We start from the raw sequence: 206,439 nt of genomic DNA, 5'->3' as shown, positions 1-206,439 counted from the left end.
CAAAAATACATAAGCTTTATTTCTGCATGTACTCAAAGCGCTTGTAACTAGTGTTTGCAGAAGGAAAACCAGATAAGTTTCCTCCTCCCAAACCAGGAGACACAAGTACATTGAAAGGCTCATAATTGAAAAAAAAATTCTCAATATCCCTTTTTTTTCTTTCCCCTAAAAGGCATGCTTTAGAATACAGAAAAAAAGGGAGGAGGGAGGCTGAAAATATTTCAAAGGCACATTCCTGTCGGGAAGGAATGAAGAAATACTGCTTTTTCCTTGTGAGCCTCCTTTCAGCGCTGAAGATGTGTTTGGCGGTTACGGCTGATAACAGTCCAGCTTGAGAGGAGAATGCAAAATAGAACAATATTTACTTGAAGCTCAATGTAATTTTCACAAACGGTCACCAAAAGAGCCCAAATATCAGCAGAAAAGGGAAGCTACTGTATCTTTGTTGCTGGAACGCTGCCTTCCCGCTTGTAGTGTGGAGGCACCTTATCTCCATCGGCTGCCTCGATTAAAAGAGGAGGCGAAGTGCTGTTCAGGTGATAAGAGAGGGCAGAGGCTTCTTCTTTAATATGTAAACTTCGGATCAAAAAGGAAAATGAGAAACTCTAGGCAGAGGCCACCTCTCAGTAGATGGGTTTTGAATCTGCATATACCAGTGAAGGGCACATCTTGTTTGTGCCGGCTTCTATACAGAGGAGGAAGGGTGTGGGATGGAGGTGTGACCCCACTGCTTAGCTTTTCCAGTTCGGGTTGAATAATGTCTACCGAAGTAAAATCTTTGTAATGTTTGGCCAAGCTCATTGTGATAGATTCTCAAATCCAGAAAGGAACATGTCAGTCAAACATATTTGCCCTCCATGGCAACCAGCACCTGCATTTGCCCCATAAAACGGACTGAATCACCAGTAACTCATTAAAAAAATAATACCCAAGGGATGAAGACTCTTCCAAACACGTTGGCAGCTTGTGCCCATGGTTTGAAATAGTCTGGTTCCCTGGATGAACATTACTGACTTCAGATGCAGCTCTGCATGCCACCCCTGTTAGAGCAGTAATACCTCTATTTCCAATGCCTTTGCCCCATGCTCAGAGTCCTTATTATCTCAAAACACTTTTTTAATCCACTCTTTGCAAACACTAAAATGCTTGTGCTCTTGTGGTTTCTAATTTACGAGGCATTTTCTATGACCTCAGATGATTCTTGCAGCTCTGCCTGTCTTAAAGGGAAAAATGTGGAAAAATTCACTGGAGCAGGAAGCAGTTGCTGAGTGTCAGCATCATGGACGGCATTTTCAAGGCCAGGTTGGATGGGGCCTTGAGCAGCCTGACCTGGTAGGAAGTGTCCCTGCCCATGGCAGGGGGGTTGGAACTGGATGATCTTTAAGGTCCCTTCCAACCCAAACCATTCTACGATCATGAGAGGGATATGCAAAGCTGTGATGAGATGCTTTAATGCCTTGGAGACACCGATGTCTTCATCCCTTCTTCCTTCAGCTAGTCCCTGCTTGAGTCTCCCCGCATCTCCTTCCAGCTTCCCACAGCATCCAGTGGGCATTTTTTTCTACATTTTTAAGCTCCATCCTCAATACAATTCTCCCTGTTTCAAGCTGAGTATTGAGACTGCTGGTCCATGCTCTTTAGGAGGGTCTCTTGCAAATTGCTGCAATCCCTTTGTTGTTTTGACTTTGCCTAAATTTTTCTGGGTTTTTTTTTGGGAAAGCTCTGTGGGTTGCATTCCTCTGCTTTATTCCTTTTTTTTTTTGGCTCTGCGTATGAATCTGACCCCCATTGTAATACAAGTGGTTTCATCCCTGGCCTCACCCTTGCTGCCTCATGTGGAACCAGTCATATCCCTGGAAACAGAGTGCAAATTCCCCCCTAGGAATAAGAAAATGGCACCAAGCTGCAAGGGAGCTGAGTTGCCTTCATATGCAAATAAATGCAAACACCTTCAATTAACCCAGAAAGAACATACAATAATTGGCAACAGGTTAGGCAGCATTTTGTCTTGCTTCTCTGTCTTCCTCCCACAGAATTATTCAGAGGTAAATATCTCTGTGGTTTCATTTGAAAAATTATTTTAAACCATCACATCTCCTCCAGAAATATTTATTTCCATGGTCCTGGACAATTTGGCAGCCACAAAAGTGGGCATTAAATGAGAGGCATTCACCCCTTCCATGGGGAACCTCCTCCCTGCTGGCTGCAGATGTGCTCTCTCCTGACTGCTTTGATAAATAGGGAGGAAAAAATGGCATTTTGGGGCACAGGCTTGCAGAAAGGTTTCTTGGGCTCTGAGGAAAGAATTCATTTGCAAAAGAAGGCTGTTTTCCACAAAGACCAGTTTGGCTTCCAGAAAGGCCTTCCCATGACGGGGAAGAGTTCAGGCAGGGGAAATTTTAGCCTTTGGGATGGAGAGAGAAGGATTGGCTCCTCTATGCTCAAGCATGGGGTGCCTCTGGCTGTCCCACAGCAGTTCCTCTTGTGGTCTGTTCCGATGCCCTTATTGCAGCATTTTTCCTATTAAATTATGGTTAAAGATGGTTATGGAGGAGGTGAGCAGTGCTCTTGACGGCTCAGCTGGGGTGTGTGGCAGGAGACAAGGCAGTTATCCAGTCCCAAAGTGCTCCAACACCCCTATTCTCCTTCTGTAGTCAGCAGGAGGTTGCAGACCTTGGAGTTGGCCTGGTGCAAGGCAAATTCCTGCGCAGGCATGGTGCCCTTCCTGCCTTTTCGAGTGGTGCTGTTCTGGTTCCCAGCAGATGTAGAAACTGTGAAGATTTCTCTGTGGGACAATGTGACAGCAAGATGGTCAGGAGGCTGTGGTGGTGGTGGACCTCATCCTCCCCCCAGACCATCTTCTGATGGTCTAGGCATGGCGCTTCCACCCATGTCATCACAGATTTGCCACGCCCTTCTCCCACCCCTACTGGTTTTGACCCAACTCCACTCAATAAGTGTAAAACCATCAGTTCCCTCCTCTCCTCAGTAAATCCTCCTTTATCTCAAGCACGTCATGATGCTTCTACAGTATCTGGCCATACCCAGAGTATACCTGTATGGGATCTGCTCCTGTCTCAGCTGCAGGCACATGAGCACTGGGCTGCTGGAAAACCTCAGCATGGTGTCAAAGTGGATTGAGGTCTCCACCTCCATCTGGCTTCTCAGGGTGGCTTGCAGGAAAGGGGCATCTAATTCTGCCTGGAAATCAATGGCGAGGCTTCCCCTGCGAGTGAGAAGCACATGGGTCTGGTCACCGAGCAGTGGCCTCAGGCTGGGCACCATGCACTGACACCAAACAACTGCATAAGCATCTTAATTTTAGGTCTGGCCATGGAAAATGAGTGTGTAACTAGTGCCCACCAGACTCCTACCACCAGACTCTTCTCCTGCTGGGTCCAGCTCTTCCTGGTGGACAGTGTGTCCACCAGGAAGAGCTGGACCCAGCAGGAGAAGAGCAGAGGATTATTGAAAGCCAACCTAAGATGGAGCATCCCTAGTGCTGGGTGCTGAGCCTCCTCAGTACTCACATCCTCAGAGCCAAGCAGTTTCCCGAACACTGACCTTGAACTGATGCTGGTTTTCAGTTCCTGCTCCCAAATGCTCACATCCACGTCAGCTGAAATGTCAAGTCCCAGCCCGCCCTGGAGTTTGATGGCCACTTGGAGGCCAGACTGCAGAGGAATGATCTGGAAGATGGAAAAGGCAGAACTTGCTGTGATCAGGCACCGCTCTTGGCTGAGCAGCCAATACCAACACCAATCCATGGCTGCTGGGACTGTGTATCCTAAACCCACAGCTTGGCTCTCACGGGAGGAACTCAAACCACGTGTATTCCATGGCAGTGCCAAGCTATCCCACTGTTTTACCAACCCCAAGTGATCCCCGGCAGTGCCACCTTGGTCTTAGATGTGTGTCTGCAGTGAATAACATACCTAAAGTCCACTGGCTCATGTTATGAGATTCGGTTGGATTTGGTATGGAGGCAGATCACCCCCACCATCCAATACCTGGTGATGGTCCATCAGCAGGAGATTCCCTTTGACCACACTTGTGGGTTCTCCGCTGTTTAACAGGACCTTGGCCATTAAGTCTGTGTATCCTTGGAAGAACACGACTGGCCGCAACTGAACATCGAAGAAGATGGCAGACATCCCAGCTGTGAGCTCTGGCTCCTCTTCCCCTTCCGAGATGTTTTCTCCCAGCATTGACTCCATCCCTTGAGCTTCAATAGTGACCTAAAACACAAAAGCAGAGATGTGCAAGCTGCACGGAGCAAATGTGGAAAGTCCATTTCACGCCCTGCAATGCTGTTTGAGTTGCTATACTTGTCCAGCACTTGGACAGGCACCCTTTGAAGCAGGAGGAAAGTGATGGAGTGGGCTGGATGAAGCATCCAAACTATCCCTGAGCACTGTGGTTTTGCATCCCCTGTTTTTTTTGGTGGAGTGGGTAGCTCCCTTCTCCAGAGCAGGTCTGTCTGGCTTCACATCAGTAACGCAGGGGGATGAATTAAGAGCTGTGAGCACTTGTTTATTTCTGATACGGGACAGGTTAGGATAGGGCAGACAGATAAATGGTCACCATTGCGTTAGTGCTGCAATCCCCCTCTGCCCACACGCCCCCCAGCCGCTCTCTTGCCAGCACACCTGAGCTGCACGAAGGCGCTGGCCACCGCCGAGCAGGGAGAAGTCAGAGACGCTCTTCCTCAGAAAGCCACCCTCCAAAAACAGCAGGTCCAGCCCGAAGGTGGAATACAGGTCCTTGGTGACTGAAAGGCAGAGAGATTCTTGTAAGCACCCCCAGGCAGCGCCTGGCACGTGTGTTTTTACAAATAAGTCAGTGAATGATGGTGAACCACAAATGCCCTGAGAGCAGCAGCAGGGGATGAAGGCTGACAAGAATATAGAGAACCCGTAGGTGGGATGTGTAAGTCTGGGATCCCAGCAAGCGCATCCCCTGCAATGCTCAGTCAATGCTCAGTGGGATAGAGTGGCTTCTTAAAAGGGCTGGTCCGGATTGATTGTGGGAATGGGGAGGTCACTGCACATATCTAAAAGCAGGATCCTGAGATCTCCTTCGTAATTTTAAAGACTCCTCGACAGATCGTATGGCTACTCCTGTAGAGCTGTCCCCTCTACGGTCAGGTTGGCTGACCTGCACTGACCTCATTTTAACCATTAGATGTCTGATAAAGACAAGTGATTCAGAGGCAAAAGCTTCTCTGCACCACCTCCTCAGTTCTTGCAATAATCAAAGGATTTAACACAGCAATGTTTTTCTTCCAGGGGTTGGCTATCCTGCCTCCAGCTCCACCCTACAAGGCCAGACTGAGCTAATTCAAAGAGGGATGGGAATGAGAGCTGAGGGGGAGATTTAAGCAGATATTTAGCAAGTGTTGATTGTTGCAGTGTCCCTGATGTTTGAGGATTTCAGTACAAGGATTCTCCTCCTTGAAGAGCTTATTAAAAATACCTGAGGAACTAAGGAATGGAGCTAAATATCTTGACTTATAAAGCATAGAAACTCTCACCTACAATCCACCATTAGTTTCATCTCCAGCTGAAGGTCCTCTTTCAAATTAGCAAAATTTGGGAAAAGTACATTCCACAGCCCAGCCCTCCTGCTGTAGGAGTGTCAAAGAAAGGTGTCTCAGGAGGTGGCAACCAGCCAGCCTCAGCTGGTGTAGGCAAATGTGTTCAGAAACTCCACATTGAAGTTTTGGGGCTTTTCTATAAAGCTGAGTCCTCTTCCGAAAGGTTTCCCTACCAGCCTCTCTTTTAGCCATTAAAGGGGACTATGGGATCAGTCTCCTCTGTGGTGTCACCTGTCAGAGGTCCTGAGAAAGAAGACGAAATGCCAGCTTTCGAGAAGAAGTGGTAATTATTTATCCGTGGGTCTCTTATGATGTCTTTCATTATCTTCCTAGAAACAAGAGGGAAAGGGAATGTCAGCACCAGGAATCAAGGCAGTGACAATGTCAGTGGTGATCACAGAAGACTGTACAAAGAAGGAAATAGAAATTTCCAAGGAAATGAGCAGATGTGGGCTACTCCGGAATTACCCTCTCCTCTGGTTTATTAGCATAAACCAGTCAGATATTTTACTGCAGCTTTTGCTTACCTCCGAAAAATGTTAGTGCTCAGTCTGGTTTGTGCAGATAGGAGGATTAATGCAGTTACAAATTGTGCCTCATCCTGTGAGCCAGAGCTTTGACCTCCGAGGTCTTTGCCAAAGCCACAAGCCTGGGTCTTGCTGCCACAGAGCAGGACAAGGAGAGACACTGGGTTTTGGCTGGCTGGGCGTTATCTTCTTTATCAGCCCCGCTGCTTAATTCCTCCCACAACTGGGAATTTCCAGGCAGCCCCAATGGCAGCCCCAAGAAGGGATGCCAGCATTCTTTAAAGGCACACTGGGTCAAAAGCCACAGTTGGAATATGGAGGAGGAGAAAAAAAGAGAGATGTTTATGTATTGGGAAAAATGCAACCTTCCTCTCCAGATTCACCTTGCTGGATGGTGGTCAGCACGTAGGCTGTGCTGGACCTTCAGCAGCAGAAACGTTGCTGTCTCCACCTCCATCTCACTGGTGGCCAGCAGGATGTTAATCACATCCATGGGTGAGGGCTCGTTATCTAGGAGGATTTCTGCAGCGGCCAGGCGACACGCTTTTTCATAGCTCTTCCTTTTCTCATGGAAGATCCTCCTCATCACTTGTTTCACCTGATGCAAGAGAGCAATTAAAATGGTGCTGTTAGGTGGTGATGTGCAGATGGTGGCTCCATTTGCACCCTGATGGCTTGGCTTCGAATAGGAAGAGAAGCATCAAGCCTTGGCAGCTTTGTTTTGTACCTTACTGGAGATGTGCCGAGCAGGGAATCGTTGCAGGGCAGAGATGGCTGCAGTGGCAATGGCAGTGGGACCCTCTTCAGCATGGTCCAGGAGAGTGGGGATTGTTTCGGGGACCACAGCGTTCCCCAGGGCGAGTAGGTAGATGACCACCTCGGACTCCTCCTCGGCACCTCTCAGCCCCGCAAGGATGGTTTCCACCCCACGCTCCACCTCCTGCTCAGGGTTTGCAGGAGGGTAAGAAGAGAAGAAGGGTGAGGAGAGGGACAGGTGACATTTTGAGCTCTTCCAGAGGAAGGAGATGTCCAAAAAAGCCAAGGTTTGCAGAGGACTTACCTGCAGCCCACACAGCTTCTGCTGGCACAGCTTGCCAACCAGAGAGCCCACAGCAACTATTCCCGTCTCCCAGACCTCGGGGGCGAGTTGCTTCCCATCCAGCTTATCCTAGGCACCAGGAGGAGAAGGGTATTAGGAAACAGGGGAAAAAATATGTGGAAAAAGACAGAAGGGGTATATTTTACCTATTATCTCAAAGTGTTTACCAAAAAAAGGAGGAAAAAAATAGATCTCACCTGCCTTGAAAGAGGCCATGCATGGTTTAATTGGATAAAATCCTGATTTTTCACAGAGGCTTTTAGTTAAACTTTTATTATCTGTAATGCACTCACATAAAGCACTTTCTGTGGAATGCTTTTCCTTTGAAGAGCATCTACTCCTATCACATGTGTCCCAATAAAAGCACATAAAATTATCCCATGAGCAGGAAGATAGATTTTGACAGAAACATATTTTCTATTTTCAGGAAAATATGGTTGCTGCTCCCTCCTGGCCAAAAGGGGATAAGGATCCATCCTGGAGTTAGGGAGGGAGAGAAATGTCTGTACTTACTAACACCAGGCGGAGAAGGTCTCCTGAAGGCCGTGGAGAGAAAGCTGCTGCATAAAGAAACTTCTCCAGCAGGGAGTTGGGCTCCTTGCCAAAATCCAGAAAGTCTGAAATAGCTGCCAAGGATGCCACCGACTGTGCGGCCACTGCTGCCTCCACAACGAAGGGGCTGGAGCAAGAAGAGAGAGGTCATCAGTGACACAATCCACCGGCAGAACTGGAGAAGAAAAACAAGGTACCTTGTTCCTCATCCCCCTTTCTCTTCTCCATGCTTCCCCCTTGCTTTAAAACTCACAGAAACTTCAGGTCATGGGTTAACAAAGCATAAAAGGTTGTTTGGAACTCACCCACATCTACATATTTCACTACAGAGAGCAGCCTGGCCCCAGCATCCACACCGACAAGAGATGGAAGCTATAGCTCTAGGTGGATGGTCTGTAGATAACAGACCTCTAACTGTATTTGCAGAAAGCCTTGCTGGACCTCCAAAGCCAGCAAAAAAAAGGAAAACAATGAAGGAAAAAGCCATGCAGCATTTGTACAGTATGGGCATCCATTAAAAATGGTACATTTGCACTAGCCAGGACAGCTGCCTGGACCAGGTATGGTGTATGGACCAGCACCAAATGACCCTACACGCCAGGGTTCTACACGCACGGAAAGTCAATATTGGCCATATAGCTCCTGGGAATCTCACAGCATCTCCTCAGGAGCTTTCCTCAGCAGCTGCAGAACATCTCTCTTCTTGGCACTGCGCAGCATCTGGATGAACCTCTGGAACTGCCATGTGGTTGCTGCCTTCGAGGTGTCCATTTTTACTCTCTGGTTGTTGAAAGCCTTCAGGTAGGCTCTCAGCTGCAAAGGCAAGGCTTAGTTAGGTGGAATTTAGCCTCTTTTCCCCCGATCCTGAATCATGGGACAATGTTTACACTCCAGAAATATTTAGGAGTGAGAGGGGCCCATGGGGGTCATCCAATTGCCTGGAGGCATCTACTGCAGCCTCCCACTCCCACCGCTGAGAACTTGTGCAGAAGCCCACATGCCTCAATTTGTGCTATGTGCTAGGAAATGTGCAGGAGAAACTGTGAGCGTCACCAGTACCTGAAAGCCATTGCAATTCCAGACTTCCTAGATGAAAAGCCTGGAGGACTTGAGGAGGCAGAACTAACCCTCCTTTGTCCTTGCTAGCCTGACCTGTGGTGGGAATGTTTCCTGACCCTCAGACTTGTGGCAAGTTTAACCCAGCTGGGTGTGCCAGGCATGCACTACATGACTTCTCCAATCATTGAAACATAGCTATTTTTGTGGGGACAGAGGGGTCCTTCCACCATGGGTAGCAACTTCAGACAGTGTTTAGGAGAGGTGACATGTCAGGCTGTTGCTCAGCTGTGTTGCTGGGGATGCATCCTGCCTTGACAGCAGTAATGAGTTCCCCTAAAGGAACCACCGTTGTTTTATCCCAAATCCTACAGCCTTCTCCTGCCCAGCCAGGTGCCCGGCTTCAGGGAGAGCCCACAGTGAGTTCTGGGGGTAGGCAGCATCACTGACCGAGGGGCAGCGGGTGCAGACTCTCCGGAAGGGCAGGCTGGCCATGCCCAGGGGCTGGTGCTGTCCCTCTGTGCCAGCCAGTGCATCCTTGAGGCTTTTTCCAGCCACCTCTGCTGGGCTGGGCACTGGAGGAGACACTAGCTGAAGCTCCTGCCTGTGGAAAGAGAAAAAGCAATCTAGAAGCACTTTGTCATTTACACCCTCCATAGCTCAGAGGCTGGTTGGGTTCATGTAGATTTGAAGAAGGGGCAGATGGGGAGGAAAGCTGTCAAAAGGTGCCTGGTGGTGTCCTCAGGCCATGCGCTGTCCTGCTACACCCTGTCCTCCTTGCTGCCCACACCAGACTGTGCTGGCCAGGTCAGCAGGACAGTAGCAAACGCTATAGCTCCAACAGCTGCATGTTCATCCCACGCTGGGCCTCCTGATTCAGGCAGCGGTATGAGAGCATCACTCACCTTGAAATGATTTTAATGCCAGTGCTGGACCTCAGGGCTGGAGACAGCACATGGTTTTCTTCCGTCAGCACTGACTGGAGGAGGTTGTCTTTCACCACATACTGGCTTCTGCTGGTGGGCTGCCACTCAACTCTAAAAATCTTGAAAATGGAAAAACAAGGATAAAAACCACAACCTTTTCTCTCTTCCCCTCTCCCCGGGTGATTTCTCTCCTCTCTACTAGCAGCAAAAGCGTTTTCCAGTCCACAGAGTCATTCACTTCTCTTGCAAAATGTAGGAAAGGAAAACGAAGATGAGCCCAGCCTCTTCCCAGATGTGGGAGAAGACAGCATCAGGTGATGGCCACAGCATGAAGATGCTTTCGCTCATGGCTGATGTGGGGCAACAGACTTGTGATGGACTTTCTCTTTCGTGACAAGCCACAGAAGGAAAGGACAGCAGAGGGAGCAGAGGACATTCCTGCCTGGTGTGGGTGATGCCTGGAGATCACAAACTGGAAATAGATGCCTTCCAAAGCATTGCCCATCCTTCAAGCCCATTTGACAATGCCAGCTCCATAACTGCCCCAAGGCAGCTGCCAGGCGTGGGAAGAAGTATGGCCCTCAATGCCCAAAGCTGCCTTATCCTGATGACCATCAGCAAGAACATCCTCTCCAAGTGAAAGAGAAAGATAAGCAACAGCAATTTCCACCAGGCTCATGCCAAAAAAATATTTGGCTTCCCTGCTGTGCTGCATGGTGACCTTGGGGAAGCTCTCTGGCTTTTTTCCTTCTGAAATAAATGACACGCTTGCTGGATTTCAACCCTACCTCATCTCCCTGCCCCAGTGAGGGAGCGTTGGTCACACTGAGAGATATTATCAGGGCAGTTGGGCTTGCATGTGGCAGGTCTTGGGGAAGGGGAAGAGCTGAACTATGTGCAAGCAGTGTTTTTTTGATAGCAAATGGCATTAGCAATAATAATATCGCTATTTTAATAGAGGATTTTTTTATCCATAGGCTTTGCCTTTTACAGAGCTGGGCGGCATTGTTATTTTGCTGTCACAGCTATGGATCCAGGCAAGGTCCAGGCAGCTGCCTATGTCCAGATGGCTGGAAAACCTTATTGCCAAAAATGTGCTGTGCAGAGTTTGTTACTTTCTTGGGTAAGTCTGCGACGATTCGTACTCCAGAAAGCTTTTCTTATAAGAACACTCAGTGTGACTGCTGAAGCCTATGGGATCTCTGTGCAGTGATGTCCATTCTTATCTTGAATTCAGTAGAATTTATATATTCAAAACCCCATCAATTTCAGTTTTGGTGGGTATAACTTCATTAAGACCCACAGAGTTTCATCGATTATGTCAGGGCTGAATGTGGGCTACTGTTTTGAAGGAAACAAGCCTTTGGTCCAGTCAACCTAATCCCCAATGTGATGAGACTGAGGTTTAGAAAACAATTCTGTATATCTCCACCTTCCCAAGCAGAACTAGCCAACAGGTCGGCAGTGATAACAAGGATGGGGATGGGAAGAACCAGGGCATCTTGTTTGCTCCTACCCACCTCATAATTGTATATTCCTCCTGAGATATGTTGGTGCATCCCAATTTGGGTATGGGTCTAAGAGCTGGAACCCCGTCCCAGGCTGGTGCAGAAGGCTGAAGCCAGCTGGGAATGGGAATCACAGCCCACCTGTAGGAAGATTTTGGGGACAACCTTGACCTACTTGATGTAAGTTTGGCCCACCACCAAGAGAGGAATGGACTTGCTTTGTTTACGGAGGTGAATCCAAACTTGGGCTTTTCACAGCTGAGAAGGTGTTTTGTCTTCAGGATGGAATGGTTGGACATGGTGTATGTGACTTGGCAGCTCCCAGAGATGTCCTCCTGAAATACAAATGTAAGTGACCATGGTTATGGGTGATCAACTTTAATCAAGCCTTAATAAAATGATCTCTGTAGAGGACAGATGGAAATTAATAAGTAGAAAAATAATGAAAAGGCTAGAAACTGGGCTATTTTTAGGGGTGCTCGATAGATTCAAATCCATCTGGGCAGGAAATCTGCTCTTGCAGATTTAGGCTAACAGCAGCAGCAGCTTTGTGCCTGTATTTTGTGTTTTGATGTTGTTTCCAGGTCACTACAGCATCAGTTCACCCTTGGAGGAAGGGATTTCCCTACTATTTGCTGGCTGCTGGCTGGGCTGGGCAAATCAAATAAAACCAAATTCCACTTGGCAGAAATTCTATTTTTCCTACTGTCCAGGAAAAGACAATGATTTTGTAAGTGTGTCTACTCCTGAAAATTGTCTTTTATCTTTCCAATAGTTATTCTTGCTTATAGCTCCTGGAGCAGCAAAGCCCATGACGTTTATCCTGAATTTTGCCTCTGCTGCAGTACCTGGCCTGGCTGTGCTTCGGGGCCAACTCTCCTGCTGCAGCATTGGCCTCTGGTTTTCGAGCAGGATCTGGCCCCAGCTTTGCACCTACCTCCACTGTGGTGCCGGCGTAGGGCTGGATTTGGAGCAGACTGACAACACCTCGCTTCAGGTTCGAGATCAGGATGCTTTCCGCCTCGTTCCCATAGAAGGCTTTGACCTGGGAGGGCAAGAGGTGGTGTCAACCTGTGGGAATGGCTCTGGGGGTCCTGTGGGCTCTTTGCTGCCTTCCCTGCTGAAAGGCATCTCCCCTGCAACCCAAGCAACACCCTGTAGATACTCAAAGGTTTTTCACAAGGCGGACTGTATCCCTTGATAGCATAAGCTTTGTGGATGCATGTCCACAAATTTTCCCTGTTTTTCATAGAATCATAGAAGAGTTAGGGTTGGAAGGGACTATAAAGATCATCCAGTTCCAACCCCCCAGCCATGGGCAGGGACATCCCACTGGCTCAGGCTGCCCAAGGCCCATCCAACCTAGAGTTGAACACCTCCAGGGATGGGGCAGCCACAAATTCTGTTGGCAACCTGTTCCACTGTCTCACCACTCTCATGGTGAAGAAGTTCTTCCTTATATCAAGCCTAAATCTGCCCCTCTCCAGTTTATACCCATTCCCCCTCATCCTATCACCACAAGCCTTTGTGAACAGCCCCTTCCCAGCTTTCTTGTAGTCCCTTTCAGCTACTGGAAGGTCACTATAAGATCTCCTCAGAGCTTTCTCTTCTCTCCAGGCTGGACAATTTTTCACCCATTAGCTTTCCCAAGCCTTAGAGGAGAAGGTCAGAGAGGAGCTCCCATCCCAGAGTTAGGACCAAGGCCCTTTTCACATGGAATGCTGCAGGTCCAGCCAAGCCTGCAGCCCCTTTGGAGGATGGGCCTGCATCTAGGGTCACACTGGACCCCTTGGGAGACCTGTATTTGCCACCCTGTCCAGTTCCTTGTGCTCTGATATGAAATCAGAGGTGGAGCAAAAGTTTGTACAGGCTTCATAGCTAGGAAAGTCTGGGATGAGGGCAGGAGTGCTCTGCAGAGAGCATGAGCAAGCGTAGGAGGTTCCCAGCTGACCTTCCCGCTGTTCCAGGAGATGAACACGGGCTGCTGGAGCTCTGCCTGTGCTTCCTGGCTCAGTGCAATCTCTGCGGGGGAAACTCCAGCACTGCCCTGGCTCCTTTCCTCTTCTGGCTTGTGCTGGGCTTTCAGGTCATGGATCTAGGACAGCAGTAGATGACAGAAAGCAATGATGAAACATGTCTTATCTTAGGCTGCTGTGCATTTCGGCTGCAGGTGATGGCTTCTTCGTCAGAGATTTCATTTTTCATGCGGTTTGGGCTAGAAAGGAAAGGGGCTAAGGAAGGACAGCATCAGTGCTCCCAGGAGGAGTATCAGGCTGCAACGGCTTTACCACCTCACGCACCTGCACCTGGAGCAGCTCTTCCCCGCCTTGGTCCTTCCATAGCTGGTGCAGGTGGACCAATGCCTCAGCCCGCAGCCAGGCTCCCTGCGGGGACAGTGTGGGTGCATGGTCCAGCTGGATGTCCAGGGTATAGTGGTACTGATACAGGGTCTTGGGCTGGAAAGAAAGCAGCTGCGAATCCCCTAAGGAAAGACACAGATGTTGAAGGTCTGTAGTTCTGGACCTCAATCCCTCTGCTCACCGCAGCCGGCGTCCTCCATCCTAGAGAGGGCCTGGATTTGCAGGGATGCTTGTGGCCTGCATTGCTTTGCGTCCTGGAAATAGTATTTTCACACCAAGCAGTAGGCATGGTTGACATGTTTGGGGGAGAACATGGAAAGGTTTTAATGGGAACGTATTCATCCCTGTGGTTTGGATATTGGGATGTTCTCAGGGCGACAACTGATTCCTGCTTACATTTCTGGTCCTGCCTTAGAAATGATGGCCAGAGTGGGGACCCTTCTTGGGAACCTCAGGACATTTTGAAAGTGCCAGGGAAACGCACTTTAATGCTGAAGTAAATTTTCCTGAGTGCACATACAGACAGGAGGGATACCTTGAAGTGTCTTCTCAGCATTGTGCATTAACTGGGGCAAGGTTAGCAATTTTACTTAGGGGAGAAGATCATATTCTTCATGTTGTGCTTTGCATCAGAACCCCTATCTACTGGTTAAATCACTGGCTTAGTGATAGGGCAAAACGAAGTTTGTAGGGCAGCTTTAAATCAAAACTCCTCTTTGCTTTAATCTTATTTATCTAGAATTATTTGATGCCCCTTCCCTTTTTCATATACAAATATAACCAGAGGAAGGGTTGCCTTTGCCAAGATATAACCAATCTAATCTATTTTCTCAAGTCACTTGAAATTCTTCTGCAAATCTGATGCAGTTGTTGGGCTTCTGAAATGTATTATAGTTCTGCTATTTTTCTTACAATGATAAGTTAATCAATAGAAATCCAGCTCACTCCCCAGGGCTTTCCTCCGTGAGTCAGACTGAAGAGTTTCTGTATTTCTGCACCGTGTGCAGTTTGAAAAACCGCAGCTCTCTGATTTTCCTCACCCCCCAGGGAGGGCTTTCACAGGGCCAAAAAATTTTCCCTGCCTCAGGAGATGCTCAGAGTGTTTGCAGCTGTTGTGGCAATCACGTTTCCGTCCCCAGCCTGCATCATGGTGGCCCTGGGATGCTTTGTGCTCTAGGATGAGTATCCTGTCTCTCACAGCATCCCGCCCTGTTGTGTCCCTGGACTTGAGCAGCCCAAAGCCTCTTACCTTTTGCTGTGCTCATGAAGGAAAAGCAAAGAAGGCAAACATATCCCGAAACTGCCTGCGGATTCATGGTGGGCTCTGGGAGCAGGGCGGGAGATGGGGAAGGAAGGGGGTGGGAGAGGGACTATACAACAAAAGTGGGCAAGATTTGCAGTGTCAGGCGATGAGGCCCAACCTTCTCCCTATCCCCGCCTCACATACCCAAGGAAAAGCAAATAATTAAACCTTTGCACCAACCCCCAGCAGCCACGGAGGGTTTGGAAATCAGCTGAGGTTTGCCAAAGACCAGTGGGAGGTGAGGAAAGCTGCAAAAAAAAAGGGCTGCCAGCAGTATTGGGGCGTGGAGAAATTGCCAATTCACCTTGATATAGGGGAGGAATGCTTAGAAAGCTGCTCCCTTCCTTGGTGAATTATCTCTTCCCTCCAAAAGGGAAAGGGAAATAAATGGCTGCTTTTAAAAAAGACCAAAAGGGTGGTGGGGGGAAAACTGTTTTCCCATCCTTTTAGTTAGAGACTAGGATTTGCAGCCCATGGGCTCGAGTTTCTTAAAGGGCCAGGCTAGAAGGGGTGGAGAAAGCCTGCTGATGGGTCTGACCGTGAACATGGTCCCCCCAAAAAACAGCACGGGAAAAGGTTTAGGAGACGAGTGCTTTGCTGATTGTGCTTTACACAGCCTGCTAACTCCTTGGCCCACCATCCATGTATGTTTTTTCTATGCATGAGCTTCTTGATTGCTGAATTTAATTGGTTCCTAAAGGCACTATAGACTGCGAAGAGCCAGAGTCCCTACTGGGTGGTGATGGGGTGGCTTAGGGTCCTGTGAAGTCTTTTTGCCAAAACAGAGTGGTCAAACAGGAAAGACTGTGGCACGTCACATCCTCTTTGTACAGGGATCTGGGAGGGAGTAATGTCATTATTAAAACCACCAGCTCGTTGTAGTGGGACCAAAACCTAATGGTTTTGGTGTTGTGGCATTTTCAAGAGCACATCTTCTGGCTCTGCATCTCCATTGGGCTTTCAGGCCACTACTGTGACTTGAAAAGGAGGGCGAATCCAGCTGTGAGCTACCTGGGGCAAGTCCAGCTGTATGTTTCCCACAGGGGGTATCTCTATTTGGTTCTCTGATGGTCTTTATTGACAAACATCCTATATTTAGACTGAAGACTTTTCTTAATTGTTGCTTTTCTTGCAGGTCTCAGACTTGTATTCTTATATTCTTCTTATATATATTCTTATATTAGATATATATAATATATATTATATGCTTACATATATTCTTATATTCTTCTCTATAAGTCTCAGACTTTATATTCTTCTTATTCTCAGACTTATATTCTACAGTTCCCTCTTAAATGACGACAATTAGGGCTATCCATGAGTTGGCTGCTCCAGATGTACCCCACAGGCTGTGACACCATTGGTTGTGAGAGTCCGTCTGTATTGGCTTCTCCTTTTGGGATCCATGAATGTAGGGGACTTCTTTGTCAGCGTGCACCGAGAGACCAAAGCACAGGCGGAATGGATAGAAGTCCTGCTGAACTCAGAAAACTTTAGCACTTTAGCCAGGGTGGGGAAAAATTGAATATTTCAAAGAACCAAGTGGCTGTTGAGGGCTTAAGTCCTGAAAATAAAGCCCTAGAGTTAGCTGGCTGCAGTTAAACACACTGGAGAGCAAAGGCAAACAGAAACAGGTTGGGAAAAAGACCCTGCTGATAAGGAGGCTTCAAACTGGATCTGTGCTTTGGCAAATTTGCTTATTTAGAGACAGCTGCTGAGTGTTTCCAGGACTTGGGTGTGGGAATCCAACAAGCCACAACTTGCTTTCCTATAGGCAGCTCTGGGCTGCCCATTTCTACCCGCTGGGATGTCTCAAAGGCAAAACCATGTGATAGTCACTCAGCAGTTTTCCCAGCTGTTCCAAGGAAAGGAGTTTATCCGCTGCCTGTACTACTGGGGATGAGCTGCAGAGCTTCCACTCAAAATCTGCATGAGAGGTCTCTTGCTGTCATTTCTTGATCACCTCTGTTAGAACCTCATCCTCATGGCAAGATGGCAACGAGCAGGAAAAGCAGTCATGTAGGAGGAAAATCGGCATGGATGGGACATATCCCTGGATTCCTAAATCTGCTCTCTAGACTAAACAAAAAATCGGATCCTTCCAAAGGCAGTGGAAAGAGAGAGGTACCTTTGGAGGACGCTATGTGCTGCTTATCTTGGGCACTGACTTACTGTGACATTAATCTCCATCTGAGCGTATTTATTTAACTCCATCAATTATGGGAGAAATTTAATACCTAGCTCAGACATTGACGTGTAAGTTGGAAATGAATCTCACACTCTGATGTGCAACTTTGACAGTCACCGTGACAATTTATCAGCCCGGAGAGAAAACTCCTCCAGGTTTGCTATTGCAGGAGGGGAGGATGGGATGCACAGTAAGTTTCAGTGATTTTTTTTCACGTGCTTTCTCTTTCTCCAGACCTGGTTCTTGCTTCTATCTCTGGGAGAATCTGTGAAAGAGTAAAGCAGAAGAAATCGTGTATTTCATATTCCTCATACCAGTCATGGAAAATGAAGGACAGATAGCTTTGTCTGTCTCTCCGAATTGCTGTGTTTGTCCATGTTGTAGAGACCATTCCAACACTGTGGCTGTGGGTCTAGGCACTGCCACCCAGCATCACTGCGTGGTGACCCGTACCTCCTGTGCTTTCACCCATGTATGGCTCAAGTGATGGTATAAATGTCAGTGCGCTTTGAATCCATCCCACAGCTAAACAAAAAGAAGGGGAAATAAAGCATTTGTGCACGACTAATTTCACCAGCATCCCTTGACGCATCTCTTCCCCTGCAGTGGTCCCTTCTTTGTGCATGGGAGAGCCCTGGAGCGCAGTTTTCCCAGCCTGCTCCTCAGCTCCCTGGACCTGCTCAAGAGGTACCTACTGGGCTGGTCGGTGGGTGCCCCTGTGCTCTCTGCTCCCACCACCTGCAGCTCAGCCTGGACGTTGGCAGCTTGGCAGCTCTAAGAGGCCCAGAATGATGCCTTTCCCAGTGAGATGTGGACAAAAAGGAAGCAGAAGGAAGACCATTTCTACTTTTGCATTAAAAGCTTTGATAGTAGTGTGACAAGCTGAGCCTCTTTTCACCATGCTTGCTGGACTTTCATGTTTAAGGCACTTAGGGACATGGTTTCATGGTGAACTTGGCAGTGTTATGTTTATGGTTGGACTCAATGATCTTAAAGGTCTTTTCCACCCTAAATTATTCATCCTCCAGGTTGCTAACCCTTCTCCCATCTGGGGCTGTTGAAATGATGCCTTATGAAACTTTGTGAACCTACGGACAGAGACTCGGTCCTAAAAATGGCTCTGCTGAAATCTGTGGTGCTTCTCTAGCCCCTCATATATCTGGTCTCCCCTTTCCACCCAGGAACAGCCTGCCAGTGCAAATACTCTTCTAATAAATTAATGTAGTGCAGTCAAGGATACCTCTTAATCGTTTCACAGACACTGTGCTCCTATCTAATTCTCTCATAAATATCTTGGTAGCAAGCCTGATGGACAGAATTGGGACGCCAAGTCCCCCACCCTGGTCCTGGAGCCTCATGCTCCAGCTGGTCCTCACTTTGCTGGCTGGCTGCAAGGGGCCACTGCCCAATTTGCATCAGGGAATCTGGCTGAAGGACAGATTGTGGCAGCTCTGAAACATGTTGGCAGGAGAGCAGGGCAGAGGGTTAGTGTCACCGGGTCACCATGCCCCAGGGTCAGAGAGGCACGCAGGGACCTCGCCACCCAGGTGTGATATCAGGGTGGACTAGCAAAACGTGGTCATCCTACCCAGAAACTGAACTCACCTAGATGAAAGCAGGATGGAAGAAAACGGGACTGTTGCATCAAAGGCTGTTGACTGCAACCTGTGCGTGTTTTCAGCGGATTTTCAGGAGCAGATTCTCATCAAAAAGGCCTGGAGGAAACAAAAAGACCTCAGCCCTCCTTACCCAGGGGAATACCAATACCAGCAGCCAGTCTCTAGGCTTGGAAGCTACCGTGTTGGGGAGTTTGTTGCAACGTTTCAGAGATTTCCCAGCACAGATCTTGGCTGGCTGGGGAGTTCCCAGCTCTGTTTCCAGCATCTGATCACCTTGGAGCAGATGGGAGGCTGGAAGGAAAGACTCCCTAAGGGCTCTATTTCTTCCCAATTTTCTGCACATGATCTTCAGTTACACACCCACTCCAGCCTCTGATTATTCAGGAGTTTTGAGGAAAGACCTGGAAGCAAGTAGGAAAAAAAAAACCACTGAGAAAACGTGCAGATAGCCCAGAGGGAGAAGCAGAAGATAAAGAAGAGTGCAAAACAGGCCCTGGGGGTAAATCTTTAGAGGATGACTCAGTGGAAAAAAGCAAAGAGCAAAGGATGCAGGCTGCACTTCCAGACTGGGGGAAGAGTCACTCTTCTGAGGGACACCATGACTGCTACTAACCAGGGAATCTGACAGCAGGTCACCTTAGCAGTGAGGATGATTTATTGTGGAGCAAATTGCTGAGGGAATTGGGATGCTCCATTCTTCAGTAACCTCAAAGACAGAAGGATGATTTTGCTGGAAGTCATTCAGCAGCACAAGGATAACCAGGCAGAATTCTTCAGCTCTGCTAAACATGGCAGATGATTTGATCTAATAACTTATAGCAGCTTTAAATTCCATCTGGCGCCACTCATCTTTCGTACAATGGATCAGAAGCCTATGAAAGCAGGTCTTGCTGTGTGCAACAGCCACCTCAGTGCCAGCTCCTTTCCAGCCACTCCAATTTCTTTTCCTTACCATGAGCTCTTGCTGCTGGAAGAGGAGTGCAGCTTGCCCTCTGCCGTGTATTTTGTCACTTTGCTCCCCATTTGCAGAGTTGCCTCCTACCAGATTCAGTTTGAGCCCTTTTGCTCCTGTCCCATATCAGCTTTTCCATGTCCCATGGTCCTCCATGCCTTTCATCTGCAGTCATTGATAAATCCTGGTTCATCTTCAACACCACCTTGTCTCTGAGATGTCAGAGCCGGGACTGTGTCGACTGAGCTGTACGTTGAGGCAGGACTGAGCTTGTGGAAGACGTGGAATCCAACTGCGTCAAACTGGTTCTTGGTTTGTCTCAAGCCTCTTCATATTTGTTGCCAGAAGCATTGGCTTAGGGTAGTAAAGACAAGTTTCCAGCACCACAGGGAAGGGGTTCACAGAGCTCCAGAGACTATGAGTTTGTACATGACAAAGGGATGCATATTGCATAGGCTCAGGATTTGGGATGGGAAAACTCAAAGCTTGGATTGGGGACCAGGATTCACCTTGAGTGAGGTGCTTTTTTAAAATTCCCTTTTTCCCAAGGAGATTCCCAACACCCCTTGAAATCCTGAAGCTACACCAAAAATCAGGAATTACAAATGTGATGGAGCAGCCTCTGACAGAGTTTAAATAATTATTTTCTCTTGTTGCATCCTCTATTTCTTTCCTTCTAAACAACCTTCACCCACAAAGCTCCCAATTATGTCCCCCACAGCACCTTCTCCCACCTTGCCACCTCCCTTTTTGTCCTTTCTGCAATAAAGAAAGCACTGACTCAGACAGCAAAGCTCCCTCAGTTCTTCCCCTAAAAGAACAGAGAAATGCTAGAGAAGCGTGAGCAGTTCCCACATAATTGTACTGGTGGAACCCAAAAGTCTCCAAAAGCCCTGAGCAGAGAGATTTCCTCTTGGTTTTCCCTCTTCCATCTTTCTATGCTGTCACACCCTCAGGATGGTGCCACACGAGAGCTGGGACCGAGGGGAGAAGCTCTGTCTGATGTTCTCATGTTCAAGTTCACATGAAACCAATCCCTTGCCTTGCTGGAGAAAGATCTGGGTAGAGAGCTAGGCTTCCAACAGAATGGTCTGATGTGGGGAGTGGAGGCAGCAGGCAGGGAGGATAGGATTTCTTGGACTGATAATCCACCACGCTCCACTTAATTGAGGTGCTTCTAATCAGGTTGCTTGCAGCAAACCATAGTAAAGGCATGATGAAATGTGATGGTGGTGTACCTAGTTTAATTTCCATAGTAACTGCACTTGATCAGGAAACATGCAGGTGATACAGCCGGTCACAACTGGGATGATGTGACTTCCACTGCTGGTAGAGGGTGATGGACCTTCACCTGTTGTCAGAAGTGCCCTTCTCAAGATGCTTTCCCTGCCACACTGCAGGAGACAAGTGATGCCTCTGAAACCTGACAACATTTTTCTGCAGTTTGGAGCCATTTCGGCTTAAATAGGCAGGAAAAGTTTCCAGATGGAAGAAGGAATCTGGTAGGCCCTGATTTTGCCTTTAGGGCTACGTGTTTCAAATGTGAAAACTGTGCTCCCTTGTGTGGTGACCATGAATGGGTTTTTTGCTTATTCAGCAGCCGAGCTGCTGTCTTGAAAACATCGCCAACACTCTTTAAAGGCAGATGTGCAAGCATCTAATGGAGAAGATGAATTGTCCACTCCCTCTCTCAGCTATTGCCTCTCTACCCTGGACCATGCATTTTCCCTCTCCTCCAGGCTGGAGGTGACTCCTCCATGGGAAATCATGGAGACAAAGGAGAAACCTTGAACTACAGCCCCTTGGAGCAGATTATGATGCTCTTCTCCAAAAAGATGTAGCACTATATTAAAGTGACCAGAGGTAAATACTGTCAAGCAACAGTTTCCAAACACACATTCAGGTGTGCCTGATGGGTATTTCCTTCATGTTTTTCCAATTCTTGTACTTATAAACCTGTGCAGAGTCTTTTCTTGCTAAAAGCTGTATTTTAACACAGAGGGAGCCTTCTCTACATTATATTTTAGATGGGGAGGAGCAGGTATGGCCCAGCTGTCCTCAGATTGATTGTCTCTCCCTCCAGCTTCTCTTTGCACACATCTCTGTGGTAGGTGGGATGTATCCTGTGACTCTTTGCTTTGCAATAATTTTTTTTGTTGAGCCAGTTAGATTGAGCACCTGAGATCTGACTCTGTTACTAGAGTTCATTACATGCCATGAGATACCAGGAGCAAGGACAGGGAAGCGTCTGACCAGTACCTGTGTGACCTGTTTAAAAAGCAAGCAATATTCAAAGTCGAAAAAAACTTCAAACACACTCATGTAGCAACAGTAAATATTGGGCTGTGAAAGCTATGGAGCTATTTTATTTGTGAATCTATGGTTTGTGTTTTTCATCATACAGCTCCGGTCTTGGACCAGCCCTTTTATAAGACCGTTCACGTAAGCTGGGTTTGGCAGCCAGGAGTGCTCTCTTCCCAGCCGGAGTTTTAGGCAATTGCTTCCCAGAAAAAAACAACTGAGATTGTGCTACATGTGTGGAGGAAAGCAGTCAATACCAATGATAGGTTTGAGAGACAAAAGAAGCTGCTCACCAGCAGCCCTGTGGAGAGACTTACACCACTTTCCCCCTCAACCCTACCCGCACAAGGCACCGTCTGTGCACTTTTGTCCTTTATTGTGTGAAGGTTGCTAGGCTGCATTTCTGAGGGCAGCAGCAAAGACTGCCTCTTTTTTGTTTTCTTTGTGTCTCCATCCCACTGCCTGAAACAGCCCGTGAGATAACCCCTGGGCTTCGCGCCTCATGACTTATTGGTTGTGCCCCATAGCTACGTCTTGGGGGAGCTCAACAGATGGGGTCGTGGCAGGTGCGGAGCCTGAGCACGGCAAAGTGGTAGCAGTTGGGTTTACATCTCAATCTGAGGCCTCCTGAGGTCTGATAAGTTGAAGGAAAAATTTTGCTGTGATAATGCATGATGATAGTTTGTGCTCTTTGGGGAAAAACAGGGCTGGGATAGACTTCAAGAGGTCACCTGGCCTCTCTTCCCTATGGCCAGCTTTACCATGATGAATGAACATAAGACCTCTTTGTAAAGAGTCTCTGCTGGTGGAGATTTCTCAGTTTCTATAGTGAATTTATCCCAGCGCTTTACAGCTATAAAGATGCCTCATCTTGCTGCAATTTTACCTTATTACTCCTAGCCTTTGCCCCAGCTGACACAGAAAGTTGTTTCTTTTCTCCTTTGAGAGGAATTTGAAGGTATCTTGGCCACAACCCTATTTCCTTTCACTTCAGAGGTCCTGTTTTCCTGACCCCTGCTCTGCCCCATGAACATTTGGTAACCAGCTCAACTAGAGAGTCCAGTCCCCCAGTCAAAATTCTGGCATTTGTTTGCTCTTCTGCCTTCTGGGCGCTATGGATGAAGGTCTGGCTTTATGAAACCCATTCTGCTCCCTTTGCTCAAGCAACTGATCTTACAGTTATTTTAATCTCCCTCTGTTTTTCTTGTTTTGTCCTTTGCATTGATGGGGGCTTCCTTAGGCTAGGTCAAAGCACTTGCTGAAATGAAAAATATCCAGTAAACTTTTCCTTTTTTAAGGTTATAATGCTTTCTACAAGTCCTTGAGACGTGACCATATTTGTTAAAAACCAACAGTGAGAATGTATGTGCTATTCCCCCCTCCTGGCCCCTGTGCTCCAGCTTCTCTCTGCATGGTTCATTAGTTTGTAATCTCAACAATTGTTAGGGGAACCTTTCTAATCTTGTCAATTGGCAACACAACCGCTTTTTAATTTAGTTTTAAAATAGGTTTTTACATCACACTATGTCCATGCTATTGATCTGAATTCTTGATTTAGTAAGTTGCTGCTTGACAAAAATCTTTGCTACGCTTCTTTATTGCCTTTCTCCGAGGGTCAAAGAATAACGTTTACAGGGAGGGAAGAAGTGTTGCCCCATAGTTGTTTATAAATGTAGTGTATTAAGCCAGGTTTCTTTAAAAGCTGTTTTGTGTAACTTGCACTCAGTGAAATTAAAGCATTGAATTACTTAGGAAAACATTCAATTTAGGATAGATCTGGGCTATAAAGTGTGGACAGAAGCTGTTCACCAGATGTGGATTGGATGGCCGATGTGCCCTTTGATTAACGTAGGACCAGGCCCCTCATGAAACATGTCTCACCTGAGCTACATCCAGAAACAGAGGAAAAGGCACAAGTTGGGCTTTGTGTGCTGTACAAGCAACATCCCACTGATGTGCCTGAAGCATGGTCTTCCACAGCAGCTTTTCTAGTAGCTAAATTAGAAAGAGCTAATAGCTGATGCTCAGGACTTTGGGATCAATTGCGTAACTGCAGAGGCGATGTGCTCTCATAGTCCAGGTTGGGTGGTGGAGTATCACCAGCCTGCACAAATTGCTTCTGCTTAAATTCAGTGCAAGTGAAAGGATGTTAGAGATGTTTCAAGTAGGAAGAATTTAGGAGAACAGAAATCACTGGTGCAGGAACTGATATTTTACTGTTTCTCTTCTTTTAAAATATACACAGCATTAACTTTTTGAGTGTTTCGGAAGGAAAGAAAAAAAATTTCACAATCCTACTGCTGCAATCTCTGATCAATTTTAGTGGCCCGTTTTCTTCATTCTCATGCTTTATTCTTGTAATTACATGTTTTCCTGAACTAAGGTCCCTTAAAGTGATCAAGCTTCAGAAAGTCGAGCCTTGTTCTATCTAAGGTAATTTGGGTTTTTTGATGACACGGGGATACGTTTTAGAAAATCTTTAGAATATTGTGTACCTTTCCAGCTCTGGTGGTCACTTCTTACTCTGATTAATACTAGAGAAACAGATTGTCGTTGAGTGAGAGCTCCCAGGAGCAACTCTGCTCAGTGGATACCTTTTTACAAACGTTGGGAGTAATTTCATAGCATTTAGTCCCCAACACCTAACAAGGCAGTGCTGACATGTGGCTTGCAGAAGTGAGAGTAACCAGGAGACATAAAGAACCTCGCATCAGTGCACACTGAGGTCCTCAGCCACTAATTTTAATGTGCATAGTACCATCAGCAATGTCTTTGTTTACATGCTGGATGTAATTACTAGATTACCTTGGGCACCTTGATGTCCAAAGCAAGATATTCTATATTTGTGCTCTAATACATGTATCAGGCCAGCTTAGATTACATATAGAACAGAAGAGTAGGCTTCATTAACAAACACCGAAGTGGCTAGATAATTCAATGCTGGGATCATCTTCCAACTGCTATTAATCCCTGCTGCCACCAGCAGCATGACTATCTTGCATAGCAAGGACAGTGAATTAAGTCATGGGTGGTCCCCACTCCTTAACTGGAATTTAAACTGATATTCCTCAGACATAAGGAAACCTTGGAAGCTTTTCTGGCTCCGACATGTGTCTTGTTACTCGTCAAACTGCTGCTGTGCTCTGGTGTTGGACATGGCTCTGAGAAAGCCAGAACTTGCTTGGAATTAAAATGATGCTTGACAGGCCTCAAGCATAGCTGAAGAATCTCATTTCACTTTGTGGAAGAGAGATGTGAGTCGCGAGGCATCAGGCCAACACCTGCTGCATTTTATTTACATTTTTATGATTAAACAAGAGGTTGATAAGATTGACAAAGAAGATATGACTTAGGAGCTTGTTAGACAGCAACCTCTAAACTGTCTGAGTGATTTAAAGAGTAGTAGGGCACAAAGACTGTTTTCCAGTGTGAGAGTAGAGAAATCAATGACATGCTCACTAACATAAAATTCACTTAAAAAATTTATCATTCATTGAAATGCAGGAGTTATAGTGTTTGACAAAGCCTCTGAGGAAAGATAGAGACTATCACTGCCTGATTTTTCTCTTGTCCCAGAAAGAGCATTCAATCTTATTTAAGGAAGTGGGTTTTTTCCCTCTCTGATCTCCTGTAATCTGGGGGAAAGCAGTACCTAGAGGCATTAATTATTTAATACACGGTGCCTTCTTCCTCTACGTGTGAGGTCTGAATATCATGCTGGAAAGTGGGACCAGTATAATTTCTCGGCTGTATATTGGGACTGGGATCTTGAGTGCTTAATGTTTCTTCAGAGGTTAACACTGGAGACTCAGCTCCATCTATGGTCAAAAGAGGGAGCGACACCTTCCTTCAGGGGGACTTCGAGTCCAAAGTATGCTCTTCTGTAGTTGTGTGTTCACTGTTTAGTGCCTCCTCCTAAAATTGGGGTGCAAATCCTACCCAAAGTGGTAAGTGTCCCAAGTGTATGAGCTGTGAACACTATGGCGTGACAAGAGGTGCAAAAGCATTTGCAAATGAATAAAGAATAATCAGGACTGGTTTGGAAACACTGTTCTGCATTAAAAGACAATAGAACTTGAAATGCCTTTGTATTGCACTGAAAATCTGGCAAGAAATGGAGATACTTACTGTGTTAGATACGCTTGCTTAGGGGCTGCTGGAGGTGAGATGAAGCTAACTGCAAGTACATAGGATTTTCAGCCAAGAGCATGTGTGAATTTGCTGCAATTATGTGGCTGTGCATTTTTTCAGACTATAGGAGTCCCTTAAAGGATTGCAGAGACACGCAGAGATGGGACTTTAGGTCTGCATCCTCAGGTGCTGAGATCATGCAGGTTTGGAGTCTACAGATGTCTGTAAGGCAGAGCTGTAAGGTATGATTCAGGCAGCAGTTCCTCCTCTGTTGCCTTAGGGGCTTAAATTATAAAGATCAGTTTAGTAGCTTGGTCACCTCTGAGATGCTCTGTTGTGAGCAGGAGAGCATGGGACACCTCTGAGGGCAACAGTCCATTCATGGTGGGGAAGATCCTAACACTGTGTCTTCTCTATAAGCTGCAGATAATACTGCTCAGGCACTCCAGTGAAGTGGGATTAATCCAGGCAGTGCTTTCTGTGCCACACAGTGATTATACACTTCTTGGGCTAATTCCCACCATGAGGTTGTTGAGAGTAGTTTGCTGTCATTAGACTTTGGAAGGGGACTGTAAGCTATTTATGCACCAAAATACAGCGATTGCAGCTGTGGCTGGGTTATAGGAGCAGGCCCCTTGTGACGCGTGGAGATAATAAACAGATATGCACGAGCACATGCTGACGATGCCGATGGAACTTACTCCAAGGTGGAGCTTACTGCTATAAAATATGGGGCTGTTAGCTGACTTCCAGGTACCCATCTTGCAATCAAGCTTTCACCACGCTCAGTTTGCTGCACAATATGAGATAGTCGATATTTTATTTCTTTGTTACTGAATATTTTTGGTGTCAGCATGTGATAGCAAAGAAACAAATAGGGTAATTCTTTGTGGTGTACATGACGTGAGAGACTGGCATGGCTTGCTTCCTTGCCTTGCAAAATGCTGGGATTTTCATGTTGAAGGGAGAGGTGGTTGCTGCTTTCTCCCCTGACTCCACAGCGAAGCTAGAAATGTTTTCACTGACAAAAAGCTCTGAAGAAATCAGTTGGAGACCAATTGCGACACTGAAATTGCAGATATTACTCCAGCCCCTCTGAAGAGAGGACCATGTGGTACTTATTGCAGTAGTCCAAATCCGGTTGGAAAGGTGCCTCTGGCAGAGAGCAATGCCTCTACCTAGTCCCTGGCAAGCAAGATTTTCTCTCAGTTCAAACAGTTGCTGCCAGAAAGGTGTTAGAAGTGGCCTCAGTTATGGTCTTTATTGTCCGGTAACTTGCTTTGCAGCCTGGGCTGAATTTATTCTACCAATGGAGTAGTAAGAAGTTTGTATCCAAGTATTTTCATATTTACTGAGCTAATTCAGTTCAATGGTAAAACTATTGCCATTACACTAGGAATTGTTACCGCCTTGATTTTACAAGTCTGATTTATTTTTGTTTATTGTGCAATTCCTAAGAACATTACCTGATATAAAATTAAAAACAAAACAAAATTTTCTGAAGTGATACTGGTATGCTTTTGGATGGCTGACCAAAACCAAACATGCTGCAGGGTTTGGTAATTCATAGAATAGCTCCAAACTGTTGTTCAGGTTGGTTGAAATGTTGTCAAAGTGCTTGTGCAAGCACCAACTGTTAAAAGAGAGCTGAAAATGTGAGGATCTCATCCAGACCTTGTCCTATGCGCCATCACACATAGCTTGTGCTATGCAATTAAACCAGAATGTGATACAGCGATTCCCTAAGCTGTTTTAAGGGCATAGCACTGGAAAGTATCTCACGGATTACTTAACCCAGTAAGTAAGTCTGAACTCTTGCAGCTGTGGAAGGAAGCCCAGGGTCAGAACCTGAGCTCTGCCAGTTCCTAAATGCTCATAACCTGCTCCACGGCAAGACCTGAGGACCACCAGTGAGCCATGAGAGGAGAAGGGAGGATTTATTAGGTGGAGTTCCCAGGTGACTTCTAGGTTCTGTGGATGTTTCATTGGTGCCTTGAAAGGGTGATGCTAATAAAGTAGATATGCAAACAAACACACACACACCCCTACCCGTGCTTTGGGTGAGGACTCTCAGCTTTCCTCACTCTGAGCATCCTCAGTAGAGGAGGCAGCAATGTGGTTCAAAGGGCATGTGAGAAAGCCAGGACCTGCCTCCTGGTAGCAATGTGACCTTTAATTTTTGGGGTGCTTCTCAGTGCATGTCTAGAGGCTTTCTTAGGGCAGCAGAGATGGGGTGCGATGATGATATTACATGCACGCAAATGCATTAGGAATACAGCGCTCACAGTGACACTGTTTGGTCTGTCTTGTCCTTTCATGCCATTGGCCTTTGGTAAATCCAATGCCTTTGTAAATAAACATGTTTCCGGAGCAGGGCAATTGTCAGACCTATTGAGATCAGAGAGATGCAAAAGCAGACATGAAACCAGGCCAGGAACAAGGGCAAAGTCCCAGAACAACAGTGGTTAATAGGAGGGACAGGCTGTGCAGGAACAGAGGTGGCACTAGGACGTGTCTCGAGTGCTGCAAGGAGGGTGCCATCTCCCAGCTGACACTTAAACATCTCATCTGCAGGTGCTTACTGGGGCAGGAGGGGGTTCAGGGTCCTTCGGACAGGACAGTCCCTTGGGAATCAAAGTCTAAAGTGTTCTTGCTGTAAACACTGTCAGAAAAGCTTGGTCTGTGAGTGCTGCTGCCAGCAATTGCAAGCTACCCTCAGGCTGGCCAGGATGGTGCAATCTGCTACTCAGCTTCCTGGATTGCTTACAGAGTTGAACACTTCCTGCTTTCAGCTTGTGGTAGGTGGTGTCTAATGCTAATAGCTCTGGGCTTCTCTGTTTTTGTCTCTTTTATTTTTTAAGGAGCTACACATAGGACTGAAGTGAGACAGGAAAAGGGGGAAAAAGAATCTTGTGCTGCAGTCATTAAGCTAAATAATTTCCTACGTTTCCGTGTGGAAAATATTGAAAATGTATTACACTGTGTTCTTCAACTTCTGTAGAGTTTATATAAAACCAGAGCTTTGTATTTCTGTCTTAATAGATACACAAAATGTATAACAAATATTTGTTTCCAAGTGCTCATATTTCAGCACTTTGTGTAGCTTCTGTCCTGAACAACTTGGAATCAAAAAGAAATAGGATTGCTTTTAATTCCACCAGTTCCAGTGTTATTTTCTATAAGATGAGAACCTATACTACCTGCCAAATAGGAATGTTGTACAGTTGTTTCAGGAGCTGAGCCCATATTTGCACAATATGAAGTTGCATCCGTGAAGATCACTGGAAAGAACTTTGCTAGGGAAGAAAATGCCTATGTTCTCAACCTCTTTAGTTATAAATCAAACAAATCAACTGGAGAATTCTAAGTTAATGAGACAATGTTGGGTTTTTGGTTTTTTTTTTTTTTTTTGTAAGTCCATGTTAAGCTTTCATTGTGAGGGCCCTTTGAGCTTTTTTATTTTTATATTGCTTTTTAAATGTCTGTTCCTCTGACTGGTATGTGTTTTCTTCTAGTCCTGGTTCCTCAAAGATATATTCATGTCTTTAATTTTATGTGTTGTAAATTTTGATTAAGTTTGTGTTATAGTTTGGACTGAGGCTTAAAGCATCTGCTCAAGATGCCTTGTAGGTCTTCAGGGTAAGCTGAAGGAAGAGTGCTCCTGCTGAAGATCTAAATAACCACCTTTTCATGGAGCAGTCTGGCTCAGCCTCTGCAATACGTTGCACCCATGTGCATGTTGGCATCACATGCAACATGGCAAACAAATCTTACAAGGGCACTGATGCGGTTTTCCCTGAGGCAGTCTGGGATTGCAAGCAGCCTAAATCTGAGCTGTGCTTATAATAGCATCTCATAGTTTAGTTACGATTGTCCTGTGTAATATGGATGTGAGCAGTCAGATGGAAGAACACTCCGCTGAAATACATCACGCTCAGCCTTGGCAAAATCAGGATTATGTTTCTTTGTTGTGCCCGATCAATGGATACGTGAACTGGGATCCAATGTGATGAGTTGCAGCCTAACAGCCACTAGGCTGATCTCTACAGCCTTGCATGTACCGCGGCCATCCGCCTGACGTGGAGCTGTGGAAGGGAAAGAGAGAGGAACATGTTCCTCTTTACCATCGATCTCTTTTATCCTTCGCTCCCTCAAGCCTTACACAGAACTATGCTAGCAAAAGAGACCAAATGACAAAAGAAGTGCAAATTGGGCTGTGTCAATATTGTGGATATTTGGATGGAAATATGAATCTTGATCCACACAAACCACTTGTGAGGAACAGTACATTTACTTAATTTTGCTGCTTCTACTTTCTATTCCTAAATAGCGGTCAAGTTCTTTTCTTAAAATTAATCAGCTAACAATATTGCCAGGTTTTTATGAGACTAACTGCTTAGCTGAAGGATGACTGCATCTGCTGTGTGTTTTTCTGGATGTTCAGTGTAGTATTGCCCCTGCTCTTTGATTAGGTAGGGGAAGACTGGATAGCATCTCATGCCTGGGGCTTTCACATCCTCCAAACAAGCAAGTGAAACTAGTCAGTGGACAATTTCTATTCCAACTCAAGCCTCAGCTAAAACAACATTAACAGGCAATACATGTGACTTTAATTTTATTGACCCTGCTTTCATACTTCAGAAGCTTGTCATCTTGAAATCAAACAAAACAGCAGCTCTGCACCCCTGCTGCGCAGCTGTGAACTTCAGATCCTCACGTGAACTTGCTTGTGACCCTTTCCAGCAGGGTTGGGTCCCAGGGCTATGTGGGCTCCTCAGCTGCGTGCTCTGGATTCCTGGCTGTGCAGCACAGAGGATTTAGTCAGTGCAGTGGGGTGGAGGAACAGTTGTAGGTCCAGATCTGCTGACTTGACAGCTACTTAGTGTTCTCAGTGTGGCTGCCAGCTGCTAGCAACTTCTCAGTGATGCACACTGTGGTCTTTAGTCAGTCAGCAGGGAACGTGTGGAAAGGAAATGAGTCTGGGGTGAGACAACGCATACAACGTGATCAATTCTGAGAAGCCAATGTGTGTTTCATTTCTATCTCCTACAAGCCATGGCTGGCTGGAGAAAAGACTTTAATTCCTGCCTGTTGCTGAAGTAGAGAGCACGTTTTCTTGTAGGAGCACAGGCTTATTGCACCTTCCTTATGTCTGAGAAGTACGTCTGGAGGTTTGCTAATGTTTTACCTATTGATTCATTTCTTAATGTGAATTAGTGATATGCTTAGGTGGGCAGCATTACACTGCTTGTAAATGGCAAATATGAATGATCGTAAGTACTAAGGGCTCAGAGAAAGTAATTTAGTCTGTAAAAGTAGCCCTCTGATCTGATGTAGATTAAGAACCTTAAATCTACACTAAATCCTCTAACTGCTCAATGCCTTTTAAAGGTTAACCTATACCTTCTCTTCAGGATCGTCAGTTCTAAGCAAGATGGGGTTGACTACATGCAGCTGTTACTACCTTAAACTACATCAAGAATGCAGTATCCCTTTGGAATTCTCACCAAAAGCATTTCCTTCTGTTTTCTGAGGCTGTTTCCCAGATGCATGTTGAACCCAGGGTGCTGCTGACACCTCAACAGTGAGGCATTGGCTTATGCTGCTCGATTGCAGCATTTTTTGTTCCCTTCAAGCCAACTGGTTGCTGCTTGCTTGCAGGAGTAAGCAGGCAGTGTTGAGACTGAGAGAAGAGAGAGGGGTTTGTTCCATTCAGAAAGTTATTATAATCCTCTCTTTTCATTACTTCATGGAAAAAGGAAAAAGCACTCCTTTTTTCATACTCATCCACTTTCAGACTTGACTTTTTGCATCAGCCCTTCAACTGTTTAGTCCTGGATTAGTCTCAATCTCTTATAAATGTAACTTGTTATACCCACACCCAACCCTGCCAGCATAGAGGGTCTAGGAACATTGCAAAACCAGGGCTTTTTTCCACCCACCTCTCTCCAGCCCTTTTTCCAAAACAGTCTTTAAAGGATGATGTGAGAGCTCTGTTTTAGCATGGGCAATGCTGGCAGGCATCTTGGTTGGCAGCATGGAGGTGGCCAGACTGTGGCTCTGCAGGAAAGGTCCTCTTGGAATTGCTGGAAGGAGAGGAATTGCTGGAAGGCAGCGAGCGCTCAGAGTGATCATCCTCCGGCAGCAAACCTACTCTCTTGGCCTTATGCTGGACCAGGCTTTAGGTCAGCTCAGGCCATGGAAGCAGCCTGGCAGTCCTGCTCCTCAGCCCCAGCCTCCCCTTCCCAGCCCTTCTTGGGACCAGCAGCAGAGATGAATGGAGAGCATGACTAAGAGCTTGGGCAATGGTCGGCTGTTCCTGGGGAAGGTGACTCCTATCTCTGTGTATAAGCAGCTGCTTTGGCACAGCTGCAACACTAACTCTGCCAACTGCAAAAAGAAGCCAAGGTACTTCCATTCTTTCCTTCATCTGAATAGTGGTAAATGCTTGAGCTACAGAGGAGCTATGGTGGGCCAGAGAAAAATGGAAGCCTTGGTTTAAATGAATATGGAAAATATAATCTCCATGGAGTAAGTCTCTCAGCTTCAAGACAAGTCCCTAAACTTGGGTGTAAAGCTGTGAAGATTCTGTGTTCCTTCATTGCAATGTGCTTTGGAGAAGGCGCTGTGACTTTTGAGGCTTGTAATTTGTTATCACTTTAAAGGATGGCTTCTGGGCCAACCTGCATCCATTTGTTCTCATGCCACCATTGTCCTTCCACTCAAAAAGCTCCTCTTCCTCCCACACCCATCTACTTAGTGAGATGTTATTCCTCTCTACCTGTGCTTTTATCCAGATTAAACAAACCAAGCTCTTGGTTTCCTGGAATTATGTGAAGGTGTGTGTGAAGATTAGCGAGGCTTCCACTGATGGATCCTAAAAAGGATTTTTTTTCAGGGATGAAGGAACAAATAAAACTTCCTTTCACCTACTTGAGAACAAAATGTTACTTAGACGTAAATGTTTAAGGATATTTACCAAATGCTGATATTTTTCTGGAAGTTTAGGGGCCTCGGTGCATATTGCAGAGTTTTGGTGTTCTTTTTTTTCTAATGAGAAAAGACAGCACTTTTGAGGCTGTCTCAAATAGATGCTTTCTTGCTTGGCAAGCACATGGGAAGATGACCTACTCTGTGAGACTGATAGTGGGTTAGGGACAGATCCGTTTGTTCTTTTGTCTGCTAAAAAGAATATTTGATATCTAGGAATACTTCTAAAACCAATTCCACGAGGGCAGATTTCTTGAGATAAAAGTACTGCATGGTGACTTATGTAAGTTGCCATCTCCTGTGAGGAGACAGCTTGGATGGCTGGTGACAGCTGATGAAAACAGTTACCACTTGTGAATAAAACACTATGTTAAATATTTGTACTAACTGCAAATGTCAAGAGCTGCTACTTGTATACCGATTTCAGAATGTTGTGAGAAGAAAAGCATGGAAAGTTAAATGCAGTCATTTAGGAACCCACACCTGAGCTTGTGTGAATGTACTGAAAATCTGTAAGTGTACAGATTTATACATTTTAAAACCAAATGTGGTCTGGTGTGACTAACTAGAAGTCTTCAGTTTTAGTTTTAATGAACCTTAATGTCTTAATAGGTTTAGAAGCTTACAACAAAAGGTGCTCCTCAAACATGTTGTGGATACAAGGGGCCTCAAATAACTGCAGGTTTTGATTTGACTCTGTCAAAGACATCGAAGATTCATTAGTAACTGTTTTGAGTGTGGGCTTCAGACTCTGCTCTCCAGGAGCTCCTGTGCAGGATGGGCACTTGTTTCTGCTGCTCTCTCCAAGGAGAGGGGCAGTAGCTCAAGGCTGGTGGCAGAGGCAGTGCCCTGTGACACTGAACTGCAGTTGCCACGTGCATTAATTTTTGGGCTGGAAACGAGCCAAATACTTGTGGCTTTTGCCCAATTCACACCACTTAACTGGCAACCAGAGCATCCACTTCTGTTTGCCCTCAGAACACAACTCTACCTGAAGCTTGGCTGTTCTGCTGTCACTGCACAAGGAACTACTTATTTGAAATGTTTCCCTTTCTTTTGGCTGTTACCCATCTCTCCCTCTTTCAGAGTTACTTTCAGTGTCCCGGGGCAGCATCCCACCCTCATGCTGCTGTCCTGCCCTTGGGACATGCTCCCTAGAGCTGTGAAATGTGGTATGACCACCTGCCTGTTTGCAAACTGAATTCTACATAACTGGAAGCATCCTCTGAGGAGTGGCTGAGAATTCTGCTTTTCTGGAGAAAAGAAGGCTGAGGGGTGACCTCACTGCTTCCTGCAGCTTCCTGAGGAGGGGGTGTGGAGTGGAAGATGCTGATCTCTTCTCCCTGGGATCTGCTGATACATGTGGGAATTGTTCAAGGCTGCATCAGGGGAGGTTCAGACTTGACATTAGGAAATATTTGTTTACCAAGAGGGTGATCAGGTTTTCCGGAGAGGTGTTTGTTGCCCCACGCCCGACAGTGTTTAAGAGACATTTGGAGAATGGCCTTAATAACATGTCTTAGCTTTTGGTCAGCCCTGAAGTAGTCAGGCAGTTGGACTAGATGATGGTGTAAGTTCCTTTCTAGATGGAACTGTTTTGTAACACAATTTCTTTTAAATGGTGCTTCTGAGAACTTAAATGCCATTTGGATGTTTGTCGGCTGGTCTTTGCCCCGTATGCCTCAGAATTGCTGTGACTGTAGGAGGCTGGGCCTGAACAATATTCGTAGAATCGTAGAATGGTTTGGGCTGGAAGGGACCTTAAAGCCCATCCAGTTCCAACCCCCCTGCAATAGGCAGGGACACTTCCCACCAGATCAGGTTGCTCATAGCCTCATCCAGCCCCGTCTTGAACACCTCCATGGCTAAAGCATCCATGACTTCTTTAGGCAATCTGTTCCAGTGCCTCCCCACCCTCACAGTAAAAAAAAAATATTCTAATCCGAATCTCCCCTCTTTCAAGTTAAAACATTTACCTATCATTGCACTGCTTGATAAAGAGCCCCTCCCCAGCTTTCCTGTGGGCCCCCTTCAGGGTAGTGGAAGGCTGCCCTAAGGTATTCTCAGAGCCTTCTCTTCTCCAGGTTAACAAGCCCAACTCTCTTAGCCTGTCCTCCTATGGGAGGTGTTCCAGCTCTCTTATCATCTTTATGTCCCTCCTCTGGACTCATTTGAACAGCTCCATGTCTTTCATGTGCTGAGGACTCCAGAACTGAATGCAGGGCTCCAGGTCAGGTCTAATGAAAGCAAAGTAGAGGGGCAGAATCACTTCCCTCAACCTGCTGTTTGAAACCCAGCACCCTGCCTTTATCTTGAGGGGTCACATCTTATCCACCCAGGGAGGTTTAATGACAGATTGACCAGTAAATGCTACATTACAATTTGCACGGAACAAAAGCTTTCTTCCAAAAAAAATGTTCAGGAACACTGTGTGTGTCTAACAAATGTATTGTAAAACCAGTCATACGGATTAAGAGCAACTGGATGCTGAATAACATTTAAATGAGGTTTTCATTGGCTTCAGCTGGCGTTGCGTTAACTGGGTGTTAGTCAAGCAAGAGGGTAGCTGAAGAGGGTAGCTGTGTGTTCACTCTTGGAACAAGGTGGGCTCCTGTGTTGATACAGAATTAGTTACTGTTACAAAAAGTGGAATTTTTTTTTTTTAATTTAACCTAAACTACAGTTTCATTTAAGTAATTGTATTTTTTTGAATGTTACATATAATGTCCCTCTGATAGCTGCTTTATTTCAAGCAGTGTTTTTTTCCAGACACTGTTCATTCTTTGAAGTTGATAATGTCTTGTGTTCAGTATGATCTGTGCTGAACAGGTGTCTCCTCTAATCACCTCTGTTTGCAGTGTTCCCCTGTCTCAAATGCAAAGTCAAGCAGAGCTGGCTCCAAAGCTCCAAGTTTTGACTGTTGTGAAGTTCATAATAACATTAAAATTAGACCTTGGAAAGTAATAGAATTTGCATAAGATTTCTGGGAAAATTTATACATATGCACGTAAGTGGGAAATATATTCTGTAACCAGCTCTTGTGTCACATGGCTGATGGAGATCACTCCCTTACATTGCCCAGGCCCGATGAAGGATGCTTGCTTTATGAAACTCCAAAATGAGTCTTAGAAACTTTATTTGCTGGTGTTTTTGATATCAATGTTGCAGCAGCTGGTTAGACTCAAGCTCCAAAACCTGCTTGTTCATTAATTCCCTCAATCATCATTCTCTGGAACTCCTCTCCCTGTGGAAAGTTTCCTGGAGGGCAAGCAGTTCATAGAATCATAGAATGGTTTGTGTTGGAAGGGAGTTTAAAGGTCATCCATAGAATTCCTTGGTTGGAAAAGACCAACCAAGGTCTTTGGGATCTAGTCCAATCATACCTGTGCACTCCTAAATCCTATCTAGACATAAGGGGGAACTTCTTCGCTGTGTGAGTGGTGAGGCACTGGTACCGGGTGCCCAGGGAAGTTGTGGATGCCCCATCCCTGGAGATGTTCAAGGCCAGGTTGGACTGTTCTGTGATTCTATGATTCTATCCCTAAGCTCTTGATCTGTCCATCTTTTCTTTGACCTGTGTGCAGGGCTGGGGACTGGGCCAGCTCCCTGGGCAGCCGGTTCCAGTGCCCGAGAGCCCTTTGGGTGAAGAGATTTTTCCCAAAGGTTGCGTGGCGGTACTTGAGGCCACTGCCTCTTGTGGTGTGTGGTGCCCCTTGGGAGAAGAGAGCACCATCTGCCTGGCTTCAGCCTCCTGTGAGGGAGCTGTGGAGAGCGCCAAGGTCTCCCCTCAGGCTGCTTTGGTGTGGGCTAAAGAAGCCTGGATCCATCAGCAGCTCCTTGGGAGAGCGGTGCTCCAGCAGCCTCGTTGCTCTTGTCTGGAGCACCGCTGAAGCCCCTGGAGACCTTTGTGGTGAGGGGCTGAAAAGTGAAGGGAGGGTTTGAGGTGCATCATAAGCAGTGTGGAGGCCAGGGTCAGAGGCAGCTGCCTGTCCCTGCTGTCCAGTTTTTTTCTGCTAGAAGCCAGGATGATGTGGGTCTTGTTGTGCGTCTGTTGTTGTTTGGTATTGAGCATGGTGTGGGTCCTGAGGGTCAGGTGGTGTGGTGTGGGGTATGTTTATTGCAGGGTGTAGTTCTGGGTGTGAGTGTTGCGTTGGGAGGTGCATGGGGTTGTTTTGTGGTGTTTGCAGGTGGTGTTGTGAGGTGTTGGGTACAGTGTACGTGGTTGTTTTTGTGTGGGGTGGGTGCGGTGAGTGTTTGTTGTGCTCCGTCTGAGGCGTTGGAGTTGTGTAAAGTTGTGGTGTGTGAGTGTTTTGTGTCAGGTGCTTGTGTTGCATGTGCGTTGTAGTAGGTGTAGGGGAGTGTTTAGTGTATGTGGGTGTTGAGGGTGTGTGTGTTGCAGTGTGAACGCAGCGTGTTGTGCGGGAGAGGCTGGGTGTGCTGTGGGGCTTTGGGTGCCTATGGCTACACCACCCTGAGAACGCCCAATCTCGGCAGCTAAGCAGGGTCGGGCCCGGTTAGTACTTGGATGGGAGACCGCCTGGGAATACTGGGTGCTGTAGGCTTTTGTTCTTGGGGCAAGCGTGGCCGTGTCCCCCTGCATCCCTTGGCTCGGCTCTTCATCTGCCCATCTTTTCTTTGACCTGTGTGCAGGGCTGGGGACAGGGCCAGCTCCCTGGGCAGCCGGTTCCAGTGCCCGAGAGCCCGTTGGGGGAAGAGATTTTTCCCAAAGGTTGCGTGGCGGTACTTGAGGCCATTGCCTCTTGTGGTGTGTGGTGCCCCTTGGGAGAAGAGAGCACCATCTCTTCAGGAGGCTTCAGCCTCCTGTGAGGGAGCTGTGGAGAGCGCTAAGGTCTCCCCTCAGGCTGCTTTGGTGTGGGCTAAAGAAGCCTGGATCCATCAGCAGCTCCTCGGGAGAGCGGTGCTCCAGCAGCCTCGTTGCTCTTGTCTGGAGGCAAATCACCAACCCCGTTCCTCCGCACCCTCGAACTGGGACGCCCGCGCCGGGCGGGGATCGGGGAGCGCGGCCGCGCGCGGCTCCTCCGGGCTCTCGGCCAAGAGGCGGCGCGTCCCCCGTTGAGCCGCACTGATTGCGGCCGCGGGCGCCCGGCAGGGGGCGCTGTGGGGCGGGGCGGGGCGCGCAGGGCCCCGCAGCGGCAGGAGGAGGAGGAGGAGGAGAAGGCGATGGTGAGCGCGGAGCGCGGGGCTGCGGGCGGAGGGGGGGACGCGGGGCTCGCCCGGCCACGGCCGAGGCGCCAGGGCCTGGCCCAGCCCAGCGCCGGGGGTCGCGGGGCCGACGGGCCCAGCCGGGCCGGGGTTGCCCCTTTTCTGCTTGCTCTGGGCTTTAGGGAAGGAGCCCGAGCTGCTGCTCAGAGTTGTCCGGAGAATCCTGGTGTGGTTGGGGTGGGAAGGGGCCTTAAAGGTCATAGAATCGTGGAATCCTTTGGTTGGAAGGGATTTTAAGGATCATAGAGTCCGGGAAGGGTTTGTGTTAGAAAGGACTTTAAGGATCATAGAGTCCTGGAAGGGTTTGTGTTGGAAGGGACTTTACAGATCATAGAATCCTGGAATCGTTTGGTTTGGAAGGGACCTTAAAGATTATAGTATCCTGGAATCATTTGGGTTGTGAGGGATCTTGAGGATCATAGAATCCTGGAATAATTTGGATCGGAAGGGACTTTAAAGATCATAGAATCACAGAATCATTTGGGTTGGAAGTGATGTTAAAGATCATTGAATCCTGAAATCATTTGGGTTGGAAGGGATCTTAAAGGTCATAGAATCACAGAATCATTTGGGTTGGAAGGGACTTTAAGAATCATGGAATCCTGGAATTGTTTGGATTGGAAGAGATCTTAATGGTCATAGAATCCTGGAATGGTTTGAGTTGGAAGGGACCTTAACGATCATCCAGTTCCACCCCCCTGCCCTGGACAGAGACACCTACCTCTGGGTGTCCCTAATAGTCTTTGTTTATTTATTTGTTGTTATTTTTTTTTGGCTAGAAGTACTTGAGAAGCAAACTGTTCAGTACTAACCAGGATTGCTTGAAATCTAGCAGGCTCTGGCTATGCGTATTCTGAGTCCTCAAACTTGGAAAGGGTCCTAACTTTCTTTCCCTCCGGGAAGATACATTGGAATTGTGGCTGCTGTTGGGTGGTAGATGAAATAGTATCATCTCTGTCTGACTGCCTTTTCCCACTCAGTCATGGGGATCCGCTGGCCATGCCCAACTGAAGTCCTGCTTCTTCTTCCCACTCTGCCTTGGAACTGTGCCCACCCACTGTGTCATCCCTTCCTCGTGAAGGACAAAAGGCAGTGCCCGTGGCATGCCTTGGTGTCTGTCAGTGTGCACGGCCCAGGATGACATTGAGAGGTTGCCTGGCTTATGTTTGGGTTGCCAACAGCTATCTCTTCTGGAACTGAGTAAATACTGCACACCTTGTGCACGCTATGGTCTAGACTGACCTGGGGTTGCTGGAAGCATGCTGTGCGGTCAGGCTGTTCTCACCTTAGTGTGTCTGTGCCAAGGCTTTATGGAGAAAATGACTGCTTACTGTGTCTGCAAGACTGCACAGGTTTGCTGTTTTCCTCATTAGATTACACAGCAGCTATTGCACAGGGTTCCTGGCTTCTGGAATGAAGTTGAGTGTATACTCGGGGGCTGAAGCTTTCTCTGGAGAAGCACTGATACATGACGTTTATCCTAAATTATGGTGTGAGTGCCATCCTTCCCATGCCCGTAGCAAAATAGATTGTGAGGCACTGGAAATGTTCTTAGGTGAAGAAAAATCTTACTTCTATGCATTGTGCCTACTAAGAATTTTCCACTCTCTGGCTACCTTTAGAAGTTATAGACAAATTGCGAACTTGAGCAGGGGAGAATCTGCTGAGATGATGCTTTGCTCATTGCCTTTGATTTCTCCAACGCATTTGGAGATGTTCTGTAGCATTTGGTGGTGTCAAAATAAACCTAATTGCAGTGTTTGTAACATGTGTGTGGTTTTTTGCTGTGGCTCTCCTGGTATTGAGTAGAGCCTGTTTCTGTGAATACATATTTTGAGGTGCTGCGTACCTCCTCTGCCAAATGCACAGTGCTGCTAATAAAAAGATGTGATTTCTATCTGATCTCTTGCACCAGCTGTCTCCCACTGCAGATCCTGGTGTGCACTGAGAGTTTCAGAAGGCTTGATCTGTTTACATGCTTTGGTTTTTGGAAGCAGAATGATGCATTTTTGACCTAGAACTATTACTCTCGTTCTCTCTGTCCCAGGTGGTCAAAGACATTCCCTTGTAAGTATTAGTAGGCCTTCCTTCTGGAAGTGGTGTAACTTCCTTCTGTAGTACTGAGATCTCTGTGTGCTGGCTAAACAGTTATGGCCTTTTCTGGTTAGCGTAGTGGTATGGGCTTTGAAGAATGTTTCAGAACTGTCCTTAGAGTGTAATGTGTAACTGAGGTTTGGATTCTGTCGATTGCTGTTGCAGTAGCAGGTGTCTTGGCTCTTTGTAGTGGGCTGTGGTGCTGTGATATGATTTTCTTTATTCTTTTCTAGGAAAGATTTGTGTTTCCTAGAAGTTTGCGGGTAAAATTTGTTAGGAAGCATGCGTTTTGGCTTCCTTTGCCCCTGTTAGCTCATCGAGATCCATCTGTGCCACGTATCAGGAAGGGCATATGACTAGATATCACAGCGGCCAAAGGGCTGCTGTTGATAAGATAGTCTTTGAGGATCCTGTGGTGTGGTCAAAGCTGCCCAAGAACAGGGCCCTTAAGGTATAATAGCGGCATTGATTTTGTGCTGATACTAAGGGTTTTGTTGAAGGGTTGCATAACCCTGCTAGGAAGCTGTGCCAGGTCTTGGTGCTGCCTTTGTTCATGGATGCCCATTCCCAGAACAATTGCCTTGCTATCATCTGCTTTGAAACGGCTCCCGACAAGACTCCATCTTTTAATGCTGCATGTACCTCTGCATGGCTCTGAGCTACTTGTAAAATGTTTCAAGTAAATACCCATTTTTCCAGAAGGCATGCAGAAAGGACTATGTGATCTGCATCTGAGAGGACACAGAGTGGAGGAATGAACTAATGTGTCCAGATGAATCCCAGCACACAGGGAGCATTGCTTTAATCCTAATGATTGCGGGTGCAGGAGAGGAAATTTCTTTGCAGAAACTGCAGCTTCTTGTGGCTGGTGACCCTCAAGGAGATCCATAACGGGTTCATGTAGGGCTCATGTAGGAGATCCATAACAGGTTCATTGAGTGAATGCTGTCTTTTACGAGTTTTGAGATCTGTGCTACCTGGAACAATCCTAGATGTTTGCAGAAACTTTGCTTTTATAAATAGTGAGCAGAATGACAATAGGTTACAACATCTTGTGTGTGTTTTGGGTGAAATGAAATTTGAAATTGCACCTAATTTTGAAAGTCTTTAAAACTACACATTTTTTGAGGCTGGAATTAACCATTTTGCATCTTGTTTTGATAGTTTTGCATTCCCTCCCTGCAGTGGAAGCCATGATTCTGCTGGTCCTACTCTGACTTGCTGCCTTGTTTGTTTTTATGCTGCAGCTGTAATTAGCCACTCCCCGAGGGCTCTGGGGCTGGTGGGATACTACACATATGTTCATTTTGCATAGACTGTATTTGGAACAAAAAAATTGCCGTCCCTCTGGGGGAAGAAAAAAAGGTTTCGGTATGGAAGTGGTAGAAATAAATGCAATGCAGAAGCAGCTGGTGGTATCTGGAAGCTGTGGTGAGACGAGCATGACCTGAATGTGTTTTTCTTTCACATAGTTCAGCGTGTACATCTAAAGATTCTTGGTTCTTTATTTCTGAGACATCCTGTGTCTGGTATTGCTCGCTGTGTCCACATCCGTTGGGTGGGGAGGGCAGCGTGCAGTCCAAACCTCTGGCTCTAATTAGGAGCTGACTAACAAATATTCTCTCCTTGGTGCTTATGTAAAGGTGTTTGTCAGGTTGAGGGTGGCGGGGAGGGATGGAGAAGCAGATTCATTCCTGGGGTGCGAATCAAAGCGCTGCGGACATACGCAGCAGCTAGCACCCTCCGAGGCTGAGGTGGCTCTGCTCAGTCCTGCTCCCTGGCTCTCTGGTAGGAAGCTGGCTGGCTGATGGCTGCGAGTCTGGTCCTTGCCCGTGGCTGGGCCAGTTACGCTGCGTAGTTATGCTGGTCAGGCACGTCTTTAGTGGCCAAAGCCTGTGCTGGAAACAAGGTGTTAGCTAATTGAAGTCTTCCTCCTTCTTAGGAGCAGAATAAATGAAGGAAGCTGCTGTGTCCTTGCTGGTTTGGTGCAGTTTGTTTTCATTCAGGAGGCCTACTCCTGGGAGTAACTTGTTGCATAGAAGCACACGCCTTAATTACAGTGGCAATACCTGTATTTGGTGTGTTACCCTAATCAGTGTTGACCTGGCTCGGGCAGTTGCCATGAGCAATATCCCTCTGCCTTGATTTACTACGTGCTGAGTTGTGTGCCGCGCCGCCTCGTTCATTGGCTCAGTTGGAGTGAGGGAAGAGAAATGGCAGATGCAGACATTAAGGTTCAAGCACGGGGAGGTGGTGAGAGGGTCCGTGGTTTGGGAAAATGTGTGGATTCAGGTGAAAGCTGAGGATGTGGTTTATCTTTGCAGTTCCTACTTGCACAGCGAGCCCAAGACTCACTCTGTTGCTTAAAATAAACTTGCCTTTAAAAGCTGCTTTTGTTCTGTGGCTCACTTTAAGCACTCTCCTGGGGAAAGGAATATTCTGCTTATAAAACTTCTTTTTCTACTCTTCCCACAAGTAAACTTTAATGGTGCTTCCACTTTACGGAGTCAGAAACAGGAGGCACTTATAACAAAACTGTGAGGTCTTCCAGTTTATTGCCTCTGTTTCTCTTGCTCGCTCTCTTTTCATTTTTTTTTGGTTTTGTTTTTAAAGGCTTATTTGAGTCCTGAAACTCGCAGCTGAGAAAATGCTGTTCTGGCAAAATTGCAAAATGTGCTCTCGTTAGCTTTGGCATTTTTCCCCCTCTTTTCTATCATCTGGGACAGAAGAGCATTACTGCAGTTAATTTGTCCTCTTTTGTAGTGGCATAAGTGCTATCCCTGGAACCAGCTCAGATAGCTAATGGCTTTTAGAAATGAAGTACTAAGGATGTATTCCTAATCTGTGGAGCTAAAAATTCAATATGTAAACTGCTTGGGTTGCTGACTGCATTAATATTGGCACAAATGAAAACTGCAAGCCCTAATGATAGCAATTAGTGTTTTATCTGATACCTGGGTCTGTCTTAATGCTCCGAGAATTAAAACCAAATCCTCTAGTGGAGATTTTCCCCCATGCTTTTTAGTATGCTTGTAAATCAGGCTTTTAAACTGCTTCCAAAATAATCCTGTGTCTTGTGAAGCTTTTGTGAGGGGAAGGTTCTCTTCAGGAAATAAAACCAACTTATCTCCTTCCCTGTAATGGGAAGGGAAACCTTTATTTTTTTGATGTCTTCACAAATAAGCACGTTATTGTCTTGCATGAAATTCTTCCCTGTAGATAAGCTTAAAATCAGGCCAGCTTGTTGTTAGGCCAACTGGTGAAGTGGTAATAGCGGAGGCAAATGGATGCTGTAATCCTGCAAAGCTGAAAGTGCATCCCTTCTTGTTGCATGTGACAAATGTTTCTTTTGACTGCAGTTCATTGGAAAAAAACCCCCGTTTTTCACACTGTTATGAGCAGCTCCTTCAGGGCTTCAGGGGAAGGGATTCAAATGGCTTGGCTTGAATGTAGGCAATGTATTTATTACCCCTGCCTCCTCCTGGTGAAATAAGAAGGCGATGTAAGGGCTGCAGCGGTGAGGCTGTAATCAGATGATGTTGTGTGTAATAAAACCAGAGTGCATTCGAATGCAACCTTCTAAATGCCTTCTGGTTTCTCTAGGATTGAGTTAGTAGATCGGAAAGTTCTCATATCTTGCTGGACTAAGGGGCAAAGAAGTGCTTTAAAACACTGAGTGCGTAGTTAGCCGGGGAGCTGAGGAATTGTGTTTCATTGCTAACTCATCTTCCATGCCAATTTTCACCGGGTTTTTAATCCCTCTTTTTAGTACCCTCCTAAATTGATTGATTTCATCCTTTTTTAAGTGTGAAATGACTGAAGAAGGAGAAAATGAGAAACGCAGAGGAAACTTTACCCCATCAAACTGTATTATTTGTTGAATGATTTCCGATTGTTTTTCACAGCAAGAAAGGGAAAGAAATTCTTCAATGGCTTAGAGTTAACATGAAAATCTTCTACTTGTTCAAAATGTGGACACACCATTGAGTCACCACTTTCAGTGCTGGTGGGCATGCTTCTAGCTTGGGGTAAACTTAGGGTAAGATTTTGTCTTGCATCTCAATAATGGAAAACTGAGTGGAGGCAGAAACTTGTATATGTGGTAGGCTAACAGCAGGAGGGTAGATGCTGCTCATTCACCTGTGCTGTCTTCGTTATGCACCTGAGCGTTTTTTACTGGTGATGTGGCTGAGAATATACTGTCCTGCAGCAGCACGCTGAGGTTGCTGTGGTGTTGTGCCTTGCAGGTGTCCTGCCTGCACTTGGCGTAGGCTCACCTGAAGTTCTGAGTTGAGCAATCTGAATTGAGAGACCTAAGCACTAATTTGATGGGCTCTCAGAAAAGGGCTTTTCTGAAGGTTTGTTTATCCCTGGATAGGGTGCAAGATTTGCCACTGGTATTCACTGATGTAGAAAAACTTATTTTTTCCTCCTGTCCCAGTGGAGAGACAATGTGCTGCCAAACACAGTGGTTTCAGTGGGGAGCGGGTGATTTGACAACAAAATGTGCCAATGTCTGGGGTCTTCTGTCTAGAGCTTTCTCCAAGAGTGAGATCAGTCCCTTGCCAGTTCATTTATCTTAATGTGACCATTGACGTTCTTGACTGCTCTGTACATGTTCAGTTTTGATTTTGGGCTTATAGCTTACAGTATACTCCATCTTCGGGAAGAAAAACACAACCCGCTTTATGTTTGATGCTGCAGCATTTTCTTGCCATCAGTTGAGAACAGAAACACCAGCACGTTAGTGGCTCTGTTTCCATCCTTTAAGTGGAGTTCCAAAACTGGATGATATCCCAGTGTTAGCTCCTAGGCAATGAACCAAAGTCATCATTGTTGGTTAAACATGCCTTTCCAGGGATTTTTCAGAGAACATTGTGCAAGCTCAATGAAACTTAAGTACTAACTTTGGTTAGTTGGAAAAGGTAGCTCTTTCCTTAAATTCTAGCATTAAATCAGCTTTGCGGTGACTGGATTGGAGGACTGGACGTTAGCTAGGACATTGCCTAATTGCAGCGGTTTATGTCGCTGACTTGTTTTCGAGGCTGAAGTAGCTGGTGTGTTTTTAAATTGCCATGTGTAAGGGTGATAATTTGACTTCTGAATGGCTCAGTGCTGCTCCTTATGAAGAGACCTGGCTCTCCTCGGTTCAGTCCATGTACCTTCAGCCCATGCTGGGACATGGGTGATGTTACTCCTCTCTGATGGGTTGATACTTGCTTTACTGGATTTTTTTGGCTTTATATTTGGGTTGCTTAAATATTTTTAAACTCTTTTGGATTGTATGCATTTTGCTGCTTTGCCAAAGTAGCAAATATTCAGTAGTCGGTTGTTGTTTTGGGTTTCGGTTTTTTTCTTAAGGAAAGTGGGTTTTTTGGCTGTCCTCCATTGATTATTTGAAATAACTTGTTTTTTTCAGGCTGTTTCTAGCCCCAGCAGTCGTATTGGAATGAAGTGTTGCCCCTAAAGGTGACCTAAAATAAATATTAAATGCTATTTCTGTTGTTGTCTTGACACAGAAGTTAGATCCGTAAAGGGTGCTGAGAAGGGAAATTCTAGCAGCTTTTAATGTAGTGGTTTAATTATATCCATCTTTGCAAGCCACTCTAAACCCAGCAGAAGTATGGCAGCATAGGTATCAAGGATATATTCTTTCCAAGGTTTATTAACAAATCTTTTGAAAGGCCCCATACGCTGTCTCAGTTGTTTGGAGATTTGCGGTGCTGGGGATCCTTCCAGAAAGCTCTCAAGCAAAACTGGGGAAAATGAGGCTTGATGGTAGGTTAAAAGGGGACAAGGGTTAGGAAGGCTTGCTCTGGAGGTGGCAGCTGAAGAAGCTTTAAAAAAAGTGAAGTAAAATGCACAGAGTTTTGTCTGTAATAAGCAACAAACTCATCAAATAGTTATTTTTGGTCTTAGATGCAAACAAAGCGCGGTTACCTGAATTCTTATCTCTAGAAATCTTTTTCCAGACAGTTGTCATGAAGACCCCTTTTTTTTTGCCGAAAATGGCCTTTTCCCCTTGTGTACATCCATATTTTCTCACTCCTTCTGGGAGTGTGCTTTGAAGCTATTGATTAGGGATTTGGGCTCTGTCCTGATAGTAATTGGTAGTTTGACATTGTAATTGTTATTGCATCACAGTTTTCTGGTTTATTTTTGGCAGCAGCAATGTTGTTTGTCTCTTCCATCCTCCCTTTGTACGGAACGTACTAATTAGATCTTGAACTTAAGGAATTGCTGAGTACCTACATCTTTAAAAATCCAGCCCTGGATGCTTGATAGACATGTTTGGGTGGTACCTGATAAATGGTAGCTCCTTTGATGAGGGTATTGTAATAGTTCAATCTTCACTCACCACCTGATAATTCCTTGGAAAAAATACTGCGGTTAACACAGCTGTTTCTCTCAGGCCGTGGTCTGATGTGGTCATGAGTCTTGAGACTGTGATGCTTGCACATCTTACTCATCTGCCCTTGCCCTGACTCTCTGTATATTTGGAATCTCTCGAGATGTAATTTTTATTGGTAGCTCTTGACTGGAGATGAATGACAACTCTCTCTTACCTGTTCTCTTTATGGGATTTAAGGAAAATAGGGGTGCTGCAAAGTGAAAAGCACCTTTTTAATAGACTCATAGACTTTTTGATGCCCTATTTGTTTGCTTTTTAACTTTTTTTCAATATCATCCTTGTTTTCCTCTGTGCAGGACGCAATTATACCCTACAAGGAGATTCTCCACATGTATTGGGAGAAAGTGACAAGCTTTGTGAACGCCCAGTGTGATGGACTGGAACCCTGGCAACTGGTTGTGCTGACAATTTCTTCTACGCTTTTAAGTGTATGGCTGCATGGCTTCCTTTTCCAGTCCGAGAGTAAGTACTTGAAATGGGGATTTCTTATGTTTAGAAAAAAGGGAGAGGGGACAGACTTGTTCCTTAATGGAGGGAAAGAGGGCAAACCATGGCCAAACACGTGTTAAAACAGAAGTTCTGCTGTCAGCTATGATTAACAAAACCCTCTTCCAAGTTAAGGTCAAGGCCTGTTTGGTCAATGTGATGCCCCCATTCCTTCAGAGGGTGTGGTAGACGAGCCTGGAATGTGCCTGTATCTCCTTCTGTTCCTCTCATCTCCTTTTTGCTTTTGGCTAAACCGTTTTCTTGTTGTAATAGTCTTCTCGCTTAAAACCCGGGGAAATTTATCAGAGAGCTGAGTCCTCGTGAGCTTAGTCACTGGTGAAAAGTGTCTGGATAATTCTTGCTCTTGATCGTTTCCTTCCTGCTGGGGAGGAGACGTGGCATTGATTTGGTGTTTGAGGCAAGTTTTATCCACAGGATGTTCAAGATAATTGCCTGCAGTACTGGTTGAGTGGATTCATTTTGTGTTTTTTTATTTTTTTTCTGGAGCATCTTCCCGTTTTCAGCAGTTTTGGATATTGACAATTCTTCAGTGAGATCTCTTTTGATGAACCTGCATTTTTTTCTGGCTATGTGGTGGTCAGCGAAAACTATCTTGTCCTCAGAGGAAAACATGGTGCTTTGCGGTTCCCGCAGGATTTAAGGTTACACACCAGTGGCAGCTTGTTGAAAACAGCTGAGTTTTTAACTTGATTTTTACTTCTGTGCCTCTCTGTTCCTCAACCAGACTTTTTTCTCTTTAAAGACAGGAGTAGCTGAGTAGTGGGAACATCTGTGTAGGGAACAAAGGGTATGAAGCTTTTGCTCAGTGCAGGGTTATGTTAGCTTCTCGGCTAGTATTTGTACATTTGCACAGTATTCTTTTTAAAGTATTGACTCACAGTTATGAGATCTGATTAGAGTGTCTGAATTTTTCAGGAGTTTGCAGTCTTCTCTCACTGTGGAAGTTAATGATGAAACAGTGTGCACACGGAAATGTGCAGCAGAATTGTTATTGTCAGAGTGTTAACGAGTATTTGCTACAGACTGTACCCATCTGCAATTACTGTAGCTGTTCAAAATATATATGAAGTGAAATATATATGAAGTGGTGGGGAAAATGTAGATGAAACTGTAGAGTCCTAAAATGGCTGATTGTAAAAGTTTTAGTTATTTCATGGTGTGTCCTGTGCTCAATTGAAATGCCTGTAGAACTCCAGAGGCATTTTTGGTGCCCATAAAGCATCTGTGTTATCCTGCTCTCAATCCTGCCTTTAGGGCTCCCCTGGGAGTTTTCCGGTGTTTGTTATCAGTGGCTTCTCTCATTTCAGTGTTTGGACTGTGGTGGAATTTCTGCTTTTCCTCTGTCTGTCCCTTTCCCCTGAGTTGCCTCTCATTGCATCACGCGTTTCCTGTGTTGGATGGCCAGACACCGGGTCAGTCCTTTGTCACGTTACGGGCTGAACTCCTGTGGTCTGGGAGCCTGTTTCACATTGCTGACTGTGGCAATGCTGACCTTGTTTTCGTGTGGCTAAGCTATTCCGGTTTGCAGATGCAGAAAATAATTTCAAGTAGTATTTTCCCTTTTTACTGGAGACTTTGCCTTTGGAATCATAAAATGGTTTGAGCTGGAAGGGACCTTAAAGTTCATACAGTTCCAACCCCCATCCATGGGCAAGAGTCACCTTCCACTGGATGAGGTTGCTCAAAGCGTCATGCAACTTGGCCTTGAACGCTTCCAGGGATTGGGCAGCCATGACTTCTCTGGGCAATGTGTGCCAAGGCCTCACTGCCCTCACATTTTTGGAAATCCTGGAGTCCCTCTCTTCACTGTAAAATCCCACATATAGATATGAATTCCCATTAAAGTAAGAAAACAAGTCAAATTATTGATTCCCATAGATGGCTGCAGTGCTGCAAGCCAGATGTTTCAGTAGCCAAGTCCATTTCTGAACTCTTTGATACTCGTAACCTGTCTCATCATGTCTCCTTTGTCACTGTGTTATTTTAGCCTGTATCAGAAATACTGACCCCTGTAATCAGAAGTGTTGTGTTCCCAGTCTATTTTTTTTTTTTTGGTTTCTTGAGTCATATTAGGTTAATTTCTGTCTTTTGTCTTTCAGGTTTAGCATCCCGAACTAAAAAACAGTTCTTTAAACTACTGAGAAAAATGCCATTTGTTGGGGCTATAGTAAGTATTTGAACAACTTTTCTTAGTATTATCCCAGGTCCTGTTTCAGCCTCCAAAGTGATCTGTGGGCCATTCCAGCTCTGTGGGTCTTTGCTGTTGTGCTGCTGTGATCATAATCATCTAGGGATATAAATCTAGAAGGTCTTCTGGTAACGCCTGGTTAATGAAAGCTGTAATTTCTGCCTGCCTAGTCTTTTTGTCATAATATCACTCTCCTAAAATGGGGTAGTGCCTTAGCCAAGAATCAGTAAGTACAGTTACCGACTTTTCCAGTAGTTACCAACTTTTCCAGTAATTACTGATTTTTCCAGTAATTACTGACTTTTCCAGTAACATTTCCTCACTGTTAGATTTTAAGAAAATAATTTTATGTATGGAAGAAGGGGACAGGATTGAACTTGAGTTGTTCTGAAGCAATGTTTTATTCTTGAGCAACTGTGAGATAGCTAGGTGTTTGTTGTGCAACACAGAGATAATTTTTTAATCAGATGACTGTGTGATTAGTTTAGTGCTCAGATACCTGTTAGCAATAGTTAGCATTATAGCAAGAAGATACTAGCACTTTGTGTAATCATTAAAATGAGACAAGCTTTAGTGTTTGGGAGGTTTTTTTTTTTTGTATAAAAATCTTTAACTACAAATGTCAACATTTTTAGCACGTTGACAGCTTAATGATGGAGCACAGCTTGTTTTTTTTTACCTGGTAGATGATGGTATCATGGTTTATGATTGCCTTTCATTCTGCTAGATGTGTTGACAGATTTACTCATTGATTCAGGAGGTCAGGTCTATTATAGGCAATTTTATCAAATGAAAGTAGCAAAGAAAAACTTTTTCCTTTTACCTGGAACATGGAAACAGTTTCTGCCCCAGCAATCTGGAAGACACTAGCATTCCCTCTTTATGTCATGTTAAGTGTCCCAACCTTCTGATTTGAGTAGCCTTTGATGAAATCAATTAATGGCTTTCTCTCTTCTGCTTATATTTGTTATCTGCCTGTTAGAAGAGGGCTCCTTCTGCTCCCCACTCTGTATACACAGTCCCTATTTTGTCCAGAGTTACCTTCTCAGGGCTAGCGCTGTGAAGCTCTCCTCTGCCAGAGGACTCTTGGTACATCCTGTGTACTCTTTCTGCTCTTTGGTAGGCTGATACCTGATAACCTATCAGTTGCTTACAGAAGGCCTTGACTTTGAGGCATTCCAATGTCCCAAAGACTTTAAACCTGATGATATCCCAACACCCATGCTGCCTGGAAGAAGAGTCTGTGGTTGGAATGTGTTGGAAGAAGAAGTCTGGGCCTCCTGATTGTGAGGTGTGGGTAGGAAGAAAGAAATCTAACTGTGTCTGTAGGGGAGATTTATTTATTGTTCCCCTCTATTGTCATGAGTTTCTAAACTCTTTGTGTGTTGGAGAGGAGACAAGGTACAAAATAGAATGCATCTGAAGGTTTCTGCATATTAAAAACTGTGACTTAAAAAGGTTTGGTGGATAAAAATGCCATATTTTTGCCTTGAGATTTGCTTTCTTAGGTATTAAGGAAGGGGCTCGAGGCTCCTACTGCTCGGTGGTACCCAGTAAGGAACATACTCTGAAGGTTTTGGTGGTGGTGTTTGTCTTGCTAAAAGAAACACAGCGGAGCAGTGGCCCAAGTGCTGCTTTGTTACTTGGCACACTTCTCAGCTGTGCCAGAAGTCATTTCCACTGGCAATTCCCAGTGTGATTTAGAGACTAGTGAATGCTAGTTCTCTGTTCCAGGCAGCTTCTTGTTGGAGGGAGTTGTTGGTAAGAAGGAGGAGTTGAACTGTGTGGCTATGAACTCTGCTATGCTTTTTGGTCATGGAGCTGAAACAGTTCCTATCCTGCTCAATAATGTGGATGTAGGTAGGGAGTCCAATCTCATGTGCACTCAACAATAATTTATGATGTGGCCAGCACGGTTGCTGATAGGGTTTTCCTTTCTTTTCAGATTCAAAAGAAGATTGATGAAGCGTTGAATGATGTCACTTCCAGTTTATCCTTCCTGAAAGATGAAAAAGATTATATCAGAGCGCTGCCAGAACAAGGCATGAGCCAGCCTGAAGTACTAGAGAAGATGAAAGACTACAGCTCAAAAGGTATGAGTGCGAGTCTGTACTGAAGCAGAGGTGGGTCTGTTTTGTAGACCTAACATTAGACTTATTCTCTTAAATGAGTTCTAATGACTCCTGCTCATGGTTTCACCTAAAATATTTCTTCCTTGATGTTCTTTGATTGCAAATTTTTTGTCTGTTTTCCCTCTGGAAGGAACTAGGATCAGTGTTCATGGCTTCTAATATTGTATTTGGGTATTTACTTTGAAATTCTGTGCCTTCCCCAAGAGTTCTAGGTTGATGAAGGGAGATCTGTGGTGAGAGGAAATATGGAGGAGATTATTTGGACGCCGAGCAATTGCTTTGATGTTCAACTTTTACCAGAAATGTGTTTGCTGTGAAGTCCCAGGGAATACTCATAATAGTAGTACTAATAAAAAACCCACTAACTTCCAAGCAGGACTTTTAGGGAATTTCCAATACTGTCTCTCTTAATCGAAGTCATAATGGTTTGCATCTTGAAAATCCTACTTAAGGAAAGCAAAACCGTGATGATGTTCTACTGGCTTGAGTCCACATAATCAGTGTCTGAAACTTGATTTGAGTGGCCTCACTAATTTAAATACCTCCACCCTGATTCATGAACCTATTACTTCTAATGAACAAATCTGGATGCTGTGCTGAGGAGATGATGTGACTGCCCTGCTCCAATCCATTGAGAAATGCCTTGAATTTTCTGCTAGAACAGTGCATCCACTCCAAATTCAGAAACCAATGGTTTTGCAGCCAAATATTCTATAACAACTTCTTTCTTCTCTGCTTTTATGTATTGCTTATGTAGTTTCTGTCTGTGTTTTCCCTCAAATTATTATTGCTTTCCTTTGTTGGGTGGTTCTTTCCTTTCTGCTTTTTCTGGGGCTCCCTCCTTCCCACACACATGCACTTACCTTTTGGAATTTGCTTGGAAATGAGGGTTGGATTGTGACTATGAAGCTGAGCCGTGAGTTTTATGAAGGAGGCTAACAGGAGAGGGAGCAAATAACCAAAGTAGGAATACACTGCTGGGGTGTTTGGAGGCAGAAAGTGAGTTGGTTAAGTAGCATCACGTTGGACAGTGGGTTGAAACACTTCTCAACAGTGTGTGCGGCTTATGCGGTTCCATCCGACTGCTCTCATTGGTTAAAGCTATTGTTTTAGGTGAAATATAATTGAGACACCCGGCACTATAGGTTTTAGCAATATAAGCTTGGCCTTTCCATCGCTTCTCAGTGTACAGTGGTGATGGGTGCCCTTTGAAAGGGGCTTTAACTTTAGCCACTTTAGAGTTCAGTTGGTTGGACAGCAGTATGGGGAGACTGAGTGGGATCAAGTGGATTATACATTAATGTAACTGCTTGCTGCAGCTAGATGTTGTTTATGTGCTGACTCTTTAGTCATCATTTACTTGCAGTTTGCTAAATTCATGGGATGTATGTGGTGCCAGAGGCTTAGCATCACACATAGCTATCTCTGTGGCACAAAAATCATGCTTCTTCCTCATCAGTGAAGTCTCAAAAGGCCTCGTCTGCAGAACTGGGAGGACAATTTCTGTGCACTTCTCCATGCTTTCTGAGAATGGCAGTGATTGCAAGCAGTGTGCTCTTCCTCCTTCTCTTTCAGGAGATGTACGTTGGCAGGATGGGAAAGTCTCTGGGACCGTGTACAGTGGTGAAGAGAAACTCACCCATCTGCTAGTGAAGGTAAAGAGCAAGCAGTTTAACTGTGCATCTTTGCAGATATCCTTAGCATCTCCAGGGTGAACAGAAACCACTCAACACTGTTGCACCTTCTTTCAAAGTAAGTAGGGAAGATCTGAAGCTGAGTCTCCCCAGCTATGAAGACAAAGCCTAGGGTAAATGTAGGTGCAAAGAGGGTTATTAGCAAAGCATTTGGGCAGTGTCAAAGGACTGTCCCCGTGAAAACACCATTAGATAGGAAATTAGATTAGATTGGAGATAGCTTGAATCCAATCAGATAAGTTGTGTTGAATAAGAAAGAAACTGGTTACAAGTAAACTGGAAAATGGTACTGACCTTTTAATTCAGGGAATGGTAGGAGGCATAAAATCGCCGTAGGTTAGCTTCAGCAAGCCCCCCCTACAGGTGTGCCTTTGCTACAGGCTGAGGTGAAAGCAACCTTGGCTGTCCTGTTACTGGGAGGCTGTGGGATGCCGCTCTGGAACAGCTTCACTGCGTAAAACTGGATTCCTGTTGGTTTAAACAGAGTTTGTAAAACGTTTTTGCCTTTACTGTGTAAAATCCAAATCTTACAACAATGGAGCATTGGCATGCTTCATTGGTGCCTTTGTTAAATCTGTTTACCTACTCGGGAACTTTACCCTTTGAGAAGGTTGGGGAAAAAAAATAAATAGCCCAGAGGTCTGCTCTTAAATATATCTAGTTCAAGAGTTTTTTTGCAAGAAAAGGAAGTCTAGCCTTCTTGCTCCTAGGAACAGCTTTTAAAACAGCTGTAATGAGCTCTGTTTGGTGATTGCTGTTGTTGTTTTCTTGTGCCTTGACATTTTCTTTGCCACTTCTGGGGAAACATAAAGCTCAGAGCAGCCTTTCTAGAGTGACCTCAGCTTGAATTGAGTGTTGTGGAAACATTCCCTCTGTTTGTGCTGATTATTCGCTGTTTTTTCTGCTGTATTTCTTTTAACATTCCTGCAGTTGCTTTTTGATCTCAGCTGCAGGAGGTCGGAACTGGCCTGTTCCAGCCTTATCCCATGAGCCTGCAGTTGCAGAACAAGCATGAAATACTGGCTTCCATGGACTTTTGTTGTGGTGTGGGTGGGCAGTTGTACTTTTCCAGCTGCTTCAGAATTCCCCTTTACTAGTAAACTTGAAACTAGTTCTGCAAAGTACAGATTTTAGCTTGCTTTGTGTAAAGCAATTATAGGGTGCATATTGTGTTCTTTTTTAAAAATAACTGAACAATGAAACCTGTCTTTACAACAAGAAATATTGCGATGTTATAGAATCACTCCAGAGGACAGAGTGCCTTAGAAAAACAACTGAGTTTCCTCTCCTCCCTCAGCCATATCTTCCCAACTTGTGGGACTTACTTGCAGCAGGAATTAAGTCCGAGGAGGTCTGCAGTATTGTTATGGCTAAATCCGGCTAATTTGCTTAAACAGTGTGTATGGTGAGTTTCCAAACCTGCACTGATAATCCAGTGCTTCATCTGCAAGGCTAACTTTCTGTCTTGATTTTTTGAAGGTGTATGAAGAGTTTGCCTGGAGTAATCCTCTTCATCCTGATATATTCCCTGGTTTGAGGAAGATGGAAGCAGAAGTAGTGAGGATTGCCTGCACGCTCTTTAACGGGGGCCCCAACTCTTGTGGTGCTGTAAGTGATCTGTCTTCATGGGATATTTCTGACTTTGATTTGAGTGCAAATGCACCTTCTGCTATCCAGCCAAAGGCAGAGGTCAAGCTCATTGCAGCGTGTGCTATGCCAGCATAACTTTGCAGAAGAAAGTTGCTAGTTACTCTTCTTGGTGAAGCTTTATGGGAGAGAATTTAACTTTGGGAAGTAGTTCTCTAGATAGGACCATTTACTTCAGCTCTTTTTTTTACACCCTTATATGATAGATGCTTAGAAAAGAGAACCAGTGTAATGTAGCCTGGCTGGTTGTCAGTGGGGGATGGTGAGCAGAGTGGCGTCCCTTTGAGCAGTTCCCTTCAGTTTTAATCTCTGATTTGGAAATCTGTGAGCCTGCCAGAATGCTCAGGTTGAGGACGAGGCCAGTGGGCTGGCTGCTCACCAACAAGCAGCTAGGAGTACTGGTGATCAAGCAGGCATGGCATGTATTGTCATCTGTCCAGCTGGAAAGCTGTCTTTCCAGGTCTATGTAGCTTTCCAGTGTGCTAGGGTGGAAACCAGATTTAAAGCCTCGATAGAGTTTCTAGCAGGAGTCCAGATCTGTGTCCTTAAATTTCAGTGCTGGTCTAAGAGCAAAAGTTATGAACGTGCTCGGTGAATTATTGTTCCAAGAAAGCTCCCCTCTCTTGCTTTAACTTCATGGTAAGGATCCTGAATTCCTTAGGCCAAATTATCTCCCTGTTTATATGATGCGTGGGACACCTAGGTTTTATCTCCCAGCATGGTGGTCAGGTGCAGCTGTGATACAAACACATATTAATGACTTCCAAAGAAACAGTTCCTTTTGTTAGAAGAATCCAGATGGGATTTTTCAGACTGATGATGAGGTGACTGCTGTCTGTAAATAGGCTCGGGAGGGAGCAGGTCAGCACTGGTTGAAGATCAGTATAGGAAGGCAGTGTTGACACAAGAGCTTGTGAGGTGAACTGGCCTTGAATGGGTGTATTCTGACAGTGGAAGGCTTGGTTGTGTTAAAGTGAGACATACTGGAGTAGTAGTAGGTGTAGCTGGGATCAAACTCCAACTGGATTGAAGATGGAACTTGGCTGTGCAGTATCTGGCAGTATAAGACGTGATTGCCTTTGCCAGCAGGTCACTCTGTGACCTGGCTGGTCTGAGGACTCTGTTCCTTGTGCCACCTTCAAGCTCAGAGAAGGAACATACCTATTTGCTTATAGAAAGCATTTCACCTCACCTCATCTCCTTGCTGGTTTGCAGCGCTGAGAACATGGTGAGATTGTCCCTGAGTGGGGAAGACGCTGAGCTAAAGCTGCTGAAACTCATCTTTGTCAGCAGCTGAGATGTTAGTTGATACCATGGTCGGGTAGCTCTGAGATACTTTTATGCTTGGAGAACTTTGCTTGTTGAAGCCTGCAACATGTGTGTTCAGTTTTTGTTACATAAAGCAGAAGTTGTAAAAGTGTCAGCCTTGACCCTGTGTGCTCTTTCACTGACATTTAAAAGTAGAATTGCCTAAGAGGAGAGGTTCAGAGCAGGTAAAAAACTGCTCCAAAACAATCAGATTGTGATCACAGCCAATGTGAGACCTCCACAGGTGCTCTCTGGGGAATCTGACTTTTCCCTTCCAAGGATTGTGCTGCGAAGCTGCAGCGGAGATTCACGCAGAAGCAAGGCAAATGGGGAAGTGTGCAACCTGCCATGGAGTTACGTTCTGGTCGGTTGAACAGTCACATTTGCAGGGTGAGAGGGAGGGTTGAAAAGTTGATTGGCTGGAAACAGAAGATTAATCACATCCCTGTAATTATCTTGTCCAAACGAGTCTCTCCAGTGGACTTTTTGTCTTCCTCCCATGTTGCTCTTCCTGACTGTGAAGTGTCCAGAGCTGCTACTCATTGATGGAGAGATGTGGGTGGATTTATGGAGGTCACATACTCTTTGAGTAGTTAGGCTCAAAGACTTCTCTTATTTTCATTTTCCCAAAACAGAATTAACGTTTTCGAATTATTTCTGGAGGCTTGGGCAGTTACAGACCCATTTAAAAGAGCATTTTTTCAAATTGATGCTCTGCTGTCTGTCTCTGGGAGGCCCTGCTGCAGCTGGTCGCTCAAACTGCCGCAGTTACACTTCAATAACCAATGAGGTTGTAAAACAGAGTGATGGCTAAACCAGGAAGGGTGCAAAGCTGTGAGTTATCTTTAAATTGATCTGTTCAGGAGGTGCTGCTGGCTTTTTCTACTGAGGTTTCTGGTTTACTCAATTCAATTTGTGCAGTGCTGGAAACAAAAACGAATGCTTTTTTTTTTCCTCAGTTTTGTGTCTGAGGAGGAATGCGTATCTTAGTGCCAGGTCTCTGTCCACTGGGTACACTAACCTGATCTAAACAGCTGGGACTGCTTGTCTGATTTTGTTGGTGCCTGTTGATGGTCCCTGAAGGCAGATGGAGCTTTTTGGTGTTTCTGGAGAGTGTATGCCATGTAGAAAACACCAGAAGTTTCGATCTGGGCTTCTCAGAGAGGCAGTTTCACTTCCTTTTGCTCCGATTTCCATGGCACATTGCAGATCAGTGCTTTATGGGGCTAATACTCTGCAGCCTAGTTTAGGAAAAGCAGCATGGTGACACAGTTGTGCTGTTCCCAGGGCTTTCAGCAGCCTGGGGATCCCTGTGTGGTCCTGCCCTATGTCACAGGGATGTCTTCCTAAGCAAAATTTATGGAAAGCAGTTCCCTGCAGCTTCTTAGAAGGTTTTTGGTGTGCTTAATAAATGCTGAAATGAAACATGTCTTTTTATATTTCAGAATGTTAAATCAGATGAGCAGCTTGCGTTATTTATAGAAGCTGCCTTTATTTGAGACATGAGGGCTGTATTTCTCCTTAGTTTAAATGTGGGCATAAACTCACTAACAATGCCCTTGTGGGGAGGGGATGTGCAGGCATGCTTTTTGCCTTAGATTACGCTGAGAGATGTTCCAGGTTTTTAAGCAGTTTTTAAAAGTAATCATTTTCAGCAGCGGATGGATGCTTCCTATTTCTCACTAATTGCTACTTTTGTTCTTCTTTTAATTGCATTGCACAAGAGCAAAGAGACAGGAATTGGTGGGTTTTGGCTCCCAGGAGATTCTAATCACATTCTTGCAATGATTTGGAAGGACTAATTAAGCTCAGGACGCAGAGGAGGAATGGGGAGAGTTCGTTCTTGTCTGATGTGTGCATGTGTTCCTGTTCACAAGGTGCTTTGTTTTGCAGTGCTGGCTCTGTGGATTTCCCCTCTAATTTGTGGAGAAATCATCACTTCTATGCAAGCTTCAATGATTTTTTTTAAGTAGTTTTTTGAAGTTTAAAAAGAAAAGGAAGCTTTGAAGTACAGGGGAAAATTGTGTGTGTGGGAGTGGTCTGTGCATGCGTATGTATTTGATGTCAATCTCTCTATGAATTCTTCTTTGCACTTACTGTGCAGTTGAGGACAGGAGAGAGGCAAAATAAGCAGATACAAACCTAAGCCTCCTGTAGAAGCTGGCTTGTCTCTTCCTCCCAAATTCTGGGGCTTCCAAACTTTGTCGCAGAGTTGGCTGCATGTTTGAAGTAGGACTTAAACAGTGGAGTGAGTGGTGTGTCTTGTGGGGGTTTAAACACTGCAGACCTGTCAGATTTTATCTGTAGTGATGAGCGGGTCACCTTGAGAGAGACAAGTAGTGGCATTTACAACCTGCAGGTGTACAGGGATTTTATGAGTCTGCCATCACATTATTACCGTGCAGTGATGTGGTGTATTTTTACACTAATGCTTTCTTAGGAATAAATTGTAGTTTGCTTTATTATTCATGGGGTAGTTTGGTTTAGGGAGATTTTTGTTTGGCTTTGTCTCCAGGGTCTGAATGGGTGTGTTTCCTGAGATAAAATGCAAGCAAAACTTTAGAGACTGTGAATCAAAGTGGTTCTTTCATGGCTGACAGTTTGACAGGCACGTGCAAGCCAAAGAATTCCTAAAGCACAGACTGTACATCCTATTGCTGTTTTAATGTTGAGGTTCCAGAGCACTGGGATTTGGAGGGAGGGAGCAACAGAAGGAACATACTGAATTTAGAAGGCAGGGGAGGTATTTTTTCCCCTCCCACTTGGAAAATAATAAATAAGTCAAGAACAAAAAAGTCTGTTTGCTTGCCCTTTTGCATGCACTTTGCATGGCTTTTGAAGATAGCGTAGAGTTGAAAAGCTGCTTAGAACTATGCCTGTTTCCAGCCCCTTTTCTCCATGACATTGCTTGAGCCTGTGGACTTTCATTTAGGGTAGAGAAAAAGATATTTGTGCAAGCCATTGGTGAGTGCTGAATCATGGCGTTTTGGCCGGCTGCCGGTGTGCCGGAGGCAGTGAGGAAGTTGTATCCTGTGACAGTGATTCAAGCCCTGGCTGTTGCAGAACGAGTTTGCTGTTGATAGCTGAGCTGACAGCCTGTTGTAAAGGAGCAGACTCCCTCTGCAGGTACTGTGTGGACCAAAAGGGTGTTTGCCGCTGTAGCTGCACCATGCTAAAGGTGTTTCTGTAGAGCAAGCTGCTCTGGCACATCTCTGTGGTGTAGACTCATGTTGGTACTGATGCGCTGACTATGGGCCAATTTAAGAAGCTGATCTGGCTGAAATTCAGCTTTTTGGGTGAATTTTCAGCTGCCTGAATAGGCTCTCTGTGTGGTCATCTGCCTGCCATCCATCTCCCCGGTTGGTGCTGGGGAGGAGAATCCATCCTGGATGCTGTTCCCTAATCTGCATCTGACCAACTGCCGAAAAGTGTTGGCTCTGACCTCCACAATACTGTGTGTGGCTCAGCATTTGCATGCAGGTGATAAGCCAGACTTCAAGGAAGGTTTGTCGTATATAAGGGCAAGATGGCAATAAGACTGTACAGAGGCTGCTCTTTGAAGAGCAGATGATCTAGAGGAGAGTAGAGGTCAGGACTCCTTGCTCGACAAGGAGCAGGCCCTGTGTTCAGTAAGGTGAATCCCAAGAAGCCCAACTCCTGCCTAGCAAAGTTTTCACAATCATTGCAGCATTGTAAGCGGTGTTGCACGTGTGCATTAATCCCACTCCTCTCCTCCCACCTGGCAGTAGGCAATCCCTGTTATACCATCTGGGTTTTATTTCCCCAAAGGTAATAGCTGACAATTTCAGAGATCTTTTCATATGAAGCGTTGGGAAGTGAATGACACAGCCCATAAAACGCTTAGGACATTGTGTTCCTGCTGTCATCTATTTGCTTCACAATGATTGCAATGATTTCTGTATCCAGTGTGAGGCTCTGTTAGGGTTTTTCTGTGACAGCTGTTGCTTTACAAACTACCAAAAAAGCAGAAATTGTCTGTGGTGTGACAGTCACTTCCACGCTGCCTGTGGTGGCAGCTGCTGCTGGCTTGGATCGTGTTAGGAACAAATGTGGCAGGCTTTTTTATGTGCTTGTGAACTTTGTTCCTTATCTCTGTACTTAATGTTTAGTCATTGTCACGCAGTCACACTTCTTCTTTGCATTTTGGGTGTTTGCAGCTATGTCAGCTGGGAAAAAACAAAGGAAACCCCAGACTAGCAGATGTTGTAAGGCATGCGAATGTGACTGAATCTTTTTTTATGTTTGTTTTTTGGGGCGAAGAGGTGAAAAGGGGAAATTGCAGTTGATTTAGCATATCTGGGGATAAAAATCAGTCCTCAATAAGTGCTGTAAGTAGCTCTTGATTCCTGTCTTTCACCTGCACTTTTGTTTACCTGTCCCGGGTACCAGCCATCCTCAAGCTATGACTTACCCACCTTAGCAGTTAGTCAGTCCTGCTTGAAAAAGCAACCTCACATTTTACTAGATTAAAATTTTACTTTGCACATCAGAACTCACAAAGGCTGGCCGACAAGAGACAGTTCTCCCACTTGAGGAATTTCTTCCTGTAAAGAGTTTAATTTATTTATATACAACAGCTCTTGAGTTGTGGTGCAGAATAATACACCTGATGGAACAGCTTGTGCGTATACCTTCCTGTCTTCTAATTCCTGATGCAAACCTCTTTGTTTTCCTGTGGTCAGGCTAAGGAGGGCTGGAACAGCATGGATTGTGTGGATACTGAGGGAGTTGCTGAGGAGTGTGTTGCAGAAATTCTTTGTAGTCTAAAATTTCTTGGGTCTTTGAGGATGTAGACGTTCTGACCTGGTGTTTATCAGACCTAGACGGGCCTCTGCCCAGAGCAGGTGGGAGAGTGCTCTGCGCTTTGTGGCACTGTGGGGTTTGAGAAGGTCTTGCAGCTCAGGAGTAGTGCCAACCTTGAGCTGCCTCTGTGCCTCAGCGTGGCCCTGGTCCAGACCTAATAAACCCTGCTGGACTTATGTTAACTTAATACAGAGTCAACTTTGTTTTCGTATACGTGGTGTAATTAATCTGTAATCCAGAGAAACAATCACCAGGGAATCAAGAGCTAAGTATGCATTATACTCATCAGGCTTTTGACTTGGGTATTTTTTTGGTTTTCCCTTTCCCTCTTCCTCTTTAAATAGAGAAGTCAACATTCTTTTAAATGTGCAATTTCAAGCTGAAAGTCAGAAAGCTGCCTTGAGCTGTTCAACAACTTCTGCTGCCCTTGAAAACCTGAGCTGGTCATGTGCATCTCTTGCCTCTGAAACATCCCTGGGCAGAGATGCTGTGACAGCATCCTTTTTTTGCTTTTCTCCTCTGCAACATCCATGTAAGTGGCTGTTTTTTATTTGCTTCTTTTTTTCATGACAGATGACGTCTGGGGGGACTGAGAGCATTCTGATGGCCTGCAAGGCGTACCGAGACCTGGCTTACGAGAGAGGCATCAAACAGCCAGAAATGTGAGCAATACCTCCACGGCTTGGTTTTCACTTTGGATCTTGTGGGAGGTGGCTGCTAGATCCCAATATTCCTTCATTTCATAGCTCATTACCACCTCCTCCTTGTCCATCTGTGTCTGAAGGAGAGAAACTTGGGTCAAAAGAAGTGGTGCAAATGCACAGGAACCTTTAAACAGCCTTGGGGGGTATGGATGTTGCTAGGGGGCTGCACTAGCTATGCTATGCGGGTGCATTTTGGCCATACCTTTGTGCTGCTCTAGTCTAATGCCTGCTTATATCTGCTTTGGGCCCCTCTTGAGCAGAGATTGTCAGGCCCTTTGAAGTGTTTACTGCATTTGATTTATTCAGATCAAAGAGGGTTTAGCCTGAAAACTCTGGGAGTAGAGTAGGAGCTGAAATGAGGAATTGTGCTAATCGTTACACTGCTAATAGAGGATTTGCTCTCTCTAATGTGCTGCGTTTTTCTGGATGGTGCATCAAAAATGTTTCTATGGTTAATTGCTTACAAGGGGAAAATGCAAAAACTGATGAAACACCGTGGTGTTCATCTTCTGCTGAATTCCTGCAGTTCTATTTTTCCCTTTCTAACATTTTGGCATGCTATTAAAGGCCCTGATAAAGATATTTCTCAGAAATCAAGCTTAATTAAGGCTGTTCAGCCGCTGCCATTCAAGATGGGAAATAACAAATGTTACATTCATTTGGTGTATTTATTCTGCTCTCTCCCTTTAGTATCATCTCATATGGCTGTCTCAGGGAGGGGAGATAGTACAGTGTTCTTTGATAGGACAAGAAATTAGCTTTCTTGGGAATTCATGGACTCACAGAATCATTAAGGCTGAAAAAGGCCTCATTGATCATCAAGTCCAACTGTCAGCCCAACAGCCCTATGCCTACTAAACCATGTCCCCAAATGCACATCTGCTTGTTTTTTGAACATCTTCAGGGATGGTGACTCCACCACTTGCCTGGGCAGCCTGTTTCAGTGCTTCACCACTCTTTACTGAAAGAAATTTTTCCTCGTATCCAATCTAAACCTCCCATGATGCAGCTTGAGGCCCTTTCCTCTTGTCCTATCACTTCTTACTTGGGAGACGAGACCAACACCAACTCACTACGACCTCCTTTCAAGTAGTTGTAGAAAGTGATAGGGTCTCCCCTTAGCCTTCTCTTCTCCAGACTAAACAATCCCAGTTCCTTCAGCCACTCCTTATAAGACTTGTTCTCCAAGCGTTCTAGTTCCTGGTTCACTGAAGACAATGCACTGAGATAAAATTCCTTTAATAGATTTTCTCTGGGTTGTTCAAGCTCGCGTTTTCATCATTTTATTTCAGCATACCGCTTCTATTCTGTCACCAAGCGTATTTTCCCCAACTTTTTTCAGTCTGCATGGTTTTTCGCTAGTTGAAACATGGAGGTGGCCTGTTTGTGACCTGTCTGTCCCACAGACATATCTACAAGTTGAAGTTTTTTGCTCCTTCCCCTCCTGTTCCTGGTAAGGCTTAGGTGCTGCCTGAGCTGACATACACTCTCTTTTACTTCTCTAGATTGGTCCCGGTGAGTGCTCATGCAGCGTTTGACAAGGCAGCACACTACTTTGGACTGAAGTTGATTCACATCCCGTTGACCAAGGCTATGGAAGTGGATGTTCAGGTATCGCTTTAGGCAGAATAGCACTCAGTGGGGAAATTAGAATTGTATAGCAAATGGCAAGAAACCTACCTACTCAGGTAGCTAGTCAGCAGGTAGAGAGGGTTGAATGCTTCCTGGAAATAAGAAAAAATGGCAGGAGTAAGTGTGTGTCATTGCAGATAAGGTTTTGTTGAAATAACTAGTTGTAAACCAACCATCCTTTTGTCTTGTGTGATTAATTAAGAATCAAATAATTAATGTTTTTTTCAGAAATAGTCCCAGATTTCAGATGAGGGTGAACAAAAGTATTACAGTTTTTCCAAGTGGATGAGTTAAATGACGCGGCTGGTGTGTTCCTGATGCTTGTAGCTCATTGCTTTGCTTTCTGTAGGCTTTTGTGGGATGGTTTTTAAGACCAGACGCTGCATGTTTTCACTCTTTATCTTTTTTGGCAGGGTGACACTTGGTAAATGGAATGTGAGCATCTTCTCTCTTTAAATCTTCAGGCAATGAGGAGAGCTATCTCGAAGAACACAGCCATGCTGGTCTGTTCCGCTCCCCAGTTCCCGCATGGAATTATGGACCCAGTTGAAGAGGTGGCAGAGGTAGGGTGGCCCCTGGGACCCATGGGCACTGTAGCAATAAAACCAGCATGTCCTTCTGTACAAGGAGGGCAGAGGAATTCCAGGATGCCAACCAGTGAATCTGCTGTGAAAAGCAGACTGGTCAGGAGGATGTTACTGTCCTCAAATCAAGTGTTAGCCAACAGTAGGGTGTGTAGGATACAATTTGGAACTGAGGAAGAACATGAGACTTATTTTTGTTTTCACTCTTAACTGCTTGAGAAAGATGATTTTAAATATTGCCATAAAGCTATTTGCATGGGGCTGGGTTTCAGACTTGAGCTGGTGCGTGCAGTGTCTTAGCAAGGCAAAGCAGTGAGTCTTTCGCGTGTGTTTTGTCTCCTGACTCTCAAGTCTCTGCCATAAACTTCTGCTGTAACTGAATGTATGTGTTGCATGCATGACTTGGAGCTCTGCTGCACCCACTGTGAGATCAGCCAGAAGGGTTCATCTTTGATATCTGAAAGGAAATAACAGCAAAATAGTCTGCCTGGTAAAAAGGCTTTGATTTGGGATCTACTAGTTGTACCAAGCTTGGTGCAGAAGTCTGAGGAATGTGTGGAGGGAGTAGGAGTCAAAGAGCTAGGATCTTATTTGTCAAACACACCTCTTGGATTTTCTCTCCGTGTTCCAGTTATTTATTTTGTATGTAACCAACCAAGGCCTCTGACCTTCTTTTCATTTGGATCACACCCTTACACTTTATTGTGGATACTCCTTTTGGACCATATTGTCACGTGGGTTTGGCAAATACAGTGAACTGCCAAAATGCAATGTTGTTTTTCCTCTTGCTGGCAATCTTCAAATATGTGGAAGGCGAAATAAGGCGTCTCACAAGTATACAGCCCTTCCAGATTTCCTCAATGGCTTGAGAGTGGCATGATGCTCCAGAAGGGTCAGGGAATTTATTGTGAAATGCACAGTACCCTTTGGTGACTGACCTTTGCGTGCCTCAACATCATTGTTTTCCTGCCTGACTGCGTGTTACTCACTAGAATCTCTTCTTCACACGCAGCTTGCGGTGAAGTACAAAATCCCCTTCCACGTCGATGCCTGCCTGGGTGGTTTTCTTATTGCTTTCATGGACAAGGCAGGGTTCCCTCTAAAGCGTCCATTTGACTTCCGCGTAAAAGGTGTGACCAGCATTTCTGCAGATACCCACAAGGTAAGAAGGAGGGGACAAAGGTGTTCCGGTGCTTTCATTTCTGAGGAGCAATTCCCAATGCCATCCATGTCTTCAGACATTCCTGCTCTGCTCTGTGGAGGATGCTGAAGAGCAGCGGTGGGGGCTGCCCTATTGAGATGCTTTGTGCAATGTGCCAAAGTACGGGCAAATGGAATCTTGGTGAATGCATGAATGTGTTCCTGTGCCTTCCTGCAGCTTTTTAATGTTTTCTCTGCCACTTGCAGTATGGCTACGCTCCCAAGGGTTCCTCAGTGGTGCTGTACAGCGACAAGAAGTACAGGAGCTACCAGTTCTTTATAGCACCCGACTGGCAAGGGGGCATATATGCCTCCCCCTCCATGGCAGGCTCCAGGCCTGGTGGAATCATAGCTGCGTGCTGGGCGACTCTGATGCACATAGGAGAAGCTGGCTACGTTGAGGCTACGAAGAAGATCATTAAAACGGCTCGTTTCCTTGAATCGGAGTATGTGCATTAGTGCTTTGAATCACATTATTTAACTCCATTCTGGACTCCTCCCAAACTGCTTTTGTTTCTCTTGCAATGTTTACCCTCCTCCCTGGAGAAGCCGTAGGATGTTACCCGCTGGTTGGGGATCCACTGGGCGGTTAGGTGAGAAGGTGCTTTGTTTATGCTGCCCTGTGCCAGACAGCTGAGAGGCACAGAAAGGAGGGATGCAGGCATCTTTTATTTAGCTGACTTTGCTCTGAAAGTTTCTTCTGCCTCAGCTCTGGCTGACTGGCATCTGGAAGGACTTACTGAAGATGATGAAACAAGAGCTATACTCTCTTTTGTTGGGGTGTTTGTGTTGCTGTGTGAGCTGATAAGCTGATCTTCTCTGCTACTCTGTCTTCTCTTGTGTCTCTGTCCTCCCTGTTTTCCGTTTTTCCTGAGTGTACTTGCCTTTAGGGCCTCTAATGACCTGAGTGCTCTTGGAAGTCCCAATGGTTTGGGCTGCTTGGGTGATTTTTTTTGTTGGGAAGTGCTGTCATCTGTTCCCTTCTGTAGCTTTTCCTTTAAGACTCCAGACAGATGGACAGAATGTCTGGCCTATGTAACCCTGCTCAGTCACTTCTTTTCTCGTTTTTCTTTTTAAGGTTGAGAAAAATTGACAGCATCTTCATTTTTGGGAAACCTGAGGTGTCTGTCCTCTCCATTGGTTCAAACACTTTCGACATTTATAGATTATCTAATTTCTTAGCTGCAAAAGGATGGAATTTAAATGTCCTACAGTTCCCATCAAGGTAAGTTTGTGGAGGCCGCTGGAGTGAGGTGCACAGCCGAGGTATGCAAGATGACTGTCTTCAGGCCATGTAGACATCTTGATGTATCGAGTGGTGTTGTCCGTATCTGATAAATTGTATGTAGACTTTTCCTTGCAGAGAGGAATTACTTTTGTAATTACTGATATATAGCAGTTACTGCAGTGAGGATAAGGGAATAGGAATTTTAATGAGCCTGGCAGAAGACATATCGGGGGCTTCTTTTCAATTTACCTCTGTCTAATACAAGCAGAAAAATATAAATAGCCAGGGCCTTATCTCATGTTAGCTAACTGGGGGTTTGTAGATTTATCTATTTATTTATTTACTTTTAATATAGTCTTCATCTGAAGATGAAGGTAATTGAAAGAACAGTGAAGGGCTGATCATTTCCAGTGATCTTTCCAGCCCGAGGTAAAATGAATGTTTGTCAGAGTTTCCTTGAGTGGGCAGTTGTTGGTTTTCTGTGGGTAAAAGGGGCAAATGCTCTCAGATGTGGCCGCACTGAAAAAATTTTAGACTTGCAGTTAGTACAAAGCAAATTCTGGAGAGTCTGAAGCAGTAGCTCAGAGGTGCAAGTAGTCCTTTTTCTTCTGGTGAATGCAAAGTTCCACACTGTGGGTAGCTGATGGCTTCTATAAGCTGCAGGGGAAGGGAAGGGAAATGATGGTAAGGATCACCGTGCTGGCAGGGAGCTGCATTTTTCTCTCCAGAAATACCTGGAATGGTGAGAAAATTATAGGCCTTATGGTGATGTCAAGAAGGAAGGAGGAGTTGCCAGTTTGCAAAAGAGGAGCTGAACTCTCCAAAGCTTGGTTTTAGCAAGTATTTTGCAGGAAGTTACCTTTAATTGGGAGGGAGTGGATTATTTTCTCCCATTATACTGCTGAAATGCTGCTTTATGGAGATAGATGGTTGTCACTGGCCAGGGAAATATTAAATTGCCAGGTTGCTCAGAAAATCTGGAACCGTGTGTACCTGGGATGGTTAATCTCTCCTCTCTCCCCTGCGTGCCCAGCATTCACCTCTGCATTACACAGTTGCACACGAAGTCTGGTGTTGCTGAACAGTTCCTGAAAGATGTCAAAGACAGCATTGAGGAGATCATGAAGGACCTCGATGCCAAGACCACAGGCATGGTAAGGAGGCCAGCATACAGTGAGGGTGTGCTTTGCGGTGAGCATGTTTGTCTGATGGCATTGATGATGCTATGATCCTATGTAATGACCTCTTCTCTGCACAGGGAGCTATCTACGGAATGGCCCAGTCCGTCCCAGACAGGAGCTTGGTAGCAGAGATTTCTCAGGCATACTTGGATGGTCTCTACAGCACGGAAGTTCTTTGCAATGAAAAGCACATGAACGGCTCTCCCAGCCACCACTGACTGTTATGCAACAATCAGTGCCTTGCCAACTAGCACTGGGGTGGTTCTGAAGGTTTCCTGGGGGAAGAGATTACAGTAAGACTTTGTTCCTACAATTGCAGGTCTGATGGCGGCTCGATCTTGAAAACGTCTTTCCCTGTCTTTCCGTGTTCTGAAATCTGCATTATTTCATCCCCAACTTTAGTTTTAGGGCTTTTCTTCCATCCTCCCTGCCTATTTTCATCATGACTACTGTTGGTGAACTGAATGTCCATTCCACAACTCCAGATTCCTCAGGTATTCTGCGTGTCAGTTCATTCCTTGCTGTTTCTTCTCCTCAGACCTGGTATTCAGCCGGTGTCCAGCCAAGTGTTAGATTTGAGTTCTCATGTTGTGTTCCGAAGCTTCAATCTTCCCAGAAGTTGAAGGTAGAAAATAAATGGAATATTTTGTTTTCTTTTGATTATTCCTCCAAGCTACTGCATTTAACAGACTGTGCTGGGAGCCTTATATCAATGTAACGCAGAGCTGATAAATCGGCAAAGGAAAGATGGTCATGTACTCTTTTTGAAATCCCCTCTGGAGATCTCAGTGAGACTGCAATCAATATCTGCTGAGGGGAAGAAAACCCAAATCCTTTTCTGGAATCTCTTGGTTTGAGTAACAGCAGAAATAGAAACCAACAGGGTGGTGTAGGGAGAGGAACTGGATGGTACTGAAAATCCTAGGTACATATTAACTGGTTTGCTTCCCTGCCTCTCCTAGCAGACATGCATTTACCACCTAGAATGCTCGCTGTACCTTGCACAATTCTGGAAGGATGTGCAAAACAGTGATTTCACTGTTTGTAACTAGAAGGTTTTGCACTATCTCATGATGCTGTACTAGAGTCAGTCAGGCCCTGGCATGTGTCACGGCTGGGGACTTTGCATGCAAACGGATGGCGCCAAAGCTGACCTTTTTTTTTACCATGATCTTATACTATGAAAAGGTGACTTTTGTAATAGTAGTGATCTCTGCTCTTTGCACTGATTCTTTTAAGGCACATTCTCAGAAGGGCATTCACCATTGTGCCTTGACGCTTCTCTGGCTTTTTTTGTGAGATGCCAGGGAGGGTTTAGGGTTCAGCTGTTGACTGCAGCGTTTGCTGCCATCATTTCTTTACGGTACTATACTGAAAAAAAAAACCTCAAAGGCAGACTGGCCTCAGAGAAAGTACCCTTGCCTCTAAGGTGGAATAGTAGTTGTACTGAGCCAAGTCCCTTCACAGTATTACAAAGATACTGGTATAGCTCTGAGAGGTGGATGATGAGATGCAGCAAGTTGAAGTATTCAAGCCTTGGGCATAAGGCTCACCCTTCCTATTTTTCTCCACTGTTTTTACAGGGAGAGACTTTTCCCAGTGCAACTTGTGAGGCAGTCGTGGCCTTAAGGACAAGCTAGAATCTCTCAAGTTACTAAACAGTGCTGGAGTCACTTCTATGGGACTTTCCCATGTATTTTCTCTTGGCTTTTTGTATGCTATGGAGAGTTTCCTGGGTAGAGTTCAACACTTGGTAGAAGACTTTTTCCCACGTCTGCAGAGTCTTGTGCGGGGTATCTGAAGGCATCTGTCTGCTGTAATGGGCTTGTTAGCCCTAAGCTGACCCTCACTGGCTTAGCACAGCTGAAGCACACACTTGCACAATAGTTATACTGAATGAGAAGGTTACTTACCAGCCACTGCACAAACCAGTGCAGCCTTGGTCCCAGTGACTGTGGGAAGAATACTTGCTCTTTTAACAGGTTTAGTCTCAGTGCTAGGAGACAAAATTATTTTGGCCATCTGCCTTTAAATTGATGGCTTTATGCATGTCTCTAAGCCCTTTTGAAAACATCACCTTTTAATTGCCTCTTGATGGTGTTACCAGCTCTGGCAGTCAGCATTGACATTGGACCTATTTATTCTGTTAACCTCTTGCCAATGTGACCATTACTGCCTGTCCGAGTTGGCTGTACTTTGGGGACAGTCGTATGTGTCTGGCTACTGTGAAGGTTCTCTTTTGAACCGAGATTTAGGAAACAAAACTAAACAATAAGGGAGGTACTCTTTTTGTTTCCACTTTAAAAGAAAGGGGGGGTCGATTGGGGTGGGGTTAAGAAGAGGAAAAACTCCCTTCTCTTCCCAGGTTGCACTCTCCTCCGAGGGAGTAAATGGATCTAACAGATCAGTGCTCCATTTCACTTTTTTTGGATGTGTTTGAAGGTGTTATTTGTAAATCAGTGTATTCCATTCTGGGCTTCACTTACTAATAATATTTGTGGGTTTAATTATTTTATGTGTATTTGTTCTATACTGTAAAGGTAATAGTCTGGTCAGGAATAGGCTATTGTAATTTACTGGTGTGTAGTCTTTATATTCATCCTTGTTCTCTTAACATGTAATCTGCATCTCCTTTTATCATGCCAAATGGTCTTAGGAAAACGGTTCGATTAACAGGCCGTGTAATTACTTAAAAGATGGAAAAGAAGAATTTTATGGACTGGATTATGATCTGAAACTGGATGGTACTTTAAACTTGGAGGGATCGTCGTGACTATTAATTCCTGCAAGATTTCGGAGTGTCGGGTTTTCCAAGCGAGGCACTGAATTTGTTGCTTGTACAAAGCACTCCCAAGGGATTTGCGTGCTCTTAGGTACTAGACTGAAGAATATCCGGTGGGATGGACCAAGAAGAGATGTGTGTCTTCATGCCATGGATTTCACCTGCACTTTTCTGATGACTCTGGGGGAGGGGGGAATGGAAGGGTTGCGTACAACACAATAATATCGTTCCCAATAAATATACACTGACTTTTTAAAGGACAAATTGGATGAGTTAATTTGATGGCAGTATTCTGTTTGCTCTAATTTGCCACTGTACAACTGTAGGCTGAAATAGCTGAAGAGATGATGAAAACGGGCCTAGTTTGTATTAAAATGGTGCATTTAGCTATCTAGCCTCATTGGACTCTTTATTTTTCTCTTTCAATGCTTGTTTGGATGGATGGGAACCTATTGCTCCTGGTCTTCAGTCATGTCCAGACCAGCTTGCGCAGGGAGAGTGGTTTAAGAATCGGACTAATGCTGCTTGAGGGCTGCTCTTTCATTGCAGAGAAAAGGGGGCATCTGTGGTTGCCTCTTACTTGTGTGTGATGTTCTAGGGTGATGAAAATTGTCACTGAAGAGCTAAGGATTTTCTCTTAATACTTTAGAACATTTTAAGGGTTAAATAAATAAAGACAACCTGAATTGGGTGTTTGTAGGGTTTCTCCCAGACTCTTGCTGAGAGCAACTACTGCTTCTTTCACAGCAAATTGTTCCTGTCAGAGAACACAGAGATCATTTTGTCAGTGGAGTGAAAATCTTACACCACCAAAACCACCTGCAACTTCTTTTGGGTGGTATCCCACAACATGCAGCCCCTGGCGCATTGCTAGGCTGCTTTGGTGCCTTCCCTATGTTTGTGCATTGGTTGTGGAACCCTTCTGATTTTATGAGAGGCAGTTTTTTATCTCATCTGCTCTGGCTTTGATAATCTTATTCTCTTTCAGACCCTGCTCACTTTGAGGTGCAGGTCTGCGAAGGTGCGTGCTATTTCTCCACGTTGCTTCATCACAAAGCTTTTCCATGGCAGAAGCACCTCCTTCTAAGCAGTCAGGCCAGTACCTGCCTTGGGAAAACCTGTTGACTGAATTTTGACAGCGAGGCCTCCTTCCAAACTGACATCAGCTTAATCAAGACCTTTATTGTAAACATTTTCAGCTGGTATTCTACAAAAGACTGGTTACAGTAGGGGTGAGATCACATGCCTGTTTATAATACTGCTAGAGGGGTTACAGCAATAACCAAATTGCACATCTCAGTTGCTGGTATGTTACAGAGGGTTCATGTACCATTTTTTTAGCTAGAAAGCATATTCTACTAGGTAAAAAGCAGTAACACAGTGATTGGCTGGGGTTAGGCTCTGGAAGGATTTACTGATGCAATTGTGTAACATGACTCCTGGTAAAAGGGCAAATCTGCGGAAAGCCTGGGAGGCTCAGCAGTTTGTAGTGCACAGCTAACGAAGGGTTGAGGAATGGAAGCGGCAAGATCAGAGATCGGTATATGCATGGTGCCCAAGAAGTGCCTCCATCCATCTGAGCTGCAGTGGGGAGTTTGGAATGACATTTGCCAGTCTGGATCCAGGAACTAGCTTGGAAGCTGGGAGAAGGCTCTAGGTGCAGCCGTCCAGGCAAGATGTGGGTTGTGGCAGTGGCAGAGTTGATTTTTGGCTTCACATGTCTGTCTTTAGTCAGGAGAGAGAAGCTGCAACCTGCTCGATGAAGCTCGCCAAGTTGATGTCTCGCTCTGATAAGCCTCCACACTCGTGGGTGCTCAAGGTGATGTGAACCTAAACCAGACAAACAGACTGACCAAGTGTTGCTGGCAGAAAAAGCAGGAACAGTTTCCCCCAGTGCTAAAGACAGTTTACATCTGATGTGGCTGTACTTTCTCCAAGGTCGTTAGCAAAATTTTCTGGGGTGGGAGAGGTTGTCTGGTGTTTTGCCTGGTTTTCTCCTTCCTACTGCTCATCCTGGCCATAAGCTGTCGCCACCAACCCTGCCTTGGTCACAGCAGCCAGCTGTGCCTATGTTTTAACTTGCCTTTCTCCGGAAGCTTTTCCCCTTGCTGCTACCTCTGATATTGATTTTAAAAGCAGCCCTGGTGCCAGCCGACAGGCAGCTACGGCTCAGCTCTAAAAAGGGGGAGGAAAAGGATCTCTAGGTGATAGCTTGTAGACTGGTTGTGATATGCCAAGGGAATCGCATCTGAAAAAAGCAGCACTGATCCAACAGTACTCGTGGCTGCTATTTTACGCCTCACAAAAGGGATGTGTTCCCTGGAGAGCTCTGGTTGTCCCCACTGTCCCTCTTTCTTACCTTATTGTACACATTGAACCATTCAGGGTGATGATCCAGTTTTTCTGCCTGTAGAGCCACTCTGGTCATGAAGCCAAAGGCCTGCCCAGTGGAGTGAGAAGAAAAGTTAGCTCTGAATCACTTACCCTAGGATATATTGGTTTTCACGCCACTGCTATTAATTTCACACACTGCTATTAATTTCTAGGTAATCCAACCTATGCAGAGCCTGGGATATTCTGTTATCTTTTGGGGGGGCTTCTATGCATTTTCCTTGTTTTGGGGACCTTTCCCATGCAAATCATGTACTGGATCAAGCACTTCAGTGTCTTGGGGAAGTTACCTTGCCCAGCCATTGCATTTCAGGAGAAACATGGAGAGGTTTCTTTGGCTGAGCCTTGCAGAAGGGACTCCCTGCTCTGCAAACCAGGTCTCCCACATTGTAAAATTGTACCGCCGATGCTCATACCCGATTGAAGTCCTTGAAGTGGAACTCTTTGAAGATGGCATCTCTGCCTTCCACCTCATTCCACCCCACGGCTCTGAGGTTTGGCAGCAGCTGCTCCCTCTCCTCTGCGCTGAGCCTGTGGGCTTTTCCTGCCTGACACCACAAAAAGGAAGAGGAAGAGGAGCAGATCAGTGTGGCAGAGGTAGGATCATAGAATGGTTTGAGTTGGAAGGGACCTTAAAGATCATCTAATTCCAACCCCCCTGCCATGTGTAGGGACACCTCCCACTGGCTCAGGCTGCCCAAGGCTCATCCAACCTGGCCTTGAACACCTCCAGGGATGGGGCAGCCACAGCTTCCCTGGGCAACCTGTGTCAGTGCCTCACCACTCTCATGGTGAAGAAATTCTTCCTAATATCTAGGCTAAATCTGCCCCTCTCCAACTTACAGCCATTCCCCACAGTCCTACCACTACGTGACAGGATGAAGCAGATGTTCCAAGCAGCAAGGCATAGCATGCGTTGTGGAGTTACAGGTCCATGGAGGCAGCTGCAGACTCAGTGGGAGGATTGGAATGTGAGTGCAAACCTGAACTGGGAGGTGCTGATGATAGGGGATATAAATGCTGTCTCCTGCTCCCTTCCCTGGGTAAGTCCTGCATGTGCCAGTGAAGTCCAACTTGTCACTTCCATCCTCTGACACGCAACACCCACTGCTTTACCAGTGTACATATGTATTCATTACAATCTGGGGCACTAAGAGATGATGGCTGTGTGAGGTTAAACTTCCAAATACAGTACATATCATTTTCTGGAAAAAAAAACACTGAAATTCTGTGATGGCTTCTATAATTAAGAATTCCTTGTTTTTGAGGTTCACGAAGTACCTTCCCAAAGCGAAAGGGCTTTATTTGCAGGTCATCCACAGTGGAAACCTGCTTTAGAGGAGAAAGAAGCGGTGTGAATCAGAGAGATGACTCACGCTAAACTGCAGTTCAGCTCTTTTTCCTTTTCAATCTCCTTTATGGATTTTAAGAGGTATTTCTGCCTGTGAGTAACAAAAGGCGGGGGGTGGTGGTGGTTGTCATTTAGCATTGTCTTCTGCTCTTGGGCAGAGCTGTTATTTGGTTTTTTTTGGGATGAGAAGGGGCAGTTCTTCTTGGCTTTGGGGAAGGAAAATGGACAAAGATGAAACTAGAATGGAGTTCTTGGGGATGGGGGCTACCAAACCAGTGTATCCTCTGGTTCAGTGGGGAAGGCAGGACTGAGTGCAGAGGGGTATTGCTCTATCTGAAAGATGATGTTCTGGCAATTAAAATTCTTTCCTAGTGGGAGATTTGATGTTCAGAGTTGGTGAGGATTGTTTCGCAATGACAAACAGCTTCTTGCGATTGGTTTTCCTTTACGTGCAGCAGGGCAAAGTGTGGCACGTTAGATGTGAGTCCTAACAAATACAGCCCGCTGTTTCTCGTAGGTGTTTGCTCAGCTGTTTAAGACGCTACTTCTAAACATCCATGCCCAAGTGAAGTGTCTTGAGGGGCTGCTGACCAAAGAAGGCAAATCATCCTTTCTTGAACCTCTCCTGCTCACAGGCTGTACAAAACCAAAGAGGCAGCTGTGGAGCTGATGTTTTTGTGGGTCATTCTTTGGTTTTGCATGCCTTGAGGAAGACTGGAAAAACTACGTCCCATTCCCACATTACTGAGTCTCCTGAGCCATCAGGCTGTGTGGGTCCCTGTCTGCGGAGCCATGACCCTTGTGCTCCGAGAGAGATGTCAGACGCAGAGCACTTGATGAAATGCAGAGTGTGAAGGGGCACAGTGAACCTTAGCTCAGGGGTGGCTGGGGTGGGATGGTTCCCATCTCCCTGCCACTGCGGCTGCATGATCTCCCTCTTGTACAGTGTTTGGGGAAAGCCTTCCTCACCTGTGCGTGCTGCGGCTTCTCTGCTAGCATGCAAACCACCCATGCCACCCTTCAGTTTGTGTGGGGTTTTGGATTGCGCCCCCATCAGCCCCAGCTCCACCACCTCCCTGTTAATTCAACCCCATCCCTTCCCAAGCTCTGTGTTTGGAGGGAGGGTACTGAGTAAACACGGCTCAGTGCAATAAACCCTCAGCTGTTGCCCTTCTGCGCCGATGGTGTGATAAGCCGGGTGCGGGTAGCTTAGCAACTGGATAACGTGGGGACAGAGGCTGGCTCTGCGTGGGGCCACTGGCAGGGGGTCTCTGATGGAAGTGGGATAAGGGCTGAGCCAGGTTTCAGGACCAGGGGCTCAAAGCTCCTGCTTGTGTATTGGTCCTAAAGAGAGGAAAGGCTGCATAAAGCCAGAACTGTTGCTTGCCTGGAGCAGAGGGACATGGACGCAGGGAGCTGGATGCTGAGCCGTCCTCTCCCAGGCGAAGTGAGAAATCGGGCTGCTTGGAAGAGACATGGTTTAATTGTTCTCTGAACCCTTTTCTGTGTCATGACTACATGGGAGGACGGGCTCCAGGGCTTTTTCCAGGCCCAGCTCCTGTCTGAGAGCCCAGCGCCAGCAGGAGGCATGGCCAGGCTGAGCTTTGGCCAACGGACCAGACAAAAGGCAGCTCCTGCGGCTGTGTCTTGTGGTGGTGAACCCTCTACCTGGGCGCTCTACCTCAAGCCCTCCACACGCTCCCTTTCCTGTTCCTCTCCACCCCAGCACATTGCCCAGCCTGCTGTTTCTGTTAATGCTTTCATGGGCACTTACTCCTTTCAAACACACTCTTCTCATTAGGGAAATTTAATTATTTCGTTTTCATTTGCCGGCTTTCAACTCCCAAGGCATTGTTTTTCTTATTTTTATTTTTTTTTTTGTTCCAGCAGGAAATAAAGCATATGCATTGTGCAACCGAGGCAAAAGAACCAGCGCGGGAAACTGGGAGAACTGGAGGCTTTCTGGAGGTGGAACAACCCTCTCTGCTCAAACTAACATCTTCCCTTTCAAGGGTGGCTTGTCCCCTAGGAGGAGGTAAAGGGGACGAGAGGACCCGCGGGCAGGGCTGGAATGAGCTGAGCTGTGAGGAACTGCACTGCCAGAGCAGGTGTGGGGGTCACCCTCGTCGTGCTGATAGTTGGGTGAGGGTCGTGTTGGCAGGACAACCTTGCTAAGAGGCTCTTTCTCTCACAGAGAGATCTCGGAGAGCCCCAGCTTTGCTAAACCCGCCAGCAGCCAGCGGAGCTCCCCGCGTTACTCATTAACCCCAGCGCAGAGCTCTGCTCCTCTCCCCCTCGCCCCCCGCTGCTCCTCGCAGGCCGCGCTGCCGCCCCGCTCGGCCCCAGGATCCCCCGCAGTCACTCACCATCGCCCCTCGGTCCCCGCCGCCCCGGGCCCGCCGCTCGGCCGCGATGGGAGGCGTGGCGAGGGTCAGGGCCCACCCACGGGAGCGCTGCCCTTCCCCGGGCTGCCCGGCCGGCCGCCCGCCCCCGGGGCCGCTGGGCGGGGGGGTCGGGGGGGGATCATCCACCGCGGGGCCACCGACCCCTCTCCGGCACCGCCCCTTCCTAACCTGTTGCACAAGGGAAGGGCAGAATGGGATGCGGAGGGGCGGTGAGAGCTGGTGCGGGGGGATGCGGCGGGAAGAGTGGCTGGAGAGCTGCACGGAGGAGGAGGACCTGGGGGTGTTGGTTGACTTGAACATGAGCCAGCAGTGGCCCAGGGGGCCAAGAAGGCCAATGGCATCTTGGCTTGGATCAGAAACGGTGTGACCAGCAGGTGCAGGGAGGTGATTCTCCCTCTGTACTCAGCACTGGTGAGACCACACCTTGAGTACTGTGTTCAGTTCTGGACCCCTCACCACAAGAAGGATGTTGAGGCTCTGGAGTGTGTCCAGAGAAGAGTAACGAAGCTGGTGAGGAGCTGGAGAACAAGTCTTACGAGGAGCGGCTGAGAGAGCTGGGGTTGTTTAGCCTGGAGAAGAGGAGGCTGAGGGGAGACCTTATTGCTCTCTACAACTGCCTGAAAGGAGGTTGTGGAGAGGAGGGAGCTGGGCTCTTCTCCCAAGTGACAGAGGACAGGACAAGGGGGAATGGCCTGAAGCTCCGCCAGGGGAGGTTCAGGTTGAATATCAGAAAAAAATTCTTCACAGAAAGAGTCATTGGGCACTGGAACAGCTGCCCAGGGAGGGGGTGGAGTCGCCTTCCCTGGAGGTGTTTAAGGAACGGGTGGATGAAGTGCTTAGGGACATGGTTTAGGGAGTGTTAGGAATGGTTGGACTCGATGACCCAGTGGGTCCTTTCCAACCTGGTGATTCTGTGATTCTGTGATGCTGCGGGATGCTGCTGGCAGCACGTGTGATGAATACGCGTACAAGAAAGCTGCAGAAGGACTTTTGACAAAGGCATGGAGTGATAGGACAAGGGGGAAAGGCTATAAATTGGAGATGGGGAGGTTTAGACTGGACATAAGGAGGAATTTCTTCCCCATGAGGGTGGTGAGGCCCTGTCCCACGTTGCCCAGTGAAGCTGTGGCTGCCCCATCCCTGGAGGTGTTCCAGGCCAGGTTGGATGGGCCTTGGGCAGCCTGAGCCAGTGGGAGGTGTCCCTGCCCATGGCAGAGGAGTTGGAATTCTATTATCTGTAAGGTCCCTTTGAACTCAAACCATTCATGATTCTGGGTGAGCATCCGTGTGCCTGCCAGCCCTTTGAGCTTTGTGCAATGATGAATTGAGAGCAGCCCTGCAGAGAAGGGCTTGGGGGTGCAGACTGATGAGAAGCTTAACATGAGCCGGTACGTGAGCTCACAGCCCAGAAGGCCAACCATGTCCTGGGCTGCATCCGAAGCAGCGTGGCCAGCAGTGCGAGGGAGGGGATTCTGCCCCTCTAGTCCCGTCTTGTGAGACCTCACCTGGAGTACTGTGTCCAGTTCTGGAATCCTCAGTGTAAGAAGGATATGGATCTGTTGGAAAGGGTCCAGAGGAGGGCTACAAAGATGATCGGAGGGCTGGAACACCTCCCATACGAGGACAGGCTGAGAGAGTTGGGGTTGTTCAGCCTGGAGAAGAGAAGGCTCCAAGGAACTCTTATAGCGAACTTCCAGTACCTGAAAGGGGCTACAAGAAAGCTGAAGAGGGGCTATTCATAAAGGCTTGTAGTGATAGGACGAGGGGCAATGGGTATAAACTGGAGAGGGGGAGATTTAGACTGGACATAAGGAGGAATTTCTTCACCATGAGGGAGGTGAGGCCCTGTCCCAGGTTGCCCAGGGAAGCTGTGGCTGCCCCATCCCTGGAGGTGTTCAAGGCCAGGTTGGATGGGCCTTGGGCAGCCTGAGCCAGTGGGAGGTGCCCCTGCCCATGGCAGGGGAGTTGCAATTATATTATTTTTAAGGTTCCTTCCAGCTCAAACCGTTCTATGATTCTGGGTGAGCATATGTGTGCCTGCCAGCCCTTTGTGCAGTGGTGATGATGAGCTGAGGACTGCATTGTCTGAGGACAGCCTGGATTACATCACAGCACATGGACCAAGAGCCAGGGTGATGGGGAGAGTGTATGTGACTCACTGCTTCTAAGCATTTTAAGGTGTTTTCTCCTGTTGCCGAGGGAATGTGTCTGCATGGATGCCACGTGCTGCTCCCCAGGCCTGCCCGATTCGTGCCCATATCCTGCAGCACATCATCTGCTAAACCCACTCATGTGATGGGCAATTTTCCAGTGCTGACAACAATTGTGTACAATGCTGATGTAAGTGGTAGACAGAAATTCAGCACCTCACTGTACCCTCGTGGCTTTCTTTACCCTTGAAGCAACAGATTCTGGGTTATTTTTTTTTTTCATATAGTGTGACATACATCACTTGTATATACCGTTGTTCGCATTTTGTTTTTCTACTCTTAGGGTCCGTGGATGCCACAGAGATGATTTGTTCTTCCAGCAGGCAAGTTAGAAGGAAGCAAATTCTTCTTTTCCTTTTTTTTTCTTTCTGTAGATGTGCTTGCCAGGGTAATGAAAAGGAAAAATGGGCATCTTTTGTGTCCTGAGAGACCCTGGCTTTCTGTTGGGGGACAGGAGACTTGGAGGGCAACGCAGCACCTGAGAAGAAAATAATTGTGTGCAGATAGGAAACTGGAAGCTTTTATGTGGATGAGAAGAGAAAGGGTGCTTTATGGTTTCCAGCAATGAAATCAGGAGGTGGGATTGTTTGTAAGGTTGAGAAAGGCTGGCCGAATATTTTCTTGGCATAAGTTTGAATTACAGGACTGGCAGTTTCATCAGCACAGCCCAGCAGAAGCGCTCCTGTAAACAGCAGCAAAAGCAGGAGGGAAAGGAAAGAATATTGTCGTGAATTTTGCAAGTGGATATATGGGTGCTGCAGGTAACAGCTATGTTGAGGGGATCTCAGCATCATTTTTCTTGAGAAAATGCAGTGGCTGTTTTGATGGTGACTTGTCAGGGCCTCGAATGCAACTTGACCAGGTGACAGTGCCCCTGTTGGCCTCCCTATTGATTTAGAGGTGGGAGAGGAAGCAAATACCCCATTTCTCATGGTACCCTGCTTTCCCTCTGTTGGATTTTGCTTCAGCACAGCCAGGAGCCGATCCTATTTACCTTGCCAATACGTGTGCTGCCAGTACAGAGCAACTAATGGGCACCTCAGCTCATCAGAGGTGAGAATTTCTGTGGTTGGAGAACATCAGGAGCAAACCAATTAATTATACGGCGTCTGCTGAATACCCAGGTCCTTTGTAATGGCATTTTCTCTCCTAGGTTATAAATCAACTCTTAACTGCCAGCCTTATGTGTGAGAGAGATCTCACAGAAGGATGTGCTTTTGCTGAAAATTGTCAACAGCGCAGCTGCGATTTTCCTCGGTCTGTGGTGTGAAATTGTGGCTGACTCTGACACCTGAACCCTTAGGTGCATGAAATTCCCCCTCTGCAAAGCTTTAATTTCTTTTTCTGAAATGGGGCTCTAGATTTGCTTTTAATGATTAATTGAGCCATGTTGGGCAAGGTGTTTGCTCAAAGCAGTTTGCAGCCCCGTGCAAGGGGTGCTTGTTTACTGGCAACAGTTTTTTTCCTTTTTTCCTCCCTTGTTGTTTAGTTTAGAGCTGTGCTTCTTTGGGCTAAGCCAATGGCAGCCAAACTCACATGTGTGCTCCCTCCTGTATTTGGAGAAAGCTCTTTCCTCCACTGCTGTTATTATTTTTATTTTGCCAATACCTCTTTAACAAAAAGTTCCTGACCCTGAAAGCTGCTTTGGTTGAGATCTGTGTGCTGGCTCTCATCTCAAAATTTGCACTTTGAATTCCCCCCTTTCTCATTTCACATTCCCTGAAGCATTTTCATGGTCCCTTTGAGGGCAGAGGGATGCTAGCTTCCTTCCCTAAGGGTCCTGGCTGCAATGTGTGGCTGCTTGTGATCACATAAGAAATGTGGAAAGCGTGATCCTTGCTCCTTCCAGGAGAGGGAAGTTTCCTGCAGGAGCTTAGGACACTACAACACAGCAACAAGTGGCTTTTTTTCAGTGGGTTTTCCAACCTCCCCCGGTGTGGTTTGATTTTTTTTTTATTTCCCCACAGGATGTGGTGGCTCCTTACTTAACAGTATTAAAAATGTGCTCGATGGCAGGTTCCTGCAGGTGTGTTTTTCAGGCATCCCTTAGGAACAGCTGCCCCGTGGGACTGGCATTAGCACGGTTCAAGTCATGGTAAATTCATTCTGGCTTTGCATCTTGGGCACTCTCAGGAGGCAAATGGAATTAACCAGCAAAGCAAGCGGTGGCATCTGCTATCGTTTGCAAGTTTGTGTTGGATGGGCTGTTAGCAGTGCCACTGAGCCAGCAGTGGGGTGTTTGCTGATGAGACTGCCTGAAGGAGGCTCTATCTCAAGCAAGGCGCAGTTACAGGGCTGGGTGTTTGTTTTATATTGTACTTTGGAAGAAGGGTGTGTGTCCTCCAGCCCTGCAGGGGAGAGGTTTGTCTGTCACAACCAGGAGGGACCCAGTGGCCATACTAAATAGAAAACACACATCCTGTGAATGTTTCCCAGGCTGAAAGTAGGTGAAGACAGAAACAGGAGAAGCTTTATTTGTGTTTGCTCTGTTCTTACATTTCCCAGGTCCACTCCTAGCTGCAGCTGGAGGCAGGCTGTGAACTAGATCCTGTGTCAGGAAGGCCCTACTCCTTAAATAACTCCTTTAGAAAATCCTGAGTGTGCTGTTAGTCTGCTTCATCTTGGCTCTCCTTCAAGGCTGGCACCATCTGCCATTCCTTCTTCCCACCTTTTCAGAAGGGATAAGGGGTTGCTTGCTATGTGTCACCTCTTTTCCCTCAGTAGGGAGACCCAGGGCAGGAGGACTGTGAGTAACCCACGAGATGATGGAGCAGATTTTTGCCTGGTGGATACAGAATTATCCATGCATTTATGGCTTTGAGGTTGCTCCTGTGATGAGACTGAAACTGATGTGTTGTGGGCAAGGGGGGCCAGTTGCTTAGTCAGCAGAGAAACAGTTAACCAACTGCGGTGCCTCAGGAATTCACTGGGAATACATTTTCAAGGCTTGCATCCATGCAATGCGAGTAGCTTGGGACAGGGTCACAATCTCCTGGAACTGCAGCCCCCAAAGGGTGCTTTAAGCCAGGGTGGGCCAAACTCTTTTATCAAACTCTGCTGGTATCTGAAGCATTGCTCTTGTGGCACAATAGATTTCATTAAAGAGTTCGTTTACCAGTGGAGGGGATTTATGGCAGTTGTGACAAGTTTAAGTTGACTAAAGGGCCCAATAAATAGAGATGAATTGTTAATTATTCCTGTGTGAGACTTCTTCTTGTAGCATCATTTTATCAAAGTCAGAGAGGGCTGAGAATTAGCCTCGGCGCAATGAATAAAATAAATCGTCGGCTGGTACAAATCTGGGCTTCTCTATTCTACTCACACAATACTTTGGGTAAAGAGCCTTGATGTCAGGCAGTATGCAGGTACCCCTGGGGAAGGGTAGATTGAAAACAATGGCAATAAAATTGCCATAACCACTTCTAGTGTGTAGAAAACACGAATGCGAAAGTGGGAGACAACTGTATGCAAGATGATGGAATATCATAACATCTGGAGGTGAAGAAATACAGCATTGAAGGGATGTTTCCCAAAGAAGGAGGATGATACAAACCTGAGTCCAACGTACCTGAGTGGACATTGTCCTATGTCAAACTGGTGGTGGAAGAGACAACTCATTCCTAGGTGATGCATGGAGAAGCCTGGCTTGGATTAGATTCGACGACTCAAGAGCTGTGCTGGAATAAACTTGCTTTGACTCTGTTTGTCCTTGAAACCAAGTGGCATGACAAAAGCAAGGCCTATGGGCCCTGGCAGCTAATGTACTCCTATGTCACAAGCCTTGTCCTTGAGGTCCCTAGGAGTTTGCTCCATGGTCCGTGGTGGATGGTGGTGAGATCATGTGGTTTGCTGCCCTGCCAAGGTCACTCCATTCCCTGCAACAGGATGCATTTGCCCTGGGGGAAGGTAATAAATCAAAACTGCTTTCTCCCACCTCTTGCTTTGTCCAGTCTGCTGATGGATTAATCACATAACCCAGCTTCCCTGGGCACAGATGGAGCCCAGTGCAAGGGGAACTTCTTGTATTCAGCTTGCTTCCTGGCTGTCAGTCCAAATTTGAGTTTCTTTGCTAAACAGATTAGATTTTCTGGCAAGTGTGCAGGGGTTGCAGAGGGTGAGCATCTTGACAGGTCTGGAAGTTTTTCTCCCATCTTAAAGAGTGAGTTTTGTACCTTGTTTATGCTGGCCGAGTTGGATACTGCAAGTGAAGTGGCTGCTGTACAGCCATGTCTTGTCACTAGGGGTCAGGAAAATGCTGAGGAATGGCAGAGCTCCCTGCAACCGCAGTCCCTGGCAGGAGGGAGCAGGATTGGGGCTTTCAGAAACCCATCGCATCCCAAAAGTCAGGTTGCTGACATTATCAGCTCTGCTAAAGAATGGCTGCACTCAGCAAAGCAGCTTTTCGGCTGCACCTTCATGGCCAAAGTATTTCTCATGAGAAGCACCTCTAGATCCTTCGGTGTCCACCAAGGCATCAGTGCAACTCCTGGGACATGCTTGACTGTAGATAGCGAAGCATTGAGGATGTCTCTCCAGCTAGATTGCTAGAGGTCTTTGGTTACCATTACTGTTTTTAAGTACTGGAAGTCCTTGAGTTTTATTTCCAGCTTCCCCAGTGCGAGTCTTGCACTAAGCTGCCTTCAGGGAGGGGCAGGAGAAGGGCCCTGGGTGTAAAGGCAAGGTCTGTCTGTACAGACCTTTGATTGAGGGGGATTAGATAGGAGGATTAGAGAAGGTAGGCAAGCTTTTGGGCATGACATGCAAGCTCTGCTTCTATCAGAACTAGAAACAGCAGGCTTCAAATGAGTTGAAAACAGTAGCTCAGAGATTAGTGAGATATTTAATACCTGTGGTTGCTTTAGGAGGAAGGAATGACTGATGTACTGAAGATGATGCCAGGTGAGTGGAGAAAAAAAATGTGCTAAGGTGGTGATTTTCTTGGAGGCAGACAGATAGCGTATGGGCCACGGCTCACGGTGAGCCTGGTACAGGGCACAGCGGCCAACTCCAGTTTTGCTTTGCAATAGGTGTGTAAATTTTATTTCCGAGATCTGCCTTTGGGAGGTGTTTTGTTGTAGTAGTATATTTTTTTCCTTAGATCAGGGCTGAGAGAGCAGAGGGATTGATTTATTTGGTTTTGGTGATATATGGTCCCCCACTGGCTGCTGGGTGTGCTTGTCTTGCAGATTGGCTGCAGGAATCTGCTCGGGTGCTCAGCTTCATCTCCAGCCATCCCAGATGGGCAGTAGGTGAGCTGGACGAAGGATCTTACAGTGCTGGAAGCACAGGGGGGATATGCAGGCACAGAGTGTGGTGTAGGAGGAACTGCTATAGATGCATGGGCAAGTTTTGTGTTTTTTGTTATGCAGAATCCCAATAGCAGAAACTTGTGTGTGAAATTCATGTCAGGTGCAGTGCTGATTTTTTTTTTCCTTGTTAGCATTAAACATACTCTCTTGATGAGGTTGCTTTCTTATTAATATTACCACCTCTATTTCTCCTCAGCCTAGCGAGTTTGTACTGCTTCTTACAAACTGAATTCATCTGCTCTGCTCGTTCCTGCTGTTAGTGGGAATGACCACTGGACCATGATGTTTGCTTGAAGCAGGGGAAAAATTAGTGGGGAAAATAGTGTACACAGCAATCTTAAGAAACACAAATGCCTCTGTGCGTCGCCCGTTGGGGGTAGCAAATTAAATAACGTAGCAACTCACTTCAAAGTCTGAGGATAAAGAGTTCCTGTAGCAAGCGCGGCAAGGAGGGAAGAGATGAAATACTGCAAACTGTCACTGATTCACAGCCTGGGCTGGAATTTGCTGATGTGCTACAGGAAAATGGAGCTGTGTTTAATTCCAACTGCATCTGCTCCCTCCTGTGACAGCAGTGTCTTGGAGGGACTTTGGGGTCAAAAGAAGGGACCTGTTACTTTTAACAGTTTACCTGAACTCTAAGACCTCTGCTTACATCCCTGTCAGGTGCTGCCGAAAGTTGTCTGAATAGTACTCTGAACTGGTCTTGGAAATTGCTGCTTGATGTAGGCTGGGTTTATGACCTTGCAAAGGCAAAGCGTGGCAGCTGGTGGGGAGGAAGAAGAAGGGGAGGTGGTTGTTTCTGACGTGAAGTGGAAAATCACTGGTGCTGTGAACTCCTGGAATGCATTGCTTGGTGGCATCAGCTGCCCTGTGTTGTTATCTCGGAGCTAATGTCCTGTGGCAAGATAGCTTTCCCTGGGTGCTGCTGCTGTCTGCTTGAGGCACTATGAAGAGCTGAGACATTGGTGACAGTGTTGTAGTGCTGGAGAAGAGGATTTTGCTGCGAGACCTGACTTTCTTTCTGAAAGGAGGATGTCTTGCAGGACTGCTCTGAACCATAATGCCTCCAAAGGATCCTCACACTGATCACACAAAGGGAAGATGAGGAGCAGGAGGGTGCCCCATGATGGAGACACAATGTTTGTTCCTGGGATGGGAGGAACTCTGGTTTCAGGTATCGAGTTTGTTGGTGGCTTTGGACAAACTGACTGTACATTAAAGGAAGAAGGAACAGTTGGTTGAAGTGGGACAGGAACAGATTCAATGGCCAAGAATAGAATAAAAGGGAGAGCAAACCAGGAATTTTTCTCCCCAAACTCCTATTCTTGGATCAAGCATGTCATGCTAGTAAAAAGGAGCAACAGTTCCAGTACAACTGGGAAGATGTGATATTGCTTACCATGGCAGCGAGGATGTAAGTCAGCAGGATCAAAAAGCAACCTGTGTGCACTAGCAGCAGCGTCGCTCGGCAGAGAGGGTTTCTCTCCGGGAACCAGCTCTTGATCAGCAGTTTACAGTGAATGCCCAGCATGTAGATAAATACAGATACTGTGGTGGTGCTGCAGACTTGAGGCCTGCAATAACTCAGTCGCTTGAGCCTGGTGACTGCAGCTGATCTGCGTTCTTTTGCAGGTAACTAGTAGCTCATATGACTGACGGGTGTCTTAAATCAGCCGGGATACTCGGTGAAGTATTTGAATGTACTTAGCCCCAGTAGATGCTTGGGAATCCAGTCTTGCTTTTGCTATCAAATTCAGCATAAAGAGGGAAAGAGGACTGTGATTTCTAAAACCGATTGTATTTTTGGGTACTCTCCTGGTGCCACGGCAGTTCTCCAGTGCTCAGATGTGACTGTTGTGGGCAAAGGGGTAAGAGCCCATCCAGTGGGAAATCAGATGCGTCTTTCCCACCTTGTCTGTGCAGTGAAATTTGGATCTGAATTCTTCCTTCTGGAGTTTGGGTGTGGACGGCAGCTTAATGTTCCCGTTTTGCTTAGTGATGCATAGCTTTCATTAAGTAATGCCATAAAATACTGGTATTATGGGCTATGAACCATAAAAATCAGACCGTAGTGTTTCTGGGTCACGTTTTGCATGAGGCTTATTGATAAAAGTAACCAACCAGCAGGGATGAGTTGGGTAGAAGGCTTTTTACTGTCTTAGTCGTGGTACCATCTAATGATGAAATTTGAAAGGCAACCTGAGTTCTGTTCCATGTTTAGTTTAAGAGGAAGAAATAGTATACTGGTAAACATTTCACTCACTTTCCTTTATACTACTGGAAGATTTCACTCCACTTTACATCATGAAATTGGGCTTTTTCCTTACAGAGCCACAGAAAGGGTATTTTAGAGCTTGGAAGAAACTTCAGCAAACTGGAGAACAGGATGTTTTCCCTTTGCCCTGTGCCTCTATCTTCCTTGGCAGTAAGCATGGTGCAGAAAGCCCCTGTCTTATTTTCCAAATCGCTATAGCTGGTGATCAAGTCTGACATGTCAACAAAAAGCATTAAGATCTCTGCTTTCTGCTGATGCAGAACGATAATTTGTGACTCGGGCGTTACTGAGATGTTAGACACCAAAATTATGACCACTCTGTCAGGTTGGCTGGGTAGTTTTTACTCCTAAGCCTTCCACCAAGATGATTTTCAGTGCTTGGAAATCAGTCTTACTCTGCAGAGCTGTCAGTGTCTCCCAGCTGTGTCACTATGTGCTCTAACAAGTGTGTGTACATATGATATAGCTATTTCATCATCATTCTCTGCACTCCTTCAGACACCTGGGAAGCTTATCTTCAGTGCAGCTCTCCTCTCCCACGAGTCGCTTCTGTTAATTCTTGTTTTGGTTTGTTTTCCAGGAGCATTGAAAAGCCCTAGAACAAGCTTCTTGAGGTATTTTTTTGTTTTGGTTTGTTTTGGTTTGATTTTTTTCAGGCCCTGTGGATGTACAGGGAAAGAGATTTTGTGCTCTGAGTTGGTTATGCTTGAAATGGGTGGGGGAAGGCTTTTAGATGGACAGGGAGGAAACAGAGGCAAGGCGAAATCATGGCCTCAGAGTGTTAAGGACCCAATTCTCAATTAAATTTTGCATCCTTAAAAGGTAGAAGGCAGAAAATTGTAGTGTAGAGAGGCTGCGCTGAGGTCTCTTGGGCAGGTCTGAAAGGGTTGCAGGTCCCCTTGCAGAAGGGGAAAAGCAGTGCTTAAAACAGCAGTTCCTCTGGAAACAAAGTGCCCATCCATGGACCCTTCTCCACTGCTGACCTGCAGCCGTGCTCTTGGGTTGGTAGAGAGGGGCCACCTCCATCCCCTGTGCGCTGTTCCTTCCCAAGGACACTTGTCCCTGTAGCAACTCATCCTGAGTACATTCTTTCTTAGAAGGACGAGGGAGATGCAAACAAGCTCTCTGGAAGAGTTTCTGCCTTTGTTGCCTTTGGTGAAGGTGAGCTGTGAGTCTACAGTTGCCTTATCTTCCTTTTGGATTCACTCCTCAGCTGATTGGGGCTCTATTCTTAGCAGCTGACGTGCCGGTAGAGTCACTCTCCTCCTAGCTCTGCTAATGAATCAATGCACCCCGTGACAGCTCTTGACTATTAAATACTTTTCATTAGTATCCAGACCCCAACAGCATGGATGAACCCATCTATCTTAATTAGTTCTTGGAATTCACATCAAGAAGAGGAACCAAAAGTCACGGTAGAAGGGCAGTGTCCTGTCCAATCTCTTCCTCCCCCAAGTGGAAACTGACCTTGTTGATATTTTTATTTCTTTTCTCTTCCCTCCTTTGTTAAAGGAAAATATGGGCAGTGACTTTGGCTTCTCTCCTTCTTATCCAAGTGATTACCCTTAGGAAAAAAGTGGACAGAGTCCTCTTTAAAGGTAGATAAATAATGTATGATTATTCTCATTTTGTAGGTAACATGAGAGTTTCTCTCAGGTCAGTGAGGAAAGAAAGTGAAGAGTAATACTTATTGATGTCTGAATTGCCTTCTTCCACGCCAAAAATTAAGTTTTCCAGTGGTGTAGCTGCATCCTGCTCACAGATAGCCCTAAACTGGCCATAGTTGAATGTACAACCTCAAAACCAGGCAGGAGGAGTTACACTTCTTGAAAGTATTTCCTGACCTCACTGAACAGCTGTGTTTTCCTGGAAACGATGAGAAGCCACTGCTGTACACTCAACCCTTGCTCTCCAGAGCAAGAGGGCATCGCTGTCCTTGCTCATCTGCGAGGCGATTTCCTGAACACTGGTCTACCATGGCAAATACTCGTTCGTGGTAGGAAGTCATGTAATTTCCTTCCTGATGGTTGAATTTGCACTGAGGCAATTCCTCCTTTTGTCAGATTAACGTGATTTAGATTAAAGAACTAAAAGGACCTCCTGAGATACTCCAGAGAGTCCTCCTACAATACTGAACTTTATCCCCTGCTTTTGGATTATAAAAGGTGGTCCTCCAGTCCTCAACTGTCATGGAGGTGGTGGGTTTGGCCCCTAGTAACTACTTTTCTTTCCTCTAAAAGGTGTCTTCTACTATTGATTGGGGAGAAAAAAAAAGCAGAGTAAAGGCCAAGCTTTGAAGAACTGAGCTGGCTGAGCAGCTTTCCTACTCCCATCAGATGCTGTACACCATGGAGGGGAGTGTACTCTGTGCTGTCCAAAGACCCATTTGGCCATCCCAAGTGGGGGTGGTCTGTGTGGCAGGGAGCATTAACCTCTCTGTTTTGACCGAGAGCTTCAGAAATACAAAGCCTGCTCGACTTCGCACGAGGCTCATCAAACCAAGAGGAGATGGTTTGTACATAGCTGTGCTGCTTACGGGGTGAGTTGTGAGGGTGTTTTGTGTGCTTAGGGTGTTTCATCAGGCTGAAAATGAGAGCTCCCAGAGACTGCTGGAAATCTCATGAGGCAGAGCACCAAAAAAGTGCATTTTGTGTACAAGGAAATTTCTGCATGCACCTTTGGCCTCTTGTGGCATCAATAACGTGTCCCGTGGATGGTCCAAGGACGGTTCATGCAGTGGATAATTGCACTGCATCCTGCAAGCCCATTTGGGCCTCTCTCCGTCCTGCACTGTGGGTGCCAGAGATGAAACCAGACATTATTCTTACTGCTCGCTCCTCCCAGGCTGCTGGGCATCAGCACTGCTTGAGCCTTCATCGTTTGTTTCTGGGATTATCTTTCCTCCTCTTCCCATAGAACTTGCTCGGAGCTGCCTCTATTGATACATGTCTGTCTCTCCTGAGGACCCTTCTATCAGTTGTTAACTCAAAGCTACCACTGTAAGCTATTTATGCAGTGATTAGTTAAAGCTTCAGATATTTAGTGCAACCTTTAAATCACATATCCACCATCAGCTATTTGTCACATAAAATTTCATTGAGCAGTATCTATCACGCACTGTTTTTCTCAAGGTGTGCATGTATTTAATTTTCTATGGGCCTCTCTTGCAGTTATTTTCTGCTGAGTAAATAGTAAATTGAGGGACTTCTAAAACTGTTTTGTTGCATTGCAATGAGTGAATTACTTGTAAATAGAATACAGGCTATAAAAATTCCTCTTGCAAAAAAAGTTGCCTTGTTGTATGAATTCTAGCTCTCTATGTTAAAACAAAATCAAACCTTAAAATGAATGATATTTTTTTCACAGCGTGTGTAGCTAGTAAGGACTCCTCCAACCACCTAGCTTTGAACAATCAGTCTCGTTGAGTTTTTTGCTTCTTCTGCCTCAGCTTATATATGCTTATGGGACAATACCTGCTTTGTACTAGGGGTTCAAAACTGTTCATGTAAGTGCTTGAATTCAAAGATACAGTCAAGATTTAATGTTTTTAAGTTGGCTCAGAAAGCTGAGCTTTTGAGCTAACCAAAAGGAATGAAACTTGGAAGAAATATAGGTAGAAAATATAAATATGAAGTATAATGAAGCAAACTTTGGGTTTGGAACAAGTAGTAATTAAAAGAAGTGAAACAAGGTTATGTCTGCATCTGCCAGTGGAACAGCAGCTGAGCCCAAGCCAGCGTAGATCCTGATGTGAAGCATCTGGGTACACAATCCCACCTCATTCTCAAAGAGAGGTGACTCGAATGAATCCCAGGGGATGATTCAGATCCTGGGTGCATTGAACTGCTCCATGAGTGTCTGTCCATGATCCCAGTTGGACTCAGCAGTAGCTGGGATGGGGAGCAAGGAACCTGGAATTGGGTAGCTTGCCAGCCTACAGATTCCAGTGCTTCTGTATAACTGTGATACATATCTTCCTTTTCAGGTGCATAGGTCAGTTTGCAGAGCTACACTCAGTTTGTGTCCTCAGCTTGGAATTTGGGGTCACTATTTTATCGTGCATTTGAAAACATTGCAGTTCAGAAGGTCTGGAGTCAAACGTTGCATTATGTCCACGTGATGTGGTTACCACCAGCTTAGCCAGCTTGGAGTGAACAGTTCTCTCCCTTTCTGTACTGCTGATGAAGGAAGAAGGCAGCCAGGGACACTGAAGGAAAAAAAGGTACAAGTTCTCCCCAGCTCTGTGTTTTAGAGACCAGCCAGCCCTCCCTGCCACTGCAGAGCTGCCTCGGTAGCCCTACACCTCGTAAGTGGGATGTCCCTGTGCATCCCTGCTCCTTTGGTCGCAGCCTGCAGTTTATTTGGTGAGGAGCAATACAAACCCTGAAACAAGTGCGGTGTTGGGGAGTGACAGGCTGGTGTTTCTTCCACACGCTGGGAAAACAGCTGGCAAATTTGGATCTCCATCTGCTTGTGGGGTTTGATGGAAGGGAAAGAGAAAGTTGCTTGTGAGTATAGCGCCAGGAGAGGTCTCTTGGTGGGCAGTGTGGATGGGTGTGTTGCCTGCCTCACCCTCACCAAGACTAATGTTTTTTCCAGCTCCTGACTGCTCACTGCAGTTCATTGATTGATTTGGCAGAGCAAAAAGGAAAACAGTACTTACTGAGTGAAGTGAAACTACATATTTTAAACTGCCCTCCTGGGTCCCTGCGTGGTTTCCTTCACCCTTTTTGGAGCTGGTTGCTGTGTCAATACCCTGCGGTTCTGCATTCACCTTGTCCAAGGTTTGATGAATGATGACGGTCTCATCTTTGGTTAAGAACTGTGATTTCACTCATCCTGGAGGCAAATTTGCCACTCGTTCCTGTGGCAAATAAACTTCAGGCAGAGTTAGCTGCTGCCCTTGCTACAGCAAAGGCCTTATCTTAGTCTGTGCTGTAATTAGGTCATTAATTAACGAACTTGGAATCATAGAATCACCACCACCACCAAGTTGGAAAGGACCCACTGGATCATCGAGTCCAACCATTCCCAACACTCCCTTAAACCATGTCCCTAAGCACTTCATCCACCCGCTCCTTAAACACCTCCAGGGAGGGTGACTTGACCCCCTCCCTGGGCAGCTGTTCCAGTGCCAACTGGAATATTGCCTCTCCCCTGGTTTTGAAATAAGGATGGAGTCAGACTTCCATTTGGCCAAACTGTACCTGGTGGGGATGAGTAATAAAGACACGGTGGCAGGCAAATGCAGGTGATGGGGAGTCCTACCTATGTGTCTTATCACACAGCCGAGTACTATGCTCCAAGCCTCATTATAAATAGGGGATTGACCTCTTTTAAACTCTAGTTAAAAGCAGAGTAACCCCTTCCCAATGTTATATAGTATGGCAAAAGGAAAGGGAAAAAGCCTCCATGAACTTCAGTGGACCCTTTCCAGGTGTAAGGGAGCTCCTGCTGTATTTAAAGATCAGAGCCAAAGATAGTCTTTCAATACATTGTATTTAACTTTGTCCAATTCTGTTCCCTTTTTCTGCAACGATAAAACCACAATTGCTCTTTCATCTCTCCCCCTTTCTTCCTGAGTAGTTTCTGTGTAAGCGGTGTTTTGGGGTAGTAAATCACAACACGGAAGCATGCATTCATAAAATTCTTAATGCCTCCCTCCATCAATATTTCAACGTGCAACACAGACACCAACATTTCATTTTAATTATGCTGCAAATTTCCTTTTTGAGGAAGCAAGCTGAACTCTGCAAGGCAGCCCAACGCCATCCCCATCCTTTCCTTGCCATGGGAGCGCTGCAATATCCAATTAGCCATGTCTTTTGTTTGTCTGAGTCACGGGGCTGTGTGTGTGCCCGGTGTGCCTCTCTCCTGCAGGAGGAAGACTTCCAGCTGGGCTGAATCTGGCTTGGCTCATCCTTTTCTTACCTCGGGGTGAAGAGAGGTCTTGAAACCATTCGTGGAAGTATCTGCGGGAGCTGGCATATTGCCTGGAGCCCTCCAGCAGGCAGGAAGGGCGATCCAGTGCAAGCAGAAGGTTTTGGAAGATAGGCTCTGATAGTGATTAGAGACAAGGGAAGGCTTCCTTGCTACAACGAGCATCACGTTGTGTTTAAAGCTGTCCTTTCTGAGGTTGCATTAGTTGCTAGGAGTGTTTCTGTTCACAAGAGAAGAAGGAACATGCCTAAGGTTTGCAAGTCACTGAACAACACAGGCAAGTCAGCCTGTGTCCTTGTATAGCTCTTTCTAGGTGCTTTAGGAGATGATCACTTGCAACTGAGTGGCAATACAGAAGTCAATACATTGCACACCCAGTTAATGTGCTAACCTGTAAAACTTCTTGCTAAAAGGTACTGCTGAGCACTCTCTCCCCCCTCAAAAAAACCTGGCAGAATTTTCTCAAAACATAACATTCACATGCATGTGAGCTATGTTAAAAATATGCATGACAATGCTTAAGGAAGTGATGGGATCCCTTAATGCAAAGGAAGTCTGTCCCTCGTGGTGGTGCTGTTCCGTCATTGTCAATTATAAGGAGTGTTAAATGTTCCTCTGTAACAGCTGGTGTGGAGTATTATTGTAGAGAGGGCATTAAATTAGAGGGGTTATCAGTGTAATGCGATATGACAATTTCTGTGGTCATATCCTGAAGACAGTGGAAAAGGTGGGGAGAGGGAGCAGCACCCGCGACACACACAAATGTTAACTAGAAGGGAAAGAAGCATTCATTTCTTTTTAGTACATGCAAATGGAAATGTACTGATTTATGTAACTTCCCAAAGCTTAGCTGCTTGCTGCCTGAAGAAGCACTCTTGAAACACATATCCAAATTAAGATGTCATGTATCAGATAAATTGCTCTGCGTAGAAACTTTGTTTGCAAGATCAACATCTTTCCAACAGACTTTTTAAAGACCTTAAAAATCCCCAAACAAATATCTGTATCTTGCTTGTGTCAAGGTCCAGGAGATGAGTCCAACTACATCAGAGGAAGCCCGTGTCACAGTGTGCCAGCAGCCCAGTCTTGGATAGGTAACTATTGGCATCTTTGGAAATAGACTAGTTAAAATCAATTCAAGCCCAAACAACACCAAAGAAATAATTTAACTAATAAATCCCCTTCTTCTCACCTGCCTGAGCACAGCAGTTTGGGACTGTGTGATGGAGGGGTACAGGTTTCAAACTGAGATGGGGAGTGTGGGATGTGTTATGCTTTACCCAACATCTTAATGCAGCATTTCCTCTGTGAGGGAAGGTGTGAGAAGTGAAGTTAAAGCTGTGGGGTTTTGTTTTTCATTTGTTTTTTTTTTTTTCCCTCTCCCTAGGACATGTGTCTCCCTTTTACTCAGAGCTACACCAGAGGAGCATTCAGATAGCATTATCCGTGACATAATGGGAGGTTTCCTACTCTACATGTATACTTAGTAATGTATGTACAATGCCTAAACAAAGTTAAGATAAGAATAGTTACTATTTTGGAGAAACTTTCTTAGGCCCTCCTTGAAGTTCCTCTGAAAAGAGCTCTCCAGGAGCCCCACTTATGGATCGATTAATCTGATGTCTGTAAAGAAAGAACATGTGGAGGTACATATGAGGCAGAGGGCCCTGAAATAAAGTTGATTTGCAGAAAGATCATAGAATCATAGAATAGTTAATGTTAGAAAGGACCTTAAACATCATCTAGTTCCAACCCCCCTGCCGGAGACAGGGACCTCCCACTAAATCAGGCTGCCCAAGGCCCCAACCAACCTGGCCTGGAACACCTCCAGGGATGGGGCAGCCAGAACTTCGCTTGGCATCCTGTGCCAGTGCCTCACAATTCTCATGGTGAAGAAATTCTCCCTAATGTCTAGTCTAAATCTCCCCCTCTCCAATTTGTACCCATTTCCCCTGGTCCTATCACCGCAAGCCTTTATGAATAGGCTCTCCCCAGTTTTCTTGTAGCCTCTTCGGGAACTGGAATATCGCTATAAGATCTCCTTGGAGCCTTCTCCTCTCCAGGCTGAACATCCCCAACTCTCTCAGCCTGTCCTCGTATGGAAGGCACTCCAGCCCTCCGATCACCTTTGTAGCTCTCCTCTGAACCCGTTCCAAGAGCTCCATTTCCTTCTTATGTTGAGGATTCCAGAACTGGACACAATACTCCAAATGGAGTCTCAGAAGAGAGGAACAGAGGGGCAGAATCCCCTCCCTCACCCTGCTGGCCACGCTGCTTTTGATGCCGCCCAGGACACGGTTGGCCTTCTGGGCTGTGAGCACACATTGCCGCTCATGTTGAGCTTCTCATCAATCAGCACCCCCAAGTCCTTCTCTGCAGGGCTGCTCTCAATCACATCATCCACCATCCTGTACTGAAATCGAGGATTGCCCCAACCCAGGTGCAGGACCTTACACTTGGCCTGGTTGAACCTCATGAGGTTCTTACAGCCGCACTTCTCCAGTCTGTTCAGGTCCCTCTGGATGACATCCCTTCCTTCTAATGTGGCAACTACACCACTCATCTTGGTGTCATCTGCAAACTTGCTGAGGGTGCACTTGTTGTCAATATCATTGATGAAGATATTAAACAGCATCGATCCCAGTACAGACCCCTGAGGGACGTGACTCGCCATAGATCTCCATCCGGACTTTGAGCCGTTGACCACTACTCTTTGAATAGGACGATCCAGCCAGTTTCTTATCCACCGAACAGCCCCCTCCCCCCCATCAAACCCATATCTCTCCAATTTAGAGAGAAGAATATTGTGGGGGAGCGTGTCAGAAATCCAGATAGATCATAACCGTTGGTTACCCATGTCCACTGCTCTGGATATCACATCATAGAAAGCCACTAAGTTGGTCAATGGACAAGTCTTCATCTGCAAGCCTGGAGAGAGTCAGGTGAGCTGGGAGCTGTTAAGAGGATATGTAATGGGTTGAAAGCTGGGCACACCACCAAAAAGCATTTCTGAAGAGAAAGGACTGGCAGTTCTGTTCAGGGCATACCAAGTGCTAGGTGGGTCACTGCATGCATTAGCAAGGAAGATTCCCTTGCATGCACTTCAGATGACACAAGTCATCCTAACAGCCAGCAGTCCTGAACAACAGAGTTTGAAAAGAGCTGGGATTTATCTGTCTTCACATGAAAGGGTTGATCTGCAAGGGAAAAAAGCAGTCTGGGTAGGAAGAGATGTTTGCAAGGTTAATTTGCCTCCCAGCACTGTGCAGCAGTTGCTGTAAGTCAGTCTTAAAGAACCTGTGGCTGATGTACATGGCCTGCTAGTCAACAAGGTTTTTTGAGGCAAGACCCTTTTATCTGGACACTGAACAACAGGATTATTGACGAGCAGGAAGCAGAAAAAAAGAATGGTAGTGTTTTCTGAGTGTCCCCTCCCCAAACACATGTTGGCACGTCCCCATGCAGCACAGAAATAAGCAGAAGGTATCTATATTTATGTGGTTACGGCTTTGCTGTCCTTGGATCCTGTTTGAATAGACTCCATGCCAGAGTTGTTTTGCATTTCACCAGGGAGTCTTTTGTCTAAAGGGCATCGCTGCTACAGCAAAGTGGAGCGTGTCCCTGGCCTGCTTTCTCCAGTGGATATCACATTTCATTACCCTGATGAGCTTGAGCCAGTTCTCCTGGTTGTGTTAATTTGCCAGCCTGTGTCACGTCTGCAAGAAGGCTGTGACATTTTCTAGGCTCCCCCACCCCTCCCGGTTTCGAAACCTCGAATAACAATCACAGCCTTGTCCCTTTTTCTGTGTATTGCTGCTGAAATAGAGAGGTGTGGGGATGGATGGGCCAAGACTTCTCATCTGTGCCTGGAAGCAAGTGGATGTGGTCAGCCTCAAGCTGGGCAAGCACAGGATGTGTCTGCCTCTCGGGGATGTGCATGTTCCCAGTGTGCTACAAGGGCTTGGGGCAGCCGGATGGGAGGGAGTGCCTTTGCATGACCTCATGTGGTTTGGAGCTCATCAGTGGAATGGAAAGTGGGTGGTGTGGCTGTTTCAGTGTCCTCCTGCCCTTTGGGGCTGCTGTGGAAGAAGTAGAATTGCTCTTGTGCACTTGATGCCTTCACTAGTGCTTTTATAAACATGAAGGCATTGCTAGGGAGAGGACCATGAACTGTTGGACAACAAATGCTTTAAACCCATGATCTGAATGCTGCGTTTCAGAGTGCCCGGCAGGCAAGGCATAGAGGAAGGACTTAAAATTAGATGCATGGGGGCAGGTGAGAACTAAACTATTTGTGTTCCCAGTGTGGTGGTGCTCCTTCCTCATATCTTCAGATTAAACCCTTATTTTAGACTGGATTGATAGTACCAGTGAGTTGGGGATGTTTTCCAAAATGCTGGTATTTGAATGTGAAGTGAGGTGTGCTTCTGCATGTGTCGCAAACATTATTCTTGCCTTATTTTTTAACTTTAAATAAGGGAACTTCTTCTTTAACTAACGATACCTTTAAATGATGATGATTTTACCGTTCTAGCAGCCCTGAAGTTGAGCCATTGAAAAATCAGTGGTGCTTGTATCAGCCTAACCTTAAGAACAGGTATTAATTTCTCAAGAAGTCAAACAGGCTCTAATAGGACAGAGAAAATTAGCTACTGATTATTTGTACTCTAAGAGTGATGAAGACACACTCTTTCAAAGACTTTTTCTGTGATTATGTCCCTCATCAAACCATCCCAAGAAGGCAGGCAATTCAATGCTTTGTGAGGCTTAGCTGCACCTCATACTCTCGACTGGTTATTAGGCCTTTTGGATAACCATTGTTCTCCGTATTCAGGTTTCCAAGAGGAAAGGTTAATGCACATTGGCTCATAAACACCGCTCTGAATGTGCTGAGGTACTTTGTACTAAGTGCATGAGAGCCTTGGTCACATGCAGACAAAAGTTACTTGAACATGGAGAACTGGTGACTGATTGGAAAAGAGTTCCATGCTAAGTGCATGGAGGGGCCTTTGAATGGATTTGGCTTAAACACAAAGCTGTTGCTGGAGAGCTCTTTGGCAGAAGAAGAGAGGCTCCAACTAAGAACGGGTTACTTGTATCAAGGATGAGGTATCGGAGATTGGACTAAGTGGATTGTCAGCAAATGGATCAAAGGGCAGGATAAAGAAACTAAAGCGAAAGAAAATGATGGGTAAGAGTGATTACTAATGAAACTTGAAGCCCTGAGCACTTAAAACACGCTGAAGGATCTCCAGGAGCTTTGCTCAGCCTTTAAAATACCTGGACAGGTTAGAACTGACCTGTGATGTGCTCCTAGGTGGGAGAGAGTGGTAGTCTGGGTGGCCAAGGACTGCAAGAATGCTGGGGAGGTTACGGTTTTGAATAGTGTGGATGTAGGATGCATGCCCCTCCTCAGACCTACTTGGTAAGCGAAATCCTTGATTTTTTTCCAAGAAAAGGAAAGGCTAGGACTTCTAGGCAAGCTGGGTGACAGCTTGGAGGCTCCCTATGCACCAAAGCTCTTGTTACTACTCCTTGCACATCTTGCTATCCATGTGGGGACAGATACACTGTCCATCTATCCTGAGGACGTTGCTTTCTGATTTATGTTAACCATTTTGCTTAAAAACAAAGCAGTGGGAAGGTTTCAAGTGGTGTTAGGTGGAAACGAGTAACTGAGAAGGATGTTGAGGATGTCCTGACTGAGTGAAACACCTTATGAGGTGTCTGATTCTCTCTCCAGGAACCTGCAATCCTAACCTCACTCCTTTACCAGATGCTTAACATCTGGGGACATCAACATACCTTTGTGGGACCAAATGTATACCGTGAGCTGAGCAGAAGCAAATGATACAAACCATCTCCAAACGTCTTAGCCAGGCTAGAAGCTGCTGTGGTGAGTGATGTCTAGTCCAAAGAGGAATTTCTTCTCTTAGCATCGCTCTGAGACATTTTTCTTTGCCCTGAAAGGATTCCTCCCTGCATGTTGACTCAAGCTTGAAGAAGTGCTTGTTAAATAAGTACCGCTCAGCTTTGCTTAAAACAAATGAAGTTGATTTAACAGGGCTATAGAATGGCCAGGTATCTGTGTTGTTTAAGAGTATTGGCACTTTGAAGGCCGAGCGCTAAAAGCACTTCATTTTTATTTCAACTGTTAATTGAAAATCAGCTGGTTTGTCTTGTTCTTTCCACTACGGCTCCTTCTCCTCTGCTCCCTGCTCTCATCTCCCCCATCCGCCTGTGATAGGATAACAGCTGTTAATGCAACACCCCTGCACAACGTGCTAGTAAAAATGTGGCACGAGGCCAGGCTTTCATTTGTGGTTTATTGGTTTAATTAACCAAGGTCTTGCAAATACTTCTCTGTGAGGCAGAAATGGGAGAATCTAATGTTTCTTGAGCTGGATCCTTACATCATTTTTAGGCACCTGGTAAAAGCACCAAGGTAAAAACTTGGCTTCTCTGATTAACCTTGACTGAATCCAATAATACCTTGGAGTCACATTATTGCTGACCTTGTCTTTTGCTACCTTCTCATCTTTCTAATTTGTCTTTTCTTCCTGCCTTTGCAATAACAGTCAGAAGTGTTAAAATAATCCCCTGCTCTCTCATGGGAGAGCTCTTCTACTTACTGTGATTCTTTTTCTTAACTTTTCAGCATAGTTCTTGTTGCTTGTGTTTCTCTTTCACTTAAACACACAAACGTTTGCATGAGAATAGCTACTTAAGAGTCGTGTGGAGGTAAGCTTGTAATTTTCAATGAGTTTATGTGATGATGTGCAGAATACTGCCAGCCGTCAAGATCATTTGGCATTTGTTCATGCAGAAAAGAAATTTTTCCCATGTGCCATTTTAGGATGTGAACTTGACAATGTTTGTGAGAAAATTCTTCAAGGATTTTAAAGCCCTGTTGCAGTTCTGGGGTAAATACCATTTACCTTTCCCTCTTGAACTTTCTTTCTCTTCTTTGCTTCCTTTACCCAATTCCTGTGGTCCACCCTAGAAGGTGGCAGCAATGATACTTTCTCAGTACTTTCTAATAATCTTAAGGGAAATGGTTGCTTTAGCTAGAACATTGATTATTGTTCTTTATTGACAGATCTCCCCCTTGCTCGGATCTCTGCAAATCAAGCCTATGGCAGGCCACATTCCCATGGGGTCTGCAAAGCATGCTGTTAATTCCTGCAAGCATCTGATGGGGTGGGAGAATAGATTATTAAGGCTTGCATTCCCACAGTGATTTGTCCGTTGGAGTTGAAGGTTCTACGTGAGAAGTATCTCCTTTATGAGGAACTTTGAAGCAGAAATGTGGATGTCAATTCAGGACTTCATAAAGCAAAATGCTTGCAAAATATGCCAAATTGATACAGCCTTCAGTGAGGTGGTGTCTGGTCTGCAAGACCCAGGTTCAACTAAGTGGGAGTGCATGAGGCTCTTGCTCTGAGCAGAGCACTCTGTGAAGATGCTTGTGACCTATCTGAGATGTCAAGTAGACTGCAGGGTCTCTCTGCAGTTTTTCATAACATAGCCCCATATGTATTGAGGTTGCCTTTCTCTTGGTGTTCTTGTGGAAATCCAATGCTCTGATTCTGTGATTCATGGGCAATTGAAATAACATCATCATCTACTTCATGGGTGATAAAAGGTAGATAGACTGCAGGAAGGAAGACTATATTGTGCTCTGTCCCCTTCTTTCACCTCCTGTAACTGCTCTGACATCACCCAAGTAGCTGCAGTCTGTTCACCCACCCACTGATGGTGACAGAGCCAAGTATAAGGAAATGTCCAAAGCTGCCTTTTCTAGAGTTTGTAGCTAGGGCACATAGTTGCTGTTTCTTTTTGAACTACCTGATGCAGCTGGATGTTTCATCAGTACGATCATCTGTCTGACAGAGGTTTGCCCAGATTGTCCTTGCTTTTAGATGTAGGCAGGTGGCACTGGATGCACCAAGTCGTTGGCTCCAGCTCCCTGTATCTGTGGGTAACTTGAGAAGGTGTTGAGTCCAGTAGGGTCCAGGTTCTGTTGTCCAAAGCCATTGCACAGGCACTGGAACCTGAGATGAAACCTGCCCTTGCATATCCCAACATACAGCACTGGGAGTGACCTCTTTGCGAGACTGTACTTGAAACACACTCCAAAACGCCAGTAAGTATAAAATTTGGTAATTGCATTGCTTTGGGTTTGTATTCTCTGGAGCCTGTTGAAATGCCAACTGTCCTGTTTACCATCTGGTGCCATTTAAGTGCAGTATTCTTAAGCGAGGTGGTTGCTGGTTACCCAAAACAGTTATCTCTTTGCCTGTGTAACACTTCTCTTCTGCCAATCACAGTCCTGGTAGAGTCCATTGTCTTGTGGACTCACGAAGGAACATCTCATTTGGAAACAGAATTCATCTCTTGGCTAACGGTCTCCTGATTCATCAGATGCATCATAGGTCACAGCCATTTCTCTGAGACTTTGGGAAAGCAGTGCTTACCAGATGGGCTGTTTCATCTTTCTTTAGGGGAACAAGTTTAGTCCAAAAATAGAAGTCTACCTGTATAACAGAAACACAGACAGTCAAACCATTAAATTCGTTTGTCTTTGCTTTAATAAAAGTGCTCCTTTCCTTTAGAGAATGATAATGGCACTAGATTAATGTATCCAGGAGTACCATTGTGAGTGGCAGCTGGAGAATGAAAGCTTGATGGGATCTAAAATGAAAGAAAAATGTTTGCAATCAGTTTTGTGTTTCATTCTTCTCTTACCCCAGCTACCTGAGACGTTCAACACATAATTCTACAATTATGTGATGTTTTTTCTAAAGAAAGGTATTGTAAGTCTTCTGTAAGAAACTCTCAAGATGCTATTTTCATGCAAATAGCTTTGTGTGCTAAATTGGGGAACCCGAGAACCACAGAAAATATAGGAAATGTGGGCAGAATGCATTCAAAATGTTCAAGTTTGCTGGGAGTTGTCAACAGCTCTTTAAGAAGTCTGTTGCCTGCACCTTTCAGCAGCTTATCTTTGTGATTGCTGTGGGGGGAAAAAACCAACAATTACCAAACTGAAAAGATTGCGTGTGGTTGTTGCACTGAGGAACAACTCTTGAGAAGCAATAATGGAGCAGAATGATGTTCTGCACTTCGCCTTTCTGGCTTTGATGAAAATTGAGAAGACAACAATGCCCCAGTTTTTTTTCTAGTTCTCAACCTTCAAGTAAGAGGATACCCGGTTTTCTAGGTGGCTTTCTCTTAAGAGTTCTTCTCTGACGCCTTCTGTCATGTGTGCTCATACCTGTGCCTTTCCTTCTGTGCCGTCCCTAGCAAAGAAACCTGAGCTTCCCGGTGGAAGGATCTTTATTGTTCATACAGGCTCATAGTGAAGATGAGTGTATAAGCCTCTATTCTTGAGGGCAAAACCAGCCTGGAAAGCATCCTCTTAAAATTGAGTGTGGTATGAACAAAGCAAGTGACTTTTCCACAGCACAAAGATAAGTACTTTCTACTTCACTGCTGCAGATGATTAAGGAAAACAATTGCATTCTGACAATATGCATTGACATTTTTAAATGAAAAAGAAAGGAAGAACAGATTCTGGGAGACATGCCATTAATGATAATGGATTTCCCTGAATGGGAGGCTCTTGGAAAGCCTGATTCTGGGTTTTTTTTTTATAGTGTTGTCTGGAACAGGCAATCCTGTCAACAGGGGACAAGTAGTGGGTCAGAGAAGTTCAGGGCGTAATCTGGGGAACCTTTTTCAAAGTGAAAGGGACAAAAAGGCTTTACACACACAGTCGTGAGGCCACGTAAAACCAAACAAGTGAAATGCCTGTGAGAGCAAAGAGGGGAGGGGAAGCTGGGTTAATGCTGATAAATGAATATTTGCTGTTCAAGTTCAACTTTCATTTGCTTGCAAATGAAAACTATTGTGTTAAAGCTGCAGGAGATGGTCCATGCATGTGTTTGGGCTTTTTTTCCCCCTAAGGTTAATTCTTCTTTGATCAAAAAAGAAGTGATAAATTTTGACTTTAAATGACAGGCAAACACACAGAGTGCCTCCGTGACAGTGTGTTCTGCATGTTGACAGCACAACCCCTCTCAAGCATCTGGCTGGGGGCTGTAGTCTACGTGGTGACATAGCTTTGAAAGGAGAGTTTCCCAGGCAGGTGTAAAACCCCGTTCAGTTAGCCATTTTGCTGTAGGAACTTTTTTGCTCCTTGTGATACTAGCTTTCAGCTGTGGGGTTGAAACTGGGATGTTTACAGCTGCATCTTTTTATAGGCACCATGTGATAGGTAATTTTATGTGAAAAATGTATTTAGTCCCCTGATGGAAGAAGTAAACTTAGGTGAGACTCATTCTCCTGTGAATTCTTGGCATGCCGTAAAAAAGTGCTGCAGTTCTCCAAAATATTAGCTGTAAAACTTGTGCCTTGTTAAAGTTACAATCAGAAGATGTAATAAACGGATTATTTAAGCATACATTACTGTGTAATGTTCATCTCGGGGCACTTGCATCTTGACTCTGCAGTATCGTGCTTTGCCTGGCAATCTCATGGTGGCTGCTTGGGTGGAAAACCACAAACCCTCCTTTAAATAATACATCCCTTCCCTGGTGTTTCTCTCCTCTGGTTCAAAGACAGTCCCCCTTTAAATTTTAATCAGTAGTTTTATCATTGCTCATAGGCAAAAGGTACTGATACAAAAAAAAAAAAAAAAAATACCCCACAAAGTACCTTGGCATGGAGGAGTTGAACACTGGGTGGAATTGAACCTTTTCCTCCCCTCCCACTGGTTTTAATTGGTTTTTCTGAACAGTGCATGCTTGCTTGGATTGTGTGGCCCTGGGAGAGCTACGGGAGTTTGCAAATGAAGATTTCTATGGCAGACATCTATGCCTTTGCTGAACCCAGCCACAGGGGAATCAAGCTCTTGGCAAGTCTGTGCTGAGGCAGAGCAGGGGACGGGTAGTACCTTGGGTGTTTGGTTGGGTTGTTTTCCCCAGGCAGCTCTCCGAGAATTGTTTCTGCTCTTGCAAAGTGCCTTTTGGCTGTTTTTTTTTTTGGTATCTGTCACGTATCAATGCTCTTCAAACACTAAAGAAGTAGATGTGCCACAGTGCAGTAACTGAAAGGTGGATGTGATATGGTGGATATGGTGCTTTCTCAAAACTCATTATGTTAATTATTTAAGGAGGATAATATCAATCTCTTGATATATTGACATCAGAGGAAAAGGTTAGTGTTAGCTCTTTGTTCTTCTTGTTTCTCTTCGTGGGAACATCCATAGAGTTGGTCATCTGCAAAGCGGAAAGAAGAAAGTGTATCTCCCTCCTCTTTGAAAGACCAGCACTGTGGCCAGCCTGCGGTGACAGGATCTGTGGGAATCCCCATCAATCCATCCCAGCAAAGAGGATGCACAGGCACATGTGGCAATATTATGTAAGTTCTCTCTACTGTCATTTTCTCTCGGAGACTCCTGCAAAGTCAGTATAGAGTACAAGGCTCGTTCTTAACACTGAATCACCAGTATTCTTTGGAGTCTCCTGCAGGCCTGAATTTGATTTACAAAGCTGGTAAAAACGATTCAGTTCAGGGCAATTCACACAGACGATGCTATTGGTTTTGCTCAGTGTGTACTACCCTGGCCCCTGGTCTTTTTTTGTTTTACCACCAAACATTTTTCTTGGTCAGTCTTGCTGCCACTTTAGATCTCTAGTTCTTCCTGTGCTGCTTTTCTGCTAGAAGAAAGTTGCAAGAAAATCACTCTGTAACAACCAGGGTGAGACATTTCCAGCCTTTGAGTAATCTTTATGCGATTTTTCGCGCCCCCTCCCCCCCCTCCTTTTTTTTCTTCCATCATTACTGTCTGGGTAGGTAAAGCCAGGCCCGGCAAATGCTGATAATTTGAGAATATGCATGGCATTTAGGACTTGAAGTGCTATGTGTGAGGAGGAAAAGAGGCATTTAGTACAGCTTTGCAGTGATTGATACAGAGATGGGAGCAGAGAAATCTCTGACATGGGTTTCTCTCAGGAGCTTGGTGCAGAATTTTTATGCATGGCTTCCTGAGTAGCTGCACAGGTATTTATCCACTATAGGATAGTGGATAATAGGAGATCGGCATCTTTATAGACCTATTTCAAACGTGTTCTCAGCTCAAGGTCACAGTTTTCTTTGTTGCTTATGTGTAGCTCATTTGCTGCTTCTCTCCATGCCTTACACTTGCACCGGGACTGGCGATCCATGCTGTCTCTCACACTTCAGGTCGTGTTTTGCTGTCTTTTATCTGCAGGGATTTGTCTGGTGAGCCGTAATGTGATTCTACATTTCCTTGTTGCTGTTGGTGCTTTATAGATAACATTTAAATATATAGTTTTTTAAAATCGTGCAGATTTGAAAAATCTGCCTCAGAATGTAATAAGTTTGATGGTTTTACTCTTGGTGGAAAAGCACTGAAAGTCTTTTTTTGTACTTTTTAATGGTGTTCCCTGATTAATAGGATGAGTTACTTAGGAAACTGGAGGGGTTGCTACTTCTTTTAGCCCGAGCTTTGGGCACAAATCATGTCAGGTTGCTTGAAGCATCATGGCAATTTCATTGCCCCCACCCTCAGCATGGGTTGCTTGCTTACCTCTTTAAATTTGTTTCCAGTTCAAAGCCAAAGGCTTCTCTGCTGTCTCTGATGCCCTTTGAAGATCTGCAGCTCTGCCCTGGAAAGAGCTTTTCCAGGAGCTGTGCTCTTCTTGTGCAGTGGGAAGAAACATCCCACAGAAGCCATTCCTATGGGGCAGTGAGTTCTAGTTTGGTTTCTTCTCCACTGAGAAATAAGGGAATGTGGCTCCAGGCAGGCAGGGAGATCCAGGTGAGCCCTTTTTGTGGGAAGCTCTTCCTCTAGGCAGTTGTTGGTGTGTTTGTTGGGCATATACCTAGTTTCAATTTATGTGATGAATTTTTTCGCTTGCTCTAGGTGAAATGGTTTTGAGATAGCCACAGTTTCCACATGCTCCCATTTGTGATTATTTGCAAGACAATGTTTTTTGCCTGTAGATTCCAAAGCAGTGTAAACCTTTGAGATTCAAACCCTGTAATTAGAGAGGTGAATACTTTTGCAAGGACATACCAACTGTGTGTTGCCTAATTTAGAGGAGTAACTTTTTTTGGAGTGGCATTTGTATCACAAATGTCCCCTTCTGTCAATTCACATTTCATTTTGCAAATGTTCTCTAATATGCCTGTAAAAATTCAGTTTCAGCAAATGTTCCTTCTGGAAACTTCAGCTGCTGAACCATGCAGAGTGATTGAACACAGGGAGAGTATAGGCTGAAGCAGAGAATTTATGTATGTTGCTAGAAGGCACTCTTGGGAAGCTGCGTTCAGCATTTCCCTGTGGAATTATACCAAGGAACCCAAACCTCTTGGCTCTCCAAGCTATTTAATAGTAATTTCATGCAGCTCCAAGATGTCACCTTCCCTGCTTTTCCAAACTCTACATGCTTCTCCCCACCACCCTCAGCCTACTCTCTTCCCTAACGTCCCTGAGCAACCTCTTTCCCATCTAACCTTCAAGGCTTTCTCACTGGCAGAAATTCCTGCAGATGGAGCTGGAATGACATCCTGCTGCTGGAATAAGTTATGAAGCGTCAGTTCTCATGGAGTAATTGCTTCTCTGTCGTTCCTGATTCTCGTGCTTGCTCTTGATATGCCTGTGCGTGCAGCTACCTGGACAGAGCGTCCTGTGCGCCGGACATCCTTGTGGACCACAGGCAGTCTGAGCAGTGGGTGGCCAGCCTGCCATTCAGCTCGTGCTAAATTGTGACGGTTTGACCACCTCTGGATCACAAAACCGTAATATAAAAGGATAATGAGAAGCAGTTGTGTTCATTTTCTTGTGATAGACTGATGGGAGGAAACCTCCCTCCACTGCTTGCCCCCAAAGGGCGAGGTATGGTTTACAGTGGAAAAATTTCTTGCTGGATTTAGCTACATCAATATTATTCATGATAAGTTTGTCCTCGCCCTGGGTTTGCAGTGATTTATCTAGAAAGGTCTCTTGGCTTTCTCAGATCCTGGGTGGCTTGAGGGTATGTGAGAACAGCAACAAAATCAGGGACTGGCTGTGCTATTGGTGGCCAGTTCTCCTGTTGACACTTATTTGCAGGCGGCTGTTGCCTCTAAACCTCAAAGTAGGGGTGTGAGCTACTGGTTTGGATCCCACTGCACCTTCATTGTGCTGTTAGATCCCACCAGCAGAGTGTCTCCCAGGCTAAGAAATAAAAGCACAGGAGAGCCCCAAAACGTTGGGAACGTGCTAAAACCACCAAAAAAATAGATCTGTACAGGATTCCAGCTATGAACACCAATATAAAAGGATGGAAGCTTGTGGGAGAGAAAGGAGGCAGGTTGGGTTGTGTGAGAAGACTGAAATTAATTGTAGGATACTTTCACTGCAAGTTGTTCATCATCCTGAAAGAATATGGTATATCCACACCGGAAAGGCTGTCTTGAAGGCCATGCTCCTTACTTCTGTGCATAATTGTAACGCCATGACTTGGGTGTGTCAAAGGACAGAGTGTTCAGTGTGGGGTCTCCTCTGTGTCTGCCCTCAGTTACCTGCTGCATGTGATAAAGGGGTCCTAGATATGGGTGGGTATAGCTCTCTGTGGGGTCACCCCTGAAGGGAACATATTTCTTGGGACTGTACCAGCAGCCTCACAGCACCTGCACTGGCAAAATGTGGCCATCAGGTGCTTTACCTACAGGAGATGCAAAACATTGTCTGTGCGGAGTTCCCTGCTGGGTCTCCAGTGAGAGCCAGGATCTGATGACGTGCCTAAGAAATACGCTGTGCCCTTGTCTTGCTCCCTCCCAGACTGGGGCGTTTTGCAGCTTCAGGGCATCCTGAGCTGGAAGTTAATCTGTAACATGGTGTTTAATAGTCCTTGATGGACTTCTGCCAATTTGCTTAAACATTTGTGGTTCGGGCCCTTCGCATGCCCTGCTGCGAGGAGCTCTGCAGTTCATGCCTTGTGTGATAGAGCTGCAGATGTGTTTCAGTCTTTGTTTTTCCTGGTACGATGAGTTTTTTTGCAGTTACTTCTAGGGCCTCCTGGTTTCCCTGACCTTTCTCTGGCAGGGGAGCACCTTGCGATCCTACTTCTGATGTCTCTTCCTCTGCGAAGAGTTTTGGAGAGGGTGGGCTGCTACCGTGGAGGGCAGCAGGCCAGGGCTGGGGGAGCTGCTCTGCAAGCTGTTTGCCAAACTAACCTGATCACCTTCTATGACAAAATCACTCAACTACTGGATGGGGGAAAGGCTGTGGATGTAGTCTTCTTGGACTTCAGTAAAGCCTTTGACACAGTTTCTCACAGCATTCTGCTTCAGAAACTGTCAGCCTCTGGCCTGGACAGGCGCACACTCTCCTGGGTTGAAAACTGGTTGGATGGCCGGGCCCAGAGAGTGGTGGTCAATGGAGTTAACTCCAGCTGGAGGCCAGTCACAAGTGGGGTTCTTCAGGGCTCAGTACTGGGTCCAGCTCTGTTCAATGTCTTTATCAATGACCTGGATGAAGGCATTGAGTGCACCCTCAGCAAGTTTGCAGATGACACTAAGCTGGGAGGAAGTGTCGACCTGCTGGAGGGTAGGGAGGCTCTGCAAAGGGATCTGAACAGGCTGGACTGCTGGGCCGAGACCAATGGGATGAGGTTTAACAAGACCAAATGCCGGGTCCTGCACTTGGGGCACAACAACCCTATGCAGCGCTACAGACTGGGGGAAGAATGGCTGGAGAGCTGCACAGAAGAGAAGGACCTGGGGGTGCTGGTTGACAGCCGACTGAACATGAGCCAGCAGTGTGCCCAGGTGGCCAAGAAGGCCAATGGCATCTTGGCTTGTATCAGAAATGGGGTCACCAGCAGGTCCAGGGAGGTTATTCTCCCTCTGTACTCGGCACTGGTGAGACCGCACCTCGAATACTGTGTTCAGTTCTGGGCCCCTCACCACAAGAAGGATGTTGAGGCTCTGGAGCGTGTCCAGAGAAGAGCAACAAAGCTGGTGAGGGGGCTGGAGAACAAGTCTTATGAGGAGCGGCTGAGAGAGCTGGGGTTGTTTAGCCTGGAGAAGAGGAGGCTGAGGGGAGACCTTATTACTCTCTACAACTACCTGAAAGGAGGTTGTGGAGAGGAGGGAGCTGGCCTCTTCTCCCAAGTGACAGGGGACAGGACTAGAGGGAATGGCCTGAAGCTCCGTCAGGGGAGGTTCAGGTTGGATATCAGAAAAAAATTCTTCACAGTAAGAGTCATTGGGTACTGGAACAGGCTGCCCAGGGAGGTGGTCGAGTCGCCTTCCCTGGAGGTGTTTAAGGAACGGGTGGATGAAGTACTTAGGGACATGGTTTAGGGAGTGTTAGGAACGGTTGGACTCGATGATCCAATGGGTCCTTTCCAACCTTCTGTGATTCTGTGATTCTGTGATTCTGTGATTCTGTGATTCTAGCCTTGGGGTTTGGCTCAAGTCCTACACCGCTCTGCCTAAAAAATGTACGTTCTCAGCTCTGTCCAAAATGCAGAGCTCAGCTAAAATAACTGAGCAAAGTCAACCAAGACAATCCCCTCACTCTCCACTGATCTGCTTTTACTATGTTTCCTTGTAAATACCTGCTGGAAGACCTCACATATGTCCCATCTCAATGTCTACATGACATGTCCATGCTTCTAGTGTGCAGAGCTGATGTTCACACAGTTCCCTCTCCCCTGGGTATTTTCTCTTTCTTCTTTTTTTTTTTTTTAATTTTTTCCCTTCCTGCAGTTCAAGAGCCCAGGTTATTTTAGCACAGTAAACATTTTTTTTTTTTGACATGAATAAATCGTTTATCTCTCCTCCCCCACTTTATTATTTAAGGGGAGAAGATGAGATCTAGCAGAGCTAATTTGAATTCTCTCTTAGCAGGAAGAGGGCTGCTGATGGGGGTCTGTCAAGCCGCAGACTTTGCATTCATCAGCATCTTGGGAGAAAGAGAGATGCCAGCTGCTTCAAAACATCTGGTTTTGGTTGTTCTCCCTCCGCCCCCACCTTTGCTTTTATTTCTTTCTCTGTTTTTGGAGAGTTTAGCTTTGCTGCATCTAAATGCTGGATCCAGTGAAGTGAGAGCTTAGTTTCTCCTCTTCTGCTCGAGTACCAGAGCCCTGCCCAGGTACTGGGTTGAAGTCCAAACAAGGGTCAGCCAGAGCAGTAAAAAAACTACTGGCTGGTCGTTGGTTTCTGAAGGAGAAGCTCCTTCTGTTTGGGGCTGGACTCTGCACACCTAAGGGCTCGGCCTCTTGTTGGTGTAACGCCAGTATGAAGCAGGGAGGGAAAGCTACAGGCCCTCTGTGCAAAGGGAGAAAGTGTTTTCCTAACCTCGGTGGCATGGAAACACAAGTAGTTAGAGCGAAAGAAGCCCCAGTAGAGTTAATTAAGCATTGCATTTAAAAGGTAGAATCGAATGGAATTACTTTGCATTTATTGAAGTTTGCTTTTCCCACTTTTGAGGGCTGGGCAAAAGTTGAGTGCCTGTGCTGTTTGGAATGCGAAGGCAATCTGGAGCAGTGAATTAGTGTGGACTTGGCTGTGGGATTGAGAGTGTAGTTGTGACCTCTGAGCAGCGTTTTTGCTCACCAGCAAGCCCTTAGCCTGCCCTGCGGAGGCAGTGCGCTTTATGTATGGTCAGGAGAGATGCAGGGGTGGAGGGTCCCCTCCTCTTTATCCCCTTTCCCGTCATCTTGACTATGCATCTATAAAACCGGTACCCACCAAAGACTGAAATAGTCAGGCTGATGCGTCTGTAGAGCAGAGTGTCATCCTGTGCTCGGGTCCTGCTATGTCATTTACCAGTGGTCCTCATCCTGGCTAATTAAACAGGGGCTAAATAACCCAGGCAGTGCCCTGGGCTGATGTCGTCAACCAGCTCGCTGTCGGTTTGGGGTCACTGGGATTAGGAACTGGCTTGTTGAAATCATCAGTGCTCTTACCTGTGGTTCGGATCCCATCGAGACTGGAAAATTCGAAGTAATCTTGTTTGGTGTCTGCCTGCGCCTTGCTAGAGGGGAGTTCTGTTCCACTAAAAAATACGCAGCAAATGTGTGCCAAAATGAGCCATTTAATGTATGAAGCAGAGCAGGCTCCTTCTCTCAGCACTAGGAGCTCCTAGTCTCGCATGGTCACATCCTTCGCTGCCAATATTTTTGTGGGATAGATTATGTCTCATGGTATTTGGGCAATAGAGGATGACTTGCAATATTTCAGGTTTTCTTGAGGTTGTCCTTTCACCTGTCTCTCATTTCCCTTCAGTCTTTTGTGCTTCTGATGACTGACTTCATTATCTTTGCTATTTCTAACCCTCTTCTTGGTCCCCATTGGAGCTTGATTTCTGCTGGGGGGAAGATGGAAAAGGTCAGACTCTCACTAGTGAAGCTTATTTAATTTGTTTGCTGCGTCTGTGGGCAAAGTTGCGTGCATGTTGCTCGTATGAACTACCAGGACCTTCCTGGACACATGGCCCCCATGTTTGCTTATTTATTTACCTCTTCTCCTTCTCTGTTGTTCTTTCTCTCATCTGGCCCAGTATTCCTACTTTTACCTCTCCTATTAAAGTAAAGCTTAGTGGACTCCAAACAGTAAATAAACCTGACATTTGCAGCAGTCAATCTGATACAACAGGACTGGGATGCAGCATCACTTCTTTGTTTGGGCTTGTTTCCACTCTTTATTTAAAACCTTTTTTAATCAGGAGCTAATGACAACTTTCGTTTGCGAGAGCTGATGCACAGGAAAAAACCCAGTTTGCATTCAAAATAATGCAAACCGTTATAAATAGGAAGATCTGCAAGGATATAATCAAGCTAAATTGCCCATTGTTACTTTCAACATAGATGATTTCTTGTCTCTGCTCTCTGGGTTGCGTTGTCGTCTGGGTTTAGGGAAAAATATATTCTCTCTTTATTCCAGTTATAAACCTATGCAACAGCAGCTGGTCGTTGCAAGACTGAGTTTTTGTGCAAATAAAGAAAATATTGTGGTGGTTTGGATATTGCCATTCAAATTGCCTCCTGAAAATTGCCTCACAGGTTTCTGCCACTCTCTTTCTGCAGATAAAATGACCCCTTAAGTTGGACCCATCTCCTCGCGGAGCATGTTGCAGACAGACGCGAAGAAGTCTTGCAACAGGTCAAAGCAGCAGCCTGTCAGGAAAACAGATATGACTTGGGAATAGAGAAACTTTCTCTTCCTGCAGATGGTAGGCAATAAGCTCTGGATTTTAATGACATGGTGCAATTTATCCTATTGAAAGTAGCTGAGCCTGTAAAGAATTGGTAGCTGATGCTAAAGTCTCCAAACAGATCATAATATATTTAATACTTGGGTATTTTCTTTTTGTTCTAATTTTCCTCAACTGTGTTGTGCATGAATGCAACATAAAAGCTGCACACTCTTCCAGGCTTTTATTGAAATAATGTATTGTGGAGGTGGCTTATAAATTGCACAACAGTATTCTGCCCGTCTGATTTTTCTGCTAGATGATCTTTTTTAATTTTTTAATGATTCTCTTGGTTGCTTTTTTCACTGGACAGTTCTCTGAGAAGTGCAGGTGTCTTCAGCTGTGGCATCAACGGGGGAAAAAATTCTTCATTGAAAGGCTTGTCAAGCACTGGAACAGGCTGCCTAGGGAAGTAGTGGAGTCACCATCCCTGGAGGTGTTGAAAAGATGTGTAGATGTGGGGCTTAGGGACACAGGACTGCTACCAGTGCTGTTTAATATCTTCATCAATGATACAGGCTGTGAGATTGAGTGCACCCTCAGCAAGTTCACAGATGACATCAAGCTGAGTGGTGCCATTGCCATACCGAAAGGATGGGATGTCATCCAGAGGGACCTGGAAAGACTGGAGAAGTGAGGCTATGAGAACCTCATGAGGTTCAACAAGGCCAAGTGCAAGGTCCTACACCTGGGTTGGGGCAATCCCTGATTTCAATACAGGACGGAGGATGATGTGATTGAGAGCAGCCCTACAGAGAAGGACTTGGGGGTGCTGGTTGATGAGAAGCTCCACATGAGCCAGCAATGTGCGCTCACAGCCCAGAAGGCCAACTGTGTCCTGGGCTGCATCAAAAGCAGCGTGGCCAGCAGGGCGAGGGAGGGGATTCTGCCCCTCTGTTCCTTTCTTGTGAGACCTCATCTGGAGTATTGTGTCCAGTTCTGGAATCCTCAACATAAGAAGGAGATGGAGCTGTTGGAATGGGTTCAGAGAAGGGCTACAAAGATGATTGGAGGATTGGAGCACCTCCCATATGAGGACAGGCTAAGAGAGTTGGGCTTGTTCAGCCTGGAGAAGAGGAGGCTCCAAGGAGCCCTTATAGTGATCTTCTGGTACCTGAAGGGGCTACAGGAAAGCTGGGGAGGGACTGTTCACAAAGGCTTGGAGTGATAGGACTGGGGCAGTGGGTATAAACTGGAGAGGGGCAGATTTAGACTGAACATAAGGAGGAATTTCTTCACTATGAGAGTGAAGACACTGGCCCAGGTTGCCCAGGGAAGTTGTGGCTGCCCCATCCCTGGAGGGGTTCAAGGCCAGGTTGGATGGGACCTTGGGCAGCGTAGGTCTGGTGGGAGGTCTCCCTGCCCATGGCAGGAAGGGGTTGGAACTAGGTGATCTTTAAGATTCCTTCCAACCCAAACTATTCTATGATTCTATGGTTTAGAGGAAGGTTTGGAAGCCTTAGTTTAATGGCTGGACTCAATGACATTCAAGGTCTTTTCCAACCTAAGTGATTCTGCGATTCTGTGACAGTGAAGCTCACCATGAAAACAGCAGGCAAATGTTGCTTGATAATATCACTTTTGTCCCAAAATACAGTCTTTTGCTCATTTATTCTGCATCTGTCTTTCTCTTAAAGGTTTTTCTTCTTCAGTTCATTGTATGCAGAGCATCCTTTGCTGAGGAATGGTAGTGTGCTAAGGGTTAAACGACCTAATTTCATCTGTGCTGCTTTCCTCTTTCTAACCTCAGAAGACGGAGACCCTGAACTGAAAAGTATATAAAAAGATTCTAATTAGCACAGGACAAATAATACAATAAGACCTTGCTTGAAAAGGGGATTGCTTTTAATTTTCCAAATTAACAAAAGGGTGGAGTTAGACCAAATCGCAAGTGTGGCACCTGCTTGAATGCTCCACAGTATCCCTGTTTCTTTTCCTTTTGGCCTAGTTCTTAGTAGGAAGGCAAGATCCTAGATGGAGTTATAGCCTTGATCAAAGGTTGCCTTGTTTGGACACATTGACAAGACACTGATGTCCTCATCAGCTGTAAATGTCAACCTGACCGTCAGGAGACAGCTACGTATGAGAGAGGTGAAAGTGTCTGATCTTACCCCCTGCCTCCTCGTGTGGCCGATCTGTGACAGGCAGGAAAATTTTGCTTTGATGAGCATCTGGGAAGGCCACTGGCTCATGGCTGTGTGTGATGTTGAGTCTTCTGGGGTGCAAAGAGGTTATCTCGACCTCTCCTCATCATGAGCTTGCTCGGAAGGTTCCATGAGGACAACCCGCTCTGAACCTGGCTTCAGCTTTTCCTCCATAAAAGGCAGACACCCCTGGAACGAGGATGATTCTGGGAGTAGCCACTGTTGGAAGGCTTTTGGAAAAAAGCTCTGTGCGTCTGGGATAAGCCACTAAGACATCACATCTTGTAGCATCTTTGGCCAAATACCTGGTGAGCTGGTGCATTTTTGCCAAGTTGAGAGGAAGAGCTTTGCTGGATGCCTGGGGAACTCTTGTCTCTGCCTGCAACTGAAGGGCTGAACCTCCATTCATCGTTATTGCGGTTTTTCTAATTCTTCTCTGGGCTCCTAATGACAGTGATTATACCAAGTGCGGCACGTTTCATGTACTCTGGAAATGATTTTCAGGCCCATCTCTCTCTTTCAGTGCTTTGAAGATGGTTAGGAATCCTGCTTTTTAAGAAGTAAGGTTTTCTATCCTCCCTACTCTAATTCCAGTCCTGTGTTAACCTGCAAAGTAGTAAAATCGCTGACTTTATGATGTTGCATTAATTAATTATCTCTATAGCAACATGCACTGATGTCATAAATATGGGAATTCAGCAGCACAGTTGGATGGAAGAGGAGCTAATAAATGAGAGTAAAGGCTTTTTTAATATGCTCAAATATCTGCAGTAGTTAAGTAAACAGAAGATTAGTAGTAAAGTAATATTTTGCACTTTTTTCTTCAGCTGCCCCATTCCCCTTTTGACTGAAACTTCTCCATTTTATTGGTTCTGCATGTTCCTACCAAAGAGGTTTTCCAAGCTGCTGGTCTGCCTCTCCACCTGCTCAAAGCACTGGGTTATCCACTGCTTGCTTTTACACTGATATGTGGAAACACAGGCAGTATTTGCAGGAGGAATCTCTTTGGCTTTAGAAAAGCCACCCTGCTAAGGATGGTTCTCCAAGGGGAGGGAAGGGTATGGAATTTGAGAAGGGAAAACAGTTAATTTTGGCACTGTGGGAAGGTGACACAGTGTGAGACAGGAGATATCAAGAGCCAGAGGAGCTGGAAGAAGTGAATTTTGGCTCTGAGAAGGCTTGAATGTTCTGCTTAATACGTATGTCATGACTTGTATGTCATGACAAGTCATGACTTGTCTGGCTTTTAAGGGTCCTAGGTTACCTCTGGAGGTCCTGGCTGTGCTGCGCTGTTGACTTTTTCTTGTCTTTGCACTCCTGTCTTGCGTAAAAGGCAGCAGAGAGGTGTCTGAGTGAACCGTGCCCTGTGCATCCTGCTTGCACTGTGCCCTCTGCAGTGGAGCCTGGAAAGGGACTCAGTCTCTCCCTGTTCTCCAGGAGTTTGTAGCACATGTGATGTACTAAAAATACAACAGCAGTAGTTTGTGATGATGGCTGCAAAACTGGGCTGGAAAGAGGGCAAAGTAGTTGTTTCAAGGGAAGAAATATAAGAAGAAGAAACTGTATTGCGCTGCAGGTCTAAAGCTCCCTGGAGGTTGAGACCTGGTGCTTTCCTAACTCTTTTTATGTCAGATATTCACTGAATAACTTTGTTTTGCTATTTGTTTGCCACCATCAGCTGTGAAGCTGATCAATTATTAGCAATCCAGGTCCTTGAAAAGTAACGGCACTCTCCTTTGTATAATTTATTCAGTTAATCTGTATGATTTTTGGCATTTGGCAGGTCTCATGCAGGATATGGTGTGTCTGTGTGGATGAGTCTTGGTAGGCAGTGCTGCTATTTATACAGCACCCGGCTTCGGGAAGCGCTGCGCCGGTGTACTTAATGGGATGAAGAGCCTATGATCTCAGAGAGAGTGTTTTAGGGTGCCAGACACCCTGTGCTCTTCTTCATACAGAAGGAAAAGGCTTTGGGATGTCTGCTTAGTTTTACACTGAGGTGAAGCAGAGAAAATTCATGGCGGGGATGTGACGGGCACTGATAGGTGAAGGAGTTGGGCAGTCTTTTGGGCTGAAGATGTTGAGGGTTAAAACCCTTATATGGGCCAGCCAGGTCATTTGCCAAGCAGCATCTGCTGTGAGAAGAAAACTCAAAATAGAGTCACAGAATCATAGAATGTTTTGAGTTGGAAGGGACCTCAAAGATCATCTAATTCCAATCCCCCTGCCACGGGCAGGGACACCTCCCACTGGCTCAGGCTGCCCAAGGCCCATCCAACCTGGCCTGGAACACCTCCAGGGATGGGGCAGCCACAGCTTCCCTGGGCAACCTGGGACAGGGCCTCACCACCCTCATAGTGAAGAAATTCCTCCTTATGTCTTCTAAATCTTACCCTCTCTGGTTTGTAGCCATTCCCCCTCATCCTATCACCACAAGGCTTTGTAAAAAGCCCCTCTCCAGCTTTCCTGTAGCCCCCTTCAGGTACTGGAAGGTTCCTATAAGGTCTCCTCAGAGCCTTCTGTTCTCCAAATACTGCTGGTCTGCTCTGTATTTAACTACCTGCCATACCCAAGCCAGGGAGGGTTTTACTCTTGAGTGCAAGACAGTGCTGCCTTTCTGGGGTATGGGTGGAAAGGGTTAAGCTGTAAAACAACCTGCCCTTTTCCATATGAATTAAAAAAAACCGTTAACATGTTAATAATTTCCCTAGAAAAGTGTTTATTTTGGTAGCAAAGTTTCAGCTATTCTAAAACACTGAGATTTCACAGCCAAGCTTTCATGTTCCCAGCAGAGAAGGAGGTGAGATACTCAAAGAATCTCTGTTCTTATTTCAGCACTGCACTCGCCAGCCAGATTTTCAAAAGAGCCCAGTTTGCTGACATAAATGGGGTTGCTGATGTGCCGAAGGAGAAGGAAGTGCCGGAGAACATATTCCTAACTGGGTCCAAGTCTTTCCCATTTTATCTTTCCCTTCCATATGTTTCCTCTGTAATGAGAGGAATTATTTATCATTAAAGTGATATATAATTTAAAAATTAAAGTTAAAATTAATGAATGCTTAAATTAATTTACTGACAAAAATAAATGTCTGTCCTTCAGATTCCATAATTTTAATTGGAGTGGGTTACAGCTTAATTAACATGTATTGACTGTAGTCCTGGTCGCGTCTATAGGTGGGTGGACTGTGTAGCAATGCTGAGAGAAATCCTCCTTGCAGATGAAGGTGCGTTAAGATTTACTGATAATGTTTTGAATAATTGTGTTATGAAGAGACAGAAAAGTCTTTGGTCTCAAGCTGTTTTCTCCTGAAAGCTTAAGACAAAATATGTTGATTAAAATTGGGGCTAAGAATTGGCACGGCTACTTTATAGATGGGAAGAGAATTCTGCTCCAAACATATTAATTATCTGAATCATTAATTAGATGCATGAAGAATACAGAAAATTGGAAGGAATTTGGAGCAAATAAAGAAGTTGATGCAACTGGAAATTTTTGGGAAAAAAAGGTAGGCTTCAGTTTGGTCTTGGCTCCCTGCACTCTTTCCCCCCTGAGTGGGTGTCCCCTCTTTCCTGGTGGGTGATGGTGAGGAGGAGGGGGGTGAATCACAGGGTGTCATTTTAGGGGAGGTGTTGGCAGACTGGTGTACAGAGGACCACTTACTTTGGGCCAGTGGGAGGAGATGACATCCTGAGGCCCCTCCAGCCCACGATGCAATCAGGATCCTGTAGGGCAAGAAGAGAGAAGGGAATCCTTGCTCCCTGACACAAAATCCTCTGCCTGATGCTGAAGACTCTTTGTCTGAGCTGTTCTGCACAGTAAAGGACCCTCTCCCAACCTTTGCGAATCAGTCTCTTTACAAAAGAACTCTGTATTCTCTGGTGTTAATATTTTATGTTTTGCCAATACTATGAATTAACAGAATGGAAGATGTGCCACAGCTCCCCTCCAGCTGCAGCCTGGAGCTGCCTGGCCTCCGTTAAATGATTCAGGGTACTTTTCCCCAGGGACCCTCTGCTGTACGTACCCACAGGAGCCTCTTGCTACTTTGGGGCAGGTTTTGGTGTGCAAAACCATCCTGTTAGAGGAAGGGTTTGAGTAGCACAGGCCCCATAGCAACTGGGGAGAGGCTCTGGCAGTGTCTTTCCCTCCTGACCCTATGGATGCAGGGCAAAGGGGGTTGCGCCTGGGCGGTCCATGGATCCTGGGAGCGTAGGGGACTACAAACCTGCTGCAGTAGGCAAGGTGATGTGCCAGGCTATGAAAAGAGGCTTCCTGCGCTGAGCAGGCAGCACTGTTTGCTACCTTGCCCTCCTCGGTTGAAGTCAGAGGAGATGGAGGGAGTGTGAGGAGGGCTCAGGGCACTTTTGACCTCCTGCACCCGGCACCTAACTCTGCTTGGCACTTTAGGCAATTGGCACTTGGCTGAACACTGGCGATGCCCCTGGACTTTGCACCACGGCAGGACCCAGCGATGAGTTGCAGCTCCCTCCCCTTTTCCCTCCATTGGTTTCCATGTCTGTGCTGGGCTCTGAGAGCTCCTGAGGGTGGCATGAGCTGGAGGTTAGCCAAAGTCAGCCTTTGGCAGGGCCGTTCGTAGGATGGTGAGCCAGCATAGCTCAGGGCCGACTGCTGGCAATCGACTCTTGGATGTGTGCCTTCAGCACTGTGCTGTCTGCAAGGGAGAAACGCTGGTAAGTGTACGTGTTCTCTTCTCTTCTCTCAGTATTGGGTTTGAACAGTTTTTCTTTCCATAGCACAAACTCCACTTTCTCCAGACAGGTGGTTCTTTTATTTATTTATTTTTTTTTTATTTAATTGAATCATATTGCTGCACGGAAGAGAAGGACCTGGGGGTGTTGATTGACAGCCGACTGAACATGAGCCAGCAGTGTGCCCAGGGGGCCAAGAAGGCCAATGGCATCTTGGCTTGGATCAGAAATGGGGTCACCAGCAGGTCCAGGGAGGTGATTCTCCCTCTGTACTCGGCACTGGTGAGACCGCACCTTGAGTACTGTGCTCAGTTCTGGACCCCTCACCACAAGAAGGACATTGAGGCTCTGGAGCGTGTCCAGAGAAGAGCAACGAAGCTGGTGAGGGGCTGGAGAACAAGTCTGACGAGGAGCGGCTGAGAGAGCTGGGGTTGTTTAGCCTGGAGAAGAGGAGGCTGAGGGGAGACCTTATTGCTGTCTACAACTACCTGAAAGGAGGTTGTGGAGAGGAGGGAGCTGGGCTCTTCTCCCAAGTGACTGAGGACAGGACAAGGGGGAATGGCCTGAAGCTCCGCCAGGGGAGGTTCAGGTTGGATATCAGAAAAAAATTCTTCACAGAAAGAGTCATCGGGCACTGGAACAGCTGCCCAGGGAGGGGGTCGAGTCACCTTCCCTGGAGGTGTTTAAGGAAAGGGTGGATGAAGTGCTGAGGGACATGGTTTAAGGGAGTGTTAGGAATGGTTGGACTCGATGATCCAGTGGGTCCTTTCCAACCTGGTGATTCTGTGATTCTGTGATATTGATGAAAAGAGAAAAAAAAAAAGCCCTCTAGTCTTGACTTACAGCAAAATGTTTGTACGGATGCAGAGGCAATGCGTAAAATAAAGGAAGAGAGAGGCTTTTTTTAGGGCTCGTGGAGTCCCATCTCCCCCGAGCTGGAAGAGCCTGACAGCCGCCTTCTGTCACTGATTTCTGTGCAGGGGATGGGGAAGGAGTGAGTGACAATGCTTTGAGGAGTCCTCCATCTCCTCTTCTGCACCTAAATCTAACTTTCAACTCAACGTGCTGTGTCTTGCCTTGCAGTGGGGCAAAGGTGTCATAAAAGCAGCCGCAAACTTCTAAAGTAATTAAGTATTTGATGTATGAGTTAGGTATGAGCCACTGGCCCCTCTTGTGTGGGAAGTCCCTTCATTGCCGGAGCACTGGTCCCTTCCACAACCATGTATCCTCTGACCTATATCACTCCATAAAGCCACTGTGGGAGATCCCATAAGTGATTACCCACTGCTTCTGGATACAATGCTATGCACTCTGCTCTATGTACTACACACAACAGGAGATGGTTTAACCCTCAGGTTTCTTGAGTGTCTGAGTATTTTCAGGCAGGCATAGTATTTTATGCATGTTTTCTCATATTCCACACAGTATGATCTGTTGCTGCATGGGATAAGGATGTCCTCGCTCCCGTTAAATTTTGTTAATTAAAGTTTTCCCATGGCCTACACCGCTTCATTCATCCAGCAGAGTTGAATAAATGGAGATTCCTCTATCCCTTGCAATGTCCCTTTTTACTAATGCAGTGCACAGACAATGCCTTCCTGTAGACTTTTTTTCCCCTCCAATATATTGAATAAATTCTACATCAGGAAGGAAAGTAACTTGCAATAATGAACCATCAGTAGGTATTTAAGATTGCTTTAATGGGTCACATTGATGTAATCTACAGTTTTTTTCCTGGGAAGATCGTACTGAGCCATAACTTTAATTCATATTTATGTCAGAAGAAAATAGATGGTGGAGATGGCTCAGAAAGAGCATTTCCCTACTAAGCAGCCAGTTACAAATGTACAGACTTTCTAGAAATATGCCAGGGTTTGGAGGGGGAGCAATGTCAGGGGTTTAGGACATTCTGCCTTGTAGGGATAAGTTCCTCAAAAGCTGTTTTTTCACCCTAGGATGTAACCCAAGGAGGGGTGTGCTCACGGGCCCAGAGGTGTAGAAGGGCAAGCGACTTTGAGATTACCTTTAAGAGCATCTTTATGATATTTATCTTTTTTTTCAGTGCTTTACTTTGCATGTGGCTTAAGGAGATGGGTGGGCACGAGAGATGCCTGGAGGTAGTTTGGCTGGTTTAAAAAAACCAAGAAGGTGAAGCTGGCCAGAGTTAAATAAAATAATTGTAAGTAAATAAAATCAACAAGGTTTGACCTTTCAGTCATGCTGTTATGCCCATTATTCCTTGTTGGTCAGACCCCTCTGAAGGCTATGAGCTAGCCTGGGCTGGGACATTAGGGTCATTTATGTTATCCGCAAGAGAAAAAAATGAAAATTGTATTGAAACCCATTCCTCTCAGCTAGGACAAGCAGTCCTGTCTTGATCCGCCACTGCAGGAAGATGAGATAAAGTTGTAAGTTCACTTGGTCAAGATAGATGAGAGTATGGGGAAGGCAATGAAAATAATACAAATTACTGGAGCTGTCTCCGTGAGGCTGGAAGGAAGGGACAAACATGACTAATGCCGCGTGAATGATTTGCAGAAAATGATTTCTTCGACAAACTTCGCCTTTATAGAGGTAAACTGTCAAAGGCCACAATGCAAGTTTTCTGATGTGTTCATGAGTCAGAATTATTTAACGAGGAAGTGAAGCAGCCGTCCCCCAGGCCTTTGAGCTGGGTTCCCCAGGGGACTAACGCTCCTCTCGGCGAGAAAGGAACTCCAACACTGGCTCTGAGTGAAGAGTGCTTGTTCTTGAGGTCACTCCGAGCTCTTCCAGATAAAATTAGGCTTCTTAATTTGAGGCTTTTGGATTACAGGGAGGTACGTATGCAGTGCCATGAGATGTGAAACCTAAATGCAAAAAGCGGATTGCTAGCACAAGCATACAACTATTAATGCTGGTACTCTGTTTCTATAAATATTTCTAGTGGTTTGTATCTATACACAGTTTATACATTTCCTTTTCTCATGCACCATCTTACTTTTTTTTTTTGTTCTTTCCATCAGCCGTTTTGATACACCTGTGAGAAGGATCATTTGTTCAGCAAGTTGTTTAGTGTGATTATCTCTAACAGAAAGCAACCAACTAAAAATTAGTGGTTTTGCACAAATACAGGCTAAAGAAGCAGACTTTCTTTTTTAAGCATCCATAAATGCATTTGTTGAAAAACAGGGCTTCTGGTCAGCTGAAAAATTATTTGTGTTGAACTCAGATAAAAATCACAGCAGAAAGTAGCAATTCAAAACAAAAAAATCAAACCATTTCTTTGTGCATTTTTAAAATGAGATGCTTTGACTTCTACTTTTTGAAGTGATGTTTGGAGCCAAAATGAAGCTAATGCTAACTTTAAAAAAAAAAAAAAAAAAAGGTACTTCCCTAGTGAACTTCTGCTCCTGTTTTCTCCTTGGTTTATGTTTTGTTTAGGAAGAAGTAAGCAAAACTTTGTCTTGAGCTGCCTTGGAACGACCGCATCTCCCCAATCCCTCTTCTCTTCTGAAAAATAACAAAACCCCTTGAATTACATGGTTATTAACTGGGTGAAGCCCTCATGAACAGAAACACACGGCAAAAGGAAAGCTGCCAAGTGTTTGACATTTTCATTCTAGCAAATATTTGCTTTTTTCATTTGGTTGCCCAAGCTCTGCTTCAGGAAGATGTTACTTGCATGCTTAATGATGAAATCCCTTCGGCTTCTCTGCTTTCAGGTGGGATGGGCCATCTCTCCCCCTGAACTAGGGATGCTCAAAGGCTTCTTCATGGAGGTCACTTAAACGTAGGGTCTGCTGGAGTCCCTGGGTGAAGCCCAGCTTGGGAAGTCCTCCTGTCTCGGGTGTCCATCTCCTCTGACTCTCAGGTGCCTGCACAGATATTCCATGTCATGATCATTCCGGGTGGAGGCATCCGTGAACTGAGACTTGAATTTGTGCTGCTCTTAAAATGGAGAATGAGCCACCAGTGAGAACCAGGAGAAATGGGAAGGATAGTGACATCTAAGCAGTCCCCAGGCTGCCCTAGTGCAGAAGAGGGATGCCTTAAAATAACTCCTGCCAGCATAGCAGAGCCTGGAGGTATCTTGGATCACTTTCTGCATGGCTGGGGACACCAAAAAAAACTGGATGCCACAGAGGTTGCTGGAGGAAGAGCATTTGGAAGGGAGGTGACATGTAGCCTGAGCTGCAGGATGGGTACTGGGGACCTGGGCTTTGCTGCACCCCTGCTATGAGAAGGTTTTGAAGCCTCCTTCCTGCTCACTGCACAGGTATAACTCCCATTAGTGTGTTCTGGGAGCAGGAAAAAGGCTCATGCTTGTATGGAAATTGCTGATTTGAAGAATTAAGTGAAAGAATACTGCATTTTCCCTTTCTTTCCCAACGAGGAGATTCATGAGTTGGCTGGTTGAGTTTAAGGGAACTTACAGTCTTTCCATCATATTGATGGGTCGATGGATTTTGTTTCTTGGAGTATGTTTAAGACTTTAATTAAATCAGGAGTACACCCTCTGCAATGGTTCCCTGCTGCTTATCTGCCTCTTAAGGCCTTGATTCATTACTTAGTATTAATTTTTCAGCCTAAAATAAGCTTTAAAGTCCTGTTATTGGAAAGATTAAAGTTATAACATAAACAAACTCATATGCATGTTGTTTTCACGTGGAAGATGCTTTTGGTATCATATCTAATGTTGCAAACAAAACCATTGCTTATAGCGAGCTTTACAGCCTGGATGCCTTTGAAAGGGTAGATACGGACCCTGTTTGATCTTGCGCTATTTGGGGCTTTTTATTTGCATTTTGTGGCTCTTATCTTGTAAACAAAGACTCCTTTAAATGTCTGTAGATCAGGATGTCACCCACAGAGCTCTGCAGAAATGGGAGATGAATCCAGAGGGTGCAAGGCACAGGTTCAGGCACAAATGGAAATCAGGGATGTAAGAGCATTTTCACTTCAAGGTTTGGCTCATTGCAGAAAGACTAAGGATAACTGCTTTGCTTTTCCCACATGCCATTTGATCTTGAAGCAGTTCTAGGATGCGCCCAGCAGACTGCGGGGCTGAAGTCACTGCCAGCACAGTTGTTGCTGTTGAATTTGCCGACGATTTACAATTACCTCACCTAAAATGCAGAGAGGTGCAGCTGCCCCTCAAGTGAAAACCTGCTGGGAAGCATGGAGCAGGTTGCTCTGTGTGGATCCCACATGCTCAACTAACTTCAGCTGTGCATCAGGGTGCGGGGAGAAGAGGAAAGAGGGTGGCAGAGAAGAGAGCTGGCTCATTTGTTTGCTCAGGGGATGCATCATGCTTGGATCTGCAGGTCAGATGGGGTTCATCGTTGGGGGGAGGACTCTCAGTTGATTGCAGGCTCAATCTTGGTGTGCAATGACCTGAGCCACTGGAAAGCTGAGAGCTGCTTAGGAGGCTTTCTGCTGGTGGCCAATGCCTGCTGGAGAGGAAAACCCAAGGGGAGTAATGGGGAGGCTCTGAGGGTCGCACTGCACAAGCTGCTTCGTCTTGTGCCATCAGGTACTTTCCTGGGGCGCATGGCAACTCTGGGTGGCCTCTGGTCCTGAGTCCCAGTGCCCTGTGGGATAGGAGACAGGTCCTCTGAAAGGCAAACCTGCTAAAAAGCCACTCTCCAAATCCACTCCCCTCCAAAGACCCCCCTGCATAGTGGCAGTTCTATTTTGTGAGGCTCACAGTGGCAACCGGAGCATCAGCCCTTTCGGCACACGTGCACAAATGAGAGGGCGCAGAAATGAATCAGGCAGTTGCCGCTGTTGTTTGCGAGCAAGTTTTTGTAATGTACTTATCTCTTGCTTCTGTAAAGGTTATAAAAGTAAATAATCCTGCTATAACACAGTGTCCTCGCAGTCCCTGCATAGCTTCACGGATAAGTCTTGCTGAGGCTGACTTGTGGTGATTAATACTCTACAGCAGGAAATTATTTTTTTCAAACGCGAGGAAAGAACTAAAGCTGAGAATGTGCCTTGAAGAAACTTGTTCCCTTCATCTCTCTTGTGCTTGAGGCTGATTAGCCTTTGTTTTTCCCTCCAGACTTAATTGGGGGGACTGCTGTTCCCCTGCAACGTTGATCCCCAGAAGTGCCAGGATTAGCAAGTGGCCGAACGCATCAGGAGGTGACCTTGATGAGCTGTAAGATCCCTCTTAACGGGTCTGGACTGCATGGGGAAGCAGGCGGCATGCCCATGATTCAGGTGAGGAACATCAAGCCTCTTTCTGCACCCCAGGTAATGCCCGGGGAGTCCAGAGAAGGACCAAGACCAGGGAGGAGGGGATGTGAGTGGTGGTAAAGGACAAAGCAGGGCAGGAGGGGGGCAGAAATGGGCACAGGCTCTGTGCAGAAAGGGCAGAAACGTATCACCCCCTCCCTTCCTTGTAGCTATGCTGAGCTGTGCTGAGTTAATATTTATTCTGGACCTCTAATGGTCCTTTTAGCACTGTTCCAGAGCACTGTATTGGTAGTGTCTTGGGCTGTAGCTAAGAAATTGGAGAGACCACTGGGAACTAGGTTGGTGCTGCCCAGTGTTTCTCTGAACAGTGTGGTAGGGTAACAAGCACTTGTAACACAGCTGCCAGGCATCTTGCGTCCTAGATGCATAACAAAATGCACCTCTGTCATGTTCAGATGCAGTTAGCTGGTTAGCACTAGCATCGTCCTCACAGAGCGAGGCAGACATCTGTCTTAAAAAAATAAGGAGAGTAATGAAAACTGTCTCTTTTCCTTGAAAAGTTCTTAATATTGCACCTCCCTCTATCCCATATGCATAAATTATCTCCTGTGGGATTTAAGTTCTCCAGTCTTGTGTTCCCTAATTGACCAGAAATGCTCCATCTTTGTGGACCTCAGAGGTTCCCCTGAGCCATCCAGCTTTATTTGCTCCTAAAATATTATCTATTTTATTTAGATGCAGCTTCTCCAAAGCTCTCCAGTAAGTGGTAACATCTCACTTGGCTTCAGATTTGGGAGGGAAAAGCCTTCCACCCCAGGGTGGGTGCTGCTCCCTGCATGAAGATGCTGCAAAATAAATTCCACCTTGAGGAAGGGAGAAGCATCTAACCTTTCCGCACTCTAGATTTAGCTGTGCCATTAGCTGGAACCCTGCACATCAAGCTGATTTTATAATTTGTAAATGTAGCTGAGTAGATTTTGTAGAGGAATGTTAGGAAGTGACGAAATACCTTCAAAAGATTTATAAAGAAGTTTAATGCATAAAGCTCTCTCCCTCCTTTCACCCCCCCACCCTCTGTCTTGGAGTTGCACACAACAGAAAACACGGCCATGGTAAGGGCTTTGTGGCCAGCACCGAAGCCCTTAATTTTGCTTTTATAGGACAGTTTTACAATGTCAAGAAGAATGGAGAAGCTGCAAGGCATGCGTTCTGAAGATGCTGTGCTCCTGGAAAGCTTTGGATGGGCTCCAGGCAATGTTTCGTGGCAAAGAAAAAAGGAAAGTCTTGGAAAGAAAAAAAAAAAAAAGTAATCGGCCAAATCCTCATCCCGCAATATTCCCATTCCTGTGAGCTGGGGGTGTCTTAGGAGCCCAGGAAGGACAGGAACCCTCCTTTCTGCAATGTCTCGTGTCTCTGTTAAACTCTCTGGAGTTTATCAAGGGAAAAATTCCCAATTGCTGACATTATCTGAATCAGAAAAATGTCCCCTCTGTCTGCTTTCACCAGGGAGGATAACATCTGTGGTACCCAATGATGATTTTTTTGAAAGGATCTCTTCCGTTCTTTTCGGATGTAGTCAAAACGGACTAACAGATTCAGAAATGATTAGTGAAGGGACAGACAGACAGATGATCTGAGCACGTGTACTCCATTTCCTTAGAAAACTGAGCTAGCAAGCGTGCCTGGATGCATTGCAAAACACCCATAACACAGGCGTCTGCGTCAAACAGCACTGGCCCTGTAAGAGCAGTTATGGGGTCAGGCAGAGGGGTTTGGACTTAGAGACCGGGATTAGCAAGCTGGGGCCAGGCAGATAATCAGCATTCATAGAGCAGCCTTATCATAACCAGCAGCAGCCTTCCGCTCCCTCCTCTTTATCACCCAAGGACTGAGCAAATGCATCGGCCAACTCTCCTCCTTAGCTCTCCCTGGGGATTATCAGAAGATCTTGCCCGGTGTGCAGGAGATTCCTCCCAGGCCAGCTTGCCCATCTCCAGCTCTGCAGTCTGCAGTTTAATCTCTGCATTAAGACCTTACACACCTGAAAAGTGTCAAAGAGTGGCTCAGAGCCGGAAGGATCGCCTGAGTATATTTTTCCATATTTTTCCACTCCGTCTCTCTGCTTTTTATGTTCTTGGTTGTTTTCTTTTAACGATTCCTAGCTTTGATTTTATTCTGATTGTTTTCTTCCTCTTTTTTTCTTTCTTTTTTTTTTTTTTTTACTCTTTCTATTGAACACTGATGGAAAAAAAAAAGAGTGTTTTCCTCCTGCCTACTTAAATCTTTGGCTGACTTGCATGGAAAAACAGTCACACTTACTGCAGCTCCCGAAGCCTTCAAATCATCAGGGGAGAGGGGAGGAGGGAGCTGTGAAGGGAAAGAAATAATTTGTATAAGCGTAGAGTGAAGAATCACCTTCCTTTAAACTCGTGATCTATCTGTGTTCATACAGATTGCTGCCTCTGATCTTTTTTTTTCATCCTAATATCTCTTTTCTATTATCTTTCCTCTGTCTTTGCTGTCGGATCTGTGGCGTGTCCCTTTTTGCTGGGACATCTTGCTCCCAGGAGAGTTTCAGTAAGGACACTGGGACTTGAAGATTCAGTTTATTGACAAGAAATCATTACTAAAGCCTTTTAATGCATCTTCTGTAATTGATACAGCAGTGGGGGGAGGGCATTTTTTCCTGTAGACACAGGGTTTCCCCCCCCCTTAATGTCTTTAAAAGCACTGAGTATGGTGTCCTCCAACCATTTCCTGATGGATTAAAATGTATTGGTGCCAGATGCTTTGGGGGCTGTAAATACTGCCCTGTTTGCTACTCAAAGGTGAATCTAGCTTCCTGGAAGCAGATGGAGTCCAAAATACTGAGCAGTAGAAGACCTTTAGGGGCAGGGAGCTCACTCCCAGCTAAGCACCATCCTATGCATAATTTTGGGATCCCCCATTTAGCTACCGAGCTGCTTGGCTGCCTGTGCCTGGCTGCAGCCTGAATTGTGGCTCTATTGCCCCAGGTTGGGCTGGGTGGATCCTACAGGGGAGAAGGCAAGAAAGGTGCTCCGAGTGGGGCTGAAAACACCCAAACCTGTTACATGGGCCGCGGGTGGCAAAAAGCAGCCTGGCTGGCTTGCAGGTGCTGGTGCTGGTGTCTGTAAGGAGGGGTGGGGCCCATCGGGATGAGACTTGGCAAACCCCTCATTTCCTCAACCAAGACCATCTTCTGACGATCTCTCTTGGCTTTTTTTCTGGCATCTGTTGCTAGGAGATAGAAAGCATGGTCCTTCTTTTGAAGCATCTTCAGCTGCCCTCTGCCTTCTTGGAGAGCGACGGCTTTGCTCAGACTCCCCCTCCTTTCTTCTGAGCTTAGGCCCATCCCTTTCATCTCCTCATGTCTCCATGCACCAGTCAGGAAGAACTCGCATCCTGGTGCACCGTGGCGCCATGCTCGCCACGGGGTGATAGCTCCAAATGGTGCTCTGAGCCTGTTCCTCAAACTCACTTATATTAATTAGCATGGGATTCAGCAGCAGACACCTGTCTGTGAATCACGCTGAACTCCTGTGCCAGATGTTCATGTTCCCTCCCAAGGATGGAGGAGCCAGGAATAAGAAAAAGCAGCCCCTCTGGTACGTGTGTGACTCCTTCTGCATGTAGATACGGGCTGCAAAGGGACACCACCCTCCCTCCTTCGTCAAGGCTTTGCCTTTGGGATGTGCAAAATCTTCTCAGACTTTCTGCAGGCATTTCTCTGCTTAGCGGGCTTTGTTTGGGCGTCAGCTTCGAGTAAAAGGTTTATGGTGCTGCTGTTAGAAAGCCAGACAGCAGGCAGAATTTCCCTTATAGGGTTAAAACAAAAAGGGAGGTGAAGGATATTGCAGAGGCACAGATGAGAACAAGGATGAGTACGTGGGTAGGGACGTTTGCCCCATTTTTGGGCTCTCAATCACTCTGTGTGCCTTTAACAAAAAAATCAAGCAAAATGTATTAAAAAAGGAGAAACCTGTTCTCAGTCCTACAGCCGTGCTTGCAGCCCGCTCCCACAGCCGCAGAGCTGCATACGCGGAGCAGGTGGTCACTTAGGGCAGCAAAATGTTTAGTGATTGCCTAGCGAGTAAGTGACATTTTCCAGCTTGCCTAAGGATGCAAGAAAAATGCATACGTGTCTCCACCGGACCCACGAGCCAACGGTGACCTATATACGTGCACAATTATACGCACAAGCAGATGACCGCTTCCCCACCTCGGAGCGAGGGGCTGAGCCTACCACGGCCATATGTCAGGACATAAAGTAGCCAGTGTGGAGTTTTTCCTGAGAAACTCCCTAGATCCAGGGATGTCGGTGGAAGGCAAGGGCTCGGCAAGAGTTCAGCACGTTTGGAGTGATGTGTTTAGCTAAGCTCCTGTCTGTCTTTGGAGTAAGTGATGCAGCTGGTTTGGGGGAAGGAATGAAAAATCCAGCTGGACTCCCCTCTCTGCACCCATTAATGCCTGCTGAGCAAGTGGCTTCCTACTATTTCTGGCAACCTGCCTTGAAGGCAACAGGGCTGGTACCCCTCCGGTGCTCTCTCCTCCCGTCCATGCTGATTTACTATTTCCCGTATTTCATTTCTCTCATGACCCACGGCAGCCGTGTTTAGTGATTGTTTCACGTATCCATCACGCCGCAGGTGTCACAGCGTGACGGTTGGTGCCTTTGTTTGATTTTCAAAATACTCTCCTCAAGTCACCAAACCCCAGGGCAAACCAATTTTAACCTACCTTTAAAGCTGAGAGTGCAGGATGATTTTCCATAGGAAGAGGCGGTATTTCTAGTGATTTCTTACTCTTCCCCTCTGCATCCTCACCCTAAGATTTGGATTCAACATTACAGGCATTGAGTTCTCACGGAATGCTTTCTTTCGGAGTGATAGCAATATGGAAATGAAAAATAAGGATTGATCTCAAGACCTAAACAGAGCTGAGTAACTTAGAAAGAAACTTTTATTGGAACTTTTTCTTTCGGGACAGGCTCTGTTTGTGTTAACTCAAGACAGTTGGTGGCAACTCAGGGGCATATCTTGCTTTATCACAAAGAGATCCTTTTGCTGAACCACACTTGGACAGTACCAGGTGTTTGAGCCTTAATTTCACCTGTGCTTCATATATGGGAAGGGGAAAGCTCACTGTAGTAGGAACAAGGATGAGAACCAATTTATTGTGTGAGGAAGAGCTCATCCTACCTGGCTCCTCAGCTGTGGTGTGACACATAGCCCTTGCATAAGTGCATTAAGCTCCATGCTGGAAGCAGCACGGGATTTCAGCTCCTCTACACCTCCTTCTGCCCACCGTCATGCTTGGGAACATATTGCTTGCATCGAACTTGAGCGAGACAAAGTGCTCTTCCCTCACCCTTTCTCTGGGCTGCCGTTGGCTGTGCGGCAATGCTTCCGTCCCACTTAACCGCTCTGGCTAACGAGGGAAATCAATCACACTACCCTGGGGCTGGCCATCCATCTCCACCAGCCCTGCCACCTCCTCAGCAGCGCCGGAGGGGACGCAGGAATCTTGGCCACCCCTATAGCACAGAGGACAGCCTGAGCATAGGTTCCTTTTGAGTGTCTTGCAGGAGAAGGGCAGAGGTTATAGGGAATCGCAGTGACGCAATTAAAAACTAATATTTCAACAGCGCTGGATGCTTTGCAGTTGCTCTCTTGGTATTAATAATCTTTCTTTAGCTAGGAAGTGTTTGTGCTAGATTTGCTGGTTTCTAGCTGAAAGAAACCTCATTACAAGACCATCTTGAGTCCTCTGCAGCGGGCACTTCTCTCTTAGCAGAAATTATTGGCTCAGAAAAGCTTCAGCAACCCAGAAGTGCAAAATCACAAATGAAGTGAATTGTGTTGGAGCATACTGGCTGTTTCCTTTATTTTTAACAGCCGATCTCTGCAAATCCCCTGTGGAGATGGTTGAAAAGAACATATTTCCCCTTCTCTTTTCCTGCTAGCTTTGCAATTCTGACAAATGGTTGATGTGTTGGTTGTGTTTCTAATGCTGCTGGAAATGGTTCTGGCTTTTGTGTCCTTGAGCCAGCACCAAATGTGATTTCTCCAAAGAAGTGAGGAGTGGCTGGACACAACTGTTCCTCTGGCCCTATTGCATCCCACTATGATTTGCTCTCCGACAAATAACACCTGACTATTTTACATCTTACAATAGTTTTCCTTATTTATTGAAAGACTAGGGATTCTTTCAGGATGTTTCCATTTTTCTCTGCTCTTTCTGGTTGTTGTGCTACAGCAAATTGGTCTCCAGCTGCACCTTTTCTCCTCTGTTTTAGTGGGAGAGAGCCTGTCTTACTTGCTAGGTGATCAAAAATCATCCCACGAAATGGTACCCAGTCCTGCAAGGAGTCATAGAGGGATACAGTATTAAAATAATGCCTTACTCAGCAGAGATGTGATGGCGTGTGGGGGCAATACTACGTTCTTCTGCACTGCCTCGTAGAGTGCTGGCACCTCCTTAGCGTCAATGGACACAGAAACAGAAGGATGGGCACTGGAACAGCTGCTCAGGGAGGGGGTCGAGTCGCCTTCCCTGGAGGTGTTTAAGGAACGGGTGGATGAAGTGCTTGGGGACATGGTTTAAGGGAGTGTTAGCAATGGTTGGACTCAATGATCCAGTGGGTCCTTTCCAACCTGGTGGTTCTATGATTCTATGATGTACCCCTTCGCCTCTGCTTTTGGTGACACAAAGGACAGCGTGCACTGGTTGCTGTCAACAGGAGACTATGATGGAGTGCAAAGAGTTTGTTGTTTTGCAACAAAGCTTCTGTTGAGCTGGAGAGCTGGTCTAGGTCATCAGTGAGAAGGGAAAAAAAGCATGCTTACACAAGGCAGAAACCAGTGTTTACTAGGCTAACAAACATTTTTTGGATATGTTGAAAAGCAGAGTTACTTTTTGACAGGGTCTTTATTTAAATGTCAGCCTATTATCAGATGCAAAGAAGCCGAGTGTCTGTGTCCCTGCTTTTCTAAGATGTCGTGTCCAGGAACTAACCACATCCCAGAAACAGGATGGCAATTGCCTCGCAGCTGGATTTGCGCTGTACCCTGGGCAAGTGCTCAGGCAGTTGGCTGAATTTATTAATCTGTCCTTTTTTTCGCTCATATTGAAAGAAGACCATGTTAAATACTTGCATCTAGTTAGGAAATGAGAAATACTAGTGGCATGGAAGATCTAACATCGTTAACGTTGTTAATCAAATGTTTAAACAAAATAGGGTAAAGACTAGTTTCATTAAAGCTCTGTGGATTTGCACATTGTACCCTATGAACGTATATCGATGTAATGTTAGCTTTTCCAGCCTTTGAAGGCTTTTCCAACCTTTCAAAGCTTTTCCATCTTTTGAAAGCTTTTCTGGTATTCCAGCTCTTACTGAAATGAACATTAAATAATCCAAATCGTTTGCTGTCTGTCTCTCATATGATTCTTGAATCCAAGTTCCCTTACCTTGATCACCTAAATGTATCTCGCTCTTGTAGTTGCCACATTTTGCCACTTTTGCAGAATCTTTAGTCATTACAAAGTCCGTGGATTTGACTTCTTCCCCAAATGCTAAGTGAAACAGCAATATTTACATCCCATGCCATCTGCTGTCAAGTTCTCTCCTTTCATGAGAAAAGCTGGAATGAAACCTCTTATTGTCCTCCAGTCTGCTGGACATAGTTTTCTCCTTTTGCAATTTGAGCTGCTGTCTAACACCAAATAGGATAATATTTAATCTGACGGACATCGTATGGTTTCACAAAGCGGCGTAGCGTAATTGGAAAAAGAAGAACGGTTCATAATTATGGCGAGACAACTCAGCCAAAATGTAAACTGAATACATTACAAAGCACTACAGGACCTGCTTGTGTTCCAGAGCACTATTTATGATCTTTAACTGATTCAAAATAGCTGATGGGATAAAAGACGAGCCTGTCTCTGTTAGTTTGCAATTAGGCACTCAGCTCACAAGCGTCTGTTTTCTAAGGGAGATCACCGTTGGTGATTGTATGGCTCGTGTTTTCCTCAAAGGGATGCTGGAGCTGGACCCCAGAACCAGAGCTGGGAAAGGGCTGCTAACATGATAAAAGAAATGAAGCTCATGTGTTCAGGGGGAAGGCGAGGAAAGTCTGACTTAATTAAATTAGCAAAATGTAAGCTGAGGAAGATAGCTGCCTATAAATACATTGGTGGAAGACAGGGAGGGGAGAGCATCAGTGAAGGAGAACTATTTATGCCTGAGGACAGTGTTGGCACAAGAACAAATGTACGTAAACTAGCCCAGAATAAATTCTGCCCAGAAATGGAAAGATTGTTTCTGACAATTAGAGAGCAATCAGACCCTGGATCAGCCTCCCTGTGGGAATAAAGGGGATAAAACCCTTTCTGCTTTTAGTGGGAGCTTGCAGGAGAGCCAGATCTGATGAACCAGGGATGCCCTGTAACCTAAAGCTCCTTCTGCTTTCCCTTTTTTCCTATGATTTCTGCCTCAGCCTCATGTTTATGCCAATTCTCACTGCATCCCGCCCTTCTCCCCGTCCCCTGATATGTATCTCCGTTGCTGGCTTCATTTCCTTCTGATGCAGGTGGCTTTCTTCTAACGGTAATAACTTTCCTTCGTGGTCAGGAGCCTGCAGTATTCTTGGTGCTTTTAAATTTTTTATCTCTGTGCCCAGTCCCTCTTTGTCCACTTGTCTTTCTTGCATGGAGGAGGTCAGACAGGGGACAGATGATGTCCTCTAGCTGAGGTGGCTCTGCCAAACCCTACACAGGTAACAGTCTCCCTGGAGGGCATCTGCTGTTTCCTGCTTGGTTTAAATAGGCACAAAATGTTCATCAGAGCCTATTTCCAGCCTTTCACAATATGGCTCTGAAAATAACCTGTCCCACTGATGGAGAAGGGCTTTTTGGAAATCCAAAATACTCCCATTTTCACGCCTGGGAGCCGCGGATGCTGAGCAGCCTCAGGAAGTTGATGGCAGTGGTTTGCATCAGAGCTCTGGCTGATACCCCATTTGCACAGCTCTTTGAGATTAGGACTGGAAATGAGAGATTTTTTTTATTACCCTAACTGACTTTTTGTGTGCCTTTCTTCGTGTTTCCCTCAAATTGTTGTGAAGGGCATGCAGACAGTGAGGTTGCTGAGCTTGCTTTGTCTACAAGGATGTTTCCAGGATGGTGTCAGTGATGCTCTTGGCTCACAAGATTGGATGCTTCTGTTTCTTTTAGGTGCAGCAATGAATCTTATAAATTTAGGTTGCCTTCTTACTAAAAATATGGGCAGTGGATGGATGTGAGTTGGTGTGAGGAAGAGAAGCGATTTCTTTTCTTGCAGCTTGTACCCATTACACTAGACTAGAGCCCTTCTTCATTTATTGCCATAATAACTGGGAAATGCACTCTGAAACATCGCAAAAGGCTGGTGGCCTTGTGAGGAAAGTGTAAGACTAAATTCCTCGTGAAACCAAATCATGATGTAAAATCCCAAATGTCCCTAATAAAAAATAAATTAAAAATCTTGTGGAGTATTATGCAAGATTTCTGGATTATCTGAAGAAATCTTTTCAGCAAGGTAGTTGAAATACAGGGTTTTCAGGGGAATTAAATGCCTGCCTGTGTGTATTTTGGGCACCTAATTCCTCTAAGGCCTTTAAAAACACCTGCCTTCATTCATATTCTCCAAGTGTCAGTGCTTAACTAGCCTTAGCCGCACGTGTGCTACGTCAGATAGTCAAACAATTCCTCTTGATGAGGGAGCAAAGCTTCACACTAACGCTTCTATTCTGCATGCACACAGCTCTTGCAAAGGACTAGCAAGTGCATCTGTTTGAACTTTACACTGTCTTCATTTCATTTCATTTCAATTATATATTTAGTTACCATTAGCAGTCTTATCACATGTAGAATTTGGGGAAGGGAGATGTGGAAGTTATCAGGCAGCCAAAATAGAACCCCTTCACTGTGATTCTTCATTTCCTAACCCACTGCCTTGCATCTCAAAAGCATGCTTCTCTAACCCTGTTAATGCCCATCTTTTGTAAAACTCTATTCCTTTTCCCTGATGTTTTTGCAGGTTTTAGAGTCATTCTTATAAATCCTTTTTTTTTTCATAAAACAGAATAGATAAGATATCAGTTCAGAATGCATTAAAAAAATAATCCCAAACAATGCAAGCAACCGAGCTAATTTAGTAAAGCAACAATTTGCACACATCAAGGCTTTTCATTCCCTTAATGCTTAGACGTATAATTGGGCTGCAGGTGAAGTTGAATGAAACTTTTATGGAAGGACGAAGACATGGACTTTCTCAGCAGAGTGGGAAGCTTTGCCTGGCTTCCCTCCACACTGAGGGGCAACTGGGTGCCCACACTCCCTGGATGGGTCACCAAGGGAGGGCGGAGGGGCCACCTGAGCTGCCTTCCCACAGATGAGCAGAGACAGCCCTGGAAAAGTCTTGGTTTAATTTGCAAATTTAATTTGCAGGACTTCTGCTTGCTCCTTCAAATTCCTTGTTCCCCCAACCCCCATTTTTTTGGCATGGACCCATAGGGTATGGCTCCAAGGCAGCTTTATACTTGTCAGAATTTTACATATTCTGATCTCAACCGGGTCAAACCTTGTGTGCCAAGTATGAGGCAGTTGGGCTGTGAGTTGAGCTCGCTGCCAAATCAAGCTCCTTAGCTTGTACTCATCTGTAGGATGACTTCAGAGTGCTGTGTATCCTGTTGTTTTTTTCTTTTTTTTTTTTTCTCAATTCCTGTCTTGGGTCATTCGTGTCCTAAAGTATCAAAAAGAATATTGAAATCCTTTTGCCTTCTCTTAAAATTGTTTAGAGTTACCTTGGCTCTGCTCAGCAAGGGTGCCTCAACATTAAGAGTTTACCACCCAAGCCCCGCTGTGCAGTGCATGGGAGCGTTTTTACTTGCAGCCCCCTGAGTGCAGGCAAAAAGTAAATCAATAATTCTTTGGTAACTGAAACCCAAAGGCAACTCTGTACACAACTCCAGCTGCTCTCCCACACGAGGCTGGTCTGATTCTCATCTTCTCCTGCTGCTGTTACCCTAAGGTATTTCCTCCAAGATGCTGTCCTAAGGACTATTTTGGGGGGAATATGTTAGATAAAGTGAAAAAAACCAGGCAGAATTCCTTGCTGGAGCTCTCAGCTGAGCTGCCTGCCTTCATGACTCTCCAGTGCATCTATCTGGTAGTATAAAGGAAAATGTCACTAATTTTTAGCCTAATCCCTACTGAAGTTTGAGTTCCTTCTCTTAATGACCAGAAGCAGCCAAGGAGATGCTGAGACAACTCATGTGTCGATCAGGGCTGTGGGAAGCGGTCACCCTGGCTGGTTGATGAGATTTGCTTGCAGGTACTGCGACGCAGTGGCCAGTTCACCCTGGGACCAGACTTGTGAGGCTTTTTGCTGTTGTCTTCATCCTGTTTCAGGGGCAATGCTCTGTCCCTCTCTTCAGTAATAATGACCAACTCTTGGCTGTGGCGTTGAGATGAACCAGTCTTTCAGTGCCAACCTTACATCTCCTCCAGGCTATGTGGGGACGGAGTGGTGGGCAGGGAGCCCAGGGCTGGCATTGGCTACGGCTCCAGAGGCGAATGGGGAAAAAGGAGAGGAAGGAGGAAGAGGGCTTTAGCCCACTCTTGGTATGTTCACATGTTTATCAGTGACCCCTTCAAGCCTGGGCTGGCATCTATTTCTGCTGGTGCGGTCCTTGCAAAGGGGCCACGCTTGTGCCTTCTGCAGTCATCCCTGTGACCTGCTGCTGTGGCGTGCTTCCAGGAAAGTCATCAGGTACTAAAAATAGCCAGAGAATAGCTGATGGTGTGTCTTCTCTCCACGTGTTAGTGGAATTAGCTAGGAGGGTGACTCCAGCCGGGACCACTGCTGCCTGCGGTCAGCTCCTCTTCTGTCCTGCTGGGCAAGGACAGGAGTCTGCTGGTCTCCTGAACAGGACTTGGAGGTCACAGCACCTTGGCATTGCTCCATGGCTTCACTGCCACACTTGCTAGGCTGTCAGAGGTAGTTTTCCTCTCATGCTATAAAATCAGGCCTTGACAGGCAAGGCAGCTCTTCCAGCCCTGGTTGTGTTTATTGCCTTTTGCAGGCATGGTGTCAAATCTTTGGCACAACTTTGCTTGATTCTTTGGATGAGCAATGGCTGTGGATGCAATTTCACATCAGAGGGGACCGATGGCTTCCAGCTTTGTTGCTCTCTTTGTCCTCAAGTGGGAGTGAGGAACTGGTGCCCAGAGCATCTGTTGTCTAAAGCACTTCTTACCTGTGAACCAATGATGGGTGCCAACACCCTTAACTTACTCCTACAGGACAAGAATTTCTGCAGTGCCCCACAGGAGAGGGAAAAGCAAGAGCTTGTTGTGTGTGCTGCAGTGGTCTTCTGTCCTTTGTATGACCAGACAACTGGGCTTGCAAATCATTCTGCTGCTTTTGCCCCTCTCCATGTCTTTATTTGTTGGTTGTTGTCATTCAGGGCATTGTTCTCTTCACTGGCCTTTCCTGCTAGATGATGCAAAACCAAGTGACGCAGGGCTCCAAGGAGGGTCAGCGAGCTGCTGTGGACCTCGCTGATTCATCTGGGCCACTTCGGTGATGAGGTGTGGAGGTTACAGCTGCAGACTTGCTCTTCTGCAGTAGTCGTCATAACCACCTAATAAAAAGCCTTGGATGCTCAGGGTGCCCTGTGGCAGGTGGAAGAGGTGTTTTGGACACCTTCCTGTGTGGCATAGTTGTTTTATTCTGGCCTCTGTCTGAAGGGACCTGTGCTCCGTGACTTTGTGTACTGGATTGGAAATCACAAGATGCTCTAACTTAACAAAGTGCGTTGAGTTCTTTACTCGAGGACAGCAGTGTCCGTAACCTTACTTGTAACAGCTCTCTGAAATGACTGCTCTTTATCATGAGCGCCAAACTTATTCAACCCTGAAAACTAATGATGAAGGGAGATGTCTCCATCCCTGTTCCTGCAAAAAGGGGCTATTCCTGTGAGTTGTTGGCGTGGGGGGCTGCACGCTCAGGATTATTTTGGCAGCTGAACCCTTGTCATCTTCTTGGGTGCATGAAGTCCTTTGGCTGGAAATGCTGAGCACCGTGACAATGCAAACCGGGTTCAAGGGCTGGTCAAATTCTGTAGCTGAGGACTGAGGTCTGATGGTGCTCAAGCTCTGCCTTTGTGCTCTGGACTTATCTCTGCATTTAATTCAACTGTTGTATTTATGGTTCTTGCCCTCTAATTATAGGCGATATGTTTCTCAGCTTTCCTTTCTTGGGAACTTCTCTGCATGTGTGATTAGGGCGGCACCTCCTCTGTACCTGCCTTTGTTGGGAAGTGGGATGTGACTCCCCTTGCCTTTGCCCTCCTCTCGCGGCTGCAGCTTTCCTGGCTGCACTCCTGATGAAGTGTGGAGTTCACAGAGGGGACAGCGAACAGGATTCAAGGGGAGATGGGAGTCTACTGTCATCTCTAACTGCAGTTGCCTCTTTTCTAATTTATAAGTGCAAGCAAACAGGTGCTAAAAGCCTTTTTCCCCCTCCATCATTCTCCTTGTGTTGAACAGTCAGACTCTCTCCTGAGAGATCTCCTTGGAATGAAAGCTACTTCTGCGTTTCTTGGCATTTCTGCAAGGACTTCATTTAGCTCTTTATCTTCCTATCTCCCTTTCTTTGTTATAACTGGGGTTTGGAAAGAGGACCAGGTAGAGTTGTCCTAGAGCTTTCTGCAGGTGATGTGGGGATTACTCACTTTGTACATTGCTTTTTATCAGCAGGGTGCTATCTGGCATCCCTGTTCAGAGTTGTGTTTTGGACTTGTGAAGGATTATGTTTTAGCAAAGTTAGTACCTGTGAATTTGTGCTTCAGTGGGCCTTGGTTTGCTCGTTTGATCCGGTTGCGTGGGTGGATCCTATGGATATCGATTGGCCCTCAGAAGGGTGCTGCTTTGGAAACAGGTTTGCCTGTGTCTTCCTTTGTGCACCAGAATAACCCAGAAGGCCTCATGAATTCATTCAGGCACTGGTTCTGTCTGCTAAGGGTGCATTTTTAACTGGATGGCTTCTAGATTCTCTCTCTTGAGAGGTCTACTTTGTGGTAGGAAAAATCCCATCACTAATGCTGTCACTGGAGAAAAATGTATTAGTTGTTGTTGTTATTATTATTATTATTATTATTATTATTAAAGATGCAATCTCACCTCATGCATAAAATTAGTTTAATGAAATAATAGGAATGGGAGGGAATATTTTCTCTCCAGTGCTTATTTGTGGAGAGAGTAAACAATTTCTTTGCTCCCTCTCAGGCCTTGGATGAATGATATGTCATTGAAACTGCATTTTTAGCAGAGGTGTGTCCATGAGGACAGCAGGGAACCAAAAATTAGGTTTCAAATATTATTTTTTTTTAAAAAAAAGAAAAGAAAAAAAGATACAGGAATTTGTGAGCTTCTAAACATCGTTCTCAAACAGCCAGTAAGGGCTGCTCAAATGAAAGGGAAACATTTCCAGAGTGGTGGGGGAAAGAAACACCATGTCAATAGGGCTGGAGGCCCAGACCTTGATGTGTCCGGTTTTGCCTGAGCTAAGGTTGCGCTGTCCTTCCCTTGAGGCTATCACTGCTGCTTTTAGCTGCAACAGTGACTACAGGCGATAGGCAATGCGCTGGTAACACTGGTGAAGTGCACTTGTGCTTGTCTGCCCCTCTAAAAACTTCTCTCACTTAACTCTCTGTGAATTGGAAAGGAGAGATGAGGATAAAAGTGATAATGTCATCTCAGGGCATCCGAACGGCAGTGATGGCAGTGCGCTGCACAGGCTCTCAGCCCCGCCAGCACTCCCACGCAGCTTTGTCCTTTGGCTTATTTCCCCTCAGGACTTTGGGCTGTATTTGAGGTCGGGTTATTTTAGCTGAAAAATGAACTTTAATTAATATCTTCATATCCCGTGGAAGCAGTAACTTTGTAGCAGCTGTTCCTTTTTCAGCTGCTAGAGGGTCTTCCCCCTGTGTTTGGAGAGACATCTGGATTAAAAAGCTGAGCTGAGTGCTGGCAATTTGGCTTATTACAGCTTCTGGCCCTGGCATTTAGGTGGGACTGAGACAAGCCCTTCACTTTACTCAAGAAGATGAGAAAAAAGGGATGACTTTTCTTAAGAGAGAGGGCAGGAGAAAGAAAGCAAGCTGTGCTGTGAGCAGCAGGAGTAGCGAGGGGGGAAGGATATAAATACACACCCCCAATATTCTCTGTGCCCCTGCCTTTCGTGTACCACACTCCTATCACACTCCATGGTCTGTCTGACATGTCCAGTGCCTCTTTTAGATATCCTTTGCACAGTATCACGGCTTTGCTGATATTCTTGTCCAGGTCTGCCACTAGTCTGGGTGTCTTTGCTGATGTAGACACAGATTTTCATGAAAGCCGATAGGAACTTTGTGTCCCAGGGAACCCTCTTGGCTTCTGAAGTTTTGGTGGCATGGATCAACTGGAATTAAGAGCTCTTTGAGTAAGAAAGACCAAAGAATGGGCTCGATATACATGTGGGAAGGAAGCAATTCAGGCAAATTCATTTTTATTTCCATCAATAGAGGTGATTCAAGCCTGGGGTTCTGTTGCGTGTCTCCTGATTGCTTCCTTCCCTTGCAATTTTTATGGGGTGTTTACACTTTCCCTCCCTCTTCTTCCCTTCCTTTTTCGGCAGTAGGAGATAGACACTTTTAAAAACACAAGGTGAGGGTTTTTTTCAGCTCGTCAAATCCTCTCTGGTGGTTATAGGGCTCTTAGAAACCCTAAAAGACTTTGAGGCTGACTGTGTGCAGTCTGATTTTGTTCGGATGCCAACCCCCAGCACTCCCTCCTCCAATGACCTTACTTCTTTGTGATGGCTTTCCAACATCTCCTTGCCCTCGGGCTCCTGCAGCTCCCTCAGCACTGCTTGCTGCTACTCACACAAATTCCTTTCCTTCCTCCAAGTTGTCTTTGGTCCTTGTCCCTCTCCTACCTTTCCTGTCCAACAACTGTTCTTCAACTCACATCTTTGCCTTACTGCTCTTCAAACATCTCCTTTCCATTCCCCACACCTCCTTTTCTTAGCAGCTCAGGTACCTTCACGCTGCTGTTTGACCCAACCTGGCAGTTCCTCACTTTCCAGCCCTTTTCCAGAGGAAGCAATCAGCATCTTCTTGTAACACTAAATCTCATGCACTGCAGAAATGTGCTCTAATGAATGTTGTACTTTTGGATACCGTTGGCCTTGCTGACCAGCATCTACCATTTCTATTATGTTGCAGTGGCAGGGTACAAAGTCTCCCTGAATCCCAGAGCCAAGTGAAAACACCATCACGAATGAGCCTCCTGTGCTCTAAGTGTGAAAGTAGCTCCGCTGCTACACAAAAAGGGCTTTAATTCGCTTTTCTTCCTTTTCCTGTTTGCCATCGCTTGCTCTTGCTGTGGAGAGTTGCTTGGCTCGGAGTGCACGTTTGTGGCTGCTGGCATGCACCGTATTGCCAAGATGATGGAAGCATTGATCCGACTTTATGTGCGATCCTGTTCAACACAGCAATGGGCTCTCAGCATTAAAGTCATCTCTAGAACTCCTCTAAGCCAGGATCACAGGCCAGATTGATTTGGAGGAAAACCTTACAGATTTTTCCAGAGCTCCTGCTCTCTAGGGTGGGGAGATTCCCAGAACATACAGGGACTTGCTAGTGATGTAGGATCTTGAGTAGAGCAGGCTTTGCTGTGAGATTTTATCTATTTTCATAGCTTGCACAGGTGGATTTTTCTGCCATTAAAAGCTGTAATTGCCGAAGAAGCCAGAATGCATCTTGCTGACTTGTAATAATCAGCTTCTAGCTCTGAGCCACTGCAAAGTAATAGGACTTGCTGCAAATATGGCAGAGGTCAAGATTTATTTGTAGGTAAGAGAGTTCCTTCAGAGGTGAGGAGGTGTTGTTGGTGTCCCCCTCAGGGGGGAAATTCAGAGCAACCTAGCCCCTTAGTACACATCAGAGAATCCACCTGCATCAGTCCCTGATTTGTTGGAGACTGTTTTTCTTGCTCCTGCAAAGGTAGTGAACATTACTTTATAATAACTTTCAATGTTAGCTGCCTGGTGCTGTTTTACTCGGCAGTAAGACAGGCTTTTTGTTCATCCCTTCTTTAAACTGGCTTTGAGCAGGAGAATGGTTTTCCCAAAGGTTACCTGAAAAGTTTCTGTCAAAATAGTGACAACCACGGCACTCGGGCTTGGTGCATTGGTTCTACAACGTACACAAACAGACACAGCTTAAATCCTGTGCCATTTGTAAAACTTACACTTTTTAATTGGGAAATCGACTTTCAATCCAAGCTTCTTTAAAAATCTAATTTATTTCCTTTAAAAAAAAAAAGAATGATAGGGAGAGTCTTTCTCCCTGTCATGCTTCACTGTGGGAAAGAAAAGGAGGAGGAAATCTTGGCTGCATCTCAGCAGGGTGTCCTGTTGATAATCTGGATAATACAATCTTATTTTGGCCTTGAGTTTGTTCCTTTGGACGATTGCATTTCTTCAAGGACCAAGGGCTGCACTGGTGATTCAGAGCTGGAGGAGAATATCTTTTTTAGTGGTAAGCTTTCAATTTCTTTTATTCCCCCCAGCCACCAAAGGCCATAGAGGAGGCTTTTATCATGTTACCGGGGCTGCTTAATAGAAGATAAGTCATGGGTATGCAAACCACAGCCCAGGTCTCATTTCTTCACAATGGGGGGACCCTGCTTGTTGGGTTAAAAGGCAGAGAGAGAGAGAGAAAGAGAGAGTGTGTGTGTGTGTGAGTGTGTGTGTATGTGTTAAAAGGCAGTGTGTGTGCCTCTGTGTGTGTGTGAGACAGAGAGAAACAAAGCTGAAAGAACAGTGTATTCTCCGAGAGGCATTTTAGAGAGAGTGTACACGTGTGCATGCCAGTAGAGAAGGCAGTTAGATCAAATTGGAAAGGTGGTATGTGTATGTGTAAAATCCAGGGTATGCCACACCTAATGTTTTGTCTGAGCCGATTCATCAGTAGCCACATGCTGGATATGAAATCTCCATGTGTAGCCATTTTCCACACTTAAATTTTGGTTAAGGAGCTGCTTGCATTTAGCTGAGGATGTTGGGTCTGCTTTGCCCATCAAATACTTACAGGCTGAAATCCTAAGTCTCCTTTCTATTTAAATCTTTATGATGTAGGTTTTATAACAGTCACTGCAAGACCTGGTTGACGAGTCTCCACTCAAGAGGTGAAGCATCCTGACTCTTTTTTTCTTGCTTTGGATAGCCGCCACTGGTTTTGCTCTGGGGAAGAGAAGGAGGTGAGTTGCCCTGCCTAAGGATGCAAATGTGCACATCCCGCATCTCTCTCTTTGCAGAGGGGTTTCTTCCCCTCCCTGGTCCTGGAGAGGTGTTTCTCCTGTGAGCCTCGTGCTGAAGGATGCTGAAGCAGAGGGATGCCAGCTGGCCTTCTTCCAGCCAACTCTCTACCTCCCTTCGCTGCCTGTCACGCACCCGCAGCCACCTCGGAGCCGGGTTTGTTTATAGAAACACTGTCAAGCAAAAAGTCTTTCCACCAGCTCAGAGGAGAGGGACGTTTCCAGCTACTCAGTCACCCTCAAACTGTGAAGACACGACATATCAGCTGCATAAAATTAATTTATTTAGTTAAAGGAGGTGTTAATTAAGAGATCTCATTTATTGTGTCTCTGCAGACGGCTCTCGAGGGCCTTTTGAATTGTCAGCTCTGGTGACAGCAAAAGCTAATGGTGTCATGAGTTAATAGCGGTATGATTCATGCTGAGGCATGAAGTGGGAGATGGTAGAGGGGACTGAGAAAAGAGTGAAGGACTTGTGGCTGTGGAGGCTCTGGCACACCTTATCGGAGCCAGGGTGAGGTGCTTTACCCTTCCTCAGCCTCTTCCCCAGTAAATCCTGGCAGGGGGAAAAGGCTCCGGCTAAAACCGGCTGCAGGAAGGCCCAGGGTTTGCAGGGAGCTGCTGGTGGAGCAGCTTAGCCAGCCCGCGGGATGCCAGGGCATGTGCAGCCAAAAATGTATTTGCGTGGATTGACTTAAAATAACCGACTGTGTGATCTGAACTGGAAAAGAATCTTTGATTTATTTTAAATAATCAACTCTTTTTGCACAGAGAGGTTAATTCTCCTTGGTTAATCAGGACATGTCAGTCTGATAACTAACTTCAGGCCTAGTGCAAAACTTACGGGTTTAAATTTAAAGTCTCTTAGAAAATAACAAATACCCTTTATCTGAAAGCATTACATGCTCCAGTACAGCTGTTTATAGGCATCTCCTTCAGTAAAAGCTGCGCCAACTCTTTTTTTTCCACATTTTTTTTCTTCTCATGATCTGTATCAAGTTGCTTTTGGAGAGAAATTGAAATTCTCTTGATGCAGAAAATAGGTCAAAAGGGGAAAAAAAAAAATAGCCCAGGAGAAATGCTAGATTCCCTGAGAAGGTGGTGGTACCTTCTCCTCCTCAGAGATGCTTTGTGTTTTGTTAAACAAAAGCCGTATTGCTTGTGCTTAGTAAATCAGCCCGATCTCTTCTGGGCTTTCCTTCTTCTGTGTCCTCAGCGCTTACAAACTAAGCTCTGTTGCGAGGCCAAGCTTCCAATTTCTGTATCAAAACAAGTGTGAGAGGTGGAGGTCGACAGGATGCCACAGCCATTTTCCAGCTGCTTTCTCAGCCGCGAAGGAACCACCTCCTGCACTGCAGTGAGACGATAGAACAAGTCAGTATTCAGGGAGAATATGGGGCACCTATAGAAAAACATATGGCTGCCAGAAGATTATTTTAACCGGTGCTTGTTGCCCGTACTGAACTAGCAATTTTCTCCAGGTTGCTGATTTGACTTTCTTTAACCCTCTACTTGCAAACCTGGATTATTTCTTCCTTTTATAATTGACTTCCAGTGATTTAAACCAGGGTAAGCATCGGCCTCATATAGGCTATCATTACTTTGATTTTGTATAATATATTTTTTAAAAATTCTGTTTCAACAAATGCTGTATGGCAGCAGCTCAGATGAGCCCCTGATTGTGCTCTGTGTGCTCCTGCTAAGGAGGATTGCGGTTTCAGGGTAGTTCTCTGCTGTTGTGAGCTCAGAGTTGTTTTTTGTTGCCCTTGACCCCTCAGGAGTGATTTGAAAGAGAGGAAAGTAATTTTTCCAAGCAGGCTGTGTGATGACTTAAGTCCAAAAGCACCACCGGGAGCCACCCTGATACCTGCCTCCCCAGGGCCATGCTACATTTTCCTGTCTCGATCTTGGAGGGGAAAGATTTCTTAGCTTGCCCATCGTTCCTACCTTGGCTGAGGAACCTGTTCCTCTCTGAGTTAGCTCTTCCCTCATGATACTTCAGCAGAGACTGGCAGAAAGGGAAAACATAGTGCGAGATGGAGGTTTTTGTTTCCAATTTAATGCCAAAATACTGGCAGAGCTTTCCTGTGATGGGAGCTGTAGGTTGAGGAGTTTTGGCCTTTGGGAGCTGCACGTTGAAAAGATTTCTGCCTTGGGACCAGCTCCTTTAAGCTGCTCAGAGTTTGATAGAGGCTTTTCCCATAAAAAACACCCTCTGCACCCTCAGCAAGTTTGCGGATGACACTAAGCTGGGTGGAAGTGTGGATCTGCTGGAGGGCAAGGAGGCTCTGCAAAGGGATCTGAACAGGCTGGACCGCTGGGCTGAGGCCAATGGCATGAGGTTCAACAAGGCCAAATGCCGGGTCCTGCACTTGGGGCACAACAACCCTATGCAGCTACAGACTGGGGGAAGAGTGGCTGGAGAGCTGCACGGAAGAGAAGGACCTGGGGGTGCTGGTTGACAGCCGACTGAACATGAGCCAGCAGTGTGCCCAGGTGGCCAAGAAGGCCGATGGCATCTTGGCTTGGATCAGAAACGGTGTCCAGGGAGGTCATTCTGCCCCTGGACTCGGCACTGGAGAGACCGCACCTCGAATACTGTGTTCAGTTCTGGACTCCTCACCACAAGAAGGATGTTGAGGCTCTGGAGTGTGTCCAGAGAAGAGCAACGAAGCTGGTGAGGGGCTGGAGAACAAGTCTTACGAGGAGCGGCTGAGAGAGCTGGGGGTGTTTAGCCTGGAGAAGAGGAGGCTGAGGGGAGACCTTATTGCTCTCTACAACTGCTTGAAAGCAAGTTGTGGAGAGGAGGGAGCTGGGCTCTTCTCCCAAGTGACAGGGGACAGGACAAGAGGGAATGGCCTGAAGTTCCGCCAGGGGAGGTTCAGGCTGGATATCAGAAAAAAAATCTTCATGGAAAGAGTCATCGGGCACTGGCAGAGGCTGCCCAGGGAGGGGGTCGAGTCGCCTTCCCCGGAGGTGTTTAAGGAACGGGTGGATGAAGTGCTGAGGGACATGGTTTAAGAGAGTTTTAGGAATGGTTGGACTCGATGATCCAGTGGGTCCTTTCCAACCTGGTGATTCTGTGATTCTGTGATTCTATGATAACCGCATGGTGTGGATTCTCTGCTGCCTACTCCTGTGGTTGTATCTCCAGGGCTGCCTTGCCCTGCTTGGCTCAAAACTAGACTGCTGCCATACAGCACGACTCGTGTTTGTGTGAGGGAAGTAGCAAAGTAGTGACTTTACTAGTGCAAACGATGGGAGACTGGCAGGCTGCGAGGCAGACAGGGAGCACACATACAGCTCGCGACCTGCCTGGGAAGGATTGCTGCTCTGCACGGAGCAGACGCTCTTGAGCCCTGAGGAAGGGGTGCTACAGGAGAGGGCACAAGCAGAAGACAAGATCATTGGGGATTCATTTAAACCCCAGTGTCGGATCCTATAAATCTGAGGGCTTTTGCATATTTCCATATTTATATATGAAAATGCCACAAAGTGGCTTAAAGGCAGTTGAAATAAAAACAGGGCTGTCAGAGCTTGAAAAGCACCGGCAAATCTCTAACAGACCATTTAATGCAAACGTATGGGCTTGAAAAAACTCCAGGCGGACAGAGGATTTTTGCATGCAAATTCCTGGCCTGCTCCACAGTGGTCTGGGTGTGCTGTGAGCACAGCGGTGCCTCGGGTCACTGCGGCTTTGCTGGGTGGGAGCGTGCGGAGTGAAGGGGCCTTTCGACCCAGTTTAGATCTCACAAGGAGAGCGCTGGAATGGACTTTGTGCTGCTGATATTTCCCTCGGGCGCTTTCTTACTGCCGGAATGGTTTGGGAATGGGTGGGATGCTGATCCTCATGGGTCCCTGCTAGCAGTGTCCCAAAGTTATGAGCTGGAGAGATTTGCAGGACTGAGCATCGGTGTGAGGAATGCTCGTGGGAGCACTGGGATGGTGAGGTGAAAGCTTTTTATGTCCTACAGAGGCTGTGTTTGGGTGCAGCTGTTCCCTTTCCCAGTGGAGACTGTCTCCTCCCTCTCCTGTGAGTGTGCCCTTTTGCTTTCTGATCTTTGTTAATCGGTCAAAAAAAGAATTCTCCAAACCACTGGTCTGAATCACCCTCACTGACCTTCTGACGGTGAGTGAGTCTCTTCCCATGGATTAATTTGAAGAAGCATTGCAGAGATTTATGCTTCACACCTGGCTCGAGACCTGAGCACGTAGTCTGGCCCTCCAAGTTTGCAAACATACGCCTTAAGTCACCCCACAAATCTGGGGTGATTTTTGGATGTTTTTAGATGTTGCCCTTCTTGGATGCGTACCTGGTCAGTGCTTCTTGCTGCAGGAGCTCAACACTTTCTGCTCTCCCTCAGTCAGTCCCAAATCTCAGTGCAACATCCTGTAGTTCTCAGGTCTGCCCTCTGGTTATTATGTGCACTAAATGCCTCTAAAGAGAAAGTCCTGATTTCATGATGCAAGGACAAGACTGAGCCTCCCCCTTCTCTGAGTCTTCTGTCATTCAGGGCTTTTTTTCCCCCTTCTTCATCACCAAGACAGGTAGCTAGAGGCCACCACAGCATCTTTTCTTCTAAAGTCTCCAAATCAAAAGGAAATAATTAGCAGAGGACAAAAAAGCTTGAATGAAAACAAGCTGTCAACACGAAGAAGGTGCTAATGTGTCTGTCATCTCTCTTCCCTCCTGGCCGGTCCCAGAGGTGGAAAGCTGGGCGCTCCATCTCCGATGGAGGAGAGGATGACCCTGCTCAGCATCACTCACCCATCAGCCACAGCTGTCTCTGAACATCAGCTCTCATCTCATGAAAACATGTCTTGCTCTCAGGCTGGTTCCTTCTCCTGTCCCCTGCCCTGTGGTTGGGAAGGATTTGCTCCACAGACAGCTTGGATGTTGTTGGCTGTGACTGCCCCGGCGCAAGTGCTTTCAGCTCAGGTTTTATCCACTAACATGGATGCCTACAATCGATTTGTATCCTAAAAGTGCCTATTTCTCTTCATTACAGAGAGACGGGCATGCAGAATGAGTAGCTCAGATGTAGGTGTCTGCAGTTATTAAGTTAAGCAAGACGAATCCTGGTGTCAGCATCTCCCTTGGCTTTGCTTAGGGGTTTACTCCTTCTCCTGCAGGATTCTCTGTGGTGACTTTGGTGCAGGGTGACATTCTTGAGAGTCTTGAAACTTGCTGGATATTTTCTGCCTGAGATAGGCAGAAAATAGGGGGGTGGGGGGCAGATGGTGTGGCCGTATTTCTGTAGCAGTCCCACACTGTAGCTTCTTTGCAACAGGATGCATTTTTTAACATTGATTAAAAAAGCATGTAGGGTATTGGCATTTCGGGATGTTGCGTGTCCTGAGTCTCTGAGATGAGTAACGAACAAAACCTTGACTGGGTGACTTTTTTCAGTGATAAAACACACCTCAATTATTTCATTCCCTGCTTAATTTTGGGCTGAGGAGCAAGCTCTTACTATTTGCAGCTATTTTTTTTTTGCAGTGTCCTTCCTTTGCTTTAATGAGCAAACAACATCACACGTAATTACACCTCTAAGGAATCTTCAACTAGAAGTTTCGATGTGATATATCTTTAATATTGCTGTCAGCTGAGGTGCTTTGGGGTGATTCTGCTTCATCAGGCTGGAAGATGAAACTCTATGGAAGTCTCTCTTTCCTTCCCCCAGTCTCTCATCTCTGCTATGATGCTGCTGCTATAATGGTACACACGGGGACACTTAACCCCATAAGAGGATGTCATCCCAGTTCCCTCGTTGCCCATGTCCTTTGTGGTTCCGGCCTCTGGCCACCAACAAAGGTGGGATGTGGTTGAAAAAATCCAGAGATGCAAACATCTGGAAAGCTTTGCTCAAAGTTTGCATTGAGAATCAATCTCCCCAAAGCGGTAACCTCGCTGGTGGGGCTGTCGCTCTCCACGCCCAAAGAGGAAAGTTTGCCTGGCTGAGGCAAGCACAAGCGTGGGTGTAGTTTCCAGCAGCTGGGGTGGAGGCACTGTGACCCCGGCCTTCAGCAAGACTTTTGTCTACTTATTTCAAAGAAAAAAGAGGAAACTTTGCCGATAACTGTGTAAAACATCACGTAAGGGCATGCAGCGTGCAGTGGTGCTGTGTTTTCCAGAGATGCAACTCCTCCATTGGTCTGTTCTTAGGCTCCATCCCTCAGGTTTTACGGCAGCATCTTTCATCTCCTTGTGGGGATTGCTCACAAGTCCTGCTGTCTTTCTTCTAGCAGGCCCTTCTGATGTCCTCCAGCACCCACCACTTTTTCTTCTACCTGGCATTAGAGGGCAGTCAAAGGAAACCTTCCCTCTCCTCCTACTCCTCAGGCTCTGCAGGCTGCCAGCCACTGCCTGCACCCACCCTGGGAGCAGAGGGCTGACCCCAAAGTGGGGCTCAGCCACAGACTTTGCCTTGCCTTCACTCTTACCACCTTGTTTTGAGTTTCTGGCAGTGCCTTCTCCGCTCAAAGTCACTCACGGTTTTGTCTCTGACATTTGGGAAGCATCATCTGCAGCGCTGATAAATGCTGTGCACCGTTTCTCTATCTCCTCGCCCTCCGTCTCCTCCTAATTGACATCTTTGAATCTTGTCTCCATTTGACAAATCAGGCTACTTATTATAAGTGATGACATGTATAAATATTGCAGGCATTCGTTTTACGTCTGGATACCCTGATAATAAAAGCTATCAGAATCTCTTCCCCCTGCTTGCATAGCAATTACTACCGAAGGGTTTTCTCCTCCATCACCAGAGCGGGATGTGGAGAGTGAATTGTGTCTGCGACAGCAAGATTTCCCTCTTGCATTGAAGGAACATGGTTTTGAGCAGTAAAACGATTTTTTTCTTTTAGGCTAATGCAGCAGCAGCACGTTGAAACTGTGCAAGCTGTGGGCACGTAGCTGGCTGATGTCTCAAGAGCGATTTTGCTTGCAAAATTCTGGGTTTGGTGTGCCTTGGTGTCTGGGGCGGCCGCAGCAGGTGACAGTGGGTGTCGTTGCTTGTCGAGGGTATGGTTTTGACTCGTGGGTGCTGTGCCCGTGCCTTACTCGAGCCCGCTCACTGCTGCAGGAGCCCAGAGCCAGCACCCAATCGCGTTCTGCTCCTGCATCCTCGCCAGCGCACTGGCGGCTCTCCTGGGCTGAGGCTGTCAAGTTGCAGGGTATTATTTTTAGCCTGGTTTGGTTTTTTTTTTCCCCAGGAAAAGAAGCTTATGTGATTGTACTGTCTGTCAGTGCTTTTTCTCCCACCAGCCTCCTCTTAACAAGTTTTGAACCCCTTGTCAAATTTACCAGGAGGGATAGAGAGCTCCAAGATGTGACGTTCCCGCATGTTTCCCTGCAAATTAGCAGCCAGGGCCACTTTCCTGAAGGAGGGAATGAGACTGGATTGCTGCACCCAGGGGCAGAGGGAGATACTGGGGAAGGTGTGAGATGAGAAGCTGGGAATGGCCTCTCCGCTGAAGGCTTAATGTCTCAAATACAGATATTAAGCGCTCATGCCTTAATTAAAGTTAATTTCTGGGAGAGGCATTTTATTACAAAAGGTTTTTCCAGCTCAGGCGTGTCCATGCCATCTGCTTGGAGCTGGCGGTGGCAAAACCCTCGACCCTGCCAGCAGCAGGGACTGGCTGCGAAGAACGGCCGTTCTCAGGAGAAGGACAAATGCCATGGAAAAGCCTCTTTGCTTTCTCCCAGCCTCTAAGTCCATGTTACTATTAAAAGTAATTTATTAATTTTTTTAAGAGCCAAGTGCTGCTGCTGGCAGGGGAAAGTAGAGAGCACAATCTCCTATGACTTTCCTTGGCGTGGGATCTCTGATGGCTAGTAGCGAGGTTGAGCAGGGTGTTCTTCATGGGACTCTTGCTGTCTTCTTTGTGCAGCTGTTTATTTTCTTTAAGCTTTCAGGAATGTAATAGTTTGTAATTTCTACCCTGTATCCAAACTGGATGAAAGTTGTTAAATGGTAGCTTGACTGAGACGGACCTTTCTTAGGAAGCTGGTCTTAATGAGAGGCAGCTCCTATTAATGCTCGCTTACTCTTTTGGTTGAAGTGTTTGCTGGGAATGGAATTTTTATGGGAAATCTTAAATGAAACAATGATGCTAATAAGCTGTAATCAAAACCAGGGAGGAAAAGGATCTGCTTCTTTCCCATCCCACAACCCTTCCTGAGATTATGAAAGAAGTTCTTTTTCCTACATCAAGATAAAACCAAGATACTTTTTAAAATATTGGGGTTTTTTTAGCCAGAAGACAAGAGTGAAACTCCCAGGATTGGTTTATGGCTGGGGCCTCACTGGGAATGCTGGAGACAGAGAAGTGTACAAATCCCTTTGAAGGGCTTGAATCTAAGCCATCTGCATCCCTGGCCAGTACCCAATATACAAGGTTATTCATGTTCTGTGAAGTTCTTTTTCTCTTATTTTCTTCTTTCTTCATTCCTTTTTCTTTTTTTTTTAACTGCTGACAACTCCACGATGATGCTGAAAAATCTCTGGCCTGGGTAAATAAATTTGTCATTTGAAATGGCCTTTTATCCCCCATCTGTTGGCAAGTTGACGTTCTCTGACTGAAAACTGTTTTGTCTCAGATTTTGACCACCCTTACTCACAGTGAGTGGGTTTTGCCCATAAACCCACTGGGTAAATATGAGTAATTCTCCTCCTAGAGGCCTTTCCCGCTGTCTTCTCCCTCAAACAGCCACCTGAATTTTGAGCCTTATTGTCACATATTTTGATGTATGAGCTTGGCTCCTGATTTACTCAGATCCAAACGTACTCAGAATGAGACCAGGATTCCTAGTGAAATGTTCACCTGCTTAAAGAAGGCTTTAAAAATAACCTCTTTATTACGAAGTAAAGGAAGAAAGAAAAGCCCTTTTTGCCACTTAATGCAGTGATGGATTTTTTGTGTGTGTGCAAACTTCAGATAAAAGGGGCAGAACTTGTAATTACATTACCTAGGGAGGCTTAATAATGTTTGCCCAAAGTATCTTGTCTTGAAAATTCACTAGAGTAAATTCAATTTAATTTCTTATGAAATCCCTTTGCTTCATCCCTTACTGTTTTCCAGAGACTTTGTGCATATGGCTGCCTGTGGAAGGAGAAACTCTGGTTTTGGGTTCCTCTGAATCATTACATTTGGAGAGGGCTGGGAAGTCGTGGGTTTAGAGTTGCTTTGTTACATGGCCTCTCATGCTGGCAGGTCATAAGACCAACTTATATTAATCATGGAACCGTAGACTCATATTGCATCTCTTTCTCAGTGTTTTGGTTTTGGAGATACCTATTGAAATCTGTATTCCTGAGGATCAGCACTCCCCAAATGACCAAGCCTTAAATTAATCTGGTTTGGACCTGGGAAAAAAAAAAAAAGGGAGGTTATTTCCAAATATCTGTAAAAACCAAACCCCAGAAGCCCTTAAATGACGTTTGTGGAACACACTTTGGGCTCTAATAGAAGCCCTGCACTGGGATGACAAATTCCTCATCAAGATGCAAGGGGACTCACTCATTTCTGGTGAAGTGGGCAATGAGGTGCCCACCAACCATATGTACCACCAGGAACTAATTACAAGCTTAATTGTGCTAGTGCCTCTTTGTATCCCCATGTAATGTCACAGGGATCTGGTGAGCGTGTAGACGATGAAGGGCACAGGGTCAGCTGAGGACAATCGTTGCCCTCCTGGTAATTACTGGTGTAAGGGGAATGTGGGGCTGGAAGGACCTCTTGGCTCACTGTCTTCAGTTGTTCATTTTTACAAGGAATCACTCACCAGACCTCTTTTTATAGAATTTATTGAGAGCTGTCTCAATGGCAAGTGGGTTTTTGCTCCTGCTGTTCCCAAGAAGGCTGTCTCAGGCCTTGGCTCATATGATAGTGAATAGTAATTAACCAACCTAAATGTGCTGATGAGTGGTTTATATCTGCTCTCTCCAACCTCACCACAGTACTCAGGATGTGATCTCCTGGAGATGTTCTGCATTAGCAGTTAATAGGTTTTTTTCTCTCTCTCTCTCTCCTGGTGATACTTAGAGTTTTAAATGCCTTTGTATAATCATGCTGTGTCAGTGGCCCCCAGTCTCTAGTGGGGCAGCTACACCACATGGGTGGGTCTTCTCTCTTGTCATCTTCTCTGCGTTTTCGTCCTTGCCACTGATCTTTTAAATCTGGCTTTGGATTTTTGTATCTTCAAATGTCATTCCGTATCCATTGGTCTGGTTCTCAAAGCCATCTTTTCCTTCCAAATGATGCCAAAACTCTTTGTTTTGGGTTGTTTTGCCTCCTAAGCAGTGAGTTTGATGAGTGTTGGACCCCGAACATTAAGGAAGTTTTGAATGTGAGTGGTAACCGAACAGTCTGCTCAGCAAAACCTCTCCAGACTGCCTCCTTTTTTGGTAATCTCTATTGTAATCTTATTTTTTTTTTTTGTAGGCAAAGCTTTTCTTTGCTTCATAATTCTTATTGTAATGTTCTCCTCCTACGGCTTAACAAATCATTTGCCCATGTGGCACAATATCAAATGTTTTTCCAAAGTCCAGATGGTCAAGCTCTCTCACAAAGGACAAGGATTGGCTTTTGTCTGAAAAAAGGCAGTTATCTCCCAGAAAAATATATTTACCAGGCTCGCCTGGCAAAATCCATCTGCATGAAATCCAGTCTGCGTTTTACCCGTTTTCTTACTTTTTTCCCCTTTGAGCTGTTTCGCAAGCAGAGGTGCTGCTCAGACCAGTCTGAGCAACCTGTTGCTTTCTAAATCACATCCTCCCACTTCAGTCTTAAATATTCTCTCTTCTTTAATCTTATATCCTTCCCCTCTCCTGCTCCTCCTTGTTAGATTAGTTTAAAATAATCTGCAGAGAAAGAAGTCTCTGGGAAGCAAGGCAGTGCCGCTGAAGTGATTATTTCCACTACAGTAAAGTTTGAAAACTGGTTACAATTATCACTCTTAGTTTTACATTACATGCTAATGGGATTTGCCTTTGGGGGATTAAGCGAACTACTCTGTCATGCAGGTGAGCGTTTTATTTTGCTCCTTTGAACCATCCTTTGTCAGGCTGTCGAGGAGTTTGCAGAAGAAGATAAAGTATATCATCCATATCCCTCTTTCTAAAGCCCTGGCACAAGAAATGCTTCCCCTCTGCAGCAGCTTGGTTTGGAGAGATTCGTTTTGGGTTGTTTCAAGGTCATCTCAGGTGCGTCTTATTGTTTATGCACTTTCATTGCTGGAGGAGCGTAGATCCTTTTAAAATTCTTCCAGGTAATATAGCTGTGAATCAAGGGGCAGTGGGGGAAAATAAACTCGGACGTTTCAAGAAAACAGAAATAAGGAAACTCAATCTGGCCTCTCTGCAGTACAAGGAAGGTCAAGTGTTCAGTCTGGCACCATGTGGATTCTCAGGTTGAGGCCAAAGAGTCACTCTAGTCAGGAATTTTCCACTTAATTTTTCTTTCTGACAGAAAATATCAATGTAATTGACTTTTTTTGGACAGCACTGTGCTCAAACCATTTCAGTGAGCTCTTGTGACTCTTTGTGAATGGGGCCAGCGTCAGCTCCTGCGTTGCCCATGTCAAAATCCAAGGCTTCACTAAAAGGACTGTGTAGCTTTGTCCCAAAAATTAGAGGGTGGACCTGCTCCTGGAGTTAGTTGATGCTTCTTTATACAAAGTGGAGTACTCCATCAGTGCCATAAGAGGGCTGGTCCTCTGGTCCTTGGTAATGGGAAAAAGGCAGCTAATTAGGGCATTAGACAACCATGGACAAGCAGCCTTCATATCTAGTCCTACTTTGCCAGCAAAGACACCAAAAGCTGGATGAGTGTGTTTAATTTCCAAGGTGGCTGCTGGGTTTCACTGGACAGAAACGGCCCAAAATAGTACCAAAACAAGGCCAGGCCAGAGTCTTGAAGGGAAAGAAGAAGCACTAAGCCTGGTCATGAGTTTTGGGAGAAGTAACTAGTTTTGCTACAGAAAAGTGATCTAAAGGTTTCAACAGTTATGGGGAGGAAATCAGACTGATATAGCCAGTGAGTGGGATGATAAGTGTCAGCAAGAGGTTTTGTTACAGAAGGCAGTCCTGCATGGCAATACTCATATTCTTTCCATGTCTGTGTTGCACAGAATTAGGGGATTTAAATTGTGCATCACTCTAGGCTTCTCTGAGAAGATAAAGACCCTACAAACCCTAAGGGGTTGTGTTCTGCAAATGTCCATCCTCATCAGTACAAACCATCCTTTCTATAATTCCTGTCTGAGTCAGGATTACCTTAAATACCCCTGAGCCCCTTTACCCCTTTTCAGCTGGTGTAAGAGAAAGTCAGGACCAGAAATTGGTTTTCTGTTCACTCTGTGGGGACACTGTAGCTTTAGGAGATGATTGGAATGAAACAAATCCCTGATGAATTAATTGAAAGGGTCAATGTCTGTAGTTAATCGGTTAAAATTGCCCATAGTTATCCAGCTGTGTCTTTCATGTCAGCTAGAAGACATCTGTGAGGCAGGAGCCATCTAATATGTAGACTGGGTTTGTTTGGTGGTGGTTTTTTCCCCTCTCCTGTGTCAAGTGTTTTTTTAGTGGACACGTAGACAAGTATGTTTTTGACATTTATCTGAGTTTATCCAAGATCTAGTTTTGCCTCTGTTCCTCCTTGCTGTTTTTTTTCTTTTCTCAGTTTGGAGGTGGTTGGAGTAACTTGACTTAATGACATATTTTCAGCAGTGATTTCGGTGGTGACAGTTATTAACAGTTTCGCGATAAGAAACAGGTGTTTCAGCATGGTCCATCAGGCAAAAGAAGAACAATGCCTCCCCAATGTCATTGTTCATGATGTATTCAATGACTGCTAGCTTTTTTAATGAAGATTTTATTCAACCTCATAAGGTAGCATTGCTATTTAGTATGCAGGCTTTGGGCAAGCTAGTGGAGTGGAAAACCTTTTAATTTCTTTTTAATGCAAACATGGATCTTGCAAGACCTTGTCAAGCAATTGGAGTGGGCATAGACTCTTTCTTACATCTCTCAGCATCACTTATTGGTCCACTGCAAGAAAAATCCTGGATAATTCTCATGGGAGTTGTAGTGCAAGGGACAGGTCCAAGCCTGAATCGATTGGGGCAATTCTTCTGGCTACTAGTCTTTTGCAATGAGAAGTCACACCTGGCATGGCTTAGGCAGGAAACCTCATTAGTATAATAATGGTATTGAAACAGTTCCTGGGCTCAGTTGCCACTTCCTATGCTTTCCCATGGATGGGTGGGTAAAGAGCGATGTTTTTGATCTGTCAAACATTCTGGATAGTTTTTTCAAACACCATGTGAACACGGATCATTCCCCTCAGTATGTGAGTGGTTTTGTTGGTCGTTTTGTTTGGCCAAGATCTGTACTGTCTATTTTTGCTAACCCCCTGCTCCTCCTTTGCTGCCATCCACACTGCCATATACGCTTCTCTGTTCTGCGTCTGATCTCGCAGTGAATAATGTGAAAGACCTTGGGCTCAGCGTAGACACTGTGCAGAGCTCAGCTGCACCCAGAAAAGGCAAAGAGGCAAAACTTCACCTCTATCTTTGCATCACCCATGCTGTAAGATTCACTGGAAGGCAGCTGCTGTAGCTCTTAACAGTTGGATGATTTTCTGCATCTTCCTAGGGGGAAACTCCATAGAAGATAGAAAGAAGCAGAGTCCTTGGTGCTTGGACTGCTGCCTGAGGGATGTGGCAATGGGTATCTTCTCTTCTTCCGTGTTCTCTGAAGATGCTGTAGGTCCAAATTTGATTGTAATGTAGGGCTATGCCTGCCTGGCCTTGCTGGAGTGGCTCTGTGAACCTTGAAAACAGGACTGGGACACTTGCAAACTCTCACACCTTCATTTTGTACCACCAACAGTCACGCAACCTGTTTTCTTCCAGTTGATATTGGATATCACAAAAGGTTGGATCGGGGCAAGGTTCAACAAAGGTTCTTGATTGGTTCCTTCAGTCTTCAGGGAAGTAATGCTGCCTCCTGCCTCAGTCCTACTGCTTGGGCTCCCTAGTGAACAAGGAGAAAAAAAGATTAATTGGTGATAAATAATGCATTTTGTTCCCACCTAAAGGTTGTTTGATCTCCATAGTCTTCATTCCTCTGGTGACAGAGAGCTCAGTGTTAATAGCTATTTGTCACCCATCGCAGTGCTTAAACAGCCTGAGCAGAGCTATACTCAGCTCATACATCCATGCCGCAGGCAGGGCTTCCCATTATTACTTTCCTTAGAAAAATCTAAAGAAAAAATTCTCCTCTCCTGTGGTGACTTTTCACAGCAATTTCTTGAAGTAAAACGATTAATGAACGTTAAACATCCTTTTTCTGGGAAAGCAGCAATCAGGAGAGATGATACAGTATCCCTCTAAAATCTCCCTGTACATATATACACGCACACAGAGCCCCTTCAAGGCTGAGTAGAATTGGAAGTGATAGTTACCAGTATAATATTTAAATGAATGTTAATTACCATAAACCGTTTGGATTTTAATGTCTCCTTCCGTACAGTATGTAAATCAGGGCTGGAATGGGTTTGTGAGCGTGCATTGGGCCTCTGCTGTTGGGGATAAACGGGCTGATTCTTAGTGCTGGGATTTAGCTTCGTGGTTTCCATTAATGTTAATGGAAGCAATGGGGCCCAGTGCTGAATCACAGAATCACAGAATCACCAGGTTGGAAAGGACCCATTGGATCATCGAGTCCAACCATTCCTAACACTCCCTAAACCATGTCCCTCAGCACTTCATCCACCCGTTCCTTAAACACCTCCAGGGAAGGTGACTCGACCCCCTCCCTGGGCAGCTGTTCCAGTGCCCGATGACTCTTTCTGTGAAGAATTTTTTTCTGATATCCAACCTGACCCTCCCCTGGCGGAGCTTCAGGCCATTCCCTCTTGTCCTGTCCCCTGTCACTTGGGAGAAGAGCCCAGCTCCCTCCTCTCCACAACCTCCTTTCAGGTAGTTGTAGAGAGCAATAAGGTCTCCCCTCAGCCTCCTCTTCTCCAGGCTGAACACCCCCAGCTCTCTCAGCTGCTCCTCGTAAGACTTGTTCTCCAGCCCCTCACCAGCTTCGTTGCTCTTCTCTGGACACTGCAGGACAGGTTTCCCCTCTCACCTTGAAAGACAGCCGTGCCCAAGGATAGTTTGTACTTGCTTTTCCACCCCAGCTTCCTATCTGGAGCTGGGCTGATTGGGATTTTGGTGTCCAAACCATGGGCGATGTAATTCTGTGGTACACGGCTTGCTGGCCAGTGCTGTGCTTGCACCGACACCCTTCATCTTCATTTTCCCTCCACTCAGCCTGGCCTGCAGCCCCGAGCAGAGGGCAAGAGGCTTCTAATGAAGCAACTGGACATCAACAGATCTTCAGGCACCTTGTGATAACTTTCCAGCCCCAGCCTTGTCTTTCCTCTTTGGTCCCCTCTCCCTCCATGGGGACCTACTTTGCCTTGCAAAGCCGTCTCATTATAAATGCATCAGCCTCTGCTGGTCTCACATGCGCAGCCTTCATTTAGCCTTCCGAGCTCGATTACATCTGAGGATGTCTTGGGGTAATTAAGTAATATTAGAACATTTTCTTTTCTATTTTTTTCCCCTTCCCTAATGCAGCTTTCGGAGCACGAGCCTCAGTTCTCATCCGCTGGAGCCCACTTCTCCGAGCCTCTGAATTCTCCCTAATGTAGCTTGCCATGAATGAAGGCTAATTACATTTCTGAAAGATGTCATTAGTGTCATATTCATGCTGGGTTTTAGAGAGCTAGCATGCAGCAGGGAATGCTCCCTTAGGTGCCTTTCAACTTCACCATCCACAGTGCCACCAGCAAGGAGCAGGGTTCAAACTGGCCCAGCTTTCTGGGCAGTAAAGGGGAGCTCAGCCGGCAAAGCAGGGATGCTTTGGGCTTTGTTGTGAGCAATCTCTAGCCTTGGATGTTTTGCATCCTTCATCTCCGGAGCTCATCATGGTTTACAAATATTAACTAATTAAGCCTCTCAGAGCTCCTGTGAGATAAGTAATTGCTACTCTAATGATTGGCATTATACCCGCTCTCTTCTCTATGCATTGGACAGTGCTCTTCATGATAAAGAAATAAGGAGGCAAATCTTAAGCATATGAAAATGCTAAGTGATAATTTTGGCCATCTAACCTACTGGCTGGAAATCTGGAGCTACCACAGCAGGTACCTGTGCATTGCTTTTGAAGCCTATGGTCTACAGGTCTACATTCCTCCCTCTGATGTCGGTGTAAACCCAGATGAGCTTTATTGACTGCAGTGGAGGCTCCTCAGAGGCTTCCCCAGGGGGAAGAGAAACCAGAATTTGTCTAGTTGGGTCACTCATTGTTTTTATCATGGATGGGATGTTGGTTCCCAAGGAAACAAAGAGAGAATAGTGGTCATGCTTTTTTTTTTTTTTTTCTCTCTCTCACTAGGTGATTACAAGGACGACATTCTTTTTACACTACCACTGCTCTCCTCTTCAATGCGGTGTGAGGTGGCCACCAGGCTCCCACAGATATTACTTTCAGGAGATATTAGTTACTTATAAAAAGAAGTCACATTAGGGTAAAATTACCATGAAAATACTTGGTTTTGTAGCTCTTTGTTGCGTTTTGTTGTCCTGTAGAGATGCATTAGCTCTGTTAGTGGGGCTGGAGTTTTCTGGCTCTGGAAGATGTCACCCATCTCAAGTGGTTCCTACCCCTGTGGGGACCCTGATGTCCTCCTCTACATGCCTGACTTTTTGGGGCACTGGTATAAACAGAGTAGGGGTGGGGGCACTGCTGCTGTGGCCCAGGCTCACTGCAGATCAGAGGGGGATAGAAAGGGATGCTGCAGCCCAGCACTGTGTGCAGACAGCATGTGATGTACCTGGCACAGTATCTTCTCATCTTCCTCTTCGATGAGCACTTGCTTTCATTCTCCAATATGACCCTAATATTGGATATGTCCAAGACTCTGCATGGAAGGGTACATTGCAGCCCAGGATATCCCACAATCTTTTTTAGTTTTGTTTCATTTATTTGTTTTCCCCTTGCAAGTAGACTTTTTTGGCCAAAACAAAAAGCAGGAATCAGAAAGAAGAAAAGCATCTTTGTGTAAAGATGGATCGCAAAGCTTTCATAAAGACATATGTTGGGGAAAAGAGAAAACACTTAAATATCTGTATCACTGTCTGATTTGCAGTCATTGGTGGGCAGCTGGCTTTGGAGGCATTACACCCAAGGCAAATGATGCAGTTGTCTTCATCCTTGGGCATCTCTACTACAACCTCCTGGCTTTTAGGAAATCCTGGATATGAGAGGCTTCTAAGTGTTAAGGTAGAGGTAAGCTGGCTCATCTCCTGTTTTCATCTGTCCATTTGGAGGGAACTCTCTCCTCTCTGCACCCGCTGTGTGTGTTTTGCAGCCTTGGGTAAAGGATCCTTCTTGTCCATCCTCTGCAAACAGGAGCACAGTGCTACAAGTAGTCTGGTGATCCCAAGCAGAGCTATATCTGTCTCACTGCTTTGCAGAGACTAATGGTCAGACTGACTTTTCTGTTTCGCGCACTGGTATGGAATTAAATGGATTTTGGAAAAGAGGCTGCACCAGCAAAGCTAAGCTGCCCTGGGAAATGTTATACGGAGAAGCTAACTTTCTGAGGTGTGGGAATCCCAGGCTTTCCCACAGACTCTACCCTTTCAGTCCTTGCCAACCTGTGAGCTCGCTCCCGTGTGGAAAGGGAGATCGGCGTTAATTGAGAGGCTGTGTTTAGTTATGGGGGCGATGGTAGGATTTGGATTGTGAGATGGCTACAAGCGTTAGCAGCTGTGTGCAGGGATGGACTCAGAAGAGGTACCTGGAGGTGTGGATCCAGCATGTGCCCTGAAAAGCAGGGCAGGCTGGAGGAAAACCCAGCAGGGACATTGCTCCTGGCAAAAAGGAGGATTGAGTTACAAACACAGAAACTTGGGCAGGGAGAAACCTGGGCTGGACCAGTCTGGTAGGTAGGAAAGTCCTAAAACAGTTCATTTCTGTACGCTGACATAAACCCAGGAACTCGTGTTTGCTCTGGCCCTGACCGGACCCATCTGTGATGAGCTGCCAGGGTTTGTACATAGACCCAAACTGACTTTAAAACCTCTATTTTCTGCTTATTGATAGCTGTGTAATTCAAAAGCCTCCCTACTGAAGGCAGAGTCCTAGCAGTGCCGAGTAGCAAAGGGGCAGGAGGCAGAAGGACCCTGTAGCTGGTCCAGCTGCTTCTGGCAAAATGGCATCTATCTAAAGGAGTGCTGAGACTTTACTATGAACACCACATATTTTTTTGACATACGAATGAGAACCAAATTTCTGAAAGGCTCTGTAGCCTGTAATCAGCTGCATGTGTTCCCACGAGTGTCCCATCTGTCCCAGGTCAGGAAACCACAGCCTCGGGTGACTGCAGGGGCCCTGGGGGGCTGGCAAGGGTCCCCAGATGAGAACAAGCACCTCATCTCTCCATGGTTGTCTATGGTTGAGGCAGGAACAGTTGAAGATAAACAAAAAACTTTTCTGAGCATATTTAGACCACTTGAGGTTGCCCATACTCTAATGACACATCTGCAGGTTACAGAACCTAGTAATTAGAGTTAATAAGTCCAAAATGTATAATTACCCTATAAGCACTTTGAGCTAGAAGGCAGAAATAAGCACAGTCATTACATACTTGCTAGGCGATCTATCGCTTTCCACATTTTGCATGAAAAATCCAGGAGTGGCAGAAATTATAGCTGCTCTTCTCGCTAGCCTTCATCCTCATCAGTGCTGGATGAAGGGAGGGAGCCAAATCACTCCCCTGCACCCATCGCCCAGCCAAAACAGCTCCAAATCCCATTTCCTTTTCTTAAGAGAGATGATTCCTGATCAGATTTTCAGATCTGGAGTGGGAGGCTCTTGAGTGGAGGTTGCGTTTGTTTTTTCTTCCCACTACTTTGCTTTCCTTCTTAATTAAGGCAGCTCTTTTGTCAGTCCCTGAATTTCTTTCCACCCTCCAGGTTTCCCAAAGAGGCTTCTTAACATTTTCTGCCTCTAATCAATACACAATTTATATGCGATAACTTCGTCCAGAGAATAAGGAAGCAGCTATCAGGGTTTCTCCTGTAATTTTAGTGTGGTGCAGACGTCGACTGAAGGTCAATGCAAGCTTGACTATGACTGATTTTTACTGTCTTTGGGCAACCCATCAGCAAAATGCAAGCTTTGTAAAACCTCAGCTCAACGCGGGCTGTAACGGATAGCACTATGCAACCTGCCAAGCACACCGTGAAGCTGGTTTCCTCAGCAATGCTGCACACGGCAAAGCTTCATCTCATGCTCGTGCAACTCTTTTTGGTGGAATGAGAGGACCCCACACCTCCGTGAGACATGATAGATATCCTGACAGATACTATTTTCCCCGATTATATGGGTAAGTGAGTGCTTTGATAGCAGGTGAAGCTGGTGCCTGCTCAGTGAGCGAGGAGAAGAGCTCCATTAGGTGCCCCTGGGGACAACAAGACAATTCTGCAGAGAAGACCTTGCACTAGAGGAGCAGGCACTTCATTTAACCTGCCTCCCAGCCAGGCTTGTGCTCATCTGTCTTCTGTCACTTGAGATCCTGCCATTATCTCTTCAGCATCCCTCTAGCTGTGGCTATACCTGTATGGCTCCCGCTGGGGAGGGGACAAAAGAACAGAGACCAGGAGAAGTAGGTGAAGATATTAGCAAGGACCAGAATTGTTCATCCTCAGAAATGAAACCTTGGGAGATGGATGTCATCCTCTGTGCTCATGTGTACCCTGACCCTCCCATGGACAGTGCTTGGTAAATGTGGATATATCCAAAGGGAATGACCAAGGGTACTCTGCACCTTTTCCAGGTGTCTCACAATGTCTTGCAGTGGTGAGATCAGCTGAGGATGCCCCTGGTGATGTGCTTAACAAGCAGGGAGGTGCAGACACATGGTCATTTGGTGTCTTATTAATCACGTTTAATGTGTATGTTGCTTTAGTGTTGATAATTTTAAAATTCCTTGTTGGAAAGGTTACCTGTATAATTATAGGTATAAATCTAAAGGACGTTCTTGCCAAAACAAATGGAGCGTCTCGTGCTCAGGCCAGAGATGACCCCAAAGAAGTCATAAAAAGGGTTTGTAATGGACCAGGAAATCTGCACCCAGTGCAGGGCTGAGAAGAACCATCTAGCTTCAGAAATAAATGAGGGTAGTTGGGAATAGTTCCTGCCGTTGTATTGACTTGTACAAAAGTAGGAGCTATTGATCTTCAGGCTTCAGGTGTTAAGCAATGCACCAGTAGGTAGAAGTGAGGAACAAGTTTGTTCACAGCCATGTGTGTCAACAGGGAGGAGTATGGGCAACCTCACCACTTTCTGGCACCGACCAGCCCTGCCACCTGCTGCTACTGGTTTTTGGTCATTGATGGCAAAATTGGGAAAGGCTCCAAGTCTGCCTCGTCTGCTGCTGACACCGCTCACATTGCAGTTGGATGTGGTATTGGCAGTGTTTCTCAACAGCATCTTGAGCACCATTGGGTGCAAATTTGGGAAGGTGTTGCAGAATGTATGAGCATGGCCTTAATGGTCCCAGCTGATGGGGGTGGATCAGGCTTGGATGGTGAGGAGTCATGAGGTGACTCCTCTTGAAGGGTTTCGGGTATGGGTGCGTCACCTGAGGAGAACTTATTTAAGAAGCAGATTTTCTGGAAGCAGTGATAAACATCCTTGGCTAGCAGCAGAAATCTTCAGTCTTTTTATTCACTGGCTGAAAAATGCATGTTATTTGGTTCTGTTAGTACAGAAAATGGGCTTAAACCTATCTGGTGTTTTTTTCTTGACTTTTGAAATGCACAGGCTCTGTGAAAAGTCTATTAGAGCATCAGTAAGTTCACATGTGCCCTTTGAAACCTGGCTGTTGGGAACTGCATTTCCCCTGCTGCAACACCTTGTAAACCCAACCTAATGTCCTTTGTCTTCAAATTTTAGCCTTCCTGATCAGAGCAGATCTTGGATGGAGATATTCACCCCACTTTACAATCTTTGTCTCCTGAAGGCCACATTTGTCCACTTCCTCAACTTTCTGGAGAGAATGCTAGATGAGTATCTGGAACAAGAGATGCTGATTTGAATATTTAGTCTGTGGCTGTGCTCAGCACTCAAACGGATTAGTCATGGTTCACACTGTCATAATAAATTAAGGTGCAAGGACAATAGTATATTAGAAGTAAAATATTTTGTCTTAGAAGTAAGAAGAAATATAAAGACTTCAGTGTTTTGGATTGCTAATTGCAGGATGTGTTAATTGGAAAGCAGACAATACAGGTTCTTATATAAAACTCCCTTGCTCAGAGCTTACATTATGAATAGCGGGAAGAGTATATGGGACATCATCTTGATGAAACCAAGACAAACAACTAAAAACACTTAAAACACTTGTCTGAAACCATCCTCGTGTCTCTGTGGTATCCGAGTTAATCACAGCCCTCTCTAAAAGTGCTGCCTGGGTTTTGTCTTTTACACTTATGTTAGTTGCTTCCAACTCTCTCATCAACCTCATCTATAAATTCAGACTGTCCTTAAATAAGACTGGTGCCACACAAAACCACTTCTCCCATCCCCATGCACTGTCTAACGATTATTCCCTTATCCCTTTATATAACTGAATCAAGCCTGACACTTAAAGCACTCCCTTAGGGAAGTTATTGAATTTAACAGGGCTGAAACCAACAGGGTTCTAGAAAAATGCTCTAAAAACCCATGCAAGATAATGGAAAACAATATCCTTTCTATAAGTTTCTGAACCACTCTATAAAATTCTATGGCAAGACTGAAATTCTGTACAATATTTTTTTTGCCCATAAAGGCTGATTATGAGTAAGTTGGCCCCAGTGCTTTTATTGCTGAGCCCCAAAAACTCAGTGGATGCTGCTATCCTGCTTTCTCTTTCCTAGGCAAAAGGACATTTTGGTTCTCTTCCTTAGCAATTGGTTTTCATTTCGATCCCAGGTGAATCCTTGTCTAATCCAGATCTGTAGTACAAAGTTCTGCTGCGACTTGCTCCTTGACCCTGTGAGTTCCATACCTTCCCATGGCTGCTTGGCCACCTTTCCCATCCTCCCCCTCCCTCTTTTTTTTTGGACTTCTAAAGGAAGGTAAGCTTGTTCTCTCCAGTTTGGCTCAGGGGAGAGATAACGGATGGGAGAGGAGAGGCAAAGGCAATATGAGGCACTCTGAAACAGAACCTGGGCAATGATAACAGTTCTCCAAGCTTTTCCAATTCTTCTCCAGACTTCCCAAATCAGGAAAAAAACCCCCAGATATCTTAGGCACTCAGCTCTCAGGAAAAGGTATTTTTCACTGGACAAGGATTACAGAGTGTCCAAAGCTTTGACGCTACAAGGGATTTTATATTACCTTGCCTGATAATTCTCCCAGGAGCCTGTGCAAATATTCTCGTGAATGAAAGCTACCAAGCTACTTTGCTGGTATTTGCAATTCCTTTTATTCACGCCAACTTTTTCTTGCTGAGATTGCTCACTCAAAGGGCGAATAAATATTCAAAGTGCTCACGCTTGAAATGCTCCTGCCAATGTTATGAAATGTTCTTTTTATTATTTTTCTCTGTGCATTCAAACAATTTCAATTGATGAACCCTATAAGAAACACCTACGTGTAAGGGGAAGGTGACTCAATAAGGGAGAAGAGAGAAGATCACACGATGGTTTAATAATGTTATGTTATCACTGCTCACCAAAGTTAGAAAAAAACCCAACTGGCAGTGACGAGGGGACATTGGGATATTAATTGAGAAGGTGAAATGAGTTCATTTAGCACTCCTTGTGCAGACAGTAAATGTTTCATCCCGTTGACTTGTTTGTATGCGTGTTTTGTTTTGTGCTCTTTAACAAGAGGAGCGGGGGGTGGGGTGGGGTGGGAAGGATGCAACCAAAATACTCCCTGTAAATAATTCAACTTGCTCTGTTCTCTTCTTTAGAGCGCTGGGTACGGTGGCTACATTTGAAGATGTGGTTCAGGCTATGCCCCTTCTCTCCAAGGCGTAGCTTAAACTTGGCTTTCAGCTCAGCATGATGTGATCAGAGATGACATTGCATCGTTCTTTGGACAGGGTAAGTAAAAAAGAGCTGAAAAGGGATTGTGAAATTCATGGCTTGGCACAGCTGAAGGACCTCAACGGGAGGGATGGGGCATTCTCAACAGAGGGAGGCAGATGTGGCTCTATGCATCAGCAGTACTAATGCATCTCCAGTTTAGTCCTAAGCTTTCTCTCCTGGTACCTTGAACTGGGAAGCGCAGATCTGGCTAAAGAGACCCAGGGAGTTGCCCCAAAATCACTGCATCAGACTGCATCCTTTTCTGTTGCTGGACCAAAGCCTTGGGCTGCACAAAGCCTGCAGCCTAACCAGTGCCAACCAGTTCTCACTGTCTGCCCGATGCAAATGGCACCAGTCGGGTCAGCTGTCTAAAGCCATCTCGGCAGAATGAATGGCCACGGAAATATTCGCTGCGTGGAAAAAATAAGGCTTTTTTTTTTTCTTTAAGTAGCACGCAAAAAGTCAGTTCAATTTCTGGAATTGTTTTTGAAATAACTCTTGAAATAACTTCTAAGATCCAGGGCTATAAATTGGGACAGATATGCCTTGTTTTGTCCCAACAGATTAAGGTTGCTGATCTTTGCAAGGAGATATCTTGGTCTGGGGCACCCAAAATAAAGCTCCTCTCTCTGAGGCTACACCTTCCCTTCCAGACTGGGTGACAGGATGCTGAATGTAGTTTCCTGCACCAAGGCTGGATACGTCCCAGAGCGTTTACCTAGTACCTTGGTATGTAAAGGAGGATCTAACACCTTGGCTATGGGTGGATCCTGGCTCTGGTCAGCAGAGATGCTCTGAACCCCCAGTAAATCTCCATCCTGGGCAGCACCAAGAGGGCAGCAGAAGCATCATGTATGTCTTTTGGTGTTGAAATGCAGAACAGAGCTGGACGGTGGTAAGCAGCACGCAACCTTTCTCTGGTGTCTTCTTCCTACCAGGACAAGAAGGTCCTACTCCAGACCTTCTCATTTCTGCTTGCCTTTGAACCAAGTGAGTTCTCTGCTCTTGGCTCTATAAAAGTAACTGATTATGGCAGGTGGTGGGAGGAATAGGGAAAATGGTAGCCTGGTAAGTGCTGAAGAGACCATCTGAGTAACTTGGGGTGATCTTCCCAGTGTGACCAGTCAGGCCAGGTCTGGCAGGACCATGCCATTTCCTCATTACTGTGCCTAGAGACAACTCAGATGACCAACCTCAACTATCAGTATTTTGTGTTTCCAAGGCAACCCTGGCTTTAACAGCCTTCATAATGACATCATTTGGTTGAAATGAGCATGCATGATCTTTTGATTACCACTGGAAGTATAAATTAGGTTATTCTCCCCACCCACAGCCACTTGAAAAATAAATGCATTGGAGGGTGGTGGGGGGAACCCTCAGAAGAGGGTAAATGGAAAAATCAATTTTTACATTAATGGAGTCCTCGTTCAGCATTTCTTCTCTTTATAGATTTAGATAACAGTGATATCTTAGTTTCACAGAGCAAAGAAATTAATTACTTACTAATGGTGCAATTCAGAAATTAATTTATGTTATCCATTTAAATGTGTCATTATTAATCAATTTAAAGGAAGGGACTTGTAAGCCAGCACCATCTGAACTGATTTATGTTGCTGGAGGACTCCTCCTGCCCCCTCCTTGCTGGCAAATGCACCCTTCTTGCTACCTGCAAGTTGTTGCACCCTCGAAGTGCTCTGGCATCTGTGAGGAAGGAACAAAAAGGTGGATTCCTTGGGTCTTGAATCACTGGTCTGCCTCTAGTGCATTTCACATGGCATGGACCAGTGTCAGAGTGCTGCAGAAATCTAAGGCTCTTTTCATATTTAAGTTACTCAAATTCCTGGTCTGAGGTTCAGTGGTTTGGTGTTTTTTTTTAATTTAAAAATGTGATGTACGGAGTATGTGGTCACCTGAGGCAACTGCCTTGCAGAGATGTTTTGCCCCTGGCTTCCCAGCGAGTCTTGGCCAAGTCGTTAGGGCTTAGCACACCGTGGGCTCTCTAACAGAGTTGGGATAGGGCTTTAGGGCAGAGTTGGGCTTTAGGATGGTCATAATTAATTTGTCATAGATCTGATTATCTTGTTCTTACTGCTGCATTTAGAGGGGAAGATGTAACATATTGCACGGGGTTCTTCTTCTGAGTAAGGGTTGTACCATAGTATCATAGTTTAGTAAGGGTTGGAAGAGACCTTAAAGCCCATCCAGTTCCACCCCCCCTGCCATGGGCAGGGACACCTCCCACTGGCTCAGGCTGCCCAAGGCTCATCCAACCTGGCCTGGAACACCTCCAGGGATGGGGCAGCCACAGCTTCCCTGGGCAACCTGGGACAGGGCCTCACCACCCTCATGGTGAGGAAATTCATCCTAATGTCCAGTGTGAAAAGGGGAACCCCACACCATGCAATAAATCATGAATAAATGAAAATGCGCCGCTCAAATTCTCCTTGAAGCACCCAGGATTTCCATATGTATCCACTTTCTGTACCTGGCTGCTCCGGCTTTTCCCTGGCAGCAGGAGCCTGATCTAATGCTTCACACTGTTTGCCTTATTAATGCCCCCCCAAAATATTGGATCTGCCACGCATTCCTCTGTGTGCTCCTTGGAGCAAACGGCAACACTGACAACTTCAGAAGACGATCTGATAAAGGATCCTGTATTCAAATCTTTTTTTTGGCTGCTAGTATAAGGGTGTGATAGCCATTCCTTTCCCGTAATGATATATTGTCATGTTAATTTTGATGATATCCCACAGTAAAATAGAGGGATGTGAAAGCCTGCAATTTGAGAGCCTACTGTGGTACTTATCTGTCTGTATCTATATTTATGTACAGGTTATTTCTTTCTTCTCCCCCCCTTTTAAAGTAATGCTTGCATTTAACATCTGCTGTAGCGATAATGCTTCTTTATTAGGTCTGGAAAAGTTTAGACATGTGCCGATGATAAACCAAAGCCTTTATCTAGCTAAAAGGGTTTCAGGTTAGTTTCATGTTCTTCCTCAATGTTTTGCTTTTCAAACCAATTACTGCCCTGCTGCCCACATCAGGCAAATTTCAGCCTGAAAGTTCTCTTCGTTGAGCTAAAATACTTTCTCTGTGAAACTCTGAGCAGCGAGGGCTAGAGGCAAGTAAGCAGCAGGCTGCAGAATTAATCATGAAATCATTTAGCGCCTGCAAATAAATACTTGTATCTCAAGTCTTTATGTTTATTTTCCTCTGCTCCCACTTTGTTTTGGATAAATCTTGGGCTTCAGAGCAGAAAGCTCCGAAGAAGCTGCTGGGATTTAACAATTCAGTTTGACTTTGTGCTGGAGCAGATAATGGACAGTCTTCACACTCCTTTTTGGTGGCTCTCATTCGGAGTCACTAACTTCTGACATCACAGAGGTAACCCAGAGGTGGAAGGTGATGACAATATTCCTCTTAATACCCTTTCTACAAGGCTTATGTGCCTATGCATGATAACAGGATTTCAGCTCATCCTGGCTTGTGCCTTTTTGGAGCCAGAGAGAGCCAGCAGATACCACGCCTTCTAGCCCATCCCTTGAACCTCCTGCACCCATGAGTAAGGAGTAGTTTTTTGTGATTTCCACTATGCAACAATCCATTTCTCCCATTGCCCATAAGTCATGACATAACCTTGGCAGTGGGTTTGCTGACTGGGCTCTGGAGGGTTTGATGTAGGAGTCAAGCCTTTATTCATTGCCAAGGAAAAGAAAAAAAAAAGAAGTGTAAAATATGTTAGTATGTATAAAGCATTCAAAAGCCTTTTGCTTTCTCTGATGTAGACGTTGAGAAGGAAAGATAAACCCAAGTTAAAAACCTCAACTTTCAGATGCTTACTGCTGATTATCTCCACCCAGTTTTCAGAATCCTGGTCCCTTTTTAGAATGAGAGGAGAGCAGTCTAGGGCATTGGCACCCAGATTTTTATTCATTTCCCCCCTCTTTCCTTCCTTCTTTGCCCAATAGCTGCAGAATATGCTGTCTGTGTCTTTTTCTGGTTGCCTAGGCTTGCATGAAGGCATGCTCTGATATATTTTTTCGTATCCTAACAGCAGCCCCATAAAATTTAGGTCCTGGTCCTTGATTGCTCTCACCTCTACACCCTATTGAATCACTTCCGAATTGCCTTTGCTCCTGAGCTGTGAATGAATGGCTCGTAACAGTCCTTCTGGGACGATGTGTGCTGGTCCAAGTCTGTCTGGTCCCCAGACTGGTATGGCATGTGATTATTAACTCCAGAAGACACCGCACTCATGAGTTACGTTACCTTGCTGCTATGCGGTTTGTGGAGAGTTGGATTGGGTACCTCTCCTGGCATGGGAACATTGGCACTTCATAACCTGAAAAGCTCAGATTCTTAGGATTTTGCAGATTCCCTTATAAAATGACCCTGAAAGGGGGCCTCGTAGTTGAACTGGGGACAGAGCAGGATGTTTGCTTGGCCTTGCTTCTCTTCAGCTCTGTTGTTTTCCTTTGCCCAATCTAGAGAATCTTACCCCAATTTTTCTTACGTTTGTGGTGTGTGCCACCAGCAACTCCTGATCTAGGGAAGGTAGCAGTGTAATTTGGCAGTTGAATCCTTCCCTCCTCTAGAAAAGATCCAGAGACTTCTTGGACCCTCTGTGTCTGGCAGGGATCCCCTCTTCCAAAATACACCCTTTGCTACCACCCGCAACGGGATCCCTGCATATCCCTGGTTTTGGCAGCCCACCCCTTGCATTGGATGCAGGAGTCATTGCTGGTGTCAATGTCACACAAAGAAGTCAATCACAATGTAATGCTTGTCCAAAGAGAAAGGTATTCCCAAAATTGTGATAGCACCAGGAAAATGCATTGCAGTAAGCAATCCTGCCACTGTTCACAGGCTGCGGCCAGAGCGGCTCTTCCCATGTGCACATCCATGCTGCAGGATGAATGGGACTACAAGCAAAGGCATAAGGTAATGAAAAGCTGTCCTCTCCAGCCACCTTGCGGGCCCCTGGTGTTTGCTGTCATCAAGGCTTGAAGTTTTAATGCATGATGGGATTTGGTGTTTGAGCCATTCTGAATGATGAGCTGCCTCTGGGATGAGCCGCATGCTCTTCATTCTGCAGCCCAAGGGGTGGAAGTGGTGATTCAGTTATTGCCATGGCCTTAGTGGGCATGGCCACCGCATCAATGCTGTGTTGCACCCATGAAGGAAGGTGTCACATGTGTTTCTGCACCATCATCAGTTACCTGGAGAAGATATGGTATGGGTAAGGGCTACCCAGCGAACACAGTACTGGTGCTATTTCAGCTGCCTTAGCTGCACATTCGAGAGGCAGGGAAGATGAGGTGAGAGAGAGGTGAGAGGGGAAGCAGAAAATAAACCTGCAGCAAGATCTGCATAGCAAGTACCATGCCGGCAAGTAGAGCCTGGGTCAGCAAGAGCGGGTGGCTGCACCTCTTGACTCGACAACTTTTCTGCTGATGACTGCAGAAATGGTAGTAGGTTTTATGGTCCTTGTTACCCATCTTTCTTTGCTATTCTGTTAAATCAAGTACTGCTGCAGGGATATAATCTTGTCCAGCCAGGAGGCTTCGGAAATGTTGCTCATCTCCTTCTGCAATGGGTGTCATCATTGCTGCAACGGAGAAATCTTGATAGAGTTTCGTCTCTCTAATCCCATGCTGTGTCTCTGGTGACAGCTGCAGTGGTGCAGAGCAGAGCCCTGTAGCAGGAGAGCTAAGGGCAATTTTCTCCCTAGCTGAAGTTAATCCCTAAAGATGGTAACTGAAAATAAGGTCTTTTCATGACTTCCTAGCCATTTTTTTCTCTTCTAGTCTGAACAGCACAGTCCACAGCGTCTTCATACCTATTGCCACAAACTGGTTTTCCCCACTGCCTAGATGCAATATTTAACCTAATAGGCATTATCCAATGTGAATACCTGGGGGCATGCATTGAAAATAAGAAGAAAGACCCATAATTCAGGCTATTAAAATTCAGGAACAAGATCCCCAGTAAGACGATAAAGTGTCTCAGCCAGAAAATGGGCTGACGGATGGAAAAAGAAAAGTCCCTCGTAAATACCCCTCAGGACAGAGCTGTCCAGTCATTCTGTTGTGATGAAGTCCTCTTGCTCATCTTCAGGACGGGTGAGCGTAAGAGGCAACTCATGGCAGTGAATGAGGCCCTACAGTAAGAAATCTTATGGGGAGCAGGAGACATGTGGAGGAGGCTGGAGATAATGTCCTGGAAGCACATCGTTTTTTCCCCTTCTATAACTTAGACAGCTCAGGTCCTTGCTGGCTCTTCTGTTCAGGTGCTGCGGTGGGATTCGCCATGATCTGCTGCTGCTTCCAGGATGCTCTTTCAGCAGAGCTCTGGGCAATCAGCCTGGCCAATCAAACCATCTTCACTCACTGCTGCTAATTGCCCTGAGAAGATGGTTTTCACCAAGGTGGCTGCTTCTAAGGGCAAGGTCCCACTGCAGTGGCACGGCAGCACATGGACTTCATCTGCAAAGAGACAGTAGGCACCTCTAACATTATTTTGGCCCACATCACTAATTATCTCACATGAAAGGAGAGTTCAGTCAGTGTAACCAGCAGAAGCACAGAAGGTGGCTCAGCACGAAATAAATGATAAGTTGGTATGGCAGCTGCCAAGACCGTCAGCCGAATTTGCAGGTTCACAGGTCTGTGAATGCAACTCATCTTCCTGTGTGTGGACAGGAAGGGGAAAGGGGAGACGATGGCTGAAGGAGGAAGAAACTTGGAAGATGGTTCAGCTGGAACCTGTCCCCTTCAAGTGACAGTGATTAATGTTGCATAGTTTGCCACTAAGCAGGCTGAACATGTGGTAGGTGTCTACCAACGCTTCCTCTGAAGGCACTTATCTCATAAAAATGAGTTCTCCAGTGTATTTGACAAATCTTGATTGATTTTCATCCTGCCTACCTTTCTGGGTCCCTGCCTCTCACAAAATCACCGTGTACGTGAGAGCTTTCTTCAAGACAAAATCGCCTCTGGAGCAGTATTAGAATCAGGAAACAGAAGAGCTGGTGCCAGCTCTTTTTGATGTGAATCTTTCTGCCTGGCACACACCCCGCTCTACCACCAGTGCTGAAGACCTCTGCATATCTTCAGCACTCTCTTGCTCTACTTGGCAGCCAGTTAAGCTACATCCTTGCAAGAGTTTTAGCATAAACTCACTGCAATAAAGCTATTCAGCCCTCCGGGACACTGGAGAGACTTGTAAAGGGACGGAGGGACGTAACTGTGCCTGCAGGAACAGCGTAAAATGCCCATGAATGACGAAAAATACGTTTTCAGTAAGCACAAACTCTGTATGTTCAAGCAAACGAGAATGGGAAGAGAAATGTCAGAGAGATAGGATCACCTTCCACAGGCAAGATGTGAATGTGCAGTTAGGGAGACTTTTTCCCCGCTGTCTCAAAAGAGATTAGGGTATGGGGTGACCATCAGCAGCCCCTAGCAAGGAGAAAAATGCTTGTATTGATAGCAGATGCTATATTTCATATATAAACCTTACAATTTATGCATGAGAAAGAGTCCTGCGATGAAGCAATAACAGAGATTATCAACACGTAGAGGTAATATAAAGAAAAGCTTCTCTCCAGTACATCTATCTCTTTTCATCTCACCCAAAGCTCATCTACCTCCGAGGAATTATGTAGTACCAGTGAACAGAGTGCTTCTTTTCAAAGATTGGGACTTTCAAATCAGTTGTATATCCTCAAAGTTACAAGATAGGTGCAGGAAAATACAGAATTTGCTAAACATTCTTCACCTGATAAGCAATTTAGTAGTAGAGTACCTTCTCTGGGAACACACAGCAAAGGAAGCACCTTAAGAAATTGAAAGGTACACCTGGATCCACTTAAATGAAAGGATTTTGTTACGGAGGCCTGATTGAGCTGCCATAGTTAGCCCACCTGTGAACTGTCTCATAGCTGCAAGAACTTATAAAAGCAGGAATGAAGCACTGGTGAAGTTTTCTGCTTTATTCTGGAAGCCAGAGTTAGAAGAAACTTAAAAACTTGAGATGTCAGATAAGAACTGTTTGGAGATTGTGAATGTAGAACAAGATTTGAGTGAATTAGTTTCTCAGAGGGCTGCTACTCTGTTAAGAAAATCTTCTATTTTAACTTGAGATGCACAGGCAAGTAAAGAGACTGAGATAGAGGTAATGTTTTTGGAGTCCTCTAGGACCAGGGGAAGGCTCTCTTTTGTCACAAACAAATGCTTTTGGGGATGAGCTTGGATCTAGGGTGCTGTGTTGCAGGAGGCAGATGAAACAGTGTTTATTACTGTATTTCTGGAAGAGATGAAATGTAATGCGGAGTAGGAGATGCTTACCCAAAGACTCAAAGTGACACAACTCTAGTAAAACTTATTTAAAAAAGACTTTGTGGTGCAATCAGGGCTTCTTCTGGACTATGGGGAGGACTTCAGGATGCTTGGCTCTCCCACACCTATGCTGCAACAACTTAAATTAGATCAGCTCATTCCTCAGAGGCCACTGACTGTCTTACAAGCTGATATTTGGTTGTAAAGCAATGCATGTGAATAGAACCCCAATTTTTTTGAACTGCTCAAACTATCAGGGAACAAGTAATCCGGGACTGGTTCTTCTGCCTGGAGGATTCTTTTGGTAGGAACTGCCTCCCTGGGGAGCAGAGCATGGTTGCATGGGTCTCGGGTGCTTCTGTGTTCTCCATCAGACAATGGCCTTGGTTTGGTTTCAACTCCAATGTTCAAGTTTAGACCAACTGTTTGGCTGTAGTTGGTTTTTAGCCAATACTAGTATGCTGCTAGTGTTGGCTCAGTCTCCTGGTCTATCCTTTTCCCTTATATCTGCCTTTCATTACAGGACTGCATGTAAAAATGCTAGATATGCTGAAAAAATGCAACTTGGATCAGCCTTCTAGGCAAACGGCTTGAAGGACAGGAGTGATTACCTGTTCCTTTCCTCCTCCTTTCCTTTCCTCCTCCTTTCCTTTCCTCCTCCTTTCCTTTCCTCCTCCTTTCCTTTCCTCCTCCGCTCTTTCCTCCTCCGCTCTTTCCTCCTCCGCTCTTTCCTCCTCCGCTCTTTCCTCCTCCGCTCTTTCCTCCTCCGCTCTTTCCTCCTCCTCTCTTTCCTCCTCCGCTCTTTCCTCCTCCGCTCTTTCCTCCTCCGCTCTTTCCTCCTCCGCTCTTTCCTCCTCCGCTCTTTCCTCCTCCGCTCTTTCCTCCTCCGCTCTTTCCTCCTCCTCTCTTTCCTCCTCCTCTCTTTCCTCCTCCTCTCTTTCCTCCTCCTCTCTTTCCTCCTCCTCTCTTTCCTCCTCCTCTCTTTCCTCCTCCTCTCTTTCCTCCTCCTCTCTTTCCTCCTCCTCTCTTTCCTCCTCCTCTCTTTCCTCCTCCTCTCTTTCCTCCTCCTCTCTTTCCTCCTCCTCTCTTTCCTCCTCCTCTCTTTCCTCCTCCTCTCTTTCCTCCTCCTCTCTTTCCTCCTCCTCTCTTTCCTCCTCCTCTCTTTCCTCCTCCTCTCTTTCCTCCTCCTCTCTTTCCTCCTCCTCTCTTTCCATTAGTTGAGTTAATTTTTTTCAGAGTAATGGCACACCACCCGGCTGACTGTCTCGCCCATCATACCGTGTATCGTGGTGTTCTGCTTTCCTCTTAAATTGGAAGCCTGCCTGATAAATTCATGGTGACTTCTGCTGGTTTAGGCCCCTGTGGATAGTCTGTTCTTGCCTCCAGATCCAAGGCCTTCCTTTCAATGTGTGTGGGTGCATCCTAGTCTTCCCTGGAGCTGATTCGTGCACAGGAGTGCCCTGCCTGGATGGCTAAGCTGCTCAAATTCCCACCTAGGGAATGGCAATCAGCAAGCTGAGAATATATGGTCACTACTGGAATAGGAATTTTGGGCACCTGAATATGGATGCTAAGCAAGTAGCTGGATTTTCCTTGTTTAGATCTGATAGCTATTACAGTGTTTGAGAAATCTGGGAGTCTTTCCCTCTCTGGGATTTAAGGCAGACTCCTGTATCATTTCCAGTCACAAGTGGGGTTCCCCAGGGCTCAGTACTGGGTACAGCCCTGTTCAATGTCTTTATCAATGACCTGGATGAAGGCATTGAGTGCACCCTCAGCAAGTATGCAGATGATGCTAAGCTGGGAGGAAGTGTGGATCTGCTGGAGGGTAGGGAGGCTCTGCAAAGGGATCTGAACAGGCTGAACCGCTGGGCCGAGACCAATGGCATGAGGTTCAACAAGGCCAAATGCCGGGTCTTGCACTTGGGGCACAACAACCCTGTGCAGTGCTACAGACTGGGGGAAGAGTGGCTGGAGAGCTGCACGGAAGAGAAAGACCTGGGGGTGCTGGTTGACAGCCGACTGAACATGAGCCAGCAGTGTGCCCAGGAGGCCAAGAAGGCCAATGGCATCTTGGCTTGGATCAGAAATGGGGTCACCAGCAGGTCCAGGGTGGTGATTCTCCCTCTGTACTCGGCACTGGTGAGACCGCACCTCGAATACTGTGTTCAGTTCTGGACCCCTCACCACAAGAAGGATGTTGAGGCTCTGGAGTGTGTCCAGAGAAGAGCAATGAAGCTGGTGAGGGGCTGGAGAACAAGTCTTACGAGGAGCGGCTGAGAGAGCTGGGGTTGTTTAGCCTGGAGAAGAGGAGGCTGAGGGGAGACCTTATTGCTCTCTACAACTGCCTGAAAGGAGGTTGTGGAGAGGAGGGAGCTGGGCTCTTCTCCCAAGTGACAGGGGACAGGACAAGGGGGAATGGCCTGAAGCTCCGTCAGGGGAGGGTCAGGTTGGATATCAGAAAAAATTCTTCACAGAAAGAGTCATCGGGCACTGGAACAGCTGCCCAGGGAGGGGGTCGAGTCGCCTTCCCTGGAGGTGTTTAAGGAACGGGTGGATGAAGTGCTTAGGGACATGGTTTAGGGAGTGTTAGGAATGGTTGGACTCGATGATCCAGTGGGTCCTTTCCAACGTGGTGATTCTGTGATTCATTGCTGCTTTTCTGACTGCTGCTTGATGTCCTTGTTAAACTAATTTCATAGGAATTCCCATCTCTGCTCCAGCCTCCTTTGCTGATAACTGAGTTGCCTGTGTTTTTGAGGCTATCACAGCCCAGCAGTGAGCAGGTCAGACTATTTGCAGCTTAAGTTGCTTTTTTTTTTTTTTTTTCTTTTTAGAAAAACCCCAACCCTCCTGTGTGGCATTGTGCTACTAAAGCAAATCCTATCTCTCGCTTTCCAGTGATAGACTAATAAATTGAGTTTTCCTGCAGGAGCAGGGATACCCTCTCAGCCATGAATATCCATGTGATCTTAGCCAGGAAAAGTGGTGCGCAAAATCAAAGATGATGAAATCTTTTCATTAAAAAAAAAACCATAAAATTGGACTGACTATTGCTATCTCTTTTCCATTCCACCTGAGAGCACTCTGTGAATTCCCCTCTGAGCAGATCTGTCAGTTTGCGGTACTTGGGGCAGCACTCGTGATAATTTATCGTCAGTTATTTTATTTCTGCTGGTTTCTAAGCTAATAACAAGTGATGAGGGCTCATCTCCTGCTCTGGGCACCTTCCCATTACTTAACTAACAATTAATAAACCAGATAATGGACTGTTTCTCCCACACAGGAATAAATACTCACTCTATTAATCTGTAGCAACGCAGCATCTCCAATCTGTTCAGAAGCTGCCACCAGTGTACAATTCAGTGGCCTGCTATAAAGAGGAATTTCTCCCTGTTTGCAATATGAAAACCATGCTCATTTTATTGGTTTCCAGGCTGGATTGGGTAAAGTTTCTCACCTACTGAGCCCACTAAGAGACCTTGCTCCAGCAGCACGGTCAGTCACAGCACCGCCCTGGGAAACCTGTGCCGATCCCATCTCTCAGGGATGCTCTGCAGGTCACCTCCAGGCCATGGGGAAGGGAAGAGGGACAGGTTTAGAGGCTGGCTCCTTGCAGTCGCTGTGCGTGAGCCCATCTGTGGGAGGCAGTGGGTCTGTTTGTTTGCAATACACTTCTTTAATTGCCAGAGCATAGGAAGAGTGCTCGTTTATTACAGTGTGTATACATCAAAGTAAATACATTAACTCCATATAAACATTTAGTTGCTGCAAAGCCTCTAATTAAGAGTTCTCACCAGCAGGCATCCAATTACTTATCTTGGCAGCCTCTCCTGTCCCCTCCTCTTCATCCACTCCCTGAGTGTCCTGGGGGAGGGCTGATACTTGCAGAATGCTCTGGAGGGTGCGGAGGAGGAGGTTGGCTACCCCGTGCTATTGGGATGACACAGAGGAGACCCGTATTCTTCTGATCGGTCTTTTGTGTTCTCCCTAATCCTATGAACAGGCTCCAAGCCCCTCTTGCATGAGCTGTAGCCTGTTGTATGAGTCTGGGAGGAGTCCTTGGAGGTTAATGCACTACGCTGGTGTGAGCACCACACCTGGGAACCTCTGACGTCCCACTGTGCCATCAGCCCTGTGCTTCAGCGTCGTGCAAGCTGGACCACAAAGTCCGTCAGCATACAATTGTCCTTTTAAATATCTTCTCCCTCCGCCCATTCTCTCCCTGATGCTGAATCTTTTGATCGTTTCACCTCAATCTGTCGTTTCAAAGACTAACTCCTGCAGAATATTGGTGGCGGTGCATACTTTTTTGACATCCAGAAGTGTGCTAGACCATGAGCTGCCATTTGGAGAGATCAAATGATTCCCATGGCTTTAAAATTATGACACTAGCCTTGAGGGCTGGAGGAAGTGGATAGTCATGAGCTGAGAGCTGCCCCTTTGAAGTCTGGGATTTCTGGAGATGTCATCTTCTATATATATCACCAGCCAGGTTGCTTTTCATTTTGTTTGAGTATTATTCTTGTCTGGATTCTTAGAGAGCAAGACCTCACTTCAAGGCAGAAGGGATGATGAGAAAGATATATGAGCCCAGATGCTTATGCATTACGTATCCCTTTGAAATATAATATTTTGAATTTTTCAGAAATAACAATATGCTAACTCTCTGTACATTTGTACACAGCACTTCTCTCCTGGATGAATATAAATTGGAAGATCCCTGATCTGTGGAGAAAAATCTGCTTGGCCTGGTTTGACTTGTGCCAAAGCTGAGCCTGTCTTCAAGACAGAGGTACTTTACCATGTCATGGAGTAGATCGGTGTCAAAATCTGTGGTCTTTGTCAAGAGACTGCTTTGCAGTCCCCATTTAATGAGGACATTCGATGATGGCAGTGGCGGTGGGATAGCAGATGCTAAGGTGGAACAAGGAAACATCTCCGTGCTCTTTCTGGTGTACATCCAGCCCATCTGAGCATCACTTCTTTTGTTGGAAGGACTACCAAAAGCAAAATAATTTAAGCAAACTGAATGATAGTTACAAGACCAGGTGTTTTCTCTGCTGGGTGTTGTCTCATCCCCTAGGCATTCCTCACATGAGAAGCTGGGAGACTGACTTAGGGGTGCTTTGTGACATGCCATCAAATGGGACTGTGAGATGACAGGTGTGAGTTAGATAGGAACAGCCTCCTTAGAAGAAAAGGGGAAAAAAAAATCTGCCTTTAGCTTCTGTGCTTTTATCACCTTGTTTACTGTCTAGTCCTCAAAAAAACCTACACACAGTGTAAAACTGTTCAACACATTTTGTGAAAACCCACCGCTGTTTTGCTGCCTCTTGGCCACGGTGCTGACATCCCCATCTTGTTCCGGCGTCAAGCTATTGAGGAGCCTCCTCCCTGCATTGCTATTTTTTGGCCCATTTTTTACCTTTTCTCACGTTAGGGTACTTTTAAAGGAGTAATTATTTGCGTTCTCACAGTTAATATCTGATCCAGGGAAAGAGGATCTGCTGTGTGTCCTGCAGCATCTGTCCTTCCCATCTGCTGGGTCATCAGCCTTGGGCTTGCAGGATGTCTCTGTGGGAATGGAGCTTCACATCAATGCAGTGCAAGTGCTTCTTGGCCAAAAACCTCATTTGAAGGTGGTGCGCTACCTTGAATGAGCCACCTCCTGCTTCTATAAATCTTCTCCTGATCAAGAAGTGGTCCTGACTGGACACTGCAACAAAGCGATAGGTGCTGCCTTCGTGAATACCGGCTTAAAAATGTGCTTTAGCCAGAGAGGACTTAGCTAAACTGATTTTTTTCCTTACTGGCTGTGACCTAGAGACTGTGTCTGAAGAGACCTCTATGACTGTGGTCGTTCTAGCAGAGGCAGCAGCTCTGGCAGGTGAGCAGCCAGAACGAGCTGTAGCAGCCAAAGCTGTGCAGAGCCTCTCCCATCAGGCTCCCACATACATCAACGTCTTGTGCCTGGGAGGAATTCTTGGACAAAAAGAAAATAAAAATAAAAAAAATCACCTTGCACGCACAGCAGTGACAGATCTGGATTGTGTGCAGAAGATGAAATAATTTATAAGCTTTGATTTAATGTTCCTGTTTCTTTCTTTTTTTTTCTACAGCTGCCACCTCCCCACCTTCTGTCACTGTCGTCTAAATGAATTTACAAGGAAAAGAAAACAGTTCTCGCTAATGTTCTCACACAAACGAAACATATAGCCAGAGAGACAAAAAGAAAATAATTGATTGTGAAAGCAAACTCCCTCTGAGACAGTCTGAGCATTATCAGGAACTGCCTGGGAGAGGAACTGGGGGGAAAGAGAGAGGGAAGGAGGAGAACAGAGCTGACTGGAACAACAAATGTAGCATTTGTGATAATTATCCACATTTTAATCCCCATTTCCAACCAAGCATTCACTTCCTTTAATTAGTTCTTGATTAGAAGGAGATTATCTAATAAATTGTACAAATAAAGAGTAGGTTATTTTTGCAGTGTTCCTGCACACAAAGTTCTGAATGGATGGGGACTCAGGGACGGGGTTTGAGACGGGCGAGAGCACGGAAAACCTTGCTTTCCATTTCCCTTGTTCCCTTGCCTGCAAATATTGGCCGTCGCTGGCATTAGCAATGCGGCCAGTGAAGTAAATCCGTAATTAAACTGAATTAGCATGTACTTGGAAGTTTTACATGCACAGACACAAAGAAGGTTCCTGCTTGGAGCATTTCCAGTATAATTTGCAGGGATGGGGGGAAGAACAAATAAAACCTTATACTTTGTTTAAAAAGTACTTTCCTGAAGTTGGTTCTGAATTTTTATCACGTTGTGTGCTTAGGGAATGTAATTTGGGGTTTCTGGGTGGCTGATGGAACGGGACCTCCTTAGCTTACTGGGTGATCTGTGGAAATGGCATGCTGCGAGTCACCTCTTGGTGGCTGCGTGTGTGTGATCTCAGTGTTCCTGTGCTGAGGTCCCTGGATGATGTACACAGAAACAAGACAAGTGAAGTCAACATAAGCAGCTCAAGCTTCAGCAGAATTCTTTGGTCTTCCTGGACTTGTATCTTATGTAGCTTCACAGGTCCTCGCTCTTGACCTGAGCTGGCCAGCTGAGATCCCTTCATAGGCAGAGATCAGAAACGGTACATCTAGGGTGAGATTTTTCTGGTCTCAAAAGTCAGCTAATCCTCAGAAGTGCATGTTTCCTCTCCATTATTTATGGAGGGAATGTACAACAGCTTTCATGGACACAGTGATATCCTGAACATCTACAGTAAGACAAATGCATCTCTGCCCTGGTTTCCATAGTAGTTGTTTTCTACTCCTCGTCTCTCTAGTTTGCTTGAAATTTTGATGCTAGAGTTTTCGCTGGCCTCTGCAAAATGTTAAGCCAGCTCTCAAACCTTGCGTCCCAGCATCTGTAAGTTGTGCTAGGAGGATGTTTAAAGATCATCAGGACTTCGACTCTAAGGAGGGCAATCTCTTAATTGTATCCCTTACCCAACTACAAAACCAAAGTTGTGCCAACAGATTAATCTACAGATTGTCATTAGCTTGTCTTGTCCGCTCTGATAATGAGTTACCTGTGCTGTTTCATGAGGTTTTCAGGGTTGGTGGGAGACATGCTACGATGGGAGCTGTCATAATTGCCCTGTGCGTGGCTTTTAGTTGTCTGAGGTGTGTAGGTATGTGCTGACTGTTCAGAGAGGACTTCTGGCAGACTGAGTCATGTCTAACACCTTCTGCCATCTCAGTCCAGCTGCTTCGAGTTGCCTTTCAAAGGGTCCATGTGACCCCTTCCGGCTGAGCTAGCAGAGATTTTGACTCAAGCCCCCACTACAAAGTAAAGCCACGTACTGAACTTCTAAGCTTCCTGGAAATTGTCTTGATTTGTTTGGCCAGCAAGCGCTTTCCAGAGTTAAGTCTGAGTTACGACTGATGTCAGCATTTGTGAGAAGGAAGAGTGCCTTGATGCATTTACTATTAAATACAGCTGGGTGGGTTTGAAGGTGAAATCCAGCACGTTTGCATTGAGAAAGCTCTGGGATGCCTTCGTTGGCAGAGGAGTTTGGTTGCGCAGTCACACTGCAGTCTGGCTCCACCCTTTCTAACAATTTTCTAGACCCATAGTTGAGCAGTCAATAGTTTCGTTGTCTGGTTTCAATCCTACTTGACAGGGGAGTAGAGATCTTGAAGATACCGAGTTCGTGTGTGCTTCTGCCAGCACAGATAAATCCGTCTACAGCATCCTCTGACATACATTACTGTCGCTGCTATTGCCTCTTGAACATAGACTGATGGGTCAGTAGTGTCCTCAGACGTGGTGTTGCTGGACTGAAGGTTTTTGTCTGCATCTCATAGCGTCTCACACAGATCCTATATGGCCAACTTTGTCAAAATTGTGCTGTAATAGAAAGTAAAAGAGGGTCTTGGCAGAGGTGGGAGTGAGAGGTTGGGCAGTGTCTCACTGGGTTTGTCAGAGTGTGTATTTCAGTCAAGGATGCGTCCTGCTTGCATATCTGCCCAAAGTGACCTCTCTATCGATCAAGGCAGTCAATAGGCAGCTACTTAAGAATAAAGTTCCATTTTCTTTTCTTATTTCTTCTTTTTTTTCCCTGCACTTTAATTATCTAAGATAGATAAGCAGCTGCAGGCCAATTAGGAAACAATTACCTGCTGTAATCAACGCTGGCGTGGAAAAAGGGGTAGGGCAAGCATAAAAGCTGAAGAAATGTCTTAAGACACAGTCCTGAGGTAACACTGTGTGCAACTACATTCTTGAAAGTCCTTTGTCTTAGTTATTCCAAGGTAAAAAGCCAGAAGCGCCTGTGCAGTGAGGAGTTTCAGACAGAAGCAAATCAAACCAGTTGAAAAGAATATGAAATCTCATTGCCCTCCCTGAAAAGGGTGGAGTTAAGGATGTCAGGATAAGGAGGGCAACAACCTTCTGATATTTGAGAAGGACCCTCTGTTTTCCTGCAGTGCCTTCATCCGGGAGAAACCAATCCTGATCTTATTTGGGCAGTAATGGGCTTTGCACTGACTATTGCCGCTCACCAATGAGATTGTGTGGTTGTAATAGATAGCCGGATGAAAATATCAACTCGGACATGGAAGGATGGGGAAAAGCTCAGGGAGAGGCAAAAAAGATGATCAAGGTATGGAGATGCTTCTTGCACAGACCAGCTAAATAGGATAGTATTCAGAGGTAATGAATAGAAATGATTGCTGACTGCTTTTTTCCCATAGAAAAGCTTGTGAGTATCTGGTAAAACTAAGAAATAGCATATCTGTGGTGGGGTGAAGAAGACAACTTTTTTTTTCACATGATGAGTAGCTAAGCTGCAGGCCTTTCTGGATGTTAAATGTCACTGTCTGCTCAAAATGCAATTGAAGGGCCCTGTGGAGTGATGCAACACATCTGCACCCTGGTGTCCTCTTCCTCTGCCTTGTCTGCGCACGCCACAGTGACACGGCCATCCCCAGCTCTGGTGTAATGCACCAGCATGACAGAGCCCTACTTTTGGGTAGAATTTTTACCTACCTGTAAAACAAGTTAGACTTTAGCGCACAAGAAAGGGCTTTTCTTCCATCACAGCCCAATTCCAGTGAGGCTGTTCTGGTGTTTTGCTGACATCACTGTCTGTCACCATGGCAATGACTGGACTGTCACCATCTCAACGTTATGACCTCACTGCCAGTGCACAAAGAGGAAAATCGTGTCAAGCGACAAAGGGCAAACTTCAGTTTAAACAACATTTAACAGCATTTTGTTCCATTAGCATTCAATTACTGGTCTCCTCGTGGCAGGAAATCTGCGCACCAGCAGCCTTCGGAAGTCTGGGGTGTTTAACCTTCTAAAACTGCAATTAGAAAAGGAAAAACTAAATTTTTGCCAGCTCAGCTTCCAAGTTGTGTGCGCCTAGATGTTTTTTGCCCTCAGCCATGCCCGCTTCTCATGACAGATGGCCAGCTGAAAGGTTTTGGCATTAAATCTATTGCCAATGTCCGTGAAACGCAGTGACTGAGACAGCGGATGGGATGACCGGTTGCTAGTAATAAAACAACCCTTACATTCCTGCAGCCCCTATCCTGTGTAATAAAATCCCGTGGAGACGCAGGAATGACCTCAACACCTCCCTATGCTCATACTAGTTCCTCTCTGTCCTGCCAGCTTGCATCATAGAAAGTAAGACTTCAGATGGACCTTTCTGTGCTCTTCTTCCCTTTTCCCATGGTAGGGAATGCCTGAAAGGTGATATTTTTCATAGGGAGGTCACCAGAAAAAATGGACCCTAAGAACAGATTGTACTTCCTCAGATTTGGCAAGTACTGAGGAAATCGGGTGACTTGTGTATTCTCCTCTGATGTTAAACAAGCTCTGCCCAGAAAAGATGATTACTTAGCTTAGTGTTTTTGTGATAGGGAACAGCACAGCTGGAAAAAAAAATTGATGTTTCCATGATAGGAACCTGGTGCGTGATAGCCACCCTGCCCATTCCTCCTGCCCGTTCGCATAGACTTGTGCTTCATTGTGGGACCCGCAAAATAAAGAGTTTATATACACAGACTTGAGCACCTAGTTTTAACTGGGTGTTGAGAGTTTGGAACCTCTGAGCTGTGTGCGAATGTCTTGGAGAACCTGTTGGATGCTTGAGAAGATGGCATGGGTCCAGGGTGTGTGCCTGGAACCATGCCTGAGGATCCTGTCCCTGTCAGCAGTGTGCTCCATGGGACTGGGCTGGAAAGAAGCCACCTGAGATACTGCTGCATCCCACTACCGCTGATAAGTCCTCACACATCCCTGAGGCTGGTGGAAATTAACAATGGGGTTTTTCACCTCCTGTTCAGCATCTGCGGAGATCGAAGCTGATGGGTGAAAAAGAAAGGGAAGCAACTGGGGAGCACACAATGCGCTGAGGTATAGTCAGGGTTGTTCTACAGAGGGACAGGGTCAGCTCAGTTGTGTTGAAGTGGCTTCTTTCTACAAAAACCAGAATCACTGCTTGCAAAAACATGGGCGAGATAAGCTCTCCTCCCATTTCTCTGGCAGGTAAGAAGCTCTCAGGACAGCTTTCTCCTCTCTGCCTGCTTTTCATGCTGCCCCTGCCAATGCAGTCCTGGGTAAATAGCCACTCGATTGCCAAATAGCTCTATGTGAGCAGCAGGTGTGCAAGCAAGACTGAACTGCCTGCAGCCACTGAGAACCTGAAATCAAAAGCAGTGTTGAGGCTTCCCGGTGCTCACCAGAAAAAGGTGAATTTTCTCCATGGCTGCCAGCTTGGTTCCTCCTTTTCTTGGTGCCCATGCTGGGTTTCTCCAAGGAACATATCACAGTTGGCTCTGAAACTGGAGAAAGTGATGCTTGGACCAGTGCTTCACTTGGAAAGGCTGTTTGAGAATTAGTGAGAAATAGCAGCATTTTCTCTCCACACTTAATGTCGCTTTGATTGCCTCTGATGGTCGCCAATATTTCTGCTTCATTATATATGATGTGCAATAACAAAAGTTTTTTTGTGTGAAATATTAACTGCATGTAAGTGGTTTGCTCATAATGAACAGTCTATGCTGAGATCGCTAACTACAACGTAATTATCAGACCTCTGTGAATAATTCATAGCGGATAATTTAATCATTTTAGTCCTTTCTGCCTAAATCAGACAGTGACTCATGATTTCTGAGAATTATTCTTAGAATGCTTTAATGGCACCTATCTTACTTGGTGAGGTCAATCAGAAATATTTGAAGTTTGACTGTGGCGGGCGGATCTGTTCCTTGACCAGACAGGAACAGGCTTTTGTTGCAAAAACTTGAAAGAGGAAAGATAAAAATGATTATCTTTTGTTCAAACTTTCTTCTCTGAGCTCTGCTATCCTTGAATGGCTCTTGCTGGGGAAATTGGGGCACTGAAATGTTTGCAATGAGACCAACTTATGGAAGCAAATAAGGTAGTTGCCATAATGTGTTGTTTTCCTCATTTATCCCATCCTAATAATCGCAAACCCAGCAAACAATAAGCTTTAAGCTCATCCTCATTGCAGGTCTATGCACAGAGCCCGTGGGTTCAAAGAGCAGTAGGAATAGAGAAGAGGTTTCCTTTTCCTGCAGAGCAGAATGACATCAGCTCCAAGGCAAGAAGAAAAAACATAATGTACATGTGTCTCCCAGGCCTTTTGCTCAGAGAACTTTCTGATCTATTCCTCAATTCATTTTTTTTTTTCCTGAGAGCACGCATGCTGCCTTCGCTTCCCAAAAACATATATGATCTGTCACAATTTATAACCTCTGGTTAGTGAGGAAGAGCAGACAAATTCATCTCTATAAAAGCTTCTTTTTTTATTACAGTTAATGCGTACCTTTCGCCTTGTGTAATGGAGCTTACGTTTTGAAAAAAATAAGTTTGACATCTTCCTATTTTGTATCATATTTCTCTTCTGCTGCACGCAGCATCCCTCTGCATTCACATGAGCAGGACAGAGTAATGGGGTAGCGTGTACAACTTTTCTTTCTCTCTGTCTCCCTTTCAGTGAGGTGCGGCATCAATGTTTGCTTTTTGCACAAACCTCTTTCTCAGTACCAGAATGTGACACATTTAAGTATTACCCAGCTGTGCAGATTTCCTCGTTTTCTCCCTTTCTTTCTTACCTGAGGTGTTAACACTTTGCAAATTGCTATAGAGTCACCATGACTTCAATGTTTCCGGCTCCTTGTGCTGGTGAGAAGTGTCAAGTAAATGATGAGAGGTCTCTTTTTTGGGGGAGGGAATCATGCAACTCTCGACATCAGCTCCTATGCTGACCTGCTCCCAAACCAGGTCCCGTTGGTCCCTTGGCAGATGTGGTAGATATAACCTAGTGCTCTATGGGAAGGGATGTTGGGGTGCAATGCTGCTGGGAGGCACCCCTGGGGATGGGTTCCGCCTCGAGCAGTGGACAGGGCCAGCGTATCGCTCCCAGCAAGTTGCCTCGCTCTTCAACATCCCTGCATCTTCCCCCCCTGCCATCTCCCCTCCTTTCCTCCATCCGCCTCCAACCCTTTGATTCCTGAAGAGGCTGTGGAGCCTCCCTCTGGCTGAGCTCCCATGGCAAAGTGATGGTCTCCTTTGACTTTGGCGTGTTAGAGTGTAAAAGAAGTGACCCCAGTGGGGATCAGACTTGACCCCAAACTGTTAAGGAAAAATGCAGACAATTCTGTAGCCGCAGCCTCCCTCCTTCTGTGCCGTCTCTCCTCCTTCACAGGACCCAGGAATGCCACTGCTGACTCCGGCAGCACTTGGCCCTGCTCACCCGTTGGAGCTTTGAAGATTTGTTGTACAAAAAGGGAGGGACAAAGAGCTCAAGAGACACACAGAATGATTTTTAGAGGAGTTACCGGGAAAGGAGCATTGCAGACGCTATTAGAGCAAACTTTGCTTTTGAAGAATTTCTGTTATTTTTCTCCTGGTTCCTGCTGCTCTGGGGAAGGCACAACACATCATCCTTACCTGTCTTCTCTGTTGGGTGCCAGTGTTTCTGCGTGATGCTGAGAGGAATGGGCTGTCAGCACTAGGGTTTTAAATGGGTCCAAGAGAGCTTTGCCCAGCCTTTCTATCATGAGTTGGTCTTTTGTTGAGGAGATACGGCAAATCGTGGCTTTGTGCTGTAAATATGTTGACTTTCAGGGGAGAGGAGGGCTGAAACCAGGGGAAATCAGTTTTGTGTTTTCCAGGTAGCTTTGGGAATCTCTGACTTAAGAAAAAAAGCAGCAAATGAGCTGCTGCATAGGTACACTTCAACACTTTTAAGCTGAGAATGTGACTTGTGGAGTGCCTGTTTGCGAGCTCAGCTGGAGGAAAGATAATCCGGGTTTAGACATAGGGGACAAAACAACCCCACTAAAACATGAGCTTTATTTTTTTGTGTTACTTGATGTGGGAAAAAAATGTTATGTCAGCACCTCCTGAGGTCCCTACAGTGCTGCTGCAATATAAAATCTACTTTGCAACCAAGCGGATGGGAACTAGAAAGGAGGCTGTAAGTCATGCATGCCTGGAGCACTGGGAAATGCCTTGCTGCGTCTGACAGCTCCCTGGCCTACAGCTATTAAAGGGTTAAAGTAACGTTTTTCTCTTTGTGTGAGAAAACTCATGGAAATGATGTTCCTTTTTTGAAAACTAGCATCTTCGTCCCCTTCTTCTGTCCGCTGCCAGTGCAGAAATCTTGCCTGGGCGGGAGAGCGAGGTATCAGGTGCCCTGAAAAACAGCAGGGTTCAATGCTTCTGTGAACAAGGAATAGTTCCTCCAGGAAAATCCCATCCCAGGGAAAAAGCAGAGTTTCTACAGGAAAAATAAAGGCAGAAATTAATGGGGAGATAGTTAAGGACAGCAGCCCACTAGGTCTGTACCTGTCCATGAAGAAGACCAAACCCAGATAACAGGGATTTTTGTTCTGTCTGAAACAACCCTAAAGCTGCTGCCAAGTTATGGAGTCAAATGCATGAATCTGACTTCTCCTTTTGAGAAACGGACGTGGAATCTCAAAAAACTTGATGTCAGCTCCAAATGATCATGGAGTCCTGGGTAAAATCAACTTAAATTCACTTAGAGAGGCTGTTTTGCACCATCATGAACCCACAGTTTGTTTTCTGTTTCCCTACTATGTGTTCCTGCTGGATGATCCCCTCAAAAGGAGTACATCCGAGCTCCTCTTTCTGGTTTTTGATCAAATTTACCCTAATTCTCATGGTTGCATGAAGCCATCTGTATCTCCTGGACATCTCCTGAGTATCAGAGGGATTTTTTTTCCTCCAAATGAAGTCAAATAAGGCCCCTGTCTCACTTCACAAGAGGTGCAGATTCTCTGGACACTGCCATGTGCATTAGATAGTAAAATTACCAACTGTATATTACAGAGAGGGTGTCAGAGGCTTTTCTCTTTTCTGAGTGAAAAGAAATTCGATGTGTGCATTCATACGCACTCCAGATTTGGATACGAGGTGGGAGAGTGTCTGGAATATTGGTATGTAAATGAAAGCTTTAATTATTGCTGTCTGATTGCTGTTTTCTCATGTCTGGCACTGCGGGAGCACCTGGATCCTGCATGGATGCAGAGTTTACTCAGCTCAGGTGAGCAGCTGGAGTCTTGTAGCTGCTGCTGGCACATCTGGTCAATACATGGAAAATACATAACCTGGAATGGGAGACAGAGATAAAAAAAAAGTGATGACGATGATTTTGGTGCTGTAATGTGAGGCTTTGTAGACCACTCTTTAAAAACAGGGACTGAGGCAGAGTAGGGATGCCAGGTGCTCCTGGGAGCTCCAGGCTGACCCCCTTCTGGGCATTGCCTGTTTTCCTTGTGCCGCAGGAAGAATGTTTCCATGCCAAATCTTGACTCTATGATGTCCCACACATCTTCCTCATCCCCTGCATGCGTTGGTCCCTGCCGCCTTGCTGGGAAGTGGGAAGCCCCTGGCTATGCTAGGGCTTTGCCTCCTCATTATCTCATGGATCTCCCCCATCTGCACCCTGGGCTTTTCACAGACCCCCATTATTTCCACTCCCCTTCACTTGTCAAATGTAATTTGGAGACTTATTATCAGTCAGACAAAACAGCTCTGGGCTCCACTGGCCCCGATGAGGAGCCTGGGTCCTTTCAAACTTTTTTCCCTCCCCCTGCTCTGTGCTGACTTTCCCCTCTCTGGGCAAAGCAAGCGTGCAGCAGGCAGATCCAGCCCCCAATTAGCAGCCTTTGCAAAAGGGCAGGAATTTTAATTAGTTGAGCAGTCAATTGTATCAGTAGACACCCTTTGCCCTCCTCCTGTTGCTCCCCTTTCTTCCACTCCCCAGCTATCTCCCCATTACCTCCGTTGCCTTGTGTCCATGGGCAAAGCCGCTCATCCCTATTCCGCGCCCTTCGCAGGGGACAGCAGCTGCCAATGGGACCCAGTTGTCCCACTGCCTGGCAGTGGCTGGTGGGTTTATCCCCTCTCAGGCATGGAGACACCCCTGACCTCCACTTGAACCAGGGCTTTGTTCCCTCCCAGAACTCCCCTACCAGTGGTGGCTTGAAAAAAAAGGCAAATTGAGTAGGGAGGTGCTTCAGATGTAGTGCAGCCAGAGCCTTGAGCTCAGTATTATCCGCTGAGTGTCAGGGAGAGGAATGGGATGGGCAAGTTTTGAGATGAGCCTCTCCTCCTCTGCGTACATGGCTTTTGATACTGATCTGGCTGTCAGTTCTCCTCTAAGATGGACTTAGAAGATGGGGCACTAGGGAATTTTCCAGTCTGTTAATACTGTCTCTCGCCGATCAGGAATAATCCCTTATGATCTGATATGTTATTTCTATCTTATTTGCATCCCAAAATTGCTGCCTTTCCTACCACGCAGCTGGCACCGCTTGGAATTTTGCTGCATCTCCAGTGCAGCTGAAGGGCACTTCTACTCAACGCTGCCTCTCGACCTAGTTGAGGCATCAAACAGCTGCCCTAAACAGAATGGCCCTTGCCATTGATTAAACTCTTTCTACTTTTGGCTTTCTTTAACGTTTTGCTCTAAGTAGTACTCTTTCACTGTAAGATTAGGTTACAATGAGTCCTCAAATCTGCACAAAACCACATCCTAAAGTTGCTGGATGTGCTTTACAAGGTAATGCAGCTGAGAGCAGGGCTCAGTAAGTAGATGAGCTCCCATAGAGCTGTTCCAAATTTTGGTCACAGAAGCTGCCCCAGTTCTCTTCTGCACAGCAAATGCCTCTTCCTGGAGTGTGAAGTAGCTGGGTTGTCCATCCATCCATCCATCCATCCATCCATCCATCCATCCATCCATCCCACCTTTACCCTGTGGTAGGATCCAACCGTGTCTTAATCAGCACATTAAAGACGGAGCCTGCATAGAGCTGAACCCTGACCTTTTGGTGCAAAGGTGCAAGAGATGGTAATTGAGTTGTAGTGACACATACTGGTTATCCACCATAGTAATTACCAGGCATTTAACAGCATCTCGACCATCAGAGGGGGAAATCCTCTCCTACAAGTTGCAAACTCTGTGTTTCACGAGAAGAAATATGTAGCGGTGCCGTATGGGGATGTGTGTGCAGATGTTAAGGTACACGCAGGGAGTTACTGTGGGCACCTTGTTCCTCTCTGCAGGGGCTATTATGTATTGGCAGCAGCAGCAAGATGATCAGGAGCTGATGATACATGATGGGGAAGAGATTCTGAAGCCATCTGTCTGTACCAAGCGTGATATGAGTAACATCTGGTAGGCACGTGTCAAAATAGGATTATGAGCAAAAAAGTGACTGTGGCAACAACATTTTGCCATCCTGCCTTAATCCCCTTCCTCTTCTTATTCACTGCTATATCAGATGTTTTCAGCTTGTGAGTCAAAGCATTTTTCTCCGTGCATCAAATATATACGGTTTATTAGTTGGGTATTTTAATACGCTCCAAGCACAGGGAAAACAATTGGGTCTGTTTCCACTTAAAATGGGGAAGAAGGTGGGGGAAAAAAGGTAGGAGAAGCCAAAGGCCATGAAGGAGAAGATGGTTTGCTGGTGGTGGTCATTCAGCCAATTAGTGGCAAAGAGAAAGGGGTGATTTCCATACTGTGGCTACACTCGCTGCTCTGGGAGGTAGGATGTACAGTAGGCAAGGGACGGATACAGCTTCCTGATTTCAAACCAGCATGATGTTAAATGGATAAAATGCTATGCAGAAGCACAAGTGAGATTTCCTACAAGGAAAAAAATAAGGATAAAGTGAATAAAGTGGAGAGGAGAAGACTATAGCTAGACTAGGAGAAAACAGCTGATCCCATGCCTCCCTGTCAAGGGTGTCTCTTGCTTTGATTGATCTCTGTGAGGAACAAAGCCTTGCCAGGCTGCCGAGTATCTCGTACACCCTGTCAGTCTGGTTTGAGTTCTTCTATCTATTGTGAATACAAGATCTGAGATGAACATGTCTTGCTTGAGATTTAGCTGCGTTCCTTCCGTTTTCATCATCTTGGGCTGTAAATATTCCAGGATTAGGCCAAAACTGGCAATTCTGCTACTCATTGATGATGCAGAGCAGGGCAGGGTTTGACTCTGAAGGGCTGCTAACAGTCAGTTTTCTCATTAAATCAAATAGATGTGATTCGCAGGGAAGAGATGCGGGGAGCACATTAACCACCTCCTTAGAAGGATGGACACTGTTCAAACCACAAGAAAACCACCCTCCTTCACCTGCTGCCCTGCCTTTTATCTCATGCTGTTGGGAAAAGACCGTCAGATGTTGTTAAATACTTTGATTGCCCCTTTGAAAAACTGAAGTGAACTGTGTTCAGCTGCTGGGACTGCAGCACAAGCCATTGCGCCTGGCGTTCGCTGCCTTCTGAAGCACCCAGCAAAGGCAGACAGAGATACTGCTCCTCGGAGGGGGAAATAAAAGCCCATGAGCTAATAAATGTGTGCAAAGTGGCTCATTTTGTGCCTGTAGAAGAGGAGCAAAGGGCACGCATCTTTTATATCCCCTCTCCTTGCTTCTTCAGGGCAGAGATTCCTATAAACGCCCGTGATGTGAGATTAGGATCGGCTTTTTCACAACAGTTCAGCCTTCACTTAGAACCCTAAATAACAGCCAAATTCTTTCGTAAGGGTACAGCATCCAGCAGCTCTTAATATGCTGGGCTCACTTGAAAATACTGGCTGTAATGGCTGCAATTATGAATTGATGGCCTTAAATTTCACCATCAGACCTAATGCCTAGTTTTTCTGCCTGGTTCTTGTTTCCATTCTGCCTTTTTTGTTGGTGTTCCGCAGCCACAATTATTTGTCATTAGTCATTAATCTTGAAAGCATCAGCTTTTTTTTTTTCCTCCCCTTTTTCCCCAGGAACTGTTGCCTGCTCTCTGGTTTTATTGTTCGCTGTTTTCCATCACTCTTTCTCTTGTTTCAGCCGAACCAGTTTTGTACTGCTCTAAAAAGTTTGGGGTTTTTTTTTCCAATGGGGAAATAAAGCAACGCAATGAACACACCCGAGAGATGTGTGTGCGGCTGATGCTGCCTACACCTACGGGATGTTTATGCCCTGCTTACAGCCAAGCCCACTGGGGAGAGGGCAGCATTGAAGCATTTTTCATTAGAGCTGTAGCAATCCTGGATTCTGCTGGCTCATACGGCGCCTGAATCCAAGCACAAATACCTGCAAGCGGCAGGTTTTGACAGGGGAATGGGCATAACCCATGCTCATCCCACAGACCTCCACGGGGTCTTTGCCCAGGGATGCTGGCTGCCGCTGGTGCAGTGCTGGCACTCTCCCTGAGTATCCCAAATCTCCTTAAAAGGCTGAAACAGGTGGGTCTTGGCCGGGATCCTGCTGGAAAGTGATGAAATAATACAAGAGGGGTAAATCTGTTGGAATTTTGTCTGGCATCAGAGGTGAGAGTAAAGGTGGGAAAGAAGGCTGTGTCTGAAAGGGTGTAAAAGACCTCAAAAACACATGATAGTGTTTAATTCAATGCTGCTCTCTTTCTCTGGGTAAGAGCTGTCTTGCCCGCGACAGGCTAGGATGGATTCTCACGGGCAGTGCAAGCCCATATTAAGGCAACATAGACATATTCAGATACCACAGATGTGCACTTCTTAGAGCATAAATTAACACAATTCCAGTTGTTTGAATCCTTTGGCTAAAAAAAAGTCATGCTGGTAGGGTTTATTTTTGTTTCTATTTTAACCCTCCTATGGCACTGGACACGAGGAGGTGTGAGGAAAGCTGTTGTATTTAACGTGCAAATGGTTTTGGCTTGCTGGGTGTGCCTGTTTGTAAGCCACACGCCACACATAGGTGCTGAGCGAGAGCTGGTAATTGGCAGGCGGGAGTTGCACCTTGGAGTTGAATGAACCTTCTGCTGCCAGAGCAGCAAAACATGTCATAGCTCTTATTGTCTTCATCCCTGGGGACAACTCTGTTAACAGAAGGGACCGTGGTAGTGGGTCACATCTTGTTTGCCTTTGGTGATCCAGTCAGTGTCTTGGTCCTCAGTAGAAAGAGATGCTCCTAAAGATTGCTTCCTACTCGGAGATCTCCATCCTCTTTCTTCATCCTCTCTGATATTGACTCTGACAATGTTTTTTCACTGCTTCTGAAGTTCTTGTCTTCCTTACTGTTGCCAGGTTTCTGTTTCAGGTTTTTTTCCCCTCCACGTTTCTTTTTCCCCCTGGATCCTGACTCTTTCCAAGAAAACGGCAGGGGCATTTATGCTTCAGCTGCTGCTGGCCCCTCTGGTGCCTTCCAGATGGAGAGAGTCAGCGTTGGCCCTGGTTTTTCAGCTTCCACTCTGTTTGCACAGACTGGTAGGATAGGATAAGGAGAGACCAGGGAGGGAGCGAGCCTGCAAAGGATGCTCAGGGCGAGATGAGAGGGAGCGTGCATCCACCCTATCAGCGTGAAGAAAGTGAAAAACAAAGCAGGGGCAAGAAGAAGCTGTGTAAATCAGGCACGTCTGACACTCATGCATGAGGTATTTTGGCACATGTGATCAACAGTGGCAAAGCGTATAATCTTTGATAGCTGAGCATTCTGTGGCTATAATTATAAAATTTACCAGGGCTCTGGCAAGTAGGTCCCTCAGCAATAGGAGATGGGGAGGGAGGCAGAAAAAGGGAGGCTCTGGGCGGCAGCAAATCTCAGTCTTTTACGTTTTTGTAATTTTCTTTCCCTCGAGGTGTTTGTTTCACTGCTTGTCCCCTCCCAGCTGACACCAAAGGCCCTTGTCATAAGCAAACAGCCAGGGCTGTCTTGTTCAGGATGGCCTTGATGGGACCAGACAGCATGAGATCATTGCTAGATGGAGGGCGATACTTCTCGTCAGGTGCAGCATCATTTCAGCAGCGTTTTGTGTTTGGCCGTGTCACATTGCATCGGTCCGGGCATGCAGCGTACTGTCAGGCAGTCGCCTCTGAAGTCACTAAGGCAGAACAGACCTGCTGGTGGACAGAAGAGTGTGCCACCGGCAGGGAGGGCAAGAGACCTTGTGGTGAGCTCGTGGGCAACAAGTGACACTGAAGTGGGAGTCAAATGGACATTTTAGGGAGAAGTGGAACAAAAAAAATATCGTTCAAGAAGACAATATCCAATAAAACCAAAGAGTTCCAAGAAGAAGATAACTTGTGAACAGGAAGTTCACAAGTTTAGGAACAGCCTAAAATTCAGGTAGCGTTATGACCAAGAGAGAATGCAATAGCATTGCAATATTTGGGGGCAATTCAATTAAAAATAACATTGCTGAGGCCATGTGTATGGCTTCGTACTCTTCTTCACTATTAAATGCAGGAAAATGGGGGAAGAAGGAAGAGAAGGGTTATTTTTTTTAAATAGTGCGGGACTAGAAAGGATCAAATGCTGTGTGGAGTCTTCCCTGAAGCACTAAGCATTTCTTATGCCAGCCAAGTGCCCAGAACTTGGCAAGCCTTCATCAACTTGATCACTATCCAGTAGTCAAATGCTGCTATGGAAGTCTTCCAAATAGCTGATGACTGATCATTAGTATTGTTTAAAAGCATGTTGAGCTTTTAATGCTGGATTATAACATGCAAGGAATGTGAAGGCGCCTTACCTTTCAAAGCTGAGTTTAACACTTCCCAAGGCATTGTAGTTCCCTCAACTCCACCTCTGTTTATAAACAGGAAAGATGAGATTTGGGCTCTGCTATCAAAGCTGGGGAAGAATTTTGACTTGATATCAAGTCCCCTTGGTAGCAGCCATTGGCTGCTGTGAAGCCGCTTGCCCTGTGTCCCTGCCCCTGGTCACTGGGGATGGAAGTCCTTGGTGGTTGTGTTCCCCCACCGATTTGGCTTTGCCTCTTACGGGGAAATAAGCGGCCCAAGAGAAAGAATGAAGAGTGACAAGCATCTGAAGGGGACATCTCCAGCTACCTGGTCTAGCAGACATCCACTTGATATTTTCCTGCCTATACACACGCCCAAGGGACTGAAGATCTGCAAAGGCTGTGCCTTTTTGCTCAGCAGCTTTCCACCCGGTTATTGGTGAGTGGTGAAGGGACACCTTCTGCAGGAATACCTTTTTGACTCTGTTCCCCACCAAGAGATACCCACCAAGGTTTTCCCTGTCCCTGTAAGTGAGGAGTGCAGGAAATGTCCGTCTGCTGCTTTCCTGATCATCTCCTTTAGCTATTGACAGAAGGGAGTCATGTGCCAGCTGTGGCAGAAACAGATGGAGAATTCCCAGTCCTAAAATTTTTCCTGGTTTCCACTCTGCTTGATGTGGATGTGTTGCCTGCTCTTGGCACAAGAGCTTGGAGACCCCTCAGCCCCCAGGCCAGGCACCACCAGCTGCTGGGGCTGCTCCCAACCAGAGGACTCCAGTGCCTTTCCCAAGCGATTGGATGGCAAGAACGGGGTGACTTCGTGGAAGGGAAGCTCCTCTGATCTTAGGAGAGGTGGAAAGCATACGTTGCCCCTCTGTGCTGAGGAGAAGACCTGAAGACAAGCCTCTGAGAACCCCCCCTTCCTTTTCTTACCCTGGCTGTATCAGATCATCCCACTAGGACAGTGCGCTTTACAGCTCTTGGAAGGGAGGGGGAGACCTGTATTCGACATGGATTTTCTGATATGGTTAAAAAATGCTCATGTGTTTGTAGCCCTGGAATTAGCCAAATGTTGTTGCTGGGCCAAAGGGAAAGAAATCACCCAAACACTCTATTTTTCCATCTAAAACTAGCTAAGGTGGATTTGGGAGAAATTGAGATGGAACAGCACAGGCAAAGTGGACCTACGAAAACAAGGTAGCAAAGCTAAGTCCTGAACTTCAGAACATAATGCCTGCCCTTTCTTGCTGCCTAGTAGAAATCAAAACAAAAATGAGCCGAAAAACCTTTTTCAGCCTCATTTTCAAAGCCATTTCTGGCCTGGAAATAGCCCTGAAATGAGTCTGAGAAGTTAAAAGCCACACAGGGAGGTTTAGGGAGGGCCCTGCTAGTGTGCTAGGAAGGTTTATTTGCGTGCAAACTGTGTTATTACATACCTCAGAAAACAAATGACATTATATTGCTTTACATTTGTGCTATTTTTGCTTCAAGGCTTCAGTGTGATTTGTGGTGGTGGGGCCAAGGGAAGATAAAGAATGGGTGTCAGGAGCATATGAAGGATGGAATTTCCCCCCCTTCTGTTATAGTATTAGCTATTTGCATAACAGCATTTTTTTTTTTTTTGTGGTGTGCTGTTAGAGAAAAAAAACCTTTATTTGCTAATGTCACATTATTTAATTTAATCAGGCTGAAGTACACCTTTAATAAATTTGCCTCCAAAATGAAAAATTAGAAAGATGTGGCAGGAGAGTATTTTAATGAAAACTGATGATGTAGTGAGTTAGAGCAGGATTATATCTTCTTCCTGCCCTTTTCTACCACCCAACAACACGAGACAGCAGCTGATACCTCTCAGAAAATCGTGGACTGTGGAATATAAGTCTCTTTGGTTTTCCTATCCTGAGATCTCCTCTCATGGAGTTTTTTTCTGATTTCTAGATGACTTGCCAAGAAACCAGGCCCTGGAGCAACAGCGCTGAAATACAGCAGGAAGCAGTAGTTATCAGTCTGCGGGACGTGTAATGCAAGACCGGACTGTACAGGTGTTGAGGTGTGCATGGGGAGACTGTTCAAGGGCATGGGATGCACGACAAGGAAGACTATTCTTAGATCCTCGACTGGTCTCAAATCCACCCTGCCGTCCTTCCAGATGATGGCACTCAATGGTGCCAGCAAATATTTACCTAACCGCAAAGAAACCTTACTGCTTCTTGTGGCAGGATTGATGGATGCGAAAATCAACATTTTTCAAGTACATATAAAGAGGAGGTTCTAAATGCTCTCAAGGATGCTTCTGGAAGAGCGGATTTCAGTGATACCAGCCTCTTCAAATAACAGGGTTATTGTCTCCTGCCGCCCCAGCCATACTGGAATTTAGTCTTTGAGCATTTCTCTTTCATTCTCTGGGAATACATTAAGGAAGAGTAACTACGGCTTTATCAACAGGCTACATTGCAGTACCACAGCAACATCAACCAAGGTCTTACCTAGACCTTGTTTTCACCAAAATCTCTCCTTGCTCATAAAACTGCCAAGTGGTTATGTGGAGAAATGGAAGTTCTCAGCAACAGAGTTAAATAAACCCAGATACCAAAGCAAACCTCCACAATAAGGAGACGCTTGCTTTTGGGAGCAATGTGTCCAAACCCACCACATTGACTTGGTCTCACTTTGGCAATAATGACAAATCTGGGCTGAAAATCATGCAACCTTCGCTGCTCAGAGTGCGTCCTGGGACCATTTGAGTGTGAAGTGTCCTGTTGGCCAAATCACTGCCGCTTATTGGACAGAAGGTTCTTTGCTTAGCTCCATCAGAACACGAGTATGTGTGAGCAGTCATAACAGATGAAGTATTATGGGTCCCTTGTAAGAAAAATGAAAACTCAGCAGAAGAAAGCTTGATTAAATTTATGACTCTTCGCTAGGAACCAATGTCATTCCTGGCCTGGGGCCACCAGAGCAAACAGTATTTATGCTGCCTGTGCTGTGGGCCTTGCTCTCATGGGATAAGGCTAGGATTAACTCAGCCAAAAATGTTGCTGTGCCACAAGGCAGAGACACAGTTGTTGGGGAGATCTGGCAAGAAAAATCAGCCAGAGGTGGAAGTGCTCCAGAGGAAGTCCAGTGCATGGAAAACTAACTGCTGGTCCACTTTTACGTGCCACTTGATATAAAATGCAAAGACTGAAGCCAGTTATATAGCTATAAGTCACAAAGCTGGTGTATCATTTCCTTCCTCATAGTCTCACTTACTGGATGGACCCTGATTGTTCTTTGGGCTCATCCAGCAGGCATCATGAGCAAGCTTATGATTCCATTCTCTGCATAACAAAGATTCAGTAATGAACTGCCTCTGCTATGAGCTGGCAAGTTGGCACGTTAAATGAGGTTCTCTCTCTTCCACTTCTTGCTAACCTAGGCTGAATTTCAGCTGATGGCCTCTGGATGCCATGGTTGGTCTCTTTCTTTGGGCAGACCTTTAGAGTGATCTTGTGTACCAAGCATGCTCCATCAGCTGCAGACCAGCAGTGGCAGCAAGAGCTGCCCATGAAATATAAACTTTCCCAAAGGATGATCGGTGTTTTTCCAGGTTTGCTCACTATCCTTTTACTAGTTTCCATGAAAACAAATTGCAGTTTTCATAAACATAAACTACCATCTGGCTCTGAAACATTGGTGGTTGTTTTTATTTCCCGTTGACGGGATTTGCAAACTGTCAGGAAAATCCTAGCAAGGTGAAAATGGGTAGTTTTGGCCTGGTTCCACCGAGCTTCTGCTCCAACCCCAAACACTCGCTCTAAGGACAGGTTTGCTGTGGCGGGTTCAGTTGACTTGATTTGGTTGGGCCTCACACAGCATCATCCCAAGAAGGTTTTTGTTAGGGATGTCTGATCCCTTCACCTGGAAAAAAAAATAGTCTTCTTTTACAGTTGTTACGGTGCAAACTTTTGTTGAATTCTGACTCAGTGGTGGGAGTAAGCCTGGCACCATCTGCCTGTAGCCCTTGTATTGACACTCAAAGAGCAAAGCACGAGGACAAAACCAAAACAGGACTGGGGTGTATAGGTTGCCCATTAGCACAAACGCAATTCCGTCATCCTAAACCAAAGAAATGCTCCCTCCACCCCCAACTTCACTTAACAAAGCCATTAGCACTCCTATTAAATATTTAGCTTGGAGCATTTGTGTTATCCTACCTGCGAGCTGGGAAGGGCAAAGACCAGAGCAGATGGGATGGGGATGATTCAGAGCATGGTGTTATGTCCCAGAGTGCTACCCAGGAAGATGCTTAAATCAAATCAGGCTTAGTAATGGGAACGTACATAATTAGGTGCTTTAACGATCACGGCTGCCCTGTGTGAGAGTTTGCACGATCTCTGCAGGCCATTTTTTAGAGTGAGTCAAGTCTTGGATGAATTCTCTGGAAGAGTTTCCGTGATCAATCTGGTTTGAGGGAGTGGAGGAGACATCTATCTCCAGGATGGTGAGGATTAAAAGAATGGATTTTTGCATGTGGTAGAGAGGAAATAAAAAGGGGAGACTTTACCGAAGATGAGAATTTAGGCAAAGTCATGCCATATTTTGTGGTGCTGGGGAAAAAAAGGCCATAAAAATCAGCAGGGGAGTGGTTGCCTTTAGTTTCTGTGTCTATTCACCAAAGTTAATCGAAGGGTGGGAGTCTGGCAACAGAACATAGCTGGAAAGGAAAAATGTGTGTCCCTAAAGCTGCCTGGCAATCACAATATACCAAAGGGTCTTGACATTCTCGCTCTCTTTTGCAATAATATCACAGTGGATTTGCAATAATATTTCCTGTGGGTTTGGTGGATGCTGAGCAGGGCATTGGCACAGAGGAGGGGACTTCCCCACCTTTCAGCACTTGCAGTGAAGAAAGGCTGTGAGATTTTTGTTTGCTTGGGTTTTGTTGGGAGGTGGAATTTAAGAGAGTGGGTATTGATACACAGACTGTCAGCAGGCCTGTTGACAAAGGTCACTTTATGAACATATCTCCAAACCAATGTCACTTCTGAAAGACTTTCTCTCTGCATTTGTACCGGTAAACAGATTCAACCTCTTGATAAGATGTTTTCCAGGGTAAAGTCTCCAGAAATATAACAAGGCTCGAAGTTGTCCTATGGGCTTAGGAATGGCTTGGACGCCTAGAGGGCTTCAGTAGGAGGACTTCTATAGGTCTTTCATTTGTGCTGAGGCTTCAGTTCATCGCTGGTGACCTATAGCTAAGAAAGGAAGGAAGCTGGCCGGATGTGTTTTACGGAGCTGTTTCAGGTAGAAAATGCTTACTCATAGGGCATCCATCCAGGATATGGGAGATCATGTTTGAAACCTCTGTCTGATAGAGAGCTCGGATTAATTAAATATGCATGGGGCCAGAGAGAGAATCAGGCAGAACAAACACGCAAAATCCTTCATCTTCTAGGGGAATGCTCACAACCTGCATATTGTGTTTCTCAAGCTGGTATGCATTTCCTCTCCTTCTCAAGAGAATCAAACATTAAATTAAAAGGTCTTGGAAGAGAAATCCCTAGATCTCACAATTCACACAATACTTGTTTTCTTGCTAGCTTTTATTCCTGGCACAGGATATTTACATATTCAGATAAGGGTAATTCTGGGGATCTTTGGGTCTTTCTTGGATGCTGGACTTAAACTGTGTTTAGACATGGCTCAGAGTCCACTCACATTTCAAAACAGATCGGGAATGAGAAAGTGATGCATTCCTTTATGCTCTTACTTTTTCCATCACTCCGATATTCCTCAATGTGAGCTCTCCCTGTCAGTAACTGCCCTTCTGCCTCAACTACAGAAAACCTAACTGTGTCTCCTCTCCAGCACTCCCAAGCCTTGGCTGATCCCTGTGTCCTCCACCACTGTGGGGATAAGGAGCTAACACATCTCATTTTCTGGATGCTTGGCATCCCATGGATAGCATCTCCAGTGTGCAATCAGCTCAGGGAAGAGACCCTCACACAAGTAACTGAAGTTCCCTCTGCTTTAAAGAGCATGCAGTATATTGTGCAAATAACAGGTGAGGATAAAGAACTTAATAGTGGTCTGATTTGGTGCTTGCCAAAAAGAACTTTAATGTGAATGCACTCTCAAATTGCGGCAGATGAGAGACAGAAAGAAAAGTGTCAGTATGAGTCCCTACTTGAATGCTTCTGCTCTGGGCTGCTGGTTCCTTTGCAGCTTTTCCCTGAATCTCTGAGACAAGCCAGGAGTGCTCTTCTATTTAATAATAGGGGAAATTCAAGTGATTTCAATCAATCAGATTTACTCTGCGTCTCTGGAGGACTGCAACTCCAGCTCTCCTTCGCTTCCCCATTACATTCAAAAAAATATCCAGGAGCATCAGATTTGTAGGTTGGCAATTAATAAAGAAATCCCATCATTCAGAAAAATACATAAATTGTGTTAGAGTCAGACTATGGGCTTGGCTGCTTAACAATGAGGAGAGCTGTATTTCACCCTGCTTGGTATTATTTAAACAAATCATTGTCCATCTTCTTTGACTCCTCTTGTCTGGAAAGAAATAAACTTTTTTTTAGGGCCAGGCTAGAAAAGCTCTTCATCTCAGCTCTGACAGGGAAGAGGCTGCAGTTACCCACGGGATGATCTGATTGAGACTGAATGGATCGATATTTTTTCTTCCCCGTACAAAGTCCATCAAACTCTGATCTATTGAAATCCATTTAAGTAGCCGTCCCTGTCTGTGATGGCCAGGTCTTGGTGGTACCCACAGCTATCAGGGAAGAAGAAATAAGTTGGTGATGTGTACCTGGAACAGGCAGCTGGTACAGGGGGTTGAAGAAGACAGAAAATGAGAAAGCAGAATTTCTTCCGTGCTCTAGTCAACATGCAAGGAAAATAATCCTCTTCACTTTAGTGAAAGTCATTAAAGAGAAAGAGGGAAGGAGGAGAGAAGGGAAAAAGAAAGTCATTACAAGGCTTTGAATCTGGAGGTCTTTTAAATCTCTTAAACTGAAATGTAGGTTGTCAGCGAAGAAGAAAAGCAGACACTTTGCTGATAGTGCAGGTACCTGTAAAACCTGCTGTGCTTCTAATGAATACTGGCAAAAAACACTTTCTAAGGGGAGGGAAAGAAAAACCCACTGGATTTTGGAATTTGCCTTCATCTGAACCAAGATGTGCGTTGCTTAGTAAGGAGGACCCAGAGGTTTCTCATCAGCTTGCAGGACTGTCCCTGGGCTGTCAGGAGGGGAGAACCAGTAGAAGTGCAGTAGGAGTCGGGAAATACTTTGGCAGGGATGTACTGTAGGAGATGGCCCCCTTCCTCTTGCATCTGATCTAGTAATGACAAAGGGGTTAGGAGGAGGAGGAGACCCTGCTCACGTATGGATTTAGGAGGACCCTCCTGAACTTCAAGAGCAAGTCTTTTGAGATTTCAGTGTTCCCTGGGGCTTTCCGTAGAGCCTTTCTGGAAAAAAAAAAGCCTCAGCAGGGCCATGGGTTGCTGGTTTAGCTGTATTCTCACTGCCAGGTGGAGATGCTGCCATAGTATTATGCCTTACAGTTATAGGCTTGTGATCTTGAGCCGTGTGACCCGGTACGGTGGCATGCCTTTTGCACCTCTTCTTGGCACCCAGGCGATGAATTGTTAATTCATTGTGACAAAGGGCTTTGAATTCAGTGGTGATCTCTTTTGCGACCAGATCAAGCAATGGAGTGAGACAGGAGTGTGCATCCTCACATCCCAGCTGTGAGCAGATGTGTTTCCTTTATCGGTGGTCCCATGGAGCCGGTCTCCCTGCTCCTGCCTGGGAAAGCAAATATTCTTGCTCACATTGCAACAGTTGCTTCCAAAGTTACCTTCAACAACTGCAGAGGCAAATTTTCCTTTAATGATGATGGGAAGAAAGAGTAAAGATGGACAAGAAAGGATGACAACAGTGTGAGTTAGCAGTCCACAGAGCCAAGAGATGTATGTAGTAACCTCTTTTATGTCTTATTCTCGCCCAGGGATACCTTTGTCTTCTGCAGCACGAAAGGATTTTTAATCTTCTTCGCAAAGACAGTCTTTGCAGGAGGGGGAAACAATCAGCTTTTATGGGCCTGTTCACTCCTTTATTTGTTTGCAAATTCTCAGCAACAGTCAAACTTGAGCAACAGAGAATAAAACAAGAAACAATCCAGAAAAAGTGAACAAGAAGATGGGTATTTTTTTCTTCGTACTGTATCCCACGGAATAGGAAGATGTCTTACACTTATATAAATAATAGCCATCTATAATATACCAGTATTGAGATGTAAATGAGGTAACAGTGGGAATTTTATCTCATTCAGCATGAAAAATGAGTCTCCTGCTACAGGAAGTTTAAATGCATGCCTTTGAAGCTGAAGGCACAAACCCTTTGCTGAAGAACACAGTGGTAAGGGAGGAAGGCAGGCGATCTCTGGCTGAGACCCCTCCTGCCACACGGGTGTCCTCCCGTGTAGGGTCTCTGGCGTGTGATGACAGATTGGCCAAAGAACTGGAAGGTGAAGAGGAACGGTCTGTGTGCTGCTGAAAAAGTGACATGTATTATTCTGCTTGAAGCATGGGAAGAGGTCAGTCTTCATCTCCTTCTCTCTAAACCATCCCTGTGAAGCAGCCTATGTGGCAGACTGCGATGCCTGTCCCTGCTGAACAAGGGAACTGTCAGCTCTCCCATGGCATGTGTAGTCTCCAAGCACCAAGACGTTTCTCCTCTTGATGTGAGGAGTATCAAACAGCACTTTGTCTCCATTCTTCTCTGCAGTTTTCATCAAAACGTTAGTATACAGAGGACTCTTGATGTGTCCAAGAGTCTTCCCTTTCTATGAGTGTTTCCAGTCCTGGCACGCAAATCGCTCAAGCAAGCTCCAAACATCTTCTTAACAATTCCAAGTGAGATCCTATTAAAATGGCACTGTCAAGTTGGTTAGGACCAGCCTCTCTTCATCTGTCAAGAAGTTTCCTCTTGATTCTAACTGCTTTAAAAAAAAAAAAACAAAAAAAGGCAACAACACCTCAAACTCACAGCATCTGCTGGGAAAACACAGGTTTTGATTGTTATTTCATTTAATGGAAGCTGCTGTTCATGCAAGGTTGAGCCCCACATAGTTAAGAATTAGGAAAACGGGGTCACAAAGATGAAGATCGATTGTAGTTTGGCTCCCTCTGGGAGTGTTTGTCAGACAGAAGGAGGTGGAAGAAAAACCTACAACAAAACAAGATTGCCCTAATGCTGTCACATGCTTGTTTTCTGCAAGAGGTTTTTATTCAGGACAGTATGACTGGAAAGTCTTTTTGGAAAAAAAAATCATGTTACACTGTTGGAAAGATGCTGTTCTTGAAGATCTCTGTGGTGTCTACTCCTGAATATATATACACACACACACATATATATACACGTGGTCTTTCAGTCACTCAGACACAGAAAAGCAATTAGATCTTGAAGCTCAGGCTGTAATCCATTACCCTTCAAATAGCGTATGGGCACGGAGAAAAGTAATGGCTCCTGAAACGTGTGGGGTTTGTATCAAAGTGTTCATCAAGCAGTGAACAAACTGGGAAAAACTGTGAAAACATGTTTGTTTCTGCATGCTCCCCAGAAGTCAGGGCTGAACTCAGCCCTCGCGTTCTTAGCCCTAAGACCCGGCCTTGCCCATAAAAAACGAGACTGGATAGATAAATGCTTTAATCTCGGTGCATCATAAACCTGGAGTGTGCCGATTCATCACTCAGCTCCTCAGCTGTAGAAAAGGGAACAGCAGCATTTCTTCTTCCTTGCTGCCTTCCTCTGCTTTACCTTACCCAAGCTACTGGCCTTTCTTTGGAGAAGTCTTTCCCTAATGCATGTGGTTTGTTCACTGTGTAGGCTGCTGACTCCGAGGTTTTTTTTTTAATGTCTAAGTGCTACTGTAGTAAATGGTCATTATTATGCTATAAATAGTTCACCACACTCCAATTAGGAAGCTGTACTTAATTGCATGAAAAATCAGAGCAAAAAATTAACTGCTGCTGTGGTCCCCGATGAGGAGACCCTTGAACATAGCAGGAGGCACTTTTGGGTCATTCAAGTGTCCAAACAGCAGTCAAATTAGATGTTTCTTTTGTCCTGCTGGGTCAAGGACGTGAGTGGAGAGGCTGGGCCGCCTTCTCTGAGCAGTCAGATAAATGGGCGGTGATGATATGAATGCAGGAGACTGAGGTTTGAACAGTTTCTGAGATCTGGTGGCCAAGCATGACGTCAGACATGCCATTTTGGCTGCAGATGAGCAACGTGCCCTCAGCTTCACCTGGCTTTTCCT

At 45.7% G+C, this 206,439-nt stretch overlaps 3 protein-coding genes, 1 long non-coding RNA gene and 1 pseudogene across 20 annotated transcripts; 3 read left to right on the top strand and 2 right to left on the bottom strand.

The window, feature by feature from the left end:
- Window positions 1-853: 853 nt before the first annotated feature.
- On the bottom strand, window positions 854-15,046 carry LOC104054905 (microsomal triglyceride transfer protein-like). Its single transcript, XM_054072296.1, has 18 exons — window positions 14,874-15,046; window positions 13,565-13,746; window positions 13,216-13,359; window positions 12,202-12,309; window positions 11,483-11,599; window positions 9,736-9,875; window positions 9,281-9,434; window positions 8,430-8,587; window positions 7,736-7,901; window positions 7,184-7,291; window positions 6,851-7,063; window positions 6,507-6,721; window positions 5,828-5,925; window positions 4,650-4,771; window positions 4,011-4,238; window positions 3,565-3,689; window positions 3,056-3,226; window positions 854-2,785 (listed from the first exon to the last, which is right to left on the bottom strand). Exons 1-18 carry the CDS (start codon window positions 14,938-14,940, stop codon window positions 2,638-2,640), a joined length of 2,664 nt encoding a protein of 887 aa, XP_053928271.1. The 5' UTR covers window positions 14,941-15,046; the 3' UTR covers window positions 854-2,637.
- Window positions 15,047-37,561: 22,515 nt separating this feature from the next.
- On the top strand, window positions 37,562-37,670 carry LOC128852773 (5S ribosomal RNA; annotated as a pseudogene).
- A 515-nt stretch (window positions 37,671-38,185) lies between these two features.
- Window positions 38,186-70,932, top strand: SGPL1 (sphingosine-1-phosphate lyase 1). 4 transcript variants are annotated; one of them, XM_054070801.1, is made up of 14 exons: window positions 38,186-38,292; window positions 47,134-47,299; window positions 49,444-49,511; window positions 51,478-51,625; window positions 53,240-53,319; window positions 54,838-54,966; window positions 61,711-61,799; window positions 63,347-63,452; window positions 63,938-64,036; window positions 65,070-65,219; window positions 65,465-65,703; window positions 66,336-66,482; window positions 67,519-67,639; window positions 67,744-70,932. In XM_054070801.1, exons 1-14 carry the CDS (start codon window positions 38,290-38,292, stop codon window positions 67,882-67,884), a joined length of 1,686 nt encoding a protein of 561 aa, XP_053926776.1. In that variant the 5' UTR covers window positions 38,186-38,289; the 3' UTR covers window positions 67,885-70,932. The 4 variants fall into 4 exon arrangements, with proteins under 4 accessions (XP_053926776.1, XP_053926773.1, XP_053926775.1 ...); XM_054070798.1 differs by lacking the exon at window positions 38,186-38,292 and adding an exon at window positions 39,627-39,683 and having other exon boundaries at window positions 67,744-70,918; XM_054070800.1 differs by lacking the exon at window positions 38,186-38,292 and adding an exon at window positions 44,423-44,464 and having other exon boundaries at window positions 67,744-70,915.
- A 677-nt stretch (window positions 70,933-71,609) lies between these two features.
- On the bottom strand, window positions 71,610-76,908 carry PCBD1 (pterin-4 alpha-carbinolamine dehydratase 1). The gene is made up of 4 exons (XM_054070803.1): window positions 76,557-76,908; window positions 73,256-73,387; window positions 72,808-72,888; window positions 71,610-72,278 (listed from the first exon to the last, which is right to left on the bottom strand). The coding sequence occupies exons 1-4, from the start codon at window positions 76,893-76,895 to the stop codon at window positions 72,180-72,182; spliced, it is 651 nt and encodes a 216-aa protein (XP_053926778.1). The 5' UTR covers window positions 76,896-76,908; the 3' UTR covers window positions 71,610-72,179.
- On the top strand, window positions 73,394-199,785 carry LOC128852648 (uncharacterized). Of its 14 annotated transcripts, none has more exons than XR_008450605.1 (12): window positions 94,707-95,274; window positions 98,076-98,228; window positions 111,442-111,587; window positions 116,588-116,695; window positions 117,177-117,258; window positions 118,161-118,444; window positions 120,525-120,641; window positions 124,509-124,669; window positions 142,893-143,014; window positions 166,109-166,241; window positions 179,253-179,360; window positions 180,688-181,308. It is a non-coding gene; the product is annotated as an uncharacterized LOC128852648 (long non-coding RNA). The 14 variants fall into 14 exon arrangements; XR_008450601.1 differs by having other exon boundaries at window positions 116,588-116,976; XR_008450612.1 differs by adding an exon at window positions 167,165-167,216 and having other exon boundaries at window positions 116,588-117,258.
- Window positions 199,786-206,439: the final 6,654 nt, after the last annotated feature.

This window comes from Cuculus canorus, chromosome 7 (assembly GCF_017976375.1).
Source record: "Cuculus canorus isolate bCucCan1 chromosome 7, bCucCan1.pri, whole genome shotgun sequence".
Taxonomy (NCBI): domain Eukaryota; kingdom Metazoa; phylum Chordata; class Aves; order Cuculiformes; family Cuculidae; genus Cuculus; species Cuculus canorus.
The sequence above is the reverse complement of the archived record's forward strand: the minus strand, read 5'-3'. Positions and strand labels throughout refer to the sequence as shown.

Excerpts from the sequence above, each read along its gene's own strand:
- LOC104054905 (XM_054072296.1), bottom strand. The coding sequence starts at position 14,940 with ATGAATCCGCAGGCAGTTTCGGGATATGTTTGCCTTCTTTGCTTTTCC. Across the intron at positions 12,310-13,215 it reads TCTCCTGGAACAGCGGGAAG|GTCAAAGCCTTCTATGGGAA; the intron begins GTCAGCTGGGAA and ends TTGCCCTCCCAG. Across the intron at positions 9,435-9,735 it reads GGCATTAAAATCATTTCAAG|GCAGGAGCTTCAGCTAGTGT; the intron begins GTGAGTGATGCT and ends CTCTTTCCACAG.
- PCBD1 (XM_054070803.1), bottom strand. The coding sequence starts at position 76,895 with ATGTTCAAGTCAACCAACACCCCCAGGTCCTCCTCCTCCGTGCAGCTC. Across the intron at positions 73,388-76,556 it reads GCGGGGACCGAGGGGCGATG|GCAGGAAAAGCCCACAGGCT; the intron begins GTGAGTGACTGC and ends TTGTGGTGTCAG. Across the intron at positions 72,279-72,807 it reads GGTTCAATGTGTACAATAAG|GTTCACATCACCTTGAGCAC; the intron begins GTAAGAAAGAGG and ends TGTCTGGTTTAG.
- SGPL1 (XM_054070798.1), top strand. The coding sequence starts at position 39,642 with ATGGAGAAAATGACTGCTTACTGTGTCTGCAAGACTGCACAG. Across the intron at positions 54,967-61,710 it reads GCCCCAACTCTTGTGGTGCT|ATGACGTCTGGGGGGACTGA; the intron begins GTAAGTGATCTG and ends TTTTCATGACAG. Across the intron at positions 65,220-65,464 it reads TTTCTGCAGATACCCACAAG|TATGGCTACGCTCCCAAGGG; the intron begins GTAAGAAGGAGG and ends TGCCACTTGCAG.